Here is a 288,358-nt window from a genome sequence, read left to right on the forward strand (position 1 = left end):
TTCGAGGTGAAGAACATTTTAGATTCAAAGATGTTAAGGTCAAAACTTTTCTATCTAATCGATTGGAAGGGATACAGGCCTCAAGAGAGGTCGTGGGAACCCAGTGACCATGTACATGCACCTCAATTAATTAAGAAATTCCACCGGATCTTCCCAAACAAACCAAAACCCCTGGAGGGAACAATCTTGGGAGGGGCCTTGGGGGAGAGTGCTGTCATGATGGCTACTCCCGGGAAGCCAGTTCAGGGCCAGCGTCCCCGAAAGCAGACATCATGTCCCCAGGGAGGGACCTAGCAACCCCTTATAGGGGCTCTTTGGACATTGTCCTGGCGCCTTTGGCGCCAGGCTCATAGAAGACATCAGTCCTGGCACCATAGGCGCCAGGCTCATTATGGGAGTGCTTGGATGGACTTACCTGATGCAGACCATGCTGCCGGATCCAGACCTCCTTGAGGTCTGAAAGGGACTATTTTACCTATGGGACTATTTTACCACTCGGGCGTGGCTGACGAAGAATACTTACCTGGAACTACTTTGGGGGCTATTTAAACCACGCCCAGACAGCAGCTCACGCTTCGCGTTGTTCTGCATCTAGCAGCTGGACGCTCACCGTTTCTGCTCCTGCATCCTGGCTCCAGCAACGCCCGCCTGCAACCTGGAACACCTGAAAAGGAAGGAAAGGAGAGAAAGGTGAATAATTGAACTTTACCTAGCTCCAACCGGAGTCCGGAACCATCACTCTGACAATCCTGAGAAAAAGACATTATTTTTAGAAGCGCATCGCATCGCTTGCTGCAGCGCCGCGTTCCACTCACCTTCACGAGGCGCCCTCGGGCTCTTCAGCCACCATTGGCACCATCCGTCGCCTTTCAGCGCCTAAGGAGAAAAAGAGACAAAAACAAAGGTGAGCGAAGGAACAGATTGAGGAAGTCCTGATTCTTCCACCTTAAGACTTACCTGATTTTTGTTGGGACAATCTTTCCACACCTCGGGTCGGCGCCGCTTCTTTGGCTCTGCCGTACCCCGGCCCCTAAGGGGAAAAAAAGAGACAAAACAACGGTGAGCGAAGGAACAGCTCAAGGAAGGCCTGATTCTTCCAACTTAAGACTTACCTGATTATTGTTGGGACAATCTTTCCTCACCTCGGGTCGGCGCCGCTTCTTTGGCACTTCCGTACCCCGGCCCCTAAGGGGAAAAAGACACAAGCATTAGTGGGTGAAAGCAAGATCACTAAGGGAACCATCCATCAAAAAGACTCACCAGAGTTACCTTCGGCGAATCCTTTCCTCTATGCGGATTCTTCATCCTACATCTGAAATAGAGAAAAGGACAATGGACAATTAAGGCTTGAACTTTTGAAACTGAATACTTACGGCCTCATATCGGAAAAGTCAAGCGGAGTTGAAGACTCACAAAACCCGAGATCCAGTGAAGTAACTGGATAGCAACGCGCCCCTGCATCGGAAGCAGGATGGAGAGCTCGTCCTTTCAGACTCTAAGGTGAGACTCTACGGGGAATCGCGGAGGGGGTTCGAGGAGTGTGAGAGAGGGAAGGGGGGGAATCCGACACATTATCCAGCAGACAGTTAATCCCCTTTTCCATCTACAGAAGGATTCTTCTACGGGCCAGACTGGCGAGGTTTGGGGGTCCGGTCCAGTCCGTCTTCCGAGTCCTGCGCATCACCTTAGAAGAGGTTATAGCAGTCCAGAACAGATCGGCGCCTCCGTGGGAATCAGGTGAGCGTTACAGTGGCGCCTATGAAGCAGCAGATCGTTTAACTGTTTAACCGGTACTGCTTTGTATGGAAAATCAGACAACATAGTATGGCTCAGTCTTGGTCCTGCAAAATCTAGAAAAAGAGTGCTAAAATCATATGAGGACATAGAAACAATTGCCAGAAAGGATCCCAACAGCCAAGACATTCTGAAAAACAATTTACTGAACACATACTATCCAAACAGGAGTAGCACTCTGGAAAACGTGTCTATACCACATAGCTCAAAACTTTGCATACAAAAATAATGTAAAACCCGATGTAAGTAAACGTAGATATAGAGTGACCGATTGTGAAGGGAGCTTAGTGAAACTAACCAAACAAAGCTTAATTAATCATGTAAAATTGTCATTAAAAAGTCCTCAACAGACAGAACTATATTACATGTCTCTGTTACAACTTTTCAAACCATGGAGAAAAGAGGAAGGAATACTAGATAACTATGACTGCTATGAAGATGCTTTCAAAGCAAATGAAAGTGCTATCACCGATGTGAACTTTACGCAGTACAAAACAATGTTACACAATGAGCAGAAACAGGAAGAAGAACTTCAGGCCCAACTAGATAAGGACTCTTCCGACAGTAGTCAACCTTCTGTTACAGGAAGTCAAGAACCACTAGGACAACCACTAATAGCAAATGAGGCTGAAGTAGCTATGCCAGAAGTAGAAAACACCATGTATCAGTATCACGAAGATACAGAAGACTTAACTGTACAACAAGCAAAACTTATCAACGATCAGCGCACCATTTTTGAAGACGTAACAAAACAAATTGTACATGGTGTACAACACGAAAATAAAGAATGTACCTGCCAAAATGACAAACCTTTATTGCTGTACGTCAGTGGTGAAGCTGGATCAGGGAAAACATTCTTAATCAAAATCATCAGCAAGTTCCTTCAACAATTGACAAACAAACTGTCAGCTGTTGTAACGGCCCCCACAGGTCTAGCTGCCTAGAACATAGGCAGTGTCACTTTACGCCGATTACTACTGCTTCCAGTAGAGCATCAAAATAAATTAGACTACTACAAACTTTCTGCAGAAGCTGCAATGGAATTACGCAGAGTATTGAAACAAATGAAAATGCTACTAATAGATGAAGTGAGCATGGTCTCCAACCTAATGTTGGCTTTGATTCATCTCAGATTGCAAGAAGTACTTAAAAGTAACAACGAAGAACTCTTTGCAGGGAAACACATTATCATTTTCGGAGATCTTCTACAATTGACACCAGTGAAAGGTGAACCGATTTTTAAAACCTTAGGCCATAAACTCTGCCGTAAAACTGTTGGTAGCATAGGTAATGTTAATCTTCGGCAACATTTCCAATATAGAGAATTAACTGAGAACATGTGGCAATCTGCAGTTCTCACTTATGCCAACATCTTAAAAAGTATTAGAGTTGGTGTACTATTGCAAGAACCACAAGTTGTATTGAAAAACCAGCACATACATGCACTTTATGGCGACAATGCATGTGCAACTGATGTTATGGAACAAATAGCGCACAAAAATGTCAATTGTATGGCTTTAATGCCAACTCTTGCTAGCTGTTTCAAATTCAATGAAACAATGTTAAGTAAAGAAATGCAACCAATACTGGAACTTAGCGCCACAGACAAACTAAACATAATGGTATGACAGTACCCATGTGTGAGCAAGCCACAACAAGACTAAATAGTTTAGAAAATTCAATCTCCAACACAGCTGGGTTGGAAAAAATATTGAAATTATCCTTAAATTGTAGAGTAATGCTTAAACGTAACCTTGACATAGAGCAAGGGCTAGTTAATGGAGCACTGGGCACAGTTATTGGCTTTCAATCATACCCACGTGATAGCAACATTCAGTTTGTCAATATTCGCTTTGATAAAGTTTCAGAAGTGAAAAGGATAGGGCGCTCAATTGATCGATTCCTTCTCTTCAAAGACATGTATGTACGTAGAGAGCAATTTTCTCTAAATCTTGCATATGCAGTTACCATTCATAAATCCCAAGGTCTTACCCTAGACAAAGCATTGATAGATATAGGAAACAGAGTATTTTACGGAAGGCATGAGCTATGTAGCATTATCACGCTTACGTACACTTAACAGTCTATTGCTAATGAACTTTGATGCAAGTAAAGTGAAAGCTGATATTCCTTGCATTCTAGAATACAATAGACTGCGTTCACTGTACACCCTCATCTGAAAAAATACCCTGTTCCAGATAAAGTAAAACGTGGTAAAAGAAAACTAAATGAAACAGAAATGCAACAGAATCCAACAGAAAATTCCGGAAAGAAAAGAAAAGAAGCTAAAGTTTCATCAATTACCGCAAACACAGAAGAACCTTTTAGGGAATGTAAACCAGGGACGGCGGCAAATAAGCAACTGAAATTCCGAAAAATGCTCTCAGATACAGAACTTGCTGGACCATTCAAATTTGCAAATGAAAGTGGGGTAAATTGCTATGCAAATGTAGCAATGAATATTCTATTTCAATTGCCACCAATTGTTAACAATATTTACCTCCACAGTACAGACCAATTGTGTTTGCAAATGTTAGTGCTGCATAGAAATGCAACAAGCAATCCTGACAACACATACAGTGTTCATGGAGTAAGGCAACAATTGGACGACTGTGCTGGAATGGTGAGATTCACTATGTACTCACAAGATGATCCACAAGAATTTCTAATGTACATACTATTAGTATTGGAAAACAAAAGCATACCTGTAAATGAAATCTTCCAGATTTCGTACATGTGGAAACATACATGCACTCTCTGTAGCAAAGTGATACAGGAAGAAATCCCCAATGAGCGATTTGTGTATGTTTCCATACCAAATTGTGAGAGCATTCCATTTCAGCAACTTTTACAAAATGCAAACCATGGCAGATTATGTACTATTTGCAATTCAGACAATCGCTACACCTTACTGATACAATCACATAGTGCCTACATAATACTTATGCTTCTACGTCATAATGCAGATGGCACCAAAAACAACTGCAAACTGACTGGATTCACACACGGTCAAGTGTTGCTTGGAAATAAAACCTTTACAACAGTAGGTATAATCTACCGTGCAGGAGCTACAACCAATGCAGGTCACTAAACTGCATACATTAAAAAGAATTGTGGATGGTTCGAATGTAATGATAGCACCATTACTCTAAAGCAGCTAATCTTACAAATGTTCTTAAAGCCACAATTTACAAAATAATGTGTACTTCAAGATTAAAAAAAATAATTATGTGAAAGACTACAAACAGTTAGAATACGCCAACAGGTATCTAACTACCCAAGAGGATGTAAGAATGACACAAAGAAATGAATATCACAGATCGTTGGGAACAAATGCACAGGTAGAATACGCCTATAGGTATCTAACTGTTGTTAAAAATCGGCAGGAAGGCAACAAACATGACATTAACGGAAAAGATGAAGGAAGCAGGATATAACAACGACACAAATGAATGAATATCACAAAGCTGTAGGAACAAATGCACAGTTAGAATACGCCTACAGGTATCTAACTGTTGGTAGAAATCGGCAGGAAGGCAACAAACATAACATTAATCGGAAAGATGAAGGAAACACTCAAAGGAAACAAGGAAGTAGTTAGTACCATAGTAAATGAAGGTTTTTTTTTAATCCGACAAGGATCTTTTTTCCCCAGACCCAAGGATTAGAAAAGCAAACACAGAAACTGAGCGCAATGCACAGTACACTGGTTTGTAAACCAAAAATGAGGGTAAAAAAAAAAGATAAACTGTCTATTAAGCAATGTGGTACATTTTAAAAAAATGCAAAGACTAACATACCTGTTTCTTTTATCACAGAAATGGAAAAAGGGATACTTACGCCAAGTACGATAACCATTTAGAAATTGTATGTGGATTCTGAGCAAAGTAAGGAGTAAGTATATTGGCAGTCATTTTCTACACTAGTTACGCTCACCTGGGATCCACGGGGACGCCACCCAGCTGGGTTACTCGCTGGTATGCTTCTCAGCGTTGCCCTGATGTGGTCTGCGGGGAAGGTTCTGCCTTGAGGTAGAATTAAGCGTGCTCTCCGTCCTGCCTTCTTTGCAGGGGCGTGTTGTCTTTCATGGGCGAGTGCGGTCCAGTTACTTCACTGACGCAGGCCCGTTTGATATTGTTTAGGTAGATCTTATTGCTGTTCTTTAGTTTTGTTGCTATCCTGCATGCCTTTCTTTCTTTAAAATGTCTCTTTTTTCTCCCTTAGGTATGCGGAGCTTCAGCGCGGCAAACTGCCTTGGTTGAGCCCCGCTGGTAAATGATGGCGCATTAAGAGCGCTATGATGCGGTAAGTAAGCGATATGCGCAGCGCTGCAAGGTCTTGCCTTTGCTAACCTGTGTCTTCCTTCCTTGTAGGTCGCGGTGTTCTCAGCGCGAGTGGAATGTCCGGAGTGGTGCCAGCCAAGAGGCGACCAGCCAGGTAAGCCTTTTGAGCAGTTCGTAATTTGTAAATGTCTCTACTGCTTTCTTTAATGTTGCCTCTATCTGTCAGGCTCGCTCCTGGATTCCGTCAATTTCACCCCTCTTCCCTGAGTGCCCCTCACACCCTCCTGCTCACCTGTGGCCTCCTCGTCCGATGTGAGTCCGAATCTCTTTATTCTCAATGCCTCCTCTCTGGAGTGTGGATGAGGTCTGTCTCGAGAGGAAGCCACCCTGCCCCTCTATCACGGGGCCAAGGGGGTCCCCGTACCGGGGCAGACCGGTTAAGGGGAAAAAGCCGATAGGCGCAAAAAACCCCTTCTTTGTTGAGGATGGCAGCAGGATACAAGGTGGGACTGTGTAACTTGAAGGATCCAGCTGATAAGGAAATCCACAGAAAGTGGTGTATGGCGACTGCTCCAGGAGAAAAACAACAGTACAAAGATGGGGTGACTAATGAATGAGCTGAGGGGGAAGGAACCAGGAGAACAGGGGAAAAAGATAAGAGAGAGAGCCAAGATGGAGCAGAGAAAAAGCTCCAACAGAGCGAGGCGTGCCAAGAGCAAAATGAAAGCCAGCAAGCAAACGGGAGAAAAGGAAAGGGAGCGGCGGCAGCCGTGGAGGAAAGGACTGAAGCGTACCAACCCGGAAGCCTAACGCGAAAAGGTTGCAACGCGCGGGCTTCCGGGTTAGCGCTCGTAAAAAGGACGTCACTGGTCAGAAGGGCTGGAGAACTAGACCGCTGCCGAGGAAAGCGCGGGCGGCGTGACGGCTACAGTCAATGGCCGCTCCACCGCCAGCGTCTCCACAGCTGCCAGCGACCGCCGTGCGTGACAGTATACCCCCCTCCAGATCCGAACCCTCCGGGTTTCCCTGGATGTGTCCGGTGAAAACGCCTGACAAGCCTAGGCGCATGTACATATGACCTGGGCTCCCAGGAGTCCTCTGAACTGGGATAGTTCTTACACGACACAAGGTATTCCAACCTGCCCTTACGATATCTGGAATCTAAGATGGCAGACACCTCATATTCTTCAGGTATAGAGTTGGGATTACTCAATAGCCCTGTAGTCTTACTAACTGGGGTGTCTGGATCAACTGGGCAGAGAAGGGAGGAGTGAAAGACCGGGTGCACCCGATACATGGACTTGGGAAGTTGTAATTTGAAAGCCACTGGGTTAATCCTCTTGATTATCTTGAAGGGTCCTATAAATCGGGGGGTTAGTTTGGTCGAATGTACCCACCTAGGCAAGTATCTAGTAGATAACCAGACCCGATCGCCCTCCTTCCAGTCAGGACAGGGTAAACGAGCTCGATCAGATAGGTCTTTATACCTGCGTCTAGCCGAAGCTAAACTCCGTTGAGCTGTAGTGTGGGCTGTAGTTATTTGATCCAGGGTGGATTTGATGGTGGGTATATTAGTAGGTGAGGAAAAAACTGGGAGAATACTGCGAGGGTGATAGCCATAAGAACAGAAAAAAGGGCTGAGTCCCGTTGCCGAGTGCACAGCGTTATTATACGCAAATTCGGCGGTGGGCAGAAGGATCACCCAATTGTCCTGATTTTTATTGACATAACACCTGAGGTATTGCTCAAGAGTGGCATTGAGCCGCTCTGTCTGACCGTTGGTCTGAGGATGGAAGCCTGATGACAAAGCCCTCTCTATCCCTAACCGTTGACACAGGGCGCCCCAAAATCGAGATGTATACTGACTACCCCGGTCAGAAATAATCTTGTCAGGAAGTCCGTGGAGCCTAAAAATGTCCCTGAGGAAAACTTCGGCCATCTCGGTGGCAGACGGCAATCCCCGCAGTGCGGAAAAATGGGCCAGCTTGGTGAATGTGTCAATCGTAACCATGAGACAAGTCGACCCATGGGATTTGGGCAGGTCTACTATAAAGTCAGTGGAAATTTGGGACCATGGCCGGCTTGGCAAGTCCGGCTGCATAAGCAACCCGTAGGGTTTGTGGGTGGAGTTCTTATTCTGGGCGCAAACCACACACGTTTTACAGTGTTGCCTTACATCATGGGAGAGTGAAGGCCAAAAAAAAGATTGAGAAATTAACTCTAAGGTACCTCGGACTCCCCTGTGCCCTGCGGTTACATGGTTGTGACCCCATTCCAGAACCTTAAATTGTAAGGACTTAGAGGGGACGTACAAACGCTGCCCCACCAGTAAAAGACCCTCAGACCAATGGATTTGGCAACCAATGTACCGGGTACAGTGGTTGCCAAATCAGGTTTGGTTACTGTCTTAATCTCTTGCAGAAACGAGGAAACTATCCCCACGATTCTATTTCGGGGAAACATAGGGTGGCTAACGGAGGGAGAGTGGTAGTCTGCAGACCGACATCTAGACAGGGCGTCCGCCAAGCTGTTTTGGGTGCCAGGAATGTAGGTAATGGTAAAGTCATACTGGCTGAAAAAATGCGCCCTGTGGGATGTATTTACCCATGCATCCGGGCCCTACCTCAAAACTGTGCAGTACTGGCATTGAAAACATCATAATGGCCAGAGCTCCCCAGAAAATGCACAGGAAAATCCCATTTCGCCTATATTGTGAGCTCAGAGAGGCAATGCTGATTGCCAAAAGCAAACCCATAACTGTTGGGAATTCCTTTTTCTTGAAGGTCAAATATGGCAAAATCATGGGCACAGAAATACTTTACTGCAGAAACACACCAATGCCATGTCCTGAACATGGACAATATACTCCATGTAATATCACTTGCTGAAATGAATCAATCTAAAAAAAATCCCAAGGATGGATGCAGTAACCGCAAAATCCTGAGGGTGGCGCTGGCGGTCTAAACTCTGACAGGAGAGCTGTCTTGCAAAACTGTCTAGTGCAAAGAAAGGGGTCTCATTTCATCAAAAGTTCAAAGGGGTTGCCTGTCCTGAGAACTCTTGACACTTCAGAACTCAACACAAGAAGCCAGGAAATCACAGGGTTCTGTTAATTAAATGCAAAGTGGCTCTCTGGCCTCCTGATCTCAGCTTCCCAGAGACCACACAATGGCCCCTCTCCTCTGAAAGGAATATGTTGATTTTTACTGTTTCCTGTCAACAAAGCCCTGCCTGCCCAGAGGACTGACCCACCCAAGTCTTGGAGGCGAACTCCAACACTCTGAGGACTGAATTGAAAGTAAAATATATATTTTACAAAAACACTGATAACTCTTTGTAATCAAATGACAGAAATGTATAACTTTGAGAGACTTAATTTAAAAAATGTACCTTTAATTCAAGCCCAAACTCCAAATTGTGGGATATTCTGGGACAAAACCCTGCTGTTTATTAATATTACAGACTCCCTGTTTCAGCTAGACAAACGAAAATGCATTGGTATGTGGGTAGATATGTGAGGAACAGTTGTATAAAATTTAATGAAGATCCAATGTTGTTTAGCACATTAAAAAGTGCTAAAAGTTGCCATTTTTGAATGCAAGCTCTTAGAAACAGCAGATTTGGGACAGAGTATACCTCATGTGATATGTGACATGGGTATGTAATTTCAAACAACTGTGTAACTGTGAAATATGTATTTTGATCATATATAGATTTGGGTGCACAGATGACAGGGGAGTTTTTTCAAGAGATCATAAATGGCTGACATCACTCTGACACAACTTAGCTCCCCCAATCAGGGGAGAAATGAAAGCTGGACCAATGATAAGTGAGAGGGGCAAGTTTAGTTATGACCAACACACACACCCACTTGCAGAACATATAAATGGACCACTGAAACTTAGGTAGAGACATTCATTTCCATCTGCAGCGGGACGCTCTGCCGGAAAAATCCATACTTACCTCCATCAACCTTCAAGGAGCCAACACTTAGACTCCAAGATAAACAGAGACTACAGAACCTTAACCAAAAAGACCACTGCCAGCAAGAGTATTTGTCAACAGGCCTGAAAATCTTTTTGCAACTGAACTCTTCAGACAGCCGGCTGACGCCGTCTGAATTTTGCCAAGAACTTTTGCAAGAACCCGGTGACAGAAATATCCAAAGAGAAGGCAGGACCCGACCCAGAGAACCGGTGCCTAGCAGAGACCAGGCCATTGTATCCAGAGTGCTGACCCCGATGCTGTGAGCAGAACTCGGGAAGACCTGACCAGACTGAAGTCCGTGACCAAGTCGCTTTCCGGTTCAAAATCTCTTGTGAGTACTCAGCAAAACTCAGAACACATCTCTTAGTTAAAATCATATAATTCAATCCATTTTTAATCTAAGTAGAACTGCAGCTTAGCAATTGTGTTATTCTGCCATCATTTTTAAAGCTGAAAAAGTGTTGCGTTTAAAATTTGCAAAACCAAAAACGACCTTCACTAAATCGCTCATATCTCCGCGACCGTTTGTCTTAGAGACTTGCAGTAACTTTCATCTGAAAGCTTAGAATCTTAGCTTGTAATCGCACCAAGAACCACATTCCTACCCCTTATAGTTTTACCACAATCGCGGAACACGCATTCGCGAATTTTGCCGCGATTTGCAAATTTCTTCACGTGTAAAAAGCTGCTGCTGCTTGCCTTCCACTTGCCAGAAATTCGTTTAACCTGCTAATTACACCATAGATCCTTGCTAAAGTGAGCCTGGACTAATATTAACTAGATACCACTCACCCTGAACCTCTAGAGGGAATTAAAAGCATTTTAACATATTTTTTTCTACATTGCCAGCACATTTAAAAGCATTTTGCCTGTGTTTTCAACTTCCGTAGTCTAAGTTGCTGGGGTGAACTGAATTACATTTGAATTGCATTTCTGAGAATTGTGTGCCTTCCTTCCATTTCCTTGCATTGCATAAAAGGGGGGGGGGGGTGAATTGTCCGAGAAAGTGATTACATTGTTTTACTGAAATCCTATCAAGTTATTTTCTGTACTGCATTTCATTCCACATTGCATCCATTGGAAACCATAAAAGTATTGTTGCTATCTTATCCATTTCATGTCAACTCCTTAGTGATTATCAAGAAGTGTGCTAGTGCCAGATTCTCCGTTGTTAATCTTTATCATACCAGATTAAGTGTGATATCCAATTATTAATTTATTATAAAGCGTGTTATAATATATATTGTTTAAGTTATCAAATAAACCTTTAAACTTGCAAAACAGAACTACTTCTTGGCTCAGTGGGGTCAGGAGGATTCCAAGAGAGGGGTGTTATATAGGGGTAGTCATCCAGAACGCATGAACTGGACATAAAGATATATCAATAAGGGTTTTCATTCAGTATTCTAGACTAGGCGTTGACTTGGCTGTAGTGCTGAATTGAATCCTCTTACAAATTGGGGGCTCGTGCCGGACGTTTGGGTTAGACCTACCATTTGTGCAGATTAATACAGCGTGCCAACTGACGGGATACATACATCCAGTCGGATCACCACGCTGCATTACGCTGTGAAGCATTCCTCAAAAGGGACACTCCAAGAAAAGTTCTGTTCTGCAAAAATAAAATACTAACTTCTGTAAGTCAGGACAGAGACCAATCTCTAGAATGACGACCTTGGTAGATATGAAAATAGCCAGAGAGCACTTCTTACATAAACTATTTGTGAGAGGTGAATGGGCTGAGCAGGGCCAGGAGGCCTGGTTGCAGGCCATCACGCGACAGGCCACTGAAACAGGGTCAGACTTATGGAGAGATCAGGGTCCATTACATGTGGCCCTGAGTGAACTATATATGGCTCCTAAGGCCAAAGATGAACACGACAAGATTGTTAGGATAGCGGCATATTTATATTTATATATGGGAGCCATACAGAATAAATGTGCTGAAGGCCATGATCTGGCAAAAAGGCAACAGATGGCGTTAGAGAAGGCCCAATCTGAGCTGGACTCTTCTGAGCAAAGGCTGCACAGAAGCCAGGAGTCAGAAAATGAGACCAGACAGTACATCACTAAAATAAAGGAGGATATGGATGTGCTGCAAAAGGAAAAGTCAGAACAGGATACCAGATTTCGGGCCTTGCAGAAGGAACACCAAGAAGGTTTGGACTCCCTACTGCAAAGCCAGAAAAAGCTGGAGCAACAACTGGACTTCAACAGGGTATGTGCTGAGCAGGTAGTCACCCTGCAAGGCCACCTAGATAGGGAAAAGGCAGAAAGCAATAAACTGATTCTGAAAGACCTGGATACCCAGGCAGAGTTTGATGAAGAGCGCCGGAAAGCTGGTGCCCTTCAAAGGCAGAGGGACGACCTGGCAGCACAGATGCAGGCTCTCAGTCAGGAAAGAGACACTTTAGGCCAGGAAGTCTGCCACTTAAAAAAGGAAATTGAAGAAAATCACCTGGCCCTCCAGGGTCTGGGTGACCTCCAAAAAGAAAACCAGAACTTGGTAGAGCACACCAGAAGGGTGGAAGATGCTCTGGCAAGAAAGGAGCAGGCCGGTAGGGATGGGACTCAGGAGGTAAGCCTCCTGCAGCAAATACTGGCCCAGTTCTCCAGGACCAACCAGGAAGCACAGAGGGAAAATGAGGCCCTCTGTCAACACAATGATAGGCTCCAACAACAGGTAGCGATGCAGGAGAGACTGATAGAGTCTAGTAAGGCCTTGACTGAGGAACTGAAAGCACAAATGCAGGCTCTTGCATTGCAACAGGGAGCAGGGGCGGATAGAGATGAGGTCCGCTGGGAAAGAGAGACTCCTGACCATAACCTCAGGAGCCCTAAAACCAGGGGCCTTCATCTCTCCCAGTCCCTGGACTCTACCACCCCCATGTCCCCTGGCGCACATGAGCACAGGGCCACAGGGATGGCAGATTACTATCCAGCTAAAAGTATGGGGCTCATAGGCCAGTACCACTCAGGAATGGAGGGGTGGGCATCCGGGTATGGGCACCCAAGTACAGTACAGTTCAGTGGGGAACCCCAGGAGAGTAGGCCCATTAAGGGCATCCTGAAAACCTCTGCCCAGTTAGGTCAGTGGAGGGGGTACCCATCAAATCCTGGCAGCAAGGAGGAATCTGAAGACTCCTCTGAACTGCGCAGGACACAGGAGACCAGGTCCCCACATTCTGCCAGCCATTCCCAGGCTCGCAGAATCCGGGAAAACCTGGAAGAGCAGACAGGAACCTCTGGGAGCAGTGCCTCTGAGTCAGAGGATGAATGGACAAGGGTTACCCGAACCAAAAAGGCCAATAAGGCAAAAAGGGCCTTGCTTAAGGACCCCTTAAAGCAGATTAAGGCGATCAGGAGCGTCATCACGCCTTACCATAAGAACGCTAAGTATTCTGTTTGGGAGCACTTAGAGTTGTTTGAGCAAATGATGGAGACTTTCCATTTGAAGGACAGCCAAAGCTGTATTCAATATGTAAAGTGGACCTTCTCCCCGGAATACTCCAGTTTCTTTGCGGGGCTGGAGGACCAAAATCATTTAAGATGGTCCACCTATAAGGCGGCCATCTTGAAACATTTTTCCATTCATAGAAATCCTCAAGAGGCTCGCAAGGCAGCCTACAATTTGCAATGTGGGGAGGATCAGGCCCCACAAGAATTTGTGCAAGAACTGAAACGTGCTTTTGCGCAGACCACCAGAAGGGTGCGCACAGACAGTAAAGAATTCATAAATACATTTTTTTCATGCCTTGCCCAAATACATAATGACCCAGCTCGTGAGGGATTTTCACGAGAAAAGATCTTTAGACTGGGTCCTTGAACAGGCTACCCGGATCTATGAGGTGCAGAAACCGGTAGATAGCAAAAATAATGCTCAGAAAAACCCCAAAGCCAACAGCACCCCTGCTGCTGCCAAGGTGGCAGAGGTAAAGGTCACCCCCGTTTTAGAGTTGGGGATGGGGGGGCCTAAAAACCTACCTGCACCTAATAATGCTAGGCCCAGAAGGTCCTCGGGCCAGTCACAGACAGGGAGCCAGGGAGGCAGCCCCACAAATGGGGTCCCTCGCTCTCCTGATTATGTAAGTCCCCGTTACAAGGGAAATCGACCCATCCTGGGTTATGTGTGGACTCCTCCAGCCCAAGGGGGGGGATCCAGCCAAGCACCTAACCCAGGGAACTTCCCTCCTAACTTCCCACAGGAGGGCAGAAATTCTCCAAATCCTGGGCAGAACTTTTTCCCCAGGTATCCACCCAATTTCCAACCCCAAAATCATCCATCCTTCTTTCCCCAATTCCCTGAGCCCAGACAACCTAATCCGGGAGAGGGGAGGCCAAGGGTGGAGGGGTACCCAAATCTTCCCAACCCGGGGTATTACCAGAGGAGGGACAGCTACCCTTCCCGGGATCAGCCCAGGGGAGAAAACAGGGCCCTGTATCAGCCTGAGCGGGTTTCCCAGTTAGAGCGCCAGGTTCAAAACATGGCGCGGGATCTGGGTCACATACTGAGGGCTCAGCAGAACCCTCAGATCGGCATGCCGGCGCAGAACGCACCCAACTCTGGACCTGGTGCCCCAGAACAATGACGGGGGCAGCACCCCGATAACTCACCGGTTCCCAGGGAGGAGGCACAAAGGGAAGGGGGGTGTAAAGCCTTGGAGGAAGCTTCCTTCCTCACTTGTAAACAGCCCCTGGAAACCCAGGAACCGGAAACAAAATCTCTTGCCCCTGAAAGTCTGCCTCCTAAGGAGCAGAGGGGGGGTAGGAGAAACAAAAGACCCAAACAGACTCAGTTTGAGGAGGAGGTACAGGTCTTCCAATTTGAGGGAGAGGGATCCCCAGAGGATCCTGGGAAAAGGATCTTCTCCTTCAGAGAGGGGGGAACTCCTCCCAAAGAAAAATGGGTCCCTAGGGATGCAAATCCAGACTGGGGAGATGTGGAGACTGAGCTACCGCCGCCCACCATCTCATCCCAGAACCAACCGCAAGAAAATCCCCTGGTTCAAACCCATCCTGGTGACTGCCTCCAAAAAGGGGGGGGCGGCCCGGAACCGGAGCCAGGGGAACCCACAATGGCTCTGATCTCCAGTTGCCAACTTTTTCTTTCAGATTCCCAAGACTCTCCACAGAATTCTGCCCAAATTTCTTCTCTTGCAATGTCTAAAACCAGAAAGTTAGCACACCAGTTGTCCAAAAATGTGCATTATCTGTGCCCCCTTGAGGAGAAGGAGGGAAGATATTATGCCCCGGTACAAGTACAGGGGCAGGGTACAATTTTAGCGCTGGTGGACACGGGATCTCAAGCTACCCTTCTGTCCAGAAGGGCCTTTGACGAACTGAATGCAGGAAGGGGAGAGAATTACCAAATTCCTCTCACCTCTCTTCCTGGACAACTGCAGAACTTTGACGGGAAGGAAATTTCCGTTGAGGGGACTGCAGACTTGGACATAAAAATTGGGCGACACAAGTTGAAACACCCGGTCATAGTTGTGACTCCAGAGGGCACCCCTTGTTTACTAGGGAATGACCTCCTGAGAAGGTTGTCACCCCTAATAGATTGCGTAAACAAGGTCCTCTGGACCCAGACTAGCCGACCAATAAAATTAAAACAGAGTGTCAACCATGTTAGTTTAAACGGCACCTGCCACATGGTTGAACAAAAATCTGACCAAGTAGAATTTCACTTCCAGAATAGCCAAATTCCAGACGTGACAGTAATAGCAGTAGGACAACAGACTGGTGATGGGGGGTCCTCTCTATTTCTGAAAATCAACCTTCCTTCCAGTTTAAGGTGGTATTCCACACTGGAAGGAAACACTCTGAAATTCTATACTAATCCACAATCAGAAACTCCCACTCCTATAGTCCAGAAAGATGTGAAATCAGCTCAGAGCCTGGCTGATATTCAGCAAATTGGAGAGCAGTTGTTCATCCCTGTTCAGTTAAATGATGGGAAGGACTCTGTTCTCGCTCGAGTGTGTGTGAACAACGGTAAGAGCTTCATCAGCGAAGCCATGTTCCGCCAACTCCCAAAAGATCCAGCCATTCCCACATTCAAACTGATAGACAAATGGGAAATGGACCTGGAAGCACCCAATTCCAAACATCTCCTGCCAAGCAGGTGTATGCTCAAAATCTCCATTGGCAACAAGAGCATAGTCCATAATTGTTGGGTCGTGCGAGACGTCACTGCCGCCTTTTACTTAGGCAGTGACATTCTCAATCGCTTTGCCATTAGTTTGGACCTAATAAACTTCAAAGCTTGGTCCCGATTAGCGGATAATCCCATGGGCTTTGATGATCCAGAAAAAGCATTTAGGTCAGCTCAATTGCTACCTTATGCAGTTGAAATTCAGATTAAAGAGGAAGTCACCATCCCAGAAAGGACCCGACAATTCTCCCTGGAAGTGAAAGTTAAAAGGGGACAAGAGTTGAAAAACCCTGATGCTTACATACATCTAAATGCTTCTCTCCAACAGCAAGGGTTGGGGGTAAACCCAACTCCATTAGTCAACCTAGAACATGACACCATTCCAATAGAGGTGGATAACAGCGACTTAAAGAGTATTACTCTAGCTGCAGGCACCATTATTGGAATGGCGGTTGATGACCGACATTTTTCCATCGACTTAGTAAATGAACTGTTAGGACTAATCCCCAAGGACTGTTTTGACAGTGACAGTGATGACAATACAACACCAGACAGGATTTTTACCCGGCATGGGGGGAACTTCCTGGTGTACACTTCCTGCCCCTATGGTAAGGAAGATGTGACTTGTGACTTCAGGAGGGATGAGGTGATTTTCCAGGTCCATGAGGGCTGCCTTTCCCACCTGAAGCCTCCGGTCCAAATCAGCACTCTGACCAGGGACTTCTCCACCCAGCTGGAGGAGGCCGCGGAGATAGCCAAACCAGAAGTCTTTCCAGGCTTCAGGCAGATGGTGGAAGAGAGAGTCAACCTAGCTGACGCCTGTGTGACTCTGGAACAAAAGCAAAAGTTGAAACAAGTTTTCTTGGATTTCCAAGATCTCTTTGCGGTAGACTCATATGACTGTGGCCGCACCGACATCCACACAACGACAATCCCCACGGACCCTGGCATGACTCCAGTGTTTGTGAAGCAATATCGTTTGCCTCTCGCATCCATGGAGTCCCTTACTGAAATAATTAAGAACCTTGAGTCCAGGGGAATAATCCGGCCCATCCACAGCACCTTCAATAATCCGGTGCTGGGAATATTAAAGCCAAACGGCCAGTGGAGACTCTGCGCTGACCTCAGGGAGCTCAACAAACGGGTCCATACTTCCCGATGGCCTCTGCCCTACATTGACCAAGGGCTGGCCCAGATCCAGGGGTCACAGGTATTCACAGCAATAGACCTGACCAATGGATACTGGACCGTGCCTGTCAGTAGGGAGGACCAATACAAGCTGGCTTTTACCTTTGGGGGCCAGCAGTATACATGGACCCGGACTCCCTTCGGATACCTCAACTCCGGCAATGAATTCAACATTTTTCTACACAAGGCCATGCCCGACTTGGGTGCAAGGGGTAACCTGGCTTATGTAGATGATGTCCTCATCAAAAGTTCATCTGTGGAGGAACACATAGCGGAGATCCGTTATGTTCTGACACAGTTGAGGGCCGCCGGAGCAAAACTTTCCTTTCAGAAAGCACAGTGGTGTAGAACCCGTGTTAATTTCTTGGGGCATGAGATTACTCCTCAGGGTCTCTGTCCCCAGGAAAAGAAAGTGGAAGCACTTCAGAAACTGAAAGACCCCACAACTCTGCGAGAACTAAGGAGCCTCCTTGGACTGACTAATTACAGCAGAAAGTTCATTGAGGGCTACGCAGAGATTACCAGACCCCTGATTCATCTCCTGAAGGGGGGGGTCAAGTGGGAATGGGGTCCAGAACAATCCGAGGCAGTAAGACAACTCAAAAGAAGCCTCTCACAAGCGCCTTGCCTAGCTTACCCTGTCAGAAACAAGGAGTTCTTCCTGGAGACGGGGTTCTCTAATACGTGCTTGACGGCAGTATTATATCAATAAAGTAATCTCCTATGCGAGCAAAACTTTATCCTCTGTGGAAGAAAGATTCAACGATTGTGAGAAGGCACTCCTGGCAACGGTGTGGGCATTGAAGAATTACCGCCCGTTTATCCAGGGGGAACACATCATAGTGGAGACTCCACACCAGCCTCTGCAATATCTCCAAAGTGACAGAATCCGGGCCGGAAATGTGAGTAATTCCCGAATTACTTCCTGGATTCTGTCAATGCAAGGCTTTCCTGTGGAGGTCAGATATGGCCAAAACAAGAAGAGTCACCTCGCGCAAGGTCTGGCTGACTTGCATGATTGTGCCAGAGAAAACTGTCTCGAGGACGAAAGTCTAAAAGTCAAGGACAACACGGAGGCATACCTTAATTCCCCACACAAAGTCTTTGAAGAAGACAAGTGTGAGGGAATGCCCACTGTGTATGTGGATGGATGCTCTTACCATGTTGACAACGACGGGGAGAAAGAACTGGTGGCCGGCGTAGGGAATGCATGGGTGAATGAGTCCCCAGAACCCTCCGCTGGATACAAAATTGGTCCCCGAAGTAGTCAGGTGGCAGAATTGATGGCTGTGCATCAGGCCATCCTCACTGCTGTCCAGCATCAACTCCGCGAACTGGTCATAATCACAGATTCGGATTATGTACGGAACGGGTTCGTGGAGCACCTGGTTAATTGGAAAACCAGAGGCATGTTATGTGCTAACAACAAACCCTTGAAACATGGGAAGTTGATCCAAAACATTGACGATCTGGTCACCTCGAATGAGATGACCATCTATTGGAAAAAGATCAAGGGTCATTCCAAAGTAGAGGGACCAGACAAAACTGGAAATGACTTAGCTGATCAGCTGGCCAAAACCGGGGCCATCCAAGGGGATCTAATTGAGATTGAGTCCCTGTTGGGGGAAATCCAGGTCACTGCTATCACTAGGTCCCAGACAAATGCTCACAACGACCTTTCAATTGCACAATGGAGTAAGGAGACCCCTGATGCTGATTTGATTACAGCTCAGAAGGGGGATCCAATTATTGGTAAATTTTACCAACACCTGGAGGACCCTGAGAACTTTCCCCTGACGGATACCGATTACACTGGGAAAGAGGACCTAAGAGTGTTGATGAAATGTCCAAAAATGTTCCGAATCCAAGACGGTTTGTTGGTAAGGAAATCCAAAGCTGGCCACGATCAGTGGGTGGTTCCTACCTCATTCCGAAGCCTGATGTTAAGTCACGCCCATGATGCGGCCACCGCCGGTCATAGGGGGTTTCACACAACATTGGAAATCTTAAGAGAGGTTGCATACTGGCCACACATGGGGCAGGACCTCGACCAATACTTGAAGGGGTGTCTTGTGTGTGCACAATTTCAGCCATCATCCCTCACGCACCGTGCGCCTCTCCAAAAGAGGGGGATGACCCTGCCATGGTCAGATTTACAAATCGACTTCGTAGGCCCCGTGATTCGCTCGGCTAGGGGGAATAAGTACATGTTGACTGTGACATGCTTGTTTACCAAGTGGGTGGAATGTCTCCCAGCCCCAAACTGCAAGGCAGAAACGGCAGCTGCCTTGATGATTAACCACATCTTTTCCCGTTTTGGTCTACCTCAAAGGATTGAGTCAGACAGAGGTAGCCACTTCACCAGTGAAGTAATGACAAAGATGTGGGAGATACTGGGGGTCAAGAGAAAGCTGCATATTGCTTACAGGCCAGCTTCTTCTGGGGCAGTAGAGAGATATAACCGAACCATTGTGAGCATATTAAAAAAGTTTGTGGCAGATTCTGGGCCAAGTTGGGATATCCGATTACCTCTGGTCCTAATGGCCATCAGATCTACCCCTTCATCTGCAACCAAAATGTCACCATTTGAGTTGATGACTGGGCGCAAGATGGTGCTTCCTCAGCATTTGCTCTACAGGACCCAAGAGCAGACACTGATAAATGCCTCCACTACTCATGAGTATGTGGAGAATTTAAGGAAACACCTCCAACATGCTTTTGCTTACGCTCAGCGGAATCTAGAAAGATCGGCTGATAGCATGAAGACCCATTATGACCTGAAAACTTCCAGGAAGGAATATCAGGTGGGAGACCGGGTCTATCTATACAACTTCCAAAGGAACCAGGCCAAGCAGCGCAAATTTTTGCCTACATGGAAGGGACACTTTGAGATCATCGACAAGATCTCCCCTGTGGCCTACAAAATCCACATTCCCAAAGGTCATTTGGCAGAGGGGGAAGACAAGTGGGTCCACATAAACCAGTTGAAATGTTGCCATCCCAGGCACACTCTGCAACAACTGGAGGAATCCTCTGGAATCCTAGCGGGTACTGTCTCAGACTAATTCAGTTCCAACCATAAAACATACCACATCTAGTCTCTAAAATATTGTGATTTGCATGAAACTGTCTCTTAGTTATACTGTTTTTTTTTTCAAAATAAGAATGTAATGTTTCGTTATGATGAAATGCATATGCTGCCCCACTATCTCAACAGTGGTGGAAAAACGTCTATGAGTAGGTATTGCCGCTCTTCCTTTGTCGTCCTAGGAGAAAGAAAACCGGGAGACGGGCCAAGGACGACGATCCGGAGACCGGGAGCAGAGACGCAACGGGCCCGGGGTACCGCCCAATATTCCCATCAGGACCGGCGAGGAGAACCGATCGATCAGTACCGGATGGAGGAAAAGATGCTGAACTGTGCCATCTACCGGAAGAAGATGAGAACTACATCCCAGATCTTGCGGGTCCCACCAGTGAAGGATCAGATGGCCAACGCAAGAAGGGGGGCTTGTGGGATGTATTTACCCATGCTTCCGGGCCCTACCTCAAAACTGTGCAGTACTGGCATTGAAAACATCATAATGGCCAGAGCTCCCCAGAAAATGCACAGGAAAATCCCATTTCGCCTATATTGTGAGCTCAGAGAGGCAATGCTGATTGCCAAAAGCAAACCCATAACTGTTGGGAATTCCTTTTTCTTGAAGGTCAAATATGGCAAAATCATGGGCACAGAATTACTTTACTGCAGAAACACACCAATGCTATGTCCTGAACATGGACAATATACTCCATGTAATATCACTTGCTGAAATGAATCAATCTAAAAAAAAATCCCAAGGATGGATGCAGTAACCGCAAAATCCTGAGGGTGGCGCTGGCGGTCTAAACTCTGACAGGAGAGCTGTCTTGCAAAACTGTCTAGTGCAAAGAAAGGGGTCTCATTTCATCAAAAGTTCAAAGGGGTTGCCTGTCCTGAGAACTCTTGACACTTCAGAACTCAACACAAGAAGCCAGGAAATCACAGGGTTCTGTTAATTAAATGCAAAGTGGCTCTCTGGCCTCCTGATCTCAGCTTCCCAGAGACCACACAATGGCCCCTCTCCTCTGAAAGGAATATGTTGATTTTTACTGTTTCCTGTCAACAAAGCCCTGCCTGCCCAGAGGACTGACCCACCCAAGTCTTGGAGGCGGACTCCAACACTCTGAGGACTGAATTGAAAGTAAAATATATATTTTACAAAAACACTGATAACTCTTTGTAATCAAATGACAGAAATGTATAACTTTGAGAGACTTAATTTAAAAAATATACCTTTAATTCAAGCCCAAACTCCAAATTGTGGGATATTCTGGGACAAAACCCTGCTGTTTATTAATATTACAGACTCCCTGTTTCAGCTAGACAAACGAAAATGCATTGGTATGTGGGTAGATATGTGAGGAACAGTTGTATAAAATTTAATGAAGATCCAATGTTGTTTAGCACATTAAAAAGTGCTAAAAGTTGCCATTTTTGAATGCAAGCTCTTAGAAACAGCAGATTTGGGACAGAGTATACCTCATGTGATATGTGACATGGGTATGTAATTTCAAACAACTGTGTAACTGTGAAATATGTATTTTGATCATATATAGATTTGGGTGCACAGATGACAGGGGAGTTTTTTCAAGAGATCATAAATGGCTGACATCACTCTGACACAACTTAGCTCCCCCAATCAGGGGAGAAATGAAAGCTGGACCAATGATAAGTGAGAGGGGCAAGTTTAGTTATGACCAACACACACACCCACTTGCAGAACATATAAATGGACCACTGAAACTTAGGTAGAGACATTCATTTCCATCTGCAGCGGGACGCTCTGCCGGAAAAATCCATACTTACCTCCATCAACCTTCAAGGAGCCAACACTTAGACTCCAAGATAAACAGAGACTACAGAACCTTAACCAAAAAGGCCACTGCCAGCAAGAGTATTTGTCAACAGGCCTGAAAATCTTTTTGCAACTGAACTCTTCAGACAGCCGGCTGACGCCGTCTGAATTTTGCCAAGAACTTTTGCAAGAACCCGGTGACAGAAATATCCAAAGAGAAGGCAGGACCCGACCCAGAGAACCGGTGCCTAGCAGAGACCAGGCCATTGTATCCAGAGTGCTGACCCCGATGCTGTGAGCGGAACTCGGGAAGACCTGACCAGACTGAAGTCCGTGACCAAGTCGCTTTCCGGTTCAAAATCTCTTGTGAGTACTCAGCAAAACTCAGAACACATCTCTTAGTTAAAATCATATAATTCAATCCATTTTTAATCTAAGTAGAACTGCAGCTTAGCAATTGTGTTATTCTGCCATCATTTTTAAAGCTGAAAAAGTGTTGCGTTTAAAATTTGCAAAACCAAAAACGACCTTCACTAAATCGCTCATATCTCCGCGACCGTTTGTCTTAGAGACTTGCAGTAACTTTCATCTGAAAGCTTAGAATCTTAGCTTTTAATCGCACCAAGATCCACATTCCTACCCCTTATAGTTTTACCGCAATCGCGGAACACGCATTCGCGAATTTTGCCGCGATTTGCAAATTTCTTCACGTGTAAAAAGCTGCTGCTGCTTGCCTTCCACTTGCCAGAAATTCGTTTAACCTGCTAATTACACCCTAGATCCTTGCTAAAGTGAGCCTGGACTAATATTAACTAGATACCACTCACCCTGAACCTCTAGAGGGAATTAAAAGCATTTTAACATATTTTTTTCTACATTGCCAGCACATTTAAAAGCATTTTGCCTGTGTTTTCAACTTCCGTAGTCTAAGTTGCTGGGGTGAACTGAATTACATTTGAATTGCATTTCTGAGAATTGTGTGCCTTCCTTCCATTTCCTTGCATTGCATAAAAGGGGGGGGTGAATTGTCCAAGAAAGTGATTACATTGTTTTACTGAAATCCTATCAAGTTATTTTCTGTACTGCATTTCATTCCACATTGCATCCATTGGAAACCATAAAAGTATTGTTGCTATCTTATCCATTTCATGTCAACTCCTTAGTGATTATCAAGAAGTGTGCTAGTGCCAGATTCTCCGTTGTTAATCTTTATCATACCAGATTAAGTGTGATATCCAATTATTAATTTATTATAAAGCGTGATATAATATATATTGTTTAAGTTATCAAATAAACCTTTAAACTTGCAAAACAGAACTACTTCTTGGCTCAGTGGGGTCAGGAGGATTCCAAGAGAGGGGTGTTATATAGGGGTAGTCATCCAGAACGCATGAACTGGACATAAAGATATATCAATAAGGGTTTTCATTCAGTATTCTAGACTAGGCGTTGACTTGGCTGTAGTGCTGAATTGAATCCTCTTACAGCCCAGCGAGCCTGCCTTGAATTGACGCATTCCATATTACGGAGAATCTTCAGATTCTTATGGTCAGTACCTAATGTAAACGGATGCACTCCGCCTTTTACCAGGTGTCTCCACTCTTCACAGGCCACCTTGAGAGCCAAAAGTTCTTTTTCAATAACCAAGTAGTTCTGTTGACTTGTGGAAAGAGTCTTGGAAAGATATGCTACAGGATGTTCCTTGCCATCCTTCAGTTGAAGGAGTACAGCACCTAAGGCGCTTGCAGAGGCGTCGGCCTCGACTATAAAAGGCTGGTCTTGATCTGGTTGAGATAGAATAGGAGCGGAGCAGAATCTCCTTTTGAGATCGATAAAAGCTTGATTAGCTGGTTCCGACCAGAGAAAAGGTTTGGCGTCTTTCTTAAGTAGAGAGGTAATAGGCAGCAGAATCTGCGATAATTGACTGATGAACTTCCTGTAGAAGTTGGCTAGACCCAGGAACCGTTGAACGTCTTTCAGAGAGGTGGGTGTGGGCCAGTCCAGGATGGCAGATACTTTCCTCGGGTCCATGGTGATGCCTTCCTGGGAAAGAATGTATCCCAAATATGGAACGGAAGACATATTGAAGAGGCACTTCTCGGGTTTAACTAATAGATGTTGTGACTGTAAACGATGTAGAACCGTCTGGAGATGTAATGTATGTTCAGAGGTGGACTTCGAAAAAACTAAAATGTCATCCAGGTATACTATGACACTGAGGTATAACAGATCAGAAAACAGGCGATCCATAAAACGCTGGAATATGGCAGGAGCGTTAACCAAGCCAAATGGCATCACTCGATACTCGAAAAGGCCAAACGGAGTCCGGAAAGCAGTCTTCCATTCGTCCCCATCCTTTATTCGGAGAAGGTGGTAGGCACTCCGGAGGTCTAACTTAGAGAAGGTGGTAGAACCCTGGACAGCTTCCAATATATCTGTTATCAAAGGCATTGGATAGCGGTCACGAACCGTGACCTTGTTCAAACCCCGATAGTCAATGCATGGCCTTAACTCAGAGGAATCCCTCTTAGGTATGAAGAATAGAGAGGCTCCAGCCAGAGATTTGGAGGGACGAATGAGGCCATAGGTCAGATGGGAGTCCAAATAATTGCAAAGAGCCCTCTTCTCCAGTAGAGACAAAGAAAACATGCGGCTAAACGGAACCAGGGCATCTGGCACCAGCTCGATGGCACAGTCTTCCGGCCTATGTGGGGGCAGATCTAAGACAAGATTGTCTTTGAAGACTTCTTTGAATTCGGCCAACTCCGGGGGAACCTTACAAATTTCATTTACTCCTTCTTGTTGGGGAGTAAGGACTTGGACCAATTCTTCTGAAGAATGAAATAAACAATTTTGTTTACAGTATGGGGAGGTAAAGACCATGGTGTTCTGCGCCCAATCGATGAGCGGATTATGCCTCCTCAGCCAGGGAATCCCAAGGATTACTGGGAAATGGGCTGCTCGAATCAAGTCTAATTGTATCTGTTCCGAATGCTGGAAAATGCGGACCTTCAAGGATACTGTGGAATGGGTAATAGGCCCCGACGAAAGTGGGGAACCATCTACTCCTTCTACCTTCTGGAACTCTTCCCGTTTTAGCAGAGGGAGACCTTGTTAGTGCGCCCACATGGTATCCATAAATACCCCAGCGGCACCACAATCCAGCAAAGCCATGGTGGTGAGTACTTCTGTCAGAGTTTCCAACTGGATAGGAACAGCCATGAGGCGAGAGTCCAACGTGGTTGGGTGTGAAGCTACCGTCACAGTGACATAGGGACTAGTGCTCTGACCTCGGTTACTCGTCCCCTTTAGTTCCGAGATTGTTCTGTTCCCGACCGTCTAGGCGGGACTTCTGGACAGTTCCGAAGTAGGTTGGCGCCTGATCCACAATACATGCAGAGGCCAGCATCCCTCCAACGTCTTCTCTCTTCGGGTGTCAAGGGGGATCTACCGGACCCCACTTGCATCGGTTCTTCCTTGTTACTGGAGTGAGGCAGGGAGGGCAATGAGTGGGCAAGTGGTAGAAAGGGGCCAGGGGCTTTTTGCTTCTTCCTTTCCGTCTTGCGTTCACTGAGGCGATAGTCAATCTGAGTAACAATGGAGAATAAATCAGACAGGGTGGTGGGGCGGGCTATCCTTGCCAGTTCATCCTTTATCTCCTCTTTCAAACCTCGACGGAATATTGTGTACTGGGCCCGTTCTGGCCATCCAGCCTCTGAAGCCAAACGTTTAAAGGTGGAGATATATGTCAGCAAATCACTGGAACCTTGATGCACATCCAAGAGTTCTTCCGCAGCAACATGTATTATCTCAGGTTGTTCAAAAGTCTGGCGCAGTAAGGTCAAAAAGCCCTCATAGTCTCTGATGATAGGATTATTGTTGGTCACTAGAGGGGCGGCCCAAGCTAAGGCATTCCCTGTCAAGTTGGATACCATAAATCCCACCTTGGTGTGATCATTGAGAAACAACTGAGGTCTAAAGGCGAAATAAATGGAGCAGGCTTGCAAAAATTCCTTGAGGCGCTTCGGAGTTCCGTCAAACTTGCCCGAGGATAGGGCCATAGGAGGTAAGTCGGAATCCCTAGTTTCCCGAGTAGAGACCATCTGCCTCAAGACTGCGTTATCAGCCTTCACGTTCTGTAATTCTACGTTCATGACCTGGACTGCGGCAACTAGTTCCTGTATTTGTTCTGGGGTGGCCATATTCCCTTTTTGGCGTTGCAAACTGTCAGACTCGCTCCTGGATTCCGTCAATTTCACCCCTCTTCCCTGAGTGCCCCTCACACCCTCCTGCTCACCTGTGGTCTCCTCGTCCGATGTGAGTCTGAATCTCTTTATTCTCAATGCCTCCTCTCTGGAGTGTGGATGAGGTCTGCCTCGAGAGGAAGCCACCCTGCCCCTCTAACACGGGGCCAAGGGGGCCCCCGTACCGGGGCAGACCGGTTAAGGGGAAAAAGCCGATAGGCGCAAAAAAACCCTTCTTTGTTGAAGATGGCAGCAGGATACAAGGTGGGACTGTGTAATTTGAAGGATCCAGCTGATAAGGAAATCCACAAAAGTGGTGTATGGTGACTGCTCCAGGAGAAAAACAACAGTACAAAGATGGGGTGACTAATGAATGAGCTGAGGGGGAAGGAACCAGGAGAACAGGGGAAAAAGATAAGAGAGAGAGCCAGGATGGAGCGGAGAAAAAGCTCCAACAGAGCGAGGCGTGCCAAGAGCAAAATGAAAGCCAGCAAGAAAACGGGAGAAAAGGAAAGGGAGCGGCGGCAGCCACGGAGGAAAGGACTGAAGCGTACCAACCCGGAAGCCTAACGCGAAAAGGTTGTAACGCGTGAGCTTCCGGGTTGGCGCTCGTAAAAAGGACGTCGCTGGTCGGAAGGGCTGGAGAACTAGACCGCTGCCGAGGAAAGCGCGGACGGCGTGACGGCTACAGTCAATGGCCGCTCCACCGCCAGCATCTCCACAGCTGCCAGCGACCGCCGTGCGTGACACTATCTTCCTCTTTCAGGTTGTTCTGTCCGGGAGGCGTGCAGATTCAAGGAAGCTGTTCTCAGTAGCTGCGAGTGTTTAAAGATGAAGACTGCAGGTAAGATGCTGCTGCTAATGATGTTCCTTTTGTCTCCTTCAGGTTCTGCTTCTCCGAGGTTCGAGGGAATAGCTGGACACGGTGAGCGTCACGTTGCAAGCTGCAAAGTAACGCGAAGCGCGTTGTCTTGCTCGGGTGTGGTTTAAATAGCCCCAACAAAATAGTCCAGGTAAAGTAGTCCCTAGGCTACCACACCCAAAACATTAAACCGCATAGCTGGGTTCTTAGAAACCAAGCTATGTGGATGCCTCCATGTTGGCTGACAATACAATAAAGTAGTTCCCAAGCACATTGTTTTTCATGGTGTATGAGCCTGGCGCCATAGGCGCCAGGACTGCCCCCATGAGGGCTTTTGAAGAGAATTCCAGGCTCTAGAGGCCCGAGTCCTGACTCCACCTGGCCAATGGGTTTGCCACCTGGCCAATGGGTTTGCCAGAGGGGGTTTTGGGCGAGGATCGTGACAACACATGCAAATCTACACGTCTAATCTATAGTACTAATATGCTGCAGTGCCTCTAGGCTGGACCCTGCATCTTCGGTGTGTAACCTACCATGTACGCCTTACGACCAAGGTACAAGGAGTATAGGTCCTAGCCACAACCATCACTGCATATCAAAACCATGGTCCTTGTAAATTACCTACTTATAAATTTACTTTTCGGACCATCGTCTGCAGCCATGCAGGCAAGACACTAGGGCGTCCACACAACAAGCGCATTACACCACACCCATATTCACTTGAAACTCCACTGTTTATGACTTCAGTCTTGGGTGCATGGCCTTTGGGCATGCAATCAAGAGTCTGGGTCCTGGCTAGAAACACCACAGCATATCGGAACCATTGTGCCTTGTCATTGTACTATGTACAAACTTGGTTTTGGGAGCATGGCCTATGCCCCCAAAACGCTACGCCCTCCCCACAACCATATTAATGATGTTGCATAGTACAAGTGTACCAATAGCTGTGATATGGTGCAGTAGTTTGTAGCCACAGGCTACAGAGGTGAGTTTGAGGCCATAGCATTATGAATGTATGGGTATACAGTATTTAAAATGCATAGTTCCCTACAACTGCAGTGCTTATTATTTTGTTCAAATACTCTGCATCCTGGCCACTACTACCACACCATATGACATCCATTGTGGCATATAAGTACACTACGATCAAATGTACTTTTGGGGGCATGGCCTTTGGCCATGCACCCATGATTGCAGCCCCTCCCCACAGCCGCCAGAGTTATGCACTACCACACCATATCGTACCCAGTGTGCCTTGTAAGTACACTACATATAACTGTGCTGTTGGGTGCATGGCCTGCGCCCATGCACTCATGACTGCAGACTCTCCCCACAGCCACCTGACTGATGTTCAATACTAGGGGTGTCTCTGTAGCTCTGAAATGCTGCACTGTGTGTGTGCAGGGCCTAAAATTGTAGGTGTATGGCCATACATTTCAATATATGGTTGTGAAGTGTCTTATAACTGCAGTGCTTACAAGTTTCCTGTTGGGTGCATGCTTTGGTGTATGGCATACAGCCTGCAACCATGCACCCAAAAGTACACATCTTGTCCACAACCACCGCACTACATGAAACCCATGTGGGCTTGTAAGTGAAGAGGTTATAGCTTTGTTGTTGGGGGCATGGCCTTCAGCCTTGCACCCAAGAGTACACACACTCCCCATAACCAGGCAATCAACACATATTAGTAAGGGGGTATCCATGGGTGTGACATGCTGAAGTATTGGTGGCCAGGGCCTAGAGTTTTGGAAGTAGGGCCTTCGGCCTTCGACTGACGGCCATGCACCCAAGACTCTAGGCCCTGGCCACAACCACCGTAGCATGTGCCACTCATGGCGGCGTACTGATGAATACAATAACCATAGGAAAAAGTATTGTAATTACGGCATGGTGTCACCACAAACACCACACTTGTCCTTAGAACTGTTACAAGTTCCCCGTGCACTGCACAGACTGAAATACTGTCCTTATTGGACCCCTCATTTTCTGTGCGTACAAGGAAGCCATAGAAAATACAGCATGAAAAAGGTATAAGTGTGTTATTGGGCGCATGTCCTTCGGCCATGCACCCAACACTAGAGTCTCCCCACAACCACCTCAGTGATGTGTGGTAGTGGGGGGTTTTCTATAGGTGTGGTATCCTTCAGTGCTTCTAGCTAGAGGCTTTACTCCTAGCTGTATGTACATAGATCTTAGATGCGATGGGTGTGCAGTGGCTTCCATGACTAGTACTTATAACTTTGTTCTTGGGTGCATGTACTTATAACTTTGTTCTTGGGTGCATGGCCTTGGGCCATGCACCCAAGACTGCACGCACTCCCCACAACTTGCCAATCGAAACGCAATACTACGGGTGTATCCATGGGTGTGACAAGCTGTGGTGGTTGTGGCCAGGGCCTACAGTCTTGGAAGTAAGGCCTTCGGCCTTTGGCCGACGGCCTTGCATCCAAGACTCTAGGCCCTGGCCACAACCACTGTAGCATGTGACACCCATGGCAGCGCACTAATGAATATAATAATAGGCATCGGGAAAAGTAATGCAATCACGGCATGTTGTCAATTTCAATGTTGGCTACCACTACGCATGTGCTTTCAACAGTTAGAAGTTTCCTGTCCGCTGCATGGACTGAAGTGCTATCGTTATTACACCCCTCATTTTCTGTGCGTACAAGCTGTCCATGGAAAGTACATCACGAAGACCGACCCCCAGAACAAATGCATTGATCACCCATGTCTTACTGTCTGAACCTTTCCCAATGGTCTGTGAGACAGCAAAACAGTTTTATAAATAGAGCATATGTACGTTGGTTCTTGCTCTGCTTTCGGCGGATCCAAGATGTCGGCCGCATCCAAACAATCTGACGCAGAACACGTCTTGCAGCAGCCAATGGGCAGAGACGTCGCGTGTCCGCGGTCATGACGCCAGCCCCTTAGCCAATCGGTATCTTGTCCGTGGACCGAACAGGGAAGTGTGACCGCGAAGCGGACATAGATATCACTAATTTTTTCAGACCTACTTTTTGATCGTTTTAAAGAAAAGTACTGCACGGAAGGTCACCAAATTTACAAAAGCACGCTTTCTGGACCAAGCCCCTGTACCTGCCTCAGATTTCGTGAAAATCCGTCCAGCGGTTTGAACTGTAGCCGTGCGCACATTTTTTCCCCATTCAGTCTATGGGGAAAAAAAGACGTTTTGGGACCGCCCTATAACTTTTGCCCCCCTGGACCAAACATCTCCAAACTTGGCCCATATACTTTTTTTGCAAAGTTTGGTGAGGATTCGTCCAGGGGGAGCAAAGTTATAAGCCGCCCAAAAAGTGCTCTTCCGATGGAAACAGCAACTTAACCATAACTACACGGCCACTACTGTGGCCGTCTAATATATACAGATCTATATATCCATTATACAATGCCATGACAAAAAACTCTTCTGAACTTAATCAAGATTATTTGTCACATCTCTGATATGAATATTAAATAATAATCACCAGGAAGGAATTAGAATAGTGGAAAGGAGATGGGAGTTGCGGGAGAGGCAGAGTTAGTAGGTCTGTTAATGAGCCACAATATAACAAAAACATTATTTGTATAATATGACTCACACTCTAATAGTGTCAACCTAATGCATACATGTAATTAAATGGACCACATATCCCATTACAGTCATACAAAGTTTTTTTTTAATTTAAACTGTTTTTTTTTATTGACTTTTACAATACAAAACCATGTAGTTCAACACAGCCCCCCCCGTGGGGCTTAACGCCTCCCACCCCAAACCCCCCTCCCAACCCCTTCCGAGTCATGCATGCATATCACCATGAAGCATCAGTATATTTATGTCGCAATTTCAAATCCAACAAAAAGAAAAATCAAAGTGTTCAATGTGCAGTAGAGGACTTAACCCCCTGGCAGCTCCACACCAAAAACCCGATAAATGTTCCACCCCAGTGGTCATGTCCCTTCAAAGCAATGTTGGAGCCCTCTCCAGAGCTCCTTGGGGCGAAGAGGCGCTTACACACTTCTGTTCATCCGATAGATAGCTCCTGAAAGCCATCCAATAGTCTCTGGGCCTACTATTGAGAGGAAGCGCCTGATTATACTGCGTCTCTCTCTGTTCACACATCAACATGAAATTCTCCCAGTGTTGTAAGGTAGGGGCTGTGGCTGTCCCTCACGAGCGTGCCACCAGATACCTTGCGGCCACCGAGGCCATGCCAAGCAAACGTTTATCACTGCTAGACTGCATGTCTACCAATGCCAACAATCAAGTTTCAGGAGTGAAAGGGATCGAAACATCTACCAACTTCTCCATGACATCTGCCACGGCCGTCCAGAACATTTGAATATGAGGGCAAAATCAAGCCACATGGAAGAAGTCAGCCAGGGTCTGTTGACATCTCCTGCAGTTCGGGGACCTATGTGGGAATACTTTATGCAGCGAAAGGGGGGAGTAATACACCTGATATAGAAACTTATAATGGGTTAAACGATGCCTGTTGTTGGTGGAGATAGATTTGGACTGAGTAAGTACAAAACCCCACTGTGCCTCTGACAGAGAACATGCTAGATTGCCTTCCCATTTAGCCCTATATTGGGATGCTGAGGGAGACACCAACGATCGAGCCAAACCATACAAGTGAGAAACTACTCTGCTAGTGGAGGTCGGATTTGTAACGTACTCCAAAATTGGAGAAATCGCAGTAGTCATAGGAAAAATCGGGCCATCTTGGTCTCAACACTTCCCAAAGGCGGAAGTACAATAGCATAGTGATCGGAGACCAGTTGCCCCTAGACTTAAGTTCCTCCCAGGTTATAAATTTCCCATACGGCGCAATATCCCCCAACGTATGGACCTGCAGGGCCTGAAAATGCTGAATGAAAATGTGCTCGTATGAAAGGGGTATCCCTCGGACCGTGAATATGACCATCATGGGGGAGTACCATGGTCTCAACCCCGCCCATTTCGCTAGCTGATCCCAAGCCTTCAACGTGATCTCTAAGGGTTGAACCACCGCCCTCACATTGTGTTCCCGGGCAGCCCAGAGGAAGCCCCTCAGGTCGTCAGTCTGAGCGACTGCCCTCTCAAGTTCAGAATGGGGACAGTTATTCATAGGGGACCACCACCAAATTGAGTACTGGATCTGGGCTATAAGATAATAAGGAAAAGATTGGGGACCTCCAGCCCACCCTGCGCATATGAACAGCACAATGTGCGTAGGGCTATAGGGGGACGTTTTCCCGTCCAGATCAGTTTGGACAATAGTGCTCTTACACGCTTCCAGAAGGACATAGGGGGTCATACCGGGATGTTATTAAAAATATAAAGTAGCTGTCATGACCCATAGAACTTGCCCATTCTGGACTTCCTGGTCCTTATCGCGACGAGGCTTGTATTCTTTGTTACTTCCAACATGGCCGCGCCAAGCGACTTGCCTCGCACCAGCCTTCACGTCGCACACGGCACGTTCTATAAATTGGCCACGCCCCCGCGGCCCCGCATGTCTCAACGCTATCATTAGGTAGTGACTTGACGTGTGTGTGCTGTTCGGCGAATCCACTATTCCTAGATCCTGGTTCCTTCTTCCTTCCTTTCACCCCTTCCCTCTAATCTGCTCCCGGAATCCCCATTCTTAGCGACCGCTACCTTTTTTCCTGGACATCCTGGAGCAGCGGCCTTCCTGGAACTCTGAACACGCTCTGCAGCCGGACGAGACTCGAGCGAGCCTATACAAGACCCGATCCGTCCACAAGAGGAATCCCCCCGCGGAACAGAGCAAGAAGCGATCCCAGGTGAGACGGGGAAGATTTACGACAGTTTGAGACGCCAACGACCGACACTGATACTGCTATGGAGAAAGCAGTCCAAGACCTTATGTGTGGCATACAAGAGCTCACAACTGAAGTACAGAATTTAAAGGCTGAGAATTCTGCGTTAAGGCAGCTTGTTTTGTCTCGCGACCCCGCTAACAAGGACAGTGTGTTACTGGGTGGAGTGGGAGACAAATATGATGGATCGGCAAAATCCTTACGTGGATTCCTGGATTCCTGCTTGGTGCATTTTACTTTTAAGCCCTATTATTTTTCAACTTCTAGGGCGAAGGTGGGCTTCATAATCTCGCACCTCACAGGGAACGCGTTGACCTGGGCCACTCCCTTAATCAACTCAGGGGATGCCCTCCTGGATGATTATGATGGATTCATTCAGGCACTCAAGACTATGTTCGACCGCCTAGAACAGGTTTTTAGTGCTCAGGAACGCTTACTTGATTTCCGACAGGGTACTCAGGATATGCTAACGTACGTTACTATATTTAAACAACTGGCCAAGGAAGCGGATTGGTCCTCAGAAGCAAGTTTCACTGTATTTCGCAGGGGTCTAAACGAGGGTATTAAGGATGAATTAGCCAGGGTGGCTCGTCCTAGTTCATTCCAGGCGCAAATAGACTTCCGAATACAGGAAAGAAATGCTGAAAGAAGAAAGACCAAGACACCCTTTCAAAAGAATTCCCTTGAGACCTCTGTTAAAACCGATTCTGCCCCAACCTCTGACAGAGATCCGGAACCCATGCAAATTGGAGCCTTCCGTGGGCCTCAAGAAAGGATGAGAAGGATCCACACAGGCCTGTGCATGTATTGTGCCTCGGATAAACACCTTGTTAGAGAATGCCCTCTAGCCCCTCCACGGCGTTCGGGAAACGCCAGCTCCCAATCCTAGATGGAGAGAGGTGTCGGGAGAGAGATGTTTGCTCCACATCAATTCCATCCTTGAACTCTCCTGGACAAAACAGTTTGGTGATACTACAGGCCTTCCTATCGCCCTCCAAAGACAAGACCTATCCCATTTTGTCCTTGGTGGACTGCGGAGCTATGGGAATTTTCATTGATCAAGACTGGGTTGTTAGTCATCATATTCCGTACGAGACACGAAACACGAAACACCATGCAGCCGGTGGAAGCAATTGACGGAAGACCCCTCTCTTCAGGACCCATAAGCCTGCAGACTAAAGAGATCCAACTTTCCATAAACCATCATCAAGAGCGGATTACATTCGACATCATTAAGTCAGCCCATTACCCCATGGTTTTGGGTATGCCCTGGTTACAAAAGCACAATCCGTATATCAATTGGACAGCAGGATCATTATTCCTGGGCTCAGAGTCCTGTATGTACCACTGTCTATCCCTGGACCCCTCCTCGATAACTCCTAAAGAACCACCAAGAGACCAAGAAACACCACACATGGTTTCCAATATCATACAAGTTCCAGAGGCCTATCAGGGATATGCTGATGTATTTTCTACTGCCATAGCCCAGGCCTTACCCCCTGACAGGCCCGAGGACTGTGCCATAGATACAGATTCCTCAGCTGTAATTCCCTTCGGCAGAATGTTCATTCTTTCCGAACCTGAGAAAAAGGCCCTTTGGGAATACCTAGACACCAATCTTGAAAACAGCACCATAAGACCCTCAAAATCTCCAGCGGGTGCTTCATTGCTCTTCGTTCCCAAGAAGGATACCAAGGAACTCAGACCTTGCCTCAACTATCGAGGCTTAAATCAATGCACCCTCAAAGATCGGTACCCACTGCCCCTGATCTCGGATATCCTGGAAGCTGTGAGAGGAGCCGTAGTATTCACAAAGTTGGATCTCCGGGGTGCCTACCACTTAATCCGTGTCCGGGAAGGGGACGAATGGAAAACAGCCTTTAGAACACCCTTTGGTCACTATGAATACCTAGTCATGCCCTTTGGACTAGCCAATGCTCCCGCAGTCTTTCAGTGTTTTATGGACAGGGTGTTCTCTGATATGTTGTTGCTCTTCGTCATTGTCTATCTGAATGACATATTTATTTTTTCCAAGGATCCTCTAAAACATGAAGAACATGTAAAGGCAGTATTACAACGACTTTGTGAACACAAACTGTTAGCCAAACCCGAAAAATGCTTGTTTCACGTTACTTCTGTTCACTACCTAGGATTCATACTTAGCCCAGAAGGAATTGGTATGGACCCTTCAAAGGTAAAGGCCATACTGGCTTGGCCCGCTCCCACATCTGTGAAACAAGTTCAATCCTTCCTGGGGCTCGCCAACTTCTACCGGAAGTTTATTTCTACCTTTTCCGAGATCGTTCAGCCGATCGATGCTCTATTGAAGACAGAGTTCATGCAAGTCCCCATCCTGTTCCAGCCCGACATAAATCGCCCATTCCTAGTGGAAACGGATGCCTCTAACTATGCCATAGGGGCGGTCTTGAAACAGGAACTTGAGGATGGACTGGAACACCCCATTGCTTACCTTTCACGAACCCTGACTCCCAGCGAGACACACTATTCCGTGCTGGAGAAGGAACTGTTGGCCATCTGCCAAGCCTTCACTGAATGGCAACACCTACTTCTGGGTGATAGATATCCAGTTCAGGTCCGCACAGACCATCGGAATCTCCAAATCCTTCAGTCGTTGGAGTGCAGGAACAGTCGTCAGGCCCGTTGGGCCTACTTCTTTGCCCAGTACCAATACCAAATCACTCATGTTCCCGGATCACAAAACATGATTGCTGACGCCTTATCTCGACGTCCTGACTACGTAGCCACTGAGGACAAGGCCTATCCTAAGATGTTTCCCCACACTATCTTTATAGATCAAGCAATCAACCTCCTGGAAGAAATCCGAGTGCAAACCCACTCCTCTGACCTCTGGAAGGATATTTCAAGGAAGAATCCATGGAATCTAAGAGTTAAGGAAGAATATCTATTCAAGGACAATGCACTGGTCATTCCTACGCAGAAATTACAACAAAGGATAATAAACCTCTGCCAGGATACCCTCCACTCCGGTCATCGTGGTATAACTAACAACCTCCGTCTTATACAAAGACAGTTTTGGTGGCCTCGAATGAAGACCGACGTACAACAGTATGTCAAGGCTTGTGCTATCTGCAGTCAAAACAAACATGATAACAAGAGACCGGCGGGTCTTCTACTGCAACCATCGCTGCCAACAAGACCATGGGAGTTTATTGCTACAGACTTCATTGTGGAATTGCCACCTTCCCGAGGATACACGACCATCATGGTAACTATAGACTTGTTCACTCATATGGCTCATTTTACACCTTTGTATAAACTACCATCCTCCTCGGAACTTGGTGGAATCTTCCTGGAACATATTTTCCGTCTTCATGGACTTCCTTCCAAGATCATATCGGACCGAGGAACTCAATACGTCTCACAATTCTGGAAACATCTGTGTCGTATTCTAGGGATCCAACGCGCTCTCTCATCAGGTTATCACCCACAAACCAACTGAGTCACAGAACGTGTAAACCAAACTCTGGAGCAATATCTTCGTTGTTTTGCCATTAAGGTTCAGGATGACTGGTCTCTCCTCATACCCCTGGCCGAGTTTGCCAACAACAATTCCGATCACACAGCACTCAAGGTCAGCCTTTCTATTGCAGTCAAGGTTTTCACCCGTCCGTTTTACCTTCTGTTCTTCCACATCCCACTCCAGTACCTACTCTCGACTCATGGATACAGACTCTCATCAACATACACAAGGAAGCCAAGGAACAATTGAAAGATGCCCAAACACGCACTAAGCTCTATGCGGATTCCAAAAGAAGACCAGCGCCTTATTATTCTGTTGGTGATCAAGTCTGGTTGTCCTCGAAACTATTACCGTGACATCTACGGCCAAACAAATTGGCCCCTTGATGCTATGGACCATAAAGGAAATCATCAATCCTGTCTCATTCTGAATCAAGCTACCTTATTCCTAGAAGAAAATACACCCAGTCTTTCACACTTCCCTGTTGAAACATTACATCCAATCCACCCGAAAATCCTGCAGACCCAGTCCTGTTATTATGGACGATCACTGGAATATGAAGTGTCCAGAATATGCGATTCCAGGTATAATCGGGGTCGACTTCAATACCTGGTTGAATGGAAGGGATATCCTCCTAATGAGAGAACCTGGGAACCAATTTCTAACTTAAATACCCCTCGATTGCTTAGAAGATTCCATCTCATACACCCGGGCAAACCTGGTGGAACAGGTCTTCGGAGGAGGCATGCTGTCATGACCCATAGAACTTGCCCATTCTGGACTTCCTGGTCCTTATCGCGACGGGGCTTGAATTCTTTGTTACTTCCAACATGGCCGCGCCAAGCGACTTGCCTCGCACCAGCCTTCACGTCGCACATGGCACGTTCTATAAATTGGCCACGCCCCCGCAGCCCCGCGCGTCTCAACGCTATCATTAGGTAGTGACTTGACTTCTGAGTGCTGTTCGGCGAATCCACTATTCCTAGATCCTGGTTCCTTCTTCCTTCCTTTCACCCCTTCCCTCTAATCTGCTCCCGGAGTCCCCATTCTTAGAGACCGCTACCTTTTTTCCTGGACATCCAGGAACTCTGACCGCGCTCTGCAGCCGGACGAGACTCGAGCGAGCCTATACAAGACCCGATCCGTCCACAGGAGGAATCCTCCCGCGGAACAGAGCAAGAAGCGATCCCAGGTGAGACGGGGGGAGATTTACGACAGTAGTTTCGGTAGGATGACCATTTTAGATAGTGAGATGCGTGCCGCTTGGGACAGTGGGAGTCGTATCCAAGTATCTACCCTATGCTCCAGGTGGTGCAGGGCAGCGGTGTAGTTCTCTGCCAGGAGATCAGTAGGGGAAGTGGACACTCTGACACCCAGATGCCGAATTCCTTGTGGGCGCCAGGCAAAAGCCCCCACAACATCTTGTGGTAGGACCTTGGTAAGTTCTCGAAGGGGTTCCGACAGTGTGGCCAAATTTCGGATGAACCTCCCACAGTACGTGGCCATCCCCAAGAAACTGCGCACTTCGGTCGGCGTGGTGGGTGGACTTGCGGCCTGGATGTCTGCGACCTTCTGGAGATCCGTTGAAATGCTGGTACTGCTGAACGTGTAGCCAAAAAAACATATCTCGGTTTTGAGGAATTCACATTTCTCTTTGTGAATGGTTAGTCCTGCTCCTTCTAGTTTGCCAAGGAGCATGTGCAGTCTCTTCATGTGTTCTTCTCTGTCGTTGGCATGGATCAGGATATCGTCACTCACATTTAGGACACCTGGTATGCCCCGGATGACCTCTTGAATCGTCTGTTGAAATACCTCAGCAGCTGAGGAGATCCCAAAACTCAGGCGCTTGTATCTTCGCAAGCCAATGTGTGTTGAAAAAGTGGTTATGTATCGGGATTCCCTGTGTAACTTCAGCTGATGATAGCCTGCTTTGAGGTCCACTTTGGAGAATATCTTTGACCCCATGAGGTCGGCCATATCTATACAGATTCGAACTTTTCCAGGCTGTTTTGTTTTTTTTGTGACCACCATCGGGGAAACCCATGGCGTGGGTCCTGTTACTTCTTCTATTATGCCAGCCTTCTCCAGCGCTCTGAGTTCTTTTTCTACTTGTTCTCGCATGTGGAATGGGGTCCTCCTGTGTCTTACGGCTTTTGGCTGGACCGACTCGTCAATGTGTCATGACCTACAGAACGCGCCCCTTTTGGACTTCCTGGTCCTTGTCTCAACGCACTTACACTCCCTGGTACTCCCAACATGTCCATCCAGTGTGAAACACCTTCCTCGCACTACACGTTGGACGTAGCATGTTCTATTAATAGACCACGCCCCCCGCAGCTCCGCGCTTCTCAATGCTATTGTGAAGTAGCGACCAGACGTGTGCTCCATAGCTTGCGGTATTGCTTCCATGATTCTGTCCCTACTAATTCCATTCCTAGTCCATCTCCTTTCTTTCTTACTTCCTGGACTCGTGTGCTGTGTAGTGCACTTTCTTAATTGCCCCGATTCCTGGATCATTGCATCCCGGAACTTTGAACGCACGCTGGAGTCGGAAGAGACTCGTGCAGCCTTATTCAAGACCCGATCCATCCGCAAGAAGGCATCGACCAAGAAATCCAGCAAAGATCGGACTCAGGTGAGAAGAGGGGAACTCCTTGACACAATGTGGAGTCTGATCGATTTTCCCTTTAAACATCCTATCCCTTTTAGCAGGTTGGGATACTTTCCTAGGAGCTTCTCAACTTCTTGTGAGTCCTTCACTTTGCAGATGAAGCTTACTAGTCCTAAGTCTTCTGCCGCATCACCACTCAGGAGACATTCGATGCCCGCGTTCACCACGTAGATCTTGGACGGTAACATGGTTTTGCAGTGACCTGGCACTTGCGCCTCCTGAGTCCTTTCCTTGGCGTGACATGTCCGTGATTAAGGGCTGACACCAGATAGACTTTTCTCCCTTTTTTCCATTGTTCCTTGACGGACTCCTGTTGGGCCCCGGTCATGTCATCCCCTTCTTCCTCAGTCGAGGAATTTGCTGTCTCCACTCGTCGGGCACTAGCCTGTTTTTTTTTTTGCCCCCACCTTTCTCTTGGGCATTTTGTGGTGTTAGTTGTTGGGCACCTGACAACCAGCACACTTTGGCATAGTGGTCCTTCCTGCCACATGCGCCGCATGTGGTCCCTTGTGCCAGGCAGTTTCAGCGTCCATGTCGTGGTCCACCACACCAGCCGCACTCCATGGGCCCCAGGATTCGTGGCTGCCATCTGGCATGCGTGTATTTTCCACCAGTCTCATCCCTCGTTGATTGTCGATTGGTGGCTTGGGCTACCATGGCCATCGTGAGTGCAGGCTGTAGTTTTTTAAGTGTAGTGCCCTTGTGAGCTGCTCTGGCGTGTGCTAGCTCTCTCTGACGACCCAAGTCTAGAGTGTGTGTTAACGAAATGCCTCTTTCACTCAGTACCATCCTTCTCAGTTTCTCTGATTAGATGCCGTTAATGAGCTGTTTCCGAATTTCTTTCTCGCAGGATAGTGCCAGTTTTCTGAGTCGGGTATGGTAGGCATCTAAGGTCTCCTCTTCTGCTTGAATAGTGGTACAAAATATAAATGTTTTGTAATCAGGATTGAGTTGTGGGAGAAAATGGGCCGTCAAGGCATCCTTCGCTTGCTGGTAAATGTCCTGGCCATAATCGATGGTTAGCGAGTTAAAAATACGTAGCACTTCATCCCCCACATTTAGCAACAGGTGCGATCACATTTTCCTGGCGGTAGTGATATCCTTGCATTCCATTGGCATTTCAAATTTTTGGATCCATAGTTGCCACCGGGGGCCAACTGACGATGGATCAGTAAATGGGTCAAACGGCTGTATCATTACAGAGGAGCCACCTTGTGGGCGGGCTTGCGGTGTGGACACCGATAAATTTGCAGCAAGTCTAGATGGCGTGCCAGGCCTGGGGGTGGATGTGCCGGTCGCCATGGCAGGGCCTCACTTTCCCCTAACAGGGTCTTCTGCCTCACCTTGGTGCGTAGCTGCAGGGGTCTGTATTCCCCTTTTCGTGTGAATGCACATGCTGGGCATGGATGGGTCTGCTTCCTTTCCCCAGGTGCTTGAAAATGCCTGGTTGCAGCGATCATCCGTGCTTGCCGCGTGTGGGGCCTTCCAGCGTCATGCTGCGTGTTACTTCTGACTCCTAGATGTCAAGAGTCAATGTTGGCAGTTCCCTATGGCCATGCAGTGGAGGTGGCACCTTCGTTCAGCAAAACGAGCGTATGGAAAAGAAAAAAATGTTTTTTTTGGGGGGTGGGCCGGGGTTTGTGTGCCCCCCCACCCACCGGGTTTCCAAAAATTGTGGGTGTCGCTACTGTAGCAAACAGCTGATGGTGTGTTGTGTACGTGCCTTGGGTCTTGCGTCCCTCATCGCCAGTGTGATGTTCTGTCCCGGCACTGCGGCGGCCGGGGGACAGAGTGTTCGAGGCCGCGGAGGTAGGCCTCAGTTGCGCAGCTCCAGCGGGAGCTAATAACACACACACACACACGTAGCTGGTTTCACTGCCCCTGAACTGCCTCCTCTCCGCGTGGGCAGGGCTTTTATTTAGACGCCCTGCGTCACCGCGTAGCGGAACGCAGGGCAGATACAACAGTCAGGAGACCCTGCCTTTTTTCAATAGTCACCCATGCTGTGTTTGATTCGGTATGTACATTGATCCATCTGTGCACACCATGCAATGTGTATGCTGCAGAAAAATGTTTTAGAATTGGAAAACGAAATCTGCGAAATCTAAAGTCCCGAAATACAGTGGGCCTCATTATGAGTCCGGCGGTAACCGAGGCGGTAAAACCGCCTGGTTACCCCAGGACTCATATTACCATTCCGCCTCCGTGATTACCAGAATTACCGGGGCATTACAACCCCGGTTTCCCGGGAATCACAGAGGCGGAATGGTGTTAATCCCCATTTCCATTGAGTCCTATACAATACTCTGCAGGGCTCTTCCTCATCTCAGTACTAGAGTGGTGAAATAACTTACACGTGTTCACTTCTCCTAGTCGCCTCTTCCTCGTCTCAATACTGTAGTAGGTTGAATGAGGGAAGAGGTTTTACAATAGTCCATAAAGGCCGGGGGATAATTAGTTTGGTTCTCATAAGGGAAAGGGGGATACCATGGTTCGTCTGTGGATACCCTCTTCCCAATCCCCAAGGACCCTCCACCAAGGTGATGCTCCCTTGCTTCTCCACCTCAAGGGTCAGTGTCGTATTGCGATATCCCAGGTGAATTTATACCTATGCCCCCAAGTACCGGCCAGAGAGTTATGGTTTGCACTCTCTAGCAAGCCATTGAAATCACAGGTGGGAAAGGAAGCTGGATAATCGACTGTATAGTTCAAAACACCTCATGACCAAGTTACCAGAAATATTCAGGGAAATGCCACCTACCTAGTGCAGATGAATAATAGCCTATCGTTGGAAAGAACCTAGGACCCAGGGAGATGGAAAGAGCCTTTCCCGAATGGTACAAGGACACATCTAATGATGTATTTTGCAGTTCCAGTGTCGGAGTAAGGTTGAAGAGGAACACAGTGCCCAGAAAGTCATTGTACCAACAAGGTTAACAAATCCAAACAGTTCCAGGAGTCAAATCCAGAAGACACTTATCAAGTTCAAAAGTAGCAAGAATTCAGAGAAAAGGTCAAAAACGCCAAAACAGGGTTAATCCGAGAACAATCCAAGGAGAGAAAAACCAGAGGTCAAAAATGCCAAAAAAGGATAATCCAGATAAGCAGGAGCACAAAAAGAAGAAACGCTGCTAGCAGGAACCCTGAAAAGTGCTGGTGTTCTCTTGCGGGTCTTTTTATACTTGTAACTTCCTGGTTCCTGTTGTCACATGACATGTATGGGTCACTTGAGGGTTCAGCTGAGATCGACGGGGTTACCTCCGTGGTACAATGTCTTTGAGGCACCATGCCAACCTCCATTCGCATCGTGGGAAGCACCATGTGAGCCGGCCCCTGGAGGGACAGAAAGAATACCTCTGGACCCTGAGTGGCCGTGCAGTGTACCCGAGGTGGCCCAGCAACCTTCACTTGTTCTGCAGAAAGTGCTGTGTGGGCAGGCCTCTGGAGGAAAGGGAGGAACATCCCCGGACCCGGAGCGGTGGTGAGTGCGCAACAGTGAGGATCCAAAAGCGATGTCCTTTCCTTGGTCACCTGAGAAAAGGATCCATGGGGAGTAGGTGTGAGGATACCCTCAGGTTTCTCACAGTAGATGCATGAGAATAGGCCATGAGGGTTTCAGACATGGGGGTGTTCTTTTCAAGGGCAAATGGGGATACCATGTCTCATCCGATGGAGCCATGACATCTTCCCAGAGGCTGCCTCCTCCCATGTGATCCTCGCTCATATAGCCACCCCCAGGGTAAAGATCAGCTAGCGGCTGCCAACCCCATGCCACATGGGAGGAGGTTACCACTGGGAGATCAGCGATGACTCCACTGGATTCCTCACAGCTGCCTTTCAACTACTGTAAATGCCAAGGGGACCTCCGTCGGGTTCTGGCATTCTCGCAGCGTGTTCTCACTCACAGTCAGCTTTCCTTTTTTTCCCTCAACCTGGTTGATCCCACGGAATACCCTCCAGCCTCGTGATCTCTTGGTCCGTACCGAGAGGAGCAGCTTTCTCCCAACAACAGCGTGCCTCAATCAGCTGCTCTTACTGTTCACATTTCCTGGTGACAGGTATGCGCTAGCAACAACTAGAGCGCAGTTTATTCTCTTAGCCTCCTTTGCTCTGCATTACTTGGCTCATCTTCCTCGTCCAAGTATGCGTGTAGTTATGGGAATGAAAGTCTATTCTTGATGACTTGCATGTAAAGTCTGGGTGATGACTTGCGTGTAAAGTCTGGGTTAGTGTTGTTAGTGATCTATACGGGCAAGTCAGTTCTGGATGAGTTTTTAGTAGAGTCTGAGACTGTGTTTTCATGAATCTTAAAAGGCAAGCCAGATTTTGAAGGCTTGCATACAGATCTCGTTAGTAGGACTTCAGTACCCTTCCTAGGTGAATAAGGGGAGATATAACAATATGCCATTAAGGCATTGGGCATGGATGGGTATCCTCAAAAGAAGACGAGGAATAGCATGTCTTGTCCGATGGTGCCCTGCCTCTTCTCCAGAGGCTGTTACCCCCATGTGATCCTCCCTAATATAGGCACCCCCAGGGTCAGGATCAGGTATAGGCTGCCGTTCCCTGTCCACATGGGGAGCGGTTAACACTGGGAAAGAAGTGATGACATCATTGGACTCATCACACACGGTTTCAGACTCCCCAACCGCTCCCAGAACCACAATATGGGGATTGGACTCACCGTATGACGCAGGTGATAGGCACAGATTAAACCAGTTACTTCACTGGTTCTGGCCCAGCTCAGCTGCGACCAGTGAGGTTTCTTCAGCGTGGATTGGATTGAATATTTGTGTGTCTTGACTGCTTTCTCTTGCTGAGCAGATTGGCACAATGATTTGTTGATGTCTTGAATGTCTTGCACTCTTAACAGAGCATCATGGCTTTTGTGAATTGTGGTGATGTGCAAGAAAGCACACTGTAAACCCCTTCTTCAGCACGAAGGACTCATGCCCGAAGATAGCGGCTCCAACCCTAAGACAAAGTGGGAGGTTGTCCTGTTCTCATTTTCTCTCTAACCCTCTCTCCTCCCCACTCTCCTCACCTGAGCTGGTGGTTTCCAAATCTTCGGATTGTAGATGGCGCCAGACAAATAATCCTTCTCCTTTCTTTGTGGAGTTTGCCTGCCACGGGAGGAAGCGACAGTGAATGCTTAAGAAACAGCAGTCCTGTGGCTCCTTTCCCGTGAAAAGGCCAAAATAAGGGAAAAAGCCCAAAGGCATAAAAAACCCTTATTGCAGCGAAGAAGATAGTTCACGTTCCAAGGATTCAGGTTCCAGCAACAACCGACAGAGCCGGCCAAGAAGAGACTTGCGAGGTTCGGGAGAGCTGGGTTTGTTAGAAGATAAGTGATGAATTCTGTACCACACCCGATAAGACCCAGCAGAGCACAGGACTTCCAGAGAAGTAATAGTGGAGTCCAGAGGCGTCGTGCAAAACTGCCGAGGAGCGGCAGGAGAAGAAAAAAAAAGGTAAAGGTTGAACGGAAAGAAAGAAGGAATCTAAAAAATAAATGCAGAGAGAGAGAGCGCCGGGCCGCTGGAGGAGCGGGAGAACCGGGAGAGAGAAAAGTTGCCGCCGGGGCAGGGGACCGAAGGCAAAATATAATATGGAGAGGAGAGACAGGCAGTCGCTAAGTAAAGCAAAGCAGAGAGAGTAAAGCCGGCTTCAATAGGAAGCCAGAAAGTAGAATATTAGCGTTATCACCCAAAGGAGAACACAACTCGCCAGAAAGGGGTTGAAACGCAACAACCGCTGGGAAAATGAAGAATTAGTACCTCCCAGCAGACGCCATAGTGGAGGACAGCTAGGCCGGCACTTCACGTTAACAAGGAAACATGCCAGATCTAATGGAGCTGTATTCCACGAGTCAGCCACCAACGCGGAAGTAACCGCCAGTCGCCGGGGCCTATGACAGAGGTAGAGAACGCGGCGGATGATGCCTGGTGGGGAGAGGACACGCTCTGGCCGGTCCGCCCAGCAAGCAACGAGGCAGAAAACAGTGAATGCCGCCGGCTCACTAGCAAGTGAGCCACGATTGAAGCAGTGGGAAAGGAGAAGCAGACGAGCGGAAACGTGGTTTTCCTTGCGGTGGCGAACGTTGCGAAAAAGGGAAAACTGGGGCTAACAGGTCCGAAATTGAACACTGAAGCGTGTTTCACCAGCCCCACCGAAACAAGGGGAAGCAAGGAGGTCCTACAGACGGGGAACACAGAGGGACATTTTCAGGGTGGTTGTACACAAATGAGGGCACTATGTTTTATCAACAAAGTAATTAGCACAGGCGCTGGGTTGTTCTCACCTCAAACTCCGGTGAATGAAACCTCCAAAAACACGTTACACGCGGCCGCATGGCTTTCTCCATTATGGCACCCTTTGTTCTAGGAAGAAGGGGGCAGGGCTTGGGGAGGCTTATCTAAGATCCACAGTATGGAGCATCCTGATTGGTCTATGAGTCTACAGCCCATATATAAACCAGAAAGCAAGAAAGGACTGACAGGTGTTTCTCCCTTCTGTTTCAGAGCAGAGAGAAGGGCAAAAAAGGAGCTGCAGAATTGTGCTGGGCCTATGAGGACTAACACTAGGTTATGTCCTTACCCTCAGAGGAGCCCCAGACCAAAGCTTTATTTGGACTACCTTTAAAGGAGAGTTCCGGGACTTTTTTTTTATTGTCCCTACGGGTCGGCCATGTGTTTGTAAGCATAAATCGGTAGATCGTAGGAAACTTTCCTATGGACCTTACCCGACTTTTCGCCCATTATCGCACTCGAAATCAGCCTCCATTTTGTGATAATCCTATCATTCCGCCGCATCGACCTGGCTCACCTGCCTTTGCGGCACTAAATCAAATCCCCCGCCCCTGAAACAGACTTTATCAAAACATTCATATTCCCCGCCTCTATCCGTGACGTGACTGAGCTGCGTAGGCAAACGCGCCCAGGCGTCTTCTACGCGACTCCACACAGACCCCGGAAATCAACACAGATCAGCTCACAATACAGCGCACCACAATTCGGAATATGAAACTGTACTTTGAAATCAAACCGCAAGATTGTAAATGTGGTAAAGTACATTTATTTGACATCAAATGTTTAGAGAGTATTCAGCGATTTGCATTTTTATTTGCTCATGTTCCAAAAAGTTCGTATTGAGGAACGCAATGGTCCTTTGCTGTACACAGGGTCTTAGAGCATCTCACAATACAGCACCACAATTCGGAATGTGAAACCGTGGTTTAAAAGCAAACGGCAAGATTGTACATTTGTCAAAGTACGTTTATTGGACATCAAATGTTTAGAGAATATTCAGCGATTTGCATTTTTCTTTGCTCTTGATCCAAATTAGTTCGTCTTGAGGGAAGCGATGTTCGTGTGCAGTACACAGGGTGTTGGTTTACGATAAAAATAAGCTCTTCTGTCGCACTGATAATCGCATGGCTGTTCCAACAACGAGGCACTAGGCCACCACAACGGTAGGTATGTTGCATCTAACCGTTAGTACCGCGTAAGGGCATACTTGTACTTGGCGATCGTCCCATAAAATGGTCAGGGTGGTAACGTTGTTCACGCGGAGAAGCAACTGGCGGCTGTAGAAGCCGTCCGCCGGTGTCTGGTACTCGTGACACAGACAGTAGTGAATGATGTACCTAAAAACATAAAAAATGAAATTAGTCTCACCATCAGATCCTTATTAAAATTATTCATTTCATAGCGAGGACAGCGCTACTGGGTGTACACAAGTGTTTAAAGGCGTGGCGAGGCATGGAGGGGGGGGGAGTGGAGTACAAGGTAAGTAGCATAAAATAATAAATAAATAGGGCCAGCTGGTGGCATGTGCAAGGTAAGTGCAGAACAAGTGCTGGGAAGGGGGGGCTGTAGGATACTGAGACAGTCCCCCAGTGCAGGGGTTGACAGGGAGGCAGTGCAGGTGGAGAGTGGAAGGGCCCAGGACCGAGGTCGCAGACAGTGGACCAGTTGTAGCAGGGGAGAGGGAGAGAGAAAGCAGAAGCAAAGAGGAAGGTTTTGAGGTGCTTCAGTAAAAGCAGATGTTTCTCCTCCAGATAGAGCGCGGTAGAAAACACTATGCCACATAGAACGAACAAGTACAACTGAACCCGTCTTTAAAGCCACTGTATAGTAATGAAATTGCGGTATAAACTCATCAAAAGTTACTTACATTATATTTGCATTTTCCATTGTGTCTCTGTGTAGGGCAGACCCGAAACACCACTCCTTCTTTGCCGACGTTACTTCTTCTAATGAACGTGGCTCATCGTTTCGTTTCTGAAATTTTATTCATTATCTTTTCTTAGTCTTTCAGGATGGTCCCGGCCTGTCAAGGTCAAATCACAATAGAACCTTATATTGGGTCGTGGGCCGTTCCGCCACCCGAGCAAAACATCAAAGCAGCTGACCTTCACTTTGAGCGAGCACACATTTCTAGTTAGCTCCAGTTAGTGTAAGGGCATCTTGTCTGCGTGCCTTTTTTTTTATTGTCCCTATGGGTCGGCCATGTGTTTGTAATACGGAAACATTCTATAATTTTTGTAAAAATGATTTATATTACTGTTTGGTTTAATTGCAATGGGCCTGCAACATGAGGAGACTCGAGAGAAGAGAGAACAGACAATCGAATTACAATCATTTAAACCGTGATGTGTATTTCTCAATGAGCTCTGCTTTAGGTGGACATGGAACAGAGGCAATGTTGGGTGGCAATGCAGTTGTCCCCTGCATAGGTTCGTTCACCACTCCATGTATGTGCCTATCGAGGACATCTACGATAAGTCTCTCAATAAACTCATATTGCATATCCTCAAACACTGGTTTGATCACCCATTGTTTACTTCTTTTAGTGAAGGCCTTATTGTAGCGAAGCGTCCCTAAAGTTCCGGTCGTCCTACTTTGTTGACGGCCAACATTATGGTTATGTGCCAAGACCGCTAGAAGAGTCCGATTTATCATGCCTTCCATGCCAAAATGCAATCTTTTGGGCCTGTACTTGAGGCACATATTGTGGAACACCTCCAAATCTCCTGTGTGGCAGAATTCCGTGAGTCCCCTCAAAGCTTTTGTTATAGTTTTATCAAATACAATCTTTTCAATGGCCTTGTGAGTGGGTGATGAAGGAATCAACCACTTCTTCTTCCGTGCCTCCTCTGTGGACAAATGGCCATGTTCACATTTGTGGAAATGCTCATTTGTCGACCATCGATGTACGTTGCTACAGTGCAACATTACTGACCGCCATTTTTCCAGTAGAATTTCCAACGACCCTTCACATGTTTTTGAGCTCCACCAAAGATGGTTGCTGATTGACTTGGACCACTGTGAAATACCTTGCATATCTTTTTTTTTTCCTGCAGCCGACAATTTTTTATTGATTGATTTTGCAAGATGCCAAACGTCAAATTGGTGATTTATATTTTTGTACTGTTCTCTCATTGTCTTGGCAATTGAAACGTGTCTGTCCGTGGCTATCAGGTCGATCACCATTCCCCGCGATTGTAGTTCTTGCAATGATGCTACAAAGCCAACTTTCTCCATGGCCACTGAGGATGTACTTTGTGACACCTGCACGACCAACGAACTCACAATTTTCTTACTTTCCATGTCCTGAAAGTGGTAGGTGCAGTACTTGGCTGAAAATCCTGGACTGTCGCATTGTCCATCACCGGCTAGCCTGAAGCGTTTGCCCGCGAATGTACTTTCCATTGACATTTTTTCCATTCTCCAAGCTTCGCTGATGGCTGGAAATAGATAATCGGTTTGGTATTTGTAGAACTGACTTTTCGCAATGAAATGGATTCCCACAAACTGAAAGAAATACTGTAACTTTTTAAAACTTGAACCACTAAAAAGTGCGGCCGCTGCACAAAGTAGATTGCCTGCTGGCAGTTGCCCCAGCATGGGTTGTGCAGACCATGCGAACGGATGATATTGTGTACAGGTGGCATGTATTTTAAGGTTAGTGCCTCGAATTGCACGAGTCACATTAATCAATGGCTCCCCACATACTTCCCCACCAACCCAATGCCCACATTTCATCATCATAATAATATCCATCAAACAGCTATCGAATACAATGAATTTGGCCTCTTTCCTTATACTGTCACTCTGCATCCCAGCTGGTTCGGCCTGTAACGTTGAGGACATGTCACTCGCATGAAAGGTACAATCTCTGATATCGTCTTCCGCTATGCTGAGTGATATTGATGGTGTTTCATTGTCGTCCACTTCATTCTCTTCCATTGCAACATCTGTTCCTTGTCCGGAGATGGGAGAAAAAAACAATGTCTTCAACTTTCGCGTGCTCTTATTTTTTGCGGGTGTGGATTCTGTGAATTGATCTACGACTGCATCCAAACTACCAGGAGGACATTCACTATCAATGGCTGGTGGTGGTATAGCTCCGTTGTCAATCACTTCATATTCTTCCCATTGGCACGATGCATCTCCAGTCTCAAGTCCCTGCCAAAAGGTTTGACAAGCAACATCTCTCGTTCGCTTCACTGTCTGTGTAGATCTAGTTCTTACACCCACTCGCAACTAGAGGACAGATTAGAAAAGGGATGTTCAGTTTAAACACAACTTACAGTATTGAACTATTGACAGTGAAAGACAACATAATATAGTGAACAGGACACTAACCTTCTTTTGCTTTCTTTTCTTTGAAACTTTCTTTCCTCGAACTTCAACATCTGGACGCTGTTGCTCCGACTCGTGTGTGCATGTCTCCACTTCCTCTCGCGCTGCAACGACTATACTTTCATGATAAGCACATCCATCACTCACTGAGGCTCCATCGACTCGCTGAAACATAGAACTTTCATTAGTATGTATAATAATATTGAAAACACAAAATGTACTTGGGGACCAATACCCATACGTACATCTCAATAGCAAAACACGAATGAACGCATTGTGTAGAACATTCAAACGACAATAGTTCACGCATTGTTGATCTAGTTAGATTGAACTGTCAAGATCCATACCTCGGGCTCCGCATAGACTTCCATTGATGATATTATTGAAGATGAGGCTTCAGCAACTCCCTGAAACACAGTAATTGCATTAGTATGGTTTTGTATTTTGTTTAAAAGAACATAAACTTTCTGCAGGCGTCAACGGCTCATCTAAATAGACCTGCACAAATGATCAGTTGTCTAAAATAAATAATGGATATCTAAATATGATTCGATTTGCTCCATCGTTGGAAGTGTCACCACCCAGAGATCTGCATCAACTACTAGGGGTGATGTTCTTGTTGAAGAAGCTCCGTCAGCTCCCTGAAACATAGTACTTGCGTTAATAAAGAAGGAAGTATAGCGGATGTAATCACGTCATTTGATCTCGCATGATTGATCTGTCAGTATCCATACCTCGAAATGCATAAGAACATCAAGGGACGCTGTAACTGCGGTGCACACTTCTGCAAGCTGTTGCGCCGACCCGTAACTGCATGCTCCCCCTTCCTCTTGGACTAATGCTCCATCGACTCCCTGAAACATAGGACTTTCATTAGTAATGAACACAATATTGAAAAAAGAAGACACATAGGAGGGCGACGACAGAAGGACATACCAATGGCTAAAAACGAAAGAAACATTGTGTGTAACAATCACGCTACAAGAATGCAAGATCTGATGATCTCCATCGATGGAACTGTCCGGAAACGTACCTCGAGCATCTGAGTGACATCTACGGTTGTCGTCAATGCGTTGGACTCCTCAGCATCTCCCTGAAAGACAGTACTTGCATTATTTTGGATAACAATAATTATAACTGAAAACAAAGACTAGAGGACGAGTACTGTGGTGTACCATTAGGTAAAATAATTACACGATCAATTAAAACTATTGATTTACATGCCTAAAACAAGTCAGTGTCAGAATAGCTAAGTAAGATTACCCGATAGGCGCTTGAAGTGGCTGATGACTGCAATAACGACACGGATGGAGAATCTTCAGCCTTCATATTGAGTGGATACATAAATGGGGAAATTATTGTTAGCTAATGCTACACACTACCGCAATGCCGAGAGATAAATACGTAAACTTGACTCACCAGTGGAGGGATGTGGACGAATAGAGTGGGAATAGCGGTTGAGAGCAATTTTCGCCTCGCTCGCGGTGTTTTCGTCCTTATTAGCAATGATGTGGAGTACATGTCTGGGCTAAAGTGCCTGCTGCAGATGCGGTATCGATCACCCCTCTTGTCCGCAAAGACTTCTAGGACTCTACTTTCTATCTCAGAGGCTGGATATCCGCAATATCGGACCCATTCTCTTATCTGATCTATTGTCTTAGGGAAAACATGCATTATAGTACCTTCAGATTTGTTATGGGTCTTTGAAGGGCAACCGCCAATGGAACAGGCAGGCATTATGGAAAGTTCTGAAAAGTAAAGATCAACAATTCTCTATGAATACCAATGTGTTAAAACATTAAATGACACATAAAAGGTTCAATGCAAGGTCCGTTTTGGTTCTTGGAACTATACACGTTATTCACATGCGGATAAGTATTTCAATAACTTTCAAAAAATAGAAAAAGTAATTTGACTAACTCAGAACATGTGACTAGTTCCTTGCATGTACTGTCGTGAACGAAAAGAAAACATGGATGCAATTTGATGACTACTAGCAAATAGATATAAATCAAAAAATAGGACGCAAAATGATTATGGTACATGGACTTACCTTGACGAACAAACAGTTAGATGCAGGGATCAGAGTAGTTTCTTGTCGTAGAACAGGGAGCAGTTCACAGGTTGCAAACTGACGAGTTTGCTCAAAGTGGTCACGGAAGTTCACAGAGACGAAGAGCAGATAACCAGCACCTTCACGGGTTGACTAGCAAAGCGCAAAGAAGTTCTCATTAGAAATATGAAGTGGGTTATAAAGAATTCGAAACAGGGGTGTGTTTGTGAATGAATGACGTGTATATGTCGTGGCATTATGCGGTCTGCAGGGGGCCGTCCAGCGTGAGGGGGGATGCTTGGCAGGAGACACGGGGTCTGTAGGTAGACATGGGAACAACAACCCATGCTCTATAGACCACTTTGAAGTGTACATGGTCTTTGGCACCTCTTGGCCTTTATCGCTCCCTGACAGCTCCACTTGCCAGCGCAAGTACCCCGGTGCGAACTGCCTTTGATAGGGCGGCGGGGGGTGGATCGGGGCGGTGGTCGTGCAGACAAGTCACAGGAAGACTCGTGAATGGAGACACACTTATGTGGATTGCAGGGGGGCGTCCAGCGTGAGGGGGGATGCTTGGCAGGAGACACGGGGTCTGTAGGTAGACATGGGAACAACAACCCATGCTCTATAGACCACTTTGAAGTGTACATGGTCTTTGGCACCTCTTGGCCTTTATCGCTCCCTGACAGCTCCACTTGCCAGCGCAAGTACCCCGGTGCGAACTGCCTTTGATAGGGCGGCGGGGGGTGGATCGGGGCGGTGGTCGTGCAGACAAGTCACAGGAAGACTCGTGAATGGAGACACACTTATGTGGATTGCAGGGGGGCGTCCAGCGTGAGGGGGGATGCTTGGCAGGAGACACAGGGTCTGTAGGTAGACATGGGAACAACAACCCATGCTCTATAGACCACTTTGAAGTGTACATGGTCTTTGGCACCTCTTGGCCTTTATCGCTCCCTGACAGCTCCACTTGCCAGCACAAGTACCCCGGTGCGAACTGCCTTTGATAGGGCGGGGGGTGGATCGGGGCGGTGGTCGTGCAGACAAGACCAGTTTGCCGCAGGGCCTCACCAAGGAGAGGCCATCTAACTGAATGTAAGAGGATGGCTGCAGGATCTACTACATGGAATGCAGGGGGGTGAGTTTATAAATACCTCACCCTCCCAGGAGAGTATACACTAGATTCATTTAAAAAATCAAAACAACCATTGTTAAAATATATGTTGGGCTTTATTTTAGATTTTAATTAAACATAAATAATAAACATTACACATTGTAAAGTTGAGGTTGCAGCACATCGAGGGAAAATCCGCGGTATTGTCCACTGTCACTGGGGAAATGTTGTCTAATGGCAAGTACCGCACAGGCAGGTATTACTCTCCGAACGCGGTGTCCGAGCCTCCCGTGAAGCCACCAAGTGAAGCAACGATAGGCCACCAGCCTGTACCACCTGTGAAAAAAAAAGATGCAAACTGTATTAAACTGACCAAACTTTCTTATCAATGTCGATTCAGGTAACACATGTCATTTTTCTTAGAAAAAAATTATATCTAGAAAATGCACTATATGGAACAAATTTACATGCGTTCGAATGATATGTAAATGTAATTTTATATGTGGGAGACGACCATGAAATAGTGGTGGCATCACTGACATCACAAACAGAGTATACTTACTCGTTACTCGGATTACGCGGACGAACAGTGCCGCGAAGTTCGTGCATAAGCACCATCATCATCCTCAACACGGTCCGTGAGAGGCAGGCTTCCCTGAACTCTGGCAGCTCGGTGATGCATTGCGGACTTTGCTCGCCTTCCTGCAGACTTTGCTCGCTTTCCGAAATGTAGGCCAAGCACCCGGAATTTTCACGGCAGCAGCAGTTCTCCTCCTCAGTTGGCATTAGCTCGCACCGATTGCACGTGCACCAGGTGGAGACGCCGTCCATGCGACATGGTCCAGGCTCTTCATCCGTTGACTGGTCCTCCCAACTGCCGTCCGAATCCCCATCGTTTTCGCGTGCTTGACTTTCCAGTAGTTCTTCCTCGGTGTACTCGGGCTCGTACATATACGGCATTATTGTGGCCATTGTGCGGTAAAGATAGTAAAATAATTTACAGAGATGGTACAGGTGTTCACACGGGCTACAAGCGGCGAAGGTAGCTGACCAGAGCACTGAAACGAGTCACAGAATACTCAAAGTAACACAGAGAGAGGAATGGAATCGAAAATCTGCTGCTGTGTGTTGTGAAACGGTCTGTTTATACTTATTGGGGAAAGAGGCGTCCTGCCATTTCCATGGCAACACGTCAATAGCTGAGGCGCAGCGATTGTTGACACGAGACGTGCTTGAAATGGGCAGTACGCGTCTGCTGATGTCAGGCTCAGGGGCGGGGGATTTGATTTAGTGCCGCAAAGGCAGGTGAGCCAGGTCGATGCGGCGGAATGATAGGATTATCACAAAATGGAGGCTGATTTCGAGTGCGATAATGGGCGAAAAGTCGGGTAAGGTCCATAGGAAAGTTTCCTACGATCTACCGATTTATGCTTACAAACACATGGCCGACCCGTAGGGACAATAAAAAAAAAGTCCCGGAACTCTCCTTTAAGGAGAGTTATCCTGAATTTCTTTTTTTCTCAGTATTTTTAGTCAATAAAAGACTATCTTTATTTAAACCCAGATCCTGTCCAGTGTGTTTTTACACACACTTTCATGTCCTTCTAGCAGTTCCTGTAGTTCTTGTCTTTAGGTGTGTGCGGCTGCCTTCCGCAAAGCACGTTGTGCTCCTCTGTGCATCTATTCTGCAGATTGCTGCTGCGTGCGTGCTAGTGTGCAAAGCACGCTAGTAAATTCCTTACATAATGCTTTTTCTTTCCCTTATCAGGTCAGGAACATGAGGTGAATGCCGGTCGGGATACAGGCTCTCTCTGCCTGTTCGGAGCAGGTCAAGGTAGGTCTTGGTATTCAATGAGGTAAGCAATATCGTATTGGTTGGAGACCCGATCATACTTTGTCTCTGTGTCTTCTTTTGTTTCAGATGTGGCTACGGAGTAGGCGTTGCTACATAGGAAGTGAGTGCTGTGAACTTCAATGTGGCTGGTTAGCCTTGAGCGCAAGAGTGCTTGGTTAGATGGAGAAGAATGTTAAGCATCAGCGTGGGCCCAGAGTCTGGTTTATATAGCCCTGAGCCCATGCTGAGTGCATAGAGCATCAACATGACTTCTTGGACTGTGTCCCCAGCGGTGGCGATCTTGGTTGGTCGTGTTTGTTCCTCCTGGTGGCTATCTTACAGTGGGTTTTGAATAGTCACTGATGCATCAGATATGCTCAATCCCCATATTCCCCTGCTATGTCTGGGGTCTGGACGGTGATCATGAGAATCAGTGAGGTGAAGCTGAGCCTCTCTAAGGCACAGAGAGCAAGGGGCCTACATCTGGATTACCCAGGGTTACTTTAGATGAAACCCAAAGTTTTACAAATTAAGCAAAGATGTGGGAGCCCCTCTACTGAGAACGAACATGGGTAAAATACCCTGTTCTATAGAATTTCTTCCACTCAGCCGGGTCTACAGCCACGTTTTAGCTCACTGCACCCTTCAAAGAGGAGAAATATCCATTTGCCTATCAGTCTTTGTCCCACCCACAAGGTGTTACGCTCACCTGGTCTCTGCGGAGGCGTTGGGGCACAGTTGCAGCCCTCCCTGAACTTGAATCACCCCCTTCAGACGCCTCCCTCAGTAGAAAAGCTGAGAGCGTTGGTACGTGGTGATACTGCTCCTGCGTGGAGATAAGAGTGTGTGAGTGTTCCAATCTGTGATTGTTGTACCTCTCGAACCCTTCACCCCAAAGTACGGTTTCTGTGATCATACGCCGGCCCATAAAGCTCACATGTGAATTATGGAACATAAACTCTTCGGCCTGCTACTTCTGGCAGGGGCGCATCGAATGGGATCTAGTTCCTTCACTGATCTCTGATGAGGATTAGTCTGGTCCAGCTGCGACTATGCTTCTCCTTATGATTGGTAAGTCTTTCTTGAGCTCTTGTGATGCTGTTCATTCTGTTTAATGTCTTTATATGTTGCTCCTATTTATGCCCGCAATAATGTCTCTCTTCTGTTTTCTTCCCTTAGATGGAAATGCGGCCTCAATGCAGCTGTGAGACGCGGGACGCGGCCGATGGAAGATGGATGCTACCGCAATGTTCGACAGCAGGTTAGTGATGGTTTAAGGAAAAGCGCGAAGTATGGCGAAGCGCAACCTTAAACTGACTGTTTTTTCGATGTCCAACCTTGTCTTCTGTTTTTCCTTGCAGGCCCTGCTGTCGACGATGGAGTGTGTCGTGCTGCAGTGCCAAGATGAAGATTTCGGCATTCCGTAAAGTGTAAAGATGAATACTTGGTTCGCCAAAGAAATGTACATGTAAGAACAGTTTCCCCCAGTTGGTAAGTATGTTGGCAGGAAGCAGTATATCCATGAAGCAGGATCCTCAAAGGTAAGTCTGATCTCAGGCGACGGTGAGCGTTACGCTGCTTGCAAGTGCAGAATAACGCGAAACGTCTGTCTTGAGGATCGGGGCAGCTTAGATAGTTGAGCTCATGGGCACGCCCATTGGAGCCGGCTTACCAGCCACACCCTGCCACTCCTAGAGAGTGAGCACGTGCTAAGGCAATCCATTAGCAGCCACACCCAAGAATACACTTGGGGCTGCTTAATGGATGGAATGTTCAAGGTTAATGCATCCTGCTTAATAGATGGAATGTTCAAGGTTAATGCATCTGAAGTGCTATGTCCATAATAAAAGCTTTTTGGTGTTAAATAGATGTTCTTGTTGACTTTTGTTCATGAGCCTGGCGCCAAAGGCGCCAGGACAGTGTCCAACCAGGTCTCCTGTGAATGCGACCCCTGCATGCCTGTGCCCCTGACTTCATGACCATGACAGCATTCCCCCTAAAGGCCCCTCTCAAGGATGGTTCTCCTCCCGGTCCTGGTTTGGAGGGATTATTGCGATGGAACTGTCTGATTAAACGCAGAGCATGGACATGTTCACTGGGTTCCCAAGTTCGGTCTTGAGGTCCGTAACCTTTCCAGTCAATTAGGTAATACAATTTTGATCGAACCACCTTGTAGTCCAGGATGGATTTGACTTCATATTCTGGTTCTCCATCTATTACTTCGGGCACTGGCAGAGGACTAAGCCGTGTATTGAATTTCATTCGTTTGAGGAGAGAGACTTGAAATATGGGGTGAATTTTCATGTGAGATGGTAACTCCAATTTCATGGCGACAGGATTGATTATGGACTTTATAGTATAGGGGCCCAGGTATCTTAGGCGGAAAGCTCTTGGCCCCTTCAGGGTAATATATTTGGATGCTAACCACACCTTTTCTCCAATCTGGTAGGCGGGAGCTTCCTTCCGATGTCGATCAGCAAACAGTTTTTGTCTTTCCTTAGCCTTGGTCAGATGCTCTGTCGCCTCCTTAAGAACCCGAGTGATGGTTTTATGCAAGTTTTTTATGGCTGGCATTTCCAGGGTATCGGGTGGATCAAATACTGATGTCCTCGGATGTCTTCCATGCACAGTGTAGAATGGAGTTTGCCCTGTGCTTGTGTGAACTGGGTTGTTGTATACATACTCAGCTATCTAGAGTATATTTTTCCAAGAATCCTCAGACTGTTGCAACATACACCTGAGATATTGCTCTAAAGTTTGGTTGGTTTGTTCAGTTTGCCCATCAGTTTTTGGGTGATGGCTTGTGGACAACCGGAGATCAATTTTGGCAAACAATTTGCTCTAGGAACACAGAAGCAAGAGTTGATGCAGTTGGGAGTCCCTTCAGAGGGATGAAATGGGCCATTTTGGAGAATAATTCCACAAAGACTAATATGGTGTTGTATCCATTGCAGGGTGGAAGATCCGTGATGAAGTCCATCGACAGGGTATGCCAAGGTGCTTGTCACGCCCCCGTTAGTGGCCCCGTTAGCAAAACAACTAATACGGAGCCCGTATCTCCAAACTTAACCAAAACTACTCCGCCTTCATCATCGATGGTAACACTATCAAGGTCACCAGAGAAGTAAAAACCCTAGGTTTTTACCTTGATGCGACACTATCTTTCACCAAACAGGTGAACTCACTGTCATCATCCACTGCCTATACATGCAAGTTAATACGAGCTGGGAAACCATTCCTTTCAGAGGACAGCTGTCTTATTCTAGCTAGAGCCCTCATTTTATCGAAATTAGATTATTGCAACGCCCTCTACATAGGGACTACCAAACAAATCATCCACAGAATCCAAGTGCTCCAAAACAATGCACTTAGAGCGGCCCTAAGTATCCCCAGAAGTGCACACATTTCAGATACAAGACGAAAACACAAATGGCTTTCCACCCAAGAAAAAATCAACCTTAAATCTGCGTCCCTTATCCACAAATGCCTAAACAACAAAGCTCCCCGATACCTCTCAGAACGCTTCAACAGGAAAAATCCAACGAGACTCACAAGGACAGCCAGCCCCAACTGCCTCCTAGTGCCCAGATTCAAACTAGCCTCCATTGGAGGTTCCAGCTTCCCAGTTAAGGCAGCACAGTTATGGAACTCCCTACCCCTTGCACTCAGATCTGACCAAACCTTCAATAACTTCAGAAAGAACACCATAAAATGGCTTATTGAGAATGCAACATAGCGTATGTCACTTTATACGTAACGTCTTCTTATAATGTTTGTACTAACCTGCTTTTATTGTTTGATCGCCATAGATTTGACTGTTTAGCTACGCCTTATCTGCACTTGCACTTGCCCTACCCTGCAGATTCGAAATGTCCACTATGCCTGTAACCTGTAACGTTAACTAATCTGTAACCTGTAAACGTTAACTAAGCTGTAAACCTCCTTGTCTCTTGCGCCCTGCTACCCTAGGGTCTGGTGCGCACAATAAATAAATAAACAAACAAACAAACAAACAAACAAACTTCAGGTTCCCAGACAGACTAGGTCCCACTTACATATGCAGGTCTGCCGACGGCGAGTGGGCGACGGCACTTGGCACTCTCAGAAGAACATGCGTCCAGTGCGCCCGGTGCGGTCCCCTTTTCTACCTAGGCGACTGCCGTGGCGGCTTGCCACCGGGCACCCGAGGCACCGGCACCATTGGGCTCGTCACGCGATTCATCACGTGACCAGGAAGGTACCTGGTCGGAGCAGTGAGACGCAGAGCACGCATCACTTGTCAAGGAGCAGCACGTAAACAATCCACGATGCACGGAGCATGATCACGTGACTGAATCATGTGATCACCTTCGTATTCAAAATGAACGTACTGACTCACATTCAGCGCTTCACAGCTGACTTCGTTAGTACTGTTTGTCGTTCTCACTGATTTTTTTGCTCTTGATTCTCTTGACCACGGATTGCTTCCTGGATTCCTCTTCGCCTTCCTTTGGTACTTCTGCATTTGTTCTGGCGACTTACTCGGATTTTTGACCTCGGTCTTCCATTGGAATTGTTTTTGGATTTTCCTCTGCATTTGACATTATCTCTTGGTGCTTTGACCTCAGATTGTTTACCGGACTGATTTTCGACTCTCCTGATTCCGCCTTTTGGCTCATGTTTTTTCTCCTGCATCAGGTGTTATTACCACCCAACTAGAGTGCCATCCTGTGTAACAACTGTCGCCTACCGCCGTCGACTACTGCAGACCCTTGTCCATTCATCTTATCCTGGGTACCCTGTCACCTGCATTGGGTAAACCTTCTGTAGTGATATTGTATTGCTCTAGTTGGGATTGCTTCCATTGTTTGTCTAACCTGGTTGCTTGCCTTACAGTGGTCAGGGGGGTCCTTCCGGCGTTCCTGGTTCCAGGCTGACGGTACTCTACACCTGTGGTCTCAAAGATTGCACGAGCAGTAATATTACTATTTTGCTTGTGTGGTACTTGGGGACGGAGGTTTCATCATCTACACGACCATCAAGTCCTAACAGAGCTGGCAGTACTGTTAGAGGATGTAGTAAGCCAGCAGGGTTCTGTTTCTGAGACTTGTGTTGTGCACAGACACCGCAGGTTTCAATAAATTGGTCGATGTCTTTTCACCAGGTTGGCCTCCAGTAGTTTTGTTTTACCTTAGCCTAAGTTTTGGCTATTTCTGGATGTCCTTCCACTAATGAATCGTGGTAATTTGTGATGATTCGCTTTTCCAGTTCTTGGTCTTGGACATATAATCGTCCTTGGAAATACGGTAGATTGTCTTTTATGGTGTACTGGTCTCCTTTTAACAGGCATTCCTGTTGCGTTGATTTAGCCATCGGGGATTGCAAACTGGTTCTTTGGTCATCCACACACGTGGCGGCAGCTATTCTGGTTTGAATCCTTTCCTCAGGAATTATGGCCACTGGGTCGGATGCTTTGAAAGCCTCTTTTTCTTCACTCATGCGTGATAGAGCGTCTGCTTTCCCATTGCGTACTCCTGGTCTATAAGTGATAATAAAATCGTATTCCGTGAAAAAGAGAGCCCAACGAAGTTGATGCGAGGATTGTGCTTTGGCGGTTTGCAAGTATTGCAAGTTACGGTGGTCCGTGATGACAGTGACTGTATGTCTCGCCCCAAGAAGGTAATATCTCCAGGCCTTGAATTCTGCTTTAATCGCCAGTAATTCCTTATCTGTGATTGCGTAGTTCAACTAGGGGGCTGAAAATGTGTGGGACCAGAATGCGACGGGGTGTAGTTGTCCTGTTTCAGGGTCTCGTTGTGACAATACTGCTCCCATGGCTATTTTTGAAGCATCTGTCTCAACTATGTAAGGTAGGTCTGGTTGTGGGTGTCGAAGGACTGGTGCTGTAGTGAATGCTAGTTTCAAATTCTGGAAGGCTTCTACAGCTTCTGTCGACCAATAGAGCTTTTGATTTTTCTTTAACAGGGAGGTAATTGGATGCACAATTTGTGAAAACCCAGGTATAAACCGACGGTAAAAGTTGGCAAATCCGAGCACGCTTTGCACTCCTTTCGTGAATGTTGGTGAGGGCCATTGGAGGATTGCATCCACCTTTCGTGTATCCATATGTACGCCTTGTGGTGTGAGCATCAAACCGAGAAACTCGACCTTGCTTACATGGAAAAAACTTTTTTCCAACTTGGCATACAATTGGTGTTGTCGAAGCTTCTCTAAGACTGCCCGGACATGGCCTACATGTTCTTCCATGGAATTTGAGTAGATAAGAATGCCGTCAATGTAAACAAGAGCGCAAACGTCCAGTAGTTCACGGAGTACATCATTCATAAAGAATTGGAATGCCGCAGGGGCTTTGCATAGCCCTAAGGGCATGACCTGGTATTCAAAGAGGCCGTACTTGGTGAGGAAGGCTGTTTTCCACTCGTCTCCCTCTTTCACTCTCACAAGATGGTATGCTCCTCTTAAATCCAGTTTTGTGTAGATTTGAGCATGTTTCACTTGGTCCAGGAGCTATGGTATAAGTGGTAAAGTATATCGATTTTTCCAGTGATCTGATTGATGGCTCTATAGTCGATGCAAGTTCTTAAGTCACCCTCCTTTTTAGGCATGAAGAATAAGGGCGAGGATGCACGTGACTTGGACGGGCGAAGGAAACCGTTCGCCAGGTACTGATCCAGGTAAGTTATAAGATGCTGATTTTCCTGTTTTGTCAGAGTGTAAATTCGGCTGCAAGGAATCTGGGCTCCGGGTACAAGATCTATTTGACAATTTAGGGTCTGTGAGGGGGCAGAACGTTGGTTTGCTCTTTTTTGAAGACATTCTGGGAATCTTGGTATTCAAACGGTAAGGAGCTGATGAGGCCCAACACCATTTCTTTCTTCGGTTTCAGATTGGTGTCCTCTTTTTTGTAACATATGTCAGCACAATCATGAGGAAATGTCAGAACTCGTTTTCACTAGTCGATCCTAGGATTGTGGGGCTCCAGCCAGGGCATTTACAATATCATCTGGAACTGAGGAGCACAGATGAGATCGAAAGTAATGTCCTCTTGATGCCCGTCCTGACACAGAAGCTTGACTTTCTCTGTGTATTGTGTCACCGGGCCGGATGATAGCTGAGAACCATCCACAGCAGTGACATTTTCCGATTTCTGCTTCTGTCGGAGAGGAAGGCTTCTTCGGAGAGCCAAATCTTGGTCAATGTAGTTACCCACAGCTCCACAATCAATATATGCCTCCAAGGCATGTATTTTAGATGGTTGCTTGTGATTCACCAAAAGCACTGGAAGGACTAGATGCAAGGTCTGTATGGATTCCTTTTTCATACTCGACAAGCGAACCCCTACACTCGCCGGGCATTGGCGTTTCCCGAGTTCTGTTCTTCTTCTTCATCAATTTTGTTTGTTGCCCCAACCGTTTTCTTGGGTGGTTTTACCGGGCGGCCACGGAGGAAATAACCTGCTTGTCCACAATATATGCAAAGCTGTTGTTGTCTTCTTTTTTCCCTTTCTGCTTTGGTAAGGGGACTTCATAATCCACCAATTTGCATTGGCTCAGACTGTTCATGTGGTTTAGTCTGATTCTCACGAGGTCGTACGTAAACTGACCGTCCCTCTGATCTAGCTCGATCCATTTTCCGATTCTGCAACCTATGATCGAGTTGCACCGTCAGGTGTATGTAGCCTGCACGCCTCTCAGGGGGATTCACCACTTGCGCCAACATATCCTTAAGTTCTTCAAGTAACCCTTGGCAAAAGAGTGTAGTCCTCTTCTCTTCTGGCCAGTTGGTCTGGGCTATGAGACGATTGAAGTTTACAATATAGGTTAATAGATCTTGACTCCCTAGTCAGAGTGACAACAACTCGTTGTCCATAGCTTGTCCTTGAGTATGACGGGCAAACAATTTCTCCATCTCATGTTGGAAATTCCCAAAGTACCGGAGTAAAGGGTCATCTTGATTTACCAAAGGTATAGACCAGTCCGCTACACTACCTCCAAAGTACGAGAGTACAAAAGCCACTTTGGCTTGGTCATTAGGAAAGGCTCCTGGTCTGCACAAGAAATGAAGGCGACATTGGTTCATAAATACAGCAAACTTGTTTGGGTCGCTGATGAAGCGTTCGGGAGGAGCTAGAGGCACTGCTCCTGGAAGAACCACCTGAACCGGTGTTGATTGTTGTGGTGTGGAAGAATGATAAGAATGGGTCACTCCAGGCAGTGGAACGTGTCCTGCTTGTGCTTGTAGCATTTGTCTTGCCAATTCGCCAATTTTTTCTCGAGATACAATAAGATCTGTCTATAATGCATTGGTTTCCTGTCTTGAAGCATGTACTTCAGCCCGTAATTCCTCTAGTAAGAGGGCTAACTGATCTGTTTCTGAAGTTTACATAACGCTCAGGCAGAGAGTATTAGTGGCTTCGAGCTCTGTTACGCTCACCTGGTCTCTGCGGAGGCGTTGGAGCACGGTTGCAGCACTCCCTGAACTTGAATCACCCCCTTCAGGCCTCTCCCTCAGTAGAAAAGCTGTGAGCGGTGGTACGTGGTGGTACTGCTCCTGCGTGGAGATAAGAGTGTGTGAGTGCGCCAATCTTTGATTGTTGTACCTCTCGAACCCTTCACCCCAAAGTACGGTTTCTGTGATCATACACCGGCCCATAAAGCTCACATGTGAATTATGGAACATAAGCTCTCCGGCCTGCTACTTCTGGAAGGGGTGCATCGAATGGGATCTAGTTCCTTCACTGATCCCTGATAAGGATTAGCCCAGTCCAGCTGCGACTATGCTTCTCCTTATGATTGGTAAGTCTTTCTTGAGCTCTTGTGATGCTGTTCATTCTGTTTAATGTCTTTATATGTTACTCCTATTTATGCCCGCAATAATGTCTCTCTTCTGTTTTCTTCCCTTAGATGGAAATGTGGCCTCAATGCAGCTGTGAGACGCGAGACGCGGCCGGATGGAAGATGGATGCTACTGCAATGTTCGATAGCAGGTAAGTGATGGTTTAAGGAAAAGCGCAAAGTATGGTGAAGCGCAACCTTAAACTGACTGTTTTTTCAATGTCTAACCTTGTCTTCTGTTTTTCCTTGCAGGCGCTACTGTCAACGATGGAGTGTGTCGTGCTGCGGTGCCTAGATGAAGATTTTGCCATTCCGGAAAGTGTAAAGATGAATACTTGGTTCGCCAAAGAGATGTACAGTAAAGAACAGCTTCCCCCAGATGGTAAGTATGCTGGCAGGAAGCAGGATATCCAGGAAGCAGGATCTTCAAAGGTAAGTCTGACCTCAGGCGACGGTGAGCGTTACGCTGCTTGCAAGTGCAGAATAACGCAAAGCGTCTGTCTTGAGGATGGGGCCAGCTTATATAGCTGAGATCGTGGGCACGCCCATTAGGGCCGGCCTACCAGCCACACCCTGCCACTCCTAGAGAGTGAGCACCTGCAAAGGCAATCCATTAGCAGCCACACCCAAGAATACACTTGGGGCTGCTTAATGGATGGAATGTTCAATGTTATTGCATCCTGCTTAATGGATGGAATGTTCAATGTTAATGCATCTGAAGTGCTATGTCCATAATTAAAAGCTTTTTGGTGTTAAATGGAATTTCTTGTTTACTTTTGTTAAAGAGCATGGTGCCAAAGGCGCCAGGACAGTGTCCACCCAGGTCTCCTGTGCATGCGACCCCTGCATGCATGTGCCCCTGACTTCATGACCATGACACCAGGGCAGCCCAGCACTGAAATGCCTGGCAATTCTCCTCTGAAAAAGACTACCATTAGCAACCCCAGACACATGTTTTGACCTTGTTAGGCCTCATCAGTGAGGTATAGCTGAGCCTCTCGAAGACAAAGTGAGCAAGGGGTCCACGTCTGGATTGGCCTGGGTTACTTAGAGTGAAACCCCAAGTTTTACAAATTAAGCAAGGATGTGGGAGCCCCTCTACTGAGAACGACCATGGGTCAAAGACCCTGTTCAATTGAATTTCTTCCACTCAGCAGGGTCTAGAGCCAAGTTTTAGCTCACTGCACCCTTCACAGAGGTGAAAAAAACATTTGCATATCCCACCCACAAGGACCATCCAGCACCGAAATGCTAGGCAATTCTCCTGAACAAGAGCACCATCAACAACCCCAGACACATGTTTCAGCCTAGTCAGGCTTCATCCGTGAGGTGAAGCTGAGCCTCTCTAAGGCACAGCGAGCAAGGGGTCCACGTCTGGATTACCCTGGGTTACTTAGGGTGAAAATTCACGTTTTACAAATTAAGTAAGGATGTGTGATCCCCTCTACTGAGAACGAACATGGGTCAAATACCCTATTCTATGCAATTTCTTACACTTCCTGAAATATTAAGCCCCAAGTTGGGGCTGATGGTATGTGCATATTCTCTAAGAGGGCATAAGTCTTCACAAACTAAAGGCTGTGTCACCTTAACTGTGCATTTGCTGGCCAAAGACATATCTCTTATCCCTGGCCAATGGCAGTTAATTTATCTCTGACCTATGTTACTCCACTTTCAGCTTTCTGATGTCAGACAGGGATTATTCTTAGTGAATAATGAAGTTCAAGGTGGGGTTCATGTTATGCACACTCAATGATAAACCTAAGTCAATCGCCCATTAGAGTTTGTATTAGGAAACATCTTCATTATAATCTGTGCACCACACAGCTGCCTCAGAGGGGGCAAGAAGGGGATCAGTAAACATCACTTTAAAATGGACCCCTGTACATCTTCAGCTGGCATTGAAATCACCTATGATAAATGGGACAGGGGGAAATAGCACCAATGTAAGCTCCTGGCTGCTTTGAAAAAATAAAAGAGCATTTTGGAAACATAAGACTGATCAAATTTTTTATTTTGACAAATAGTTATGTGCCAATTGGCTGTTCCGATTGAGCAGAAAACTATTTCTGTTTGTTTTGCCTACACTTGGGACAATTTTTGGAGACTGCCGGCATGACTTTTATGGGCAGTTGCCCCTACCAATAAGTCCCACAGACATCCCTGATGGTAGACCACACTGGAAATAAATTCCTTTGTATTTACTAAGCTGGCAAGATAGCTCAGTGGGTTGAGTGTTCGCTGCTGTGATCTGTGTGTGATCTGTAGGTGTGGTACCTGGCAATCCGAGGTCAATAAATGGATACCAACTTCTGTTGGGTGATCATTGTGTGTAAATATGTTCTCAGTCAGTCAACACACTTGTATTCGATATAAAATCTTCAAGTCAATACACGAAATACATATAAAAATTAACTGTATAAAATTCAAATAAATTTCAGTGAGCATACTTTAGAAACAAAGCACAGAGGAGAGCCCTGCTCGCAGCCTCTATCATTGGTTTTAGCAACCTACTTACATTTAATAGCAGAATTTGACCGCTTCTTTCTTAGCAGCCAAGACCTCCGAGCATATCGAGAGACCGCATAGACTACATGGGATAGAATGCTCTGCTGCAAGCACATCATTGCTGTTCTAATGTCCCGCCTCCCAGCCTCCTTCAGTATTGGCTTCAGATACATACGCCGTAAATGTTTTGTTTTTTCGCACATCAACATAAAATGCATCATTGGGCCTCATTACGACCCAGGCGGAGGACCGTGGTGCTATTAGCACCATGGTCCATGCCGGTGTCCGCCAATGGCGGAATAGGAAATTACCCCCCCATTCCGAGGTTGGTGGGGCGGTAATTCCCCATGCCGCCATGGCCCTTACCCATTCCCATTTTTGCCCCATAGGGCTCAATGGGAATGGGGAAGGCGCTAATAACGGTACTGCAAATTGCAAATTGCAGTACCGTTATTAGCACCAAAGTCCCTTTGTGGGTCCCTACTTTAACGGCTGGAAAAACCAGTCGTTAAGGTTGGGTCCCGCAAAGGGACCTCGTAATCAGGCGTTAAGGGTTTAACGGCGCCGACCCCTTTTACGGCGCTGTTAAACCCTTAACGCCAGGGTCGTCATGAGGCCCACATTGACTCAGTTGCCTCCTCACACATCATACATTGGTCTGAGTCTGAGGGCCTCATTACGAGGTGGGCGGTAAGGGATTACCGGCACCGGTAAGGGCACCAGTGCCGGTAATCCCTTACCGCCCTACTACGAATTCCCTTTGCGAGTCCTTAAGGACGGGGCCCGCAAAGGGACTTTGGAGCTAATAACGGTACCGCAATTTGCGGTACCGTTATTAGCGCCTTGCCCATTCCCATTGAGCCCTATGGTGAATGGGGAATTACCGCCCCCGCCAACCTTGGAATGGGGCAGTAATAGCTCCATTCACCAGGGCGGAGTCGGTAAGGATTTGGAGGCAGCCATGGCGCTGCCATGGTTACCTCCAGCACTGTAATGAGGCCCTCTAGAGTCTTTCCAGGTGGGCGTGAAGGCATCTACTGGGAGAGTCCCTAGTCTCACTCGCATGTATAGGGACTTTTCATACAGGGGTCCGATTAGATCTAGGTAGAGTTTTCTGCCAGGAAAATCCCGGCAGGGACAAACTCAGCCTTTCATCCTTCCGAGGTCGATAAAAGAGCACCACACACCAAAGAAGCGCTCAGATACCCGAGGGTTCGTAGCACTATATAAATGATAAATGCTAAATGATTTTTAAAAAAAAAGAAATCTTGAGAGCAGAACACTCACTCCCCGATAACCCAGTCCCCAGGGAGAGGTTTTGTGGGCGGCTCCTGCTGATTGGTTGGGAGTGACAGGTGGGATGCGTCCAGTGGTGGGCGTGGCCAGCATGAAGAGGCGTGTCCTCGCAGAGGGGTCCTGGTGAGGGAGTGGCAGTCACACTCTCAGTTCCTTCGCTCGAGTCAGACTTGCTTCTTCCGCCTACCCTCAGCTCTCCAGCGGCCTCTGCCTGTTACTTCTCTCGGCCACGATGCTTCAGCTCTACCTGGACCTCCTGTCTCAGCCCTGCCGCTCTGTCTACATCTTCGCTAAGCAGAATAACATCGACTTCGAGTTCAAGCAAGTGCACCTGTTCAAAGGTGAGGGAGGGGATCACTGGGGAGGTGGGGGCAGTGGCCGAAGTGAGTGGGAACGGTCGGGAGCGGTGTCTTCCCCCCACCTAGTTTTATGTTTTTACTGTTGACAGTTCCACTACTTTTTGCAGCCATTTTTCTCCATTCCAGAACTGTTCTTTGTGATGTTAAAGCACACTTCTCCACTTTATCGTCAGTCGAGAAAGCTAAACTGAAATCGGTTTCAAGTTAATTGGCTGTCAACCAGCATGGCTGCAACCCTTCAAATGTTTTGCGCATTGCTCCCTTCTTGCCTACTCTTTCTTCCTCCAGGGCACAGCTCCACTACTTTTTTGGTACACGTCCGCCACTGGGTGGGGGAGAGTGGAACTGTGGCAGTCAAGTTTATGGGGGAAGGCGGGGGACCAGGGGGGTCGACGGCAGGCGATTCTCTTCTAGGAGGGGGGGGGGGGTCACCTGTGAGCCGTATGTGGGATGAAACCCCTGAAGGGAGGAGAGGGGGTTCCCGAAACGATGGGGTCGCACTTGCTAACCTTAAGCATTTTGATGAGCCCGTGGTATGATGCAGCCGCCTTCAGCGTTTAGAACTCTTGACTTGTGTATGGAAGGCGCTACGCATAGTTGGCCGTCTGGATGCTGTAGTCTTCTAGTGTGACGTCATGTCACAGCATGATACAACTCCCGTGACAGCCTAATAGAAGGATGTAGCAGTGTGTCCCTGGCCTTTTCCTTTCCTTGTGAGGATGCGGTCTGTGGGGGCGGGGAGAAGAGCCACAGGGTGAAGGCATATATCACGTAGCGTTGCACTGTGTTTATTTTTTTGTACCTCGGAGTACCGAGTTCCGTTTACGCTTCTCGGCTGCCTCTTGGGGAAGTGGCCCTGTAGCAACCTAGCTATAATTCTATATTTCGAGGTACATGGGCTCAAAGGTCTGCCAGATAAGCGGGCTGGGCACCATAGAGTTAAAATAGTAGCCAAGATCACACAATTGCGGTGAAGTGGTGTAAAGCGGTTTGATTTCCTGGTTCTAGAGTCAAAAAAGGGGTTGGGGAGCTTGACAGGAAGTCTGCCGTGAGGTATTGGGCGGGGCGGAAAGCGGGGGGGGGGGGGGGTTGGGGGGCTCACCGCAAGAGTGAAAGGAAATCTGACAAGTGTTGGTATTTAAACCATTCTATTAATGCATGCTTCTGTAACCCCTGCCCCAGTGCTGCACATGGAAAACAAATGTACTCTGGGCACCCCCGCTGCCTCGGGGGTGGGGCTGTGGGGCTGCCCCGGCCATGCACTGCCTCGGGGGCGAGGCTGTTGGGCTGTGCAAAACCCGATCTCTTCCAGGAATCCCTGACCTCTTCCAGGAATGCAACCCCTGGTGGTTTGCCATAAAATAATAAAGGGCCATCTTGTTAACATAAAGAATGCCCAGTTTTATATTTACAATATGACTACTAGTGTTTCTGCAGAAAATAATGGAAGATGAACTATTTTCTTTTCAAATTGCAAGAACTATATTTAAAGTTGGACCTCTTGTTACTTTGGCTTTATATGTAACACAATACTGAATTTAAAACGGGTACATCAAAATCTAACAACAATGATGTATTCCACTTGTATACTATGAATAAACTTTTTGTTTTGCCAGATTGTGACTAGTACCTCTTATATAAAGACAGATTAATTAATACGTCTGTAAAACGGTGGTTCACTACCAGTGCCTACAGTGTCAGAGGGTGGGGGGGTAGCCTGTTCTCATCTGCATTATGTTCTAACAGATTTGTGCCTCATGACTCAGGCCTCCCAACAACAAAAAGAGGGCGCTTACCCTTAGTTTTACCTACGCATGATGAGGGTGCTCCAGACGAGGCTGCTCCTTAATCTGGTAGGAGACGAACTGGAGGACCTCATTCCCACTTTCCCACCTGAAGAGGTAAAAACAAATCGGGGACTTAAAGAAGCATTAAACACATATTTGACCTACAGAGAAATATCGACCACGAGGGGCACAACGTTTAACACAGCAAGTCAAATTAATGGGGAGTCGATGGACACATTCGCAACCCTGCTGTGCAGACTAGTGGCACGTTGACGAGGAGGCCACCAGATTACGAATCATGGGAGGGTGCCTCCCATCCACCTTCAGAGCGAAATGGCTCTATGAACCTCTTTCCCCCGCCCCCCCCCGCCCCGTGCCATTATTTTACAAATGGTGAGAGCAGACAGCCAAGCAGCGCAAATAGAAACTGGAAAGGGGTCGGCGAGAGAACCAGTGCACTAAGTCAGACGAGGCGGGAGAAGCATGCAGAGCGTAAATCCACCTACACGAAGGTACGGGACATCGGGAGGATATTACAGGTGTGGTCTGTGATTGCCGCATGATGAAGGGGTAAGGTGACCCACATTTGGACACAAGTGTGCAAATTGTGGAAGAGAAAATCGCATGACCAGGGTGTGCAACGTGCCACCAAATCGCAGGAAGTAGCAGGCCAGGTAGGAGACCCGAATCTTAACATGCGCAGAAGAGATGCGGATGAGAGAAGAAAATTGGTGACTCATGTCCGATAAGTCACGTGCTGATCTCCATCGTCCGCAGCTTCGCCAAGAAAGAAGCAGAGACTATGCATATATGATTGACGTTTGCTCCAGAAGGAGACATGCACATTAAGGAGGGGCAACGTCCGGCAATACTGGAACTACTCTAAATATGATGTGTTTCTCTGAATCCGCAAGATGGTGCATCCACCCACGTTGACGCCGTCCGTGCGGAAGGTATTTCAGTGGGCTGCAAATGGACCTGTTCGAAATCATGGAAAGTTCGCAATGGAGCTAAGCTACAAAGGGCGGCTTGCCATGGCAGAACTGTACGTCCTTCAAGGCGAAGTACCGGAAAGCAATCTCCTGGGGAGACTGACGGCTGTACAAATGGGAATTGCTGCCGTAACGTACGCCATGAGAAATGAGATGTCGACCAGAGAGCGATTTCCGGAACTACGGAATCTGATGTTCGATAGGGGAACCGGTAAGGCTTCACATTGACTGGTCGGTTGCCTAACATCCATTTGCAAATACAAGGAGAAAGAAACTGTGTGCTAAAGGACATAATGGAACCAGCCGGTGGTCCCACTCCTTGGATTTTGCACGTGGTGGCTGTGCCCAAAACAGGATGATTCGACAAAATTCATCTGTGCAGATATGAGGCAGGCAAGCAAACGAAGCCATTCAGCGTGAAAGGCACCCAGGCATGCATCTGGTTGTCATGATCAGCTTTTTGAACGGGGCCACAATGTTCGCCAAACTGGACCTATATAAAGGGTATCATCCGATCAAACTTGATGAACAATCATGATATATAATTACTTTTGCAACTCATGAAGGACTTTTTTGCTACAAGACTCAGTTTTGGAATATCCTCTGCAGCTGAGATCTTCCAGGAGAGTGATTATTCATGTCAAACTGTTTTCCAGTGATTATTTTGGTTTTTGGAAAGGACTGGGAGCAACATGACAGAGCTCTACATGAAGTGTGCATGGCGTTATCCCAAGCAAGAATCTCAAATTCTTCAGGCATGTGTTCTCGTCAGGAGAAATGAGCCTGACCCAGGAAAGGTGGGGGCTATCACTGATATCTCTTCTCCCCCACAGGATACAAGTGAGGTGCGGTCATTCTTGGGCATGGCCAGTTATTGCAGTCGGTATCTGAAGGACTTTGCCACCATCAGTGGCCCCTTGAGGGAACTCCCCAAATGGGACAAGAAAGTTTCATGTGATCACCACTGTGAAGAAGCATTCATGCACATCAAAAAGGGTGGGATAAAGACTAATATACAAGTGGATATTCCTCCTTTGTGAAAAGTACAGTGAGCAAAAAGCGATCTCTCATAGTGGGTAAAACCTGAACAGGTTATCATGACGTATTCTTTCGAGAGGGGGGCGCCTGCTACAGTTTTTGGAAGGAACTTAGGGTTGATCACCCTACGTTTCCTGGAACCAGACGTGGATCCCCTTGCTCACTGTGCTCATAGAGGCACCACTCCACTTCACTGATGAGGCCCAACAAGGCTGAAACACATGTATGGGGTTGCTGTTGGTACGCTTGTGCAAAAAAGGTATGCCAGGCAAACCTCCTTTGAACATCAATAAGAGGATTGGATCAGCAGAATGCATGGCTTATTTTGACCCAACTAAATGCGCCGAGCTAATGGTTGATGCCAGCCCGGTGGGGTTGGGTGTCATTCTGGCCCGCACAGTCCAGGGAGAGGGAGTCCGCGCCGATAGTTGCATATGCCTCCAAGAGCCTCTTGAAAGCAGGACAAAGCGGAATTACTACTGCAGGACTTCAACTTTTCAATAATCCACAAACCTGGAAGGGAATACAATTTCATGCTGTCACCCCCTTCCCAAGCAGAGGGGTGAGACATCGGTAGCCGAGGAGTAAATTAGCTTTTTCACTCCGCTAGAACCACCGAAACTGCTCACGACAAGCATAATGCGGGGGCACACCCTCCCAGACAGAACACTACAGAGTGTGAGAGCTCATGTCTCGGAGGTGGAGAGAGTCTGACGTGGCGAGTCGAGTGAGCAAATAAGACATGCATGCTTTCAAAAATGTGTGAAGGAAGAGCTGGCATTGACTGCTGAGAACATCCTAATGCGAAGAAGTTGCATGCTCGTACCAGCATATCTACGGCAGCAAGTGGTGGACCTAGCACACACGGGCCATTGGTTGCCTCCAAGAGACAGATAAGAACTGATAATAAACATGTGGTATCCAGTTATTGATGTCATGGTAGAAGACACAGTAAGAAGGTGCCACCTGTGTCAGTGCCTGCGAGAATTGAACAAGTTCCTCAGGAAAGACCAGTTCAAGATGGTTACTTTCTCAGATCCTTCAGGCCCTCCAACTTCAGGGTTGGTTGGTATCTCTGGACCGTCAGGATGTTTACTTTCATGTGCCAATCCATCACAAGCACAGGAAGTACCCGAGGTAGTTATCCCTATCAATTTTGGGTTCTGCCATTTGGGCTAACCTCTGTCCGAGGGTTTTCACTAGGCTAATGGCGGTTGTGGCCGCGAGTTTCAGGAGTGGGGGGGGAGGGGGAGGATTCACGTCTACCCCTACCTGGACGATTGGTTGATCAGGAGTTCCCTGGAACAAGCTCAAGATAATCTAGACTGTTTGCCACTCCCTCCACAAGCTGGGCTTCTCCCTCAACTTCAAGATGTCCCATATGATACCATCACAAAAACTCCAGTTTATTGGAGCAGTCATGGACACGTCACTGGGGAAAAGCCTCGCCACCAGAGGTGAGGGCTCAAGACGTTCTGCAGATGGTGACGAAGTTTCAAAATGCCCAATATCTTCCAGCCTTCGACTTTCTGATGTTGCTCGGCCTGATGGCAGCCTGCAACTTTTTGGTGCCACAGACCCGCCTGAGAATGAGATCTCTCCAGTGGGTGCTCTGGACCCAGTGGTCACAGTTCTCAGGAAATATGTCAGATCTCCTTCAAATTCCAACAGTCGCACTGGACCTGCAATGGTGGGCTTCTTGGGTCGGGGGCGGGGGGGGACTCATGAGAACCTTTTTGCCAACCATGGCTGGAGATAACCGCAGTGACGGATGCCTCACTCATGAGGTGGGAAGCCCATACCAATAATTTCTGCAGTCATTGGTCTCCATCGGAGTCCAAACTACACATCAACCTTTTAGAGCTAAGAGCAATAAGACTAGCACTGAAGGCTTTCCTGTCATCTGTACGGGGAAAGAATGTCCTGATAATGACGGACAACACACTGGCCATGTACTACCTCAACAAAAGAGGTGGTGTAGGGTCACTACCACTGTGCAGAGGCAATGCAGCTCTGGTTTTGGGCAATACAAGAAGGAATCTCTGTCGGCAATTCACCTAGCTGGAGAGATGAACACGGCAACGGACGCTCTGAGCAGGCAGAGTGCAGTATCCCACGAGTGGGAACTAGCTCAGCAAGTCCTTCAAGAGATCTTTGCCTTTTGGGGAACCCCTCAAGTAGATCTGTTTGTGACGAATGCCAACAGGAAGTGCGAGCTGTACTGCTCCAGGGAATTTCCCCCGAGAGGAGCTCTAAGGGATGCGTTTGTGGCAGACTGGGAATTTCCACTCCTTCACGCATTTCCTCCAGTCTGTCATTCCTCGTGTAATAAGGAGGTAGAGAAGGTTCAGGAAAACCATGATCCTAATTGCCCTGGATTGGGCCAAGAGAACGTGGTACCCAGACATTCTAGACATGTCCATCTGCCCTCTGATTCGTCTTCCACAAACAGAGGATCTTCTCTCGGAGAGGAGGGTCAGGTTCTCTATCCGGACATCAGGACGCTCAGCCTTCACACATGATTTCTGAAAGGTACAAAGATTGGGACCTCCTGGACGATGTAATGGAGGCTTTGCTTTCGGCCAGCAACCAAATCACTATACTGCTGCCGTTGGAACATGTTCTGCAGCTGGTGTAGAAATATGAATGTTGACCCTTTCTCGTGCAATACGCCGACAGTGTTATCTTTCCTTTTACACCTGGCAAATTTAGGACTGCAGATCGGCACAATTAAGGGTTACCTAGCAGTGCTGTTGATTTTCAAACGCACTGCTGAAGAACCCTCGTACTTCAAAATATCCTTAGTTGTTCAATTTTTGAAGGGATTGATCAAATTTTATCCCCGACTACTTTTCAAGTTTGGGACCTAAATTTAGTTTTAAAATGTCTAATGGGTACTCCTTTCGAACCCCTTCATTCGTGCCCATTGAGATTCCTTACCTTTAAACCTGTCTTTTTGGTAGCAATAACCTCTGCCTGGTGTGTGTGAGCGAGTTACAGGCTTTATCCTGCAAACCTACTCACACTGTCTTCCATAAAGATAAAGTTGTTCTACAAGTGAAGCCTAATTTCCTCCCAAAGGTTGTGTTGGAGTTTCATATTACTCAAAAGATTACCATGCCTTTTGTTTTACCCTCCTCCTCATTCGGGGAAAGAGGAAGAAAGGCTGCACAGGCTTCACCCAAAGCGTGCTTTGAATTTCTATATTGGCAGTCTGGCAAAGTTGAGACAAACTGACCAATTATTTGTTGGATGCACAGGTCACAAGCTGGGCCTAGCTAACACAAGCAAACCATTTCAAGGAGGACCATTCTAACTATTATGGAATGTTATAAATCGGCAGGTAGGGACAGTCCAGACCATCTGAGGGCTCATTCAACCTCGCAGCTTCGTCAGCTCCCCAAAGGGGAGTTCCAGTAAAAGACATTTGTGCAGCTGCCACATGGTCGTCTGCACACTCCTTTACAAAATTCTATAGCTTAGATTCCTCAAATAGCCAGGAAACTAGATTTGGGAAGGCAGTATTGCATTCGGTGCATACTTAAAAAAATGAAAAATTTTACTCCTTCCTCCTTTATACATTGCTGCTTTAGGAGTCTATCAAAGATAAGGAATACGTGGGAGGACACAATCCATTCAGAGAACAAGTTACTTACCCATGGTAACTGTCTTTCGACTGTATGTTCCTCCACATATTCCTTATCGCCCCTCCCATCCTTCCCTGCAGTAAAATTTCCCTTGTAGTTGCAGTCTTGCGCTCCCTCAAGGGTAGTAGCCGTCTCATCCTGCATAATACCTAACTCTTCAAAATGGAACTGAGCAACGGACGCTGCGCGTGACTATTTATACCACTGATGACGTTGACGCCAAGACGGAGGCCTTCGAGGGACATTAACTCGACAGTCACTGACCCATAGTGCCCTTTACTGAAAAAAAAAAGTCCAAAGCAGCAAGCTGGATATGGAAATATCAAAGATGAGGAATACGTGGGAGGAACATCGTCGAAAGAACGTTCCCATGAGTAAGTAACTGGTTCTTCTTTATGAAGTCCAAGAGCTCTTCTTCCACCCCCCCTCCTATATTTGTTTTTTGTTACCTCTGGAATTAATGTATGGAGTGTTTTTATAAAGATTTTGATGTAACCAAATACACTAATAAAGTTTCTCACAAATAATTTTTATATGAAGGCAAAGTTTACAAATATTTTTATTTTTTTTCTCTCCTTTTTTTTTTCTTGGTCCGGGAGGGGGGGGAGCTCCTCTATATACCATTGTGAATCTTAACAGTAACAAAGACAATACTGTTATCACTGAGTTGTGGCAATTGCATTTCTTTTCGGAATGTGGCAAGTCTTCTTGAAGAGGTGACAAATCATCATAACTGCCATTACCATTGGTTCTAATTTCGTGGAAGTGGTTATTTCACCAAGGAGAGATTTGCTATAATTGAAAATGACAAGCTCTGATTTGAGACATTTCTTTCGGGAAGGGAATTTACCCAGGATATTAGAAGGTTATTCAGAAAATGTGAATCTTAGATTGTATTGCTATATGTATTTGTTGCTTCTTGTGAGGGCCAGTTATCCTGTGTTTTTTTTTTCCCTTTTAGCTTTAGTTAGGCAGGGAATTCCTCAAAAGATTAGGGATAGTGAAGACTTATGTTTACCTTTTTATGTTTACCTTATTTCTTTTGTGAATGAAATGGCATATTTTGAGATCATCAAGTTTGACCTGCAGGTGCTTACAAGTGTGCAGTTTGCTGTGGAGGACTGTCGGACCCTTTGTTGAATTGCCTGTTCTATGCCGCAGTTTGGACTACCTAGTCGGCAAGAGGAAGTGCTCTTTGCCTAAGCAGCAGACGGCGAAACACGCAGAGTATTTTGGACCACTGGCAAAAAAGGAACTATGTTTAACCTAAAAGTGAGGCTCTTATTGAGTCACTCTAGTATCCGGACTTTGTTTTGCTCCTTTGTGCTCACACACGTTTCTGTGTTTAATTTTCTTCTCCGTTCAGACCTGCGTGTGATGTGTTTGAGCCCGCCCCCTGTTCCCAGCAAGCCTTGAAAACCCCAGGTGTACGCGCACCCGAACCCACAAGTGCTTACTAGTATGCTGTTAGCTCTTGCTTTTGTCATTTAATATACTGAGTTATAGCATTATGCTACTGATGGTAAGAGTACAGGTTTTGTTTTGTAAATTAAGATCCCTCCTCTTTATTGTTGTATTCAAAAGGGAGCAGACACTTTGGTATTTTTATAATTACATTTTGTTTTGTTTTTAATATTGAACCAGTTTTTCTTATCTGACACATTTTAGATCTCGCTTTGCGAGTGACTGTGCCCTTTGGTGTTTGCCGTATCGGTAGTATGCACTATGCACTGGTCTCTGGTATGCCGGATCGAAATGATATAGTGAATCTTGCGGTCACAGCTCTGGCTACCCACAAGTCATCGGCACAAAGTATACAGTTATCGCGAGTAAAGACCTCCGTACCTGCTCCCCTTTGGCCGATATTACATCTTTTTGTGCCCCAGGGTTTGGAGCATTTACACCGGTGCATTTGCTTCCTGTTGATATACACATCCCACCAGTTGAGACTGTAACGCCAACCCGGCGGTGTTGGGAATCAGAAGTAAGCAGCCGGATGGTGTGAGTACACCAACCGACTCACTTGTAAGTGCGGGTGCCCTGATGCTGCCGGCACTACTCTAGCGGATGTGGTCCAAAATCTGCCTATCTTGCACCTTTCTCCTGCTTTTAATGAGTCAGTTATACTGCAGGATCAAGGCCCTACGAAACTAATAGCAAGTGAACTACCTGAATGTCGGGCAGATACCAATAATGACAACCTAGCTATAGCCATTACTAAACGAATTACAAATATCGGGTCGCCAAAAGACGACCAGCATGCAATGCCCCTCCCCGAAGATGCCTGCGAATTGTGATCTTTCTCAATCTCCTATGATGTTTTCACCAACAGCGCCTGAAATCATCAGCTTTGTCTTGGTCTCTCCTGCAGCCGACCCCTAGACGGTCTGTTTCACCTGGGGCCCCTTTTAGACCTGCCAATGGCACTTTTACAGTGGGTCTGGAAATTTCTTTACAATCCATGAATTCATCATTATTTTTGCTAACTAAACTGTATGAGTCCCTGGACACAAAATTGAATACCCAGTACTCATTACTGGCTCAATTTGACAGTCGCCAGGGACAGCTAAAAGCTCACTGTACGCACTGTGAAGCCCTTCTGGTACAGACTAAATATATTGTGGCTGAACCGGTGCCTCAATTAGAGAGGCCCACTCACACACAAGATCTTTTTACTTATTTATTGCTTGCCGTGTCAGCAATTCCAGTTGTTGCAAACTCCGGGGAAAGACCCTACCCCAAAGCCTCTGGAATTACCAAATTGTACGGCCTGTACGAATGACTTAACAAAGGCCCCTGTTGCTTGTATTTCAAGCAATCCAGATGGTACCCTTTGCCAAGTAGGGCAGCCTTGCCAAAAAAAGAAAAAGGTCAAAGTAAAGAATGTTGTACGTGTAGATAGTAGTCCTCCCCCCCCCCCCCCTCCCGAGTATTACCTTGAAGGAGGCTGATGATTGGTCGTTCCAGCGAAAAGGTGCGAAATGAAGACTGCTGCACAAAATTGTATAATATTTGATGTTAAAAAGGATAAGGTGGCCCGAGATAATTGAAAGTGTAAACCAAAAATATGAAATCTAGCTCAGGGAACTGGAGTAGTCGATGCGTTCAGTGCAGCCACACGTGATCGTGCACTGGCTTCCCAAACAGTTGACAGTAACGGATCTTTGGAGCATAAGGGCTTTTTCTTGAAGCAAGACAATAACAAAAAGAAGCTTGAGACCTGGAGGGAAGAAATTGATAAAACCCTGCAGTGTCTCTTCTCCCAAAGCATAAACCAGGAATCCCCAGTCAAACTAGCGGGCCCTTGCATACGAGATCAGGCACAAAGTTTGGGGGACTGTCAGTAATTCTCCTCCCCCTGGTAATGACAACCCCCTCCCTCCGTAAAAAGCTCCAACAACAGATGATGCAAGGTGCAAAACAATATCCTAATCATAAAATGAGTTAATTTTGCTGGCACCATTATCCCAATTATCTTAATCGACAGTCAGTAATGAATATTCTGGCGGAAATTCCGGTTTTAGAAGATTTGATATTGATCAAATTGAATTTATAAATGATTATAACCTCACCATTGTTATAGTATGGATGAGATCAGCCCTGTTGAGGAATACCTTATTGGAGGCCCGCCATTAATTCGATCATCTGGGCTTCCTGCTGCTTAATCCTTTTAATTGCAAGCAGCAGCGGGCCCCACCGTGGGATAAAGTATCCCCCACCTTATCTATGGTTCATACCTGACTAGATGTGAAAATCCCGGATGGTAGACCGAATCAACGTTAGCTCCCTAACCTTGAGACAAAATGTGTGCTGGCCTCTTGGAATACTAGGGGATTTAAACATTTAACTAATACTGAGAATAACCTCCTGGAAGAATACGATACTGTAGCTTTGCAGGCGATTTGGCTTTATAAGCCACCCCTTTGGGATTTGCACATAGTTGCTCGAATACCTGCTGTATTCCCAATTCGAGGTTGCCTTCTGGCTGGACTATTGGTGGCAGTTAAAACCTCCTCCAAATTAAAACTTGAACCCTGGGCTTCCCTGAATAGTTTCCTTCAAATGGTAAGGATAGGGTAATTTGTTTCCATAACTGTAGTAATAGCTGCCTACTGGAACCATGATAGCATTTCGGATGATGCCTTTCTAAATGCACTAGAAGACCTCCTGAATTTAACCATACTTGATCGCTTTTGCGATCATGTATTTCTGGTGGGAGATTTTAATGTCTCATGTATCCCGCAGGCAGTTAAATCACTAACACCAATTGCAGTGAAATTTAATTCACTAATGCGGCGTATGAATAGGCTTAATGGGTGTATCAAGGGGGACATCCCTGCTGCCTATACCTGCCATAGAGGGAAGCAGGTGGCACTAATTGGCTATTTTTTATGGATAGCAGTTTATTTAAATATGTAAGCGAGTTCCATGTCACTCAAACCTTTAGCGATCATGATATTCTGGAGGTTAGCTGGTTTTGGTTTAATCCGTTAAGAAGATCAAACCTGTCTTTAGCCACAGGTATGAAGTTAAACAATGCCAAGAATAAACTCTGTTGGACTTCTGCTTCCCTGCAAGATTTTAGCCGTAAACTGACAAAACAGGTTAATACATCAATGGGTGGGTAGGCTGCTCCCCAATATGTAGACATTATGCAAACATTTGCAATGGAGGGAAAGCTATTTTACTAAATCGGGGAAAACAAACCTCTGTATATGATTCGGAGCTCGCAGCCCGTAAATCCCTTTATAGAGCTGATCAAAGAGCTGCCAGTCTCCTCTTTGGCCCGAGGTAGGATATCACGATTAATAACCCTTAAGTGTTGGTACAAAAACTGGTTGAAGGCTAGAAAAGCGCTACTTTTTCAACGTGATGCAGAAATAATGTTAGAGGCTTTTGCTAATAAAAGCTCGGATGGAATCTGGGCACTTTTTAATGGGGCCTATGGTGGTTCACAGATGGCTGCACAAGTGAACATGGTCCCAAAAGAAATCCAGGCCAGTTTTTTCAAAACAATGTATGCCATGACCTCTTTGGGTAATGTCTGTTATGCACTATGCCTCGCAGAATGACCAATTACGTTTTGATCTAGATGACCTTCTCTTTTTCATTTCTAAGCTGTCATCCTCCAAAGCCCTGGGCCCTAATGGGCTATCGAATGATATGATCGAGCAGAATCCTACGGCTTGGGCCCATATATTGTTGACCATCTTTGTCCAAACGGTCAGGACTGGCATGCTATTTCTCCCCCCGCCCCCTCTCTTGGAGAAAATACATTTTTCTACCGATCTACAAGAGTGGGGATCGAGCCAGCCCATTGAACTATAGAGCGATCACTTTATTAGACTTGGCAGGCTCTTTGCTAGAATTATTTTGTGAGTTCTAAACCTATGGTTGGATTTGCATACTATACAGGCGATAAAAGGTAATGAATTAAATAAAAAGCAGCCGGTCTATCTGGCCTTTATTGATTTCCAGGACGCCGCTTTCGATTCGGTGTGTATTTTTGTTTTAACAAACTGTGTAACGGAACGGGGGGCCTGTCCGAACTATCTTCTTTATTGGATCAGAAAGCTACACTCCCAGACCTCTATCCAGATTAGGTTTTCATTAGATGGCGGCAATTTATCGGAACTAGTGTTAACTTTTAGAGGATTAAAACAGGGTTTCCTGTTGGCATGTACCTTGTTTAACTGCTTTGTCTTTGATATGCCTTAAAACTTTATAGGCCTTGTCTCTGATTCCCCGGGGCTGGGGGTTCTGGTCCCCTGGTTGTTTTTTACGCCGATGACCTGTTGCTGGCGAAGACTCCCAGGGGGCTGAACGCCCTTCTTTCACAATTGGGAACTTATGTTGAAAGGAACCTATTGGCAATCAGTCCAAGTGCAAAGTCATGATCTGGGATGTAAATCTTGGAGGGGCACGGAAGGCTTTCTCTTGGCTCTTGCAGAATAAGAAATTAGAATATAAATATCTAGGCATTATTTTAAGCAGTCACCCTAGGGATCTCCCTTACCATGTGGACCTGGAGTGAGAATAGAAGACTGGTATTGCCCAAGCAAGCGTTATCCAGGGGCAGTACGGTAAATTTTCACTCCTGCCTGCGATTACCTTTTTTCTCACCTATGGCTCTGAGACAAGAGATTGCGTAACTGAATCCTCCTGGCAGAAGTTAGAAACTCGTTTTTGGAGGGCTATCCTGGGTTTGCCGCAGGGGGTTTCTATGCGTTTGATCCGGCATGAAATGTGCATAATCTCTTTGTATGCGGCATATTGCTGGAAGGTGGTCACCCTTTATAGGAAGTACCTAATGGTCACGAATGTCCCTACAATCTTGACTGTCTTGGCTAAATATGAGCTAGCTACACATGATAAAATGGTGGCATGGAGAGCGAGCGCTAAGAAGATTCTAGAACAAATGGGGATGTCTGAAAATACCCTGATTGCCAACCCGAATAAGGTTATGGGCAAACTTTGGTTACAAGGTTGTATCCGGACAAGGGAGAGGCGTCAGCTTCTCAAATTATTCAAGGTGCAGTCCTTTTCCGTGAAGAAATTAAATGAAGCTGAGCAATATGCGATCAAATTCCCTAATCTTAAACTGAGATCAATGTATATGAGATGGATTTAACCTGTGGCATACCAGAGAGATCCTGGTTATTACAAATATTAGTGATGGCAATTACTGTTGTTTCTGCTCTGAGGTCACAAAAATAGAAACCCTGAATCATCTGATTGCTGAGTGCCCGGTATTATTGTCAACGAGAGTGAACCTTTTCAAATATATACTCCCTGAATATCAAATGCTGGATGCAGATATGCTTTGGGAATTGCTCTATAACCGCTCCAACTTCAGAGTGAATGTGGCCATGATAAATTTCATCCAATCCCTTGATTTGTTGGAGCAGCACAAATGATCCTTTTTACGCATGTCTTGTTTGGAAATGACCTCTGCTGTTATACTTTATCCACTTTCTGAAATAACATTACAGTTAAACAGAATGTTAGTTGATTTTATAATAATTTGCATAAGGTCTAGTCTGACATGATGGACAATTTTAACTCTTCTCATTTTTTGATAACGATTAGGTTATGAGTACAAATTAAGTTTTCTGAACTTTTGTATATATTGGTTTTTGCCTTAGTATAGGGGAACAAAAATGTTAAAGATCATGAATTGAATGGTCCAATGTAAATATGTTATGTTGTATTGATATATTAAGAGTTGATGTAAATAGGAACTGAAATGAATGAATGGAAATGGATGTATTATGCTGTTTTTTGGAAAATTATAAAAATTTGAAAGGCTGGTTTTCAGCTAAACCAAATAATTAAAAAAAAAAAAAAAGATATCATCAAACAGTTGGCCACTTCGCATTACTGACCCCTCACCGTAGGCGCGAAACCTTCTCCATATCATCTCTTACTACAGTTCAAGGGCACTTACACACCCACACATGAAACAGTTTGGGCACCACTTTACATTCGTAGAATCCAATCGGTGCTTTGATTGAACATTTTACATAGTTGGTATTGATTCTGTGCATCTGGCTGATTAAGGCAACAGCCTTGCTCCTCACAAATGCTTTACTTGGTTTGTCCAAGATTAGAAATCCCATGTAAATCCTATTTCGACAGCTCTCCAATTTGGATGCGTCTAAAATCGAGGCACGTTTTATAGGCCTACTGGATTCAGTTAATCTCAGAATTTTCGTTACTGCTAACAGCTTTGTCACAGGCATATGTTGAAGAATTCATCTTTGACAATTGGTCTACAATCAAACGGGATGAAATTATTGGCATAAGCTGTAGAGGTGTTTTTTTTAATTTTTTTAAAAATTTATAATTTTTTTTTTTTTTTTTACATTCGCCAGTTAGGGTTAAGCACGTGCTTCCTTTTGACATGTAGTCGAATGCATCTGAGACATACAAGTTAAAGAGACAAACCTTTGATCTACCTTGAGGCCATCCATATTTAGCTGGACTTGGATATTTCAATTATTGTTTAGACCCACCAAAATATTTAATAGGGCTGTGGGACTATCCCAAGATCGTAGTTTAAACCACAGCGTGCTGTGACTAACTGTGTCAAATGCAGATGAGGTCTATTGATGCCACAAAGATGGGTCATATTTGCCGGTCCAAGTCAGGTCATGTAGGCTTCTCACCAAGAGACCATTTTGCACCGTTAAGGTTCCTATAAAAAATGAATCCAAATTTTAAATATTCACAAACCTTAATATAGGCTACCAATGAGAATTCCACTCTACCACATACCAGCGTTAAGTGAGCATAGTAGCACAGTATCTTTAACAGTGGAATTTACCACGTTTGTAGACTTTTATTTTTTATAGGTAGTGAACTTTCCTTCCAATGACTTTATCTTTATTTTTTCTTTCAGGTTGCAGCATACATGCATATTGGTGTGTTGTTGCAGAGCGTATTGCATGCATGTGGATTGCGGGGAAGGTTTCTGTGACGGGATATACAGTTTGTTGGTGTGGCAATGGCTTGCTGTTCGAGGGATGGGTCTTGTTTGTGGCAGAGGTTGCCTATTGTGCGAAACTTGGCATAGGGCCTGTGGCTGGTGGCATAGACCTATGGGTAGGTGTGGCTTACTCAAATTATCAATGCTACAATTGAAAACCCATAAATGCATTGGCAAAGCCAATAGTTTTATTTTCCTAACAAGATATACAGCTACAACTATTTGTCATGAATTAACGGCATGTTATAACGTACTGCCTTTGCCAATGCTTGTTATAAGAATCTTGTGTGGTGGGTTTTTGTTCGACCCCGAAATGCCAAAACATTGTTACGGAGGGCTTCCCATAGCTCATGCTTTGTTACTCTGGGATTGCTACTGATCGATCTTTGTCTGTAATTTCAGCCAATATTTTCTTAACCCTAATATGTGGCATAATCCCCTTCCATCTAATTGTTTCCACACTTTGCCATGAGTTTTACTTTCTGTTATTTTTGGTATGATTTGCAGTTTGTTTTGGAGGGGGGTGGGCATGAAAGCTTGGATGCAACAGATTTCTCTAGATATTTACGGTTTCGATTTCCCTCCCGAGAGATCTGATTTCGTAAAATTTGTCAACTCGCTGACTATGCTGGGTAAACCGAGATTAAATGAGGTTTTCCGATGCCCTTGATCTTGCGCTAGCGTCCAACCTGTCTGACTAGAGCAATTTACGATCACTCTTACAGGGCTGCTGATTTACAGGGCTGCTGATTTGCCTTTTAAGCCACCGAATTACATCCCTCTGCTCTGCCACCAGAGGCACTAGCTTGGAATACGTGAGTAGAAGCTGCACAGCTCCATATGAGTGAGGGAGGAAGGACTTGATTTGTATTGGTGTGCTTATACTCTGTTCACAAAACTGTAGGGAAAGATTCTCTTCCTTATTGTGAGGATTCATTGGACTCCTCGCATCGTCTAAGCAGTAGAACTTAAAGTGAGTTGAATCTCCCATTGTAGGGGTTACCTCTGAAAACTGAGGGGTCTGGTTGGCTTTTGGGGTTATGCCAAGTGGTTCTCTTGGCATAGACCATGAAGCGGGCAGGCTTATTGAACTATTGTCCCATTGTGGGCTCCACCCCGTCCAAGCAATATACAATGCTATTGCTTGGCATTTTGAACATAGTGGGGCAATCCCCCACTATGCCCCCCCCCCATAGTATAACAAAGCCTGGTAACCAGGGTCTATTTTATTTATAATAACGACAAACTGTTGTATAGTTTGGAAACACAAAGATCATAGTTTATTGGAACAAACAAATTGGGGTAGCCCCATTCACATCAGCAAAACAAGATACATATTCCAAGGGTGACCCGTGTCATTCCCCTTTTGCCATTGACAAAGGGCGAAAGTCCGCTTCTGGTTATGAACTTCCAGTCTGTATAGTCGGGACCACTGATGTCGGATGATGGAGTCTCAACTGTCCCTGAGGGGAAGTCGTGCCGGTCTACCGGATTTGGCTCGAAGCGGACATTCCGGTGCTGCTCTAGGCCAAACTGCAGCGTCAAAATCTCCTCCTCCTAGGACCGCCCCTAAACTCCGCCTGTGGCAGAAAAAACTAAAATTAGTTGGCAAAATAATACACAATCACAGCAATATTACCTTGCATTCTTCCACAGTCACTGAAAAGTTATCCTTAAAGCCTGCACTTTATTAAAATCGGACAACATTTTTATCCTACCATGCGCACTACTACTTCAAATTACCTCTGCCTATACAGGGAGAGGGAAGGCGGGGCTGCGAAAAGTGAAAGCCACCGCAGCCCCCGCCTTATGAGCGCTCGCTGGGCCCAAGATTGGATTTGTCTGGCCCAGGGACTCCCCTTCCGCATCTGGGTGGGGGAGGAGGAGGCCAGGTGTTGGACATCCCCCGGGGTGGGGTGGCCAGAGGCAGTGGCAGATTGAAGGCAAAGGGCCCCGTAGGCAAAAATTACAGAGGGCCCCCAAGTGGGCGGATCCTGGAGGCGGGGCCGAAAAGTGGGCGGAGTTGCACAAAGATGAACTTTAGGGAACATGATTCATTTTTTTTTATCAACTATTTGTTTGCCCACAGGTTATGCACATACATTAGCAATTTACAATTGTACAGACATATTACATGTATAGTTCAGTTGCTTTCTGTGCCTAGCTGTTCTGATTCATTTAGTTCAGCCAAATATTGCTTGTATCGTGCCCATATGTTTCTGGGTCTGCTTCGTGGAGTGACCGAGTCAATATACAGTTCTTCAGTGTCATTAATCCAGACCATGTCCCTGTTCCAGTCATCTATTGTGGGGGGTTGTGCACTCTTCCACCTCATTAGTATGACCCTCTTGGCTATGAGTAAACCCAGGTTCAGCAATTTCCGCCATGTCGGATTCATTTTCCCTTCTGCCCCCAACATGCAAGAACGAGGTGTCCATATCACTGGTTGATCTGCCATTTTGTTAAGTGCTCCGCATACCTCTTCCCAAAGGCACCTTTTGAGGTAGGATATATTTGCTTAAGCTTTAATGGAGTATAGTGTGTTCTGTGCACTATAATGTATCCGTTTAAACCTTGAGTTGCATGATATCCCTTTAGTCAGTCCACAAATCTGGGCCCATTCTTGTTTTGGCCCAGATCTTTTTCCCATCTCTCTTTAGCTGTGTGGGCTACTGCTGGGCGTGTTTGTATCATAGTTTTGTATAGTTTAGATGCAGTTACCTTCTGGGTTACCTTCTGGGTTCCTCCTGTGAATATATAGCCTAAAGGCGTGTTTATTTCTGGCTCTTCTGGAAATGTCGGGTGGATTTGCTGTGTGAGGGTTGCGACTTTGTGGTATTGTTTGTGTGTATGTATTGCCCAGCGTATCTTTAATATCCTCCCATGATTTAAAGTGTTGGTCCGAGTACAGCTGCCCCCATTGTGTGATACCTTTGCTGCTCCAATGTCTAGCTATCTCATTTTCATTATTGAGTGGTGTTTGTGGATCCCCCCCCCATATAGGCATACTCGGATGATATAGTTTGTTGACACCAAATATGTCGGCAATTCTGGACCATGCTGTGATTGTGACTCTAGAGGGGTTGATCGTATTGTAATGCTTCGGGGTGGGTCTAGTCATCTTCTGCAGCGCCTCTACTGCCTCCCTCTCTTGCGGCGACCCAATTATGCCAGGAGGGTTAAGAAAACATGTGGCCCATTTGGCTGCCTGCTGTGCCTGTGCAGCTAAATAAGAGTTCCATGTCTGGCGCCATCAGTCCTCCCCTTGGGTATGTGTCTCTCCAGCTCAATCTGGGGTGTCCGCCCCAGACAAATGCTATGCAGGCGCTATTTATTTTGGTGAACAGAGCACAACCGGCCACACTGGGATTGTGGTAAAGAGATAGAGAAGTTTCGGTAGTGTCACCATTTTGATTAAGGCTATCCGTCCTGCCATTGATATTGGGAGCACTGTCCATCGTCTCATTTTTGCACATAGTGTTTCGCCTAGTGTCGTGTAATTCAATGCTCGGGATAGTTGGGCTGTTCTGGCTATTTGGGCCCCTAGATATATTATGTGTATCGGGCTCCATATGAGACCGTGAAGGTTGCAGGCTGTGTTGTGGCGTCTATGAGCGGAAATATTTCTGACTTGTGGGGTTTGAGGTGCAATCCTGAGTATTCGCCGAACCTCCTGACCTCTGCTAGGATCTTGCCTAGCGTCCTGTCTGGGTTTTTTAAATATAAAAGTATGTTGTCTGCATATAGCGTTATGATTTGTAGTTTTCCTTCGAGGTATAACCCAAACGAGCTGTATCGTGACCTAAGGATGTCTGCTAGTGGTGGTTACCAGTCAAATGGTCGAAAACATTTGGTCGACAGACAATTTGGTCGACACCATTTGGTCGAATGCCAAATGGTCGAATTTTTTTTTTTTTTTTTACCCATTTTTTGTTTTTTTTTTGGGGGGGTCCCCCCCCAACCCCCTTTTTTTTCTTTTTTATTTTTTTTCCCCACACGAAAACCCACAAAACACATATATATAAAAAAAAAAAAAATTCGACCATTTGGCATTCGACCAAATGGTGTCGACCAAATTGCAGTCGACCAGTTTGTTGTCGACCAGTTGACTGGACACCGCTAGTGGTTCTATCACCAGGGCAAAAAGCAGGGGGTGATAGCGGGCATCCTTGTCTGGTACCCCCCCAACAGTTCTAATAAGTCTGTGAGGGCTCCATTCACTCTGATCCTAGCATATGGTCGTGTGTATAGCACCTGAATCCACTTTATGAAGTTTGGGCCAAATCCATAGTTGCGCAGCACTCTAAAAAGGAAGGGCCATGGGACTGTGTTGCATGCTTTCTTCATAGCTGGGGACACCACGACCCCCTGAGTGGTGGCCGGTATAGACGAAATTATCTGATGGCACCGTCTGATGTTAGTGGCTGTAGATCTACCTGTAATAAAACCTGTATCATATATGGCATGTATGGTGTAAGTCGTGCCGCTAGCACTTTGGCTAGGATCTTGGCATCTGTATGTATTAGTGATAATGGGCGATTTGATCCACATTCTTCTAGGGGCTTGCCGGGTTTAAGTAAGAGTGTGATTATTGCTTTCCTGGTGGTTCCGGGGAGTTCTCCTTTTTTCAGAGCTTCCTCCCAGACAGCATGTAATCTGGGAGTCAGGATTGGGCTAAACTCTTTATAGAATTCAGCTCCCAGCCCATCTGCACCTGGTGCCTTTCCGTTGGGAAGAGCTTTTATTGCCATATTTATTTCGGCCTCCGTGATGGGTGCCTCTAGTACAGGGGTCTCCAACCTTTACATTGGCGTGAGCTACTTTCAGTGGAGGACCACAGTGGAGAGCTACTTGCGGGCGATCAGGGGTGGGGGATGTTCATAAACATTGGAACTTGTACACATTTTTTTTAGCGGTTCATGTTCTCTTTGGAAATGACCAGGGCTTGAACTTTATTAACATAATCCTGAAGGCATACGTTATTCCCTCCATTTATAAAGTGTTGCAGGCTAAATCAGTGCCCGTGTGCAAGACAGTCACATGGACACCGTTTCAGCTTGACACACTTAGGAAACGAGCAGATAGTCACTTGTTCAGGCTATGGTACAGCCGCGCTATAGCCAGATATTCCAAGTGCAGTAATTTTCATTTGCAATTGCGCGCCACTTTTTCTTTGGTGCATGTGTCGATTTTGGGCCTGATTCATGGAATATTTGCCCAGTTGAAAGTGAATTTGCACTGCCAACACAAACCCTGATTCATGGAACTGCAGAGATTGTATTTTTGCAGCGCAAATTCAGGGCCAAGTTATTTTGTACTGCAAAAATGATTATGCGCCGACTTTGCCCGGACTTGCACTGCAAAAATATATTTTGCACGGTGGCAAGAATCATGGTTTGCAGTGCAAAGTCACTTTTCAGCAGTGCAAATTCACATTGAAACTTGTGCCCTGCTGGTGGGAAACTTCAAATGCTGGGAGACTTCAAAGTGCAGCCACCGCTCATGTCAGCGAAGAGACACAGATGAGTGATAAGAAAGGCAGGTAAAATATGCTTTCTGGAATCTTGAAATGAAATAACAGGTTGACAGCGCTGAGTAGCATCAAAGTGGAATTTCATAAATATGTGAATGCCATGCTTTGCGCCTGCTGCATAGTATTACGCCAGCTGAAACGTGTGAATCTTTGGGATACCAGAAAGTTGATGGAAAACTTTTAGGATGATAGTAAAAACTCTGAAGGGAGCACATGCCTTATTTGCGAGGAATGAGGTTTGAAGAAAATAGGGAAAATAAAAGAAAAAGTAAAAGTAACTTGCTGGAGAATGCGGGCATCGCTCCCACTACCTCTCGCATGCTAAGCGAGCACTCTATCATGTGAGCTAATCATCCTGCTGTTCAAACGTCCATGACAGCTCCAGAGCTAAAGCACAGTAGACACTTTCTTGGCTGTCCAGGCACCCGTAGTGCATAAAGTCGCTTCCCCGTCTGCCGCAGGGGAAATCTCAATCGCACCCTTTTGCCCGAAACAAAATACCCATTACCTTGTTTTCAAAAGTCCAAATGGGGCTTCTGTAATGCAAAATGAGCCCAGGGTCGAAACGGAGGCATCCAGCTATCATGCTGAATGTCTCTGCTTATCTCTGGGTTTATTTGCAATCATATGAGTTACTATTAGAAACGGCAGGGCTCTGGCGAGGAAGTCCCGTGGGGACTTGCTCGCCCGGGACTTCCTCGCCAGAGCCCTGTCATCTAAAAATAGCTTACATGGTTGCTAATGAGCCTAGGGTGAGCGGAGACAGTAAGCATCATAGCTAAATGCTCTGTTTCACCCTGGGCTCTCTGCCGAGCTGACCACTCCTCCTCTGATGGCACAAACAGATGTGCACACATGAGAGGAGGGGCCGCAGTAAGGCACACAGATGCACAAAAAAAACAATAAATCACAATGGCCACCTCAGCTGACCCACCCGACCTCAAATTCTGCTTCAGGCAGCTTACGTCCACACTTCAAAGCCCCAGGGCAGCTCCAACATGGGGGGGGGGGGGGGGGGGTGAATGTGCGCCGGTGCTTTTAAAAGAGAAAGCCCGGGCTTACCAACACAGCACAAAAGGAAACAACTGTAGCCAATGGCAGAACAGCTTGCAGTAGCAAGGAACTTGCTCTGGCAAATCACAGGATGCATTCCATATGCTTACAGATTTGCAGGCCTGTGATTGGTCAGAGCACTCCCTTGCATTATTTTTTTTTTTTTTTCTTTTTGAAAGTCGAACGCGAGCGACTTCAGAGGCTCCAGCGAGCTACCAGTCGCTCGCGATCGACTGTTTGGAGACCCCTGCTCTAGTAGTTCCCTTGTCGATTCTGCGATGAGTGTTGTCGGTATTTTGGTTAGGTATTGTTCTATCTCGCTGTCTGTGACTGTACCATGGGGTGAATATAGTTCTTTATAGAACTTGTAAAATGTGTCTTCTACCTCATTCTGGTCTGTTGTTACTGTACCGTTGTCTCTTTGTATACAGGGAATATTAGTGGGGCCCCTTTCTCCCCGTACCGCTCTGGCTAGTAGTCTCCCAGGGCGCTCCCCTTCACCATACCTACGTGCTGCTATGGGCCTGTCGAAATATCTTATCTCTTGGTCTGCTGCTTCTCGGTACTCCTCTAGTTTGGTCTTAATTTCAGTGCCCAGTCATGGGGTCGGGGCAATGGTATATTGGGTCTGTAGTGATGACAATTGCGCCTGAAGTCTTTCCAGTCTATCCCTAATATCTTTAAGGATTCCCCCTTCAATGGATATCGAGTGGCCTCTTACGCAGACTTTGAATGCTTGCCAAAGTGTGGCCTGGGTTGTGACCGAATGTTCATTGATCTCGAAGTATTCTTGAACATATTGCGCCATTGAATTTTTATATACAATGTCACTTAGGGCTGCTGGTTTAAATCTCCATGGCGGCCTTGGGCTGGTTCTGTCTGGGATTTGTAGTGTCAGTTGTATCGGGGAGTGATCGGAGTAGGTTCTGGGAAATATGTGGGCTTTCGTTACCCAGGCCATGCTATCATTGTCTATTAGCCATAAGTAAATTCTTGAGTGCATATCATGGACTGTGGAGTAGTAGGTGCATTCTCTGCTACCCAGGTTCAATGTTCTCCAGACATCCTTTAATTGTAAATCTGTCATTTGTGTGAGTATTGTCTGTGCTGCTTTGGTTAATGTTCTGGCCTGCGTCGATGTACGATCTAGCTGTACATCCAGTATAGTGTTGAAATCTCCACTGCATAGCACCCGGGCTGTAGGGTATCTCGCTAGTTTTTCAAACACTGTGGAGTAGAACCCTGGCTGGTCAGTATTCGGGCCATATATATTTAAAAAAACTATATCATATAGCCTGCCGTGTACTAGAACATATCTCCCATCAGGGTCACATTCAGTCCCCTCGCAAACAAAAGGTAGTGTTTTGTTATCAATATCGCCGCCACCCTTGCCCTTGTGGAGTAAGTCGTGAAGTATTGATGAGTGCCCCAATTTGCTATCAGTAGTTCCCCTTGTCGTGGGCCTATGTGTCTCCTGTAAGAAAATTATCTTGGCTTTTTGTCTGTTGAGGTAGGCCATTATCTTCCTCGTCTTGATCTTGGAGCCCAAACCCCTAACATTCCAACTCAGTACATTAATGGTTTCAGCATTAGGCCTATCCATTATCTATGAGGTATATGCTATGTCGTGTGTCTTGGTATGTCTGCATTTTTTGCTCAATAGATTCAGTGCCTAGAACCTGTGTGCTATTTTGTTTTGCAACCTTGTTTTTAAAATAAAACTTCTGAGAACTCCCCAACATTCCCAAGTTAGACCCCCCCCCTCACAGTTCCCTTAACTTCAACTGTGTCAGTCCATTTCCATCCCTCCCCTCCCCACAACATTTCAAGCACCTGCTACAGGGGGGGCTGCAGCGTCTCCAGTGCCCGAGCCAACTTTTAATGAAAGTATTTTGTCTGGTTCACTCCTGTTACACTCACACATCTCGGAGCTTGTGGGATGATAATTCCGTTGTTGTTTGAAACATGTATGTTTCCTTTCATTTCTTGCATCCCAGACATGAACTTCCCGGAGGGAAGCTTCTGATAATGTTGTTCCTTCGCATTTCGAGATCATGGTAACTGTGTTCAGATTTAAGATTGTACACATCGTCCACACTTTAGGTCTGTCCATTATTAGGGGGAATATGCGTTTCAATACATTTCGCCGCCTTATTCTGCTTATTCTGATGTTGAATTTTGAGCCTGGCGGGGTAAAGCATTGCATATTGGACCTGTCTTTCACGCAGCATTTTCTTAACTCCTGCAAGTGTTTCCTTTCCTGTTGGACCGCCAGGGTGGAGTCTGTAAAGAAGCGTATGACATTTGCCTCCCATTTTAGTTCCTGTTTCTCTCTAGCGGTCTTTAGTACCAGATCCCTGTCTCTGTAGTTCATCATGCGTGCTATAATGGGCCTGGGATATGCTCTGGGTTTTGGCTTTGGAGCTAATGATCTGTGCACCCTTTCCACTATGAACATCGGCGACCATCCTGGATCTCCCAATAGAGTGCGCAAAAGGTCCTCTATCGCTTTCTCCATTGGACCCTTTATTGCCCCCTCTGGAACACCGATTATGCGGATATTGTTTCTCCTGGACCTCGCCTCCAAATCTTCGCACTTGTTTTTCACTGTGCCTAGTTTGATGGCCATTGTGGATACCGTGTTCTTCAAGGACTCCAGAGCGTCCTCAGTGCCAGATATCCTGGATTCCGCCTCGGTCATGCGAGTGGTTGTCTTGTCTAATTGTGTTTTTTATATTGGCGACCGTTGCAGTGATGCCATCCAGTTTGTCTGTGAGGGCCGCGAATCTCTGCTGCATTGCCTGAAAAACTGCCTGTGGATCCATCATGTTGGCCGGGGGGGTTCTGACTCTCATGCACAGGCGTTACCTCGTCTCCGTCGGTTTCCGTCTCTCTCTGCATCATGGTCGTGTATTTATTGATGGTCCCTCTGCTTTTCTTTGGTCCAAAATGTTTGGGCATCGTCTCTGTTCTGGGGGCTCTTTCAGACGTGTGTGGTTTAGGCCTGTATCCCCCTGTTATACTGTGATTGCGGATTCCTTTCCTGGTATTATCTTACGCGACAATATTGGGGGCTGATCCGTCTTGCTGCCGGATTAATGACCTGCGCCTCCGAGCTCTTATCGACCGTGTTCCCGATATGGGTATCTCGGCAGAGGGAAGGTGAGCTTTTCGGCCCCGGAGCCGCCTTCCCTCGCCACGGTGATTGTGCAGGAGCCCCCTTATCCACTGGGGGGGGGTCGCAGCGTTGACCACAGGGTGCGCAACGGGCAATGATATGCAGAGGAAGCGGGGTGAGCTTACCTCTTCAGCTGCGGCCCGACCCAGGCGCGGGCCATCACTTGCTCATGTTGCCAGCGCGATGAAGGCCATGGTCGGAGTGCCCGCAATTCTCGTCCGCCGGATAGCTGGTGGAGCGAGCGGTCCACTGCCGTCGCGCCTGCTGGCCCAGGGCGGGGCTCCTCCCCTCTCCCATCGGCCGCCAAGTTCCAGGCCGCTTCGTGGGACTTTTATCTCCGGAACCGCCGCTTCGATCAAACCCAAATTTCGTGTGGGTGGTAGGGTTGTATTGTTATCCTCTCTTCTCAGAAATCGCGTGAAACCGGGTGAGGCAAGTTGTCTTTTTTGGGCTCGCGGCCCTGAGTTCCGCCGGAGCTCACACGGGAGCTGCCATTTTCTCGCGTGCGCAACAGCGCCCCCCCACACATGATTCATTTTATTTAAGTTGTGATTTTAAAGGCCCGAGCGCAGACATCCAGCCCTGAACTAATATTACAACAAGCAGAATTCAGCTCTGCTTAAATCTGCATTATTTTTTAACTATAATACATTAAACACTTGCTAGAGCAGAGAGCGTGCGTTTCTGGAGAGGGGATACAGCGAGAAGTAAACTGCCCAGTCAGAGCACCCTGGACCGAGCTGCAGCGAACAACTGGGAAGTGATTAACACAGAATAATAGTGGGCATTATGCACCAAGCGGCAGGCGTTTAACGCCCATTAATAGATTCATTGCCAAAAAAATCAGGGTGAGGGGTCACGCCGCTCCAGCATTCTAAATATATAACAGTCACTGGAAATATTTCTTCACATAAATGTGTTTTAATGGCATCTAGATAAAACTAAAGGGGATAGAGCACCCAGGGGTGTTTGAAAATACAATACAAATAAGTATGATCCAGTGGACAGAACTGGATCTTAATGCAAAAGAACAGCAACAGCAGAATGCTACTCTTGGTCAATCATAACACTTGTGCAGTCACAGGGAAACTCAATTTCATGAACCTATATACAAAGAGTCACAAAGAACAATAACAATGCTAGAATTGTGCACTGTTCAGATAGTGTTTAACGTCGACACAAAGGTGTTTCGGCCTAAAGGAGCTGTGAAGTGCAGCTTGGTGGGTAGGCCTTCATATCCTGTGCAAGGGTAAGCCAGAGAATCCATCATGAGTATAGATGTCTAAACGGTAATGAATGAGCTGTGGAGGAACAAGAATGTGCATTTGGTGTCTGTAGACCAGATTGGCTCAAAGTTACAGATCTTCTGTGATTCGAAGTCTTGGTCTGGGCTGGAAGTGGCAGCGTCTGCTCTGCACGGCTTCGTCGGCGTTCAGAGCGGACGCTGCCACTTCCAGCCCAGACCAAGACTTTGAATCACAGAAGATCTGTATCTTTGAGCCAATCTGGTCTACAGACACCAACTGTAAGAGGTGTCTTCACCGCTACCAACCTAGAAGCCATTACTTACCATTTTGAGGCACATTCTTGTTCCTCCACGGCTCATTCATCGCCATTCAGACATTTATTTTTAAATATCTTTATTGGCATTTATAATGGGTACAAGAGCAGTGTGGTACTGGTTGCCAACTGCAGTATAGACATTCGTGCATGTAAGCAATAAATAACTTCAACATAAATTATTTAACAGAAACAACAAGAGTCTCCAGGTGGTCAACTAAGTTCGTTTTGAGAGGGAACACATGGGAAAGGGGAAGAAGCGGCATCGTAAGATGGGAGGGGAGGGAAGGGGAGAGGGGGGGGGGGTTAGGTACCTTATGACAATGGTATATACCAGAGTTGCATGATGAGTAGATTGGTGAACCAAAAAAAATGGGGGGGGGGGGGGAATTGTTCAAGGAGGTTTATTCTCATTGGGAGGGTAGAGCAGAGCCCATGTAAGGGCCTTCCAAGCTTCAAATGCTTGGCTCGCTTCGTCAGGAGACCTGGCAATGCCTTCTTCCTTTGTCGAGGTCTCTGCGCCGACCCAGCGCTCCAGCTCGCTGCGCCATGCTTGATAACGTGGTCCGCCTGGTCGCTTCCAAGCCATGGCTATGGTCCTTTTGGTGAGGATACAAGCCAGGTCCGTAAGCTTCGTCGTATGCTTGAATTTAGCTAGCCTGGGGTAAATTCCCAGGAGGCACTCTCTGGGGGTCCAATCGTAGCTAGACCTGCCCGCATTCCTGCAGGTTCGCTTAACTTCGGTCCAGAGTCGTTGGACCTTGGTGCATTCCCAGAACATATGCATTAAATCCGCTTCATCTCTGCTGCACCAAGGGCAGTTGTGCTGGGGTTGTTCATAGATCCTGGCAATTCTGTGTGGAGTTAAGTACGAGCGATACAGCACGTTGAGTTGGATCAGTTTAAATCTGGAGTTCCTGGAAACCTCTTTTGGGAACGCCAGTGCTCTCTCCCATTCACCATCAGTCATTTCTTGTCCCAAATCGCTGTCCCATTTAAGTTTTAGGTCTGGACTGCGGGGATTGGGCCTGTCCATAAGAAGGCGGTATATCTGGGACACTGGATGCCACCCATCACCCAGGTTGTATAGGAGTGTTATAAAGGAGTTGGTCTCGGGCTCCTTGGGCCAAGCGCCCCATTTGGTGTGCACTATTTTCCGAATCCTTAGGTACCAAAGGAATTGGCCAGTGGGCATACGGTCTTCAAGTTGCAAGGAGGGGAAATCTCGGAAGGGCCTTCTCTTTATAGGTCCTCCCAGGTGTACACTCCCAATCTTTCCCAGAGTCTAATGGTTGCGAGATCCGCACTATTCTGGCATAAGTCTAAAAGAAGCAGAATGTCCGGGGTATATGCATGCTTCAAGCGGAGGAGCGTTTTTGTCCTGTGCCATATTTGCTTCCCTAAGGTGGCCAAGAAGGGGGTTTCACCTGTGAGATGTTGGGGGACCCAAATGAGTTCTTTCAGCCGAATTGAGGCGAGCGCGTGCTGCAGTAGTGCCACCTCAGGAGTGATGTCATCGGCCAGCCATTTGGCTACAAAACTGAGCTGGGCAGCCAAATAGTACTTCTCAAGATCAGGAAGTTGAATGCCTCCCTGATGGTACGGGAGGGTTAGCGTGGATAATGCTAGTTTGTCTGCCTTTCCCCCCATAGGAAGTCTTTAAACAGTGTCTCTAGTAGTCGGAAGAAGGGAGCTTTAATATGTTAAAACGCATTCTGAAACTCGCAAAGAAATCTGGGGAGAACAATCATTTTGATAATGGACGCCCTTCACATCATGGATAGGGGAAGTCGAGACCAGAACCCTATCGATTTACGTAAAGGGGACAATGCAGCCGCTGTTATGTTCATGCATGAGTTCAGGTGTGATATATTCCCAAATAGCTAAATGTATCGGGATGCCAGTTCACCTCTAGCGGAGGCAGATCATCTAAGTGCATTCTTCTGAGACCCCCCCGAAAGGGAAAGGGCAGGATTTACTACTGCTAAATTGTTTGCCCGATACCCTGGCAAAGTTGCTAGGGACGTTCAGGTGCGGTGCGGATCCCTTATGTAGAGGAGGACATCATCCGCATACAGGGATATTATGTGGTCTGCATCGTCCAGCTGGATGCCGGCGTCAAAAAATTGCTTTCTAAAATAGATGGCAATGGGTTCCAGTCCGAGAATGTAGAGCATGGGGGAGAGTGGACAACCCTGCCTTGTGCCCCTTTGTATGTCCCATGCTGCGGATATAAGCCGACCAGACTTCACTCGTGCCCTTGGTTTGGTATACAAGACCACAACCCATCTGATGAATTTTTCACCAAAGCCGAATTCACAAAGTGCCGCTTATAGCCATTTCCAGAAGATGGACTCAAACGCCTTGATGTCATCCAAGGAGAGCAAGGCACACGACCCACTGTCAAGGTTGGTTCTGGACAGAACATGTTGGAGCCTGCGGAGATTGGCGGTGGTGTTGCGGCCCGGTACAAAGCCATTTTGATCAGGATGCACTACCTCGCCTATTACCCTGGAAAGCCTTTTGGCTAGGATCGTTGTCAAAATCTTGACGTCATAATTGAGCAATGCGAGTGGGCGGTAAGAGTTGCATTCATCAGCTGGCTTGTCGGGTTTGAGCATTGGGATCACCAATGTTTCGCGCATGCTCTCAGGCAGGATCCCCCTTTCATAAGCTTCTTGGAAGACCTCATGTAGCAGTGGAGTTAACTCATGGTCATAAGTCTTATAAAAATCAGTGAGAAGCCCATCGCTACCAGGGACCTTGTTCGTGGCCAGAGAATTGATTGGCTCAGTTACATCTTCTTTGGTGATGTCTGCATCTAGGGCTTCCCTGTGTTTTTGCGACAATTTAGGCAGGCCTATTTTCGTCCAGGGTATCTGAAATCTCACTTGGAGGCACTTGGGCGTCATGGGAGTACAGGTGAGCATAGAATTGCTTGAATGTGTTGTTGATGCCCTGTTGGGTCCGGAGTAGTGTGCCATCTGCACCTTTCAGGGATATGGTTGGGGGTCTGGGATGCTCTCTTCTGCATAGCCAGGCTAAAAGTCTGCCAGGCTTATCTGCCTGGATGTGTGCCCTGTTGGTCCTGGTGGTATAATCAAACTTGGCCAACCTGTCCCAAGCCTTCCCGCACTCTGCTCTAGCTTGCTTAAGTTCTTCCTCTAGTTGTTGAGAAGCTCGGGTTCCTGATTCCAGTAGTTCAATTCCGGTTTCCCGATGCTCCAGTTCAGCTTTAAGATGTTTCCTGATTCCACCAGCCTTAGCTATGATTTCTCCTCGTGTTACTACCTTCAGGGCGTCCCATACTGTGCCAAGGTGTTCTACGCTGTCCCTGTTCTCCGTTATATAGTTCACGAGAGACTCTTCTAAGTGCTGAGTCTTTCAACGCTTCAGTGGGCATCCGCCACGTGGGTATTGGAGATCAGGGCCCTGCTGTGGACAAATCTATTATTAAAGGGGAGTGGTCGGAGATGGTCCGGCCCAAGTAACTCGCTGTGTTGATCTGGGGGAGACTTTCTCTACCAGTGAAGATATAATCAATCCTGGTATGGACATTGTGCGGAGAGGAAAAAAAGGAGTAGCCCCGGTCGCTCGGGTGTTGCTCTCACCAGATGTCCACCAAGTCTAAGCGGTTCAGCATGGCATTCAGTGCTGCGGTGGGTGCTGGCGGGCCCCTGGAGGGAGGGGTGAACCTGTCGAGTTCCGGGCTGCAGACACAGTTGAAGTCTCCTCCCCCCTCCCCCACCCCCAATGAAGAGTCCATTTCTATATTGTGTGATCTTTGCATACATCTGATCTAAATATGCTGGTATGTTACTGTTGGGTAGGTACGAATTGACAATGCATGTTTCCGTTTGCTCAATATGACCCCACAATATTACATGCCTTCCTTCTGGGTCTATTTCAGCTCTGTTGAGTTGGAAGGGTATTTGGGGGCTTATCCATGTGAACACCCCTCTGGCATATCTGGAGCACGAGGATCCGAACCCTTGCCCTCCCCAGTGGGTTTGAAGTGTTGTGATGGACTCACCTGTTAGGTGAGTTTCTTGCAAGAGGGCCAGGCTCACCTTTTTCCTGCAAAGGTAGGATTTGATGCTGTTGCGACGAAGGTAGGTGCCCAGGCGCCTCACATTCCAGGTTACAGCCTTAATGCTTGTGGCCATGTTTTCAGGAGATAAAGTTCTGACACCCGGTCCATACTGAGCCAATTCGCCCCCGTGCTGGGTTTCTGTTTAGGCCACCACCTCTCATATCTGGTTAAGGTCAGCGTGTATTCCGCTTCTTCCTGCGTCTCTGGCAACTGAGCCATTGTAGAACAAGGAGACTCATCAACAGTTTCAACTTCCACTCGAAGAGGTGGATGAACAACATTGAATAGTTGTGAACTGCTCTCAGCAGTTGCTTGGGTGGGCAACGCTCGAGGGCTTCCGCTACTCGTTGGCCCATCCAGGAAGTGAGATGCAGATGTAGTGCTAGCAACAGGCTGGCACTGGTTACTACGGGGTGGGTTGTGACAGTGTCCATGTGTGATCATCTGAGCTCCCGTCTGTTGAAACACTATCCTATCTGCGCGACAGAGGAGAATCCTCTAGGCGCATTGATCCGGGTTCATATCTTGCTGGGGTTTCATTCGCAGGGATCATAATCCAGACGTACGTTCGTCACCATCGGCTAGATTGCTATGCTCCAGCCACATGTTGGCTGCGGCAGGAGATTCCAGGAAGACCGCTCTCCCTTTGTAAAGTACCTTGAGGCATGAGGGGTATAGGTTGAGTTTGCGTAGCCGGGGCTTTATTGGTATGAATGAATTTCTGGCTCGCTGAACATTGGGGGTATAATCTGGGTACATGACTATCTTAGAGTCATTACGTTTGACCTCGCCTCCCTCTCTCGAAAATGTAAGTATCGTCTCCCTGTCGCGGAAATGTATGATCTTCGCGATCATTGGGTGTGGGTGTGATCCCGGTGGGGGTCTTTTTTGAAGAGATCTATGAGCTCTCTCGACTGAGAATCCTTGTGTGAGCTTGCCAGGCCCGACCTCTTGCAATAGCATGGACTCTACGTATTCTGTGGGGTTGGTTCCCTCCATCTCTTCCGGAATTCCAAGAATACGTATATTATTACGGCGAGACCTCCCCTCCGCCTCCTCGGATCTTGCCTCTAGGCGTGCCACCTGCCTTTCCAGTTTGTTTACCTTGTCTTTCAAGTCTGTGGCGACATCGGAGGTGCCCTGCAAGTTTACCTCCACCTCAGTAAGATTGCGGGCATCTTGACGTATGAGCTGCATGTCGGCCTTGAATTCGCCTATTTTAGTCTCAATAAATGGTTGAAGCGCTGCAATACCTGAGTGTTTTGAGCATCGACTTAAAGTGGTGGCGACTCCGTTTGCGTGGTGATCTCGTGTTGTAGTTGTCGTTTGGGTTTCGTCCCAGAAAAGGAGTCCATGATCGAAGCAGATTTGTTTTTGTGTCCTGAAGCGGACATCTTAAGCTGTGTTGCGTAGGTTTTGACAACTGGTTATATCACGATATGCAGCAGGGTGGCCCCCAAAGTATCCTAATGCGCCCTACCTCCACCTTACAGTCTTGAACCTTATCCCAATATCAGGCCGCTTGCAGCGTGGGCACCAGGGACATGCGTCTGTCAGTGCTTCAAGACCTCTCTTGATCGCCGCACTCCAACAAAATCCACGCCAAGCCCCTCGTTAGTTTTCAGCCCAGGGGTGGGCTGGCCTCAGCCATATAATGTTTTAGGGCGGCGGGAGACCAGGCCTTTTTCCTACCGCACGGCACCCGGATTTCGATGGTGTTTCTGGGACCCCCCCCCCCTGACACATCAAGCGAGGTCCCCCGGATGGGGAACTCCCACAGAGGGCGCCAGCAACATCGCAAACAAAGGCCCTGTCTGCGTAGCTGCCGCGCACTTAGCTTCCCAGGGTCACACCAATAAGTGCAGCCTTGCCAAGGTAGTTGTGTCCTGCATGTTCACTCCCCAGCGGAGCGCTGCACTGTTCCAGTATGGGTGGACAATGCCGAGGGGGGGGGGTTGATGCATCGGCCCACACCCCGATGCCACCGTCTCTTCTCGTCGGCTCCACTTGGCGAGGTGGTCGTGGAGGTGCCAAGCAGGTCCGTATTACGACTGCGACTCCTTGCCGCTGATTGCAGCACAGATAGACGGGGCGAGCTGCGGCAGGCCCGGCCTGCGGCGTCTCCCGTCTATTATCCATTCTGAGGGCCGCTGCGTCCTCACAAGCTCCCCAGCACCAGCGGTCCTCCAGGCAGGGCCTCGGCAGATTCCGCTGCCGTCCTTCTCCCGGCGCTCCGCCGGCCCTCCACGCCTGGGCAATCTCCACCCCCGCTGGAGTCAGGAGCCTCGATCAGGCTGTCGCTGCTGTGGGACCCCCCCCCGGGCTCACACACAAGCCGCGTAACGGAGCAAGGAAGCTCCGATTTTCCTCGGGTCTTCGCCGCCACGCCTCAGGAATGCTTTTGCCAGCCGTCGGAGTGATTGTGAAAAATAGGTTTAATTGTAATATCAGGATCAATGCAAAATACAGGACGGGAGCTCAGCGAGAATGCTGCCTCACTCCATGAGCTCCGGCCACACCGCCCCCCCCCCCCGCCCCCCCCCGACTAGCCTCTATAAGGCTAAGCAATTTTTAATTTTTTTTTGTGTGCTGTTTTACACAATTTTGCAACAAAAAGGTGGGTCAACACAAGTGCGATTACATTGGACGCCTTCATTTTCACTTTAACATAACTTACGTTGATGCCATATCACATTTTTATTTTACTGGTTCTCGAGAGCGGAGTTTCACTTCATTTTCTTCTTGTGACTTGCATACCAATTGGACAGCAGAAGGTTATAAAGCTAATATGGCTACAGGGAAGCTGTGACAATAGAAAGGTGAGGGGGAAACTCCAAAAACCAATCGCTGAGAAACAATGTAAGTGCACATGCATTCATGTGCGCCAGGGGGCAATCAGCAGGACTGATTTCTGTGATTCTTACCGGTCTCGCATTAAAACCGAAGACTGCAAAGTCAGCCCTGCCATTGCGTGTATGCTTCTCGAGGTGTAAACTACGGAAATTTAATTAAAAAAATGTGGACGCCCCCACTGGCCCTGCCCAAATGCGGCGTTTGGCAACATTTTACCGCTTGGTTACTTTAACAGTTTAATCGCAGCTCGCTCACCTGAGGAAAAGGCGCATGAGCCAGCCGCAGCTCCTCGCTTACAGTGGGTCCATTCTATGACAAGGCTGGATGCGAGCATTATGCTTCAACTTCTATTTATTACTACTCAGCAGTTTCAACAAAAACACACAACTCTGAAAAGTGCCCATAAATAACTTTTTGTTCCAAAAACTACAAATCCCAAAGTCTCTGTAGTCCATTTCAGCACAGCCCAACTATGACACATATCCTGTCCCTGGGCTCCTCTTCTTTTACTGCTCTTCAGCAGAGAAGTACCATTTTTATCACCTCTCTGTATACTACATTAGTACAGTGTTATATGTATATTTAGGGGTAATACATTTGGAAACGTTATGTAGGGAGCATAATTGCATGAGTTTTATAACTTATGACAAGTTATGAGTTTATAATGTATGGCAAGTTTATGTTGAGGAAAGATAGCTATGTGCGCACGCGTCATTAAGAGAATGTGCCTGGAACAGGCAGGGAGCGGCCGCAACGGTAGGTCTAGCCATGTTAACAGGTAAGCAAGACGCTTCATACCCCGCGAGGCGAGCAGCCCTGTGATATATTCCCAGCATGTCGGGGGGGGTTTCAGCTCGGCATCACAGAGCATTGAGAGCAGCTCGCCTTTTGCCCCCTCCTTCACGGAGGTGGAGTGGAAGAGCTCAGAGTGCTCTGGCCCCCACCCTTGTGGAGGCGGAGCCGGAGCACGCACGCGCAGCATTCTTGCGATGCCGCGTTGAAGCTGCAGCATGAGGAAAGAATGAATGCCGGGCCCGGCAGTGATTTTATAATTAAGAAATAAACCGATATAAGGGGATTAGAGCCCCAGTTCCTCGCCGCACTATCGGCAAGCCAGCACAGTCAAATCAGCTGTAAAGTGGATCCAGAGCCCTCGTAAGAGAGAGGATCTCCCTCCACACGGAAGCGGGCGCATTAGACCTGCCCAGGGCCACGAAGTCTTGACAGTGAGGCAAATCTTACACGCAGAGCCTTTCACAGGCAGGAAGAGCATTAACAGTCCGGTGCAAGTCACAAGAAAGAAAAGTGGGTTGGGGGGGAAATAATTATACTAATAAAGGAAGAAAGTGACTTATATATTTAACAAATAAGTACACCAAGACTCAAGCATCAGACGAAGTGCCATGGGCATGCCAACAGTTACCAGGCACACAGCACACTTCCCAAGATGTCAGAAATGAATGGAGCAAGGAGGAACAGCCTCTGGAACTTGCTGCCAGCTTCGAGGAAGTGCTGAGAAGCTCGCTGGCCGATGCAGGGGGTGGGACACCTGCAGGAGAGGCTGGAGACCCTAGAAGCAATGCTTAGCCAGCCCAAAAGACAGCTCAAGGAACCGGAGCGCACGGCCACGGGACCCTAACAAGCAGGGTCAAAGGGGAGTAACCAGGCCCGAAAGAGGAAATCCTCTAGCGACCACCATGACCCATCAGATGGGTGAAAGAGAAGATCCCAGAGGTAGCCGACACATTCACTAAGCTGAAAGAAGCTTACCTGTAACGTCGGGCAGTGCCAAACCTCATGACCCCACTCCAGGGGGTGATAATTCAGGAGATGATGACCCAGGCTCGGAAGAGGAGCCAGCAGAGAGAGACCTTTCCTCGCAAGAAGGAGCGGAGATAGCAGAGGAGGAATGGGCGAAACCCAGCGGGGAAGAGCACCCGCAAAGAGAAACACCTCGAAATCCTCAGACTGGCAGTCATCCCCCAGGGTTGCTCAGTACATGACGATGAGATCTAAAAAGGCCCTAGACAAAGAAGTAAGGCAGTGCCTATGCGCAGAATGCCCACACCTCCGGGGGAAAGTGGCAAACCCCCGAGCTAGATCCTAAGATGTTGACCTTCATGTCCAAGACCAGTAAGGATCCTCGCAAGGGAGTTGACAGATCATGGAGGAGCTGTCGAGAGATGGTGTTGGATTTATCAGGTCCTCTCGCAAAGATAATGGATCTTGCGGCGAGAGCTAAAGATACAGGGGAGGAAGTGGACCCCGCTGTGTTGGCAGGCTGGGCACGAAGGGCAGTCTGCCTCCTAGGTAATGCGAACTGCACCATAGCCTCAGAGAGGAGAGAGGCTCAAGTTAACCTGTAGCTGAGCGACCTCTCCTTCATAGGAAGCCGGGGAAGCAGCACAGGGTTTCCTCTTCGGAGAGACCTTTGGAAAGGAAGGAGATGGGCCGGGTTCGTCGGCACCTACACTTCTGCATAGAGGCTTGTGCCTTTCCCAGAGAAGATATTTCCTAAGAGTTTTTGCCGGGACCGGCTGCTTCAGGGATCGTCCGGTCGGAATCGGGGAGGAAGAGGACCACGCCCCTGCCCCAATCCCAGGGCCCAGTACCGGGAGAACAAACAGCAATATTAGAGGGCGCAGAGTAAGAGGAACCGGATGTGGTCAAGGTTTTACACCAGGTGAGAGCAATAGCTTATCCTCCAGTGGGGGGAGGACCAGAATGTTTTAGGAAAATTGCATGCGCTTTCCAACGCTGCTTGGATATTGAAAACCGTCAGAGGTCTGTGTCTAGACTTCCTAGAATCGCCAGTGCAGGTGAGCTGGCCACACCAGCAGCGCTTAGCACAAGCGGTGCAAAAATGCCTATAGACCCAGCTAGCGCAGAAAGACGCCATAGAGCTTAACGCCCTCCAGATTTGTAAGCAAAATGTTTCTGGTGCACAGAAAGAAGGTCCGACCAGTTTTAAACCTGAAAGGATTAAACTGGTGGATCGTATACCGACATTTCAAATTGGAGGGTATTCATCAGCTTAGACTCTCTGCGAGGGAGACTGGCTGACGAGACTCGACTTGAAGGATGCCTACTTGCAGTCCAGGAGGATTACAGGAAGTGCCTAGCTTTTTGCTGGCTCTGGCAATTCAAGACTATGCCCTTCGGTCTTGCATCAGTGCCCTGGGCCTTCACCAAGGTGATGAAGCCAGTAGCCGCAGCAATTCGAGAGAAAGGCATCAGGCTACTTATTTACCTGGACATGTTACTCCTAGCGGAGGACCGAGACACACTAGTTTACCGGACAAGATAGGTTCAGGACCTACTATTGTCTTTAGGTTTTCTAGTGAATGTGGATAAGTCGGACACCACGCCAGCACAGAGGCTAGATTTCCTGGGTTGGACACCAGGAAGGCTACACTGGAACTACCAGCCCGAAAGATAAGAGATGTCAAAAGGGAGATCTGTCTAAGCAAGCAGATGATCTGAGTTTTAGCAAGGATTGTGGGGCTACTAGCAGCCTCCATACAGGCCATATTTCCAGGTCCTTTGCAGATAAAACACTTGCAACAAGGTTTGAAATATCTTCAAGTGCCGTTGGATCAAGAGTCCATCACAGAGCTGGAATGGTGGTTGCAGAATATGGACGCCTGGAATGGGCGTGCCATCTTCGGAGACTGACTAGACCTGATAATGGAATCCGACGCCAGCCGCATAGGCTGGGGAGCGAGATGCGGAGATCTGGAAACGGGAGGGAAGAGGAGCTTCATCTGCACATAAACTGCCTGGAACTCCTAGCAGGATCTTTTGCGATCAAAGCATTTATGAGGGGGAAAGTCAAGTTGTGCCTCCTGCTGAAGATGGACAATCTCTCAGCAGTCCGCTAAATAAATCGCGTAGGAGGAACCAAATCCAGGATGCTAGCGGAGCGTGCAAAGGATTTTTGGCACTTCTGCCTCCAGTCAGGAACATCGGTGACAGCGGAATACCTGCCTGGAGCACTGAATGTAGTGTCCACCTGGAACTCGCAGTACCTGACGGACTCTAGCGACTGGAAACTGGATCCAGCAGTGTTTTGGATGCTGAATATGAGGTGGGGTCCGATACACCTGGACCTCTTTGCGTCACAACGCCCAGACAGACAATTACTTCAGCTGGAGGCTAGACCTGGAGGCTCTAGGGACAGATGCATTCCTACAGGAATGGTCGGGAGGCCCGCACTACGCACTCCCCATCCCCCCCCCCCCCTTCTCGCCCCCACTCCTTCATGATGCTGAGCAGGGTACTAGCAAAGTGTCGGAGGGAGAAAGCGGAATTAATTTTAGTAGCACCACTGTGGAAGTCCCAAGTGTGGTTCCCGTCATTGATGGGGACTAGAAGCGGATTTGCAGAGGGTGCTTCCCGAAGGAGACCGACTGCTCACGGACCCAGCGGAGTCGTGTCCTCCTCTGAGAGTGAGAGGGACTCTCCCACTCATTGTGTGCAGGATATCAGGAGACGCTGGGCACTGCCAGGTATTTCCGTATAGGCTGCACAACTTATCGCAGAATCCTGGGCACCTTCCACTAGGCAGAGCTATGACACGGCTTGGGCCAAGTGGACAAATTGGTGTAAAGGGCGAAGTCTTCATCCCCTGTAGTGAGTATATTTAATTTTTTAGCACAATTGTTGCACGACGGAAGAACTTTTAGTACCATAGGTGTGTACAGGTCTGTAATCTCTGCAGGGCACCTGCCGATTGAAGGGGTTCCAGCGGGAGAACATCCAGCAGTAGTGAGACTCATCAGAGGAGCCAGGTATAAGTGCCATCAGAGCCTAGGTATAATACAGTATGGGATGTGACGGTAGTACTGCGTTTATTAGAGAGCTGGCCAATGAATAGATATGTCACTGAAGCAGTTGTTGGGCAAGCTGGCGAGTTGTTATGCCTAATATCATGCAAGCGCGTGTCTGATGTCAAGGCGCTGGAGATTACTAGATCTTTTGGTCCTGAAGGGGTGACCTTTTCAATGGTCAAGACGACTAAGACAGGGACTACTACTGTCATGCCTACGCCATGGGCACATCCATTTATGCTCCATTTGGACTTTGCTACTTAATGATTATAGTCATCTAACTATACATACCATAATGCACCTGGCCGCAAGCATTGTTTCCTGGCCGTTCCAATTGGGTTTCTATGGAACTACACCCCCCAGAAGCCTTAGAGTCTGGTCCTGCTTCCACCAGCCCAGGAACAGAAAGGGAGGTGGCCGATTGCCTGCAGGTGTGATTCGCCAGGTGAAACCAATTGGCCTGCCTCTGTGCTGGGCTAGGCAGTATATAAGGCTGCTGCCTGCAGTGGCTCGGTCTCTTGCATCTGAGAGTCCTTCCTCCACCTTTCGCGTCTGTCTTCGGATCCTTGTATGCTGTTACCCTCACTCCTTCTTGGACCCTGCCTTGCAGCTTGTTACTCCCCGCTGCCTACAGCCCTAGCCTGTTGGGCTTCCTGCCTTGTTGCTTGCTCCACCCTGCTGCCTCCAGCCATTGCCTTCCAGGCTCCCTGCCTCTCAGCCCTGCTCCTCTGGGCTCTCCACACTGCAGCTGATCACGCTCAGCTGCCTTCCAGCCTTCGCCCTTGTCCTACCGGGCTCTCCACCTTGCAGCGGATCACGCTCTGCTGCCTTCCAGCCTTCGCCCTTGTCCTACCGGGCTCTCCACATTGCAGCCGATCACGCTCAGCTGCCTTCCAGTCTCCGCCCTTGCCCTGCCGGGCTCTTCACATTGCAGCGGATCACGCTCTGCTGACTTCCAGTCTCCGCCCTTGTCCTACCGGGCTCTCCACATTGCAGCGGATCACGCTCTGCTGCCCCTTCCAGTCGCTGCCCTTGCCCTGCCGGGCTCTCCACCTTGCAGCGGATCACGCTCTGCTGTCTTCCAGTCTCCGCCCTTGCCCTGCCGGGCTCTCCACATTGCAGCGGATCTCGCTCTGCTGCTTTCCAGCCTCAGCCCTTGTCCTCTGGGCTCCCTGCTCTACAGCCTACCTCTCTCCGGCTGTCTTAGCCCTTGTCCTCTGGGCTCCCTGCTCTACAGCCTACCTCTCTCCGGCTGTCTTAGCCCTTGTCCTCTGGGCTCCCTGCTCTACAGCCTACCTCTCTCCGGCTGCCCTAAACCCTTTTCCTCTGGCTTTCTACCTTATCGTCCTACTCCTGTGGACTTACTCACTACTTCCCTGCTCCTCGGAGCTCTCTACCTTGTACCTTACTGTCCTCTGCTATCCTTTCCTGTTACTCGACTTTCCCTTCTATACCTTCTGCTAGTTTGCTATCTCCTCCTTTCCTGGATTTGTCTGTAGTAACATCTCTTGTACTGTTTGACCCTTTTGTTCAGAGCTTGTCTGTTGGTTCCCATCAGTCAACCTCTGCCCCTTCCTTTGTCTTGTTTCTACATTACAGACACCCAAAGCTGCTGTTCCAAGTCTTGAGCAAACAGCGTGGGACTCTTATAGCAAACTGTGCGGAAGGCTAGAGTATTTCCAAGGTTCGTGGAATACTCTTTTCCTATTCTGCATACACCCCAAGAGGGCATTCACTCTGTACCTTTTCCCTTGCTACTCTTCCCTACTCTTTGTTGTCTTTCCGTTCTGCAGTGTGTGTACTTGTCTGTCCACTTTATTTCAGCACCCAACTCTTCTGGGTGTCGTGTCCAACTCTTATTAGAGTGCCATCCCTGACAACTACAGTACATTATCCTTATTTCACAAGCAATTCTAAATGGTGTGTAGCAGGATGAATTAAAGAATGAGAATAGGACAGCAGATTGCAGGGCAGCTGGCACCACCCAGTTACTAATAGCGCGTAGACAACCTTTCCACGCATTACTACAGCCAACATTGCAAGGTGGGTTAAAGAGATCATGCAAGCAGCGGGTATTGATTTGGGAATGTACGGAGCACATTGGGGAAGAGGTGCAATGGATTCCAGAGCCTTTATAACAGGAGTATCATTGCGAGAGATTATGTTAGCAGCGGATTGGGCTAGTGATCATACAATTTAAGGAGTTTTACTTCAAGCCAACTGAGAGACCCGCTGTTACAGTGTTGGGGAAGCTTTGAACAAGCATAATGCTCGCCCTCAGTCTTGTCGTAGAAAGAAGATTACCCCTGCTAACTGCGCAGGGAGTATTCTATTAAAGACTAGGAGACGAGCATTAAATTCCCACCCGATCATGTGTTTGATATTGTGATTATGTATGGAATATAACATTACATGGACGCCACCCTGAATTTCCTCATTGTATGTTCCCTAGCGGAGGAGCAAAAGAATAATTGAGAGCAGAGGTGATGGCCACTGACGCTCAAGTTGAGTAACGGGAGGCCAAGCGAGCAGCTGTGCTTCAGTTGACGAGTTTGAGGAGTCTCTGCACTGTTGGCGGGACATGGGTCTAAAGTTCAAAAGACAGTTAATGGCATGTAAAAGAGAGGAGGAGCCCAGGGACAGGATGTCATAGCTGGGCTGTGCTGAAATGGACTACAGAGACTTTGGGGTTTGTAGTTTTTGGAAAGAAAAGTTTTTATTTATGGACACTTTTCCGAGTATTGAGTGTTTTTGTTGAAACTGCTGAGGAGTAGTAATAAATGGAAGTTGGAAGCCTAATGCTCACCTCCCGAGTCTTTAATAGAATTAATACTCCCTGCGCAGTTGACAGGGGTAATCTTCAGTGTCGTGACCGTGTCACCCCCTTCTTCCCCCCCCCCCCCAATCCTCCACACATTGCCGAATTCTCTGTGCAGCTACCCGCCCGTGAACATGCACATAGAGTGCCCAGCTGCTTGTGCCACATCCTGGACATTGGCGGGCAAGTGTGCAGTCAGCAAGTCAATGTTTTCTTACTGTGGCATTGCATGTTTTACCGATGTTAAAGGCAAAGTCAACATGAGTGTTCTTGCATGTTGGGTGGAGGTAAACGTTCAGAGGTAAACGTTCAGCCAAACGAGCAAATGGTTACTTGCTATAGCAGAGCTCTCAATCATTTTGTGGTCCCAGGCACGTGAAAGCCCATTGACTTGTATGGGTGTGTAAGGGGCTTGGCGGTTGACGCAGCTGCTTACATGGAGGGTGACATCCTCCAAAAGCGTGTGTGCTGAGGGAAATGCTGTAGCATTGTTGTTTTTTAACTTCTTTATTTCGGTTACAGCATAACAAGTAGGTTATCCACAGTGGTACAACTCCATCATTAGCGACATACATGCAATTTGTTAATTCCCTCCCCTCGGCGGTCCCCATTGTGGTCTCCCCTATGTCCCCGGTGTTCTGGGGATCCGTCTGGGCTCCGAGGCCCTAAAGTTTGTTACTAGGCGCGATTGAAAAGTCAACGCTGGGAATTTGCTATGGTAGTCCAACACTGGAGCCCAGCAATCGGTGAAGCAATGGAGGGCCCCCTCTTTCGCTGGTGTGACTTTCTCACACTAGTATTTTCCAGACTTTTATCCACCAGAGGGGCAGTATGGGGCCCTCTTGCATTTTCCACTTGGGGGCCACTGGGATCTTGGCTGCTAATAATAGCTGCGTCAGCAATTTAGCAGAGCGTCCTGTTTTCGGGTAGCAGTCTGGGCTCGCTACTCCTAAGAGAATCACCTCTCGATTCATCGGCAGTCTGCGTTGGGTAATGTCCTCAATGATTAGTATGATTCCCCTTCCAGAAGGCCTGCACCATTGGGCAGCCACACCACATATGGAAGAAGGACCCCTGCTCGCCACAGTGTCCAACAGCTTGGGATCAATAGATTTGTTGCAATGATGTAGGCGGACCGAGGAGAGGTACCAGCGATGGAGGTGTTTGAGGGCGCATTCTTTATTCGTAACGCATCTGGAGGTTGAGTTGATCCTTGTCCATATCTCCACCCATGTCTGGTCCTCAATGGGGTGTCCTAGGTCCGCCTCCCATCTGGCCATGTACGGGGGCCTGACCTCCAATATATCCTCCTGGAGGAGGCGATGCAGCTTAGTGATCCGCCCTTGGTGTGTGTCTTTCTCCAGTGCATGTTCCAGGGGGTGCAGGTCGTGGGTTGCCCCCTGACGGACTGCCGGTTGTGAGAGCCAGTGGCGTAGTTGAGCGTACGTGAACCTCTCCCTCTCCCTTACCTGGAGGCGGGCCTTGCATTGCTCAAAACTAAGCGGAGTGTTGCCCTTGTAGAGTTGCAAAAGGGAGCGGAGGCCTCCAGCAGTCCATTTGCTGTTTGATGCCGCCATCCCTGGGGAGAAGTCCCAATTCCAGAAGATCGGGGAAAGCGGGCCCAAGCCCTTAGACAGCTTCTTCCTTCGCCAAGCCCATGCCCATACCGCAAGGGTTGCTCTGGTAGATGTTAGCACCTGTGGTCCGCGGCTCCGGAGGGCCCTTTAGGGTGTGCAGTAGGGAGCGTAGCTGCGGTTGATAATTGGCTTGCTCTATCTGGGCCCATTTCGGGGGCGATTCTTGTTCCGTCCAGGCGGAGGCATTCTCTAGTTTGGCTGCCAGGAAGTAGTTTGTGATGTTGGGTAGCCGTAGGCCGCCACATTTAGCAGCCCCTGTCATGACTTTCAATGGTATTCTAGCCCTGCGAGCCTTCCAAACAAATTTTGCGAGCTTCTTTTGCAGTTGCTCCAGGGCGTGTTTCGGGGGAGAGACTGGGAGAGCGGAGCATGGGTACAGCAATCTGGGGAGGAAGTTCGTCTTGCATGCTGTGACCCATCCCAGCAGGGAGATTTCTTGGCTGTCCCAGCGTTGCAAGTCGTTTTCCAATTCCTTGAATAGGGAGGGGGGGGGGGGCTGCGTATAGCTTTCTCGGGTCTGCTGTAAGGCGTATCCCTGTATGGTGTTGAGTCAGAGCTCCATGTCAACGGGCAGAGTGCTTGAAGGGTGGTAATGAGGGGGGCATCCAGGTTGATGCTCAGTGCCTCCGATTTGGAGTAGTTCACCTGAAATCCCGCTACTTGCTTTTAGTTCTTTTAGGATGGCGGGTAATGAGGCCTGGTAGTTGGTGATGGAGATCATTACATAGTCGGCATACAGAGAGATCTTGAACTGTTCCCCGTTTATCTCCAGCCCAGTGATTTCGTCATTGGATCGTTTTCTTTGGGCAAATGGTTCCATGATCAGGGCAAAGATCAGCGGAGAGAGCGGGCAGCCCTGCCTTGTTCCACATGAGAGCGGGATCGAGGCGGAGGTCTTTTGGTTGAGTCTGTGATGTTTTCGGGGCTTTGTAATAACATCCTTTGGAATGCAGGGCCAAACCTGAATGCCTCCAAAGTGAGCTGCATGAAGTTCCAGTCCACCCTATTGAAGGCTTTGGTGGCATCGAAGGTCACGACTGCCAGGTCTCGTCGGTCTCGGTTCGCCACATCGATGAGGTTAAGTGCATGGCGGATGTTGTCCAGTGTTTCTGCCTTTGATGAATCCCGCCTGGTCTTGGTCTATGATAGATGGTAGGACACGGGCCAGCCTTTCCGCCAATACTTTTGAGTAAGCGTTTGCGTCCACATTAAGAAGCGATATCGGTCTATACGATGAGCATTCTTTTGGGTCCTTGCCTGGCTTCAGGAGCATGATTATAGTGGACTCCTGCATGAATGGGGTTATAGAGCTTTTGCCTCGAAAGGAGTTGAAGAGCTCCATCAGTGGGTTCAGAAGCATGGGGCGAAAAGAGTTTATAGAACTTGGGCTTGAAGCTGTCTGGGCCAGGGGCCTGGTTTCAAGGCCTTGAGCGTTTCCTCCACTTCGGTCGTAATTGGGGCCTCTAACCCAGTTCTGTCTGCTTCCGAGAGCTGCCGTAGTCGGGCACCTGCTACAAATGGTTGCTGGAGAGCCTGCGGGCGGTGGGGGGAGGGGGGGTTGTGAGGTCCGGGTGTTGGCCAGATGGGCTGCCGCTATTTGTAGTTTAGCTTCTTCCCCATACCGGGTTCTGCCCTCTGGGTCCTTCAGGGCGATGTGGATTTGTCTGCGGGTTCTGGCTAGTTTGCTCACCAGGTATCTGTATAGCTCTGCTTTGTCCTGATCAGGGACTGCGCTGTGTCCTCCGCATAGTGAGCCTCCAGTTTCGTGCTGGCTAATCTCACCAGTTTGGCCGCCTTAGGTGACCATTTCTTCTTCACCATCGAGTCTGCCTCAGCCATTTCCTACTCCAGCTGGGCCCTCCTCACTGCTCGCCTCTTCTTGTATGCGGCTGCTTGGGCTATTCGTTCCTCTCTGATTATGGCTTTCATGGCCTCCCATCTCGTAGCTGTTGAGGTGAGGTCAGGGGGTTTTCCTTTAAAGTAGTTCTTAATCACTTTGGATATAGCATCACGGACCGCCATATCATGTAACATCAGTTCATATAATGCCCATCAGCGTCTTTCAAGGGGGGTGGGGGGGGTCTGGGTCAAAGATCCTTGTGGTGAGGAGGATCGGGGAGTGGCCCGATAGAACTCTTGTGCCGATTTCAACTTCGTCCGTGAACTGCAGGAGCTGTGGGCTAGCTAGGATCAGGTTGATTCGGGATGAGGAGCGGTGGACATGGGAGAAGAATGAGTAATCTGCTGTGTCCGGATGGAGGACCCTCCCGGTGTCCACACCCTCAGGGTTCTGAACAGGTGGCAAAGGCTCAGAGCAATCTTGAAGTCCCTGGGTAATGGCATGCCTGTTCTGTCCAGCAAGGGGTTGGGGACCCCATTGAAATCCCTGCCCAGGACCACTTGGCCCTCGAGAAAGGGAAGGAGAGACGATTCCAGTTCTGTGAAGGCCTCTTGACTGTCGTTTAGTGCGTAGACAGCGATCAGCGTATCGAGTTGTCCATACAGGTCCCCTTTAACTGCCACAAATCTGCCATCTGGGCTCCGCAGGGTCCCTTTCTCCTTAAAGGATGTGCCTTTCGCCAGCATGATCGCTGTGCCTCCTTTTTTGCTAGTTCCCGAACCAGGTACTGGGTCAGAAATGCCTGGCACCGCAGCCAGGGGAAATCTTCCGCTAGAAGGTGTGTTTCCTGGAGAAGCGCTACCGATGCTTGGAGGTCTTGTAAGCGGCGGAGGGTAGACTTGCGTTTTACGGGGGAATTCAGGCACCATACATTCAGAGACACGGCGTAGCTTGGTATGTGGTGGGGGGGAGGTCCGCTGGTCGCCTTCAGTGGTTAGGCAAGCGGTGGGGGGGGTTGATAGACAGCTGGTGGGAGTTTTCCAGTGGAGGGTAGTAGATGTGAGTCAGCTGCAATCGGGTTTTAACATTGAACCAACCAGGGCCAAACGTGGCCCAATAACCCTGGGGGCTGGGAGGGAGCCCAGCCCAACAAAAAGGGGAAAAAATACAAAATCAACCAAACTGGGCCCAAAGGGTCTCGTGCCAGAGTGACTGTCCATCCATTCGGCTGGTGCATTGCGTGGGATGCCCGGGTGCCGAGAGTATAACTTCTGGCATGGAGAAGCGGCAGTTATTGGTCGTGAGCGGCAGGGAGCTTCCCTCCCTTCAGGACTTTCCTCCAGTGACTGCGCTGCGACCTTGCTGCATGGTTTTCCATCAGGGAGGTAGTTGGGTCTTCTGCAGGGGTCGAGGGCTCACCCCCCATGATGCCACAGACTTCTTCGAGAGCCTGGATCACCCTTGCTTGACCCTCGAATGTGAACTGGACGGAGGCCGGATAGACCAACGATATTTGATCTTCCGCTTCTGCAGGAAGGCCGTCGGTGGTCGTAGGGCTCGTCGACGTTGGACGGTTGAGGCGGCTAGGTCTTGATAAAGTTGTATACTGGGCCCCCTGGTATGTAAGGTCCCCCTGTGAGCAGCTGGCCATCATAATTTCTTGTTTTGTGGTGAAGAAGAGCACTCTGGTGATCACCTCAGGGGCAGCGGCAGTCTGGGTGTTCCTGCGGCCTCGCAGTCTGTGGGTGCGATCCAGGAGGAGCAGTGATTTCAGTCTGGGAGGAGGGTTTGGAAGAGATCCCCAATGTAGGCAGGGAGAGCTTGGCCATTATTGCAGCAGGGACCCCCCCTGATGGGGATATTATTCCTGCGGGCCCTATTTTCCATGTCTTCCTGTTTGCGGTGAATGCTCTCTGCATTGTCCTGCAGAGATTGGAGTTTCTGTTGCAGTTCTGCTATCTGGGCTGAGTGCTCCATGACTTGGCTTCTGTGTCCCCCACCCTGTGTTCCATCACCTCCACGCGACCGTCCAGGCCCTCTATCTTGGTAGTAACTTCTGACATACAGTTGCGGAACTCTGTCTTGCTATCTGATAGGAGGGCCTGGATATCGTCCTTTGTGGCCCATAGTCTATGGGGTCCCGTGGGCAATGGGCGTCAAGTCGGTGGGGTGGGTCTGGTTGTTTAGATTTGTCCTTCAACTGCAGCAATTTGACTATGTCCGCTGATTTTTGGGGCCTTCTGCTTAGACAGTTTGACGTCTGAGTTGCTGACCGGTCGCGTGGTTTTGGTTCCTCATGCTGGCTAAGCCACTTGCCGCTTGAGCATTATGTCTCAGGTGGGGGGGGGGGGGCGCGATGGGCCCAGGCCATAACGCGGGCTAGGCTGGTTCAGGCTGGGACGGTGTGCCAGGACTTGGGCCCTTACTTCAGTTGGTAGCGGTGGGGTGTAGTGGAGGGAGACTCCCCCAGTTTACCTCAGATCTGCGGGAACCCAGGTGAAGGTGGCCTCAGGAGGGGGCGCCACTTTGGGCGGGGGTCTTCACCACAGGGTTTCTCCAGGTCCTCCTTGTGGTTGCTGGAGGCAGGCCGGTTGGGAGAGGGTGCAGCCATGATTGGTGTTGGGCTTGCAGTAGCAGGCGTGGGGGGTGCGGGGGTCCACCATGACATAGCGGGCCCCCGGATACCACCAGGTAGCAGCTCCAGTGGTCAGGGCAGAGAGTCAGTGTGGGGTCCCCACATCCCCCCCAGGTGCTTCTCCTGGTTGCGGGTCGGCTCCCCAGCATCCCCGGGAGCAGGTTGGTAGTTGGTGTTGGTGGGGTGATGGGGTGTGCGGTGGCGCGGTTCCCCCGTGGCTTAACGGGGGTCTCAGTCATGGTCAGGGCCCCTGATGTTTTTCCCTGGTCGTGGGCTGGATCCTCTGCATGCGCTGGCAGCGGGCTGGGATGCTGGGCTGGGTGCGGCTCCCCAGCGGCTGCCGTGGCTGGGTAGTTAGTGTTACTGGAGTAATGGGGCTCTTGGCTTGGTAAGCTGGTGGAGAGGGGGGGGGGCCTCCAGCTGCAGTTGGGTAATTGGGGATGGGGGGGGTTGATGGAGGCCCCTCCAAGGCGAGTCCGAGCTCTGGCGGTGGCACCAGGACAGAGACACTCCAGTGAGCGCTGAGTGAGGAGGTGCAGGAGAGTTTTACTGGCATTAAGGGAAAAGCCAACAATAGTGTTTGTACATGGGGATACTGGCAGAGCCAGCGCAAACCTACTTTCTTATGGTTTCCTTGCTGTGAATAAGATCATTGGCCACGCAGTTTGTGTGTCAGGACTCGAACATGCACATACCCCTTGGTTCTTGTTAGCTGAAAGATTTAAGGTTTGATTAAAACAACATTCTTTCACCTGGTGTAGTGCACATTGCGCATGCGTGGTGGTCCAGGCCTGCCTGGAGTGAGGCAGACCCTGCTTTGTTGCCGGGCTTGCTGTGGGTACTGGGGTACATTTTGTGTTGTGATACTGATCACCGACCGGAACACAGATTCGGGAAGGGGGGGATAACCAGCATTGTTTGAGTTGTCTGAGGAATAATGGGTGGATGTCGGAGACTGCTCACATTATATAGACTGAGGGGGGTGAGAGCTCGGTCGCTGATATCTGGCCCAGCCAATCAAAATGTCCCATTCTACGTCCCGGGAGGATAGCTCAAGGGGCAACGTGCTCGCCATGGAAACAAGACGACACGGAGCAACACAGGTTCGATCCCTGAGTCCGCGCTTAGACACCTCTGGGTATTTCGCGCGTTATAAATAACCGATCATACCACTATAGTGTATCCACCCCTGCAACATTTTATCAAGTCGTGTCCTTCTGCATCCACCGCCTCGGGTGTGCATTTTTGTTTGTTGAAGGAGGAACCCAAAGCATTTGTGTGTTGTGTGTATCTATTGGAATTGCCTAACTAGAGTTTGGCCGTGGGTTGCATTTTGTAAGCAAGATCGCTGTTCGAGACTTTTTTGTTTCGCCTGCATACTGGAAATGAAAGGGGCGTCTTATTGCATATATAATGTTGGTTCTCTGTGTGTTTGCTCTTTCCCAATGGAAATGTATGTCCATTCCTTTACAGTATCGGTGTGTTTGCATGCCACAGTGGCGTCACACTCGGAGGCCCTTTATTAGTGCCAATCGCCAAAGATTGGCGAGTGTACTCGTTCTGTTTAAACTGGGCATGTCCATCAATTTCTCTTATTTTGATTTCTTTGTTTAAATCGTGAATTGTGCTAAATGTCCAGGGTCGCACTGGGGCAGAAAGTTGTCTCGGGCACCAATGGAAAAAGTGGCCCACAGTTGCAAATGGCAATTTTGTGACAGACTGGTACCCACGGGGGAGTTTTTTGATAAAATGTGATGCAAATTGTGTATTTTAAAGAATATTTATTAGTCAACACTGGTCAAAACTACTAGCTGCTTAGTGAAGTTGCTCATCAAACTGGCCCACGTTGGCCAAAAAGGTGTGCCTCTTTGACCCCAAAAACACAAGCATTTTGAGTTTTTAGTTTGGGCATTGCCCTGCAGGGCAGTCCGAGCCTGGATCTGTTGAGTTGTCTGCAAATCGTGCCCCATTCCCCATCCGTGACCTCACGTTTGATGTTAGTTCCCGTTTCCTCCCTGAAGTCAGTGTTTGGCGCAGCTTTAGCGGCATACATGGCGTTAGGACGCATAGTAACAGTGGCTGAAGACCTGTGCCAATCTCAAATGCTGTATTAGATACAGCAGACTCATTGGGGTTCAGTTGGGAAGTCCGCCCCGCTACTATCACGCACTGATTTTGTTCATCTTTTAAAATGGAAATTGCCTCTCAGAATCCCTTAGGTTTTATGTTTGTGTAAAATCCTCCTGCAGATCCGTCTCCAAGCTCCTCCCTCCCTGCCCCCCCAAACCCCCAGTCTCCCGTTAGCGAGGGCTGAAGTTTACCTCTCACTCAGCCTTTGCAAAGTGTGAAGTGACCATATCCGGCTGCTTTGCAAGTCTTTGCCAGTCTTTGCCAACTTGAGCAAAAACCACTCTGGACCATGTTCTTCTCACCAGTTTCAGCAAATATGAAGGTTGTGCCCACCAAGAAGATCCCCCCCTCCCCAATCTAAAGGACCCCCCCCAATCTAGAGGATTAACATATGCCCTATCGTTGTTTTTATTGCTCATTTGTGAACTTGTCCACTGTGCAACACATTGCGACCAAGAGTCTACAGACAAGCCTCAAAACTTCGGAATCCCAATGCCTCCATCTTCTAAACCAAGACTTTGTGTGCAATGCTGTACCACCATAATAACTCCAGTAACTTCTCAATTGACTTTAGGTGTTGGTATTTTCACTGATCACCCTGCAAGGTGTATCTTTGGAGCACCACCATTTGTGCCACGGCCAAACATGGACACGGGCAACTTGGATATCATTCTGCCCCTCCCTGCCAATTCCCACATGAGAGCGTTCGTCTGTAGTTCCACAACCAAAGAGAAGCTGGAACAGAAGACATCCCCCGCTTTCTATCTCTCAACCGGTCGTCGTCCTAAACCTAGGATTAGTGTATGTGTATATAGTCATTTAACTATGAAGTAATGTGAACTAGTCCACACTTCATGAGCTCATGTGTGTGAAATAAAAAAAGCCCAGCCAACAAGTCGAATGCTTTCTCTGCATTAAGAAATGGCGCCACGTCTCCATCCAGTTCCCTGATTGAATAACCATGGCCAGTTAGTACTAGTGTTACTAGTGCTCGCCCGGACATAAACTGCAGTATTCAATGGGCCAGAAGCTTGGTCAAGAACTTGGGATCTACATTAAGAAGTGATAATGGCTTGTTTATGATAGATGGCCAGTAAAATACCATGTCCGCTGCCTGTACACCCCCCCCCCACCCCCAAGTGCCTAGCATGCACACATAACCACATTGATTTTGTGCGTGCGAGGAGCTGGCGACCCGGGGACAGGCATGTCATTTCTTTTTTTCATTTGGCATCTGATAGATGTCCAGTAAAAAAATCACCATGCTTGTGCCCCCCCCCCCAGCAGCCCGAATTTAGACCGAATTGATTATCTGTGCATGTGAGGGGCTGGTGGGCAATTGGCAAAGGAATGACACTTATTAATGGGCATTTGATGGCAAGTAAAAAATACCATGACTGCCCTTGCACCCACCCAAAGCACCTCACACCCCAGCACCTCACACGCACAGAACGTGTGCTTCTGAGGCGAGTTTTTACTGGGCATCTGTGCCCAGGAATACATGCCTTGTCTGTACTCTGGGACAGCAGCTCCTTACACGCATCTGCACCCTGCCCCCCTCTCCCTCAGCGCCTCACACTCGCACATAATCATTCATCATTGATTTGATTATGTCTGAGTGCAAGGTGCCGGCTCCCCATGGAGCAGGCATGGCATTTTGTACAGGGCATGATTGATAAAGCAAGCATAAGTGTTATTATGTAGCTCGACTGGCATTTTAGTGCAGCCAGCCACTTTGGACATGTTCATGCTTTGGCATGCAATTGTAATAGTAAAGCCAACTGGAGTCTGTTCTTACGTGGGGATACCGACATATATTGGCAGAACAAACATGGACATGTTTTCTTATAGTATGATTACTGCCATTATGCACAAGGCAAACAGGAGTATGTTCTTATATGGGAATAATAGGGTCTAATGGTGCAGTCGGCATGGAAATGTACGTGCCCAGCCAGTGTGAAAATGTTTTTTACTGGCACATATTGTGGGAAAAGGCATCATGAAAATGCTCCTCTGCACTGTTGGTGACTTGCATCGATTGGATTTTTTCATGAGTTGCCTTACAAGACCAATTTGCAACTGTTCGGCTTTTTACCCAATCTCCTCTTTTGGTGCGGCCTCCCTCCCTACGCTCGGTCACTGCGGCATATCTGGGACAAATGTTTACACCCCACCAGTTAAAAAAATTCACCAGCCGCCACTGTTGTGTGGCTTTGATGCAAGAAGCCTTGTGCCTATATAAACTAGGGATTCATATCCCAGCATTAATGTGTTGGCTTTAATTTTCTTCAACTGTGTTTTTATTGGCAGAACAGGTCAGAAAACGGGGCACGATTGTTTCGCCAGCCGTGACCCATAACGCGGGCAAAGCCGCAAGGATATAGCTGAGGATTTTCACGAGCACGTTTCACTGATTTACAGCATTGAGCTCCCGCGCTGCACTTTTCTTGCAGAAATTCAATGATTACACCCACCCATTATTGGACCTCCCCTGCAGCACGTGTATTTATTGCACGTGTTTTGCATTGTTTTTTTTTTTTTAATTTGCATTTTTTTTAAAGCGCTAACGCAGCCCGGGGGCATGAGGCGCTGTTACAGGAGTATGTCTTCGTTGCGTATTTATAACGCGCTTAATACCCAGAGGTATCTAGGCGCGACCGAACCTGTGTTGCTTCATGTCCTCTTGTTTCCAAGGATAGCACGTTGCTGCTGAGCTATCCTCTCGGGACAGCTCCCATGTTCCTACACTTTAATTCTGAATTTAAAAATGCCTTGGAAAAAACACTGCCAGGCGGTTTTGGCGTTCAACATCTTGCCTTTGGTTTTGAAACTCCTATTTGTTCAAGATCAAGCCACAGTGTTTTGGTTTTGTCTGGGCATGAGACCAGCATTTGTCTATTGCCATAATGGCATTACCTGTCCATAAAATGGCAGCAGCTGGCAAATGGTGGGAGTACTGTGGCATAGAATGGCAGAGATTGGGAGGATCCCACTAAATGCCTGGGCAAAAGCCTGATCTTTTGGCCTTGCCAATGCTTGCCTGAGGGAGGTATTGGACACATTCTTGTACACGTGGTCATAATTTTGTGGACCACCAGGAAATGTCTCGGGATGTGGCAGGCAGTTGGTAACTACCGCCCAGTGCTAACGATTAATGCACACCCACGCATCTGCGATATCGGGGCAGGCCGGAATAGGTCCCATGTCTCTTGGGGTCTCTAATTCCTCGGATTTTTGCCCCCTCTTGGTTTTTGTCATTCTCTCACACGGGGATTATGCCCCTCGTATGCTCTGATCTTCCCTCTACTGGAAAGGCTCGTCCCAAGAATCGAACCGATGCGGGATCGAGCGTCATTGTGCAAGGTTGGCACCCACCGAGTGAGGCAGAATCCTGGAAGGGTGCCAGAATTGCCCACTTTTCACTACCACCCCAGCTCAGTCCTTGCTGCAAACACTCGCCACTCGCGCTGTTTTCTGCAGTTGCCATCTTTGCCAAAGGTTGCAGAGCTCTTGGGTGCTCACACCTATGTGTGGTTGGCATACGCAAATATCCTCAATCTGTGCCATGTCACGTAGTTGCCCGGAAGGCTCACTGCCAGAGCGATGGTGGTGGGGGTCATTATTAATGGCCTAACAGATACTAGCGGGAGGCGACAGGTGATGACCGCGCCAGAGGCTTTAGTCCCCAGCCATCAGAGCCCAGTATAACGCTGCCATGACTGTTGCTGCTCAATAGTTGCCCCTGATCAGCCTTCAGGCTCTTAAGAGTGGACGTTGAGAGGTGGTGGGGAGGGCCTGATTGCTCTGCTGATAGAAAGCGTGCTTCGGATACGGTCCTAAAGCTGACTCTCCCTTTAATGAGGGTGGGTTAAATTGCCCGTAATTTCGTTTTTCTTTGCTGACCATTGTTTAAATGAGGGTGGGGTGCACCCCTTCCACACCCCCTTTACACCTCTTCTCCCCTTTCTCCACTCTGCATCATAGGCCTAATTTTTGTGCATACCCTAATTTTCCTAGTACTTTTAGCCTCTCTCCCATATACCCCACTGCCTTCCATCTATACGAACTTCCCACATATCTTTGAAGTCATAGAGCTTAGTATGATGGTCCTCGCTCTTAAAAAATGTTCTGTCATTATTTTTTTTTAAATGTTTGTAATCCGTGTATAGGAGAACCTATTTGGCCAAGCTCGCACAGTGTAATATGAGGCCTCTTTGGAAAAACTTTCCAGGGCCTCTTTTTGGTTCCCAGTCTAGCCCCGGCAGACATCGTCGCTGTGCTGCTAGGCATTCTGGGAGAAGAGGGTCCCAAGCAGATCTGGAATTACTTTGCTTTTAAAAGGTGGTGTGCTCTAGCATCTAGAAGTGTCTCTTGTGCAATTTACAAATATCAGACCAAATAATCGGATAGACACAAGGAATATGGAAAAGTACTACTTTATTCTCTTTTAATAAAGCGGGGCGAACTAACAGCCATCAGACTGAGCGTATACACGCCCACAGTACCTTGATTACATAGTGGTCTTATACCCCAATAGTCCTCTTCTATGACGTCATTCTACGTTGGAAATTATAAAACATATTGAGGGATGGGATTGGTTAAGCGAACATATCTACGTATAGAACATATACAAATTAGTACATCATTGGCTACCCCTTATCTGTAGGGCACGCCTTGATCTACCTCTAAATACTTATAGTACTGATTATAGTGGACAAATTGGCAGTGGATTGGTCTATGTAACATTGTATGTTGGGTTGCCCCTTAGACCCACTGATTGGTTGGCATGCTGTCCCAACCTTGGACATTCGGCTATTTAGCAGCATGTACGTAAAACAAAACGTAGGTGTTTGAATGAATCCTGTCGGACTACTCCCCGTTTTCTCAATTGGCCCATAATCTCTCATTGGTCGGCCATAAAACAAAGTCTTCTGTCTGTAGTTGACCGTGTAACCTGCTCACTGTCCTGGAATGTTCAAGGGAGTGTGAGCACACAGCTATCTTCGTCTGAGGCTCTCCTGAATTGTCCTTGTGTTCGACTTGGGTCACATGTGAAGAGACCACAAATGTGTCCATTTCAGCCTTCTATTTACTGCTATTTGATTCAATTATGCAGGGTGCTGTTACTCCTCTTGGCATCTACAGACTTGCTCACTCTGCCTTGTATAGACTTCATATACTTTTTAATTGTCCAATACTTTGGCCGTTGCAGATGTTTTTTTTTTTTTTTTTTCCTTTTCCTTATTCATCTTGGAGAAATGTGCCCTTCGTTCATAACATCTTTGCTAACTCCCCTTGTGCCTTGCAATTGTTCCTTAAAATAGCATCCTTGGCCAACATAGCCTTTCTGTTGAGCACACAGAGCTTTACAGCCTCTCCTGGTTCTGCAACCTTGGTTTGTGGTAGCTTGATTGAATTGGACATGAACCAGCGTCAGTTTTCCTTTCATGGACGTCCTCTCCATGTTATATTACTCTATAGCAAGCCTCTGTTTCCTTTCTACCTTGCGTTACTGCGTATTTTACTTCCTCTTCCTTGTATTCACAATTACTTTACCTTTAGGTAAGTTTCTCTTGGTGCTTCAGTTACATTGCCACTCTTCAGTATTTTCATGTCGTTTCAACATAGGTTCATGTATCCTCTTCATGACATCACTCTGTCCTCGTCAGATTTCTCTTTAACCCTCCATGATGTCCATAGGTGCGTGCCACATCCCTCCATGTGACATCCTTCCACACTTTCCTTGCCAGGGCACATGCTGTATGGTTATCTGAGTGCATAACGTCTCTCATACACTCGATGCAGTATAGGAACAATGCATGGTGTTCCACGGTGTGCAGTCAAAATGTCGACAGTCAAAATGTCGACAGTCAAAATGTCGACAAATAAATGTCGACAAATAAATGTCGAAAAACAATAATGTCGACAAACAAAAATGTCGACATTTTTCGATATTTTTTTGAAATTGTGTACTTATTGTAAGAATAAATAAATAAATAAATATATAATTGTGTTGAGTATGAGGGGTGGGAGGGTGGTGGTGGGGGGTGTGGGGGGGGTGGGGGGGTTGCAGGAGGGTGTTGGGTGAGGTGTTGATAGTTTTAAGGGTTTATAGTCATAATGTCAAAAAAAAAATGTCGACATTTTTTTTCTCGAAAAAATGACTTTTTACATTATAAGTATAGGATGTCGACATTATTATTTTCGACATTTTTTTTTCGACATTTTTGTCTGTCGACATTTTTTTTTCGACATTATGACTATAAACCGTGTTCCACATATAACCCGTCTTCTGCTGTTCCAGTGTGCCGGCGGTGAGGGGGCGGGAGCTAAGTGCCCAACTGCTCCTTTACAGGGGGTTCACAAGTAGACCTGGATATGCAATGCTAGAAATGGATGGGGGGGTCAGGGGTATTTCCAAAAGTAGAGATGACTTCCCCCTCTGCTGCTAGAAAGTGGGTTTCCTGAGCAGAGCTGGGCCTTTCTGCTAGAAAGCACTCCACAAGGAACCAATAGAAAGGCAGGTATATTGAGAGATTGGATGGATGCCAGGAAAGGTCACGATTTGTAGTAGTACTTGCGCCCCCCCCCTATTACAGATCTGCCCTTCCTTCCCTCCCCCCCCCCCCCTGTCTGTGTGCATGGTGGTCGTGGGGCCAATGAGCGCTCGTGATCCTTGGGCTCCATGGAGAGGCTCAATGTGAAAACTATTGACCTGCGGAAGTCTTTACACATTTGCTGTAGTAATTGGGCTACTGGTGCTCAACAGAACAGATTGGAATCTGAAGTTGATGGGCGGCGGGGGGGGGGGGGGGGGTTCTTCTAGAGAGAATGGTGAGGGTGTTGGGCATTTTTCAGATGCACACTTTAAGAGCTAAATCTCCGAGCTTTTAAAAGCTGTAGTCTGCTGAACTAATGTTTCCCCTTTTTACCCTGTTGACGTACCCCACGCTCCTCACCCTGTGGGCCCCCTATCGAGTGCATCAGTCTCTGCCCACGTTCCCAAGGCGTCTTGATCTATTACCATTTACAGCTCCTGCCCATCAGCCTACCATTTTCTCCTAGCTCCTCGGAACTCCCATCCATGTGCTCTGTGCCTGTGCCTGGGCCTGGGCCTTTCAATCTTTTCAACTGATGGGGACCCCTAGACCTTTGCCGGGTGGAGGGACGTCGTCTTGTGGCTAACGTGGAAAGCTTAACCGCTTTTTGTAAACGGCAAGTGTTTCCACTCCACTGCCGGCTGCCCTCCTTTTGTTCTGCTGTGCAGAGGACAATAAGCCTGCTTGTTCATCTGCACACACCCTGCATTTCTTTATCTAGGGTTTGTCCCCTGAATAAAGGCACATGGTAAGGTTGTCTGAAGCACATAATCGTGAAGGCAGCCCCATTCTCACCATTGGGTTTATCTGTTTCGAATATAAAAAAAAAGCAACACAATTTCCTGAATTCTTTCCATTCCTTATAATGGTTTTGTGATCAGATAATTGCCTTAGAAATACAAAATGGCCCAAATTGAAGGTGCCTGTGCCCATAAAAATCAGTCTTTTTACACTGCACTTTTTCACCTAAAACTATACCACATTAGCTCCCTGTCAGTGTTTGTGTGGGGGCTTTGGGAGGGAGCTTCTCAGCCAATCAAAGCTCTGGACTGAACTGGGTCTTGCTAAAGACCTGTTCGGAGCTCTTGGGGAGCGGGACACCGCCATTTTACCTACCGGGACAGCAGGTAAGTGCGTGCTGCAATCGCCTACCCCAACCCTAATTTTCACACTGGAGGCTTTGTGGTGTGAACCAGTCCTTGGCAGAAGCTCTTGCTCAGCTTCGCGAGATGTTCGCCCAACATCTCCATGCAGCATCCCGTGGCAAATTTGAAATCTGCCTCGGTGTAATGTATGCACAAAGAAAGACCTTGAGCGGCTGCCCTCTGGAATGTTTTGCTCTGCACCTTGCACTCCTGCCAGGAGATGCTGGACAAAGGAGCTGCTGTGAGCAGACGGGGCGGGCAGTGGACCAACCAAACCACACCGTGGTAATTAGTGGGACTAACTCCAGAAAACCATCATTCTGGAAGTATTGAAATGCTGTACGCCACTGAAAAAAGTAAAGCGCTCCCAACACTAACTTCATTGGCCTGACCAGTTGGATACATATTGCCAAAGTAAATACATGGGATACATAATGCAGTGTTTTAAATTGGGGGAGGGGGCGAAATGCAGATACACTGCAAGCTACGAATCAAACATTCTGGTGCAGCGCTTTCGGCGTCGCCTGCTTCAGGGCGGCGCCCTGGGCACGGGTCCCTTTTTAGGCGCACCAAAGCTTTCATAAGTGCAGGTCTTCAAAAATAAGAAGTGCCGGTACTTGGAACCGGCCCATTTAAACCACTGCATTAATGTTACATTCTCTTTAGTGATCTTTTTGTTTTTCAGTTTTTTTTTCTCTGCACGCCCATAGTGCTTTTTTATGCGCGTTGGCTTCTTTGGTGACAAGCAGAAGATATTGCAGACCGTCGCACCAGGGGTGTTGCTAGGTCTGGAAAAGACCCGGGGCTAAGCTGATGTCGGAACTGTTGGGACTGGGGGCTAGCTAGTCTTTTGGCTGTAGCTCCTGAGATTCTATCCGGGGCTACAACCAAAAGATCAGGGGCTATAGCCCCTTCAGCCCCCCCCCTAGCAACGCCCCTGGCGCTCACTCCTAAAAGCTGAACTCTGCGGCGGCAGTTTTGCCTCTTCACACCCCGTTCATGTGTGCGCCCAGTCTGCCAGGGTTCCTTGAGCCACCCCCCGCCGCTGCCCATGTGCGCACGACGCCTTCATTTGTGACCATTTACACATCCCCCTGCGTCAGTCTATTTTTTCCTAGCCCTTCGGAACGCCCCTCCATGTGCTCTGTGCCAGCGTCGAGGTCTTTGAACTTAAATGGACCCTTCGACCGTTGGTACTGCCTTGTGACCATGAATACTTATGTTTTTGTAAACGGAGGTCAAGGGGGGTACCACTCTGCTGGCTGCCTTTCTTTGCTCTGCTGTGCAGAGGGCAGTAGCCCTTTTTATGATCACGTGCACACTCCCCAAACCCCTACACAACCCTCACACAAACGCAGACGGGGAGCTGATGCGGTGTAGTTTGAGGTGAAAAAGTGCAGTGTAAAGACCTCTTTTGTTGGGCACAAGCAGTTTCAATTTGGGCACAGCTTTATCTAGGATGTGTCCTCGGAGTAAAGACGCTTTGGTCCGAAGCATAGGCCCTCCAAGGCAGCCACATGTCTGGTCCTCTGGAAGGAGACCTGCAATTTAACAGGGTTTCAAATGCAAGAGCTACGAGTTCCAACACAATTAATTTCTGAAGAATTCTTTCCATGCCTTATGTTGGTTGTGCGATAGGATAATTGCACTAGGGATGCAAAATTGCACCCACGTTTCCAATGAAACCCGCTTATTCGTGTACTTTTTCTCCTTAATCTACTCCACGTTAATGCATTTTTTTGTTCTTTTTGCATCAGTAAGCAGGCAGCCTTGCCTAAACGTGGCAAGGGGACGACCCTCTTGTCTGGCCCTGTCTGCGCTCCTCTTACTCTGTCCCTTTGCCCAGAGCGCCCACACTTGTCCATTTTCCCTTACCGTTCACACTATCTAGGGTGACCAGACGTCTGCCGTCCACACTATCTAGGGTGACCAGACGTCTGGTTTTCCCGGGACAGTCCGGGGAAATCACCATTTTTGCATGTTTGGGGGGGCTAAGGTAATTAAAACCGTAATTATTTTTCACAACACTTTCAGAATTTTGAAGTTTGGCTCGAACCCCCAACCTCTCAGGTACCAGTCAGAACACTTACTGACTGTGCCACAGAGACTGGCATGGAAATCATTGTACGGCAAGCCATGTAATCTCAATTAGAGCTAACGGTCGTTTTGAATTAACATGCCACGATTCACAGACAAAACTGCACACATTAGATTATATACAGTTTATAGAAAGGAGAACTGCTGGGAATCTGTTTGGGGGTGGTTGTGGGGACGTGTTGGGGGAGGGCCAGTAATTGGTGAGCTGAGATGGGGTAGTCCCTCTTTTATGTTGTTGGTCGTCCCGTTTTTTTGTTTTGAAAATCTGGTCACCGTAACGCTATCTGGCCTGTGTTGGACACTATCAATTTCCTAGGCTTTCTTCACGTTTTGCCCGTTTGTCCCTGAGCTCCTCACAGGTCTGCCAGGCTTCTTCCTCCAGCTCCTCATGCACTCCTCCCACAACGTCCTACATCCATGTGTGCTCCACGGTGTGGCGCCGCCTGCCCACCTGCCATGCTCTTTTGCCTTTCTGCCCATACGCCAGAGCTCCTTGCACGGTGTCCAAGTAGAAAGCTTTTGGAATGGGCAAGAGGTGTGAGGGGATTCATTTATTTTCAGTTAGGAGTGATTTAGTAATCATTTAGAATGCGCTGGAGACCGTCGCACTAAGCGTCAGTAGGGGTTGGAGCCGAATATGGCATGTGTCATATGCCAGTGAAACGTGCCACTGCATGTCGCCACAAGTGACACGTGCCACTAGCAGGTGTCATATGCCATGCCCCAAAAAAAGGTTTCATGTGTCACGGTAAGTCTGTCTCTTCGTTTTTCAAATTATAATCCTCCTTTTTAAAAATAAAAATACGAAACGCCAATTTTATTCCTTTTTTGTAAAAATAAAATTGAGAGGCTCTACAGAAGATTCAAACTCATGACCTCCTGTTATGAGCATAGCTCCATTAAGCACTGCACCATTACGTCTCACGACGTTCGAGGTTCAAATTCTACCTCTAATGGGTACTCTTACATGGTTCAAGGCTGTTCCTTTTCTTATTTTAAGGTACATCTTAAAACAAACTGCATGTACAATTCTGAAAGTTTGTAGGATAGAAACAATTGACTGAAAGTTTTTGCATCTTGTGCTTTTCTTGCATAATAATAAATGTAAAAAACAGTTAAATCCAAAACCTGTTACTGTGTAATGCTTTAAATGTCAAACATGTATTGTGTACATGTTTTCCAAAACAGTATGGTCGCAATATTAAAGCGTTTGTACATTAATTCATGCGTTTCACACCTGACTGTACGAACTGTGATAAATACAGTACAACCATATCCTACTGATAATACGTATAACTTATATATCAGAGTATATACACGATAATGAAAACATAATATAGAAATGTTGCTAAATCTTCAGATTTAGGGTCCAATTTATAGAATCCAGCGCAGAAGCAGAACAAGTGCTGCACGCTGAGAAGGAGCATGTGCCATGCGTGCACCAGCTATGGCACAAACCAGCAATTGCGCGGCACACGTATTCATGGATTTTCTGAGGCATCAGTAACCGTGGCGCAATGAACATCAAGTAGCTCCAGCAACGCCCCTAACACACCCCCATGCGCAGGCAAAAGACAGTGAAAAGCACAATACGGCGCAACGCCCCACCCCACCCCGCCCCATCCGTGACCCAGCACACATCCCCCCATTGTAATTGTGTGAAAAATCAGAGCGTAACCCGCTCGCACCAGCCAAATCGCGTGAAAAGGCCCATGCGTACCCTGTCCGCACCCCAGCAAAATCGCATTCCCCAATTGCACCAGCCAAATCGCGTGGGAAGGCCCACGCGTACCCCATCCACACCCCAGCAAAATCATGTACCCCACTCGCAAAATCACGTGGGAAGGCCCGCGTGTACTCCGTCCACGCCCCAGCGAAATTGTGTACAGCCAGACCCCAGCAGTGGACCATACCCCATAGGCAGCCCATACCACATGGGGGGGGGGCCCCATCACCCATGACCACACCCCGCAGGCAGCCTACACCAAATGGGATCTCCACATCACCCGTGAACATACCCTGCAGGCAGCCCACACCACATGGCACCCCATCACCTGTGACCACACTCTGCAGGCAGCCCACACCACGTGGAACCCCCACCATCACACACGACCATACCCCGCAAGCAGCCCCCACCATCACCTGTGAACATACCCCGCAGGCAGCCCACAACACATGGCTCCCCCATCACCCGTGACCACACCCTGCAGACAGCTCACACTACATGGGATCCACACCATCACCAGTGAACATACTCCGCAGGCAGCCCACACCACACAGGCACCCCATCACCCGTGACCATACCCTGCAGGCAGGCCCGCCTCATGTTCCCACCTGTGACGGCAACCTGCAGGCAGGCCCCGCCTCATGTCCCCACCCCCCAACAGAGACGGAAACCTGCAGGCAGGCCCCGCCACATGTCCCCACCAGTGACAGCAACCTGCAGGCAGGCCCCGCCTCATGTCCCCACCCCGCAACAGACGGAAACCTGCAGGCAGGCCCCGCCACATGTCCCCACCAGTGACAGCAACCTGCAGGCAGGCCCCGCCTCAAGTCCCCGCCCCCACCCCAAAACACATTGGACCAACATACAACCACGCAGCACATGCCAACTAAAATGCCACCACACGCTGCATTCCCCTGGTGCACCTCAACACCCATCCATTAGTCATGCTCCCTATGTCATGTGAATCCTAACATCACACATGCATGTGCACACACTGGTGAACAGCAGGGACACGCAAATGCGTCAAGGAGGAGTGAAACATGCACTAAACCGTTGAGACCAGATACCACTTCGATTTCAATGTCAAAAAATTATATTAAAAAACATGTATCCAAGTCACACACATTAAAAACAACAAATTAAACGTGCATGGACCAAAAGAAATATCAAAATAAAGTGAAAACCAAAATCAATGTGATGTAAAAAATGTAAGAGTCAAAAATGTGGTCCTTGTCCATGTCCATGAATGTATGTGCAAATGAAATCACATATCATGTGAAAACCATTCCAAATTAAAATCCAAATATTTACAAAGATCCAGGGTCCCAAAACATGTACAAAAATACAATACAAAAATAACTATATACAAGATGCGGAGCAAAAGAAAAAAAACAAATGAAACCTACTCCTAAAGAACTATATACAAAGGCAGCAGGCCAGTCCATCTCCTCACCATGCTCTCTCATATTCTCCACCAGGGCGTCATCGAACACTGCGTCCACTTCCAGTAGGCAGGCCTCGGGTTCCCCTTGAGTGATTGCAGGGACTCCTTCCTGCTCCTCTCGAACTCCCTGCGAGTCTCCTCGAGGACCTCCACCCGCCTCTCTGCCCGACGCAGTGAATTCTCCGCCCTGGCCATGGAGAGTTGCTTCTCCTGTGCCAGCTGCCGCTCTTCTCCGTTCTGGCGGTCCAAACGCTCCAACACGGAAGACATCCTTGTCGTAAGGTCCACGTTTGTCTCCTGGCCGATACCTGCCCCTCTGATGATGAACTCCCCGAGTCCTGTTGCCTCCTTTCCTGAGCCTGCTGCTGCCAAAATGCCCGGTACCTTCGCCACAAGGACAGCCTCCGGGATGATGACACAACCCGGGGTTGTCGTGCACGTGCCCTCCTTCTTGGTGCCTGCACTTCCTCCCTTGCCATAGCTCCTGTTGCTGCCGTGACAACCTCTGCTGATCCTCTTTCAACTCCCGACTGTGGCAGGGATGTGATCTCCACCAGACGTGCCACCGGGGTTGGGACAGGTACACAGGGGGCCCTGGTGGTATCTGGGCCGGAAGATGGCAGGGAGGACGACTGGCACACAGAGGAGGAAAAGGAAGAGGGGGTTGCAGCAGTGGCCAGCACATGTACCAGATTTGTGACCAGGAACTGAGCTAGCTAGTTAATGAGGCGATAGACCTCATTGTGATGATGTGCAAGCCCCCAATTGGAAGCCTGCACATCATCACGAATGGTGCCTGTACGCCTCGCAATACCGGCTAGCAACAGATCCACCCTGTGACAAATTGCTTCATCCGCAGGTAGTGGACGATCTGTTTGCATGGATACATCTGCCACCTGTGGAGGGGTCCGGCCTGAGGCATGCCCGCAGGTGCATACTGGTGCAGTCGCAGTTCCAGGGACAAGATCAGTCACAGGCCCCTTCACGTGACCTGCACTGCCTCCGGTCCCTGATCCTGGACTGCACCACTCGCACCTACCTCATCACCCCAACCAGGCCCCATGTGCTGGGCTGATATGGCCTCCTCCTTCACCACCACCAACCTGAATGACTCCCCACTGTCTTCTGCATAGGATTGCCCCTGTGTGCGCGCGCTCACCTGTCCCTCCCACTGCTGAGGTGCCCACAACCAACTTCACCCTCTTGGGCCTCCCCTCAGCAGCTGAGGCCATTGTCATGGACGCAGCACCAGTCTCCTCGCTCCCGGAAGATGACGGTACCTGGGAGGAGGACTGGGCCCTGCGTCTGTGCCTGGTGGAGGCGTCCCTGCTGCGGTGCTCCACAGCGCCTTCTACGCCCTCTTCTTCCATCGTCACTGTGGGTAGGGAAGCATAGAACACAAACATCAGACTACTGAACATATGTGTGTATGTGTGTTTTTCACAATGCAAATATACATCAGTATCACTGTCAAAGATCGCAACCATCATCACCCTCCACTACACACAGGGAAGTGCCATTCACACACAGAATGTATCATTCACAACAGACATTCACATCCATGCACAAGGCACTGACACAAGATTATTAATTCTGTATTCAGCTCACACACATCATGGGACATACACATCTCATTCACACACATAACCTGACAGTCATGAGGCAGGCCATGGAGCGATCACGTCACAGTGCACTCAAGGGCAAATTGGCAGTGTGAGGCAATCACAAATCAAGAACTCAAGTAACATACGTGCGGAGTGTTGGACAGTTACACACTCACTACTAAAGCACACGCACATGTACACGATGCATGTCCATGATGATGACATAAGCACATGTGTCACACCTCTCGCATGTCCCAGACCAGACACAGGTATGCAAACGTGTGTATCGTTACAGGCCGGTGTGCAACATAGACACCATTGATGTGGGACATGCTTGAATGGACTCTCATGCAGCACTTTCAGGGACTTGCACACAGACATCTGTACAGGAGGCATGCCAGACATAAGCCCAAGGTGCACACTCCAGCCACATGTCAACATGCACATGCTCAATGGTGGACAAGAACACATGAACCATTTGACTTCAGATGGAGCACCAACTCCAAGACCTGGGGGTACAGCACTGGGTAGGCTCCAGGACCCTCATCCCGTCGGTGGTCAACCGGCCCCGGCACCTCACTCGATCATCACCAGCCTTGATGAGGCACCGGGCCTTGTTGTGGGTCCTGGACTTGAAGTCTTCCCAGCACTTGTGGACATGATGGAAGTCACGGGGTGCCAGCCCCTCTACATTGATGGCACCAACAATGTCTCCCTAGATCTTCTTCGTCCTTCATTGCCAGCTTGCGATGGGCCGTGGAAGAGGGCATCATGATGCGCCAGGACTTGCTCTACCAGGATGCCAACTTCCCTGGGTGAGAAGCTGACAGCCCTCTGCCTCTCTGCTGGGGGGTTGCCACTTGCCTCAGATGGTGTGGTGTCAGACATGGCAACCCCTGAGGTAGGTGTGGGTGGGCAAGGTGGTCCTGGGGCTGGGCTGTGGAGCGGTGGTATGGCAGTCGGGAGTCTTCAGGAACAGCAGAGGTGGTCACATCGACAGGATCACTGGCAATGGCTGATGAGCAGGCACCAAAATGCAGGGCATGTGGGCAGCAGGCACAGAGAGTGGGCTGGCATCAGCGGATGGCTTGTAGGAGGCAGCTTGGGCAGTTGGAGGCAGGTAAATGGCCTTGTAGGCAGGAGCGTGGTTTTTCCATATTCTTTCGCGTGGCCAGCCGTAAACAGAGTGACTCCGCACATGCGTAAACAGCGCGTTGGCGTGTAATCAGAGGAAAGGCCTTAAGCGCGTAAGTTACGTGACATGCGCTGGACGTTGAGCGTTGTCAATCAGTATGGGGGTAAAGGTCTGCGTAGGACAACAGTGCACTGTACATGCTTTTCGTGGGGACGGATGCATGAACTTCATATTTTTGTGGGTTCACACGCAAATAGTTCACTACTGTGGCAGTGCGTACTTCTTGTTTTGCACGGGAGTTGCCTAGGCGCGCGCACACGTGTTTTTTTTTTTTTCTTCATTCTACCAGACAGACGGTGAGTCGTGCACACATTTTTCCCACTATGGTTGCCCCTGTGTGACGCGTACCCCATTTTCGAGGTTATAGTAGCCTATGTGTTCCTCGCATACACATTTTTTGTGTTGCTGGGTGACAGTGTACTGCAGGATGTTTTTTACTCAACATGGGCTACCGAGGGGGTCACGTACACGTTGATTTTTGTTTTTCGGGTGCCTGAGCATTGCGCGACCCGTTATTTTTTCACCAGGGGTCACATAGAACCTTTCTGGAGCACAGTGGTATATTTTTCATCATGTACCCTGGCCCCTCCCTCCAATTGCCCAGGACAATTGTTGGCTGCACCTCCCATTGCGCTAGTCCATCAGTGCCATGACTGGGAGGGCGACTTGCCAGAGGTGGCCAAGGTGGGCGACGTGGCCAGGGTGGCCAAGCTGGCCAAGGTGGGTGACGTGGCCAAGGTGGTACACGTGGGCAAGGTGTGCAGGACCATGCAGGGAGAACTATGCCTCACACCCAACCGGGCCAGGGAGATGCAGCAGCTGCTGACATGCCCAGCACCTGTGGTCCTGGACAAGCAGTGACATCTGCTGTTCAGAGCAGCCAGAGTGTGGAAGCTGCAGGGGCAGCTGCGGCTACCACTACCCAGGCTCAGCGTCAGCCAGCCTCGACGGTAGTGGTCCCGGCACAGGGACAGGGTGACTCAGGCCAAGACACGTGCTGTGCAAGTTCCAGGCACCGGCACCCGGGGATCTGGAGCAGCAGTGTCATCTGCTGTTCACACCGGCCAGGGTCTGGAAGCTGCAGGGGCAGCTGTAGCAACCGGCACCCTGTCTCAGGGTCACCCAGCTAGGAATGGATTGGTCCAGGCCCAGTGACTCGGGGGCCAAGTCCCTTGTCACTAAGGCCAAGACACGTGTGGCGCAGAGTCCTGGCAACAGCACCCAGCTACTGATACCTGCAAGCTGACCTTCTGTAGTTACATTGGGGGCTGATTCCATAGGCCAGACCACCTGTACTCCAGTCCCTACTGACCTGAGTGGTACACGCCACTCAGGGTCTGCACCACCTCACAAGAAGCAGAAGCATGCTCCAGCAGTACAGGCTAAGACCCCAGACACGGCAAAGGAGTCCCACACGTCTTGAAATGAGTTTCTGTGATGAGGACCTGGTGATGCTCGTGGACTACATGTTGGAACATGGCTGTGACATGCTGGTGCAGGCAGGGATCACACATACACCTGCTCAGCGTATGACCCACTGGCAGTGCCTCGCTGACCGTATTAGCGTCTTGGGCTATGAGAGGCGCACAACTGGTGACGTTGTGAAGCATTGGAATGACTTCCAACACCAAGCAAAAGACAAGCTGGCTACAAAGTGTGCCTCTACTCTGGTGACTGGCAGTGGGTCACCACCAGAGGACGATGAACTCACTGGACATGAGGAGATCGCTAGTGATTTCATTGCAGTGGAGCAGATCCAAGGCGTGGGAGACCTGCCAATGTATGAGGGAATGTCCGGTGAGTGGTGATGTGTGGTGTGTGTGTACAGGCCATTTGTAGGTTGCTTGGGTGATGTGTTATGATTGTCTGCCAGTTCAGGCTACATTGTAATGACTGCCATGCATGACCCATGTGATGTTGGACTGATATGTGCTTGTTGTCATGCAGACTGCATACAAACCATATGCTGCACACAGAGGCAATCCTCATCACCACACCTGCTCCCTCCTTCCATGACACTCTCTGTCCAGCCTCTCTTGGCCCTATTCTTGCTCCAACCTGTGGTCGCAGATAGCCTGTGATGATCTTCCACTCAACAGTCGCCTTCTATCATCACATGACTGACGTCTCTGTGAGGTCACCCTGCAAGTTGCTCATCCTCAGAGGCATTCTCCCTTTCCTCTCCATCCCCCAGCAGCTCACTGTCTCCAGAGGACTGGTAATTCCTATGATGGACTACTGCAACAGGCTTTACCAGGATTTCTATGATTCTACACTCTTCCCTCTGCAACTCTGCCAGTCCTGGACTGTGTGAAAAGTCCTTTAGGCTTGGTGCAAGGTATCTCCCTAGGACTGTGATGATGGCACAGGCTCATAGTGGCTAGGAGTGTTCATTCCTGAACCCTGTGCATTCTTAGCAAGTCCCTATGGGTCCTGGGCCAGCAATTCCTTCAACTTCACCTCCAGTATTTACTTCATTCTCATGGTCTTTGATCATCCCTTTCTTACTCCCTCAGGGTCAGTTGCTCCTCAAGGAAATTCGTTTGTGGTTCACATCTGTGTTGAGCTGGGGCCTCCCTCTGGTACAGCCTCCCTGCCTCTATGTAACTGGAGGTGTAGCTTCTCCGGGTCTGCAGGCACTTCTGATGCTTCCTCATGTGTGGTGCTTTCTGTCGTCCTCTCCCCTGCTGTAGTCCCAGATGACTGAGAGAATGCACTTGCCACCTGCCCACACTGTCTGCTACGACACAGTACTCTTAGCAACCACTTAAACCCATGCACTGCCTCCCAGCCACCCCCGCCCTTTGGGGTGGGGTTTACTGGATCCCTACAACCCACTACCAACACTTTACACATGATGACCGCACTTACCCTTACACTGCCACCAGGCCACGACATTGACATTACTGGATCTGTGTTTTATTCGTAGTTGAGGCCGTACCCATGTACTGCACTGCACCCACACACTTCTAAACCCTGTTATCCCCTTCAATATGCCTATTCACTTGCGTGATGTCAATGTGACCTAGCATTATTGAATCCGTATGCCTGCCCTCACTGTATTACAACTCCCTAGCGTTGTTGCACCCTGTGACATGTGTGTTTTCTAATAGTGAATTCCATGAAATGTCATCTGACATGCATTGTACATGGCCCATAGTATTCAACTTCCATCTGAGGCTGGTTGACAATTCTGGTATGGCTATACTAGGTGCCATCTGTGTATTGGCATCAGTCATGTTTATGGAAGGACTATTCCAGTCACATGCTTGTGTGTGATGCAGGTGCTGTGCAGTATGTGTTATTTTGCCCTTTGACAGGCATCCATGTCTGCTTTCAGGCGCCCCTTCCCTTTCATTGACACTGTGTGCGTGCCTGACTGTGTCATGTGTGGTGGATGGTGCGAGGTGGTGGAGGAGGCTGCGGTAGGGTTGGCTAATTCCTTGCAGACTTTGAAAAGTGTGTCCGTGTTATTGGATACCGCAGAGATGTGGGCTTGTATAAAGACTCTTTTCTGGGAGCAGATGCAGAGTCTATACTGCCTTTGAGGAGGTGGCAGGCCAGTTTGTCAGAGGGTGCGCCAGAGGAATCCCATTTCTATTTGGCTGCCCTGCACTTGTGTTTAACGGAAGCTGATTTGGAGTCATAGCAAGAGTTGCACTTTTTGGTAGGCTTCAATCGTACCCTCATGACAGAGGCAAGAATATAAAGAGTATTGGAAACAGAGAGGTTAAAGTTTGAGAGGGCTGTGGCAGGGTGGGAGTCAGTCGCAGGAGTGGAAGGAGTATGATGGGTGGAGGCAAAGGCAGCTACTGAGACTCTTTTCATGGGTCAGATGACCTTGTAAACTGGAGGCAGTGCCGGGTTTACCTATGCAACGGGAGAAGAGGGCTTCAAGTGAGAAGAGAGGAGAAAATGATCAGTCCAGGAGAGACACACAGGGATACACTCAGGGAAGATCAATGCTACTCCCCCACCTAGTCTGTTTGGTCTAGGAAGAGAGAGTATTGTGTTGCCTTCTGGGAGAAGTGTGTCAAAACTTGTGACAGAGCAATCCTTGAACCAGGTTTCAGTGATGGCAAAAACATCATAATCCACGAGTTCAAGGAGGTTGCAGATGTCAGAGGAGTGTTTGACAGCTGAGCGAGTGCTTACCATGGCATTGTGGAGCAGATTGCAATCAGTGAAAGACTTACGGGGGGAGCAGGGGACAGTGGGCCCCCCTAAGTGACGATAGTACCTGAGGGACAGAGGTAGAAGTGGGCAGAGGAGCCAAGGCCGGTAAGGGAGCCGGGACCATAATGGGTCACGGAGCCAGTGCGGAAGGCACCACAGGGGGCAAGGGAGCCCCAGATACAGTGTTAGTGGGTGACTGGTTCACCCAAGAGGAGAAGGCAGATGGGGTTGTCAATGTGTGGGGTGGTGGCAAGAAAGCCATGGTGAGGGTAGAAGGGTGGTTAGGAGGTGGCAAGGGAGCCAAGGTGGGCACAGCTGGCATGGGAGCCAAGGCGGAGGGAGGGTGATAAGGCGGGGCGGGGGAGGAGCCTATCAAAGAGTAGAAGGTTGGGTCGAGGACCCTGGACCATGATGGTACCATTGCAGTAGACATTGATGATGACCCTGGAGGTGGAGAGGGCAAGAAAGACCTTGCAGCGGGTGCCACCATTGATGGGCAAAGAAGAGAAAGGAGAGAGGAGAGCAATCATATGGATAGTCCATAGGACAGGTGAGGGAACGACGGAGTGTCTGTGAGAGCCTCTCTGGCAGAGGCAATGACGTAGGTGACTGCAATTGGAAGGCCTGGGTTAGAGCTCAGTATGTCCTTCTTGAGGTTCTCCCTGACAGATTTAGTAAGGGGTGAAGGATAAGAGATAGAGAAGCAGTTTGATAAGATAAGAGAGATAGATAGCGCTGTAGCAAACTGCAGAGAGTGAGGTACACTTAACCAGGCTGAGGCCAGAGAGGCGCAGCGAGAGCAGAAGGTAGAGGGGGGAGACGGGGAACAAGACTGGGAAAAAACAATGGGAGCTGGGGGAGGTAATATGCACAGAAAAACAGTGAACACGCAGAGGAAGGGGACGTAGTGGGTGTATGGCTGAGGGGAATAACAGCAGAGGGACAATGGGACTGAGGAAGGGTGAGGGAACCGGTAGCAGACTAGACAGAGTGCAGAGGGGTGGACTTGTTAACAAATTCTCATGAAAAGCAGGTTATGGACACAGCTAATGTAAACAGGAGCAGGACAATCACGATGTGCACACAGCTGAAAACGAATTTAAATAGCAGCAGGACAATCAAGATGTGCACACAGCTGAAAACGAATTTAAATAGCAGCAGGACAATCAAAGTGATAAATATTTTAGAGGAGTCATCGATCTGACCATGCTAACCAGAGCTTTTGACCCAACTTCCACTCCCTCCGATGTCGACGCCCGAAGACCTGGATAACCCAGCAGGTAGTCCATGGGGTTGCCAGCCACTGCATTGAAATGGACAGTGATCATGTAATCTGACAGTTGCAATCAAGTGCTCTAATGGGAGTGGTGTGCGCAGAAACAACCCTTGGAAAATTGGGAGTAGGGGTTTTGGGTCCATCATGATCATGATAGGGTGATGAAAAATGTAAAGGTGGACATGACGACACTACAACGGACCAAGGAACACCTCACACTCTATTTGTGAATGTCGAATTTCTGTTTGTATCAATGCTTTGGGAGCCCCCACTCTCTGCACCCCTATTCCAGGCTAAAGGGCCTTCCTTCTTTCCTTATGTGGCTCCTGAAATGCCTGGCCTGTTTAATATAGCAGGAGACCCCAGGCTCCATCTAGCCCATGTGTCTCTGGAAATATTGCTTTTAACTAAACCATGTCATGCTTTTCTTCTATTCTTTGACCCACTGCTGAGAACCCACACAGTAACATGTAAAATGTGACTCGGAAGCAATGGGCCTTACAAAATGAACAACTTATCAAAATGCAACACATCACACACATCTATGACTCCAAGAAATCAACAGCCTACAGAAGGACAAACATATGATACATAGATTTTAAGAGAAAGCTATATTTCACATGGGCCCGCAGTATAAGAATATTGTTACTCTCTTGCCAACATGGACTAGGGGAAAAGCCATATAATTGCTGCCATTTCTTCCATAAAGCTGTGGCCCTGAGGGCAGTTGTCCATTTCATGCATGCCTTTGAAGGACAATAGAGGTCGGCCAGAGTGTGAGACATATGAGCCACAGTGACATTCAGAGGGACCAGTCTGTTGGGAAGTGTCTGTATTTTCCTCGGGATGAGGCTTAAGGAAAGTAGACATTAAGGCGAAGTAGTCCCTCCGTGAAGCCTATCCCTTGACATTGACTGGGGTCTGCAGCACCGACCTGGTAGTGATGAACTTGCACAAGAAATCAATAAGAGAATTGCAAGGTCCTCTCCTTTCCTGATTTAGCATTAAAAAACGAAAGGTCTGGCTTAGAAACCCTAAACCGTGCTTCATATGAGACTGCAGGATGTGGTTTCTAATCATATTTAGAAGCAAAGCAAGAATATGTCCTGTCAGACACTACAGTCATGTTTGTGTGCCAGAATATACATGTCAGACCATCACATGAGTTGTGTAGCCTCTCGCACACCACCTGTGCTGAAATTACACACATGATCATTTTATCTATCCCATTTATCCCTCTTTATCCAAAGTTGCCACTGAGATCAGCTGGAAATTCAGCAGTCGAGGAGCACAGGACGCAGCTTAGCCCCAGTCAGACCGGCATGTGCTGTTGAGTGCTGTGTTCAGCAGTGTGTTACTTACTTCAACCCAGGGTTGCTACAAACAAAGGGACTGTCTGAGGCACAGCTGAAGATCTTTGCAGATGTAGAAAGAAAATCCGGCTCAAATGCAAGACTGCAGGTGTCCGTCTCCTTTTGCTAGAGACTCCCACGATTTTAGGGACACTTGGCAGCTCTGTTGACAGAGAAATGTAGGTGGCACTCGATGACACAATATGTAATACATTGCTAGAAAAAAGGGACGAGCCAGAAATGCTGTCTGATGGTAAACTCCATTGAGGCAGTTGGTACTGTGGTAGAGTCCAGATTGTCAATAATTTCTTTCAGGAAAGTCATGATTCTATTAAAGACACAGAGGCTCGTATTATGCATACTCTTCTTTGTTAAAACTCAAGCAGCAATCTTAAAAAGAAAAAAAACATTTAAACAAAAATCAAAGAAAAAACATTTTCTATGTCAATGTAGTCTTTGCAGTTTGAAACTCTATTGCCCACAGGCATGACACTTGTCCTAGTCCATGAATCACGACGTTATGGTCCTATCACCTCACAATTCTTCATTCCCAATTCCTCTTTCTTTCACTGTCTCGCTGTAGCTTCCTAATGAATGACTCCATCTCGAACAGGGTATAGCGAAGAACAAAACCTATAATGAACCGCCTCCAACTCCAGCAGGGATCCGCTGTGTGTTGTCTGCCTGTTTAGTGTCCGCACCTGCTGTCAGGTTCCCTTGGAGGTTCAGCAGATTCCTTCTTAGATAAGTGACTGTAAAATTACTGACGAATGCAACTTGTTATGACATATGATTGATGGGAAATTGATCAGTTAGTTAAAAGAACTTTTAAACAGAAGAGGTGATTGAGCAAACCTAAGACTGTCAACTAAAGTTTAGTCTTTAATGGAAAGTCAATACTGTGATGTTTCAAAGGGTCGTTCATTTTCTACAGGGGCAGAGACAGTGCCCCAGCTATGAGTCTGTGATAAACCGCAGGAACTCCATTTCTGCTGTGACCTGGTTTCGGATTTCTCCCAATTGATGAGCAACCCCAGTTTCTCTAGAAGACCCGTCATTGGGAACATTTGCTCTGGCAGCCGCATCGGATCCTGCGCCATGAGACAAATATCCTCGATGTATAAAATCAGTCTGACTCCCGAGTAGCTTTGTGAAGCACCATTGTGCTGAAGTTAGTCCGAAAAGGGAGGCGCATAAACTCTCGCCTTTGCCATCACCAGAGGAATTCTAAAAATTGCTGGTGCATCTCAGGAATGGGTACTGCTGGATAGGCATCCCTCAAATCTATGCAGGTTAGCCAGTGCCCTTTCTGCAAAATGTCCCTGAAGAGATGGATTTACTCCATCTTGCAGTGTCGGTACACGAGAAAGGTGTTAAATTGTCCGAGATTATCACCGGCCTGACCTTTTGCTTCTGTTTCACCAGTGAGACATTGCTTAAGAAGCGTTGCACGACCTGCTGCGCTGGTCTTATCGCCCTTTTCTTTAGAAACTCTCCTACTTCCTGGTCCATGAGGCTTTGTTCCTCCTCTGTGTTTAGGGAGAATTCTCAAAATGTGCTTATTTCCCTTACCTTTTGAGACCCCCAGCAACTTTGCTGGATTTCTAGGATTTGATTTTTCTACCTGGGAAGAGTGTGAGCCTTTTTTTCCCCACTCTTCCATGTATTTTCATGTGTGTTTTACTTTTGTGTTCTTTGGTTATGGTATTAAACAACTCCATAGGCATCATCGTTTTCTTTGTGTCACACAACACCTTCAGTGCAGTGGCAAAGGGGTGTCTTTCAGACACCCCAGGGTTTAAACACTTTCTCTGGGACTAACTACTGTCTCCCAGAGCATGTAAAGTTAAATTGACTTTACTAGTCTCTTTATATTTACTGACCCAGAATGCACTATCTTCCTATAGAGTGCTGGAGGGGTTGTCTAGCATCCCCTGAGTCAAAACACTCATGTAACAGTCAAATGTTACCCTTTCCTACTTTAAATGGCTGGTGGCAGTGGTTTAGATCAAACTATCATGATTTCACCAGACCGCGAACAACGGTAGCAAAAAATTGGGTCAGCCATGTTTTTCAAGATGGCTCCCAAGACCTATCTGTAAAAACAGACTCCGGGCGACATTTTTCGCTGTTTCTTTTAGGAAAGGTCCTTCTTGTGTTTTTAACCAGGTTTGGTCCCTTTGTTCGTTGTCCTTTGGCGGGTTTCAGTGCTGAAGCCTTCCTCTGGCGCCTCAGTGTCTGGGGTGGACAGGATGTGATGGAGGTGCCCGTAACTCCCTGTGCTTAGTCTCCTAGGAGACCTGAATGCACTCTGGCGTGATTGGCTGGCTGGCTGTCCGGCAACGACAGCCACCCTGCTGTGTGAGTGACAGCCAGACTGGAATGAATGGGGGGAAAACTGTTTAAAAGCAGTTCTCTGGGACTTGGAAAGCAGAGTCGACCACTGGAATGAAAGAACCGAAGACGAGCTGAAGGAAGAGGACTGCTGCAACTCCTGGATGACCGGTGAAGCCCTGCTGCAGGTCTGAATTGCCTGAAACTCCATCGACAGAGAAGCCCTTCAAGGTTAACTTCTTCCCTCGAATTTGATGGGACCAACCAACTCACAAGCCACCTGGAAACCGTCCCCTCCTGGTCGAATTTTCTACAGAGTGCTGTGGAAAACCAGATAGCCAGTGGGAAGGATACCAGTTTGTGTTCTTTAAGGCACTCATACCTTAAACTGACATTTAGCCAAGCTTGTGGCCTCGTCCCTGGGCAGTGCAGGAACCTCCCGACGTCCTCCTTGTCCCCACGACTGAAGCACAGGAACAGCGAGGTCTGCTCGAACTGCCAGGAACAACTGCCTCAGCTACAGCTCTTCTTCACTTTAAAGGTACTGTGCAAACGCGGTCCAGAAATCTTTTCGACCACAGAGAAAGTTTGTGAAACTTTCCCCTCTTTGAAGGCTGGTCCTTCCCTAAACATTTGTCTAACTTTTCACCTAGCCAGATTCTTCTAAAAACCGTGGCAAAGACTTAACCGTTATCTACCAGAATTGTGCTATCCTATACAAAGACTCTGAACCATTGACTTTGACCCAGGCCTATCGAATTGAATTGCTGGTTGTAGTTAACTGAAACCCTTTGCCCTACCTATGAATGTATTTGGGCTGCATTTCTTAAAACCTTGTCTTTTTACCCCGTTTTAACGTAACTGAAGTGCCATTTTGCTCCCACTTCAGGGGAGCTGAACTTGTTCAGTAACCTATTGGTTGTGTATTAGTGTATGATATTAAACTGTGTTTTCTAGTGTAATGTTTTCTAATTGACTGTGTAAATAAATGTGTATTCTTTTACCAAGAAACCTTGAGTTGAACCACTGTATTTGTTGGTCCCTTTGTGTAACTTGTTCTACTGCTCACTTCAACTCTTGAGATCGGGTCTGGCTGCTCAGCCAATGCTACCACATAACTGTGTAGTACAGGCTTGTACCAAAGGTGAAATTGTACTGACACTTGTAGTCTTAATTGCATGTAGTGTTCCCAAAGGGTACTGCATGTGATTCTGCCTAACACTCTGAAATTGTGAAAGGGTGCTGCAGTTTAGTTTGTGCTCTTTAAAAATTACAGACAACACCCCTGCACAGTCTCTGCGACCCAAGAGTCCACGGTAAGCTCCTCCCAAGCGCTTAGGTGCATCACTAGCCTACCAACTATCGCGGGAATTGCATTGCTTGCTGCTGCGCTGTGTGCATACGACTGTACTCTCACCTGCTGCTGCAGTGCCAACCCCGACCCCTGCCTCTTCCACGGGAGGTGAAGGAAGAATTCAGCCTTCTGCCTTCCCGCTGTCACCAGTTGTTTCCTCTATAGGGCCTCTGGCATCCTCAGTGGCTGGCGGAGACGCCTCTGCTTCTGCCGCCCTGGCGTATACACAGGGCACAAACACTCTTTTTTTTTTTTTTTTTTTTAACGATGTCTTACCTTTGTCCAGAGCAGCAAAGGTGTTAACAAATCTGGACATGTCTTTGACAAAAGCTTTTCCAAACAAAAGCCCTTTAGCTGCTGCAGTGGCCTCAGAGGATGCCAACTCCCCGAGTTTCAGGTCGATCTTTACTACAATCGATCTTCTGCACTCCGCTGCTATTGTACAGTTGGTATTACTTATTAAACAAACTGCTCTTTGTGCCCAATTAGCCAGAATATGCACATCCATAGGCAGGGCCTCTTTGGTCTCTTCCACCATTTTAATGATCTTGGCCAATGGACCTATGGAATCGGGGAGCGTGTCCTGGCATGCTATCCATGAGCGGTCAATGCCCTTTTCAGGTCCTTGGTGTGCTACACCATGAATGAGTCCACCTCCAGAGTGTCCGCTACTTTATCCGGCAGAGAAGGTCTGGGATATTGTGCCTTCAATTAGCCTCACCTCCTTATTTAGACGCGTGCGCAGTCACTTGCTCAAGTACCTTTTGGCCTTAAGTGGGGGCTTCCCGTCCGAGGATCTCGGGTGGAGTAGCAGGTCTGGATGAAAGGGGTCGACCAGGGAACTATCTCTGCGTTTCTAAACGCTCTTATTGTGCCTTTTGCACGGTTCTCCTTCCTGAGGAGTGGCCAAGCTCACAGAAAGGTGAGAACTCTCAGTGCTGCTTGAATCCCATTCGGTGCCCTCTTGGTCTTCCTGTGGGCTAAGGGGTATTTCACCTTGTCCCTTCCATCACGCCTTTCCCTTAGCATGCCTCTCTTTTGTGTGTCCTTTGCGTGATTCGGACAGTGGTTCGCCACTGGCCTTATGTTCCTCCTGCCATTGTCTCTTGCAGGCTCTGGGTCTCACCGCTGTTGCCCCTTGCGAGAAGGCGACCCAGCCCAGGAGACAGTCCAGTTTATGGGATAGCGGCCCTAGGCCTGCCCATGCTGCTTTGTCCATCAGCTGTCCCAAGAGGGGTCCTGCAGAAGGTTTGAAGGCCCTTCTCTGCTTTACTCGCTGTCAGAGGATTCTACTTATACCCAGGCCATATTGTGTAATGCACAGGAGACAGACAGCTAGCAGCCGCAAGGTGACGTACATGCTTTCAATTATCCTGCACGCCCATTCATTCCAATGGGCGTCTCACCCACCAAAAACAAAATCGGGTGATTTCACCCGCCTTTGCGAGACAAATGATTGAGAGCTATGATAACACAAGAGGCTAAGAGGTGAGATGCCTGAAGTAATTTTGAAGCAATGGAAAAAACTGATTTGAAGCAGATATAAACAAATATTTAGGTGGCATGCCACGCTAGAATTGACACTGAAAAGGGACTTTCAGGCCCTGCTGTTTGAATAGGTCATAAGAACTAGCACCAGCAGTTTTCCAAGTAAATCATTGGTGCAATGGTAGAATTCTATGTCCAGACCGGAGGCTCGGATTATGCTTTCTCTACAAATTTACTGTTCAGCAGCAAAGAAACCGTACCAAAGAACATGAATACAAAATCTAATAAACTACAATAACCATGTTTTTCTGAGATTTGTAGTTCATTTCGATTGGTCCTCAACTGACCATGTGATATTTCCATAAACCAATAAACATGTCCTCCATGCATCAAAACTCCTGTCCTCTTTCACTTCCTCCTCTTTCTTTGCTGCTCGGCAGCGAGTTAAGTACAATTTTTATATTATTCCTATTACGTGTGAATGTGAGTTAGACTAATTTAGCACGCGAGTGACACCCGCATTATTTCTGAGTTTGGCGGAGCATATCCGCTAGGTGCAGGCGGCTCAAAGGAGTTGCGGCCGCGACGGGGCTGGGGCACCGGCGGCCGCAGCTCCGCTGACCCGTCAGAGAGGGCACTGTATAACGGAAGTGAGAGCGCGACGGGACCGCGTAGTTCCGGCGCGCGCTCCTTCGTTTTTTATTGCGATTTTCATTCGGTTGGTGAGAAGCACGAGAGATTTATTCTGGCGAAAGCTATATAATAATACGATTTGCCACAGCACGCATCGTACGACCGTAGCGTCGTGCGAAAGAACTCAACAGCGCCCCTGCAGGCTGTCAGTTGATACCGCACCTCATACGGGCACAGTCCCAGGTAAAACCTGTGTTAATATAGTATTATATCAGTTATATAATCAGAACCAGGGAGATATTATCAAATTACCTCCAATCTCGTTCTGAGAAGCCCTGGTATATATTTGAATACTATCATTCATAACATAAATTCTCCCCAGGGCCTGAGAATCATGAGCTCCTCCAGTGATGAGGGGAAGGCTAGTGTTAGCCAAAAGAGGAATCATTCAGACATGACTGATGTTTTCCAGAAAGCCCTGGGGGCTTCACTGGGACATAATCCCCAGCAAATAGCGCTGATGGAGGATTGGCTCCGATTCTCTCTCAGGGCATGGAAGAGGTCAAGTGTCTTAAGGCACGCATGAAATCAAAAGGGGGCAGTAAATCAGCCCGTAGGGCAGAAGAGGCCCACACACCCCCGGGCTCCCCACCGAAGAAGAAAGGTGGTAAAAGGAAGAGAAAGGGTAAGACGGTGCCTAGCGAGGGACGTGAGTCATCCTCCGATTCCTCAGATGAGGGTGAGAATGATTGGGAGGAGGAATACCCCGAGGAAGAGGAAGTGTTATCAATATCCTCATCAGGGGATGAGATCCATTAAGCGTCAAAGAAAAGGAAGAAGGAGGAAGATGTTGCCGATGAGGGGGATTTCGATCCAGAAGCATTGATCCATCCCAGATCAGAATGGGAACCCCCCCAGAAGAATTTCGGCATATTTAAAGAAACGCCTGAGGGCGCCCTTAGCCAAAGAGGCTAGAAGCAAGATGAGGGCGGAATGCCCCAGACCACTCCTCCCTGAAGGTGCGGCAGACACTCCTGTAGTGGATGATAAAATGATAACTTTTATGAGCAAGTTTACTAAAGATGTGAGGAAGGGTCTTGATAGATCCTGGCGCTCGTGCCAGGACAAGATGCTGGATATGACGGGACCCCTCACAAAGATTCTCCAGATGGGAGAAGAAGCGAAAGTAAAAGGGGAGCCGATAGACCCGGCAATCCTTATCGGATGGGCCCAAAGGGCGATATGCATGTTAGGGAACGCTAATCATGCTGTAACCACAGAAAGGAGGAGATCTTTGCTAGTAAAGATCGACCCTAAATTGAGTGAGTTAGCCTCCTCAGAATCCATCACCTCGGCGAAGGGGAAGTTGTTTGGGGACTCCTTTATCACGGAGCTCACCAAATTTGTAAATTCCTATGCAGCTTTGGATAAGGCTCAAGCTTCTCTTAAGAGGGTTTGCGGGAGGCAGATTTTTGGACAGGCCAGCAGAGGAATGGGTCGTTCGGCTGGCCGGTTCCAATACAATCGATCCTACCAAGACAGAGCGCAATGGAGAGGTCATGAGGAGCGCAAACAGACACCTTTCTTCCCATCGAGAGGTAGAGGAAGAAACTGGCGAGGGGAACGTCAGCAAAATAACCCAGGTGAGAATACCAATCCCACATCTAAATATCTTAGAAGTAGGTGGGAGAACTGCTCAATTCCTAAAGAATTGGTTGAATATATCGGGGGATTCCTGGGTAATTCAGACCGCTCAAGGCTGCTATATAGATTTTCTAGATACACCTCAGCAGGAGAAACCACCAAGAGGGATGGTATTGAACAGGGAAGACAAGATCTTACTGGAAAAGGAATTGAGAAGGCTGGAAAGCAAAAGAGCTATACGACCCGCACCAGATCAGTCGGGAGGTTACATAAGCAATATGTTCCTAGTAAAAGGGAAACACAAGACCAATAATAAATCTAAGAGGCCTAAACGGTTACGTGGTGTACAGACACTTCAAAATGGAAGGGATACACCTACTAAGGGATACTCTAATTCAAGGAGACTGGCTAGCCAGGATGGATTTAAAAGATGCATATCTGACTATCCCCATAGCGGAGGGTCACTGCAGGTTTCTGAGATTCATCTGGGGGGAGGCGACAAGGGAGTTTCGATGCCTACCCTTCGGCCTAGCATCGGCACCATGGTGTTTCACCAAGATGATGAAGCCAGTAGTATATCTCAGGGCTCAAGGGATAAGACTCGTATATCTAGACCAGGGGTGCACAACTGATTTTGACAGAGGGCCGAAAGTACCTTACATGAGGGCTATAGTGGGCCGAAAAGTAAAAGTGGGCGGGGCGGTAGGCGGGACATGTCAGGAGGCTTTTTCAACCCCCAATTTGTATTAAACACATGGAAAAAGATATGTTTTTGAGGGGTAACGATTTTTATTGCATTTCAAACTTACATTTTGTACTACACATTTTCCATTGCTATCATTTATTTCGATTTAGTTATTGTATATCGTCTGTTTAAATAATATGTATTTTATTCACCCTTGATTGGACATTCCGTTATTTTGGACAGCTATAGTTTGCTTTTTTGAGGAAACCTGACTCAACGAAGGCCATACTCCTCTTGGGTAACCCAAACAGCAAAGGATGTACATCTCCTAACTGCCTGTTTTAGCTTTATTATTGAGTTCACTCTTGGAGTGCAACACTATGCCCCATGGCTCCCATCCCCAACCAAACACTATGCCCCATGGTCCCCTAACCCCCAACCAAACACTATGCCCCATGGCCCCTTCACCCCCACCCAAACACTATGCCCCATGGCTCCCACCCCACCCAAACACTATGCCCCATGGCTCCCTCACCCCCAACCAAACACTATGCCCCCTGTCCCTCACCCCCCAAGCAAACACTATGCCCCATGGCCCCCACCCCCACCCAAACACTATGCCCCCTGTCCCTCACCCCCCAAGCAAACACTATGCCCCCTGTCCCTCACCCCCCAAGCAAACACTATGGCCCATGACCCCCTCACCCCCCAAGCAAACACTATGGCCCATGACCCCCTCACCCCCAACCAAACACTATGCCCCATGGACCCCTCACCCCCAACCAAACACTATGCCCCATGGACCCCTCACCCCCCTAACCCCCAACCAAACACTATGCCCCATGGCCCCCACCCCCACCCAAACACTATGCCCCCTGTCCCTCACCCCCCAAGCAAACACTATGCCCCCTGTCCCTCACCCCCCAAGCAAACACTATGGCCCATGACCCCCTCACCCCCAACCAAACACTATGCCCCATGGACCCCTCACCCCCAACCAAACACTATGCCCCATGGACCCCTCACCCCCCTAACCCCCAACCAAACACTATGCCCCAAACACACTCAAGCATGCACCCATACAGACCTGAACCCCCCACTCCCCAATCAACACACACACAAACATGCACCCATACAGACCCGAACCCCCACCCCCAACTCAGCACACACACAAACATGTACCCATACAGACCCCAACCCCAACTCAGCACACACACACTCAAGCATGCACCCATACAGACCCGAACCCCCCAACTCAGCACACACAAACATGCACCCATACAAACCCGAACCCCCACCTCAGCACACACAAACATGCACCCATACAGACCCGAACCCCCCAACTCCAAACCCCCACCCCCAACTCAGCACACACACACAAACATGCGCCCATTCAGACCCGAACCCCCACCCCCCAACTCAGCACACAAAAAACATTCAAATCAAAACATTCATACACATCCGACACACCCCCCCACCCCCGCATCTCAACATACTCAAAATACATTCAAACACAAACATTCATACACATCCGACACACCCCCCACCTCAACATATACACAAAATACATTCAAACACAAACATTCATACACATCCGACACACCCCCTCATCCCCAAGATATACACAAAATACATTCAAACACAAACATTCATACACATCCGACACCCCCCCCACCCCCGCATCTCAACATACATTCAAACACAAACATTCATACACATCCGACACCCCCCCCACCCCCGCATCTCAACATACATTCAAACACAAACATTCATACACACAAACATAAAGCAAAACAAACCCGACACACAAACGGACCACTTACCGGAGACGGGCTGGCAGGCAGGCAGGCAGGTAAGCTGGAAGTCGCTGGAATCGCACTACGGCTGGCATGGTCCAAGGCTGAAATGCCTTCCGGCATCAAGCCTTATGGGCCACGCCAGCCGTAGTGCTGGCCCTCCATTGGTGCAGCACACACGCATTACGTGGCTAGTAGGAGCGACGTGATGCGTGTGTGTTGAGCCAATAAGGGCCAGTGTTTTCACCGGCCCGGAAGACAACAAAGACTTTCCTAATTGAGGGCGGCCGCGCGGGCCACCCTCCATTAGGAAAGTCTTTGTGCCTCGCGAGCCGGTCAAAAGGGCATGGCGGGCCGCAACTGGCCCGCGGGCCGTATGTTGTGCACCCATGATCTAGACGATATATGCCTGATGTGCCAAGAGAAGGAGACATTGGTGGAACAGATACAGTTAACAATAGACTTATTAGAAAGGCTTGGCTTTATTATAAATTGGGAGAAATCCAGCTTAGTACCAATTCAGACTATGGAATTCCTAGGGTTCATAGTGGACTCGAATCGGGGAACCCTCAGCCTGCCCATTCACAAGGTGAACGAGATCAAGAAGCAGCTGAGACGCACACTAGCGAAGGGAGAACTCTCGCTGAGGGATATTGCGAGATTGGTAGGGCCCCTAGCGGCATCAATCCAAGCAATTCTTCTGGGACCCCTGCATTACAGAGCACTCAAGAGGATGAAAATGTATCACCTCAGGAAGGGCGCATCATACGAATCAAAGGTGAATCTCTCCCAAGAAGTGAGGGAAGAGTTGAAATGGTGGCTCATTCACACGGATGCATGGAACGTAAGCGCCATATTTGGTTCATCCCCAGACCTGATCATCAAATCAGACGCCAGCAGATGGGGCTGGGGAGCCCGATGCGGAGACTTGTCGACAGGGGGCAGGTGGTCGGATCAGGAGACGGGTCTCCACATCAACTGCCTGGAATTACTGGCAGGATCTTTTGCAGTGAAATGCTGGACCCAGGAGAAGGTCCAATGTTGCGTTCTGCTGAAAATGGACAATGTCTCGGCAGTCAGATATATCAACAGACTGGGAGGGACAAGATCCAGAAATCTAGCAGAACTGGCAAAGGAATTCTGGGAATTTTGTCTGGAAAGGAGAGTTTCAGTGAGGGCAGAGTACCTGCCGGGCCAACAGAACGAAGTGGCCGACTGGAACTCTAAATACCTCAGACGCCAGTGATTGGAAGCTGGACGAAGGGGTGTTCCAGGAACTAATGACTCGGTGGGGTCCATGCCAGATCGACCTATTTGCATTGAGATTGAACAGGCAATTACCCCGGTTCTTCAGCTGGAGACCAGACCCGGAAGCAGAAGCGACGGATGCTTTTCTGCAATCCTGGGGCCATCAGAGGAACTACGCGTTCCCTCCGTTTTCCATGATAACGAGGACACTTGCTCAGGTGAGACGTGAGAGTGCATCCCTAATCCTAATAACACCGGATTGGAGAGGACAGGTGTGGTTTCCCAGTCTACTGGAATTGACTTATCAGAACCCACTGATTTTACCCAACAGGGAATTAATCATTCGAGATCCCAGGGGCCTCAGTCACCCTTTAGTGAGGTCAGGAGGACTCAATCTCTTAGCGTGGGCGATTTCAGGGAATCTTGGATTAGGCCAGGACTATCGGACGATGCTGAAAACATCATTAACGAATCCTGGGCCCCAGGCACTCATAAAGCTTATAGATCAGCATGGGTTAGATGGAGTAGCTGGTGTGTGGAGAGGAACATTCATCCCGATAGAACGGATGTAGTTCATGTAGCAAATTTTTTAGCTCAGATGGCAGCGCAAGGTAAGGCGTACAGGACCATTAATACTGCCAGGTCTGCGATATCGGCAGGGCATCCTAGAGTTGAAGGCTTAGCGATTGGGGAACACCCATTAATTTGTAGACTTCTAAGAGGAGTAAAGATGCTTAAACCCACTAGCGAAAAATAGTCAATTATGGGATGTGGACAAGGTCTTGAGATTATTTTTGACATGGCCAGATAATCAATATTTGACTCGTAAAGCAATTTCGGGCAATTTAGCCATGCTCTTATGTCTGTTAACATGTAAGAGAGCTTCTGATGTTAGAGCTCTGGAGGTTAACAGGAAAAGTATATCCCCTAACGGAGTGACATTTCTCATTTCAAAGAGGACCAAAACGGGGTTGAGATCTATTTCATATGAATCTTTTCCAAACCAACCAAAATTATGTCCAGTGAGATGCTTAGTGGCATACAAAGATATGACGAGGGAAGTAAGGCCTCAAGGGATAACTCAATTATTGATAGCAATTTGTAAACCTTTCAAAGTGGTTAGACCGGCTACCATAGCCAGATGGCTCAGGTGGGTGATGGCAGAAGCGGGCATAGATATTGAGGTATGGCGCTCATTCAGCTAGAGGAGCGATGGCTACTAAAGCTTATAATATTGGTGATAGAGTGGAAGACATTATGAGGTCTGCGGATTGGTCAAATGAATCGACCTTTAAAACTTTCTATTTTAAACCCATGGAAAGTGCAACATCATTAAGTGGTAAGTAAGCTTTAAACAAGCATAATCCGAGCCTCCGGTCTTGACATAGAATTCAGATTTTCCACACATTTGTTACAGAAAGTCATAATTCTATTAAAGACACGGAGGCGAAGGATTATCCCACCCGATCAATCGTAAGAATTATATATATTACATGTCAGAGATTGGTGGCATGCTGTGGCATGTGCCACATGTGCCACATGTTACATTCGGCTCCTACCCCTTCTCCTGCTCTGCATTGGCTTGCAGCCAAGATAAAGGCGTTACCCCTGAGCTATCTTCCTTGCCTGGTACTATGTTTTTTGCTGCTCCCAAATCTTTGGCTGAGCTTTACCCAGGTAGCTGGGCTCCACTGCCCTTGAAGGATGAAGGGGTGGGGGAGCGGGGCGTCATCCCTTGCAAACGTGACTCTGCTTCTGTGCATTGAGTTGTGTCGTGGCACACACAAGCAGGGGTGAACTGGGAACCAAAAGAGGCCCTGGAAATAATTTTCAAAGCGGCCCCATATTACATATTTTCAGCAAGCCCAACCCTTTTCCAATGAGAACATTTGCTGATAAAAATAGGTTACCACACAAAAGAGAGGCACAGGGTACAAAGGCCTATGGGAGTTCCCTATAGGCCAGTCCATCCCTGGCAACAATGGGGCAGGGCTGGGGCTTAACCTCTGCCATAGGGCCCTCTCCTCCACCAGAGTGAATGTTTCTCTCCCCTTGTGTGACGACACCAGTGTCCTTTGCCTCCTTCTGTTTCCTTGCTGATCTCTCCCCTCATGCGCCTGTTTGCCTTCGCTCGGATGGTTGGTATTCTCGATCCCTGTGCCGTCTCCTCAGCAATTATCCTCACTTATCATGGCTGCCTGATCAATCCTCTGCTCCCCATTCTCACACTGTGCCATTTCGTCTTTGTCCCAATTCATCTCCCTGTCGACTCCTCACCGGCACCATAACCTTGGTGGTTCTTTTCCTGTGCTTTCCTCCTGGCGTTCAACACCTACTCCAGTTCCTGCTCTGTGCTCTGGCACCCCTTACCTTCTCCCAGACACGGCCTCCTATTCCACCCAACTCCGTGGTCCACCGGTCTCCTGTCTCTCATTCGCCGCCATCCAGCCACCCACCATTGCAATCGGTGGTAGGCAGCCAGCGCACAGGTTAGTGCTGCTTTACTTTGGGCACATTTAATGGCTCTTCCTTAGATTTCTTTTTATCCTCTCCTAGGCCAGCAATCGTACACCGGCGGTGCTGCCTTCATATGCTAACCCTGCTGCCTGTGCCAGGTTACTGTCATGTTATGTCAGTTTTATGGTCATAAAATGGTAAATGTAGCCTCACTTTCCGAGCTGCTTCCATATGCTCCATGTAGCCTCATATATTCGGGCAGTGCCAGATTATAGTCCTCTTTTACAGGGTACAGCCTCTCGTGCCTTGGTGCTGCCATCATACGGTAAGTTTAGCTATATTTGGCCATGCAATTGTGCTACTGGTCCTACCATGGTTCAACTTCACTAGCATATGCAAAACAAAGGGCACCGTAGGCAAAACATTGTAAAAAATGGTCTAGGCGTGGCGGTGGGGGAGTTGATGGGAGTTTAAGGCGTGCATTGGGGTGTGACGATGGTGAATTTAGCAATTAAGGGGGTTTAAGGTTTTTTTTTTTATATTGCAAACTGAAATTAATCACCTCAGTGATCAATCTTTAGCCGTTAGGAAAATTGGTCCATTTGGGTAAAAGTAATCGCACAATTTAGCCAAGTCTTGAACCTGGAATTGTATACGCGGTCTGTGGGTTTCAGTCTCCAGAGTTATCCAGCTATGCACATTTCTCCCCATCCGTCCATGACCGGTCAAGTGGCAGAGCGAGTGCAGAGCCTGCTAACGCAGGTTCGAATCCCCCGGCAGGGCCAAGCTCAACCTTTCGTCCTTCCGAGGTCGATAAATGAGCACCAGACACTGTGGGTAATAATACGTAGCGCTATATAAATGCCAAATTATTATGAATTGTGCACCAACATATAATAATGTCTTCATTGTTATCCGTCAAGACTAAAACCATGGCTGTGAGTTTAATAAAGCTGATTTGCAGAGCACAAAATCACATGCTAAATGTACCTGACAATATCAAATATTAGGAAAAACTGTTGGGTGAAAGGAGACTGATTCATTCACTTGTTTGGATCTAGTGCTTGCTACTTTTTCTTGGCACTGTAAAACCAGAGCTTACTGTTTTCCAATATAATAGTACTGCATTTATCAACATTAGAAGGATGGGAGGTTGAGTCAGCCAAGCTAGAGGAAGAAACCATGAATAGTTAGCACCAAGCATTCTTGAAAAGCTTCCTCCGCCTGACACACTGTATGAAAAGGGAATACTCTCTGTGCATTGGTCAGCAACACAAAGAGAAATGATGTGCAGATTTTGTAATAAAGGGACATTATATATATATATTTTTTTTTAATGTGAAGATGGTTGAACGAGTGCAGCGGGGTTCTGAAGGGGATGGCAACAAGGGAGTTAACATACAAAGGCTAACGGATCACAGGCTCGGAGGAGAGGAAGCCCAAGGTGAGCGAAATAGAACATGGGTGATGGTAGCTCAGGGCCTTGGAGTAATGTATTTAATTCCATCTCTCCAGTACCTACTCTCCCTCTCATGCACTATCCCCCTTTTGCGTCCAGCCCCCCCCCCTCTTCCTCTCACGTACCCCTTGCTTCGGCTCACGCAGCCCCTGTCCTTCTCAAGACAGCCTCATCCTCCCTCCTGCACCCGCCCCGTTTCGCGCACTGTTGCTCTCCTGTTTGCACCTTTGTTGGGAACACCCTGTCACTCGATGGCACCCTGGCTCTCTCATACCCTCGCACACTCACTTGCACAAGGGCACTCTAGTTGCACCCTGGCTCTCTTGCACCGTCACAGACCCTCTTTTCCTTGCGCCCGGTTTTTCTCTTGCACATTGGCTCTCTTGCACCTTTGCGCACACACCCTCTTTGTCCAACTTCGTGCACACTTTTTCTCGCATACGTCATCTCTCTTGCACCCTGGCTCACTATTGCATCATCGACTCGATGAACGATGTGCAACCAAAATCCTGCGAAAAATAGTTTTATGGCACAAAATGACCCATTAAGTGCTGCGTCTCACATAAGTCCTGAGAAAGTCACATAAGCAAACAGAATTGAACACCCACTGAAAGTATGCAGACCGACACAACTCCTGAAGATGGAAATGCCAGATTGAGGAACACGCTTCATTTCCTTGTGCCCCTGGATGCAATGCGCCCTTCTGCATGCGTTACTTGCGGTGGCGGCTCCCACTTTGTACAAGTCATTTAGAAAAGGGGGAACCGGGTAGCCCGCGGAGTGTCACAGCCACCGTGATCTATTTCAGGCCAACATGTTTCGCACCGGTTGACACTTCCCCGTACGGTACACCCCTCCCCCCATCCCCCTACACATTATTTACATGGCTGAGCAACATAAAGAGGGCCCTTACTTGCGCAAGCGAGGCCCAAGTGCTACACGTTCGGCGTTAAGGACTGCTGGAAAGATTGAAAAGGAATGTGCGTGCGTTCAAGTGATCTACCGTTATGACGATTAGCCCAACCTTAAACACTACATTTTGTAACGGTAATGGCACCTGAAATGACAGTGCCTGTGCTGCTGGCTGCTCCCCTCGCTCATGGTCTGGTGGTCGGCGCATGCTGCACTCAGCACCAACAGTCACCAAGTCAGCACTGAGGTCAGGTAGGCCCGGCTGACCTGCACCTACTCATGTTTGTTTGTTTTATTTATATTGCGCACCAGACCTAAGGGTATTGGGGCGCGAAGGCATAAAGAGGGTTGTTAAGATTTAAAAAAAAAAAAAAAAAAAACTTTAACATTTTTAACACCCCAGAACTCCAATTTCCCCTCCCTGCCCCTTTTCCCCTAACACAGTTAAGCTTTAATATTGACAACACCCCAGCCCTACCCCCCCCCCTCCCTTTCATGCTCACCCGTACTGGGTCACGGAGGCTGTAAATCATTGTCCCTTGACAAATCACTTAGCAACTGGGTCCAAGAGATCGTTATCCCCTCCCCCTCAGGGTCCGTGTCCTGCAGGACTGTTGGTTCCGCCACCCCCCATCTCCACACATCTTTCCGCCATTGACCAATCAAGGGGCCCTGCGGGCATTTCCACGCTATCGCCATTCGGCGATTCGCCAACACAAGCAAAAATCGGCCCATCCTGTTCTGTACCTTGGATCTTTTCTCCCCTGGGAGTTTTCCCCCACAGACAAATTTCTGGAGTCCGTTCCCATTCACTCCCCGGAGGACCCCATCCCAATACTCTACTATTGGATCAGATTTCGATATCACATGCCAAAACCCCGCCTGTGTCTTACTGCATCTAGGATACTCATCCGCCCGTCCCCATTTATTGCCCGGTATCTCATCGGGGTTACATATGTCCTATGTAAAATATTGAATTGGACCAGTTGGAAACGAGCAGGGTTGTTGTTTAAGTTACATTAGTACACCAGAATACGTACAGCTATGGTTACCGTGCTGAATGCATGAACAGGCAGAGCGAAGGTTATACAGAAGTATGCACTGCTGTAGGACAAGTATATACAATAAAAGACAATTGCTATGAGACCCAATACACATATATATAATAAATTCCAGGAGGTTGCAGATGTATGGTCAGATGTCGTGTTCCTTTATCCAATGGATGAGATTAGATCTGAATTGTAGGTAGGGTAGATCTTCCCTTAAGGCAGGAGGGAGGGAGTTCTAATATGGTGCATGGTGCTGCTTTAACGGGAAAGCTGCTCCCACCAGATTTAGTGCGTTTAAATCTAAGCACTTATAGAAGGTTGGAGTTGACTTTTCTTAGAGGGCGAGTGGCTACTTGTCTAGTAAATCTGGCTGTGAGGTAATGTGGGGCTGATTAGTTAAGACATTTGTGTGTCAGAGATGCAGTTTTAAGGAGAATCTTGTCTTTCGTAGAAAGCCAGTTGACAGATCTCCTAAGGTCAGATATGTGGGCATTTTTAGGAAAGCGTAGAGCAGCTCTTGGGGCATTTTTTGGAAGGGTCTGAATTTTGGACGTAAAGTATTTATTACTGCCTACATAGAGGGTGTTGCAATAGTCCAGTTTGGACAGGATCGGGGCTCTTGCTAGAGTAATGCAGTTGTTGGGAGATAGAAGGACATAGCTGCACTGATTAGCTTGCAAGTGTAGGAGGTGGCTGAGGCCATAGCATTTACTTGTTTAGCGACGGTAAGCGTAGAATCTATGTAAAAGCCAAGGGTTTTGACTACCTTGGCCACAGTGGTGATGTTGTCAATTATGAAGGATAAGTAGTTTGGGCCTAGTTGATTAATATTGGATGGGGTGCCTAAAATGAGAGTTCTGTTTTGTCATCATTCAGGCATAGACCGCGAGATGCCATCCATGCCTGGATGATGAGGTAAACTCTGTTCACAAAGGCCAAATCCTTGCCATAATCCCCCGTCAATGGGATGAGGATCTGTGTATCATCGGTGTAATTTGTGTACGTGATAGCTAGATCGAAAATGGGCTTTGTGAATATGTCCTACAGAGTAGGAGATGCGCAGGACCCCTGAGGCACACCACAAGATATGGGGGTAGGGTCAGCGGCTGCTAGAGGCGAGAAAACTTTGTCCTGTTATCAAGGAAGGACTGGATCCAGGCGACTGCCTACTTAGAGAAATGAGCTGCGGAATCCAGATGGTTGCAGAGAATTGAGTGATCTACCAAATCAAGCGCAGCTGAGAGATCAAGAAGTAGCAGGAGTGCCGTCTTGCCTTCATCTTAGTGCGTCTATTTGTGCCTTAAGGTCTATGAGCGCAGTCTCAGTACCGTGTTGAGGTCTGAAGCCGGACTCCTAGAAGATGGTTTTTGTTCCAGGTGATGCTGGAGTTGCAGATACACTATTTTATCTAGGATTTTGAGTAGGAATGGCACTGTGGTTATAGGGCGGTACTTAGTAGGGATAGAGGGTTGAGGGTTTGTTTTTTAAGGAGGGGGGAGGACCCAGGAGTGTTTCAGGTTATTGGGTATGGTACCTGATGAGAAGGAAGCGTTTATAAGTTTAGTGATGAAAGTGGAAAGTTCACGGGCAGCATCTTTTATGATTTGAGCTGGGCATGGGTCACCGTGACAATTGGACTGTTTGAGGATAACTTTTTCGACTTCTTTGATAGATACTTTGTGGAAATAGAAACGGGGAGTCAGTAGTGTAGGTGGGGGTCAGGGTGGTCTGAGGTGCTGTGCTGGTATGGCAATGGTGCCAGTTTCTTGGTGGCTGTGGCATTGGTGCCAGTCTTGGAGGCAGTGAGTATCTTTTTTGTTATTAATGTTTGCCTGGCGAGTTATCTTGTTGGCCAGGGCATTTTGTATGCTCGTGCACCAATATTTGTCCTTAAGACAAGAGTCAGGAACTTGAATTGGTGATTCTACCTCTTTAAGGATAGCGAACAGTTCTTTGGTATTCGATTTGGCTTGGGAGATTCAGAGGTTGTAAGAGGTTTGTTTGGCTAAGATTTATTTTTTGTAGAGAGCGGCTAGTTTATTCAGGTTATTCTTATTGAGATCTGAGGAGTCTAGGTCTCCCCGAGTTTTTTGCTTAGACGTTTCTCTTGTCTAATTGCTTTCAGGTGGGGCGTAAGCCATATATTTAGGTGTTGGCGGGGTTTACCCTTTCTAATTTTCAGTGGTGCTATGACGTCTAGAGATGCCAGCATCACTTTGTTGTACATTTCTACCATGGTAGAAGGGTCGGTCTGGTCTGGGATAGAGTTCAGTGTGGGAAGGATAAGGGGATAAGTATTTCATGAGTGATATTTCTTTTATTTCTGGTAGGAACAGCGGGTGCTATACTACCTGTATTCGTGGGAGATGTGGCCACTAGCGTAAAGAATATCAGGTAATGGTCAGACCAGGGCTGAGGCAGTATAGAAGTGATAGTGGTTGGGCAATTGTGTTCAGCAATCCAGTCAAGGGTCCTTCCTTTAATGTGAGTGGGTTCTGTGACCTTTTAGGTGAATCGTAATTCTTCTAGGGAGTTGTTGATCTGTAAGGCATTGGGATCTAGTGGGTCACTGAAACCGAGGTTGAAGTCTCCTAAGATGAGGCATTGTGATTCGTTTTTGAGGTTATCCGATAGTATGTTCATGATGTCTTCCTGGCGGTTGGTATATCAAGTAAATGGTAATGGTTTGAGTATTCGAAATGGTAAGTTTGGCGGAGAGAGGTTCACAGGAGTTTGTATTGTAGGGTGTGGAGAGTCTTAGAGTTAGATTATTCTTAACAATTATGGCAAGACCTCCACCTCTGGAGGTGGTGCGATCTAGTCTAATAAGAGTGTAGTTGTCCGGGATGGCTAGCATAATTGCGGGACCTGCTGCAGAGTGAAGCCAAGATTCAGTAATAGCCAGGAGGTGGATGTTTTCGTTATGGATGAAGTCAGCTATGTCTGTGGCGTGGGCCACCATAGAGCGGGCATTTATTAGTGCGCCTTATATGCCAATTTGAGTGGGATGAACAGATGATGGCTGGGCCTTGTGTTGACAATTCAAAGGGGTGGTAGAATCTCTGAAGAGTCGGCATTTAAGCTGAAGTGGGTGTTGGCTGTTAGTATCTTTGTAGGAGGAGTTGTTGGTAGTGGGCTGAGCGTCCCGTGGACGTTTAGTGGTGAGGTGGGCATTAGTTAGAGGATCATACATTCTTGGGAGTCTGGCACAAAGTTTGAAGTTTCTCTGATGGAGGCTGCAGGGTTTGGTGGTCATGTCTGCCTGCTTAGGAGGTGCGCGTACATGCGTTAGTTGGGCCATGTTCTGGGGCACGTTGAAGTCTTGTAGGGTGATTATGTAGAGGATAGTTCTTAATAGAACAGTGTAGGGTGGTGGCAGATACATAGTGTATACGTAGGGGCAGGTACGTCTGAGTGGCTTGAATGATAGGGGCGCCTGGCTTGGGTGGCTGAGTGCAAGTGGGTTAGCAGGATTAGATAGCTTGCTAAGGTTAGGCATAGATGACCATGCATTGGTAGGAAATGCAGTAGGGCACCATGCACATAGTTAGTCTATAGTAGAGCGGCAGAATACATGTGGTAATGCCTTAGGACAGATCGGGCTAAGCAATCAGGACTAAGCAGGCTGATCAGGGCTGTGATAAGAGTACAGCAGAGGGCACGGGCAGTGAATTCCCCTCACAAATGCGCAGGCGCCGGGCAGAAAAGAAATGCAGCAGCCAGTGGATAGCGAACTACCCAGGTGGTCTGGGTGTTCGTTCACGATCATTTATGTATGTATCCTTCCCCCCCCAAAGAGTCCCTATGACCCAAGGCCCACCGGGACCCCAGCAGGCCAGTCCAGGTCTGCACAGAAGCATGGACTCCTGTCAGAAGGTATGATAATGATATATGATTGGTTATTTATAAAGCGCTTAATACCCAGAGGTTTCTAAGCGCGGACCCGGGTTTTGAACCTGTGGTGCTCGTGTCATTTTTCTTTTGAGGCGAGCACGTTGCCTCTGAGCTATTCTCCCGAGACTAGGTGTAGGGGACAAAAGCTGTTCTCTGAGGGGGCTATGGACCAAATCACAACAACGCCTTTGGTGTGGCTCCTTCCATGGATGTATTGATGTTTTATGCTAGTTTAAAAAGTGAACATTTCCTATAACTAACAAATGGTTTAAGCAAGCAGAAATGGTGCACGTTTACTTGACCAACGCACATGCACAATACGAGGTACTTTATTGAAATGACAAGTTAGACAAATATTGTCAAAGTAAATGTATGGTGTGCATAATGTTCTGTTTTCTACTATAGTGAAAACATTTTTTTTTAGCTCCCCCTGCACTCCCTATTGCTTTTTGCACTTCGTCTTTGATGACAAGCATACAACCTCCCATTTCTGTCATATCTAAATCATCCCTAAAATTAGCCCAAATGCAAGCCTTTTCCTCGAGTGAAAGGCTTGCATGTTGGCTAATTTGCATACCTACAATGCCTTGCAGATGTGGGTCTGAACTGGAGGTGAACTTCCAGCGACGGCTACTAGGTGGCGCTGTGGCATGTGTGACTTGGCTCAGATGGGTTATTCTACTTTCACATTTCAGCTGAAGGTTTTTTTTAACCTTTTTATACCCACTATAACTTTGCTGGTGTTCTAGTTGTCCAAGGATGATGCGTCTTGTTTCGCTTTCAAATAATTATTTATTCTTGCTACATGTGGTGAAATAACTGTCATGAATGTATTTGTGTGCAGTCTCGTTCTCTACTTCTCCAAAGTCCCACTGTTCACAGGCTGTGTTCTCCCTGGGCTGCTCCTTTGTACTGTCAACCGGTCTGTTTCCAGCTTGTGGTTACTCGGTCTGTATTTGAGGAGTTCTTCTGTGCTTCAAAAAACAAAAATTATCTTTTTACAAAATGAGCTAATCTGCAAGTCTAAGTTTTGCCCCAGTCCAGTGATCTGCAGCATTCTAGCTTGATATGTGACTTTTCTGCTTTCCAGTAAATGTATACAGCTTTTTTTTAATTTAATTTTTTTTTTTTTTTTTTTTTTTTTATAGGCCTGTTCTATGTCCCAATCCAATTTCTTAACCTGCGTTTTGGTTCTTATGCTGTCTCACTTTGGGGCCCTGCTCCCGAGCAGCCGCAGTGCTGTAATATATTGCTGAAGGGATTGTTTAGAGGTTTTTACAGCCCTTGGTACTGGAGGGTGTTTGGGTCACTGCTGTTGATATAGCGTCAACATTTAAAAATGCACCTTTAGATCAGCAGGGGAATCTCCCTAGTTCTGATCTGCACCCATTATTACTAGAGTATTTATTGAGCGCAAACTTGGCTCCGAGAAGCATCGGATGCAGACCGAGTGGTTTTCAGAGAGAACAGAACAGATATATAGCGGGGTGCATGGGTAGAATACAGAGGGGTGCAGTTGTACCGTGTGGCAGGCAGTAGAGGTGGGCAGCATCTAGCGAGTCAGGTGGCGCAAGGGGAGATGTGATGGCCTAGGTGTTGAGGAGGGCTGATTCCTTGAAGAGGTGGGTCTTGAGTTATTTCCTGAATCATTGGAGCATGGGGGCAAGTCTGATGTTGGGGGGGGGGGCAGGGTGGCAGGGGGGCTTGGGCAGAGAAGGCTTGTTTACTGCTACTTTCTTTTTGCAGTGGTGGATTTCAAGTCTGCATGTGCCCTGGCTTCTGCTGGTGCGTTGTCTGCCGGAGATGCTGAGTTTCCTTGAGGTACCTGGGTGACCTGTGGGCGACTGCCTTTTATAGATGATGCAGCAAGACTTGAAAGTGATTCGTGAGAGCCAGTGAAAGTCAATGAGGGCCATGGTGATGTAATCATATCTGCGTAGAAACTGGAGTGCGGCCGCGTGTAGGTCACTTCTCAGGGGCACAAGGGAGGATGACTGGAGGCCTTTGAGGAGTTCATTGCCCCATCCAGGTGGGATAGGACCAGTGCTTGAACAGTTAAAAGTTGGCCAGAGGGAGGAAGGGATTGACTTTCCGCAGGAGGGATATCTGATGCCAAACTATCCGTTTTCTTAGCTATGTGTGTCTAGAAGGAGAGGGGTGTGTCGATGTGGAACCCAGGCAACGTGGGGCAGGAGGTGAGCTCGGGCGTGAAGCCATCAGTTTTTATAGTTGATGCCAGGTCTGTATATCTGGGGTATCCAGCTTTGGCGATGAGTAGGAATTTCGGTCTTGAAGGGGTTGAGCTTCAAGTATGCACTGTCCATTCAAGACTGGATCAGCAACAATGTCCTTGATGGAGTTACTCTTGAGGTATAGCTGTGTGACGTCAGTGACGTATTGGTGGATGTGGATTGTGTGTGTGTGTGTGTGGCTAGGAGGGTACCCAGCGGCTCCATGTATAGATTGAGGATCCCTGGGGAGAGGATGGACACCTGCAGGACTCCACAGGTGACTGATAGCATTGGCGATCTAGATGAGTCCATCGGAACAAACTTGGTTTGGGCAGTTTATGCATACAAAGTACCTATTTGCAGAGCTTGAGATTCAGAATTTCTGTGGGAGATTTGTCCCATTCTCTATTTGGCTTTTATTCCTTCTAAGTGCTGGACCCTACCGATTATTTATTTTTCCCCCCTTCATAAAGTAAAATGGGGCAATGGTGCTGTCAAATGACCTCGACAATCTTGTCTGCGGTGTGGGCCGCACACCCTTTAATCTCAACGGGATGTATCAAATATTTCAATTTCCCATTAATCCAAGTTGAACAAATATTTAATTCTTCAATAGTGTATTTTATTCTTAAAATGTAGCTTGCTGACGTTGTTTATAAGTCAACATCATCAAATGGCCAATGCATTTCGGACTATGTAGTCCTTCATCAGGGCCTTTCCTAATCGAAGTAAATAGCCACAAAGTAAACAACAAAGTGCAGTGGTGTGGAATTATAAGGAGTATATCATTGTTCCAGTTCAGAAATACAACCAAGTAAAAAGTACCATATTCAAGCAAATGAAACGTGTACAAAGAGAATTACATTAAAATCATCAGGGTACCCACGTACAATGACCATACATGTACACAAAAAGAGAGGGAGGGAAAAAAGGGCAGGATACATAAATATTCTTCATTGACCATGCCAATAGTCATCATGTTTACATGTGTTTACATATGTTCACCCAATACTGTTACGGTGCATGTGTCTACTAATGTAACTGTACACCTTCAGTGTGACCGTGCATGTCGCCAGAGTTAGTCTGACAAATGTATTGTTATGCCTGAATTGTGGGTACCAACGTCCAAGCCATGCGAAATTTGCTAATATGCATGCTTCTGACCATACCAAGTACGCTCTGTATATATTATGTGTATCCTTGTAGCGTTTGTTCAAGTACGCCCATGTACCTAAGTAAACATAACAAAAATGTCCTTTCAGTATTCAGTACAACCATAATTCTGCGAAAACTCTTAACACTGTATAATACAGTAAACCTGCTACTGGTGCAATGTGCACTACCGTGGCCATAGCGGACACGTATATGTGTAACATACCTCTGTGTAACAGAACGCTGTACCAAGAAGCCGTCTGGCTCTGACTCCTAGTGAGCTGTCGCTTGACTGAAAAAATGCTGAGTATTGCCTTGAAAGTGAGGCTAGCGGTTACTCCGGTAACCGCCACGTGCAGCATGGCGGATAAATCCATGTGCGCGCCGCCATGTTGGTAGGGGCTGATGCGTGTATAGTTCGATCAGCTAAAAAAAATAGGTGCAAGCCGTGCCTTTCAGATAAGTTAAGATATGTGTCACGCATGTTAAACGCGGACAAGATTGGGACGTCTCTTGTAACTGTTGTTGCAATGGAAATTGAGATTCAGGTTACACGATATGTGATCCTGATCTATAAGGAACAAGGTAATGCATGCAGAATGTCTACCGAAAGTGATCAAGAAGGTTGAACAAGTAACAAAGAAGAAAATCAACGAATCAAACAAATCCTTAATACTAGTACTGTTGGTGCTGGACAGCAACAGAGGAGGAAGAGAACGAGGCGGGGGAAGAGGAAAAGGACCTGGGGTTCAGACGAGACATCAAACTCGGACAACTTAGTAGTGAACATCTCAAATGGAACTCTTAGCAATCAAAAGAATAGAGTATTACAGAAAGGCTTGAAATTTGTACCAACTCATGGGACTAATTTGTTTAACACAAAGATTGAATTGCATAAACTAACACGCAAGCTTAAATTGAAAGTATTTTTCGCAGAAATGGAAAGGGTCCACTATATAGACAAAGATCCGGCAGAATTAGTTGAATTCAGACCAAAAAGCACCTTTTGTAGCTCCCATCACGGTCCCTGCAGTGGATATTTTTGAGAGAATGGTCCTAGCAGACCTCAAGAAGATGCATTTTGGCACACCGAAACATAAAAATTTAAGTAGAGGAGAGATGTCCATCATCAGAGAATTGTATACAGATGAGAAAATTACCATAAGACCGGCAGACAAAGGAGGGGCTCTAGTGATTCAAAATACGGATGACGACAAAGGAGAATGCCTACGTCAACTTAACGATCAGTCGATTTACGCGAAGTTAGATCAGGATCCAATCAACAGAATACAAAAATACCTAGAGTAAATTCTCACAAAGGCAGAAGACCTAGGGATGATCACTGACTCTAAACAGTTTTTGCAGAATCTTCGACCTAAAACACCACACTTTTACCTACTTCCAAAGATGCATAAAGATTTGACCAATCCGCCTGGAAGACCAATAGTGGCAGCAACAGGAGGGGTACTACAACCTTTGGGTACCTACATCGATTATTTTCTGCAACCGATTATCCAGAAAACGACCACATATGTCAAAGACAGTAATCATTTTTTGAACATTCTAGAACAGATCCAACTAGAAGAGGATGACATTCTATTCACAATAGATGTAAACCGCCTTTACACCAGCATACCACATGACTTGGGACAAACGGCAGTGGAATGGCTTCTACTACGAGAAGCGAATATAGGAGCTAACCAAGAATTCATCCTAACTCTACTCGCCTTTATTTCCATGAATTCCTAATTCACTTAAGAGAATGAATTCTATCTTCAGACGTCGGGAACAGCCATGGGTGCCACTATGGCACCCGCATATGCCAATGCCTTCATGCATCTATTTGAGACGGAGCACATCCTAGACAAAGATGAATGGAAGAACCAACTGAAGATTTGGCTGAGATACATAGGTGACATTTTCGGAATATGGAAAGGTACCAGTGAATCATTAAAATCATTTTTCAGATATATCAACCAAATTGACCCACGCATACAATTCACTGCAGAAATAGTGAATCCCAATATTCATTACCTGGATGTGGAGGTCAAAGTTAACCAACAGCAAATTACAACTTCATTGTACACTAAACCCACAGACAGAAACAACCTATTACATCGCATGAGTTTTCATCCACAAAATACGTTGCGGAACTTACCGTATCGACAAATGCTGCGCCTCAAAAGAATCATACGTGAACAGAATGAACTCAATCAAGAATTGCATAAACTACAGGGCAAATTACGAGCTCGAGGTTATGGTCAAGATGAATTAGACACTGCATTATCTAAAGTGTCAGCTAAAACAAGAGCCAGCATATTACAGCAAAGCACCAAGAAAGACACACCACAAATGGTGTATGTATCAAAATTCTCTACTCAAAGTGCACAAATTAAGAGGTGTATTAATAAACATTGGCCAATACTCACCAGCGATGAGCGCACAACATCTCTATTTCAAAGCAAGCCAGTGTTTGCGTATCAACGATCGAGTAATTTACGTGACCTTTTGGTCAATACCAAAGGCCACAATGCCAGTCAACAGAAGCCGAAACAGGGTACTTATCCATGTCTGAACTGCAACAACTATAACAGCATTATTAAAGGTAGCTCAATTTCACATCCACATACAGGCGAAAAGATCCAACTCAGATGTTATGGGACATGCAATACTGAGAACTGCATCTACAGTATACGTTGCCCATGTGGGCTTTGTTATGTAGGGGAAACTGGAAGGAAGCTGAAGATCCGGATGAATGAGCATAAATCGTGCATACATACCAAGAATCTTAATTCAGCAGTAGCCAGACATTTTGATGAGAAGCACCATACTGTAGCTCAACTGAGATTTCAGATATTAGAAGTGTTAGACAATCGGCAAGACATTGACCCAAGAAGAAGACGCCAGCAAAGAGAAGCTTTTTGGCTAGACCGATTGGACACTCTGTCACCTAGAGGAATGAACGAGGAACTTGATCTGAACTGTTTCTTATAAATCGTGTTGACTCGCTGAAATAGTCTTGACAGACAATTCTCTAATATTGACCACCTGATGTGGCATATATAAGCACAAGCTTTATTGGATTCTACGAATGACCATCTCTTTGTTTGATCTTTCGATATCCTTTTCTCCTCTTTCAATTCATTTCACTCTGTTTTGATCTCATCTAGCTCAATATTTCAATTAGATTTTGAGATTATGATTTAACCAGGACCAACAGTACTAATAAGGATTTGTTTGATTCGTTGATTTTCTTCTTTGTTTGTCAATAGTTTTTTACTCGTTCGACCTTCTTGATCACGTTCGGTAGACATTCTGCATGCATTACCTTGTTCCTTATAGATCAGGATCACAAATATCGTGTAACCTGAATCTCAATTTCCATTGCAACAACAGTTACAAGAGACGTCCCAATCTTGTCCGCGTTTAACATGCGCGACACACATCTTAACTTATCTGAAAGTCAAGGCTTGCACCTATTTCTTTAGCTGATCGAACTATACACGCATCAGCCCCTACCAACATGGCGGCGCGCACATGGACTTATCCGCCATGCTGCGCGTGGCGGTTACCGGAGTAACCGCTAGCCTCACTTTCAAAGCAATACTCAGCATTTTTCCAGTCAAGCGACAGACGGCAGCTCACTATGAGTCAGCGCCAGACGCTTCTTGATACAGCGTTCTGTTACCGAGGTATGTTACATATGTACGTGTCCGCTATGGCCACGGTAGTGCACATTGTACCGGCAGCAGGTTTACAGTGTTAACTGAGTTTTCGCAGAATTATGGTTGTACTGAATACTGAAAGGATATGTTTGTTATGTTTACTTAGGTACATGGGCGTACTTGAACGAACGCTACAAGGATACACATTACAATATATACAGAGCGTACTTGGTAAGGTCAGAAGCATGCATATTAGCAAATTTCGCATGACTGGGACGTTGGTACCCAGAATTCAGGCACAACAATACATTTGTCAGACTAACGCGCTGGCGACATGCACGGTCACACTGAAGGTGTACAGTTACATTAGTAGACACATGCACCGTAACAGTATTGGGTGAACATATGTAAACACATGTAAACATGATGACTATTGGCATGGTCAATGAAGAATATTTATGTATCTCTCCCTTTTTTCCCCTCCCTTTTTTCCCCTCCCTCTTTCTTTTTGTGTACATGTATGTTTGTTGTGCATGGGTACCCTGTTGATTTTATTGTAATTCTCTTTGTACATGTTTCATTTGCTTGAATATGGTACTTTTTACTTGGTTGTATTTCTGAACTGGAAAAATGATATACTCCTTGTAATTCCACACCACTGCACTTTGTTGTTTACTTTGTGGCTATTTACTTGGATTAGGAAAGGCCCTGATGAAGGACTACATAGTCCGAAATGCATTGGCTATTTGATGATGTTGACTTATAAACGTCAGCACGCTACATTTTGAGAATAAAATACACTATTGAAGAATTAAATATTTGTTCAACTTGGATTAATGGAAAATTGAAATATTTGATGAATCCCGTTGGGATTAAAGGGTGTGCGGCCCACACCGCAGACACGATTGTCGGTCATTTTTCAGTTCACTCCTTTTGTGCTGGCACACGGTAGCACAAGTTAGTGGGCTGCACCCCAAGCAGTATTATTTTTGGATAAACCCATGCGCAACAAAGAATAACAAGCAGTGCCCGCTCGCATCCCCAGCTTTCTCGCAATGATGCTGTCAGTCATTTTACTCTGGGTTGAAATATGTGATTTGATTCTTGGTGGTATAGAATGCACAGAGGGCTTTTTCTTGTAGTGCTTTTATAGCCAGTTTAAATTCTATGATGCACTTCTGTAATCTGCTCAACCTCTGTCATTAAGTAATAGTTTGAATGTCTTGCTGTTCCTTTTTGTGGAATAACACTTTCTTTCGGTTCACCTCCAGGGCCCGGTCTTCATTGAGAGAGGTTAAGTTTGTGCTGCAGCCCTTCCTTGGTGGACGCCAGTGTGACCAGGTCATCTGCCTTTGGCTCAGAAATAAAATGCCTGCTAATCAATCGACCTGGGGCATGGGATTTCTCAATCCTAGTTCCTGTGTGAAGTACCCAGGTTGCATGTTCATCTTAATCCTGCCACCTGAAATGTATATAGATTTTATGATTTCCCAAGTCAGCCCTTCTTGCTGCCCAACCCTGCCCCCTTGCGCTATCCCACCATCTGCAGTAATTTAAGGTTAAGTGCTCCGTGCCAGCTGTATTCATACTTTTTAGAAATCTGTTAAGCAAGGAAATACTTAACATGTTTTTTTACATACTGATTTTAGTGATTGCAAGGTGATAATCTACTCTGATACACTGTTGCAGTAGGCATCATATCTGACTTTTAAGTAACCTGTTACGGTTTTTTATAAAGAAGTTATTTTTGGTTCATTAGGCTGCAAAAAAAAAAGTTTGCTTAGGTTGTTGCCAGATTCCTCTGTAGTATGGGTGCATAGCAACCCCATCTTTATGGATGGGGGAGGATGAGCCTGTCAGACTAAGTGTCTGGAAGTGCCCAGACTGTAGAATGATCAATAGTTTGGGCAAGCTCTTTTGGAATTTGATATATTCTTGAACTTCTCATTTGCTATGGTATCTGGGCAGATTATTTCTTTGCTTTTTAGTTTTTGGATGTCGTCTTTTAATTCCTCGCTTGTTACAGGCTTGTTCTATGGGGGGATTGCTGGCCTTTACAAATTCCCTCCATGAGATTTTGTCAGGACGTTTTTCCTGACCCTCCTGTTCTCATGAAGGTGGGGTTTGGGTGGAAGATACAGGGACAAACGCTCGTGTTGAGGTGGTCGGGGAAAGTTCCCAATGAGAGAGAGAGCACGTTGTGCGGGACATATTTGTGGCCTGGTGTGAGGTGAAGTTAGCTCAATGTTGCAATTATATATGTATCCAGCGTAGTTAATGAGAATGGAATATGTTACTTTAAGTGTTACTTGTTTTTTAGTTGATTCGTTTAAGATGTGCACCGTGGGTATGGAGTGCCACGAAGTGCCTAGCAGCTGGGCAATAATGAGATTCAGAATGTGCATGCGAGGAAGGGAATTTGTCACAAAAGACCCACTGTGAAGAGGACATGCGTGCACTGATATTACATACATGGGGGGGAATTCTCAAATATATATATGCAATGTGCTCTTTTCATAAATTGGTTAAACTCTGCAGTCAGGGTTTGCGAGGTGAATTCTGAGTGACTGGGAAAAAACTGGTTTTACAGGCCGAAGGAAAGGTAATGAGGAAGCAGCGACATTAAGTAGATGGTCAGCCAACAGGCAGGGCCACTTGTTACGGCTCGGCAGTATCGCGGAAGGAAGATGTTAATTTTTTTTAAGTACATGGAGCTTATTTATTAAGGTGATTCAGCCACTTGCTTTTGACCAGCAATCTATTTGGGGTGAAGGGACGCTTGAGGCCAGAGTTGACCGATACTTCATGGGTTTCAATTGTTTGCTCAGGATGTTACTGGAGGCCATGCATGTTGAATTGGTAGTCCTTTACATAGGAATGTTCCAATGACTCCAGCAAGTCTGGGTGGGTGAGCTGGTTATCACCAGTTCAAAGGGAACCTGTTTATTCTCCCCCTCATTATTGTTCGAAGTACTCTAGCGAATAATGTGTAATTACGTTTATGGTTAGGAGATCTCAGGCCAACTAGTACTTGTAATACATTAAATTTGTATATGAATGTGTAAATGTGCGGCCACGACCTTCCACGTACATATCCCAAAAGAGGGTGTGTTATACACATGAGCTGGAGATGATAAACGTGACCAATGAGCATGGGGGGAATTGGAGAAAGATTGGATTTCTTTTGTATAGGTTTTGACCAATCCATGTGGGGGGTGGTTTGTAATAAAATTGTTTTAACTGTTGCAAAAATATATGTAATGTTTCAACTTGTGTGGTTTGAAGAGATTCCAGTTAGTTTGACTCTATAGAATCATTAAGCCCCCCCCCGCTGATTGTATGTAAAGCAAGTTTACTGTACAAACGTGCACTCTCTTAAGTAGTGGGCCTGCTTTGGGTTAAGGTGATTAGAGGCCCACCCTCACTCTCTCAAGGGGGTTGGCACTGGGAGTATGGAACATGTGTACATGGCCTAAAGAAATGGGACTGAGGACTGTCTGACAATGGCACCCCTCTTCTGGAGGCAATGGTCTAAATCGCAATTAATCTCATCTGATCATTTGTTTGTACGCTGAGGGTTACTGTGAGCCCAGGGGTGATGTCTCCCCTCCGTCTCAATGGTGGTTGGCCTGCAGTTTAGCCAGCATTCTTTTCCTTCAGTGCCATTAAAGCGAAGATCCTGTTTCAAAACCTGAGTGGTGGGTGGAACGTTTGGACTGAATCTTGCCCACTTGCATAGATCCGGGCTACCCGCCAACTCCTTTTAGAATACACTTGCATGCCGTTGAGTGGAGCCGGGGTGGTCCACAGCCTGGCTGTTGCTCAATCATCCATACCCATCCCACACATGACACATTGCATGTGCACACGCAGAGACTTGAACACAGACATGATTTACTCATTGGCAAGGAAAAAGACCACCAGGGGTTGTCAAATGGGAGTCAGTCGGCCCACTATTAGCATTAGATGGTCAAATTAACAGGAGGGGGCACACCCCACCTTTGGGTGCACCTGTTTAAATTTGCCACCAAGATGGTGGCCACCTTTTGGGGAGCTCTGGGCCTTTTTTACTTAATGTGTCTGTATGCTCGATGGGTCCATCTAGAAGCTTCCCGATCAATCTCATCTCTGCTTGCTCGATGGGCAGAAGAGGTTCATCCAGGTCGGGAGTCGGCAACCTTGTCCTCCAGAGCCATCAGCCCTTGCCAACATATTGCATGGTCAGGGATCACGGGGAGTTGTTGGTTTAAAACCTCTGAAGAGTTGCAAGGTGCATACGCCTGTCCTACTTGACCACTACTAACAGTGTTACTTGGCCACTCCTAGATCAATACATTATCCTGGTAGGTCACCAAATAGACTACTGACTCAAGACAAGTTTGTCACCTAGTGTCTCAAATGATAACTCTTCTGTCTCCTCCCTGGTTATGACAACAGAACTCACAAACGTTTGTTGTATCGGAGGTGGATGAGAAAGCAAGCCCTCGCCCCGCACTGCCACTAGAAAGACACTGGCAGTGGGCTGCACCCCCTGAAGAGACCAAGCCTGGTGAGGCGATTGCATCCTGGCTCCATGCTGATCAAGCTTCCTGCGATTGAGTTCCAGGGACCTGGCTGGTTCATACCCGCCAGAAGTCCATGCAGCCTAGTAGGCCGCATCCAGAGGCATTGCAGAAGGGGGGGGGGGACAATATGCACGTTGTAAGTGGTCCCTCCCTTCTGAAATTACACTAGATCACCAATAGCCTCAAATGTTTTGGCGCCATTGTAGCTTTTGTCCAGGTGCAGCAAGCCCCCTCAAAGTGCACCTTGCTATCAAACTGTACTGGATTTTGTCAAATTGCCGAACCCTGTAAGCCCAATCACTATTCTTTTCCAATTTGAAAAGAATACTGCTTGCTGAAGAGCGACAATTGGTAGATCAAGAAATGTTTTTTGTTTGCAAAAAAGAGATGGGTGGGATGTTGGCTTTCCCCTGGGTTTTAAAATATTTTCAGAACAGCATGTTGCTATGCGACGACTCTTGGGGTATGGACCGAAGTGCCTTGAGTTCATTTTCTTGACTGGCCTACTTGTGATGTTTTGTTGGGTTACTGCTTGAGGGCCGGATCCATGCCGGGTATTCAGGATACCCCTCATTAATATTCGTGTGAAATTTGCATATGCTGATTCTAAAATGTATTCACATTTTACCTCCTGATTATTAATGAGGCATATCGTAAAAACCCGTCAGGATTCCGGCCCTTTATAGCTCCGAATGTGATGTGAGCTGCAAGTCCTGTTTTTGTACTGGGGGGGGGCGGGGGGGAAGGGTGAGCTGTCTTCTTCCTTCCACTCTGTATAGTGTTCGACAGTGCCCACTCGGCTCACCCATGGGAGCTGCAACTGAGGGCTAAATGAGCCTTCAAAGAGACGGGAGAAAGCTACAGAAAACCTGTGGTAAGGGCTCTTGCGCCCCTGGTAGGCCCTCTGATGATCCTATAGTCTAGTTTTCATTTCTTGAAGCTTCCTGTGCATGCATACTCTCTTCTGGGGGGGCCGCCTGTTTGATGCACTGTCTTTTTTTTCTCCTAGGGGAGCATCACAGTGGTGAGTTGAAGAGTGTGAACCCGCTGCGGAAAGTGCCAGCCCTGAAGGATGGAGACTTCACGTTGGCAGAGAGGTGAGGGGGAGGAGGGTCCTAGATGGGGAGGTAGGAGTTTACATTTTCTTTATTTCGAGTATTTATTGTGAGCGAACCTGGCGTTGGGGAGCAAGGGAGTGCTGTGAATAGATGGGTGGGGGTTGAGGGGTGGGAGAGGGAGGTGTTTGGGGGAGGAGTTACAGGCATACATTAGTTTGGCACAGGGGGTAAATAATAGTCATTACCGGCATACCTTTTATGGTATCCTGGAATAGTGCGCAATATGTAATGGTGCAGAGAAGTGGTAGTGTGACGATTTCATTCCATATCTTGCGTTTGTAGTACAAATATCCTTCAGTTATGCAGCTGCTTTCCTATTAGCAGTCTGAGCTAGCTAGAGCTCAAAACCAAGGGGCGGACCGGGAACCCACAAGGGTCCCTGGAAACAGTGGCCCCCATATTACACATTTTGAGCAAGCCCAATCCTTTTCCTATGGTGGCGGCGTCGTCACAGAATGCCTTTTTATCGGACAAGGGTAGGCAATGTTGGCGCGCTACAGTGGGATGGGCGCAGTATAAATAATTAATAACATGAGAACATTTGAAAATAAAATGGATAACCACACAAGGCCCACAATGACGGGGAAATCTCAGAGTTCCCTGTAGGCCACTCCGCCCCTGAGGTTTAAGGCATCTAAAGTGAGCACTCCTGTGTCTACAAAAGAAAAAAGGGGGGAGGGAATAATACCCCCTTTCCGTCACACTGTAGGCAGCGCCATCAAGAAATGATCCCCCTGGCGCGGGATTTAACCTGTTGACAGGGCAACCAGAAACCTTTCTAAACGCATCAGACTGTGATACATTTATTAGCCCTGACTGAAAAAAGGCAAGGATTTGCTGAAACACTTGTCTTACTACAGGGCACATCAGTTATAAACTCACCTTAAACTTGACTCTGTGATTATTTCTTGATGGCGCTGCCTACAGTGTGAAGGAAAGGTGGTATACTTCCCTCTCCCCTTTTTTCTTTTTTTCTTTTGAACTTACAACGGAGCAAGGGGTGTTCTCCGTCCCTTCACTAGGCAGACGACACTTTTTCTATGCGCAGGACATAAACAAGTTGATATCCCAAGACCCCCACTCTGATTAATCACTCCTGTGACTAGTAGCATTGGAAGAGAAGGGTTTTAATCGTGCGCCAACAAGACAAGCTCCTTCATTTTTGTCTAGGGTCTTCTGGGAGAGAGTTACCGTAGTCTTGTGCCAAAACCTTAAAAACCTACCTAGTGCTCTGTGCTGTAATGGGCAGTCTTTGGTTGGAGGAGCGAATAGAAATCCTGCAGGGTCCATTCCAGCGGTTCATCCTCAACCCCTACCTCCTGGTTCTACTCGACCTCTTTGCTGCTTCTGGCACAGTAGACCACCAGGCACTTAAGGACACCCTACATCGGTGTATGAGGATCAGCGACCTTGTCCTACGATGCTTCAAGTCCTATCACGCCAAACGTTTGTTCAGATGGATTCCTCTAGATCGCCAATGCCACCCCGTCACCTGTGGAGTCCTGCAGGGTTGCATCCTCTCCGCAGTGATCTTCTGTCTATACATGGAGCCGCTGGGAACCCTCCTAGCCACACGCTCAATATCCACATCCACCAATAAGCCAATGGCCCACAGCTATACCTCCTTGATCAACTCTATCAAGGACATGCACCCGCTCCTCGCAGATCCATTCTTGGATTTCCAGTGCATACTTGAAGCTCAACTGTGTCCAGTCAAAGGATCTAAAACAAAAGGATTGAATGCCTTTTGTTTGACACCAAAAGGACCGAAAAAAAGGGTCGAATGCTTATTTAGTCTTATATATTTTTAGTTTGGTGTGGATAAAAAAGAAAAATGTTAAGACGGTGGGGGGGGGGATGGGAGTAACCCCCATTTAAAAAAAATAAAATAATAATAATTCAACCCTTTTTTCGATTTTGGTTTCGAAAAAAAGGGCATTCAATTATTTATTTATTTTTCTCGATCTTTTCACCTACAACCAAGCTCAACCCCCTCCAAGATCGAATTCCTATTCCTCACTAACACCGAACACCCAGACATACAGACCTGTCTTATCAACCATGAACCCTGATGACTTTACACTCTAGCTCCCCTCCTATGCCAATCCCTCGGGTTACACATCGACAAACACCTCTGCTTCAAGACACGCATAGGTAAGAAAACTCGGACATCTGCTCGGACAGGGTTTGGTATCTGCTCTCCCTCTTGCGGACAGCCAAGCCCTTCCTCCCTCCAGACCGCTTTAGATCCACCGCTAAAGCACTGGTCCTATTGGGAGTGGGGGGGTGCCCTCCCCGAATGCCTCCCATAATCCTCCCTTGTGCCCCTGAGAAGAGTCTTGCATGTGTCTTCCATGCCTCAAGTGTCTATGCAGATACAACATCACCACTCTGGCCCTCATCGACCTTCAGTGGCTCCCACTGCACACCGAATCACCTTCAAGTCTTGCTGCATCATCTATAAGGCAGTTGCCCTCCAGTCACCCAGCTACCTCTTCTTGAAACTCTGCATCTCTGGCAGGCAGCACACCATCAGAAGCCAGGACATGCGCAGACTTGATTTTTGCTGCTGCAAAAAGTAAAGGACCAGAAAACAAGCTGCCTTTGCCTACGTCCCAAGACTCTGGAACCTCCTGACTGTCTGCGTCCAGACTCCCCCCCCCCCCCCCCCCCCTCTCACACACACACACACACACACACTCCTACAATTCAGAAAAGACACACCTCTTCAAGAAGTCTCTCCTCAACATTTAGGCCATCATGTTACCACATGACTCTCCATGCCGTCCGCCCCCTCTCCACCCCCCTGTACAGCCGTGCCCCTCTTTATAGTACCCTTGCTGTATATCTGTTCTGTTTTATTTGTGCTTATAGCGCACTGAACCCTGAGGTAGCTAGGCACTTAGACTTGTGGAGAGGCTACATAAACGTAAAATTACAGAAGTACAGGAATTACAAGCATGAATAGTGAAGCTAGTTAAACACATGAATTTAGTGTGATGATAGTTATTCATAAGGATGAACAGTAGAGACAGTAAAAAAGAATACAAAATAAAATTTACAAAATTGTACAGATATATACAGATTAAGGACTGAGTTAGGCAGTTGCCGACTAAATCCCAGGAGCCTGCTGGCTAGTAAGTGTTAATTTAGTTGAGGGATTGTGGCAGAGAGCCATGCTTTGACTTTGAAACGGAAGGCGAGGAAGAAGTGTTAATCTCTGTTCATAAAGAGATCCATGTTTTTGCCGCCAAGACTGGGAAACTGGTACCGCCTGATTTTTGGAGTCTGTATTTGGGGATGTTGAGCCAGTGACTGTAATTTGCTCTGGTGGGTCTATATGATGTCCTAGTGCAGAATTTGGCGAGCAGGTATTTTGGGGCGGTGTTGTTGAGGCATTTGTGGGCAATCATAAGGTGATTCTGTTTTTTTATTGGGAGCCAGTTGGCAGTCTATCTTGCATGGGATATGTAGTCAGTGCGTGGGATGTTGAGGGCTGCTCTAATTATTTTGTACAAATTGGAGTTTGTGGATGTTTTGCTTACTGGTACCTGTATAGGGAAGTGCAGTAGTCTAGTTTAGAAAGTATCAATGCTCTTGCTAAAATGATACAGCTTTGTGTAGATAGGAAGGGTCTACAGGCCGTTATTAGTTTAGTGGTGTAGGTCGAAGCGGAGGCAGTGGCATTAACCGGTGTTGAAAGCGTCAGGGTGGAGTCGATGTAAACGCCTAGTGTTTTGGCATTTTTGGAGACCTTGATAAGGTTTCTGTCGATGAGTTGTATTGATGGTTGAGCTTGCTGAGTCGTTTAGACAAAGCCCATGCTTTGCCATCCAGTCTTGAATCTTACTATAAATTTCATTAAGGTGTGAGGAATCCTTTTCATATGACCCTGAGAGTGTGATGTGGATCTGCGTATCATCAGCGCAGTTCGTGCATAAGACTCATGTCATCCAGGAGGTCGAATAACATTTTAGTAAAGATGTTATAAAGGGTGGGGGAGACACAGGAGCCTTGGGGGACTCTGCACGTGATAGGTGATGGATCTGCTGAGGCGCTGTCTGGGAACACCCTCGTGGATCTTTCGGAAAGGAAGGATTGGATCCATTTGGCTGTGTTTGGTGAGGAGGCTGAGGTAGTTAGGTGTGAAGTTAGGATGTTATTGTCTATTATGCCGCAGGCTGCAGAGAGATCGAGGAGTAGGAGAGGATGGCCTTTATCTTTGGCCTCATCCATTTGGATCTTCGAGTCTAGAAGGGCTGTCTCAGTGCCGTCTCTAGGTCTGAAGCCTGATTGGCAGAGGCCTAGAAGGTTGTGCGTTTCGAGGTGGTTCGGAATTTGAATGCAATCTGCTTTATCGAGGATATTTAGCAGGAATGGGACAGTGGTGATGGGGCGGTAGTTGGTGGGAATGCTTGGGTCTAGTATAGGTTTCTTGATGAGCGGTTTGACCCAGGCGTCTTTGAGATTCTTGGGTACCGAGCAGGAGGCGAATAAGGTGTTAATGAGAGTGGTGATGAACTGGGCAAAGTCTTCGGCTCCTTCTTTGATGATGGATGCTGGACAGATGTCCCCATGGCATTTTGACAGTTTGCGGCTGGCAATTATTGCTTCAACCTGTGTAATAGTAACAGGGGTAAATTCAAAGAGGTCATGGTTGTTGGAGTGCAGATGGTGGGTTTGGTGAGTTATTTGTACCTTTGGTGGCTAGGGGGGAGTCGTTTGGCTTCTATTTTAGTTTGGAGTAGGGCTATTTTGTCTAATAGTGCTTTTGTATTTTGGCACACCATGTGGCATCTTTGGGACAGGTAGATTGAGGGGGTATGGGTGCTTCCAATTCCCCAAGGATGGTGAAAGGTTCTTTCACATTGGATTTAGCATTTTGTATTCTGCTGTTGAATGTGTCGCTTTTGGTTTTAACAATGGCTTTTTTGTAGGTGGCGGCAGCTGTCTTGAGTTCTTTATTTTTATGTTTTTGCCAGATAGCTTCGGCAGATCTTTTAGGTTCCCTCTATGCTTTTAGTTCTGGGGTGAACAATTTGTTGAGGTGATTAGGTTGTTTAGCCTTTCTAGTTTTGATAGGGGCGATTTGGTCTACTGCTGGCAGTAGGTTTTTGTTGAACACGGCGCTTCTGGATCTAGTTCAGTGTCATGAGATGGGTTGATGAGGGGGCGGATGGTCTCCAAGGTGATGGACTTTGTGTGCCTGGTCACTGCCAGGGGAGCTTGAGCAGTCACAGGAGGAGTGGGGGGGGGGGGGCGGTTGGAGGCATCTAACTCGAAGCAGATGATGTGGTGGTCAGACCAAGCACAAGGGTTGTTTGAGAGTAGGTTCAGATTGCAGTTTAGGTTAGCGACCCAGTCAAGGGTTCTGCCTTTGCAATAGATGGGTCCTAACGTATGTTTGAATCCTAGTCCAAGGAGGGTTTGTTCTACAGAGAGGGCGTGAGAATCTAAGGCGTCTTTGTACCCTAAGTTTAGGTCTCCTAGTAGTAAGATTTTAGAGTTGGTTTGGTGTGGTGGTAAAGTAGCTTGGAGATGTCTTCATCAAATGTGGAGGTAGGGCCTGTTGGTCTATAGTTGAAGTGAACCAGAAGTGTGCTTTGGGCAGAGGGTGTCAATTTTATGGATATAAGTTCTTCAGATGCGAACAGGGACATCATTTAGGGGTTGCCAGAGGTTGCAACTGCGACCTCTGGAGAAAAAAAAAAATCTTGTTTACTGTTTTTTGTTTTTTTATGCAAGCTCCTGGGCTGTGGCCAGCACCATGTGGCTCTTTACTTCTAGAGTGGCTGGTTTCTTGTTCAGGCCCCCTTTAAAAAAAAAAATTGAAAAATAAGAACAGGAGTGCCACAAGTCTAACACTTTCAGCACTGACCCCAAATAAGAAAGAATAGGAATACCAAATAATGTGTCTTTCTGGAATTCTATACAATAACTGCTAGACTCATTAAAGGTTTATTTCAGGCACACTTCAGGGGGTGAGTTACTGATTTAGTCTGTTCTTAAACGCCTCAACTCAGCCTTTCATCCTTCTGAGATCGATAAATGAGTACCAACAAAGGTTTGGTGATATTGGGTGTATATTTTTTCTATATAAAGTGCTTAAGCGTAAGTGCTATATAATAACACATCATGTTAGTGAGTGGTATAGTTTGGATGTTAGTGGTGTCGCCTACAAAGTGATGGGGGTGCGGTATCCTAAGGAGTTTCTGCCATTAATGTTGGAGTGAGTGGGAGTGAGGTGGAAATCAGAGGGATGAGGTGGGCCAGTGGTGCTATGAGGTATGTTGGAGATGGGTAGAATGCTTGTTGGGTGCTGCATCATTGCTTTTTGAAGGGGTATAGAGGTGATGTGGATGCGATGGAGGTATAAAGAGAGTGCGAGGATAGTAAATTGTAGGCATGCCATGGATGGTCTGGGTTGTGAGGGCAGGTGCATATAATGCGAACAGTCGGCTAATGTGAGGCAGGCACAGTAGTAACGCAGTTACAGGCCCATTTGCTACAGTAGGCTGGTGAGAGATGGGCATGAAGCTTAATGATGACACGTACTTGGTGTGGTCGGTAGATAACAGTAAGGGCACTGAAATAAGCACTGCCGATTTCCTCTGAAAAGCACTCCCTCTTGCATCTGTTTTTGTTATATACCTCTGTAAAGTGTTCCCTTGCTTCTGGAAGCTAGGTCCACACTCAATACCATAACTCATGATCCATACCTTTTTGAATGGGTGTTCGCAAACTGACACTTGGTTGGTGTAGCCTTCCCACGGAATTCTCCCCTGCCTTGCTGAATGATGCTGGCACCCTATTCCTGCGAGCATGTGGGCTGCCCTTCCTCAGCCTCTTCCTGTCTGTATACACAGTGGTGCTCTAGCAGCCAGACCTGGGGTTCATTCCCCTTCAAAAACAGTCCAATGTACTGAACCTCATTTTAAAAGCAGTTCTTGGCGCAGATTCATTTCATCATGGATATTGGACTTCTCTCCGTTAGGATGACTTGTTTCATCTGAATTTAGTTCAATGAGGCCAACCTAATTTCATGCAAATGCCGTTCTGTTTTGGGATAGGAGGAGGGATACCCTTAATCTTACCATAACCCTGGGCCACTCCTGCTAATTCTAATGCATAAATCATGCTCCAATTTGGGGCATTACTTTGGCTCGGACTCCAAGGCAAAAATTTGTCCCACAATTGCAAACTGGCTTTTTTTTTATTATTTATTTATTTATTTTTTCTCCCTTTGACACTCTTTTCAGTAGTACCCAAGGTGGAGTTTGTTGGTAAAATGTGTTGCGAATTGTGCATTTTAAAGATGATTTCTTCAGAAATATTGCTTAACACTCCTAATTGCACAGTGAAGAAACTCCTCCAACTGCCAGATTATGTCGGAAAAAACTGGCCTGCTTTTACCAAAAGAGGTGGACCATACTATTGTGATAGATCTGCACTTGGGGCACTGCCCTCTTGCCCTCTAGGCGAGTACCAGCCTGATCATCCTCCACCTAAATAATTGTACCGAACTGCAGTCCAAAGGTTTAATGCAAACGTAAAACACTTAATCTGATGCTTAAACCGTCGCCAAATAAGAGTCTCTCTCTGCCTAACCCCAAACCAAAATCCCAACACTGCTAGTCCCTAAGCCTAACCAGAACATTTTGCCCAATTGCAACTAGCCATGCTTGCTAAATATGACCCATAAGACTCAGCCTTATATAAGCCTTAACCCGTAAAGCCCAAGCTCAAAACCCTATATTCGGAACTAAAACTCTGCACCCCTTAATTCAAGCGTGCATGGCCATATACACAAACTCCCCCCACAAGTCTGAACTACCTTATCCCAGGAATTGGCTATTCTTAATACCCCCGAATGAGATTTGTGAGTCTGCAACTGGCCTGTTTGCAATGGTTTATTTGAAGTAGCTTACCTTAGATTTACCCATTGTGACTTAGGTGGTGATTTTGTTGCTGACTTCGTATAGGGACGATATAGTGAATGTATATTCTGACTTTTGAAGGTAGGATAGTAGTTACTGATCATGGCAACAGGTGATGTCTGTTTCAAAATCTGCTGTTAGCCTAACCATACCTCCCACGCCCTTGTGCCATCTCCTTACAGCATTGCCATACTTTTGTACATGTCCCGGAAGTACAAAACCCCTGACCACTGGTACCCAGAAGACCTGCAGAAGCGGGCCCAGGTGGACGAGTACCTGTCCTGGCAGCACACGGCTGTGCGGGCACATGGATCCAGGGTGTTCTGGTGCAAGGTAAGCAGAAGAGGCCATTAATCGGAACGAAGTTATGATTTTTCGTACTTCCTCTTTTTGTTTCTTTCTTCCCCCATCCCCCTCTCAAAGGTGGGTCGAAGGGGAAGCGAGGTTGGCTTAGTGGGCAAAGTTCGGGTGATTACCTAAACTACACTTGTGCGTTAACCTGACAATCGGGGCAATCACTCAGAGCTTCTTATAATTTGATTAGTGATCACACAATTCCGTGTGTGTGGGTGTTTTTCAGGCAGTATCTCTCCGATGAACTTTTGCACTGAGGTTTATGGTGCCTCAGAAAAAGAGGAAATATTGCAGAAGTTTTGACCGCAACATCGACAGTTTCCTGCAGGCTGTCACACCTCTGCAGTAACTCGTGCAGTTTCATGGCCTTCAAAGTGCATGGTAACCAGATCACGCCATGTCACTGGAAATTAACTTTTCAAGCCCCTGCTTTAATTGAAACTAATGCATTCGTTTTTTTTTTTTTTTGTTTGGGTTGTAAACCTAGATAATTTTTCAGAGTTCCGCCTGAAAGATGGACAAGACGCTCTAAATTGGTAGTTCTGGCAGAGGAAAGCTTTTCTTTTTGCTGCTTTCCTCCCATATACTTCTCTGGGGCACCCTTAGGCTGAGTAGTGTGGGTTCACTTTGCTTCTCTTACCAGATCCCTACCTAAGCAATAAATCACAGACAACTTATGTGTATGGAAAAGTTGTAGGCCGTAGGCATTTTATTTTCTTACAAAAAATACAACACAACAAAATAAATACACTGCCAAATGCTTTTGGGCACCTTGTGTCCAGTCCCGAAGTTGCCCAAGGCTCCTCCTGAGTCCTTGTTATCCCTGGGCCTTTCGTTCCTGGGCACATGCCGCCTACGACATGTCTTCGACCGTGTACCGAAAGAGTACTCGGCGTTCCTTATTCTGCCTGCTCCTTCCTGTCTTGGACCGTGTACCGAAAGAGTACTCGGCGTTCTTACTTCTGCTTGCTCCTTTTTTTTTGGACCGTGTACCGAGAGAGTACTCTGCGTACCGGCTCCTGCCTGCACCCCTCTTCTTCCGTTATTATTGTAGGGTGGGTTGGGTGGCAAATGTTTATTCCTTCCCCTTATCCAGGGACTAAGAGCCTACCCGAGAGAGGTGAGCTCTTACCTGGTTTGTGCTGCCTCTGCTTTTCCGGTTTACTTATACACCCCCGGCCTTTTGTTCCTTCTTGGGGGCGGCCGGGTTACCCCCCTGACTCCTTGCTGTTATATTTCGCACCTTCCCTGGTGCTGTTTCCTGCCCTTTCTGGGCTTTTGTTTCTTGTGGCGCCGTTCGGACGCCCCTCCCTACGCTTTCGCACTGTTTTTCAACCACCCCGCGCCTAAACTCCCAGACCCTCTATCGTCCCGCATTTCATGCGGCCCAGGGCCTAGGGCATTCTTTGTGCTTTTTCCATCCCGACCTGACTTCTGCTGCGCTTCACTTGTCTTTTGGCCCTTTCTTATGGGGAAACAGAGCAAGCCATAAGATCAGCTCAAAGAGACCATGTCTCGTAGTGGATTTCTTGTAGTGTTACAATTGCACACATCACCCTAAAGTGAATTGCATATTAGGATGCTTTGTAAATGTAACCAAAAAGCCATTAAAGAAAAAGGTAAGGATACAATGGCTTAGAATGGGCTGAGTAGCAGTGGATATTGGGTTACCATGTTGTATACTTTTTACGCGTGCACCATTGCATTTACCGCAAATGGCCATTAAGGGGGTCTAAGATGGCTGTGGCACAGCGCTTTTTATCGTCCTTTGGGTATATTGTTCTTTGGTCTTCTTCCTGTCCTCTTGCAGTCTGGAATTGCCATTTATGGGGAAACCTGCCGCTTTCGCGGGCAAAGAGGTGGTTGGTGTGTGAGCCTGGATGTCGGGGCTAGGACTGTCTGTTGCCCGTACACATCCTGCTTCCTGAATGTCTGTTGGGCAAATGTTGTGGCTATCCGTGATTGGTCCAATGGTGGACCCGGGTGAGTTTCCAGTCAATTTTGGATGGAAGGAAGACTTCTGCAGCCATTTGACAGATATTTGTTGGAGCCAAGACCCCTACGGAAGAAGTGCAGCTGCTGATGACCAGAGGGCGACTCCTGAAGCTGACCAGCAGCAAGCCCTGCTCCCCTGCCTAGTCTCAAAGCACTCGTAGGTACTTTGACCCTTGGATTAGTGGGAACTACCAGTCTGCTCAAGGATCTGTGTCTTCTGAGCCATTCAAAGGGTCCCTTGAGAAACCAGTGGACTGACCTGGGATACTGCTGTCACTGTTCATTCGTGGAGCTTGGGATCTTCAGCTTGTACTAGGAGATGCCTACTTCTGCACTTTTAGACTTGCATCAACTGAAGCAGTGCAGGACCTGTTTCCTTGCTCGTCCACTGGAGATCGCCTGGCACTGCCTGACTGTGGTGACTCCTGTTGCAGTCAGTCTTCTTTGCTCCCTCGAGGTGTCCTGAGGTTGACTGCTCTGCAGATTTCTTAATCTTTTCATCGCCTGGGTGTTGAGCTGGAAGGTACTTCAAACAGATATAAGTAACACGATTTTCCAGAACTAAATTCCATATTGCAAAGTGACCTGCACCTGTGACCTCTGGGCCTCCCTCAACGGGACCAAGCATGGAAGATTGTGTCCTCAACGGAATGCAGAACCTCGGCAGTGTTCTATGGTGAAATGAGTCTGGGGGGGTGGGGGGTGTGAGTAGGTTACCATACCTGCTCTCCCCTCGCCCAGCCTCCGCCATGTTCTCCATAGGGTTAGATGAGTAAAGTCCTGTCCCTAAATCGTGCTTTCCTGTCTCTGGTTGGTGAATGCCTTCTGGTCAAGTATCCCTTCCTAGACCTATCCTAGCATCTGGGATTCAATGAGTTTACTTACTTTAACTTTACTAACCTTTTTGAACTTTGTATCATCACTGGCATTGTCCAATCACCTAGTGAACCTACCTGAAGGGCATAACTTTGGAATGATCATAAGGCCCCAAACCATCATAGGGCTGGGCTTGCACAATAAATCAGCCCCATTTAGGGGTGGGCATTACTGTTTCAGGTAATGACCCCCCTTCCCTGCGAGCGGCTTATTGCTATTAGTACTCCGGCCCGTAAGACCGGAGAACAAAGTCTTTTTTTTCAGTTGCAAGACGCCGTCAGCGTTTCACAACTGAAAAAAAAATATATAAATGGCTGCCACGGAACGGGGAGAAGGGACTATAGTCCCTTTCCATTGCGGCCATTGAAAAAATGAACAAAGTAAAGAAAATGTCCACCATGGAATGAGAGAAGGGATTACATGTAGTCGTTTCTCCCTTTCCATGGCGGCCACTTGCGGAGGGAACCCCGGGGCCGCAGTGGTGTGGGGAGCCTGACAGGTAAGGACCCAATGAGGGCAAAATCTGATTCTTTGAAACGATCTGTCCCTCGTACTAATAATAGTTAGGGAGCTGTTTTGTGGTTGCGCTACAAAGCTTCTACTGAACTTTATGCATCGTACTACTTGCCCACTTGACACTGGTTATTGAATCCAGCGCTTTTCAACCTTCTCCTAAGGGTGAATGTATATATCTGTTTTATAGCAAGTGTGTGACAATATTTGACTAGAGGTTTTACTTGCGTATTTGTATTTTGAAGGCCTAATTAATCATTGTATGTGTTTGCACTTCTGTCTAACTAGAATTATTGGTGGCGGTGCGTTTGGATTCCGTGTAGCCCTAGACCACTCTATCCAAGCCTTGCCACTCTGCTACCTACCTTGATTGGGTTTGGCTAGACCTCCGTGTCTTCCCTGTTAGCCGTAGTAGATTGGCCTCCCAAAATCCACCCCATCGTTGATGTTTAGAAATCCAGCTTAACACAGAGAGCAATCGAGGGAGGTTACAAAACACATGGATAGAGTTGGGTTCCCAAAAGATACACCAAGACATTGCACTACTACAGATATACTGAAAAATGTATACTCTTTAATCAAAGGGTAAAAATACATCTGATGGTTGTATAAAGTAGAACAGTAGTATATTAAAAACAGTAAAGTAGGCAAGGACCAACCCTTCCCACTCCTAAGCTAAATGTATAGGGAGAAAAGAGTGGGGGTAGGGGGGAGGGCTCTGCAACACACATGTTCATTCACAATCCAGAAATGCCACACCTTGATAGTCACAGTAATTTCCCCCAACATCTAATGCATTGTAAAGACACTTTTGCACATGTAAACCATCTACTCGATAGGGTATCGCCCATTATTGCGCAGTCCATAATTGTGAATCCAAAAATGTTGAATTGGTTAAAAATCATTAATTCCAAATAAAGATGTGGAGCGGCAGGGGTGTTGGTCGGTCTGGAAAATATCCGCGGCTACGCTAATGTCGGGACTGTCAGGACTAGCTATTGGTATTTATTTGTAGCGCGCACCAGGCCCAGGGGCATCCGGGCGCAAAGAACATGGTAAGGATATTTACATAGGTTGCACAAAACATATACATAATAGCAGAACAAACATTTACAGTATAATACAAAGGTGCTTCAGTAAGCAATCTGTTTACATAAATTAGTCTAAACTGAAATTAGATGAGGCATCAGATGCAGCTAGAGGTGGTTACTACAGGCAAAGGCTACATTAGATTTGCGTTGTAAGCCAGAATTTGGATGTCCGTTTGAATGAATTAAAGGTAGGCTCAGTCCTAATAGTGGTGGCAAGAGTGTTACAGAGCTTAGTGGCCAGAAAGGGGAAGCTCGCGCCCCCGGCTTTTTGGAGTTTAAATCTGGGCACGGATAAGCTGTGTCTGTGCAGTTCTTTGGGGTCAAGAAGAAGTGTGGAGGGAGAAGCGGTTGGAAAGGTAGGAGGGGGGGGGGGCCCTTGTTCGTCCAACATTTGTGGGTAAGGACCAGTGTTTTCAGCGCAATTCTGTTTGACAGGGAGCCAATGTAGGTTAGACCTGATGTCGGAGATGTGTTGGTTTCGTGGAATATTTAACGCTGCTCTAATGGCGGCGTTCTGGGTAATTTGTAGTTTAAGGTTGGCTTGGCTGGTTCCCAGATAAAGGGCACTGCAGTAGTCAATCATGGACATGAGAAGCGTTCTAGCTAAAGTGATACTATTGGGGGTGGTCAAGAAGGGTCTGCAGGCTGCAATAAGTTTGCAGGTATATGCCGACGCTGATCTGACGGCATTCATTTGTCTCGTCAGGGACAGGGTGGAGTCAAGATGGATGCCCAAGGTTTTAGTATCCTTGGATACTTTAATGACATTACCATCAATGATGGACTGATCCAGGTGACCTAGTTTAAGCCATTGGGAGGAGCCCAGGATGAGGAGCTCCGTTTTATCGTCATTGAGACAAAGTTAGTTTTGGGCCATCCAGGTCTGGATTAACAAATCTACTTCATTCAATGCCTTGGTGTCTATAATGTGGTCACCTGTGATGGGAATGAGTATCTGGGTGTCATCCGCATAGTTGGTATAGGAGACACCCAGAAGGTCAAGAACATCAAAGAGCGGTTTGGTGAACACATTGTAAGGTGTAGGTGACGCACACACACAGTCCTTGAGGTACCCCACAATGGATGGGGGGCTGGGTCAGGAGCAGCTGAGTGAGAGAATACCCTCATGTGTCTGTTACTGAGGAAGGAGTTGCTCCAGGCAGTGGCTGAGTCGGAGAAATGAGCGGCAGACCGGAGGTGCTGGCACAGGATTTTAGATTGATCAAATCGAAGGCCGCAGACAGGTTTAGGAGTAATAGTAATGCTAATTTACCATTATCTTTCAGGACTTCGATTTGCGTTTTCAAGGCCGTCCTTCGGTCCCGTGCCTGGGACGGAAACCAGATTGTCCAAGTCCAAGGCGGTTATTAAGTTCTAGATAGTTTTCGATCTGCCGGTAGGCCGCACGATCGAGTATTTTGAGCACGAACTGGATAGTTGTGATGGGCCTGTAATTAGTTGGTATACTCGGGTCTAAGGAAGGATTTATTTATTTATTTTTTTGCAGCGGGAATCACCCAAGCATCCTTGAGATTGTCGGGAACAATACCTGTTTTAAAGGAGGAGTTGATAAAAGCTGTTATGAAAGGGGCGAGGTCATGAGCCGATTCCTTGATGATAGAGGCAGGGCAGGAATCACCTTGGCAATTGGACGGTTTAATTCTATTGATGATGGCTTCCACTTCAGCAATACTGAGTGGAGAGAAGGTGAACGGTTTGATTTTAGGTGATACAATGGGAAGAGTCCTGTGAGGAGAGGTCAGGCGATTGTCCCGCTTCAATCCAGATTGTTTATCTTTAGCTTGGAGAGAAGTAATTTTATTCATGAAGGCTGTCTGGATATTAGTGCACCACTTGCTGTCTTTAATACAAGTGTCGGGCGGTGTGGCAGGGGATTCAAGTTCCTTTTAAGATCTTGAATAATTCTCTGGTTGCAGGATGTGGGTATTGAAGGATTCTCTTTTGGCAAGATAGATGGCTTTTTAAGGGTGGCTAATATAAGGCCATCCTTATGAGCATCTGAATAAAGGCTTCTCCAGCGGTTTTCAGCGCAACGTTTAGCTTTGCGTAGTATTCTTAACTGTGGGGTAAACCAAGAGTTAAGGTCCGCATGGGGTTTAGGTTTTCCCAGTTTAATGGGGGCAATGGAGTTTAAAACTGTGAGCATCGCTTGATTGTAATTATCTACAAGGATTGTAGGATAAGAGCAGGTGTGTGTGATCTTGTTAAGGGCGGGGAGTAGAAGAGGGATTAGTTTCTCTCTGGTTGATGTCCCTTTTTTTTCTGGTAGGGAGGGCAGGCGCCATTGTAGGAAGAGGGCGTGGGGCTGCTTCAATCGTAAAGGTAATGATATGGTGGTCCGACCATAGGCAGGCTATATTGGAGAGAACCTTGATGTTGCAATTGGTGTCAGCAAGCCAGTCAAGTGTCCTTCCTTTAGTATGTGTAGGTTGTACGATCTGCTGAGTGAATCCAAGGTCAGTGAGAGTATTAGCAAGGTCCATGGCGGTAGGGTCATTGATGTCATGGAATCCCAAATTAAGGTCACCTAGTAGAATAATTAGCGAGCTGGTTTTGGATTTATCTAGTAATAAGGTAGATATGTCATCACAAAGGAGGAGGCTGGGCCATGTGGTCTATAGATAAGGTGTAGGGTGGCAGTTTGGTTAGGCGATAGAGGTAGCTTGACTGAGATTAATTCCGCAGTCTCCAAGTTGACGTTTGGTACAGCTCTTAGGTAGAGTGAAATTTTGTGGATGAAGGCGACTCCACCCCCTCTAGGTTGGGCCATTTTACGATCGCAACGCATAATACTGTAATCAGGCGGTATGGCTAGAGACGATGAGGGACCAGGTGCTGCATGTAGCCATGTCTCGGATATAGCAATAAAGTCCAGCTTTTGGGTCGTGATAAGATTGGCAATGTCAAGCGCATGGGCAGTGACTGATCTAGCATTGATAAGTGCTCCTCTGATCTGAGTAGCTTTGGCTGTTGGGTCTACAGTTGTGGAGTTGTTACCGGTGTGGGGCATAGGTATGTCAAGGGGGCTATGACTAGGTGAGGGGAGTTTGGGCAAGGTGCGGGCAAGAGTAGGAGCGCCTATTCACATGGCAGAACCTAGCTAGCTTGTTTGTAAACCCTGAGCTTCGAGCCAGGGTTACAACCAAAAGACACGGGGCTATAGACCCGTTTCCCCCCCCCCCCAGCAACACCACGGGGAGGGGATGGGGGTTATTCATTGAAGTGGGAGAATGAGTGTGTGGAGGGTCTCTCTTGCATTTATTTTTACTTATCTTAGTTGTACAAATTAAACATTTTTGAATTTGCAGTGATGGATGCAGTAGTTTCACATACATCCCTCAATAGGAGGCCTAGAGAGGAGGCGTACAACTTGCCACAGGACCCAGATGGTGAACCAAGATAAAGAATGTGTTTAGGTTTACACTTCTAGAAACATTTCAAACATGCATAATGTCATTTCAGTAGGCAGGAGTGTAGTGCATTGATTGTAGCAAACCAGGCATAACCGCTTGAATTCTAGTTCTTGGCAGTAAACTCCATGGATCTAAGGGGTGCGGGGGGGGGGGAGGGGGGAGTCACAGAAAAAGTCACGGTTCAGGCGAGTATCTCCAAGAGTCCCTTGAATGTTCCTTCCCCATCAAAAGTGACAGGACCAAGTGAAAAGCCAGAACGACATGCATGGGATAGTCTGGAAAGCCTGTGTTCCATCCCACGGGTGCAGACAGATTCAACCTATCCAAGAAGACTGGGTGGGGCGCTAGTGGGTCACATCATAAAGTCTTAGTCCCAGGGGCAGAAGGGAACCAAGCAGGGTTTGGGCCAATATAAATCAATGGCCAAATGCGGTTGAAGGGGACCTAAACTCGGTGACCATGAGTTTCTCTGTGGATACATATCTTGTAAATGGTCCCACGAAGAGGGCAAAAGTGGAAGCTACCCATTATGGCCCAGATGAACAGGTGGTAGTGGTATGGAATATCTGTTTAAAAGGTATGGCTCCCTGCAGACACTAGTGCCCAGAAGACAGTTAGGGAAGGAGTGTATTAGTGATGTGACAACCTCCTAAACCTAGGATCTGTGGCAGTGTCTTTAGGTGCCCCAGCCAATAGAATGCCTGGCCTCGATTTGGCACACCCAGCATGGCAGAAGGTGCTGGCTAGCGCTAGTAGTTATCCTGAACTGGGGTGCAAGGAGGTGGGTGTACCCTCTTTTGGCATGCCTGGTGTGAATATTCACCATCTTGTAGTTATCTCCTTACATGGCGCATCCAGAGTCTACATGCGTTTGCCAGCCAAAATGGCTTTCATGCGGCTACTTGTCCAAACCCATCCGCTATTTGTCCAACTGGTGTTTAAATTGTTTTAAGCAGCTGTTGCCAATCATTTATAAAATCAAAGCCCAGGACTGGAGAAGTTGTAGCCTGGTGAAATGGAGTCATGTGGTCAAGGCCTCATTTTTACTGTACCTCACCTGAAAAAGCAAGAAGGGTATTCCTGCCATCTCCTCTCTTCACAGAGGCGAGGAAAAATGTGCTTACTTTTAGAGGTTTGAGAGCGAGCAGGTAACCAGCCCAGCAACGTTGTCTTCCGGGAGTTTGGATCTCCCCCCGCGCTGTAAGGAAGGCCTGGTATCAAACGGTGAAGACCGACACAAGTGATCACAGTTTAAGGGGGTTTATTGAACTTCAATGGGTCGGTTGAACGCCTATCTAACCCTAAATCTAAGGATGGCAGCAAGCTACGACCATCAAATAACGCAGTCCTTGTTGAGTCTGTCAAAATAAAAAGGGCCTATACTACAGAACCTATTGCCAATCCTTAATCTAATAACAAACGGGTGTGGGAAAATGGTGTATGCAAAAGAATTGGACACAGGACTGGGCTCTCTTCCATCAATAAAGTTCAACATGTGGATCGAGGCCCATCTGGCCTTTCACGTGCAGTCTTGTTTCTTGGACTTCAAGCCAGTTTATAAAGATCCCCCTCTCTCGGGCTCAGATCTTGTATGCCACAGTTCTCGTAGGTCACCCTCTGCTGGACTCGGACCTCTCAAAAAATAAAAATAAGTTCATATACAAATAAGCCAGGGGCTTACTTCCCCAAGCTTATCATGCTTCATGTCCTCTCTGGCAGGCTCTGATACGTTTTTGGTTTCAGTACAATAAAAACCTGCCAGGGGGTTCCCTTCCCCCAAGCTGATCCCCCCCCCCCCCCCTTCAGGTATCCCTCTGCCGGGCTCTGACCCCTTTTTATTTGTCGAAGACTTTCAAATGTGCACTGGATTTTTACAAAGACCTTCGCAGGACCACTTTGACTTTCTGACACAGTTCAACTTTAACCCTTCTCTGGGAGTTTTATCTCTTTTCTTCACTTCAGTTAAATTAGTTCCCTTTCATTCGCGCCCATCTGATATATGCGTGAACTTCACTCTTACCCAGATGCTTTATGGTACTTTTGAGTCCTTTTTCAACAACTTGCATAGGTTTTCCTCTCTCAGGCACAAGCCTCATTCATTTAACACTTTAGCTTTCTCCATATCAGCTGAATTCTGAGCAACTCATCAACTGTATTTATCTTTGGTTGTCCGTCCTCCCAACTCCGCCGTTCACCCGGGAAGAAAACGCAGGGATCTGAGCGGCACTTCCAAGGAGGGACTTCCTCCACTCGCTGGATCGCCTCTTGGAAACATAATTCCCTTTGCATGGCTCTCTCTGGCTCTCATTAGCTTTTGCTCAGTCTCTGGGTAAATTTATTGCCTCAGCCCGGTTTGCAATATCCCAGGAAGAGCTGTCCTCTCTTGTGCCCAGTCCTGCTGGCTGAGTGCTTGTGAGTTTGGTAGGGATCCTCTGCCAGACTCAGCCTTGCAGCCTCCCTCCTGTTTTCCCAAGAGCAACTGACACCTCTTCCCTGGCAGGTTCCTTTAAACACCTGTGAAAAGTTAATGTGTTGCAGGTGTGTGGTTGGGCCTGCCTGAACTTTCCTGTCCCCGTGAACATGCCAGTCTGCTGTCCAGATGGAAGGGTCTTCTTTCTTAGTGTGTTTTGTCAGTACTGCTAATCCGCTCAGTCCCTCTCTTCCTCGTCTGTGTTTTTTTGCAGAAAAGGGGAAGGGGGGGGGGGTGTAGTTGGAAAGTAATTGTATCTTACAAAATAGGACGAGACTGAAGTGTTGACAAGGGGGGGGGGAAATACTGCATCTCACCACTGCATATCCCCACCCCACTCCCTGAGGACCTATCACTCGGGTGATCCTCCCGCATTAGTCCACCCCCAGGGACTGGTTCCAAAGGTGATGGCTGTGCCCTTGCCACCTGAGTGACAAGCCCCCGAGGACTAGCTAGTGAGACACACTTTGGTTTCTCACAGCACCCACCGTGTGACCTGATGGGGGTTCAGACCTCTCCAGATGGGTAGCGGTTGTGTCAAGCAGTGGTTTGTAGTACATATCGAAAGGACAAAGCGCTGTGCGACAATTTTGGTTTACCTTAATTGTCCACATCATGCAGAGTTTGTTGCCGTTTGCACTGAAATGGGGTACTGAGAGGATACCCTCTTACTACCCTACACATCCAAAAACATGCGTTTTAGTGTAGTCTTCACATTTCTGTATTGGTGTTTTGTGTAGTTGCCCGTACCACTGCACATCAATAAAGCAAATCTAAGCAGGTGCTTAGGAAGCCTGCAGGGGGTACAATGGTTCTGCTTCTTGTTTCCTGGTTACCCACGGCATGCCAGATTAACATTTTTTGTAAAAGAAAAGCTATTTTTAACTGAGACCTGCGTACATTGAGTGTGCAGACTGGGACAGGACGGGCATCTGTTCTCCTCCTAGCTTTAAGAGTCCATGTAGGGTTGGAATGGTTATGTAGTCCAATTTCCTGCATTGGGATTGGGAGGAAAGTAGCTTTTCCGTGCCTGTGGTCACGTGACTCCACTAGTAGAGCTGGGGGATTTGAGGGTTAGGAGGGGGGGGGGGGGCAGAAATATATGAACACCAGAGAAGAGCGGCAGTCTTGAAGTAGGAGAAGGTTGGAAATGCATAGCTGAGGGAGCAGCACATAGCTGAGACACTGATGGGGGAAGCACACTGACTCGCTTGCTTTATGCCCGGGTACCACCACCATCAGTGTTAGTAGTGAGAGCAGAGGGTTTCTCTTATTTTTGTGCTCCAGTTTAACAGTAACCTTTTCAATAATCCTTTATATTAAATATTAATACAGTACTGTTATGTCTTGTCTCCCTTGCCTGGTGCTGAGTTAATTCATAGCCTGATGGAATGCCTGATTTGGAGAATGTTGATGTGTGAGTGATCCTGAATGTTCCAGGGATGTCGGTTGAAGCTGAGAACCTGTGAGAGTGGGAGCCAGTGAATGTTTCCCGTACCTTCCTTTATACTTGCCTTGTAACTTACCTGCTTGTTAATCACCTCGTCAACTGGAACTTTAGTAAAAAAGTTGACTTACTTACCTGGTGTCTCTGAAGTCTTCTTCAATAACAGCACATCTTTACTATGGTAATCAGCTGGCTTGGAGGGAGGGCCAGGAACCCGCAGCAGTTGTCCAAGGGCAGCAGCACATGGAAGAAGGAAAGGAAGCTTGAGGCCAGTAGAGTAAACCTACACTGCCCCATTGAAAGTGAGCTGACCCCTGGCTCGGAGTGGCACAGCAGAGGAAGGACTAAATCACAAGGGGCAGTTTGGGGCGAAATCATGGCTGCTAGGGCAGCAAAGGGGCGCTCTAGTATCAGTTGGGCTGTTCCATGTTGGCACTACATAGATGGCGGCTGCTACAGCCTGGGAGAATTAGTTCAAGAGGGCCTCAAAAAGCCTGGGAGAAGCATTGAGGTGGCTGAGATGAGCCTGGGAGAGATGCAGTCGCATTTACAGCCTGGGAGAGAAAAATAATAGAAAGGAGAAGGCTGCAAGGACAGCCTTTGGGACCGGATTCAGCCACTGTCCCACTAACTGACTCTGGTACATGGGTTCACGCAGCTGCGCAGCAGGAGCACAAGAGATGCAGAAGTGTGGGCCGCTTACTGGAGCGGTGCCTTATAGCAACGTTGATCTGTGGAGTGAAGTTTCCAAGGATGCTGTTGTATTGTAAGTCTTGTCCTGTCACTGGCCTGGAGTGCTGGCTATCAGAATGTTGATGCATGTATGAGCAGCTCAGTAGAATGTTGTGTGGATGTTCCAGGAGTGTCAGTTGGGGCCTGAGCTGGGTATGTTAAGATGGCCGGTGGGTCTACTCCTCTGTATGTAGTGGTGTTACCCATCCCTGTTCCGGTCCAGTCCTACGTGTCACTGTAAATACCTTAGAGTAATTTGTCTATGTCCATGCTGTACATATGTATAATAAAGCTACTACCTGGACAATGCAATGGCTCCACAGCTGGTCTGTGTTTGAGTGCTGAGCAGATTGACAACAGAGAGACTTTATAACTGATTCCAGGTGTGATGAGGCAGCGTGAGCAGGCGCATTGTTGTGGAGCATGGGACCGATGGAGTCGATGCTGGGAGCTGTGGTAGTCTGGGCGCTGATCATTGGGAGCAGTTACGGAGCTCTGTGCTTGTCGTCTGCGTCCTGGAGGGAACGATGACGTGGCGAATGGCGCATCACTTGAGACGTGTGGTGTACCGCCAAGAAAAGAACCCTGCTGCCTGCTCCACATGGGGTCAAAGGAGCTCTGGAGTGTGGAAGTTGGCGGGACTTTTGTTCCATGTTTTCAGTGAGGGTGCGCTTCACAGCGGCGAACACCCTACCCTGCTTTTCTGGTCAGCAGGGACGATCGCTTCTGATGTGTTTTTTTTTTTTTTTTTTTTTGAAGGGTGCAGAAAGGGAATAACAGAGCAGCCGCTTTTCAGACGCTGCTGGCGCCAGAAGTAGGGAGAGTTACTGTGGCAAACGCTGCTGACATCCGAAGCCGGTAGAGGAATTCTTTACTGACCCATTGAAGGAATGAGATACTGTGGCACATTTTCTGCAAACGAGGAGGTATGACATGGCTTGGTTTTAGCGTGCCGCTGCCGTTTGTGCTCATGGTGGCTATGTTTAATGGCCGGGGACGATCGAAGCAGAACAACCTGGCAATGTTTTTGATGTTGACTTAAATGGTTTTCTGAAATGTTTATTTTGTATCATCGGTTTGCATCTTAACCATTTCGTTTGGAATTAGCCTATTTTGATCCTAAGCGTTATGTCACGTGAGGCCTGGAAATTTGATTCAGGATCTGTTTGCGCTCAAGTTGGGTCAGATTTGCCATGTGCGGATGATGGCTCGGAGTGCAAGTGGCTCTGGTGAGTCTGGGTTTTGCCATCAGTTGACTCCGGAATGTGAGTTTCCAGCATATGACGTGGCCTCTGCTTTTCAAGGCTAGGATGAACTATGGTGACGACCATGTTCAATGTAATATGTGTTTTGTGTAGCTAATTTTCTCCACAGGACTCGATGGACTTATTAGCTTAAGGTATGGACTCTCTTGTAGTAGGGATTTATATCGTACCATGTATCAATAGTTTAATTTTCCAAGTGTGTGTGTGTCAACTTGTGGCCTAGGAAACGGCTTGCTGGGTTGTGGCAGCCCAACCCCTGTGTGTTTGACAGTGCTGTGTCTGCCAGTGAGCTCGGCGTGTTGTGTGGTGCAGTGTCCGCTGGCCGCCCGCGGGTTTGGGACACCAGGCACTTTGGTTGGTTTTCTTTTTTAACCTGTGCCTGTTGATTGTGATTGCGGGGGTGTCGAACACCAAGAGGTTTTTAGAAGTTTAGCTGGGAGGTTTACCTGATTGTGCCTTTGGAGGCTCTAGATTGGACACACGTTACCCTCATGGGGGTGGTCTTCCTTTTCCATTGGTGAGTTTTGTGTGGGTACCTGAAGCCCTGTGTTTTGGTGTGTAAGAATTGGGATAGCACTTTTAGTGTGTACTTGCTGAGGGGTGTGCTGTCCCTCAGCGCACCACAGTTGTTGGTAGGATGTGAGATGGTTGGGGTTTGACATTTCATGGTCTTGTAGTGAGTGGTGGTGTTGGGCTGGTTCCCTTGGTTAGTGTCTCTCTGTGGGCCTGCAACAAGACTGTGATTTGTGTTCAGTGGTCTGGCCTGTTCATATGCAGGACTTTAAGGGGGATGAGGTTGGTGAGAAGATTGTTGTTCCCTGCTCTCAGGAATTGAGTGAAAGGTTGGGGAGCATTTCCTTTCTTGTCTGATTGGGATTGGGAGTGTTGTTGGAGACGTTAGACTTCTGATCGCTTTTCCAGATGGTTTTCCCTATGTGCTCGGTTCTTCCCCTTTTCCCTTGGTTTGTGTTAAGGAGGGAGAAGTGTTGTCTTGTGTCGCCCTTCCCTGGTGCTGAGTGAATGCATAGCCAGATGGAATGCTATTGTGGACAATGTTGATGTGCGAGTGCCCCTGAATGTTCCATGGATGTCCGTTGAAAACCTGTGAGTGGGAGCTGGTGGATGTTTCCCGTACCCTGCTTTATACTGCCCTTGTAACGTACTTGCTTGTTTATCACCTTGTCAACTGCAACTTCAGAGTTCACTTCCCTACATGCTGACAGTCTTCAATAAGAGCACATCTTTAAAAGTATCACATACAATAAAGAAATCCATATATTAACTGTACCTATTAATGTTACAAAATAAAAGGGCTTCTGAGAAACTATCCAAATGGTGAGATGCAGGCAAGCAAGGGCTCAGTCGTGGTGAGATGTATCGGCTGAATGCTGGGAATGTGTAGCGTTAATTGGTCCCTGTGAGGAAGTGCCATCTGGCAATGGTGCAAAGCCCTGGCTTTTTGATTTGTATTAACAAATGGAATGATGAGGCTAGTTCCATATCAAAAAGGGGTAATCTGGCAACCAGACTCCCCCTTTCCTTCCACTCCATGCCAAAAGCATAGTGCTCTGTTGCATCAGTCGCCTGATCTGTGGCAACTGCTCGTGGCACTGAGCAGGTTCGATGGTCAGGAGGTGGACACTGGACAGCTGCAGAGACCGCCAAGTCCATGTGGTGCAGACGTGGCATTATGCCCCCCCTACCCAAAACTAAGACAATCACAAGTTGTCCATGCTAGTGGCAGGGTAAGCTCTAAATAAAAGCTATACCTATGGTTGTGCATATTGCATGGTACTAGTTATGATCAGAACTCCCATGTTTGAGTTGGGGCTATGTTTGCAAATTACATTTTTTCACGATTTACACATTGAAGTGACTGTAATTCATTTTGGATTGAGATACAGATATCCTCTCCACTAGTAAACATTTTTGTATACATATTTACATTACTGTGGAGTTTTTTTTTTTACATCAATTTTAGTGTTTGACTGTATAATGTGTGTGATTTGAGCAGCACGTTTTGTGTAAAGTTCCATTACTGTGCACGTCTCCATTTGTGATTATAGGTTGAGGCATTCTTTAGATCCTTCCTTTTGTATAAATCATGTTGACTACCCACGAAGTAGAAGGGCTGTGAATCCCCCACGCGGGATTGGCCGTTGTGAGACTAGTCTAATTGATTTCGCACATGTCGGCTCTGCTCTGGAAGGTGATGTGTATTGTGGTCAGCCGGATGCAGCCCGCCAAATGGCAGGATGAGAACCTGAAAGGCCAGACTTTCTCTTTTTTTGTTCTTTGTGAGGACAGGTAACGCACTTTGCCAGAGACGGCTACCCAGCAAGCAGCTGTCCTAGGCCTGGGCATCAAGGGAGCACACCCATTCAAAAGGAGTAGCCTCACACCAGGGTGCTACATATCTAAAGGCCTTTGTTCTGTGTGAGAAGGCAAAGGGGTGTGATTATGATGGGCCGGACATGCTGTGGTCAAGGGAAGGAGTCTTCCACCAGCTTGATTTCACTGTCTCTTTCCTGTCCCCACCACTTCCTCTGAAGCAAATCCCTTAGGGTGTCATATCAGAAGGGCAAAGTCCACTCGGTCAAAGAGCAGGTATTGGACCACTAAGGCAGGCTAGCTTTTGTCTAATGCTTTGAGTACTTTGGCCCTTAAAAGGTCTTCCACCCCTTGAGCGGATTCGCTCAGTTTCTCTCGGATCCTTTAAGGCCGCAGATTCGTTCCATAGAGGCCACTGGACTGCCTTTGGGAAAGTTTCACTCTCTACAGTATCAGCCTGAGGTGAAGAAGGAATCATCCAAGGCTTAAGTAAGAGCTGTCCCATACCACTCCCAGGGCACATCCGGCATGACCTCTGCTGTGGATCAGGACCTACCCATCTACACCGGAATCTCCTGAGCTGAGAGCGCAGACCCTGAACAGGAATTCCCCCGAGTGGGCCTCACAGCAATTGGAAGGCCAGACCACCCGAAGCTCCCTGTTCACCGCAATTGGAACAAGGGGGAACTCGCTGGTGCTGGCTTGCACCTACGACCAGCTTGACACTGCATTGCGTCCAAGCCAAGGCTCATCACCTGGTAGGCCCAAAGCAACTGCTCAAGGCTGGTTCCCAAACCGAATCACTGGAGTCACATGCTGACTGGGGGGGGTAGGCGGGGGGGTGGACCAATACGGGCTACAACCATGGCTCAGTTTGGCTAGCCTTTGGACTGCTTCCTCATTGATTCCACATCGCACCGAAGATCACCACTTCCACTGTCATCCGCCTGCTTGAAGTGTCACTCATTGACCCCCCCTCCCCTACTGGCGGCTGAAGACTGACTCTGCCTGGCCAACTGCGAATCGTTCCTGGGACCGCCCTGACCTGCATCTTTGAAGAGCCACTGTTCTACCGCGCATAGCACCCATATTTGCCCCTACTGGACGCCTGCTTGCTGCTAAGGGCCTCCACCATCTTAGCTGCGTAAATTGAGCCTGATCAGCTCACTCTACATTCGGCTCTGGTCTGACTGCGTCCACCCATCAAGAACTGAATCCAGGTACTGTTGTCTCTGAACTGCTGTGTGCTACCGGATCTCCTTTTTATGCTAGTAAGAGTGCTATGTTCTCCAGTCTGTGACCTCTTCTCTGTTCTTATTTTGGGGTGGGTTTTTGTATAGTATTCTCTGTTCGTTCTATGTGCAGATGGTGTTTGGGTCACAGCTGGTTCACCTTCAGACCCCTCTTGAGAGTAGAGCCTTCCCTTGGCCCACATTACCACCAAAGGAGGTATATGTTCCTGTTTTACCTTTTTTTATTAGGGTTGTGTTTTGTAGAAGTGAGGGCCATTTTACCCCTACGCATCCTTGTACTCCTGTGGAGCAGAATCCAATTTGTCAGCAACAGTCCCAGAGTGCCTGCATACCAATGGGCTAGCAGACTTGAATAGTCCCAAGAGACACCTCCAAGAAGCGGAAAATAAGGGCTGATGCTCCCTAAATAGCCACTTGGGAAGCTAGAAAGTGATCCCAGGTAAGCGGACTGGGAAAAGCGAGGGGTAGAAGAAGGCTGTGTTGCTTTTCTTACACTCCAGTACCATAAAACTCTATTGCTCGCAAGTGAATGGGAACCTGGAAAACTACATGTTTACAGTAGGAGAGCAGACCGAAGGGAATGGGACCCAATACTCTGTGATTATTGCTCAGTGGTGCTGAATACCCAACATAACTAAGGCTAGGAATTATTGTCCCCCAGCCGGTGTGTTGCTCCTGGTTGGGAGAAGGCCCTGCGTTGGGGTTCTCCAGGGCTCTCCACATGGGTTGAGTCGTTCCTAGCTTCTTTCACCTGCCATCCCAGGAGTAGAAGTAAACTCATCTGTATATAGCATCTTGCAGCATCATGGCCTGTGCTGCCACAGGCCTTCAGGCCTGCATGGGTTGCTTTCCCGTCCTGCATCCCGCACACAGGAAGGTGAGCGACAAGGAGTACGGAGTGGCAGAGTGGTGCGTGAAAACGATAGCTGGCAGATGCTCCCTAATTATTTACAGGGTAAAGCTGGGAAGATAAAGGCCAGTTAAAATCAGTACCTTGTATGAGAAATATTGTATTGAGCTACACACCTCCTTTCTCAGTTCAAGTGTCTTCCCATCCCAGGTGGGGGAGTAAATGCCATTGATTATTCAATCTATGCTTGAACCTCCCCTTCTTTTCAGGCCATGGCACCCGTACTTCTGGGTACTGAAACGGACCCTGAGAGGATGGCAGCCGTGATTAAGGACTTGAATGGCACCCTGGATCAGTTTGAGGCAAAGTTCCTGCAGGACAAGCCCTACATTGTTGCGCACGAGATCTCCTTGGCCGACCTGGTGGCCGTAGTGGAGCTTATGCAGGTGAGTTTGGACAAGGCCACTGGTTGACCATTGCTGTGGTTTGCCCATGGTTTACCCTATGACTGGTCTAGGTTCCCACTTTCTGACAAGACCCTATACTGAACCACAGTCTGGCACAGCTGGGTGCAGTATGGCTATGCATGTTACCTAAAGGAACGCGGTTCAGCGTGCTGAACTAGTGGGCAGACCATGGTTAGTATTTAATTTTTTCTGGTAAGATTACTTGGCTATCTGCTCCATGTGTACAAGCTCCAGTGCAATTGGAAGGAAGTCAAAGGTAAGCGGATGGTCAAAAGGAGGGGGGTGCAAACCAAGCAGCAAAGAGCCAGGAGCGCACTTTGACTGAGCGGGATAATGAGTTTTCTTAAACAGTTATTACCAAGAAAAGGGCCTCTTGGCACTCGAAGGTTTAGAGATAGTTGAGGGGCCATGAAATACCTACTTAACAGTGCCGGCTTTTCACACTACCCACTTGACACACTAGAGGTCAGGGGGGTAGCAAGGCTCCATGCTCATTTGCCGTCCCCTCCGTCCAACTTCTGTAGAGCCTCCATGCAAACATGACTGTTTCATGTAAACTACAGTGGCGGTTCTGTGTTGGAAAATATATTTATGTAGCTATTGGTAGACTATGCAACCTGTGGGATAATTCAACTGCTCTGAGATTTGTGTCCATCCTGCAGGTCGTGGCTTCATATTTGTGTTTGATTCGCCCAGCATCATTGATATCAAATGGATTAACTTGGGTAATATTATGTTATAAAAGCATTGGGATTATGGTGAATTGGCGCCATGAAAGTGGTGTACTCTTGTAGAAACAGGAATGCCTTTATATAGAGTAGGCACTCGCAACCCTGCATCTGAAACCCCAAGCTGGATTTCCTGGGATGCATGTCCTGACATCTGCAGCAGTCATGCACTGCAGGTTGTCCAACTCTGAGTTCGGCAGCAATAATGTGCATTGCAGATGCTGCTACCTACACAAATAACTATTTTAATAATTACAGGGAACAACCCAGATTATAATTTCTCTAAATACATTGAAAAGTAATATACATATTTCTAATCCTGGAAACCTCTAACTGCAGTCAGTCCTCTGTGTGCAAGAGGTTTATGAATGGAATAAAGAACCTAACGCTGTGAAACAAAAAGTTGCAATAGCTGAAAGGGAAGGGGTAAGGGTTGCAACGCTTAAAGGCATTGTTTTGGTAAATTCAGAACATTTTGGCAGCCTATCTAAAACTACATTGGAGGGAATATCACTCAATGTTCATATTGATTGATCAACAATACAATCTAGGTATCTGTGGGAGGGTTGGTTATACATGAATCCATAGTCTTCATTCACGTTTCATAAAGCTCGCAACACTAAATTACAAGCTCTAACTAGACTGGTCTTGTTTTCCACACAGCCTGTTGCAGCTGGGATTGATATCTTCAAGGACCGCCCGAAGCTGGATGCCTGGCGTGAGCGCGTTGAGGCTGCACTGGGCACAGAGCTCTTCCAGGAGGCCCACCAGGCTATTCTGAATATTACAAAGGTGAAGAGGGAACCCCTGGAGCCACATGTGGCTGAAGCGCTGAAGGCCAAGCTCCACCTCTTCAAGTGAAGATCTTTGGGGTCATCCAAAATACAGGAAAAAAGACAATGTCTGTGCCTGGAAGCACAGGATGATGGGTTCTATGAATAACTAGCATACAACGCCACCATGACTGCATGACTGCAAAGGTGACACCTGCCCCACCCAAATTGTCAAACTTTGTGTACCCCTCTCGCACCGATCATTTTCAAACTCATCTATGCTTCCAGCACTGTACCTTCATCAATAAAAGAAGCCTGGGCCACACCCTTACTTAAACCATCCCTTGACCTCACCCTGCCTCCCCACCATTTACCGCCTCATCCCTACAGTTCCATACATTCTTAAAGGTCTTGACCACACAGCCTATACCGAAGTCAAAGCCCACCTAGAGCAACGTTGCCTTCTTGGCTCCCACCAATCGGGCTACACACAGTACTTCAAGATCCAGCTTGATGGCTTACAAGACTCTGGCGATTTTGCCATCTATTTCCTCCTCGTCCTCTCAGCAGCTTTTTATCTGGTTGCCCATGACATCCTTTGCCGGCATCTTCTTCCAAATTCAACCTCTTCCCTAGAAGCCACCAGCTGGTTCAAATCCTGCCCCAGTGAGTTCACCTCCAGGGTATTCATATGTTCTGAGGCAGCAGACTCCATCCACGTGCCCTATGGGGTCCTTCAGGGCTCCTGCATCTTTCACGGCACCCCCCCCCACCCCACACACTCGGCCAACATGTACACAAAACCTCTGTTTGACCACCTTGACAGTCTAGACATTTCCTACACCAACTTTGCAGAGACTGAGATTCCTCTCATTGGGACAGTCTTTCACCTCTCTTTCACCTCTTTCACCTCTCTTTCACCTCTCTTTCACCTCTCTTTCACCTCCTCAGAGGAATTCCTTTCTCACTTCCCTCAGAAGCTCACTGTCTCCAGTGCTCTTGGCTGGACTATTGCAACAGCCTCTTTCTAAATCTTCCTGCCTCTGCTCTTTGACCTTTACAATTTATCTAGAACAGGACTGCAAGACTTGTCCTTGGCCTCCAGCCCAGGTACCGTATCGCACTGCTTTGAAATCGCTTCACGTGGCTGCAAGAATCCGCTTCAAGACCCTCTGCATTGTCCACAAGGCTTTTTGGGGCCTGGGACTGCTCTACCTCCAACTTTCTCTTCCAAAACATCTTCCTTCTCGAGCTTGCCGCTCATCCACCTCCAACTCTCTGAGGGTCAGACGCTTCTCCAAGCAGAGTGTTGTGGGCAGATTTATCTCCTCGGCTGGGGCCTCCCTCTGGAACAGCTTCTCTGCCGCTCTCAAACTTGAACAGAACCACCTCCGATTCCGGAAGAAAATCAAGACCTTCCTTTTTGCTTCCACTTTCTCTCTTCCTCTCCCCTGCTGATGCACCTGACTGCTCTGCACTGGTCACCCTCTGAACTCGGGGCCCATGCTCTTGCATATCCAGTTGCCCTCGCACTGCCTCAGGGCTCCCCAGTACTTAACTGTATCTGCAACCCTACAGCCCCTTCTCTCTGCACATTGGCCACCCGCTGGCTGCACTTGTGAGGGAACTGTACTTCCCCCTTCCCCTCTGGAACTTCTCCCCTTCCCCTCTGGAACTTCTCCCCTTCCCCTCTGGAACTTCTCCCCTTCCCCTCTGGAACTTCTCCCCTTCCCTGCACTTGCACGATCTGAATGACACAAGGCCTAGCAAGATCGTTATTTTGTGCTCCCTTGTTTCCCCTTCCTTGTCGTGCCTAGAAATACTTGTGTACAGTCGCGTTATAAATGCTACATCATATATCATATCAATCGTGTCTATAGCATCATTGAGACCTGGATTGATGAACACAATCTTTGTCTAAAAGTTGACAAAACCGAGCTTCTCATTTTGGGATCCCCTCATCAGCTGAAACTACTGGATCCTGCCTTCACGTCGTCCATCGACAGCAATCCTACCCCTGTCTCCAGCCATGTGAAAACCCTGTGTGTTTACCTTGACACACACAGCATGTCAACTCCTGGGTCTCATCTGCAGCATACTCCACAAAACTAATCAACCTCAGCAGAAAATGTTGTCCATCTGACAATTGCCTTACCCTAGCTAGGGCCATTATTCGTAGTAAACTGGACTAACGCCCTCCTCTCTGGCACCTCCGCCCAAAACATCTCCAAATTACAACTGATCCAAAACAATGCCTTCTGTGATGTCTGGGGTATGAAACATACGGATTATATTTCTCAAGCAAGGCTGGCTGCCCACTGGCTACCAGTCAAAGCCTGTATTGAGTTCAAGATATTGTCGATCACACACTGCTGCATCCACAATGTTGCACCATCCTTCCTTAACCAGCGTAGATCTCAAAAAAACTAGACTGCGTTGTCTTCGCTCCTCATCTTCCCTTGACCAATTTACAACCACATTCAATAGAAATCGAGCAGGGGATGTGAGCTTTCATGTCACTGCACCCACACTGTGTAATGCCCTACCGCCGACCATTCAAGAAAAACCATTGTATATTCTTTTCCGGAAATGCTTGAAAACCTGGCTTTTTAACAAATACGATTAAGACTCAATCGAGCTTTGCCAGTACAAACTCTGCCCTTACCTATGATACATGTTATCAAATATGTACTAGTGCTGTGATACCTATGGGTCTGGGTGTTGTAAATAAATTAACCTTTTCAGAAGACCGTAGCTTGGAGGGATTGAGATCACTCTGAGCCATAGATTACCTCTTACATTTTAAGAACCACCAAATGTGAAAATGCCACTTCTAAAGATTGACCAACTCAACTTTAGAATATGGGCAATAAAAAGTGGTCCTTGAATCAACGTATTTGCCTGGGGATAAGAGTAGCCTTCTGGGCTGGACAGGTGACTTCTTGTCCTTTTATTATCCTCTCCCAGTTGGTCATCTCGCTAGGTAGGGGCATATTTTTAATATGGCAGACTAGTCTCGTGTTAGGCCAACATTCTACGAGTGGTGGCCATTTGGTTCCATGCCACTTGGGCAACAAGTGTCCAGCAGTGGGCTTTTTCATTTGCAGACCATGGAAGTTGTTTCATTGGTTCAATAGACTATCATGAAGACTCACCCACAAAAAATGTATTTGATTGCAAAGCCCACATTGGAAGCATAGCTTCCCCAGGTTTGTTGCGTGGGATTCTCCTTGCCCTTTGCACTAATGCCGAGCTTCTTTTGCTTGGGTTGCCTTCTGTGTTTTGTCTGAGTTAATGGTAGGCTTCCCCCAAGTTGTCCTCAGGCCCAATGTTGGGTTGCCCTCTTAGTTTGTCATCCAGGCTAATGCTGGGTTTGCCTTGGGTTGTCGCTTGGAATATGCTGCGCCAATCCCTGTTTTTTTTCTTCCAGACTCCTCCACTTCATCATCTTATATCTGTTTTCGGATATGAAGTTCTCTCAACTGGACCTTTACATTTTGAGACTTCAAATAAAAGGCACATTACTGTGCACCTTAAACACAGCCCAAAAACCGAAAGACTTTAAAATAAAACAAATATTCAAATAATACCCTGCCATCCCCTATTAAGCTCATTTAGAAGGAAAGTGTTGTTTTTTGTGAAAACAAACGTGCTATTGCTTAACTATTAACTCACTACTGAAATTCGCATTAAGCTAAACCCTTTAAAAAAAAAGTCCCTCACATCAAATACCCTGGAATTTACATCTGTAATGTATTCCAATTATCATTTTGGTATAGCTGCCATTGTTTTTGATCTCTAGAACATCACCTAATTATTATCTTGAGTTATTGAAAAATTCCTGTCCTGTTTAAGTAGTGTGATGCGGTATCACCTGAGCTGTTCTCCCCTTACAATGTTTCTGTCCATTCTTCTTCAATGCCTCTGTAACCTTATAGGTAACAGTGCCTTGATGCCCATGGGCTAAGTTGGCTTTTGATTTGATATGTCATACCTTTTCATAAATGTAAAAATAAATAAGCCTATTGAAGAGGTGGTAATCTCCTGAAGGTGGACGCAATCTCTGATGAGCAAGGCTGTGTCATGTGTATTGATGCTCACTATCAACACCCCCTGTGTGCTTTTTTTAAATACCCCATCGAAGCATAACTTCAGAATCTTTTACGTCTTCTAGTTATTCCTTGAGTCCTAAACAAACCGCTGCACTAACAAGGCTGCTGGAAGAGTCTGCTGGTGAAGTAGCTCCATGAGTGTAATGTACGTTCGGTCCCTTCAATGAGAGTGGGGTCCCTCAAATACAGCATTCTGCCCCTTCTTACACTCTGTCCTTATGACTAACAAGACAAGCCTTCCGATGCAATGTGATATAGCCCGAGCTTGAAACGCCCTTGCTTTCCAGGCTTGATCCTCGTGTGCACGTGTCAGACTGCACAGGGGTGGAAGTGATTTGCCATTCTAGTCACTATAAACATTTGACTTTAGTGAGCACCTAGAATTAAGCAAGTCCTCCATCTGAACAGGCCTGACCTGGCACTTTTCTTGTCCATTTCCATCAATGTTTGTCAGGACGAGCACACAACGTTTCTTTGTCATGCTCTGGGCTGGTTTAAGTGTTAGTGAATTTTCTACTTTGTGTTTAAGTCCACTGCAGTAATTCTAGTTGTCCATTTCTCCTAAAATTGACTAGTTTCATTTTCAAGAGTCCACATCTTGAAGGCGGTCGGTCAGTTCGCCTCCTACTCCATGTTTCACCTTGTATATTGTATCTGTGGTGTGTGGTCTGCCACCTCACCTGCACCCTATGCCTTACCCACGTTGTTGCCTGCCTGGTCTCTGCGCTTTCTCTGTCGAGCCCTTGCCTTGTCCCAACCTTTCGTTGCTAAGTGGCATTCCGAGCATTGAAATTAACTTGTGCTTGGACGAAACTGACACAATGATTGAGACACTGATGTCACAGAAGACCCTCTGGCTGATCTGCTGTAACCCTTATGTTCCTTTTTCGTGACAATTGACATAAAGGCTTGGAATAAAACTTTGTTTGTCTTTATATGACCATATGGACAGTATAATGGCAAAGGGGGGGGAGAAACATGAGACATTGGTAAGGGGGCTGGGGGGTGGAAATCTGTTTTCATCTGTACAAAAAGTTCATATTGCTTCTGATGGTCTTCAAGTGCGCCAAGAGATGACGCAAGTGGCGGCCGTGCTCGGTACAAGACCACATAACGGTTGACTCATTTTATTGCTCTCATCTCGCCAGAAAGATCGTTACCTCATATGTTTGCCTAATTCCCATATTTCCCCAGACATGTCAACTTGCTTCCAACTCCGTTTATGATCACATACTAAAAACCAGTGTCTTGGTTGCTTGTTCTCGCTTTTGCATAGTCTAAACAACTATCTGCTCTACTTTGTTATTCTGTGCACCAAACACATTGTTTTCAGGTGATTGCAGTGAAACAGAAGAGGCACTTGGATTCTCTATCCAGACCCTCTGAGCAGTACCTTTTTAAGGAAATCCACAATCTCTGTACCCTTTCACAGTACTTGTTCATCCAATAGAAGCAGTCCTCTGCCACTATCCTCAGTGGACAGAACCTTCCGGGCTACATCATAAGGCACGGTTGTCTCGCCCCCTCCCCCATCTCAATGGTGGCAGTCCGCATCATTGTCTGATCACCATATCACGGAAAGTGTTGCATAGCAGGCACCTTCTTAGTGTGGGTCCGTAAACGGAATGTTAACCTAAACTTTAAATGCGTCGGTTTTACAAGCTCAATTTTCCTACAAAATTATGAATCGGTTGCTTGCATTCCCTTACATTTTTACGAACACTGAGGCGGCTCAAGGTGAGTGCGCTGTTGTGGAAGTAGAGCAAGTAAACCCCACCCCCCATACACCTATCCCTCCCACTTGATGCAAGGCACACCCCAAAAGAGAAACTGATCACCGGTCCATACTGTTATTGATGACTTGCATGTGTCAAGGTTTGATTGGGTTGGCTTGCACACAGATGAGTGCAAGCCAACCTAACATGAAATTGCCTATGTCCTGCGGAGGAGGAGGAGGACCAGGATCGGGTGGAGGAGGACCAGGCTGCGCAACAGTGTGGCAGAAGTGCCGTGAGCCATATATACTCCAGGAAAGTTTCTGATTGAGCCAACTGGACCCATGTGGAGACATTTTAAAATCCGGTACAATTAGTGAGGTGCATCTTGACAATTTTAATGTAGGTGGCAGTGGGACATTGTCCTGCCAGGTACTGTTGAGTGTTGGTTTCAGTGAATTCTATAGTGTTGTATATTCCTTTAGTCTACCATCTTGCCAAGGTATATTCAAATGTTTTTTATTTAGATGGCAATGAGACATAGTCCTGCCAGGTAAGTTTCAGAAACACTGACAGTATTTGGCAAATTTTTTCTTTACAGTTCCCTTTTTGCAGTTTCTGTTGCAATCTTGTTGGGGGATATTGGGGGCAGTGAGAGGTTGCTCCTGCCTGACGTGCCATTGGTGGCTGTAACTGGGGGAGTGTGAGATTCTTTCTGTCTCTATTGTGCCTTGGGATTGCCTTCTGGGACAGCCTGAAGATGCCTTTACTAGATAGAGCTCGACACAAACCTTCCGGCCGTGAAGTTGTCCTTGGGCTTTGCCAAAAAAGCTAAGCTCAAGAGCTGCCGAGATCCTGGCCATGCCCACCGAGGTGAGCATGCTAGGGCTGGGTTCTTGATGGCTGGGCTGCAGCAGCGGCCCGTCCCCCGTGTTACATGCTGCTGGGGGTTGGTAGAGTAACCTCCAGTATCCAGCCAGCACATTATCTGACTGCATACAAAACCTTGTATTTCCCCCCCCCTTTCCCCCGCGCCACCCTCGGACCTCTTAACCCTCACAACACCCTCATGATGGGGGGGGGGGTTTACACCGGTGCCACATCACCTCCCCCACACCACCAGGGATGAAAGCAGTGGGCCTCTTACACAGAAAGGATGGGCTTTGGGCTTCTCCCGATTGGCATAGGCTGAAGGAAGACCGGCACAGCACACAAATGCCCCGGTCCATTTGGGTGATTCTAGTGATTCTGGGACGTGTAGTCCAGCATTGTCCCTTCCCTGCCTTTGAAACCCAGGACTAAGTCTCAGAAGGCTAATAGAAACCGGACTCAACATGCATATGGTATTTGTTTTGTAACCACGTTGTTAAAATATGTTTACTAAACCAGTTGGGCCTGTAGAACCTTTTTTGATTTGTCCCCTCCACCCAAACACTGATTTCTCAAAACGACACTGCTCCCGAATCGAATGGGGTTTTTGGCATATACTTGAGCACTCCGCCCAACCGCTTGCAGAATGATCCACACTGGCATAAAACTATCCCTAACATCGCCTCAAGAGCTGAGCACTGGCAGTGCTGACCAGCCCGGTACAGCACCAACAGCACAGGGCTGGGTGAACAGTGAGTAGCTCTCCAACTGCCCAGGCGGGTACGCTTCACCCCGCACCCGCAGCCTCCAGCTGAACCCAAAGTCTGTCTCATATGATACACCGTGTAGGGCCCTGTAGTGTGGGCACATAGTCCCCTCCAAATGCATTTACCACCAGGTGGCAACAGCGGAGCTCTTATTAGCCATGCGGCAGAAAGCAATCCAGTCTTATTTTTACTTGGAATTCTGGATTTTGGGGGAGGAGGAGACGACGACCCACTTTTGAGATGGATTTCTAAACTTTGACCTGGTGGGCAGATGTTTAGGAGGCCAACCTAGTTTAGTGGAACAGGGAACCTTCTGGACAAACCAGTCCAATCTGCGGTAGCCTGGCAGGCGGTCAAGGCTCATTCTTGGGAGGGGTCCTTGAACGGGATTTGTACACACTTTTTTGTCTTCTGGAAGATTTGAACGAATTTGGATGGAGTACCTAACTCCCACCCTTGGATTCCAGGTACCCTGTGCAGAAGTCAGATTTACAGTGGCATCTGCAGTAGGACTGAAGCCTGCATCCATACATCTAGGACCCTCCCAAGAAGAGAAGACACCAAATAATTGGGGGAGTGGTCCGCATGCATGTGAGGAAGCTATTTCTATCCCTAAAAACACCAACAGCAACATAAATGGTTAAGCCGTTTTCAGCCCTGATGAAAGTGGTCTCCTACCACTGAAAACGGTCGGCTCATCACAACACTGTACCTGCATACTTGAACGCAATATGTCAGAATACAGTATGATCAACCCTAATGAAGATGAGGACTGATCAAGGATCATTACTGTGTATAAAACACACAGAAATATAGGAAAAACGTTCTATATTAACAACAGCAAGACAAAAAAAAAAAAAAACAGAAATAAAAAAAGCTGGCGCGAGGACTGTAGGTCCCAGATATACGAAATATACCCACCTCCCAGAAAATACATTAATCGGGGATAACTGGGGGTCTTTTAAAGAAAAAACCTGCCCTCAAGGGAAAAACTAATAAAGTCAATGTTGCTTCATCTTGAGGACAGACTTTCATGACAAAACAGAAGTGTTTCCAAAACCTTTTTGTTTTTAAGGAACTATTATAAATAAAATTGCCCAAATCCTAACGTGAAGACACATTGTATCGTGTCACTCCGGACACGGTGATCTATGAACAATTCAGATAATTCAGATCTCAACAGACCCTGAGGTTGCTCGAAACCAGTGTCAGTGTTTCTTTTTCCGTCCCTGAAAGGCACACCGGTGTACGTATCTGGTACGTATTTCTGTCCCCTACGCCCTCCTTTTTTACCCAGTTGTCATAGGGTAGAGGAAAAGGTATTCATTTCAGATGTGCAACGTGGATCCAGTGTCTTTTCTTGCTGTCCATACGAACAGCTTGTATAATGTACGTGTGATTCAAAATGTCAGTTTTGAAGGACATCGGAGAAGTACATCTCTCAATTTGCAGGCAGTTTCTCAAGCGTCTTACACTCTGGGATTCGAGCCAGCAGCTTCCTTCTGTGTACTTCTCAGGTGGAGCTGTTATCATGCTCTGCATTCTGAGGCATTATGCATTCCACAGTGCTGCAATGGCTTGGCTTCAGTGTTCAGCTGAAGGCCAGTCTGTATCATTAGGCAAGTCTTCCCGCATCAGATGGATCTCGAAATCAAAAATGTGCAGTATCGGGTATGGGTACATTATTTTCAAACAAGGCAAAGCCATGAATTCCTGCATTAGACTGTAAAAAACACCCCCGCCCCATTGTTTTTTTTTTTTTTACAAGGTGAGACCTGTTCTAGTCTGTGTCTGAGACGGCAATGCTAAGAGCTGGGTTTCAGACAATTCCAATTTACTGTGCGCTAGATCAAGAAGTGACAAACGTCTGTCAAACAAATCAATTCTTTCTTTGCTCTCTTGTTCAGTGGTACACACACACACACACACACTTATGGTCATCCTCATTCCCATCATTTTGCTCTGGAAGAGGTAGCAACTGGGCTGTGTTCCATAGGTCAAATCTTGTGGTCCTAATGTATGCTGTGAACATAATTGGAGCTGATGTGACATGTTGTGTCTGTAATTAACACATGAAATGAGTGAGGCACCATGGTTAAGTAGTGACCCAAAACCATGCCTTCACCTTCTGAGCTACTGCTGTAAGACATTCAGGTAGCGCAAAAGCAACAGGACCCAGTGTGAAGGAAAAATAGCCCCATGGTCTGTTTTTCCCACCACGTTCCTGGGTTAGTACTGCTAAAGCACATCCATCTTTTACATATACAAACACGACACACCGTTTGACATAAGATTGGAGCACAACACAACAGTTTTCTGTATGACAAAAATGTTCTGACAGTGAGCATTCCATGGCAATGGTGATGCAACATGTACTTTCTCAAGAGCAATGCTCCTACCCTCCTTCAACAAGAGGTACCCTACATAGGTGACCTCATGTTGACACTTGTGACCTGTATTTACAAGATCCTTTGGTAAACTAATAATGCTCTTCTGGTATACATCACATGACTCTGCTGGAACGATTTAACAATGTGCAGTATTGTGGCAACTGAAATCTATTAACCTGTTACTTAAGAGCCCTACTATAAATCTCCGGAATCAATGAGCTGTCAATGGAGCGTTTTTTGGTGACCTGGTATCTATCAAAAATGAGTCTGCCCTAGGTAACTTCTGTTCCTGGGTGACCCTTATCTTCTCATTCTTTGTGTACTGACTTTGGGACCACAGCCCAATTGTCCAACATACTCCTGAATCTCCCCCTATTGCTCTTAGTTCACTGAGGTATGGGGTCATTATTATTTAATTCTCTAGCCCAGTGGATATTGTCTCATCACAAAAATCTTCAAAACATGTGTGAATATTTCTAAAATCAGGCATCTTTTAAAAAAAACTATTCTAGCCTGGCAAAATATATGCATATATTATTTTTCAAACAAACCACTTGGAGCAAGCTCACCTAATATCAAAGGGAGGCAACACTATCTCCCATCAAATGAAAACTTGATTTCTGTGATCTTCATTCAAAAGATGCAAAAAGCATCATGGCTGCAAAGGTTCAAAACCCTTGCCAGAGATGATCACGGATCGGGTTTTGCAACTGCAAGGAACTTTGGACCAGAGCATCCGGGATCCTTGCCAAGTAGAACAAACACCGTCCTCGATCATCCTTGGAAGGGTTCCTTTTCGGGCACCATTTGCAAGTCCCAACATATATACTATGGAAACAAAATAAGATCACAACAGGTACGGGGACAGATATTAAACGGAAAACAGTTTATTATGCATGGCAGGGGAAGTCAGCTGCTCGCTAACAAGCCAAGGTCCCAGCACTCAGCTGTCGCACTAGAACTAGCATTAGCACAGCACTTTGCTCATTTGCTGGAGCTCTCATTCTAAATACAATCTGCCCCGTCTAGCAATGAGAGCTCCATCAAATGAGTAATCTGCCCACTCTAGCAATGAGAGCTCCAGCACTGAAAAGAAATACACTGTTATACATGGTGGCATTGACGTACATAACATGCGTAGAAGCATTTCATGGACACAGCATGCTTCTACCTACGTGCATACATTATTATAGCATGAATTGTGCTGGAACATATTCTAAGAAAGAAAGGCATATCACAAGCATTCCTGTCTTTTGTATAAGACACCCCAACTCTGCAGATACTAAAACATTTGTCATGCTATCTCTTCCTCCCTCATAAAAAAGGCTGTATTCTCTGCTTGAGAATAGCTGACAGTCTGCCAACAGACACGCTGTTATAATAACATCTATTCTATGTGTTCAGCATTTTCGCATTGGCACACAAACATATATAGCACTTCGAAACTTAAATTTGTGCTATATATAACAAGTATAAATTACATTATCTTTCTGCATGGCTCTCAGCAAATGTTCATCCATGATAGCTCAGAACAAACCATAGTGCTAAAAAGATTTTACATTAATGAAGGGATTAGCTCATGCTAACCATAAAAAAAAATGCAGATTAACCGTAGATGTTCAGGAAGGGGGTTGAGGCGATGTAGAATAAAGCTCTACTCCGTGAGGAGGGCCTAATCATTATAGATAGTGACGTTTGGAGTTTGGGAATTGCTGGGGAGCACAGGTAAGCCCAGCTACGGTGAGTATATTTTGAGGGCTTTGTGTGCGTAAAAACAAATGGATGCGCCAGGGGGCCACCGGTAAGTGATGCAAGTACTCCCCGACCCTCGACACCGTCCAGACAAACTTTGCCATTCTAGTCCACTTCGCTAGTAGGTTTTACCACTTCAGTTACAGGATGCACCTGTGGGATGGGATGATCGTCTGTGGCGGGACGGTAACCTTTGCTCAGCTCTCGAAGAAAGGCAAAGGATAGTTCCAGTGCAGCATGTCTCAGGACACAGTGGGGCAGTTCTACAGGCACTTACAGTGACAGTCACCACAGCGGGACAACCCAGAGGAGCTAGGACAACAAGTTTTGGAGGGAGAGGGCCTATGACTGCAAGTGAGCGATGCCTAGAGTTTTGAAGCTCCACTCTGGATGGTGGTGCTCCTCTATGATACCCCAGGTTCAAGCTGGTCAGTTTGCTCAATGGCCCAGGAACACTTCTTTGCGAGGGTAAGCAGGAGGTGCTGAGAGTAGTTGGTCCCACTACTCCAAAGGATCGAAGCACCCTTGCAGGCCTTCTTGGTATGATACAAAAGCAGGGGTATGAGGGGACAATAGCAGGGTCAGGGTGCCAAACCTTCCAACACATCTCCTGCGGTTCCATGATTCTGCTCTTTTGTTCAGGATACTTGGCTGCTTCTGTAGTTCGGTGTGAACTTCAGGTGATCAACCTGGAATGGATGCAGAGTCCATTCTCTTATCTAAGCATCGTTTTGTGCCCATATCTAGGATAACCGATGGAAGATCGGCTCTCTAGCATGCACTCCAGGTGCAGGCCAATCGTCGCCCGCGGTGGTTCCAGTCATTTGGGCCTACCAGACATACTGGTACCAGTAGTGTGGATTGGGACCTGACAGTCCCAACCCTCTTCCTGGGTATTAGGACATATGACGGGCAGGAGGCCGCAGAAGATGCGGTTTTCGTTGCAGGCTGCATGCCCAAATAAGCAATAGCCAGGTCTCTTGACCTGGGGGAAGGCAAAGGGACAAAATGGGCAAGGACAGAACAAAATAAATGCAGGGCAAAATTGCACCAAAGGGCAATCTTTGCTAACACACACCCTACAGTCGGGGCTTTAAGTGGGCCATTGCTAGATGGGGCTGAACCCCGGCAGGCTCAGAAATCTCATAAAGGGGATTAATGGGGAAATACTGAGCTCAAAATCCTAGCATATGCGGATGATATGACGATTCTTCTTTCAAATCCTGTAATGTGTGGCTCGACACTGAAGAAAATGTTTGAAGAAGTTGGAAAAATGCCAGGACATAAAATGAACTGGGATAAAACTGAAATATTCCCCCTCTCGTATGTGATAAGAATGTGTTAGAATCCTGGAATTGCTAATGGTCCCCGAATGGAGTAAAATACTTAGTAATACATATCATTAGGGACTTGAAGAGAATTGTCCAGGTTAATATTGACAAAATAGACAAGATAGTACTGAATATTGGGAAAGGCTGAATTTGAATCTGTGGGCTAAAATGAATGCAATAAAAAATGTGTTTTTACCCAAATCATTGTATATTATACAATCACTTCCTTTATTAATTTCAAAGAAAGCTATGCAAAAAATGTAGAGGGTCTTCCAAACCTTTTTATGGGGAGTTGGTAAACAGCTGCGTATTCCAAAATATATTTTGTTACGTGAAGTTGAAGGAGGGTTTGGATATCTGGATCTTTTCACATATTATAGAGCATTCTTAATAAAGAGAGGTTCACATTATTTTGATAATGATGATATAAAAGGTCCAATTTGGCTGCGGATAGAGAGAGTTTTGTAAACCTTATACTTTGGACAGCCTTTATACGATGGAAACATTTTCAGGGAAAAGAATGAGATTACAGCCAATAGTGCAACTAAAAATGCTCTAACAACTTGGTTACGGGAAAACGGTTAACATTCTGGGATTAATTATGATGTGTCAATATGGCATAATCAAGTGCTACAGTTGCATAATAGATGCTTGCATTGGCACAGCTGGGTCAATAAGTGTATATTAAGAATAAGGGACATTTTGGAGGGGGGTAGGATACTAAGTTTTGAGAAGTTGCAAGATAAGTTTGCTCTGACAGGAGAGATGAGTCAATATGTAGAGCTGAATTCATTCATAGGTTATAGATAAGTATGCTTGATAAAGAATTGGAGAAAAGGCAGGAGATTTGTAAACTGTTTGTTGGACGGGAACATGGTGTATCTACTTGTATGCATTTTATGATTATGCAGAATCATGGACAAAATTGAAAGATGGTCAAATTACATCAATTTGACAATATCATAGGAGGAATGGAATGATCTCCTTAGAGTAGGAGCTAACACAGGAATGGATACGTGTTTACGGATGATGAGGCAAAAAGTTGTTGGATGGATTTATTGGACTCCAGTTAAAATGTATGACTGATGACATGTGTTGGACATGAGTTGTGGTAGGGATTGGGGAACCCTATTACATCTACTTTTGAGCTACCCGTGAGTACAGGTTTTTTGGAAAGAGGTTCTAGACAGAATGGACCTGATTTTCAATAGAACTACCCATAGGGCAGCTGCTAATTTGGTTTTACTACTACATAGAGGGAGATGTTTAATCACAAGAGAATACAATGCATGGATTGATAAGGCTCTGGTGGTTGCTGACAAGCTAATCATTAGTTTGGAAGAGCAGGAAGAAACCTATTATAGAAGATGGTTGGTAGAGATGCAAGTATTGTCAAAATATGAGGTGTCTTTAATTGATAAGGGGTGTGATGACCTCTTTCATTGTGGAGTCCTTTTAATTTATATGAGCGAATGATGAGGTTTTTTTTTTCTTTTGTCTGTCTCGTGCTGCATGTGTGTTTCAATTCTTTCTTACATGGGATTTGAGATGAACTATTGCTATAAAGTTATTGGTTTAATGCATATAGTTATAGAATACTGTTAGTGTTGTTATGGTAGTATAGACTATTAATATCCTGATAGATTTCATAGTTAAGATATGCTACTAAGACCTGTGTATGTTGGAATTGTATATTGTTGCAAAAAATGAATAAATATATGTATTTTTTAAAGAAATCTCGTCCTGAGGTGGGGCCGTACCAGGGCTCACTAATCTCCCTTGGCAGAGGACCAGGCTTTTTTGTGTAAAACCTGAAGCTCTGGCTCATGTGTGAGAGCTTCAGGCTTCAGAAAAAAATGCTGTTAATCCATAATGGTGTGGGGTGCATTCAAAGACCGCAAACAGAAGTCCCTTCTACATGAAAAGCAGGAGTTTTCAACACTGATACCAACAATGGCTTGACATGTGTATCTGCAGTTTAAATGTGAAAATATACTACTGCTAATGGGAAACATGTCAGGGGAAAAAGACATGGTGCGTGTTGCCAAAAAGTAATGTATATTATGTTTCACATACAAAATACCAGTGACATTTGAAAAGCCACTTTTTTCATGAAAAAGTGTTTCTAGGGAAACCCTTTTGCTGGCTGTTGGACACATCACCACAAACTCCCCCACTGGAAAGTGACATCCCCCATCTAATTACACCTGCAATAAAGCGTGTCATGCTGAAGGTGTGGAAAGCCTAGTTTTCCCCAGACCTGCTGGCTCTGAAGGCAGTTACTGCAGGACAAGTTGCCGTTGGCTGAAGCATGACTAAAGAGTCTGAAGACTGGGGGCTGCAACTTCAAACAGGCAACTCTCTTCATAGAGCAAGCTGCAAACACAGAGAATAATAAAAACTCTGGTTACAGGCTGACCCAGTGAGACCATATGGCCAGAAGTGAGAAGAATTGCCCTTTCTGCCACGTGAGGATTTACAATTAATTTAAAAAGACTATTATAACATGGGCCTTTTTCCCTAGCAACCAGAAGGCAGATTTTCTTCATGTATGCACCATTTTCTAGGTAATTTTCAGGTGATTTTGGAGATATGAAATTCATTCACCTTGGAACTGTAATGACCATAAAATGTGTTTTTGGCTGATATGAAAATGTTCCAAATGGTGAGAGAGGGTGAAATTGGGAATATGGGTAATCGGGTACATATTCATAACTGTTATACTTTTTTGTGAAAAGGGCAGATAAGTGTCACATGGCTGTGCAAAATGGCGCAGACCTGGCTGTCATTTTATTTAATTCCCCATGATTAGCAGATGGATATATATGAATATTATGGTAGTTATTAGTAAAATTATAAAGTTTTGCCACATGACTAGATTTTGCAAAAATTTGACATAACAAATGGGGCTACTAAATTAAGCTGCCATATGTCTGCTCCAGACCCTAAACCAATCCTGATGGAGGCTGGTTTTGGGAGTAGAGAGAAGGTTAACTGTCCAATCCTAGTTGTATGACCTCTTGTAGGGTACTCCCCCAAAATTGTAAAATTGATGTGGTCATCGCTGCTATATAAGCGGGGGACTGTACTAGAAGGAAGGGACAGAGCTGCCGAACTTTACCATCGAAGAACACTGAAGAAACATACCATCTGACAGCTGCAAGGAAACACCAGAGGAGATTACTGAGAGTGCTTCTGGGTGGAGCTGTCTATTTCTAGGAAGGCCTAAATGCTCACTGGGTGCTATGGTGTAGAACGGGAGGCCATCTTTGAGAGTGAAGTGACCAGACCCTGCCCTATCTTTCAAGAGTGTCCTGAAATGCAGCTGGCTTTCCTGAACTTCAACCCAAGGCTTTCTATGTAAGTAGAACTGTGCCTTGGGAAACCAAAAGGTGGGGAAATTGTCTTGCCTTAATTCTTTTCAATTTATAGCGGACATGGCAGTGGGGGCAAAACTGTGTAGATCCTTAGCCTACTTAACTAAAAGATTAATTGAATTAAGTCCCCATTTGGTGGAACACTACGGTGTGATTTTTGTTAAAATTTGAAATTAACAAAGCCCACTTTCCAGTGTGCGCTCACAAACTATAGCCTATAATTTAATTGGGTAAACCTTTTTGTCCTGTTGACCCTGATTTTTGTTTTTTTTGTCTTTTTGGAAGGGGGGGTGTCTTTGTTCTCAAATCATCCCAATTTCTACCATCGAGCTTCCCCAACACAGACCTTTCAGTGGGGGGGAGGGGGGTCTCTGAAACCCAAAATTGCCCAAATCATTCCAATTTTTCTGTCCAACTTCCCCAACACAGAACAAACTAGTGCGGTCTGAAAAACAAACTGCTAAATCACAGTGTTTATTTTAAACCAAAAGTGTGGGTGAACTCATAATTGACATATGTGTTTGTACCAATCTTGAAACCCTACTGCTAGCATTTTAAGTCTGCATGAAAATCAAAATTGCACAGCACTATGTTTATAATTGTTTTGGTTATTGTTGAGTTTCATTATTTCTTGAAGTGAAATGTGTAGAAAACAAAGAATTGTGAATTTGTTTGTTTTTTTAAACTCATTTGTGACATTGATTTGAGTAACAAGAAGTTAATGGTGAGCCACAAAGAAGGTGGTGCGTGTAGCTCAGTGTGATTTTTTATTACTTTTAATTTAAATACAAATATATTTCCTGTACACTGGCCTGGTTCTTGGCTCGTTGGTAGCCCAGGCGGAGGGACCCAAGGGGCATGATGCACGTCTGAAGTAGGGTAACTGTTATAAATTGTGGGCTTGTGGATGGGATTTGGCTAGCTATTTTGACTCGTGACAAAGTGCATTGTGACAGACTATTCATTTTGATGCAATTGCATTAAGGTGTAGGGAAAGTCATCTTTGTTGTATTAAAGTGCCACAAGGAGTTCACCCCTGAGTTCCACAGAGGTGTATAGGTGAACAATTAAGATTTGATTTTTGTGAGGAAATCGAGCAGGAACAAGGTCATTTTTGACCCTGCATAAAGAACGTTTTACTAAGGTGTAAAAAGCCATTGTGAAAATGACTACTGTACATATTCGTGAAGCCAGGGATCATCTCCTAGATAAATTATTTCTTAAAGGAGAACGGGTTGAGGAGGATGCTGAGAACTGGCAAACCAGAATTGTGCAGGATGTTACCTCAGTAAGCAATGATATTTGACTTGAAGGTGGAATGTTGCACAAGGTGGTTGAGGCATTGTATATGACAACTGCTTGTGATGAACAAATGGCTGAGCTAACTGCTCATTTATATTTTCATTTGCTGTTGGTGGAAGAGCGTTGGAAAAATAGTGAGGTTAGTAGGATGAATCAGATTGGAGACCTGTCACTGGACCAGGATCTCATTTAACAACTTAAACATGAGTTAAAAACCCAGCAGCAAAGGAGTGCAGGGTGTGAAACAGTTTTTCTACATTGCAAAATGCACATAAAGAGTGTGTGGAAAATATGAGCACACTGCAACATACGTTTAATGATCAGACCATTCATAATGGAGGGTTGTTACATGACTCAAACAAAAAATTAGGGAATTGGAAAGGGAAAATAATCCGTCCATCATTAAAGAGATGAACTTGCAAAAAGAGTTTGATGAAATGCACCAAGGTATAAGTACTCTGAAACCGCAGAGGATCCAGCTGATTCAGGAAAAAGACATCTTGAATCAGGATAAGTGTGTCCTACTACAGATGATAGATCAGTCGAAATGAAGGTAGAAAAGGAACAGTCATGTTCTCAGGAATTTACCAAAATTAGAGAACAAAGGAATGAGCTAGAAAGACGTGTGAGACAAATAGATGCTGAACTATCAGAGACAGTGAATTGTAGGGATGAGCAAGAGAAAGAGATTAGTCTCCTGAAGGGAAAGCGTCTTGAATATGCACGCCTCATAGAAGGCTCACAGAGGGAGAATGAATCACTTCAGCATGAGGTGCAGCAAACAAAAGATCGACTGGTAACCCAGAGCAGGGTGCAGGCCTTAGCGTCCGAATTAAAAAGCCAGCTCACTGAATACCAACAGGAAATAAGGACAGAGGAGCGGGTGTGAGTTTCACAAACAAAATTGAGATATGGGACAAGGCCAACTGATCACAGTGAGATTCCCATCCCATCAGGGACCTCGGCCCATCATTTACAACCTCCCAGATACAAATGGCAATTGACCTCATGTATGATAACGACAAAGAACAGGGGAACATTAGGCAGTTGGACTTATGCAGGTTTAGCCTGACGGATTCAGAAGGCCAGTCCTTGTCTGATAAGGATGAATATTAATCTATACCACACAGAAGGGGGGGGAGGGGTTGGGGCCAGTGTGTCCTGGGAAGGAAGGAATAATACTGTAAGTACTTCAGATCATGAAAACTCTTATGAGGAGAAAGTCAGGGAGTTAGATTGGCTGAAGATGTGTCTACAAAGAGACCACCTTGTCCGCTTCACTGAAGGAGACAAGCCAGACCCTCAGCCTAGGAAGGGCATTCTAAAAACCTAAATATAATCAGTGGGCTGGGGGGGATTCTCTAGAGGAATAAGGACACTGGGTTCTATCCTGGGCCTGAAAGGAAATCTAGGCGAGGAGTCCAGACCCTGTGGTTCTGGGAGATATTTCCAGTCTTGTAGAGATGGGGAGTGTCTAGAAGACAGGGAAGGGGGTACCAGAAGCAGCTCTGAGTCAGAAGGTCAATAAACTCTGGTGAAGGGGTAGAAAGAATACAGGTAAACAAAGAAAGGGTATTGTCAAAGACCCAATCAGACGGATCAATGCCATAAAGAGCTTCCTGGCCCCATACCACAAGAATGCCACATATTTGGTATGGGAGCACCTGGAACTTTGAGCAGATGATGGCATCATTCCAGATCAGGAATGTCAACTGTAGAGCATTTGCTAAATGGACTTTCTCACCTGAATATTGGAGTTTCTTTGTGGGACTGGAGGACGAGGATCATTATAGCTGGTCCATCTATAAGGCGGCCATTTTGAAACATTTTGCAATGCATAGGAACCCACAAGAGGCCCGTAAGGCTCTAAATGGAAAGCAGAAGGGACTCCCCAACCCAGCAAAATTGAATGGTAGTCAGGCAGGTGCCCAGAAATGTGATCCCTCTGCCACTGTCGACTATATAAGTCTGAACAAGGGTACCAAATCAATCCTGGGGTATGTATACACTCACCTCGGCCCAAGGGAGGGGTTGATCAGGTAAGTACTGCCCCGGTAAACTTCCCTCAGGGGAGAAGTATCACTCAACCCCAACCCAATCTGAACTTTTTCCCCAGATATCCCCCAAACCAGTACTTCCAAAACAATCCTCTCTCTCTCTCTCTCTCTCTCTCTCTCTCTCTCTCTCTCTCTCTCTCTCTCTCTCTCTCTCTCTCTCTCTCTCTCTCTCTCTCTCTCTCTCTCTCTCCTGGTTCCAGGACAATAGATCCCTGAACCTGGGAGAAGATAATTCAGGATGGAAAATGATGGGTGAAATATCCTGAGGGGACCCGCATGGAGGTGAGATGCCAAGTCCTAGAGGAATCTTCCTTTCTTACCCAAACAGAACCCCTAAAACCTCTTACCCTAAAAGAGTCATTGTAGTGATGACCATGAAACGATAGAACATCTCTTCCTGTTCTGTCCTCATTTTGAGGAAATCAGATTGCTCATGTTGAAAGACTTTGAAAAGGCCACCACTATCTCAGCCAGAAACTTTATATGAATGGGATGTATGTGGGGTAGGAGCAATGCTATTATCTTAGCTACTGTGCGGCTTGTACGTCATATTGAAGAAGGGCTTGAGGCTCAGATAGAATGAACTTTATTCTGAAATAGAATTGTCCCATACCATTGTTGTTGCAAGTCCCAATGTTACAATTGGACTACACCTTATGAGGTAAACAAAGTTTAAAGTGAAAGGTCAGCTTCCTATCATTACTAGATACTCAGCACAACCTCTCGCAAGGAATGTCGTTCATTCATTTGTTTTGATGTTGACTGTTAATGTGATTATAGTTATTACTTGTTTTTTGTTAAGTAGGTGGAAAGATGCCTGGTTTGTCAGTTTGGAAATGTTGTTTCAGTTTTTATCAAATTAGAAGTGTTCTGTTTTAACAAGTATGACAATAATGTATTTGTTGGTTTCGAGCAAGGGCATTTGTAAGGGCTGATTGTGCTGATCGTGCCGGAGGGTGTGCTGGGTAAGCCTTACTAAATAGTGCATGTAACTCATGCTATTTTCTACTTAAGTTATCGTAACACTGCTAGTGATGATACAAATCTGATGGCAAAACTTTATGCTCTGCGTACCAGCATGCCACCTGTGGAACAGTTTTCTAACTGCCCTTCTGACTTCCACACTACGCCCAAATGAGTTATGCAGGGCGTACCTCTACAAGTTTCTACTCGTGGCAGGTCAATGTCACATACAGGTGACATCTGAAAATTCTATTGAGTGTCCATCCTCAGTGGCGCCTGCAAGTATGAGTGAGCCCGACAAAACGTTGAGTTCTCCTCATGTTGTGGCGCTGCTGGCTGTAGCCGCTCCCGCTAACATTACACCAGCGATTCTGCCGGTTGACCTATGTACCCCATCAGATTCCTTGTTAGCAACGTTCACTGAACCTGACCTGTTGGGCGGTTATGCTTTGCCTTTGAAAGCTTAAACGACTAATGTTTTGATGCATACAGAACCTGCACAAATGCTACCGGCTAACATTGTAGACCTCATGAGTGTTCCATTGTGTGATGACAAAAGAAACGCGGAAAGTGGCATCACAATCTGTAACTGTTATCCCACGCCCTGCTACCCTTGAATTGGCCAATCAACCAAGTGAACCTTTGGACGGGGAACATTTATCTCAATTACCGGTGATCAGTGGTGTAACACAAAATGTGGGGGGCCCCCTGCGAGCCATGCTGAGGCCCCTCCCCCCCCTCAACTCAGCAACAAATCACGGGTCGCGACACACTCTGGGCCGGCCTAGATTATCACGCTTGCGCAATACGCACAAATGTGCTGTTGAAGGGGTATGCCACACACTGCACTAGGAGAAAGATATACATATGTATTTTAATGCAATATATAGCACACTTTCTGAGAAAAATTGGCTAATCAGCCAGAGTGTTTGCAATGATTTTGTAGGGTAACGCCAATCCAATACATGCAAGTCACTAACAGTGCACAGGAACATTAATGCTTTGCTATTAAAAATGCCATAACACAATGAAAATATGTCCAACTGGCTGCACCATGTGGACCAGTGTAATAACATTACAGTAAAGCATGCCAGGCCACATTTAGTTATACCTAGACTGGTTGCACCAAAATGCCAGTCGAAGCAATAACACTCATCAAGAAGAGAACACACATTCAAGCCTGCATCTCTGTGGCCTCTAACAACACAGCCAAACTCTTTAAAATCTGTAAGTAACTGGTCAATCCTGTTGCAGTCTTTACCTCTCCTGTTCCCTCCCAGGCCCTCTGTATGGCTCTGTTCTCTCACTTCTCTGCTAAAACGCAGGACATCCAGTCCCCCACCTCCTCTTCCTCTCTTGGCCCCTCATTGGCCAGCTCTACTTCTCTTCCTCCTTTCTCCTCTCTCTCTCTGACAATACCTGATGAGGTTTCTAGACATGTTCGATCTTTGAAAGTGTTGTACGAACAGGTGCTCCCCTGCTCCTCTAGAACCATCAAGGACCATATTGACACCATCGCTCGAGCCTTGGCCGATTTCTGGAATCACTCTTTCACCACTGGAATGTTCCCCTCTCCCCTTAAGCACTCCCTTGTGCACCCACTCCTCAAGAAGCGGTCTGCCTTTCCTGCCTGCCTGGCAAACTATCGCCCAATATCCAACACCCCTTTTCTGAGCTAACTGATTGGAAATAACTGGCCATCTTCCAGCTTACTCTCCGCACTGAATCTGTTTGTCTCCATGACCATCAGTCTGGCTTCAGAGCTGCCAGAGGCATGGAAACTGTTCTCCTGAACACCTGTGAAGATCTGCTCTCTAACCTTGATTACAGCATTCCTTCTGTCCTCATCCTCCTTGATATTTCCTCTGCTTTCGACGCGGCCATCCACGCCATCCTGATTAATCAAGTCCATGAGAACCTGGGCATCACGGATCAGGTCCTTGAGTGGCTGACCAACTCCCTCTTGGACTGCCCTTGGACAGGTGCAACTTGGTCCCTTTCTCTCTGCCACATCGCTCCATACCTGTGCCGTTCCCCAGGGTTCCCTCATCTCACCCTGGTTGTTCAACCTCTTCTTGGCCCCTTTGGCCCACCTATTCTCTACCTTCTCCTCTTATACAGGTGCCACTCAGCTGTCCTTCAGGCTCCTCTCAGACTCCTCACCTCTCTCTCTCTCATTCCTGACTTTCTATCTGTGATTCAGGATTGGCTCATCCACCAATCTCTACCTTAATGCCAGTAAGATGGAGATCCTTCTCATTGGGACCACTGCCCCTGCTTTCCCTCTCGCACTCTCTCTGCCCACCTTGGGCCCTCTTCCTTCGCCTTCCTGAGAGGCAAAAAACTTGGTTGCCATCTTTGACTCCACTCTCTCTTTCTCTCCTCACATCTCGGACATCACCAAGATGTCCCACTACCAGCTGCTCCTCCTCAAAGGGACTCTTCCCTTTCTCACTTTCTCTGAGAAACTCGCTGTCTCCAGAGTCCTGGATCTTTCTAGGCTGGACTACTGCAACAGCCTCTTTTTCAACCTGCCTTCCTCTGCTCTCTGCAACTAACCCAGAACATGATTGTAAGACTTAACCTTGGCCTCAAGCCCAGGGATCATATCTCTCCAGCCCTGAAATCTCCCCACTGGCTCCCGGTTGCTGCAAGGATCAGGTTCAAGACCCTTTGCATTGTCCATAAAGCTTTCTGGGCTCAGGCCCACGCTACATCTATCCCTCTCTTCCAAAATACCTTTCTTCTCAAGCCCTTCACTCAGCTACCTCCAACTCTCTAAGGGTTGGACACTTCCTCTGGCAGAGGTTGGGGGGTTTTAGATCTCTCTCCTATGCAGGTGTTTCCCTCTGGAAAGGCCTCCCTGCCCCTCTCAAACTTGAGCCGGACCACTTGAAGATCGGGAAGCAGCTCAAAACTTTCCTCTTCTCTGCTTTCTCTCTTCCCCCCCCCCCACCTCTCCTGATCTACCTGTCTGCTGTACCGACTGGTTGCTGAGATACTCTGTCTCACTAAGTCCAGGATCTTTCTTGATCAGTCACCCCTGCACTGCCTCTGGGCCTACCACGCACTTAGGAGCTGTAACTGTAACCCTAAAGTCCCGTGTTGTCCTTGCACTACCCTGAGCCGCACTGCCTTGGCTGCACTTACTCAGAGAATTGCTGTCCTGTTTTCCCTCCCCTCCCCTCTCCCTTGCACTCCCCCCCCCATTCCCCCTTGCACTTCTCGTTCTCACACCTGCATGATCTGAATGACACAAGGCCTAGTAAGATCGTTTGTCTTGTCCTCCCTCTATCTTCCCTCCCGTGTCTTGTCACGCCTAGAAACACTTATGTATAGGCATGTTATAAATGACTTATATCATTTTATCACAGATGCCCATAAAAATATACAATGCCCCAGTAAGAAATTAATAGTATGCCAGCACCCAAATGCCATCTACCCAGGTATTTACACTTAGCAGGACTGCTTTATCAGAAATGCCAAGTTATAAAAAAAGTCATATCAAACTGAGGAATGACTAGACTGGCTGCACCAAAATGCCTCTCTGGCTTCTAATACCACATATCATGCCTGCTTAGACTGGACATGGACAACCGTTATGATTTGTCACACAATCCCACCCCCCCGCCCCCCCAAACATCCCCTCTACCTCCCAACCTCCAAAATCCGCTCCTTGGCCCAGAATTACCTCCACGTCCCTCTCCCTTGTCCCAGAGCTTACATATGAGGCTCCTTCACTCATAGGTAAGTACGGGGCTGAGGAAAAGTGGGACTAGGAGTAATGAAGATTACAGGTAGTGAAGTGAGGCATTAACTCCATGTACCTCTACCTCATCCCAGTACTCGATCTGGCTGACCTTCAGAGCAGTTGCCGGACAGACCAGGACAAAGATGTTAAACGGCACCTGGGTTTTGCTGTTAACAAGAGCCTAGAAATTACTAACATAAAGCATTTCACTGTTAGTACCTGCATTCAAATGCCAAATGTTTTAGCCAATTGAAGTTGTGATGTGGGTTTAGTACTTGGATGCCAGGGGAGTGATTGGAAGGGTAGAGAGGGAACAGGAGACCACTCAATTCTCACAGCAGTCCATAGTGGGAGCTTTAAACCTTAAAGGAGGGAGTTAACTGCTTGTAACATTGAAGCTGCACTAGAATAGTCTAATTAAAATGCATAAAAAATGGGATGCCCCCAAACAAATAAGTTTGCCCCTACCCCACCGCCCGCAAAGTTGGCGCCTCTCCCAACATTCAAAGGATTAGCCCCCCACCCGTAATGTAGGTTTTGTTGTGCCCCTGAACACAAGCAGACACACCATTTACCATATACACACATGCAAACCCAGCCACCCGTACATTTAAGTGTGCACCTTTTCACCATACACCAACACAGGCAGCCACCTATACATTTAAGTGTGCACCCTTTCACCATACACTCACACAAGCACCCGTCATGGGGAGCCCTATTATTTCAAAAAGAAATTGTTTCTTTTTGAAGTCAGGTTGAATTCATAAGGAAATTATTTCCTTTAAGGACTGAACCATAACGGAAATAATTTCTTTATGAAAGCAGAATGACTTCAAAAAGATATTGGGGGCCATTATGACCCTGATGTTAGCCGTGCCAGTAAATACTGGCGCGTCTGCCGCCAGAGTCATGAATTTTCCGGTGCCTGGGAATGGGCAATTACTGGTGCATTACAGCCCAGACGGACCCGGAAATTGGCCATTCCCGGGCGCTGGAAAATATGACTCCCCATTCCCATTTGAGTCCCATTGAACTCAATGGGGAGGCTGGATGCACCGGCACCATTCATGAATGGTGGGCCTGGTGGGCTGAAAGGCACCCGCTTGCAGAACTCATAGATTACCGTACCGGAAACAACGGTACCACCATGATTACTGGTACCGTTGTTTCCGGACTGGCAAACTCATAATGGGGCCCACTGTTTCTTTTTGAAGTCATAGGGCTTCCCCACCCCATGACATGGAGGCCTCAGCATAGTGTCTTCCATTGCATGGGGTGGGGGTACCCCTCGGACTTCAAAAAGAAAGTTTCTTTTTGTAGTCACTTTGTCTTCATAAAGACATTATTTCTATCACAAAAATAATGTCTTTATAAATACAAAGTGAAATCAAAAAGAAAAACATTTTCTCCAAGTGGCGCCCCCTCCCAGGACATCGCGGGGGCCCCCGTTACGCCAGTGCCGGTGATGTTTCCTGATTCCTCGCTTGTTGAATCGTCGGCTTTGTCCATTTCTTTTATACAGCCCACCCTGAAACAGCAAAAGCATAATAGCTCTTTGTGCTGCCTGATAAGATGACTTGCTCGCTATGCTTGAGAAACCTATCTTTGAAGTCTCCTGATAAAAGAAAAAGTCACATCAGAACGATGAAATGAAAAAGTTTTATCTGGGAAGGAAAAAAAGATTGTGTGAGTGAAAATAAAGCAGGGCAAGGTTGTGTAGTACAAAAAGGTGGTGAAATTGAGATAATTGAGCACAATGCGATTGGCTCGGCAGGAACTGTATCAAATCAAGTGCCAGTGACTTTGCTATTTTTACCAAGCAATTCGATGTAGAACATCTTCACTGACAAAACTAAAAACAAAAAGTTTACTACTGAGCCAACATTGACAAAAAAATCTAAAAATCAGAAACTAAATAAAATGCAGAAGAGCAAATACTCCAGACAATTTGTCAAAATGTTGTCTCTGCCTGATAAACGAGCTCAGGAAAAGAGCGCAGCAATTGTGCGTAAATACAGTGTAATATCTCGAAGCAAGGCTGCTTTACCAATGAAAAACCTGTTGGAAAATGAGCCCATAACACCAGTGACAACAGACCTTCGGTATGACCCTTTGGATAATTTAGTCGAGGAAGTGGCGAAAATAGAGAAACCGTGTGCCATGCTAAGAACCTATCCTGCCTCTCAGGCAGGCTCGAGTAATTGCTCAGTTGTAGATCTAACGAAACAGATTGGAGACCACTCATTTATGACCTTGGAAAGTAGGCGCAAGGAAATCCAAAAATCAATGGGCCTATTCATGTCACGGCCCCAACCAAGTGTCAAATTAAATATCACCACTGAAAGTGCTCTCAATAGCAAGACAACTAGGATCAATAAGCCTAATGCAAATAATCCACAAATATTTAATAATCATATGAACTATGGTTCAAGGCCCTTAATTACAAGTGGCACTCTGATAGCTCAGATGAAGAAACCGGAAATGGAGATCAACCCGAAGAATCGGCACAACAAATGCAACGATTCTACTTGTGTCAGTCTAATTTTACAGTGTCGTGGTGGTGAATTTGGCTTATATGACTTGAATCGATCCTCAGTATTAAATATATTAAACAACATTCCGAGTTTACAGGGTAACTAGATTGGTGATATAGCACAAACAGAATTCATCCATGATTATGATTGATCAGTGGTAAAGATTTGGATGCTGTCGGCCTTGGTCAAACATGCAATCTGGCAAATGAAAGCTGAAATGTACCAACTAGGTTTTCTTCTTCTGAATCCAAAAGAAGCCCTGTATATAGTTAAGTTATCCTAATCTACACCAAAGAACTATACAAGATGCATCATGAATGAAAAGTCCCGTAACAGTTTCGTATTCTACAGGTAATGATAGCCAACTGAGATCTGTCTCATGTCCTGCTGGGACTGGGATGAACAGATGATGGCTAAATGCCAATGAAACTAGCCAGACAATACACTTAGCCTCTTGGAACACTCGAGGCCATGGTCATTTAATAATGTCCTCGGTGTCCCTTTTGGCCCAATATGACATCATTATGTTATAAGAAGTTTGTCTTAACTCCCCTCCATCCTGGGAAAACCATCAAGTATCGCTGGTGCCGTCAATCAATCAAACTAGGGGAAGACCAAAGGCCGGACTTATAACAGCAGTTAAAATCTCAAGCGACCTGGGAATAGAACCATGGCTATCTCCAAACAGTTATATTCAGCTGGTTCGAATTACCTCAAAAGACAGGACGATTGCATGTTTGAATTTGTACTGGAACCATCTTGGTATCCAAGACAGTCATTTTTATTTAGGGACTTAAACATCTGTCTAGACTTGATTGCCAAAACTCCTGTCATAAATTATACCATCGTAGCTGGCGATTTGAACATAAATTGTTTGGATGATAAATGTGGGAAGTTGAAAAATACTGTGCATCAATGGATTAGCTTGATGAAAGAGAGAGGATTTAATCTAGTTAATGGCGCGGTGCAAGGGGATATCCCACCACATGCAACATGGCGGCAAGCTCTCTTTACATCTACAATTGACTATATATATGTTGATATTGGGCTGTTTTCCATGGTTACCTTATTCAAAGTTATAAATCAAGTCCAGAGTGATCATAATATTCTACACTTGGACTGGGCATGGCCTAGGATGCTGTCAAAAAATAGACACCAACTGTACGATAATGCTCTAGCAATTTATTCGAAAGGTAATCCGTCCACTCTAAATGATTTACTCTTGGCAATATCTTATCTGAAAGATATTCTAGAACCAAATATTTCCCATCAAGATGAAGAATACGTTGCTATCTTACATTTATTTAAAAGCAAAGTGCAAACTGATTTCAGAAAGCCAAGCTTAAAAAGGATATACGGTTTCTGTTGCAACAGAATATGCCTGATAAAAGTCAAGAGATCTCTAGATGTAAAAATAGATATAAAAATTGGATAAAACAGCGTAAGGCGGCGATGACCATAAAAGATGCTCAAACCATGTTATATTCCATAGCCTCTAAAAGCTCTGCCCTAGTGTGGGGCTTAATAAAAACAATCTATGGTGGTAAACAATCTATAACACAGATCAAAGTAGAGCCAGAGGAAGTGTGGATCCAATATTATGAATCGCTATATGCTAAAGTTCAGTGGCCTAGTCCGCTACCGGGTGTGAATGTTAACAAGAATGGTCAGTTGGCATTTGATGAGCTTGATATAGTGATAAATATCAGGAAACCTAGCACATCTAGGGCTCCAGGTCCTGATGGCCTGTCGAATACCATGCTAAAAAATAATCCAGAAGCGTGGGCCTTTATTTTACGAACTGTATATTTTTTTAAAAAAAAATTTATTTACATTGCATATAACCGACTTGGGCTTTTACACATTTTTTCCGTATTACTTATACTTTGCTGATCCTGTCCATTGCTGCTTTTAAGATTTTTACTGCGGCAATTGTCCAGCGAGTGTTGTCACCCGAAATAAGGCGCCCCCACCAGGCGTCTTCGTCACGCATGTCACAGCCCGAAAACAGCGGGAGGAGGTATGCCGCTCTAACTCCCCGGATGGCCGGACACAGCATCAAAAGATGGCGCACCGATTCCAACTGGTTTATATCTTTGCACAGCCTACATGTACCAGTTATTAAAGTGGATCTAATAGCCAAAATCTCGTGAGTATGCAAATGGTTTAAGCATGCTCGCATAAAGAAACTTCTTAAACCTTTATCTGGGAAATTTACCACGTAGGCCATTTTTTCTTCTCTTTTTCTAGGGGAAGGTGGGCCAATAGTTTATTAGATGCAGCCTTTTCTGAAGTCTTGATTCAGTCCGCCTCATCCATCTTATTCTTTACTCTCTGGGGATTGTAGATTAGTGTTTCTTCTGTACATGCTGGACTGTTTAGCTGTTGTCTCCTTTCTTCTGTCCACTGGTTTAGCTCCTGACAGGTCTGTTTATGGGATTCCTGAGCTGGTAATCGATATATCTGCGGGCTATCGGGGGTCAACATCTTTCTGTACAATTGCATTTTGTTGTGGTCTACCATTGCTGCCAACGAGAGGAGGCCTAATTCCCAGCGTATTGCTGAAATAGATACTGAGTTTGGAAAACCCAAAACTGTACGCCATAAGTAGCCCTCCAATTTCGGCCACAAGGTATCTGGGGTTGTTAAACTGGCCTCCATTCCACAGACAATTGCCAGAATTACTTTTGTTTGGTAAAATTGAATCGCAGGGAGTAATGAAAATCTCCCGAACTTTTTGTCTAGTACTTTTACTTACGTCATCAGATTTCGAATTTTGACCCAAAGAGCTGCCTGCATTTTGATGTCAGTTTTTGAACAATCGATAATGATCCCCAAATATTTAAATTCGGTCACTGTTTCGATTTTTGTTCCCTCCAAAAACCACAACGATTTAAAGTTCTTTTTCCGGGCTTTCTCCAAGGTTAGGATTTTTGTCTTACTTATGTTTATCTCCAAGATGTTCTGCTTGGTGTATAAAAGTAAAGCATCTAGCTGCTGTTGGAGTCCAACTGGAGTCTGGTCCATTAAGATTAAATCGTCCGCGTACAATAATCGCGATATTGGTATATCGCTGATCTTTGGAGGGGAAACACTGAGTTTCTGTTGTGCAGTCTTTATAATCTCCTAAAAAGGTGATAAACAGGGCGGGGGCCAAAGGACGGCCCTGTTTGACGCCCCTGAATGATGGAATTTCAGCCGATAATTGCCCTTATCGACTTAAGCGTACTCGCATACTTGTGTCCGTGTGGAGGGCCTTTAGGGGGCCAAAAATCGTCAAAGGGCATTTCCAGATTTTAAGTTTCTCCCAGAGCTTTGCACGGTCTACCCGGTCAAAGGCCTGTGTTAAATCCACAAATGCAAGGAACACCCTCTGGGCCCCAGCTCGGACCTTGTTTTTCAGAATACTTAGAAGCAGAATGTTTACTACAGTATTTGTGCCCTTCCAGAACCCTGTTTGAAAAGGATCGGCACAGGGCGACGTTTTTGCCCATGTCTGAAATTTGACAAGGAGGAGTGAGGCAAAAACCTTCCCAATTGTATCCGGTAACGCTATTGGTCGGTAGTTGTTAAGATCTTCTCTATTACCTTTCTTGAAGATAGGTACAACTATCGCCGTTGTTATGTTATGTTATTTTATTTGTAAGGCGCCAAAGCCTGAAGGCATCCAGGCGCCAGAAGAAGGAAAGTAGGCCCTATCTAATACAACCAGGTAACTGGATTAGATTTTATGAAAATAAAAAGGTCTTCAACTGTTTCCGAAAAATCAGAAGATTGGTTGTATTGCGTAGAGACACCGGAAGGGCATTCCAGGCCTGTGCGGCCTGCACATGAAAGGCGCGGCCACAAGCTCTTTTTACTCGATCTACGTGTAGAGTGCAGGTCTTATATGTACCTAGCAGATCTCTTCGCTTAGCTATCTTTAGCCTGTTCTTAAGATATATAGGTGCGTCACTGTAGATGCATTTATGACAGGTTGTCAAGAGCTTGAATTGTATTCTAGCTGAGACTGGCAGCCAGTGGAGACGCCTCCTGGCTGCAGATGTGGGCTCTAGACGCTTCATCTGAAAAACGATGCGTACCGCAGAGTTTTGAATCTTTTGAAGTCTTTGTAGATCTACTTTATTTGCCCCTCCCAAAAGAGCATTACAATAGTCCACTCTAGGCAATATTACGGCCCGGACAAATTTTTTGCGGTTATCCTCTGAAACCCACGGAGCCACTTGACGAAGCACTTTCAGATGATAATTAGTGCTTTTCACAATGGCGTCAACATGTGCCTTGTTGTCTAGGCTGGCCTCCAAATAGGTGCCCAAGGTCTTAACCTTGGGTACCACTGGTATCTGACATCCATCAACCAGAAAACTGTTGTACTGAGAACCCAACTTCTCTCTAGCTTGTCTGGGACCAAATAACATTAGCTCTGTCTTGGTGGCGTTAAGGCAGAGCCAATTGGTTGTCATCCACCTTTTTACCCTCTGGTAGACCTGATCTAAGTTTTGTTGGTCCTTACTGTGGTATCCACTGACCTCTAGTACCAACTGAAAGTCGTCTGCATAGTTGCAGAAAAAGAGGTCTGAATTCTCAAGATCCCAGCATAATGTAAATGTTAAAAAGCAAGGGGGAGAGGCAAGCCCCCTGAGGGACTCCACAAATGGTGATCTCAGCATCAGAGTCGCTCTCACCCCAGTGCACTCGGGAGCTACGTCCCTCAAGGAATGACCTGAGCCAGGTTATTGCCTCCACTGAGAGACCTCCAACAGTAGACATGTGATCTAACAGAATCTTGTGATCTAGCAAGTCAAAGGCTGCTGATAAATCGAGTAGCATCAGCAGCCCCGACTTGCCAGATTCCAGTCCAGATAGCATGTGCGTTTGCAAATCCAACAAGGCACTCTCGGTGCCATGAAAGCTGCGGAAACCTGATTGTTTAGTGTGAAAGATATTTATTTCTGCCACATGTGCCTGCAGTTGTAGCGTAGCTACTTTGTCTACAAGTTTTAGAACAAAGAGGGTATTAGTGATTGGTCTGAGGTTTGCAGCATCATTAGGGTCTAGACCAACCTTTTTTTAACAGAGGAGTGACTACTACATGTTTTATAGATGGGGGGGGGGGGGGGGGAATGTGATTGGTGCGAAAAGAGGAATTTACAAAGCGACAGAGAAAAGGGGCAAACATATCCTTATTTTCTAATATGATTTTAGATGGTAAGAGTTCACCTGGACAACTAGTTGGATGCATGGCTCGCATAATGTTAGAAATATCTGTATTCCGTTGTCCATGAAGTAGGGATTTTTTTTAATCACGGCACCGGCAAAAACCTCGATGATGAAAGGTAACCACAACTTCAGATCTAAATTAGTCAGTCCGTCCGGGCCCGGAGCTCTAGATGGTTTCAAGTTCTTGATCACTTTCCCAATATCTTCAGAATCCGCCAGATCGGTCCAGGGAGCCTGACTTGTCGTCGCTGAAAAGCTGCGTGGAAAGTTCAATGGAGGCAAAAAGGGACGAAAAGTGCTTTACCCACTTATCCTCCGATACTGAGTTAGCTAATTGTTCGTCTACAGACGAGCTTCCAGGTCTAATCATTTTCCAGAAGTCCTTTGTCGTCTTATTTTTGACGACCCAAAGCATTTGTTCACAGTCTTGCTGGTGCAGGGAAAGACGATGGAACTTTACCCATGTCTTATACTTTTTTGATTCGGTTGTCAGTTGTGCTTTTGCTTCCGGAGTGGGGGATTTTTTTAACACACTTAAGTTTTCTCCAGGTCTTCCTTTTGTCCACCAATAATCTATCGTAACTGTGTTTGGCAAAAGGCCTTTATTTGATGTTAATGTGGACTTTTGACAATATTTAAGTAAGAGCGGTTGCTAATCCACCAAACGCAACTCACCTTCACCAATGGTTGACCTGGATTGAATTATTTAATTGTCTTGCAATTCCAGTATGTTGGCAGAAGTAAGTCGCAGACGACTTTGCTGCTGATCAGGAACGACAGAATAGCTCCAGGCAGGGCGATTGGGAGAGCTTAGCAGCCATGACATTGCGAGAAGGTTGTGGTCACTTATCTGTTCGACACACTTCAAAGGTGGAAATAAAAGGTAGTAAGCTCTGAGACAAAAATATAGTCCAAAGGGGCCGAAGAAGCACCTCTCTCCCAAGTTGGTATTCGGGGAGCAACTTCGCTGATACTAGAAGCGTTGTGGAAGTTACTTGAGTCCATCGTTCTTATCCAGGCCTTGCCTCTCTCGTCAACCTGCAGACCTGGAACAGTTTGTATGGACGTCTCATCAGAGGTGGGACATTTAGCATTTAAGTCCCCACAAACAACAATTTTGGAAGTCTGATGGATGGTACGAAGATCGTCAATTATTTTAGTCACTAGTAAACAGAATGCTTCCACTGTTATTCTATGAGGATTCCAATAGAGAATCACAATAGCAAAGTTCATCTTTGTCGGCTTTTTGGAAGGACTTTCGCCATTGCTCCAAGAAAGGAGGGTCGCCAAATGGCTGTATGATTCAGAGATTTTTTTTTCCAGTAGTGATCCCAGACCCTGATCTTATTGCCAAAAGCAAACCTGAGGAGGGTCTCCCAAACAGGCCTTTAGTTGCTGGAGCAAACGTGATTTCGTAACCGTCGAGTACTAGTTTGTCCATGAGCCATGTCTCTTGGAAACATAAGATATCAAAAGTTCCAAGGTCAAAGCATCCTGGCAGAGTTAAGTGGAGGTGGCCTCTAGTATTCCAGGAGCCCATCTTCAACAGTGCTAGTGACTGATTGGCAGGCATACTGTACTGTTCCACCCTGCTCCCTGAGGTCAGCAACCATGGTTGCTACTTCCTTGTTTGTTTCTGCAAGGCTTTCGGCAGCCAAGACCAAATGCCTCTGCGTGGACCAGACGGTTGATCTTCACTTAATGAAGTCATTGATGAAGACGATATTTTTCTGTCTTGTCTGCTTCGTGTCGGCATTCTAGGATTACTACAGGTAGTGTTCGGATTAGTATTTCGGTCTAGAAATAGGGGGGATTTCTCTACGGGACCGAACCTTTTGTATTGTTGTTCAGATCTGACAGAGGATCTAGTAATCGTTCTTTGGTCCTGGTCTTGGTTTTCATTGCAAGAGGATCTATCTCTTTGTTTCATGGCCGGGCGGATATATTTGCCCGCTCTGTAATTTTTATATAGATCCTCTGTGCGAGAAACATAGTGGACCATTCTTTTTTCAGCAGGTCTTTCCTTGGATCCATCTTTTTTTTTTCCGGTTCTGGATTTTTCAGTCCCATTAACCTAAAGCCTCTGGTTTGTAGATCGCTGTAAATCTCAGGGTGAAGAGTTTGAATCGCCTTTGATTTCATGTGTAGATGCGCTTTTGCTTTATGATCACGGTGGTAAGGTTCAATCAGTGTGAAATCCTCTGTTTTCAGCGATCTTAAATTGGTCATTTTTGCAAGAAGGCTAAGCACAGTCCTTCGATTTAAGACAAATTCCTCCATTGAAGAGTGAGTTTGCCCCAACTTAAACGTTCTTGTCAGCTTTTGGCTGGTTGAATCTTTATCAAGAGTTTGCTTTGGCTGGGAATGTTTCGTAGCCTGCAAATCTGTATGAGAAGCTTTTGAACCAGCAGGGGTGGATTGGGTTGATCTCTGAGTGGAGTTGGTTTGATTTCTATGAATCTTATTCAAGATTATGCCGTTTAATGGTGTCACTCGTTCTGGAGTTCCACTTTTAGGCGCTTGTTGTCTTCGTGGAGCGCTTACTCTTGGAGATTCCCCATTACTTGATGTTGATCTTTGGGTCTTCCTATTTAAGGAGCCCTTGTGAAGACCTTCAGAATTGTCTTCAATTTCAGAAGTTGAGAGGGGTTTTGGTTCTTTCGGGTCCTTTAAGCCATTCAATTTGTCAGATAGTTTAATCCGATCTTTACTGGAATCACTTGTATCCAAATGGACTGTTAGGTTCATAAGATCTTCCCTTGACATAAAGTCTTCCACTGTGGTTGGTGAAGTCACCAAATTGACGATCTCCGAATCGGAGTTTGAAGAGTTTCTGGATCTGTTGTCTGCCGTCAAAGAATGGTTTTGTGTCAAAATGAGCAGTGGACCCCCCAGCGTTGGTTTCATCATGGCAGGAGTTGGTCTTCTTGCTGAGGATGTTAATTCCTTCCATTTTAAATTGAGTCTCGGTAACTATTTCTTTCTTGTTGGACTTGGTCGATTGTTGTGTGGGGGTCTAGTTGTTGGGCAACGTGAGCGCCGTGACTGTGTCATGAAGCTCACGTGCTCTTTTAATAAAAGGGGCTCTGCTGGCGCTGCGAGGGCAGAGCAGCAGAGCCCCAGGAAGTGGCAACTTGTGTCTGTGTTTTTCTTGTGTGTGGGCCGGCCATGTGGACGTGGTCTATTGTGTACCGCGGCCTGAGTGATCTCGGAGCCGCGGCTGTGAAAACTGGGGTTGGCTACCCCACACTGTGAGTCTAGCGCCCGGGGGCACCGGGCGCTGTAGGGTGCTCTCCTATGCGAGGTTCGCCAGCTGCTACCCGGCTCGCCTCCCGTGTCGGGTGATCCCGACACCATTGGTGGGCTGCCCCGGAGACCGGAGGCAGCCCACAACACTGGCGACGAGGTTGCGCCCACCAGCTGCTGATGGTGGTGGGCGTAAGAACGGAACCGCGCACACAGCCGCAATCGGCAGCCTTGTAGAAGAGGCATGTGGTGGCCGCAGGAGTGCAGGTGGCCCCGGGACCTGTTGCGGTCCACCTGCGCTGGTCGCCTGGTGCCCGCTGGAGCCGGACTGAAGCGGCATCAAGCCGCGTGCATGGAGGAGGAGAGGCTGCAGCCGGGTGTCAGCTGGGCTGCTGGCCGCTCAGGGACCTTGTGCGGTACATCGGCACGGGTCGTCTGGGATCAGCTGAGGTGGCTGATTTTGATCGCGGCATCGGCTGTGCGGGGCACCCGGCGGGTGGTGGTGGTGGTGCCCGTGTGTTCCAGACTGGGGAGGAGGAGCCTCGTCCGTTGCTGAACAAAGGAGGGGGCGGGGCCAACCCTCCGTCTGGCCCGTGACTGCCGGAAGGTTTTTTATTTTGTCACCCGACTCCGAGGAGGTGATTCGCGTGGCCGACGAAGCGGCTTGGAAAGGAGGTGTGGCCTCCAGAGGTCTGTGGCCCGCCCCCCAGGCACTGCCGGCGAACAAAGGAAAAAGGCGGGGCCATCCCTCCACCTTGCCCGAAGAGGGGGAGAGACATTACCATGTCTGGGCTGCGGCGGTGACCAGCCTGAGCAGGCCCCAGTGACATATAAAGAAAGAGGGGCGTCATCTAAACCCCGCAGTTGTACCTGACCGGGCCCTAGGGGTTGCGGCTCCATCTGGAGTGCTCGTGCGCCCCTGGGGAGGAGGAACTGGGCGACTCCGGGGCAGTCAACCACGGGTGGGAAAGAGCGTGGCCATCAGGACAAAGGAAGGGGTGCCCTGGTTGGGGTGTAGTGCAGCGGGGATGCCCCGGTCTGCCACCAGCGACACCCCCAAGAGGGAAACCACTACCCCGGGAACGTTTGGGTGCTGCCAAGAGACCTCCCCATAAGGCGTTCAAGCTACCTGAGGCCCGGGACTGCGGGCATCCCTCAACGCCGGTGTCTGCGGCTGGCATCCCCCACAATACTAAACATGTCGGACGATGAGGGGGTATGGCGGGGTCAGTTGGCACCAATACCCCATTTCGATGTCCTGGGTGCGCCTGCAACTCTGGGGGCCTGGTGGGTGGCCTGGGTGGAGAACCTGGAGCTATACTTCGCTGCAATGGAGATCAAGGATGCAGCCAAGCGCCCGACGCTCCTGTACTCCGCCGGACTAGCTGTTCAGAGGTTGTTTAAGACATTAAGGCCAGCGGATGAGTCCTACGGCGCTGCCATCACGGCCCTAAACGGGTACTTCCGACCCATGGTCAACCGGGATTACAAACGATTCGAAATGAGGTGTGCCAGGCAGGAAGAAAGGGAGAGCCTCGATGCATTTCATGGCAAGTTGCGTGGCATTGCACTGTCCTGCAATCTGGGAAACTTCGAGGAAGACGAGGTCAGAGCGCAGATCTACGGCTGCAGCTCCACCAAACTGCGCAAGCAGGTTCTGAGGGACCCAGCGCTGATCCTAGATCGAATACTGGAGCTTGGCCGGGCCCAGGAACTAGAGGAGGTGCGGATCTCGGCCATGGATTCCTCTAGACACCACCTACAGATGGAGGTCCCCACGCAGCGAGTGAAGGTTGAGGAGGTGGCGGCTGTCGGCAGGTAGCCAGGAGGAAGAGTGATGAGGAGGGGAGACTGGCCGAAGAGAGACCCCAATGCCACAATATGTCATCAGTGTGGGTGGGATCTGCCCCACCCGCAGGACTGCCCGGCGATGGGACAAATCTGTGGAAGGTGCGGGAAAGGAGACCATTTCGCACGAGTGTGTCTCGCTCCAGCCGGCATGGCGGGGGCATCAGGGGGAGTGAGGTGAAGGGGAGAAGGACCCCCAAAGTGGCGGCGGTCCAGGTGGCGGAGAGTCCCCGAGAAGCACTGTATGATATCGGGGAGGAGTACGAAGAGAATATATTCTTCTTGTCCTGCAGCGGCGCCGAGGGCCAGTTTGATCCCGGGATTTTCTGAGTGGGAGGACCCCGTATGGGGACCCATGGTGTGGGGACTGGAACACACCTGTTTTGTTTTGCGGTGTCAAAAATGTGTGGTTTGGAGTAGCGGTTAGGTGGTGCGCGGACTGGAATGCACCAAATGTCTGTGGTGGGTTTTTGTTTGATTTGTTTGGTCATAATAAAGAAGGGATGTTGTGTGGGGGTCTAGTTGTTGGGCAACATGAGCACCGTCACTGTGTCATGATGCTCACGTGCTCCTTTACTAAAAGGGGCTCTGCTGGCGCTGCGAGGGCAGAGCAGCAGAGCCCCAGGAAGTGGCAACTTGTGTCTGTCTTTTTCTTGTGTGTGGGCCGGCCACGTGGACGTGGCCTATTATGTACCGCGGCCCGAGTGATCTCGGAGCCGCGGCTGTGAAAACTGGGGTTGGCCACCCCACACTGTGAGTCTAGCGCCCGGGGGCACCGGGCGCTGTAGGGTGCTCCCATACGCGAGGTTCGCCGGCTGCTGCCCGGCTCGCCTCCTGTGTCGGGTAATCCCGACACCATCGGTGGGCTGCCCCGGAGACCGGAGGCAGCCCACAACATCGATGGGCCAGATCTTATGGCTGGCTTTTGAGAAGTTTCTTCGTCTACCTCTCGATTTCCATTGCATTGGATACCTCTAGAAATCTGTTTAGGTTTAAACAGCTTGGGAATAGTAATGTCTGTTGCTGGTAGAGAGTGCACGTTAGGGACCAATGCTGTCGAAGTCACGTTTTGCGTTAAAAACCGCTGGTTTTGGGTACTCTTGAGATCGGATATTTTTTGTTCCAATTGAGATTTGTACTCGGCCGATTTTTGCTCCGTTGCAGTAATGTATCCCTCCAGAAAAATGAGCTTTGCATGCATCATTGCAATCACCGTCGTTTTGACCTTTTAGGGAATCGTTGAAGTTTACTGAAAGGTGCTAAGGCGATGGTTACTGTTGACATAATTGTCATTAAATCAGGTTTTTTTGATGGAGAATCTCTTACAATTGGAACACCAAGAGAGTTTGACTTAAGGGTAGTTTTAGTATTAAGGCCCGTGGAGTGCCTTCGTGCTGGAGGACTGGAGATCGTAAAGGAAGAAGAGGAGGGGCCTTTTTCCCCTGAATCTCTTCTCGTTGCCACAAGCTTTGGGTAATCTGTTTTCGCTGTGGAGCATTTTAAATGGGATTCATTGTTTTCAAATAACGATATGTCTCGAACTTTTGCAGTTTTGCTAGGTAATGGACCCAGCTCATCCATTAGATCGGCTTCAAAGACTTCTGTTGAGACATCGTTTTTTTGTGTTCGCTCAGACACACGTCTGAGTTATCCCGCAAGGCTGGGTCTTTCAGTATCACTCTGCTTTGTGGTCGAAATAGCTGATCTGTTCTCAGGCCTTGGTTGGTTGGTTGCATTGTCCGGAGCTAGTTGGGGCATTTTTCTCACGGGCAACTGGGTGTTGCCATTTGTCACCCTCCCTTCTAAGATGTTTCCTGCGCCGCAAAGTGTACCATAACAAGGTTCTGCAGGGCTTGCTCTGCTGAGGGAGGAACTTGTAAGACCCGAGGCATGGCATTGAAGGATGTCTGAAGGTCTAGTTTCCACGCTTTTGTTAAAGGGGAATCTTGGACTGCCTCCAACATTTCAGCATCAGACAGTTCTGCTGACAAGTCGAACTTTCTTTTACATTGTTTTTTAAAGAAGTTCTTTAGCGCCGTCGATATCAGAGATACAGTAAAAGTCTTTAGTCTAGCACTTCCGGTCTTCCTTGGGCGTGGAATGCTGACAATTTGGGGGTTTTGGACTCCGTCCAATGAGAGACTGCCGCCCTGCTTATTCCCCACATGAAGTCGTGACGGCTTCTCCTTTCCAGATTTAAGTTGGTTGAAGCACTTTCTCGGTTTGCGTTTTGACAGGAGATGCTGGCAGATTTTTCATAGACGAATTCCCCAATTCTGTGTCATTTTGGGGTGCTTTTCTATAAGGTGCCCCAAATGCAGTGTAAATTGAAAAATCGTCTAAAGATAATTTGTTGCAAGGCTCAGAATGGACAATTGCCTGTACTGTAACCGAGGAAACCGAAGAAATAGTTTTGCATATCAGGAGGCTGTAAATTTGGGGTTTTGTCAGCACTCTTCCCCTTTAGTGAAGAACTCAGGACAGTCGTTGATTTTTCGTTACTCGAGAGTTCCACGAGGCCCAGCTGGTTTATTGGCCTCGATTCAATTTCTAGAATTTTAGATTGTATGGGTCTGTTGTTACTATTGTTGTTGGAGCCCAAAATATCACTTGCACTATTGTAAGGGGGTATAGCTAGATCTTCTCCACTTTCGTTTCCAGCTTGACTCCTGTGTGTTGAAATGTGTCGATCATGTGATAACTTGTCACATTCTTTGTTGTCACACTCTTGTCTAGTTTGTTGCTCAAGTGACAATGTGGATCAGTCAGCTTGTAATATGCCCGGTTTCAGAGAGGGCGTACAGTTGTTGGCAGGGCAGCCCAAAGCCGCCACGCCGCGTTCAGCCATCCCCTCCCATGCCCCCGCCCGCTCTTCACCTGATGTATTAACTCCTCGATCGGCCGCCGTCTGCTGGGATTCAGGGTCATCCTGGACCTGCTTCGGCAAGGGAAGAGGTGAGGGGGCGGCGGCAATGGAAGAGATCACAGGTTTCCAGCCCCCGGGGGGAGAGGGCGATGGCTCCTCAGGCCCGGCCCCTCCGTGTCCTCTGCACTCAGAGGCGCTCCTTGTGCAGAACTTGAATTCATCCCGGGAATGAGGCCGGGTTTGAAGAAGAAAATCTTCGGGGCTGTTACAAAAGATACTTGTTACGTCCGCATGTGTCTACACGTGACTTCGTGGTGGTCTGCGGGTTTCGGCTCACACGACTCCCTCGAGATCACCGCAGATCACTTTCTGCCCCACTTTCCGCTCTGAAGCCGAATGATGTTTTTGTATCGGCGAGTCAGTCCAGCCACAATAGACACGCCCACAGAAGATGGAAAGGAAGAAAAGCTTGCAGGGCCTCAGAGGTTCACGCAGGCACCGCAGATCACTTTCTGCCCCACTTTCTGCTCTGCGGCGGAATGATGTTTTTGTATCAGCGAGCCAGTCCAGCCACAATAGACATGTCCACAGAAAATGGAAAGGAAGAAAAGCTTGCAGGGCCTCAGAGGTTCACGCAGGCACCGCAGATCACTTTCTGCCCCACTTTCCGTTCCCTCTCGAACTATATTTGAAGAAGTTATACATGATAATAAAATTCTGCTTTTCCTGGCAAAAGTCGATTATAGTCCCTATATACAAGAAGGGGGATAGATTAGATCTGCAGAATTATAGACCAGTCGCCTTACTTGATGCCCCTGGGAAGATATTTGCGTGATTGGTCTTGAATGATTTTGATAAATGGACCAATGAAGCAGGCATCAATGACCCTTTTCAAACGGGATTTGTAGCAGGCTTAGGCACAGCAGTTATTCTGCAGCTACTGCATGCCATCAAACAGCATGAACCACAAGTAAAACAACCAGTCTTTATGGCATTCATCGACTTTGAGACTGCCTTTGATTCTATATTAAGGCAATTATTATTTAGTAAACTGTCAAAAAGCTCCTGCCCCGCTTATTTACAACATTGGATAATCAAATTCTACACTAACACATCGATCCAAGTAAGACTATTGATGGATGGATGGATGGATGGATGGAAGAGTGTCAAGATCCATTAATACTTAAAAGGGTTTAAAACAAGGTTGCCTGTTGGCATCTACCTTGTTCAATTACTTCATATCTGATGTGGCGAATTAATTCAATGAAGTAACATCTGATGCACCACGTCTTGGACCCAACGCAGTCCCCTGGTTGTTTTATGCCGATGACCTGGTGTTACTGGCTAAAACTCCCAGGGGCCTACAAGCATTACTTGACCCAATGGGGAAATATGTAAATGCCAATAATCTACTTATAAACTTGGCAAAAACCAAGGTCATGAAGATTGTACCCACTCACCAGATCAGGACATCTCATCAGGTTTGGTCGCTATTGTCGCATCCCCTTGAAAATGTTGTACAGTACAAATGTTTGGGTCTAAATGTAAACGTGCTGGCTTCCGATGCCCCATACCATGATGAACAAAGAGCCAAAATGAGAACTGCCACTTCACAGGCCTCCATAATTAATCATAAATATGGACAATTTTCGTTAAAACCAATACTTATTTACTACTGCCAAAAGGCAGTTCCCACCGAAATATATGCTAGAGACTAGGTCGTGGAAAAATTAGATGTCCTGGTCTAGACTGGAAGGTGTTTTCTGGAAAAATATATTATGTGTACCTAAAGCGGTCCCTAACGGTATGAAATCGGACTTCTTCTCTGTATACTATGTATATGTGGAGACTATGTAGTCTGTATCGCAAATGTCTTCTGCACTCGTTTTTACCCTGCACTGGAGTGCTGGGCCTGGTGCTGCTGGGGGGCATTGATTGGCTGGAGCATGTAACATCAGGGCCAATGGGAAGGCCGGCAGACTTGGCCGGCCCTCCTCACAAGGCCCACTCCTGGCCCTCCCCACTGCTCACTCTTCCTCACTATCCCTCTTTCTGATGGGGCTGCCGGAGCGGCTTCAGCTTTCCCCTCCACCTGACCTTCTCTTCACTCTGTGCACTACGATCCTGGACTCCCTGGAAGGTAAGCCCTCCACCATTGGGCCACTCCAAGATGCGCGCGAGGACGCTCGAAAATGAACATTTATGCAAATAATATTTTATGCACAGGCTTGTGCTACATCTGTAAATTGCAGACTCTGTGAGCCAGAAATCGCTCCGTTTCGTTTTACTCTGCTGTCCTTTGTGCTCCGTTTTGATGTGGAGCTGCCATTCCAAGATGGCCACTCGTTTTTACCCTGCACTGGAGTGCTGGGCCTGGTGCTGCTGGGGGGCATTGATTGGCTGGAGCATGTAACATCAGGGCCAATGGGAAGGCCGGCAGGCTTGGCCGGCCCTCCTCACAAGGCCCACTCCTGGCCCTCCCCACTGCTCACTCTTCCTCACTATCCCTCTTTCTGATGGGGCTGCCGGAGCGGCTTCAGTTTTCCCCTCCACCTGACCTTCTCTTCACTCTGTGCACTACGATCCTGGACTCCCTGGAAGGTAAGCCCTCCACCATTGGGCCACTCCAAGATGCGCGCGTGGACGCTCGAAAATGAACATTTATGCAAATAATATTTTATGCACAGGCTTGTGCTACATCTGTAAATTGCAGACTCTGTGAGCCAGAAATTGCTCCGTTTCGTTTTACTCTGCTGTCCTTTGTGCTCCGTTTTGATGTGGAGCTGCCATTCCAAGATGGCCACTCGTTTTTACCCTGCACTGGAGTGCTGGGCCTGGTGCTGCTGGGGGGCATTGATTGGCTGGAGCATGTAACATCAGGGCCAATGGGAAGGCCGGCAGGCTTGGCCGGCCCTCCTCACAAGGCCCACTCCTAAGGCCCTGTCCACCGCGGTACGCCGGATCGCCGGCCCATGAGAGCGTTTGTCTACCCCCGTGAGTATCTGTGTGCCCACACCTGCCCCCCGTGAGTATCTGTGTCCTCCCTTTCCCCCCGTGAGTATCTGTGTGCCCCCCGCCCCCTATGAGTATCTGTGTGCCCCCCCACTGCCCCCTGTCAGTGTCTGTTTTGCCCCCCCCTGAGATTCTGTTTGCCCCCCCTGAGTCTATGTGTGCCCTCACCCTGCTTGCCCCCCCTCTTGCTCTGCGCTCCACCCCCCTCCTCATTTCCATCCTCTTCAACTTCCCTCCTACTCCCCCTCCTTTTCTCCCCCCTCTTAGACTTCCCCCTCCTAGCACTTACTCCTATCATCTGTTCCGTGACTCTTGATAGCAGCTTGTCTGTCTCCCCCCCCCCTTTTTGTTCTCCCCCTCCCCTACTTTTCAATTTGTCATTGACTTTTTGCTCAGTAGCGTGTCTGGTTCTCCTTCCCCCCCTCCATCCACTTGCCCCCCCCTCCCACCCCGCCTCTTGTTACCACCTGCACTGCGTAAATTGTCGTCAGACTTAGTAATGTTACTGCTTGCTCTGTTTTCCTTCCTTTCCATCACCTCTTGCTTTACTTGTTCTATGCACTTGCACTATCAGAAATGTCGACAGGTCTATTATGATAGTTATTTTCACATTCTGTATTGCTTCAAGAACCTTTGCTGAATGTAACTGTATTTTTCCTATGTCCCCTCCCTCCTTGAAGCGCTTTGAAACACATTGTGTATAGGCGCTATACAAATAAACTATCATATCATATCATGAGTCATCATGAGAACACCATTCTACATGTATTTTCCAATTACATGAAAATGACAACTCATTGCTCTATGGCGAGAGAAGGTTAAAGTCTTTCTGCAAAATGCAGATGTCACACGAGCTACTGATAACAAACCCTGACGGAGCGAAATATAAAATTATGATATGGGATTGGATTAATACGTATGACCAATGTCAAAACACCAAGCATGCAAAAATGCATACCATCATTACAAAAAAATAAGGACACCGGAAACTTATGTGTTAAAGTTCCCTGGAGCCAATTTTAGAGATCTGTTTTTAAGATTCAGGTTAAATATATGGCACACCAGAAATGTGCTGGCTAAATGGAGACTGATTCCCTTAGAAGAGGATTTCTGTCGCTTTTGCAAAGATCTTAAAGTATCTGAAACTTTGACACATTTAATTGCTGTATGTCCGATGCTTCTTGATTAAAGAATTGAACATTTCAAATCTCATTTTGAAGTTTATAGCTCTGTCTGTTGAACAGTTTTGGTATTATGTTTACAATGCTCAATCAAACAAAATAAGAATAGCAGTTGTTAATTATTTAATATCTTTGAAGATACAAGATGGAAAATCTGTGAATTTCTGATAATGCTAAGAAGCAACGGTGAAGTATCTAGTGACTGCACACAAGTCAGTACACCATTTGAAACATTACTTCATATTATACTGTTCAAATGATATGCAGATTTGTTTGTTTGTGGTCATATTTGCTTCCATTGGGTTTTACTGTTTTTCTGTTGATATATACTTTGTTTTTTATGATTTGCGAATTGTAAAAAATGTAAAAATTGTATATTTTTAAGTTCTAATTTTAAAGTACTTTATTCTTTCCTTTTTATGAATTTGTATAAATGTATTGAAAAGTTGATTAATCAACTGTATCAATATTAAAAAAATATGTTGGTTTTTGTCTGATTTCTTTTAACAATTTGTGAAGGTGCGTTTGCACCAAAAACAAATTTTTATTTAAAAGAAAAGTCTCATCTACCCCCGAAAAGTTAGAATCCAAAGAGCAAAGGGTAAGTAGGAGAGGCCAAAGAAGAACCCACTTTGTGTAGGAACTCCGGATTATCCCCTTTGAGACAGAAGAATCCCTTGGGAATTCAGGTAAGCAGACCCTCTCTGTCAAAAAATGGGGGGGTTCACAAAAATGGGTCCCAAAAGACCCTGAGTGAAGTATGGAGACTGAGTCAGAACCGCTAACTAGTCAAAGCCAAACATGTGAGCCAGACAGAATTGAAAAAAGAGAGGGTGTCCTTTCTCCAACAGGTTCTGAGAACTGTTGCCAGGTAACTGGGGATGACAAAGGAACCGGGGGAAAAGGAGTACTCCCCAACAACTCCCAATGTGCGTTGCAAAGTTTTTTTAATTTAAAAAAAAAAAAAAGTTTTACAGATTCCAAAACTCCAACAAAGAAAATTGCCCAAGATCACACAGTGTCTGAGTTCAATATTAAGAAAATGACCACGGGCTGTAATATAATGCGCACTTTCTTTGCACCATGGAGGATAAAGAAGGCTGATGTTATGCACCGGTCAAGGTGCACGGTCAGTGTGCATTATCAGCTATGGTGGATACTAAATCCAAAGCCACCCTCCTGTCCAAAAAGGCCTTTGACCAATTAATTTCAGGATGGTGCGAGGGCCACCAAATTCCTCTCACACCACTTCCTGGACAACTCTGAAATTTCGACAGGAATGATATTTCCATCGAAGGGACTGCGGCACAGGACTTAAAAATTGGACGGCAACGGCGGAAACATCCAGTGATGGTTGTGACACCAGAGGGCACACCTTGTTTACTGGGAACGATCGCCTGAGGAGGTTATCCCCTCTGATCGACTGTGTAAACAAGGTCCTCTGGACTCCAACTAACCGCCCTATACAATAAAAAAAAATGTGTACCAGTTAAGTAAGCCTGAATGGTGCCTCTCACGTCATTGATCAACACTCTGAGAAGGTAGAGTTCCGTTTCAAGAATTACCAACTCCCAGACATCGCTGTCATCTCTGTAGAACAAACGGTTAATGGGAACCCTTCTCCATTCTTGAAAATCAACCACCTTCCCAGTTTTAAGTGGCAATCCACACTGGAAGGGAACGCCCCAGCATTTTGCATATTGAGTCCCGACAAAATAGACAAAGAACATGCTTAAAGTCTGATGAACATTCAGAAAAAAGGCACCATTTAGTTAAATGAGGGGAGGAGCTGGTGCTCGCCAGAGTATGTTCGAATAATAGGAGCTTCATCAGTGAAGCATTATTCAGGAAACTCCCAAAAGATCAGACCATTCCCAAATTTAAATTCATTGACTAATGTGAAATCGTTCTGAAAACCCCAAATTTCAAACATCTCCTGCCTAGCTGGTGTATTCAAAAAGTTTCCTTTGGCAACAAAAGCATAGAACATAATTGTTGGGTTGTGAGAGATGTCCCTTCCGCCTTTTATCTGGGAAGTGACATTCTCAAACGATTTGCAATCAGTTTGGACCTAATTAATTATAAAGCCTCGTCCCGACTGGGGGGTACACCCAAGTGCTTTGACAACACTGAAAAAGCATTCCGGTCGGCTTAATTGCTGCCTTATGCGGTTGAAGTTCAAGTCCGAAAAGAGGTAAACATCCTGGGGCAGATGCAACAATTTACTCTCCCCCTCAAAATTAAGCAAGGACAGAACCTCAAACATCTGCCTAATAAATCTAAGTTCCCATCGCCAAGATTTGTATTTAAATCTAATGCCTCTAGTAGACCTAGACCATGACATCATTTGAATATTGATGGATAACCGCGACCCTCAAAGTATCACTTTGGTGCAGACCCTTTAATTGGAATGGCGGTTGATTCCCAGCATTATTCTCTTGATGTAGGTAATGAAATCACGGGACCAACCCCAAACGACTGTTTCGACCTCAGCAATGGTATTCCTCCACAAAATATTTTTACTACGCATGGGGGAATTTCTGGGTGTACTCTTCCTGCCCCTACGATGTGGAAGAGGTGACCTGTAACATTAGAAGGGAGGAAGTAGTGTTTAGAGTCAAGGACCACTACCTTGAATCCCCTGTCCAGGCCAACACCATCAAAAGAGGTCTCTCCACCCAACTGGAGGATACCACTGAAATTGCCAAGCCTGAGGTCTTTCCACATTTCAAGCAGATGGTCGAGGAAAAGATCAATTTTGCTGATACCCGTGAGACTGAGGAGCAAAGACAAAAGCTAAAACAGGTCTTCCTGGAAGTCCAAGATATCTTTTCAGTGGACTCGTATGACTGTGGACGCACATCCATTCATTCAACCACCGTTCCCACAGACCCTGAGATGGATCCGGTATTTGTGAAACAATACTGGTTACCTCTCGTGTCCATGGAGTCACTCTCGGAGATTAAGAATTTAAAATCCTGTGGGATAATTTGTCCGATCCACAGTACTTTCAACAACCCAGTACTGGGGATTCTCAAGCCAAACAGCTAATGGAGACTATGTTCAGACCTGAGGGAGTTGAACAAACGGATCCACGTGTCAAGATGGCCCCTTCCCCAGAATCTGCTATGTTCTAACCCATGTTTAAAAATTGGTAAGGCAGGCGCTCTGTTACCAGTCATTGGCTTCTCCTCCAAACGCACGTTTTCATGACTTCAATCTTCAGGGAGGCTGAGTTTCTTTGCTGTTTCAAGCGTGTCTTCGTTTCTTTTTCAGGTGTGGCAAGTTAATTGACTCTGAGGATTCTGGTACTTGTATTTTTCGCACTTGATTTTACTGACAGGTGACTTGAAACAACTCCCTCCATAGCACAAATTTTCCCCTTGATGGGACGGAGGGGGAAAGCCATGGTTGTGGCTCTCCATTGTAAGACATGATGGCCCTGCTGCTGCTGCCTGTGAGCCCGGGACTCCTAGAACAATGTTTAAAAATTGGTATGGCAGGCGCTCTGTTAACAGTCATTAGCTTCTCTTCCAAACGCACGTTTTCATGACTTCATCAATCTTCAGGGAGGCTGAGTTTCTTTGCTGTTTCAGGCGTGTCTTCATTTCTTTTTGAGGTGTGGCAAGTTAATTGACTCGCAGGATTCTGGTACTTGTATTTTTCGCACTTGATTTTACTGGCAGGTTACTGGAAATAACTCCATCCATAGCACACATTTTCCCCTTGATGTTCTAACCCAGTTGCAGAAACCCAGAGCAAAACTGTCCTTTCAGAAGCCACAGTGGTGTAAGACCTGAATGAACTTATTAGGGCATGAGATCACCCCTGAGGGTCTTAATTCCCAAGCAAAGAAGGTGCAAGCCTTATTAAAATTAAAAGACTCTACCACTCTGCGAGAATTAAGACGCGTTCTTGGACTCACTAATTATAGTCAGAAGTTAATTGAAGACTACGCAGAGGTCACTTGACCCTTGGTCCATTTATTAAAGGCCAGAGTCTAGTAGGAGTGGAGCCCAGAACAATCTGAGGCAGTTAAACAACTGAAAAGAAGCCTTTCCCAGGCTCCTTCTTTGGCTTACCCCATAAAGAACAAGGAGTTCTTCTTGGAGATGGGCTTCTCAGAGACTTGCTTAACAGCGATATTTTACCAAAAGCACAACAAGGTCAACCGTCATCTCATACACGAGCAAGACTTTGTCCTCTGTGGAGTAAAAATTCAATTACTGCAAGACGGCACTCCTGGCAACAGTGTGGGTGTGACAGAATTACCACCCATTCATCCAGCAGGAGCACATCATTGTCGACTCACCTGCTCAGTCGAAGGAGTTTCAGGCTTTGGGAACAAAAAGCCTCTGCTTCCAGCCGCCTCACCTTTTCAGCCTTAATGGTGATGCTGCCCCTCCCCAGGTATGATGGCCGGCGAGGGGCAGCGCCACCATTAAGGCTGAAAAGGTGAGGCGCTGTCCCCTGCCAGGCAAGCCTTTTGCAAATAAATGCTTAGATAGCACCTTCTCCCCCGGTGCTGATCTCTACAAAAGGGTGCCTGGTGGGAGTGCCTGTAGATCATTGAGCTGGGGCTCATCAAGGGGGCATGGCGTAAAGAGCCTGCAGGCCACTCCCCACCATTAAGCCATGCCCCCCTGATGAGCACCAGCTTATTTTCCAGTGTCCATTTAATGCACTGCCTACAGTCCAAAGGGGTGGGGAGTAAAGCATGGCTACAGGAAATGTGAGGTTCTAAATTGGAGGATATTTTTTAGAGCGTTACAGCACCGGCTAGCTACACTTGTAGAGATGGTATGCAACTGCCAGCTTTTCCAACACATTTCAAGGAGAAAGCTCCCTAGATCCCAGTGTATAAAGGGAGACACACAGGGCTTTAAGTAGACATGGGCTAGCCAGGATGAGCCAGTCTCCCAAAGCCCTTGTTGGGGATCCCTCCCCACCTGCAACATGACACTTGTGTTACTGTTGCTGCAGCCGAACCTGAGCCCTGGCGCTATGAAGCCAGTGTCACAGCCACTGTTCTATTTCAGAGTTGCTTGAATCTCTTTTCTTTTATTCAATAGATTGCCTGACACGAAGGGCTTCGTGTTTCAAACAGTCTATTAAATGAAACCAAAAAAATTCCAGCACCTATGAAATAGCAGAGTGCCATTTCGTAGGTGCTGGATTTCTTTCATTTAAGATTCCTTGACACATGAAGCCTGTAACGGGCTTTGTGTCAAACAGTCTATTGAATGAAATGAAAGAAAATAAGTACTTTTGAAATAGCACAGTGCAGTGCATCCTGGCTTGTCAGCATTATGGTACGATTCCCCAGTGGGTCAATAAAAACAAATAAAAAGGCAAGCAACTCCAGTGCTGGGGATTGGAACCCACACCCACCGGGGACAAGCCAGCGTGTCACATTGCTCTGTGCTAAATGGTAGATGGTGGGTTACTCTTCTTTCATTCAATAGACTGTTTGACACATTAATAATGTCTCAAGCAGGTTAGTGAATGAAACCGGGCTCTAGTTTGAATCGACAGCACTGGAAGAATACAAAAAAAAGAAAAAAGCTGTCCATGATGAAAGCCGCTTTTTTTATTGTCCCATCTTGGGGACACTTCAGGCCACGACCATTATTTATGCCACACACCCTCGTTACAGCTCCCACTCGATTTCTCACCCCACTTAAAGCACAGGAGACACCTTAGCAGACGTCAGGCCCAGTAAGTAATTGCCCAAATCAACGTCTTTGGCAAAATTTCTTGAGGATCAGATTGAACTTGATGAACACCAACGAGATTCGAGCTATAAGAGGGCTCAGGAAGTCAAATCTTTGCCGTTTCTGAGACCACTACCCTGATGGAAACCATTAAACATCGCGCCCGGGCCTAAAAAGAGAACACCACCCTTGGTTAAGCCACCTTATGGAAGACGCCTATACTTGCTAGGAACAAGAATGGTGGTTTCGCCTGATTGGAGGTGAAAAAACGAACTGGGTGATCACTGTCCTTGGCTTCTTCGGACAGATAGGCCTGATAGATAACAAAATACAGGAACTTTTGCCCTATGCGAAGCTCTGTTGAGAACAGGAGAAAACGCACTTTTTTCACATAGGGATTGTGGAACTTTGTAAAAATTGGCTTTCTGTTTAGACCATTAAATCAAATCAAATAAAAAAAATAAATAAATAAGTAAGTACTTCTACTTTTGTTCCTCAGGGTTGAGTGTCTTAACCATCAAGCCACCTCTCCAAGCTGCACTCGTGGGGGTGGGGAGGAGGGTCCTGTACGGATGGGACGACACGACACGCCATGCATTGGACAGGACATCTCCCGCCTTCGCCCCCCTTGCGCTAAATGCGTGTTATGAGCGATGTGACGAAGCTGATTGGTGGATCAGGGAAGCCCTGCTTGCCATTTGCCATCTCGTCCGTGTCCATGTGGGGACTGCAGAGCAGAACAAGGAGTACAGCAGCGCCCACTTCTTCGAGTTTCTCCCCGAGGAGCTCCAACTTCTCACTGACAAGACGGATATGCCTGCTATTGTGTCTAGGGTGGGGACTGTGGGGTGGGCAGAGGGGTGCTACTAGCGTCACTATTAATGAAAGGAGTCGCTGCCCGCCTGCACCCCTAACTATGGTGCCGGGTCCAGTGGGCGCAATTCCTGCAGGGGATCTGGCACTTAAGCGGAAGAGACCTGGGTCCAGCGAAGGGGCACGTGTCGGGTATTAGTTCATATCGCTGGCAAGTGCAGGAGGAGATGTGTAGGGGAAGTGTGGGTGGCAGTTCAGCATACTCCAGCCAGGTCCCCACTCCTTTAGCACCCATCTCTTCCAGATGATGTAGAAAGGAAGTCCTCTTAGCCACCAGGTTGCAGAAAATGTGCACTAGTGCAAGTGCAAAGTTGCACGGTATTGACCCTAGGACAAAGGTTGCTCTATTTCTAAAAACCCTGGGACATATTGGAAAACAATTGCACCCTGAAAGTGCAGTTTGGCATGGTGGAGACGCTAGGGGAAAAATCGCTCTAGTGCAAAAAAATAAGATGCATTTTTGCACCAGGGCAAACTATGGTGGCGTACAGTTAATACCGCGCAATTTGGACTGCGGCAGTTTCTGTAATCTATCCCCAGGTGTTTTTACTATGCGCATGGTGCACATTCTGAAATGGTCTGCCAGACACAGCAAAAAAAAATGCCATGGCCAAACTATCCTTTTCATGAATTAGAAGGGAAGATTGGTGGCTTCCCATGAGATATAGCCCACATTCCGAACTTTCTGATTGGGTGGGAGCAGGGCTTTACGTAGGCCAGGGCTAGCCGGGGCCGGCCCCAGAGGTCTGCAGAAAGGGCTCCTGCGACGGGCCGGCTACCCCGACTAGCCCCAGCCACGCAGACACCTCCGGAGTACTGACATCTGTAGACAGTCAATGTAACCGTGGTTTTGGTTTGCCAGATGACTGCTCTCTGAAACAGAAGGGGAGCTGGAGGGCCCAGTTTCTCCTTTTGTACCCTAGTAAAGACTCGTCAAATAGTATGAAGCCTCGGTTAAAAGGCTTCATGCTGTGTGATGACTCCTTACTCGGAAACAAAAATAGAGACTGGGCCCTCCAGCCCTCCTTCTGTTTCAGAGTACAGATTCATCACGCAGCAGACATTCCTTTCATTATGAAAGGGCTGCCTGCTGCACGTGAGAGATGGTGTCACATATCGCCCATGAAAAGTATGGAGGAGATGGTCGATATGGAAGAAGGACTGAATTATTCCATGCAACGCGCAGCGCGTTCTAGTCTTCCAGTATTAGCCGCCTTAAAGACCAGCAGATGTGAAGCACCTGTGCATTGCAACTTCCTTACTTTGTTCCCGCGAGTAAGTTTGCTTACGCTCCCTCTTGTGTTCCCTTCCCGGTTTCTGCTTACCTTGTTTGTCGTTGGTTAGTGGGTTGCTTCCCACTCAAACGGTTCCTTGCCTCCTTCCGTTATGGACTACTTTCCTCTCTGCTTGTGCTGTGTCTGTCGCTGTAACCTGTCTGCATCTCTCCCAGCCCTTCCTGCCACTGCTGTATTCACTCCCGCGCTGGGCGGTTCCCCAGCTTTTATTGTTTTCTGTGAGCGGTGTCTACCGTTGGAGCAGTGTGTTCCCGACACACAGTCCTTTCCCGACACACAGTCCTTTCCTTGTGTACCACTATATAAGCGTGTTATCCGCACGCCAGCCGGACCTCTACCCGGACAACAGGCAATCGCCTATTACGACAACAACCAGTGCATTCTGGTACTTGTAGGCAATACAACTCTTGCCTTCACTCTTACTGGATTTCTCTACGGACTGCAGCAACTACCATCCATATCAAGATCTACCAGGGTTTTTTCATCCGGGTTTTTCCCTGGTTTGGGGTGGGCTCCCTGGAGTCCCCGCTGCCGGCCACATAGCCTCTTTGGCAAAGTGGACTCTAGGCGAGCCCGTCCTTCTATCTTCAAATCCAAGAACAAGATTGAAACCAAGTCCACAAGAACCACCTGGAGAGAAAAAAAAGAAGGAATGTTCTACAGACGAATCTACTGCGTCTTCAACAGATTCATCAGGTGAGGAGTGGGCTAGTGGGGCTAGTTGTGTAGACACTGTACTTTATCAACCTGTCAAACCTGAGAGCTGGGCCGCAGTGGTGTCTCAAATGACCCTCGGGGCTAGGCACGCCAAAGGTAATATGCCAGTGCGCTCCAGCTCCCTTACTTACACCAGCACCCCCCCTTCCCCTTTTTGGCAAGGGGGAGGGGCTCTCATTGGGGGGCATGACCTAAGTTAGGCCACCCCCTCAATCTAGCATCCCACCTAATGCACTGGCTGGGAGGCTTCCCTGTCTGATGCTAATAACACAAGAGCCAAGCTCTCGAGCAGCAGTGAACTGTACACAGGAGAGCTGTGCTATAGAGGGTTCAGAAAAAGAACACTGAGTTTTAGTGTGGTAAAAGAGCCGTGGTAGTGGTGTTCCGGTGGTTCCGGAAGTGTACGGTCTGGGATTGCTGTAGTGTGGCAGGGGTGGGTGGGCTGCCTGGAGCGGTGGAAATGTGGTTCCATATTCTGGGTGACGGAGCAGACGATGCCAGGTTTCCTGGTTTTCCTTGCACAGTGCCTGCTTTCCCGTTTGATATTTCTGTGGCCTTGGTCTCGAGTTGTCACAATACTTTAGGCGATGCAGGCGTGTCGTGTTAGCCACGATGGCAGGCTTCTGTTACGTTCTGGTTCCGCGCCGCGGCGCCTGGGGAGACAGAACGTTGAAGGCCTCAGAAGTGGGCCGCAGTGGCGCAGCCCGGAAGGAGCGAAATGACTCACGCCACACGTCGTTGGTATCTGGCCCGGAACTGCCTCCCATCCGCGGGGGCGGGGATTTTATTAGGACGCCCTGCGTCACCGCGTTGCGGGACGCAGGGCGAATACAAAATTCCTCCTTTATTTTAACTTAACTGAACTTTAAACAAACATGTCATGCAGATATGCAAATACTTAAACTACAAAACCCATGGGCCTCCCCTTTTTATAGTTCTAGTGGGGCAGACCACCACACATAGTCTTTGAGCCGAGCTGGCGGCCTGGTGGTGGTTCTTAAACCATATCGCCCACCCCTGGGGCTGGGCCCCACTGTCTCACTGGGTGCCTCACCTTCCATGTCCGGCTCACTCATGTCAGGTTCGCTCCACGGCTCCCACGTTCTGTCACCCACTTCTACCTCCCCATGAATGAAGGTGAGCGGGTTCTCCTTCGTTCGGCTGGGGTTCTTCATCTTCTTGGGGACATTCGCCATCAGTCCATAGGTTGCGTGGCACCGCCTTGAACCACGACGCATTTCGTGTTACCTGTCGGTGTCCTCTTTTCACAGTTATCATGGTCCCTTGTTTCTCACTGTCAGTCCATGGGAGCGACTCGTAGCGGGAGTCCAGTTTGGACCTTGTCGGGTTCCGCAGCATGACCACCTGGTCGCCCACCTGGTGGTTGGATGGTTTCGACCTCCTCTTGGCACTCATGTGTGCATTGGCTCCCGTTCTCCTTCTTTCGTTCTACATCACCATTCGCCTGGGGCCACCTTGGCATGATGTGATGGTACTTTTATGTTTAGTTCCTGCAGGTATTGTTTGAACTCCTCCCCTTGGAATGGTGGGCCATTATCACTCTTGATTATTGTGGGCAGTCCATGCGTTGCAAACATCTTCTCCATGGCAGGGATGACCACTTCCGCTGCCGTGGATTCAGCTACCTCGACTTCGGGATATTGGGAGTGATCGTCAATGGCCACCCGGAGGTACAGGCCTTCTTGCAGTGTACAAAAGTCGATGCTTATTGCATCCCATCTGCCAAGACCTCATTCCGCTGACTGGATTGGTTCTGGATCAGGTGGCGCTCCTGTTATCTGGCATGGTAGACAGGTGTTGATTAGCCTTTCAATCTGTGGAAAACACATTCGGTGCCGGATTCGAGCCTTCGTCCAAGCCATCCCTTGGTGGCTTTCATGGGCTAGCGCCACTATTCTGTCCTCCAGGCTCGGCGGGATGATGATGCGATTTCCCCTGAGCAGCAATCCTTGCTCTGTGATCGACAGGTCCTGTCGTATGGTGAACATCCCTTAGAGGAACGCCTTTGCTTCCGCTGTCCTGTTGTGGGTGTTCTTCATGAAGGACGTCCAGTCGCCTGAGATGATGGCATCCTTTACCAGGTTGCAACACGGGTCTTTGTGTGTTTCCTCTGCAATGTCATCGATGCTGACAGCCTTTGGTCTCATGGCACGCACCACCTGGCAGATATGTTCCTCAGTCTCTTCGGCTACTTAAACTTCCTGTGGAGTTGCCGCTCGAGGGTGTTTTGAGAGGAAGTCTGCCGGGTTTCCACTTCCCAGCTGATAGACCAGCTCAAAATTGTACTGTTGGAGATGTAACAGCCATTTGGCTACTCTGGCCGGCGGGTGAGAGGATGTGCCCATGAAGATTGGCAACAGAGGTTTGTGATCCGTAACTGCTGTGAATCTTCTGCCATACAGATAGAGGTGAAAGTGACGACACCCCCAAAGTACGGCAATTGCCTCCTTCTCAATGTGCGAGTATCACTGCTCTGTCATTGTGAGAGCTCTTGACACGTATGCAATGGGCCTCTTCTCACCTTCTTTGGTAACATGCATGAGGATGGCCCCTAGGCTGACAAGACTGGCGTCCACAAATAGTTCAGTTGGGAGCGCAGTGTCATAGTACGCCATTTTTATGTCCATGGATAGTGACTCTTTGATGTTTTCAAAAGCGTCTTGACACGCTTGCACCCACTCCCACTTTGTGTTGAGCTTGGTAAGCTCTCAAAGGGGTTCAGAGAGAGTGGCCAAGTTCCGGATGAATCTCCCACAGTATGTGGCCCTCCCCAGGAAGCTGCGCACTTCAGTGGGTGTTGTGGGCGGGCTTGCAGCCTGTATGTCGGCAACCTTCTGGGAGTCTGGGGAAATGCCAGTGCTGCTGAACTTGTAGCCAAAGACCGATATTTCCATTTTGAAGAATTCACAATTATCTTTGTGAATGGTTAGTCCAGCATCTTCTAGTCTGCCCAGGAGCATCTGTAGTCTCCTCAAGTGTTCTCCTCTGTCCTGAGCATGGATTAGGATATCATCGCTTACGTTTAGGACACCTGGTATGCCCCGGATGACTTCCTGAATTGTCTGTTGAAAGACTTCGGCAGCCGAAGAGATCCCAAAACTTAGCCGCTTGTATCTTCGCAAACCCATGTGTGTTGAAAAAGTGGTTATGTATCGAGAGTCTCTATGCAGCTTCAGCTGGTGGTATCCTGCTCTCAGATCAACCTTGGAGAAGATCCTTCATCCTGTGAGATCAGCCACAATTTCGTCGAGGGTCGGCGTGATGTGGCGCTCCTGCTTGATGGCAGTGTTCGGGAGACGCATGTCTATGCAAATTCAGACTTTTCCCGGCTGTTTGGGTTTCTTGGTGACCACCATCGGGGAGACCCATGGTGTTGGCCCCGTTACCTCTTCTATTATGCCGGCTTCTTCCAATGCTTTCAGTTCCATCTCCACTTGTTCGCGCATGTGGAAGGGGGTCCTCCTGTGCCTTACGGCCTTTGGCTGGAACGACTCGTCAATGTGGAGCTTGATTGTCTTTCCTTTCAAACACCCGATCCCGTTTTGCAAGTTGGGATACTGTGCCAGGATGTTCTCAACTTCTTGTGCTTCCTTGACCTGAAAGATGAATTTTACTAGCCCTAGGTCCTCAGCCGCATCACCACTCAGAAGGCATTCGATCCCCCCCGTTTACCACGTAGATTTTTGACAGTAACCTGTTTTCCCCATGGCTGAGGGTAGTGTGGAATCTGCCAACCACTGGTAAGTTTCCTACAGCCATATGCAAACAGAAGAGTGTCTGTGTTCTTCAGGTCCGGTCTTGGTTGCAGTGTTTGAAATGTGCTTGTGGGCATGACATTTACGGAAGCTCCCGTGTCTATGGTCATCCATACCCGTTGGTTTTGGAGAGTGACCTGGCATTTGCGCCTCCTGAGTCCTTTTCTTTGTGTAGCTTGTCCCTGATCCAGGGCTGATACCAGGTATACTTTTCTCCCTTTTATCCGCTGCTCCCTGCCAGATTCCTGTTGGGTCCCGGTGACGTGATCCCCTTCTTCCTCGGTCGAAGAGTTTGTTGTTTCGACTCGCCGTGCACTTGCTTCTTTTTCTTGGTTCCACTCTTCTCTTGGGGATTTTGTGGAGGCAGTCGCGGGGTACCCGATGACCTGCACACCTTCGCATAGTGGTCCTTTCTGCCACATGCCCCATATGTCGTCCCTTGTGCAGGGCAGTTCCGCCGTCCATGTCGCTGTCCACCACACCACCACACTCTGTGGGTCCCGGGATCCGTGGCTGCCATCTGGCTGGTGTGTAGTTGCCGCCAGCCTCATCCCTTGAGGACTGTCTATTGGTGACATGGGCCACCATGGATGTCTGGAGGGTAGGCTGTAACTTTTGAAGAGTCACGCCCATGTTGGCGGCCCTGGCATGTGCCAGCTCCCTTTGACGACCCAGCTCCAGAATGCGTGTTAGAGAGATGCCCTTTTCGCTCAGCACCATCCTCCTCAGTTTCTCCTATTGGATGCCGTTAATGAGTTGTCTCCAGATTTCTTTTTCGACATCCGTGAACTCACACGAGATCGCCAACTTCCGGAGTCGGGTGTGGTAGGCATCCAAGGTCTCCTCTTCTGCCTGCTTCTGCCTGAAATGAGGTGTGGTAGGCATCCAAGGTCTCCTCTTCTGCCTGCTTCTGCCTGAAATGTGGTGTGGTAGGCATCCAAGGTCTCCTCTTCTGCCTGCTTCTGCCTGAAATGTGGTGCAGAAGATGAAAGTTTCATAGTCAGGGTTGAGTTGTGGGAGGAAGTGGGCCATCAAGGCATCTTTCGCTAGCTGGTAGATGTCCTGGCCATCATCGATGGTTAGTGAGTTAAAGATGCGTAGCACCTCGTCCCCCACATTCAGTAGCAGGCGCGATCTCATCTTCCTGGAGGAGGTAACGTCCTTGCACTCCATCGCCATTTCGAACTTTTGGATCCATAACTGCCACCGGGGGCCAACTGATGATGGGTCTGTGAATGGGTCAAAAGGCTGAATCATTGTCGAGGAGCCCCCTTGTGGGCGAGCTTGCGGTGACGACATTGAGAAATTTGCTGCAATTCTGGAAGGCGTGCCGGGCCTGGGGGTGGACGTACCAGTCGCCATGGCAGGATCGCGATGTGTCCCAATCGGGTTCAACTGCCTCACCTTGATGGGTGTCCTCTGGTGACGCTGTAGTGTCTCTGACCTCTGGAAAGCAGTTGGATGATGTTGCACAAACCCGTGGCTCTACGTTGGGGATGAGTCCCCTCTCAACAGCTGTGGTCCATGTGAGAAGATTTAGCTCGATGGGCAGGGCAGTGAGAGAAAAAGGAGAGAAACATTATTTTTTTTTTTGGGTGGGGCTTATTGTGCCTCCCCACCGTGTGTCCAAACATTGTGCGCATCGCTGTGTATTTGAAACAGCAGGTGGAGCGCCGACCGCGTGTGCAGGGCTCCGTTCTCCTCGTCGCCATTGTTGTGTTCTATCTCCTTGCGGAGGCACGTGAGGAGATGGAACGTTGGAGGCCGAGCGTAGGCCGCGGCAGCGCAGCTCCAGCAGGAGCGAAAAGAGACACACCACACCGCATTAGTAATCCGCCCGGAACTGCCTCCCATTCGCGGGGGCGGGGCATTTATTGAGACGCCCTGCATTACCGCGTTGCGGGACGCAGGGCGGATGTAACACTGCTATGCCTTTATGGTACTGTCACGCTCTATGGGTAAGGCGCGTGCAACGGTCTAATTGTTGGAAGCGCATTGTCCAATCAGTGGACGTGTCATTGCAGGCAACGGAGTCCTCGCATCGCAATTTATTTGGTAAGTGCTTCAGTGCTGTTCCGTTTCTCCGTTCCTTGCCTTGACCTTTGTTAGAGACTCAAATCTTCTCTCCTATTGCCTTCTTGCTCCTGTTTGTTGGTCCGTATGTCTTTCTGCTACCGACTCCTTTCTCTCACCTAACCCTTCCTGTATTTACCTACTGCATCTCATCCTGCTAGTCTGCATTCTACTTGGCTCTATACCATCCGGAGTATATCGATATTGTATACTACCACTTTCATCTGGATTCTGCAATCTGCTGTGGGCCTTACTGACTATTCGACAATTGAAGAGTGTGTTCCACATGTCGCTGCATCAGATGTTTTTTTTTTTTTACACCCGAGGGGTTCCCCTCAGAATTTTGGATCTTCCATGCCAGTGGCCTGGCAGGTCACTTTGTGAGTTGCTTTGGGTTGTCCGTCTGGCCACCTCTAGAGATAGACCCTACCTCTTTGACTCAAAAAGTCTTCAGCAGCAATAGGTAATGAAAGCAATAAAACGTGATCCTGACAGACCGTCTCAGGAAGATATGGCTCAACTGCAGGAAGTCATGGAAGCAGTGCAGTGGCTCACTGCAGAAGTCCAGACTCTTCACCTTGAAAACCAAACACTCAGACTAGCCCTAGTTGCATGTGAAGGTGTTCATTTGGACATTTAGCCGGGTGGCCATGGTACCATGAAGTACAATAGTTACCCTAAAAAACGTAAAGCATTTCTGGATCATTGCTTTATTCAGTTCACATTTTGTCCTCAGCACTTTCTTTCCGATCGTGGTAGGGTGGGCTATGTGGTCACTAATATGATAAGGAAGTGCATTGGCTTGGGTTACTCCTCTTGTGACATCAAGAAATCCAGCCCTAGATAGGTTTGATACTTTTTTGGCCTTGATGAAGGAAATGGTTGAAAGACCAGAGATGACTTATACTGCCCAGGAGAATCTTCTGGACTTTGTGCAATGGTCTTTAGACATGATGGCTTATGTGACTCCGTTCAAGCAGATGGCGGATGAATCGGGCAGCCCAGAAGAAACACGAGTCACACTTTTCCGCAGAGGCTTGCACAAGGATTTGAAAGATGAACTGGCTCGCGTTCCTTGAACAAGAAAATTTGCAGAATTGGTAACCTTGGTGTGACAGTTAGATTATCATTTACAGGAAAGTAAGACTGAACAAAGGAAACGCCTAACATCTCGAGCATATTTGGGAAATCTCCCCTCATCTTCTTCATTACAGTCCACACCTGAACCAGAAACAATGCAGATCGGTATAGCCAGGGGCCCATTATCAGATGCAGAGAGACAAAGAAGAAGTATGGGCTTGTGCATGTACTGTGGCAATAAGGGTCATTTGGTGAAAGACTCTCCAATTGCTCCACCCAGATGCTCGAGAAATGCCAGTTCCTGCCCGTAGATGGGAAACAGGGGTGGGAAGAGTCTGATATTCCTTTTATCGTGTCTAAGATTGAGACACCTTCTAATGACACCACTCTGCTAGCTCTTAAAGTCCAATCATTGAACAAGGATAAACAGGAACTAACACTCCCGGCATTGTTGGATTGCAGAGCAGCCAGTGTCTTCATGGATCGCTCGTGGGCTAGGGAACCTCAAAATTCCATCATTGAAAAAGGACATTCCATTCCTGTAGAGGGAGTTGATGGGGTTCCTTTGAGCTCAGGAACCGTACTGTATCTGACAAATGAAATATTCTGCATCATTCCGCATCGGAAACCATCAGTAAATGCTGTCCCTCGACTGCTCTCTACCCATAAATACAGTACACTACCCGGTTATACTGGGTACACCGTGGATAAAGAGGCATACACATTATATTAATTGGAGGGCAAGAACGGTGGCTTTGGCATCGGAAGAGTGTGTCCAACTTTGTGTCATGATGCCTACGCCCGGAGCACCAGGCCAGGCCCAGCACCCCCGGGAGCAGGCATCATGCCCCCGGGTAAAAGCCCAGCGGCCCCTTATCGGGGCTCTTTGGACTCTGTCCTGGCGCCTTTGGCGCCAGGCTCATGTTGGACATCAGTTAGTCCTGGCGCCATAGGCGCCAGGCTCATAAAGGAAGGTGTTTTGTGCACTTACCTAATGCAGACCATGCTGCAAGATTCAGGCCTCCCTGAGACCTGAAAGGGACTATTTTTTCATTGGGACTATTTTGCCACTCGGGCGTGGCCAGGGAAGGATACTTACCTGGAACTACTTTGGAGGCTATTTAAGCCACGCCGAGACAGTAGCTCACCCTTCGCGTTGTTCTGCATCCAAGCAGCTGAACGCTCACCGTGTCTGCTCCTGCATCTGGTCTCCAGCCACGCCCGCCTCGATCCTGGAAAACCTGTAAGGAAAGAAGAGAAGAGAAAGGTGAAAACCAAGAATTTTATCAAACTTCTTACCTGCATCCGGAACCTTCACGCCAGCCTTCCTGAGAAAAGACTTTCATTTAAAAGCACTGCGTTGCTCGCTGCAGCGCCGCGCTTCACTCACCTGTCCTCGGGAGTTCTTCTGGCTCCACCGCGACTGTCTGCACGGGTCGCCACATCTCTGCGCCTAGGGGAGAGAAGAAGAGACAAAAGGTGAGCAGAAGGAACATATGAGGAAAGCCTAATTTTCCGCCATAACACTTACCGGTCTTCTGTTGGTGGATCATTCCTCATTTCGGGTCGGCGCCGCTTCGTTGGCAGGTACCGCACCCCGGCCCCTATGGGGAAAGGACAAAAGACATTACTGGAGGAATATAAAGACATTAAGAGGGATCGCCCCCATCGCTAACTCACCTGAGTTTACCATCGGCAATTCAATCCCTCAACGCATCGCCTTCATTCTACACCTGAAATAAAGAACAGATCACAGGTTAGGAAGGCAACAGAAAAGGAGGCTCAACACTTGAACTTTTGTAATCTTCATACTTACGGCGTTCCGCTCGAAAAAGTCAAGTGGATTTTGCCAGCGCCATTCAGAAAACCAGTGAAGTAACTGGACAAACACGCGCCCCTGCACCAGAAGCAGGATGGAGAGTTCATCCTTTCAAACCATAAGGTGAGCTTCAACCAGGGATTTCGGAGGAAGTTAGAGAAGAACGAAGGGGGGTAGGGGGGAGCAAGCACACTATTCTGCAGACTGTTAATCCCCTTTCTCACCTGCAGAAGGATATTCCTACGGGCCAGATGAGCAAGATTTGAGGGTCCTGTTCAGTCGGTGTTCCGAGTTCTGCGCATCACGCTCGAAGAGGCCACAGCAACCCAGACTAGACCAGCGCCTCCGTGGGAGTCAGGTGAGCGTTACACTTTGCTTCTGTAATTCTGAGAGTTCCATTACAGTTGTCTCTGAATCCTTGGTCTTGCATAATCTGCCTTGCCCTCGGAATACCATGGATATGCGTCAGTTTTCGTTGACGACCCAGATCTGCAGTTACCCCATCACAGGAATGAAGATTGTTCTATCGACTTATTACCCAATGCTACCATTCCCATTGGCAGAATGTTTGTTTTGTCAGACTCCGAGAAGAAAGCACTTTGTGAATATTTGGACAAAAACGTGCAAAACAGATTGATGACACCATCTACAGCACCTGGAGGCGCTTTGTTGTTCTTTGTCCCCAAGAGAAACACAAGTTGAGACTGTGCTTGTATTTCAGAGAACTGAATCAAATAAACAAGAAAGAAAAATATCCTTTGACTCTAATTAAGGACATCTTGGATGCTGTCAGAGGAGCTAAGATCTTTACAAAACTTGATCTTCGTGGAGTTTACCATCTCATCAGGATTAAATCCGGAGATGAATGGAAGACGGCCTTCAAAACACCCTTCAGATTATATGAATATCGAGTAATGCTTTTTGGACTTGTGAATGCCCCAACAGTATTTCAAAGCTTCTGGATAGGATCTTTAGCGATCTGTTATATACCACTGTTATCGTTTATATAGACAATATACTTGTGTTTTCAGAAGATCCTTGTCTACATCAAGAACATTTTCATGAGGTCCTACATAGGCTACATAACTCAAAGCCAAATTGGAAAAATGCTTATTTCATGCTATCTCGGTCTCTTATCTCGGTTACATCCTATCTGAAGGGGGAATAGCTATGGTTCCACGCAAGTTTGAAGCAGTCCTGAACTAGGAAACACCCACATCTGTCAGACAAATCCAACAGTTCCTCGAACTAGATAACTTTTACCATACGTTTATTGATAATTTCTCCTTTCGAGTTCAACCATTGACAGAGTATCTACGGAAAGACTGTTTTCCTTTGGACAATGAAACAAGACAAGGCTTTACGAGGTCTGAAAGAGGCTTTTACGTAACCTCCCATACTGTGTCAGCACAACACTATTGTACCATTTATTGTGGCAGCTGATAGTTTGGATTCAGCAATTGGAGCAGATCAGATTAAGGTCCAGTCTGACAATTTGGAAACATCCAGTTGACTACCTTTCTTGTTCCCTTACTGCAAGCAAAGTTAACTATTCAGTCCTAGAAAAGGAACCTTTGGCAATAAAACAAGCATCTATATAGTGGGGACATCTCTTAATTGGTTCCCGATTTCAGGTGGCGTTTCGAACAGACCATCGAAATGCACAGGCCTTACATAATCTGGAGTGTCAAAACAGCAGACAAGCTAGATGGCTTATTTCTTTGCACAGTATGACTTCCAAATTACTTATATGCCAGGCAGTTCCAACACTGTAGCACATGTGCTATCCAGAACACATATAGCTATAACCAAAGGTCTAAAGATGACTGAAACACTGTTGCCTTCCAAAGCTTTTGTTTTTGTTGTATGTTATTTGTTTCAACAACCCCTTGCAGATATCGGATCCCTTTCCTCAAGGTATCACTCCTGTTAGAGGACTTCACACACATCAAGGTTATCTCTTTAAGGATAATGCAGTGAATGCTTTGAGCGGATGAGTAAATAGAGCGGGTGAGTGCGTAGCGCGGGTGAATGCGTAGAGCGGGTGAGTATATAGAGCGGATGAGTGTGTAGTGCGGATGAGTGTGTAGTGCGGATGAGTGTGTAGTGCAGATGAATAAAGGGCTCAAAGTGGAGTGCATGGAACAAATTGGATTGCATAGAATGTGTCACTTACATGAATGGTTTGAAAGAGCATTGAAACTAATGGTTTTGAGCGCTTGAAATGGTCGTAAATGCGCAGAACAGTCTGAGTACATGGAACGGATGATGTACATGGAACTATTGGAGTGAGCTTGACCGCAAGCACCTAAGATAAACCACCATATCACATCTCCACGCTTACTCTCTTCCTTACACCACCACTCGTCTAGAACACAGCGATACTATGACACCATTCGGTATAGCTGTTCTCATACCATCATTTTACCGCATACTTCCCATCACCCTAACTAAACACTGCTGGTTATACACCTTCCAGCCTAGGCGTTCTCCTCAGGCCTAACGCAGCCAGTATTGGTCTGGATATCAACCTGCCAGAATGAACACATACTCTTGTTCTCTCAACCACCACACCTACCGCTAAGAAGCAGCTATCACACGAATGCCACATCAGCTGCACACATATCTGGTGCTCACACGTGCCTTTTGACTCCCTCTACCTCTCTCTACTGACTTGAACTTCGGTTCCAGAGGGCGTTCAATCTACCAGCGCCTTGAGACCATACCAATGGAACATAAGGCTCTATATAAATGCAAAATAACACAACATAACATAATATGCAATAGACGTTCCTACACCACGACTACAGAATCTGATACTACAGATGTTTCATGATCATCCTGTAGTAGGACATAGAGGGGTAAGCTGTACCATGATGGCTGTTTCTAGGTATTTTTGGTGGCCCACGTGCCGAAAAGATACTGAAAAATATGTATGGTCATGTGTGGTTTTGTGCACAGAACAAACACATTCCTCAGAGGTTCGTGGGTCACTTAATACCCCTTCCATGGAGACCATGGGAAGCAATTGCAACTGATTTTATTGTGGAGCTACCTCCCTCCAATGAACTGATGACTATCATGGTAACTGTAGACCGTTTCTCGAAGATGTCACACTTTTTGGTATTACCTAAATTACCTACATCTCTGGAGTTGACAAAGAGTTTCCTTAATGAAGTTTTTCATTTACATTGTTTACCATAATCGATTGTCTCGGATAGAGGTCCTCAATACATCGATCAATTCTGGAGACATACTTGTAAAGCATTAAACATCTCTCCTGATCTGTCCTCAGGCTACCATCCACAGTCCAACAGACAGACTGAGCGGACTAATAAAGTAGCAGAGCAATACCTACGTTGCTTTGCCACCACTGTAAACAACAACTGGGCGATGTTGTTGCCCTTGGATGAGTATGCTTACAACAAAGCTTATGACACATCAATTAAGAATGTACAGTTTTTTGTGGTTTACGGTCTACATCCACATTTGTTTACTTGTATTTGAAACTTTTAGCATTGACGACTTCTGAAGAAGGCCTAATTTACAAAACCAGTTAGCATATGTCAAAAACAGTCTTCCTAAGTAGCCAAATGTTCCTCTATCTTGTTGAACTAGGAAAGATTTAAATAGTTGGCCTGTAATTAATGTTTCTTTCAGCTCCAGCAGGGTTGCACAACACATTACCCTTTTATATATCACGAGAATCGGCAACCCCATTAAATTAAATTAAATTAATTTCCAGCTGGAGAAAACCCAACGGTAGAGTCTTTGGAAGTCTAAACAACAGCCTCAAAACCTTCCAGCATTTTTAGAGCTTTATTGTATTTAGCAGCCCATATTTCTGTGTCATACAGCAAGCTAGACAAAATCTTAGATTTGCACACAAAAAATAGTCTTTAGTGAGGAGAAAACTTTTTTCCCAATAAACATACTGATAGCATAGACTTGCGGGATAGTCTTGTTTTTTTTGCATGAACCCAATGCTGAGTTCAATCAATTTTTCATCCACCAGTATCCCTAGATATTTGTAAATTGTTTATTCATCACACATATTTTCGTTTAGCTTTATGGACAGGGAAAAACTATAATTTGGGATTTATCAGTGTTAATGCTTAATAGTTTTTTGCAGGGCATAGCAGCCCAAAGCTTCTAATTGAGTTTGCTAACCATAGGTGGTGTAGTCAAGAAGTAAAAGATCATCGGCATATCCCAGCCACCCCACTTTCAGATCAACATATTTGACTTGACATGTTGCCAGGGTAGTGTGAGAAACCAGAAGGTGTCTCACTTACTAATCCCCGGGGATCTGTCATCCAGTTGGCCAGGACACGGGCATCGCTATTGGATCCAGTTCCTGGGGGTGGACCAGTGGGGGAGGATCACCTGGATGAGGGGTCACCCGGGAGTGGAAGTGGGACAGTGAAGGTTGAGACGCAGTACCCCCTTCCTTGTAACACCTTTTCCCCATCCTACCCTGTAGGATATTTAGAAGCCCCCCTTTTCCGATACAAACACTTTCTTACACCGTGACAAACAATGGACTATCACCAGAGCCATTTACCTGACATGTCCCAACACAAGGGTCAGGCAGAGTCAGGCAATTGACAATAATCACACACACCGGACAGCCCTTTACCTTCCCCCACAGGGATCAAAGGCAAAGCACGAGAGCACACTGCAAGCAAAGCCAAACGCACGAGGAAGCAGCTATTCCAGACCGGCAGTTCAAGCGGAGGAGAAAGGCGGCAAGACCTGAAAGGACGACGAGGAGGGAATTGTTGTTGCCCTTTCCCCATTCGGAGGCTTCACAAGTCTGAGTTGCAATCACAAGACCGGGCAGTACAGCTGGTGTGTGGTGTGACAGTTGTCAATGGTGCACGGGGGCCTCCCACATTGATAACAGAGGCAGGGAGGCATGCTGGCTACTGTGGTACCATCCTTGACTCCAGAAGCAAGACAAGCCAATGGGTTCAACACAGCTGGGGAGTCGGAGAAAGCTAATGGCAAACCAAACTGTATTGAGCCCAAGGTTGCACTCGGCAACATTATATGAAGGCAAGGAACTTGTGAACAAAGAACCTATGTGTGTTATAACTTCTGGGAGAGCCCAGAGCAGGGCCAGATGCCGAGTGGTCGGGCGCTGCAGGAGTGCTCCTTCAAATGACTCTGGCTGGCCCCGTTTTTTGTGTGTTGAAACTACAAGTACCAGAAAGCCCTAGGAGAGGGTGGCGTGAGGTGTCAGAGTGGTCCTACAGGGTCACGTCAAATCTCTTGTACAATCAAAAGAGTCTGACCCATTGACCCAAGAGTCAAATCTCTTATACAATCAAAAGAGTCTGACCCATTACTGAGAGAAAGCTAGGGGAAGGGAAACCTCGCCTTCTGAGGAGATTGTGAACATTGTGAGCTAAGGCAAGTGTGAATCCGATACAGGGATGCCTACAGAAAGCTTGTGGAAGGGAAACCATGCTTTCTGATGAGATGAAGCAAATCATGAACTGTGTTAGAAACTCATGAACTTTGTTAAAGATGGCTATGTGAACCCGACTCATCAAGGAGGCCAAGGGAAAAGCTACGAGAAGTAAATCTTGCATTGCGAAAGGCAAAGTGAACTGTGGAATTGGCAAATGTGAACCCGGTTGAGGGATGCCTTCGAATCAGGTTGAAGCATGATACATCCAAGAACATTGTGTTGATATTAAGAGTGAAAGGCCGTAGTGAACCCGATGGAGGGAGGCCCAAGTTGCAAGAAGGATCCGAGCCCGGAAGAGGGAGATCCAACGGGCGAAGAGTAATCGCCCAATGTGCAAGATCACCAAAAGAACTTTTGTTTGTTGTTTTGATCCAGCCGGCCACCTGGGGTAAGAGACTTTGCAGAAAAGAGACTTGGCCCCTGAAGGTCCTGATATTGTTGAAAGGAATTGTGAACCTCTTGCTGAAGAGGCCAAGGAATGTGCTGTGCTCAGAAGTCCCACCTTGTCCCGTTCTTAAAACGTGGGGAAGGGAGACTCCAGCCATACCATCCTGACTTATCATTTTGTGAACAATTCTTTCTTTTCTGGTGAACTTTATCCCACACTCATTTGTAACTTAGTGGTAAGGATTGGCAATAGTTTTTTTTAGTATAGGCCCTTTTTATTTGACAAGACACCACTAGGACTGCCTTATTATTACTTGATGGTGTAGCTTGCTCCCATCTTAGCTTTAGGTTTAGATTAGGCATTTTTCTCACCCATTCATGCAGTTTAATAAACACCATTGAACTGTGATCATGTGTGTCTGTCTTTGCTATTGCCACCATGAATTCCTTACATATGGTGTCAAAAGTGGGATATGATTTAACTGATAAAAATGAAAAACCCATGCTATTAATTGTGGTACCACCAGAAGGGGAAAATAAAATAGTTGATCTCCTTGATTCTGGCCGCGTATCCATGCTGAAAGAGGTGTTGTTCTCTCAATTGCGTTTCCCACCTGGTCAACGGGATCTTTTCTTTAAAACTCGTACTGCTAGATACCCTTCCTCTCTGCCATTACAAAATACAACCTTGGGACCAGATAATCCTAAAGGTTTGGCCTGTCTTTTCCTTTATCAGACCTAGTGCTCTGAATCCCCCTCCATCCAAACTTGTTTTTTCTCCATGGTACCCAGTCATGATCTGTTGTGGGGATATCAGGTTCAAAGATTAATTTACCACATGCCATTACTTCGACAGAATCAGATGATTTTGAGACCTTATCCGAAAGAGTCGAGGGTTACTTCATTTCTGATTCAGAACCATCTACAGAAGGGCCCTTGAAGAAGAAGAAATGGCTGACCTAGCCAATGTCATCACCCAGTTAGCGACCCATCAGATGCAGGCCGAGATTAGACTCCAAGAAAATGTTGCTAAGCTAATTGAACTTCAAGCGAGACCCTTACTACTGCCGGGGGTGCTTCAACCATATCTTGAAGGTGAATATTTAGGAAATGTTTTCTTAAAATTCGAACACCTAGCTGAACAACTAGGATGGGAAGAGAACCTTAAAAGAAGCAATTTAGCCCTCTACTGAAAGGTGAACTACAAACCTCCTATCCGCTACTTAATCTTGCACAGTGTGCTGCCTTTCTAATCCATCAAAGAAGGGCTGTTGAAAAGAGTGGGGCAATCGTGCAATTTTTATCGGGAGAAGTTGAGGGCCATTAGATGGAAACCCCCTTAGAAATGGGTGAATATGTCAAAATCACTGCGGTCCTGTGGACCAGTGACAAATCCTTAGAAGAACTGACAGAGATGATCATCCTAGAACAATTCACTAATTCATTATCCCCTTTTTTGCAGAAAGCCGTTCTGCACTTAAATCAACTTACCCTAGCCATGGCCATTGTAATTGCACAAATCCATTCAGATGCAGCTAAATATTTCCACTCAGTCCATTGTTGGGAGGAACGGAAGGATCATAAACCTATCCACCTACCTCATCCTCAGGGAATAAATAAAACAGGGGGGTCGTACCGAAGTAAAGAAGGGTGTACAAGAGAGAGTGGAAATCAGGAAGACGGATTCAAAGGTCAAAGATGAAAGTAGAAGGGAAAAAATAAAAGGAAGCAGACCCCCTCCTCTGGTCCGTTTTTCCTGTAGAGAAACAGGACATTTAGCTAGGCACTGTCCAGAGAATATAAAGGACAAACCTATGGAGATAGGTTGCTTAAAGGGCGAAGAGTGGGAAGAACCCGAGGAAGTGCTTGAGACCTTTAGCATCTGTTTGTATCAAACTCCTACCGATTTTACCTACGAAAAGTTTAGGTGAACGGGAGGCAAGTAAGGGTCTTAATTGACTCAGGTAGTAAGCAAACTGCTATATGGGCCGATTTAGTTTCAACATAAGACCTAGACATCGCGGCTCTTTCTTTTCTGGTAAACATTATCCCACACTATTTTGTAACTTTAGTGGTAAAGATTGGCAATAGATTTTTTAGTATATGTCCTTTTTATTTGACCAGACACCACTAGGACTGCCTTATTATTATTTGATGGTTGTAGCTTACTCCCATCTTAGCTTTAGGTTTAGAATAAGTGTTTTCCTCACCCATTCATGTAGTTTATTAAACACCCTTGAACTGCGATCACTTGTGTTTGTCTTTACTATTATCACCATGAGTTCCTTACAGTAGGTACCACTTCATTCAAGTCAGCTAGGTACAAATTGAAGCAAGTCGGCCCCAAGATACACCCCTGTTTTAGTCCTCTCTTAGTGGGTATCCAATCTGTAATCTGGCCCCACCCATCCATCCATATTCGCACCCTAGTGTCTATGTCAAAATGTTGTTTCATCGATAACAGGCCAGCTGGTATATGCATTGAGACAAGTTAATGTCACAGCCGACTCCTAATAATGGTGTCAAAAGCAGCACCGAAGTCTATGAACACACAGTACACTGGCAATTTCCGTATCTGCCAAGCACAGTGACACCATGGTGATGAAGTTGTTGATCATATTTGACTGTTTATGCAATCCCGTTTGGTTGCAGGGTAAACGTTACATGCCTCAATCCATGTTCTTTATTCTTCAAGAATCGCGCATGCAAACAGTTTGGCAGGGTTGTCCAACATCATCAGATGCGATAGTTGCCCGGGTCCCTCACACAGCCATTTTTAAACTCTGGCATAATTCCTGTCCTGCCAATACAATCAAACAAACTATACAGAGCTATGTCCCATAATGGCTCATTATGCTTAATAAGAACGTTACGAGTCCCATCTGGGCCAGCAGCACGTGATGATTTCAAATTCTGTATCAGTTTTGCTATACTGTCCACACTGATCCTACATCTCCAAGTTGCCACAGCATTGGTTCTTATTTCATCACCAGCCGTCAACCCCAGTTTAGAAGAGATGAGCTTCGTCCACTCACCCCTATCTGTACTATTAGGTGGTAAAACACATTTTTTCCTTAACCATTTATTATATCCCACGATGCCCTGGTATCGTTATGCATGGCACAGAGAGCCACTTGCTTCCATCTTACCTTAGTTTGCCTATTTCTATAATTCCTCAAATACTTTCTAAAATAATTCTTTGAGGTTTTAATTTCAGCAGCAAGGGTTGTCACATCACAGTTATTATGGGCAGCTCTAAAGACATTTAAGTGCATAACGCGCTGCTTTTTAGCCACCTGTGTTACCAGATTATGGCTACCGTATATAGGTAGATTGAGGTTACATCTCTCCTCTCTGGTTTTATATTGTCTCTTACCTAATACACCATCATTGATTGATTTGATCATAAACTCAAAATGTTTACTCATTGTTACTACCTTCATTCCATGTCTACTGGATATATTTGTAAAATAAAAATTCTGAAGCCCGCGTGGAGTTAAGGGCGCGCTGTTGACTGCTGGGCGGCTGGGAAACTGCTTTTTCTTACCTTGAGACTCCGCACCAGGCTGATTGTCATCAACCGCTCCGATTCGCGTAAGCCTGTCAGCTGACAGCAGTTGAGGCGAGCAGGACTTGGAAACAGAGCTTGCTGCATCGTCACATGACTGGCGTCACGTGCCACTCATAGGCCACTCCCCCTGAACAGTGCTTTAAAATCACAACAGCGCGACCCTTGCTGTGGGAAGTCTGCGTGGAGTTAAGGGTGCGCTGTTGACTGTTGTTTGCGGCTGGTTCTGGCGTTTCCAGTGGTAAGTGCCTTATAATCTGAGGTTGAAGGCATATTTGGTATACCATATCTATCGGGTACTTGACTGTTGCTTTGCACTTTAAAACTACCTATGGAACCTACTAAACCCCGAACTAGGTCACAGGAGAAGTTAGAGGAATCTATAGCCCACATGATTAAAATCCCCATTTACCAAGTGTCACCTGGGGAATCCTTGTCTAAATCTACTCTAATAGATGAGGAGAATAAAGAACCTAGAAGCACTGAAGGTTGCAAGCAAATACTAAATATAGAAGCCATATCTAAAAAAGTGGAATCCACTCTACTGTCACCTGGAAAATGTCATTAATCTAAACAAGATATTCTGATATCAAATCAGATACCAGAATTGAATAAAACAAGTCAAGATAACATTCCAAAGTCTATTAAGCAGAATGTTTCTTCTGAGGTCGCCCCCATGCTCCAAAACAGTTGCCTATTGAAACCTCAGCAAAAGGACTAAGTTAACAACACGCAGGACATTCTGGCAATGGCCCACATAATTCCTTCTGCTCCTGCCTAACCGTCAGTACAATCCATAATTAAAACATCTCAAAGATCAATAGAAGAAGATATTTGCTTTACACCATCTCTCCAAGATCGAGCAAAAGCAGCAAAACTACACTGGTAGTCAACATATCTACCTACTGTCTCAAGAAACAATGATTATAATAAACCCATGGCAGTTCGAATTGCTCGTCTCTCTCTTGATATCACTGAGATAGACGCCATCATGGACTCCCAGGAAAAAAGAAATGAAGTCTTTAGTGGAGTTTTTACGCCTAAGCTATCAGGAAAAATTGATACATCTACGCCAATCGTACCATTAAGAACATATTCTCCCCTGAAAAAAGGCACAACGCTCCTGAACGAACTGTCACCCAACCATAAAACGGAGGATATTCAATCTTTTGAACATCCAAGTCATTCTCCGGAAATCCAACAAAGACTGCCAACGACAATGCTTGAATTACAAAACACTTTAGTGGCGGTATTATCTACTGCAATGATCCAATTTTTAAAGATCCAAGAATATATGGTCGACTCTACAAAAGATCAAGTGATGCTTTTAGCAATAATAATGACCAAACAAACATACCTGGAAACTTTCATAAACACCATCCAGGATCGTCTTAAATACGAGGTGAAAACATCTAGAGTTTGGCAAATGCATCTAGCAGAATTGGCAAGAGTGGATCGAGTAGATATACAGAATCTTATGGAAACTGTTTCAACAATTACAAAAAAATTGATTGATGACAAAGCAAAAAAACAAGTACAATTGATTGAACAAAAACAATATGTAACAAATCAAACACAAACTGAGATTTCAACTAACACAGATGCTATGAAAACAGACCAAATCACACAATACGAAATTCAGATATTCCCGGCTGCACCATGTAATCTGACAATGCCGATATTGCAGGTTAATGGTGAACCACCTTCTTGTACTCCGTTTGACATTTTTGATCTTTCCAAACGTGGCCTAGTGGGTCAAGAAGTATCAATTAAACCAAAGAATAAAAAAGCTACTAAAAACCCTCAAAATGGTTCTCGTGCATTCCTCAGGAAAATCCAGTCAGTTCAGAAATCATTACCGGAAGGTACAAAGAGGAGCAATAATCAATTTGCTATTAAGAAAATATGTACACAGCAATAAAAAACATCACTAACTTGGACAATCAAGCATTGACGGAACCATTGGACGCGTTGTTGGAAGTAATCAACCAAGAAATGCTTACCAATCTAGTAAATTCAACTCCAATGATAGATTTATCAAGAGCCGACGAAGTAAGCGAGTGTAATTCGATCTCAATAAACTCACAAGACGTCACTTTAATTATCGTAGACGAATGTCAAGATACGATTACAGACCAATCACAGAGCCAACAAGACGAAGATCTATCAACTAATATTTCTTTGGAATACTCAATAGTATCTAATGATGAATCTTGGTCATCGGTAAATACGCAAGTTGGCTGCAATAACAACAGAAGCCCTACGGCCCAGCCAAGTCTTCCGCTTGATAGACCAATATTCCAAAATCCGCTGATGGTTTCTTGTGCCTATAGAATATCATTATTTCCAATGACATCAAATACCGAAGAGCCGGTAATAAGGAACAGAGCCAACATTTTGCGATTATTTAAAGCTATTCCTCAATTGGCACAAATCAAATCTGATGATCTAGAAGTAATTCTGTTTCCAAATAAACGATATATGGAAGAAGCCCACATCGACTTCTACAAACAAGACATTATGCAACGTGTCTTAGCCACCAAACAACAGTTCTTAACATTGGGTTTTGAAATAGAAGAAATCTTTGTCTCTAGATTGAAGGCCGATAAAAAATTAAAGAATCTTGCACTGTTCAGGCAATACGTATCTAACAACAATCTTGAATAGAGCAAATTGCTAATATCCGCGCACAATGTTAATAATTGTTACACTCACCTGACTCCCACGGAGGCGCTGGCCTGGTTCGCGCTGCTGTGACCTCTTCTAGGGTGATGCGCAGGGTTCGGAAGACGGACTGGACCGGGCCTCCAAATCTGGCTTGTCTGGCTCGCAGAAGTATCCTTCTGTGGGCGAAAATAGGGGATTAACTGTCTGCGGGGTAATGCAATCGGCCTCCCACTTTCCCCTCTCACCCTCCTCGAAACCCTTCTGTGATTTCTCGTAGCGTCTCACCTTAGGGTCTGGAAGGACGAGCTCTCCATCCTGCTTCTGATGCAGGGGCGCGTTGGTATCCAGTTACTTCACTGGATTTTCGGATTGGTGAGAACCAAACTTGCTTGGCTTCCAGGTAAGTTTTTTGATAAGAGGTTCTCCTTGTGTCCATGCATTAATGTACTAATGCTAGTGTCTTTTTCCCCATAGGGGCCGGGGTACGGAATGCCGGGGAACAGGCACCGACCCGAGATGAGAAATCCTTGTAGAAATCAGGTAAGTCTTTAATGAGCGTTTTTTGGTAATGTCTTTTCATTCGCTCATTAACACTGATGTCTCTTTTTCCCCTTAGGGGCCGCGGTCCGGAAATGCCAGGATGCGGCGCGGACCCGAAATGAAGAGGGAATGAATCAACAGGTAAGTCTTAACATGGAGATTTAGCTTTCCTTATTCCCTTCTCTCTCTCACCTTTTGTTCTGGTCTTTTTCTCCCTAGGCGCTGGGGCGTGACTGCGAATCCGGATGATCGCTGCTGAACATGGAGGTGCCCTGTAAAGGTGAGTGGAATGCGGCGCTGCAGCGATCGACGCAATGAGCTTTTAAATTAAAGTCTTCCTTTTCAGGATTGTCAGCGAGATGTCTCCGGGATGCGGATTTAGCAGGTAAGGACTTTTCCTTCTTCTGTTCTCTTCTTCTCTTCCTTTGCAGGTGATCCAGGATGCTGGCAGGCGTGGCAGAAGTCAGGATGCAGGAGCAGACACGGTGAGCGTCCAGCTGCTAGATGCAGAACAACGCGAAGCACGTGTGGCTGTTCGGGTGGGGTTTAAATAGCCTTGGAAGAAGTTCCAGGTATGTATCCTTCCTCCAATCACGTATGTATCCTTCCCCGACCACGCCCGGATGGTAAATTAGTCCCACAGGTAAAGTAGTTCCTTTCAGGCCTCAAGGAGGCCGGGATCCTGCAGCATGGTCTGCATCAGGTAAGTGCACCCAAGCACTCCCATAATGAGCCTGGCGCCTATGGCGCCAGGACTGATGTCTTTTATGAGCCTGGCGCCATAGGCGCCAGGACACTGTCCAAAGGGCCCCTATATGGGGTTGCTGGGTCCTTCCTTGGGGACTGGATGTCCGCTTTCGGGGACGCAGGGCTTGAACCGGCTCCCCGGGAGCGGGCATCATGACAGCACTCCCCCCCCCAAGGCCCCTCCCAAGGTTGTTCCCTCCGGGGGTTTTGGTTTGTCTGGGAAGAGTCGGTGGAATTTCCTGACTAATCGAGGTGCATGCCCATGGTCGCTGGGTTCCCACGACCTCTCCTGAGGTCCGTACCCCTTCCAATCAATTAGGTAGAACAGTTTTGACCTAAACATTTTTGAGTCTAAAATGTTCTTCACTTCGAATTCAGGCTCCCCATCTATTAGAATAGGTTCTGGAGGTTTGAGTAGTCGGGTTCCTGGTACCACTGGTTTCAGAAGTGACACATGAAAAACAGGGTGAATTCGCATACTAGCTGGTAAATCAAGTTTAACAGCCACTGGGTTAATTATTGCCGTAATAGAATAAGGTCCCAGATATTTTGGGTTAAAAGTTCGAGGCCCTTTGAGTGGTAAATGTCTGGTAGCTAACCACACTTGATCCCCAATCTGATACGGAGGTGCTTCACTCCGATGTAGATCAGCATTTTCCTTGTATTTTCTCTTGGCTTGTTGTAAATGCGTAGTTGCCTCTTTGAAGGCTTGGGTAATTGTAGAATGCAGATGTTCTACTGCAGGCATTCCGAGGTACTGAGGTGAGTCAAGGTTTGAGGTTCGAGGGTGATGCCCAAACAAAGTATAAAAAGGACTGTGGCCAGTTCCAGAGTGTACCGAATTATTATATGCGTATTCGGCTATCCAAAGAATGTCTTTCCAGTTGCTTTCAGATTGCTGTAACATACACCGTAAGTACTGTTCAAGGGTCTGATTTGTCCTCTCGGTCTGACCATCGGTCTGAGGGTGGTGACTGGTTGATAATCTTACGTCGATCTGCGCCATTTGACAACATTTGCGCCAGAAGTGGGAAATGATTTGGCTTCCCCGGTCAGAGATTAGTATAGATGGGAATCCATGTAGCCGAACAATATTTTCGAGGGATTCTTTGGCTAGGACAGAAGCTGAAGGTAAACCTTTCAAAGGAATAAAGTGGGCCATTTTGGAAAACAAATCCACAATTACCAGAATAGTATTGTACCCTGAACAAGGAGGCAGGTCCGTAATAAAATCCATTGATAGGGTGTGCCAGGGTGCTGGTGGTATGTCTAGAGGTTGAAGGAGACCAGCTGGTCTTTTCTTTTGACTTTTATTTTGGGCGCAAACACCACAGGACATCACAAAAGATTTAACATCTTTTCGCCACGAGGGCCACCAAAATTGTCGTTTCACCTTTTCCTCTGTCTTGGCAATACCGGGGTGTCCCTCTATTAATGTATCATGATAACCGGAAATAACTAGTTCGTGTAATTCCTTATGTGGCAGGAATAAGCGTCCTTGGAAATAAGGTAAACCATTATCTATGGTAAAGTCTGATCCCTTTTGTATCCATTCCTGTAAGGTTGTAGGGTCCAGGAGTTGTTTCACTCTGGCTTGAATGTCTTCAAGAGTCTGTAACGAAGTCATGCCTAGAATCCTCTGTTCGGGAATTATTGGTACTGGTTCTGAGTTTGTATCAGATTCTCCCATTCCAATTCGGGATAAGGCGTCTGCTTTGCCATTCTTGCAGCCAGGTCGATAGGTAATCACGAAATCAAATTCAGCGAAAAACAAAGCCCATCAGAGCTGCCGTGATGACCTGAGCCTTGGCGGTTTTCAAATACTGTAAATTCCGGTGATCAGTGATCACTGTGATGGTATGTCGAGCACCAAGCAGATAATGCCGCCAGTCTTTAAAAGCGGACTTAATGGCTAACAGTTCTTTGTCTGTGATTGCATAATTAACCTCGGGTGCCGAGAATTTTCTGGACCAAAATGCTACGGGATGCAGTTGGTTGGTTTCGGGATCTCTTTGGGACAGGACAGCTCCCATGGCTAGGCTGGATGTGTCAGTCTCGACGACATAAGGGAGATCTGGATGCGGGTGTTTCAATATTGGTGCGGAGGTAAACTTAGCTTTTAAATCCTGAAAGGCCTGCTCGGCTTCTTCAGACCATTCAAAACATTTATTTTTCCTCAAGAGTGCAGTAATGGGTTGTACCACGCGTGAAAATTCCGGGATAAACCTGCGATAGAAATTGGCAAAGCCGAACATGCTTTGAACCCCTTTTACAGAGCTAGGTGATGGCCATTTGAGGATGGCATCCACTTTTCTTGAGTCCATTCAGACTCCTTTGGGTGTCGGGATAAAACCTAGAAACTCGACTTCTGTGGTATGGAAAACACATTTCTCCAATTTAGCAAATAGTTTGTGTTGGCGCAGTTTTTCAAGTACTGCCCTGACGTGTTTTCTGTGATCAGATTCCGAAGAGGAGTACACCAGAATGTCATCGATATATACGACAACACAAACATCGATGAGTTCCCGAAGGACATCATTCATGAAGTATTGGAAGGCAGCCGGCGCGTTACACAATCCGAAAGGCATCACCTGGTACTCGAATAATCCGTATTTAGTACGGAAGGCAGTTTTCCATTCGTCGCCTTCTTTAACTCGTTTCAGATGATAAGCCCCCCGGAGATCTAACTTGGTGTATATGCAAGCGTCCTTCACCTGGTCAAGGAGTTCAGGGATCAGAGGCAGGGGATAACGGTTTTTAACCGTTATCTGGTTCAATGCGCGGTAATCGATACAAGTTCTAAGGTCGCCTTCTTTTTTGGGCACGAAGAACAAAGCCGAGGATGCCGGGGACTTTGACGGGCGAATAAAACCATTAGCTAGGTATTGATCCAAATATTGTCTCAAATGCAGATTCTCAGGTTCGGTAAGGGCATAAATCCTGCTACAAGGGGGTTGTGCACCGGACACCAGATCGATTTGGCAATCGTACGATCTGTGAGGAGGTAACGTGTTGGCCTGTTCCTTTTGCAAGACGTCCTGAAAGTCTTGGTATTCCGGAGGTAGTTGCATGGAGGCAGAGGTTACAGATGCTAGATTAATCTTCCGGTTTTCTGGGTAGCAGGTTTGTGTACAATCCGGGAAGATTATTCTCTTAGCTCGCCAATCAATTCGAGGATTATGTTTCTCTAACCAAGGGATTCCAAGAATAACCTGAAACTGTGGAGCCTTGATTACATCAAACACAACACCCTCCCGATGGCCGTCGGGACCAATAAGAGTCACCTCAGTAGTGGAATGTGTTACCGGTCCAGAGGCAATTTCAGTTCCATCGACTGTGGTGATGACATCTTTGCTGGTTTTAGGACGGAGAGGGAGGTTAATCCTAGAGACCAATTCACGATCCACATAGTCTCACTATCGATGTATGCCTTTATTGCATGCAACCGCTTAGGCTGTTCTGGATCTACGAGAACCATTGGCACAATGAAATGCGAGGTCTGAGAGTTAGTTTTCAAGCTCGGCAAGCGGACCCCTACACTTGTCGGGCGGAGTTGTTTCCCGAAACAGAGTCTTCATGGTTTTTATCAGCGGCTCCTACCGCCTTTCGGGGCGGTTTTGCCGGGCAATCTCGTAGAAAGTGTCCAGAATTCCCACAATAAAGACATAATTTTAACTGCCGCCTCCTTTCACGTTCCTTTTGAGTTAAGGGTCCTTTAACCCCTCCAATTTGCATAGGCTCAGAGACATCAACTCCCTTGGGATTAGCATGGGCCTTGACCAACACCCGGGTCTCAAACCTGGACCGATCTGCTTTTCTGTTTTGAAGTCTGTGATCCAATTGGACCACTAAGTCTATATACTCTGTGCATTTTTGGGGCGGATTTACAACTTGGGCCAAGACATCTTTAAGTTCTCCGCGAAGGCCTCGATAAAACAACGTGACTCTTTTATCCTCTGGCCATCCCGTTTCCACAATTAGTCTATTAAAGGTTGCAATATAGGATAGGAGTTCCTGATTGCCCTGTCGCAGGGATAGAAGTTCGTCATCCAGAGCCTGCCCCTGAGAGTGTCGAGCAAATAACCTTTCCATGCTTGCTTGAAACCTTTGAAAATCACTGAGAATCGGGTCATCTTGAGTAACCAGTGGAACTGACCAATCGGCAGCGCAGCCGCTGAGATATGACAATACAAAGGCTACCTTGGTCTGATCATTAGGAAAGGCCCCAGGTCTGCATAGGAAGTGCAAACGACACTGATTCATGAATGCGGCGAATCGTTTGGGGTCCCCAGCAAAGCGTTCGGGTGGGGCCAGCGGCATGTTTCCAGGTAGATTAATCTGCACAGGGTTACTGGAAACCACAGGAGCGGGGTTCACTCCGGAACCGGGTAGAGGAGTTTGCCCAGCTTGACTTTGCAAAAGCTGTCTGGCCAGGTCATCAGTTCTTTCCTTTGATATTATTAATTCCCTCATGAGGGCATTAGTCTCTTGACGAGCGGCATGTACTTCGGCCCGTAATTCCCCCAGTAATTGGGCCAACTGATCAGTCTCAGAACTTTCCATAGCGCCTGGGTGGGAATTTGTAGGAAGGCTTCGCGTTCTGTTACGCTCACCTGACTCCCACAGAGTCGCTGGCCTGGTTCGCGCTGCTGTGACCTCTTCTAAGGTGATGCGCAGGGTTCGGAAGACGGACTGGACAGGGCCTCCAAATCTGGCTTGTCTGGCTCGCAGAAGTATCCTTCTGTGGGTGAAAATAGGGGATTAACTGTCTGCGGGGTAATGCAATCGGCCTCCCACTTTCCCCTCTCACCCTCCTCGAAACCCTTCTGTGATTTCTCGTACCGTCTCACCTTAGGGTCTGGAAGGACGAGCTCTCCATCCTGCTTCTGATGCAGGGGCGCGTTGGTATCCAGTTACTTCACTGGATTTTCAGATTGGTGAGAACCAAACTTGCTTGGCTTCCAGGTAAGTTTTTTGATAAGAGGTTCCCCTTGTGTCAATGCATTAATGTACTAATGCTAGTGTCTTTTTCCCCATAGGGGCCGGGGTACGGAATGCCGGGGAACAGGCACCGACCCGAGATGAGAGGTGAAATCCTTGTAGAAATCAGGTAAGTCTTTAATGAGCGTTTTTTGGTAATGTCTTTTCATTCGCTCATTAACGCTGATGTCTCTTTTTCCCCTTAGGGTCCGGAAATGCCAGGATGCGGCGTGGACCCGAAATGAAGAGGGAATGAATCAACAGGTAAGTCTTAACATGGAGATTTAGCTTTCCTTATTCTCTTCTCTCTCTCACCTTTTGTTCTGGTCTTTTTCTCCCTAGGCGCTGGGGCGTGACTGCGAATCCGGATGATCGCTGCTGAACATGTAGGTGCCCTGTAAAGGTGAGTGGAATGCGGCGCTGCAGCGATTGACGCGATGAGCTTTTAAATTAAAGTCTTCCTTTTCAGGATTGTTGGTGAAATGTCTCCGGGATGCGGATTTAGCAGGTAAGGACTTTTCCTTCTTCTGTTCTCTTCTTCTCTTCCTTTGCAGGTGATCCAGGATGCTGGCAGGCGTGGCAGAAGTCAGGATGCAGGAGCAGACACGGTGAGCGTCCAGCTGCTAGATGCAGAACAATGGTCTGCATCAGGTAAGTGCACCCAAGCACTCCCATAATGAGCCTGGCGCCTATGGCGCCAGGACTGATGTCTTTTATGAGCCTGGCGCCATAGGCGCCAGGACACTGTCCAAAGGGCCCCTATATGGGGTTGCTGGGTCCTTCCTTGGGGACTGGATGTCCGCTTTCGGGGATGCAGGGCTTGAACCGGCTCCCCGGGAGCGGGCATCATGACATAATTCAAGAACAAAATTGCAGGCACAAGACATTAGGAAAAGCGAAATTCTATGGCGAGACCATCGAGGGACACCACAGCATAAAACAAAATTGAATATCGATCAAAGTGGTAGGAAAACCTACCTATAACAACGAACGGGTAATGCTTCCCAAGAGAGTAAAACATCCTTATGCTCTTGGAATATGAGAGGACATAAACATCTCTTTGAAAATCATCAGTTAATTTTGAAAGAATTGGACATTATTTGTCTGCAAGAAACTTGGCTGAGCGAAGAGGTAATATGCGACAGTTATAGTACCTTAATGAATCCAGCAATAACTTCGCAACATGGCAGACCAGCAACAGGAATGTTGATATTAACAAAATGAATGCCGTCCTGGAGAATAATTTCAAGTAAGAACATCCACCCTTGTGCATAATATCTAACCATCAGAATGTTGACTGTTAATAATTCCGAAGTGTCTCTGCCTTTGGCCTCTATTCTTATATCCATTTTTAACATCTGTTGGAATCCTAATGCAATGACTGACACAAGATTCATAGATTCAATTTGTGACTAAATCGACAATTTGGCCATCTCTAATAGTGGAACAGAATTTATTATAGCAGGAGACTTCGATTTCCACCTCTTTAGTAAGGAAGGACATAAACTAGACCCTAAAGAGATGTCAAGTAGAGCTAAAAAATGGACTGAAGAATGAAATCTTCGAAACATCTTTTTAAGTGATCAGCCTGTAAATAACAAAGGTAGTCCGTTACCGACGTGGTCACGAGAAAAGTCCAATTCAGTTATCGATTATATTTATATATCAGAAGGGATTCGAAAATGAAAAACTTTGACTGGTAATTTGATACATCTGGACAGTGACCACCATCTGATACTTATTGAATGGTCCACACATGTAGTAAGAGATCGACGCTTAACTCTATCTGAACTTGAATTTACCAACGGTCTGAATAGACTCCGAATAAAGCAACATCAAATATCAGAATTAGTATCAACTTTTGAAGATGCACCAATTAAAGACCAACAGAAATTGAATTACGGATGGATCTTAGAAAAATATCAACAATCCGGATCAAATGAGATGAATATACAAAAACAAATTCATTTCCATCAATTTAACTGAAAAAAGCAACATTACAAACGACTGCGACAATTAAGGAAAAAGAACTGAATTAGACTTTGAAATTGAAATAAAAAAGGAAAAGCACACGTACTCCAATCCTATAAAATCAATTAAAGCTTCTATCAAGCAAAACGATGCAGAAGCAATTTTAAAAGCACTAAATCAAAAGAATATGCGGCAACTATGGTCTTTGTTGAATGCCTCATCTAATCCTCAGAATATGATTCAAGAAGTTGAATCACATAGATGGGTTAATCACTTTTCAAATCTATACATAATGACTGTACAACCATCCACAAGTGACTTAGAAAAAGACGCTAACTCTTTGATTTTTAATTGGGATATAGAAGATATCACCAATACCATCAAGTCCCTTAATTCTTCGCGAGCACCGGGCCCTGATGGCCTAGCAAACATTAATCTTAAAGCTGCACCAGAAGATTGGGCTAAATTCTTTAATCTCCTCTTACGGTTAATAGAAAAGACAAAAGAGATTCCTTGCACTTGGACAACAGCTGTTCTGATTCCAATCTACAAGGAAGGAGATCGAAAAGACCCGGCTAACTATAGACCGATAGCCCTATTAGATCCTTTGGGAAAATTATTTGCTGGTTACCTCCAAAAAAAACTGAATACATGGGCAATAGATAATGACAAAAAAGCTAAAAGACAAACAGGCTTTGTAAATAAAATAGGCACTAATGTCATTCTTTTGTTGCTCAATATGCTAAAACATGAAGCAATTGCAAAATCATATCAAGTATATGCAATCTTTATAGATTTAAGGACGGCGTTTGACTCAGTCAATAGGCAATTGCTATGGTCTAAGCTAATATCTTGGGGATGCCCTTCCAACATTCTAAATCCAATAAAACAGCTATATTCGAATACTTCCATATGCGTCGGCTTACGAATGACGGAAGAGTGACAGAATCTATTCCTACTCGGAATGGGTTAAAACAAGGCTGCCCCTTAGCCGCTTGCCTCTGCAATCTTTTTACCTTTGACTTTGGAGAACAAATTCAAAACAAAATGGCAAATCCACCAAAGCTCAATAGTGAAACCATTCAAACATTAATTTATGCTGATGACATCATTATTCTGGATAAAACTTTGAAAGGTCTTCAACTAACATTGAACAAAGCACAGGTTGATATGATAGAGAATAACTTGCAAATTAATACTGACAAAACTAGAATAATGAAACTCATTACTCAAAAAAACAAGATGCAATGTAACATAAAGCTTCAATTAGGAAATAAAGTGATCATGACAACCAAAACAATAAAATATCTAGGTGCTTTAATCAATCCTTCAGCGAATGAAAAAGAATGGAAAGATCACATTGAGGGCAAAGCTAGATCTTTGGCAAGACAAGGATGCTTTTTTCATCTAAAATATGGGACATATTCAGCAAAAGCCACAATCTTGCTCTATAAACAAAATGTGATTCCAATCTTGACATATGCGAGCGAATCACTTATCAATCAACAACTAATGAGATGGCCCTACTATGAAGCAATATTTTGGAGGAAAACTCTTGCACTGCCAAAGGCATTTCCTATGTCTAGAATACGATTTGAATTAGCTTTACAGTCTGTTCAATCCGTAGTACTCTGGAAACAAATGGATCTCCTTAGAAAAATAATTTCGGCTGAAAAAACACCAGCATTGGATATCCTGAAAGAAAAAAAACAAGCATTCCAGACATCAAGTCTCTTGAAATGGACTACTGAGATTAAATCGAAAATGAAAAATGAAGATATCACGGATGAAATGTTGCTAAATAGACCTCAGTATGCAAAACGTAAAATTCAAATGAATGACTGGATAAGAACTGTAGAAGAACAGAAAAAATATAAACGTCATCTTAATGCTGAAACTGAAGTAAGAGCACTCAACGAATTACCACCATCATTTTTGTCACAATTTCCGTGTTGTAACATCCGTGATATTTTTTAGCGTTTTCGATTCAATATATTACCCACGAGAGATTACCTATCTTTGATAGACAAAACACACACCAGCTCCTCGTTTTGTCGATTTTGTAAAGATCCAACTAGACAAGAAACTCTATTCCATTTAATTATGATCTGTCCAGCTCTGAAAGCAAAAAGAGACTTACATAGAGATTTCTTCAAAATCTCCGAAAAACAAATGATAACCGAAGAAAGATGGGCAGAACTCCTCCAAGGCAAAAATCAGCATCTGATTATCACTGTGATCAAATTTTGGATTGAGATTACTAAAGAACTTTAGATGAACAATAAGAATATAATGTTGTAAATCCTTTTGTAAAACTAATGTAAGTATATATGAAAAGTTTGTTAAATCAAACAAAACATTTTAATAAAAATAAATAAATAAAAAAATAAATTCTAAGTGCATTTTCGGCCCTAGGATAGGCTGTTTCTAGCCTCGCTGAATTCTATAAAATACGATTTAGTCCCTCAGTCACATATACATCACCATTCTTATCATAAACTACAACTTTAATCTTGATATTTAGAAAGATATGCAGTGGTAAGTGATCACTTTCTTCCCTACCTAGCAAAGCCATATCGTGGACAACGGCTAGGGCTGCAGTGTCTACAAAGACATAATCTATGGTGCTGTGAAGAATCCTTGGATGTCATCCCTTCTCCCCTAGTGGCAGCCCCTTCCTGTGAGGCCAGCGAGGTGGGGCCGCTGCCTGATTTTCCCCATGGGGTACTCAGCGGGTGGATCTCATGGGGAGGGATTCCCCCTATGGGACTAGGGACAGCTGTCCTGAAAGAACGTGGTATGTCCAAAGAATATCCCCACCTCGTTCATCTTCCTACCCTATACACAGCCCCATAAACCCACACACTTCCATGTACCTCTGTTGGGTAGATGATCTGACCTCCCTAAAAAGTACTGGGATGAGGAAGATTAGGGACTACCTATGTGAGTCAGATACAGAAACTGCAACAAAGAAAAGTGCACAAGTAACCCAGTGGAGGATGAGAACATCAATACTGAGACGAGGAACAGCGCAGCAATGCAGAGTGCCCAGTGGAACCAACATCCACGACCAAGACAACTTGGAACGAGTAAGTCCAACCCGACAATAAAAAGGGAAGAAGGACTTACTGAGTTGTCAGACCATTCCTGGAGGAACCAGGAAACTCGAAATTACCTGGAAGAACAGAGACGCCACAAATGCAGAGAACGAGACACTTGGCCACCGGCAGAGGCGTCTCCGCCAGATCCACCGTGGTTGGATCAAAGAAGGAGGCAGAAACCAGGGCAGTCAGCAGACGGGGAGAACCGGTGTGCGCGTAGAGCTGGAACCATGCAGCCCAAGAGCAGGGGAATGCTGCGAGGCGGTCGCAGCCCCTGGATAGACTGTGAGAAGCCCGAGCAGGGAAAGGATCTGGGACCC

The 288,358-nt window shown here is 46.9% G+C and overlaps 1 protein-coding gene across 1 annotated transcript; it reads left to right on the forward strand.

Annotated features, from left to right (window-relative positions):
* The first annotated feature begins 67,794 nt into the window (after positions 1 to 67,794).
* On the forward strand, positions 67,795 to 204,824 carry LOC138492604 (glutathione S-transferase theta-3-like). The gene is made up of 5 exons (XM_069619892.1): positions 67,795 to 68,017; positions 174,336 to 174,423; positions 182,564 to 182,714; positions 201,262 to 201,438; positions 202,851 to 204,824. Exons 1-5 carry the CDS (start codon positions 67,909 to 67,911, stop codon positions 203,046 to 203,048), a joined length of 723 nt encoding a protein of 240 aa, XP_069475993.1. The 5' UTR covers positions 67,795 to 67,908; the 3' UTR covers positions 203,049 to 204,824.
* Positions 204,825 to 288,358: the final 83,534 nt, after the last annotated feature.

Source organism: Ambystoma mexicanum, chromosome 10 (genome assembly GCF_040938575.1).
Source record: "Ambystoma mexicanum isolate Mex_15411 chromosome 10, UKY_AmexF1_1, whole genome shotgun sequence".
Lineage (NCBI taxonomy): Eukaryota > Metazoa > Chordata > Amphibia > Caudata > Ambystomatidae > Ambystoma > Ambystoma mexicanum.

What these genes read in the sequence shown, in the direction of transcription:
- LOC138492604 (XM_069619892.1), top strand. Translation starts at nt 67,909, where the DNA reads ATGCTTCAGCTCTACCTGGACCTCCTGTCTCAGCCCTGCCGCTCTGTC. An exon ending in CCAGGGTGTTCTGGTGCAAG is followed by an intron (nt 182,715 to 201,261) that starts GTAAGCAGAAGA and finishes CCTTCTTTTCAG; the next exon opens with GCCATGGCACCCGTACTTCT. An exon ending in CCGTAGTGGAGCTTATGCAG is followed by an intron (nt 201,439 to 202,850) that starts GTGAGTTTGGAC and finishes TTTTCCACACAG; the next exon opens with CCTGTTGCAGCTGGGATTGA.